Here is a 288,358-nt window from a genome sequence, read left to right as displayed (position 1 = left end):
ATATTCCTAAAGTTTAAACAGAAGTTTGCTTAAGCAAATTGTGAAAATTAGATATCTAGTAGTTTGATCATTCTAGCTATAATATATTTTGTATATGTAAAACTACTTGTGACATGACAAAAGGAATTTGGTACAAATAAAGGGGCATGTTGAAGAATTATACCAGTAGTTTAAATTTTTATCTGGTGAGTCATAAAATTTCTTCAGGTAGTCCGATGACAGAATACACACATTTATATTTATTTTCTTTCATTAGGAATTACACTGTCTTAGATTTATGACTCAGCCTCCACATCAGTGTTTCTCCATAATACTAGGTTTTTATAAATGGAAGGAAGACAAAAATAAGTGTTTTAAAGGGAAACAAAGAAGATAATGGTTGATTTTGCCTTTATTTTCCTTTGAAGCTTCAGGTTTCGAATTTAAGACTTTGATCTTTATAACATAACAGATGGCTAGTCTTTGAAATGTTCTGCATGGATCAAATATCTCTCCTTTAAAAGGCTTTCAGGAGTCAGTCTGGACATCTGGTATTTCAAAGGATATCTATTGAATATTACTTTTTCTTATCTTAAATGTTATCAAAGCTCTTTCATAGCCATTCAACAAAAGTTTTGTGTATGGAATAGGTAGATGCGAGCAAATTACAAATACATATCCTATATGTTTTTGTCTGTGTCTCATACAAAATATATATGTACAGTAGTAACTCTAAGACTAGGCCATAAAAAGATTAGGACTAGAACAGAAAAACAAGCCCCTTTCTGCATGCAGCCATAGAATGTGCTATCGTTAGATGAGTGCTTGAAGAACAGTAAGCAATGTCAACTCCTCAATGAGAATAGCAGAAGAAAAGTCCCCTTTCTTTCCTTGGGAAATCAACCCTATTTTCTTGGATCTTGGAGCTGACAACTGAGGACACTGAACACAGACTGGTTTCAATGAATTATGTGTTTATGATTTTTAAGCATTTACAAGGGTCATCAAGATACATGACCTCATTCTATCCTGACCATCATATGTTCCTATCTACCAGTCTTAGTTCACCTCCAGCACAGAAATGTGTACTCTTGTTTTCTACATGATAGCTGCACCTTTTCTTTCTGAAATCAAATCTTCAAGGTGTCAGTAAACAGGATCACAAGTTTGTGTAATGTCACCCATAAGTGTATTTCACAATTTCTTATGGCAACTATTCAACACAGGTTCAATTACTACTCTAATTAAAAAAGTGTTGTTAAAAAATTGATAGTGAGCAATATAAGTTTGCCTCATCTAGAATTCCCCCAATATTCAAATTACAAAACTTCTCACTAGTCTTTAAACTATAAAGGAAGACAACATAGAATACTTGAATAATGCCCAAGTTTATCGTTGCAGTGTAGTTACTTTGGAAGGTTTTCCAAATCATCTAACATATTCCAGGCTTGAATGTCTTCTTCTATAAAACTAATGTGGCATCAGAGGAATACTTAGTTTTATATGTTTACATAAAACCAATTTAACATGGTTATAATGTGACCGTACAAACTATATGGGTAGATATCAAGAAGCAGTTTCTGTGATTTATATTGAGATTTTTATAGAATGATGGATGCAGTAAAAGATACCTCCTAGCCAGGTGCCAGTGGCTCATGCCTGTAATGCTAGCTGCTCAGGAGGCTGAGATCTGAGGATGACAGTTCAAAGCCAACCCAAGCAGGAAAGTCCATGAGACTCTTATCTCCAGTTAACCACTAGAAAACTGGAAATGGTGCTGTGGCTCAGTGTTAAAGTGATAGCCTTTAGCAAAAAGAACTGGATGACAATGTTCAGGCCTTCAGTTCAAGCCCCATGGCCAACAAAATATTACCTCTTTAGACTGATGGAATATGAAACCTAAGGCAGAAAAAAGGAGAGAAAGAGACTCAGGGAAGGAATAATTGCGTGGAGAAGGCGGTTATTTTTGCTATTCATATCAAAAACACTAATTATTTATTACCTTGTCCCAGGCTTTTTTTTTTTTTTTTTTTTTTTTTAGTGAGGTTAGTCTCATTCTAAGAAGGTGCATAGATCTGCTCTTTGTTGTTGTTAATATCTTTAAGTAGTTAACTAAGGAGTTGCCATTTAACACAGCAGTTTATGAATGCCATGGATCATGCTCCGTGTTACCCCTTCCAACATTCTCCCCCTTCCTCGTAGGCTATACACAGGGTCGGTTCCTCTTTGTAGATCTTCTTTTATATGTTATCAAATTAACAGAATGTTCTATGATTGTCATTTTATCTCTAATAACAAAAAAATCATCCTCATCAAATTTCTGCTCATTTCAAAATATGTAAGCTCTGAAGTGTGTGTGTGTGTGTGTGTGTGTGTGTGTGTGTGTGTGTTTGTGTGTGTGTGTCCATAAGACGTACGATTTGGACCTCATTTCTGATTTTCCTTTACTCCTGTGAGCGCAGCTTAAATCCAATAAAGCCCAGCAGGCCGGCCCAGCACCCAGCTGGCCTAGCTCAGTTCTGGGATTCATCAAAGGGGTTGATGGCATTATGCAGATTGAAAACAGTTTTGAAAATGCCATATGGTAACCCCTGCTAAATAAAAGGTTTTCGACACAGTGGGTTCAGATCGCTTCAGACAGACAGGAAAGAAATTTAATCATACTTCAGTAGATCTGAAAATTGGGGGGTAATAAGGTCAGAAAGTGAGAAGGGCCGGGGGCTGGGCAGAAGGAGGCGGAGGCTGGAGCAGGTCTCAGAGGGCCTCATGCGGTGTGTCCGGCTGGGTGGAGCCGTGAGGATCTGCGCATTGTTAGCCTCTCTTCCACCGCCTAACTCACGATGTCTCTGATCTCCATACCGCAGGCAGGGCCTGCCGAGCCCAGCTTTCCCAAAAGCGTTTCATTTCTTTCTTGTTTGTGTGTACATTTTTATTGTAAAAATACTGTACAGAGGGATTATGGTTGCATGAGTAAGGTAACGAGTGAGTCCCTCCTTAGCTTTGCTCCTACCATCCCGTCCACCTGCCAACTCCTCCCTCCCTGCCCTCCCGAAGTTGTAAAGCTCGTTTCCAACTTAGTGTCTTGTACATCTCATTGTTACAGTGGGTCAACCTGTATCCTTATTTCAGCATTTTGTTGCTTCCCTTCCCTAAATTAGAAAAATGCATATACAAGATGCAGGGCACCAGAATCGAGGAAGAGGGGGAGGGGGAGGAGGAGGGGGAGGGGGAGGAGGAGGGGGAGGAGGAGGAGGAGGGGGAGGAGAAGGAGGAAGAGGAGAAGGAGGAGGAGGAAGGGGGGAGGAGGGGGAGGAGGAGGAAGTGGGGAGGGGGAAGAGGGGAGGAGGAGGAGGAGGAGGAGGAGGAGGAAGGGGGAGAGGGAAGAGGGGGGAGGAGAGGGAGGAGGGGGGAGGAGGAGGGGGAGGAGGAGGGGGAGGAGGGGGAGGAGGCTGCGTTTCCCTGAAGCCCAAGTTGAAGTATGACGTGGGAACTCCTGTAGAACCTGGATGGCGGGTAATCGAAGCCTTTGATCAAAGTTTTGTGGCTTTGGCTCGAATATTTGGAATGTTTCCTTTGAGTTTTCCAGTTCTGTTGGCAATGTTACAGCTCCAGATGGCACCTGCTCGCCTGCAGTCCCGACTCTTCTTTGCCTCTCCAGTCAGCGATGAGGTTATACATATTCATGGATAGTTCTTGTCTTTTCCCGTTACTTCCAAACATTTAAAAATCACAAAATCAATAAAGAGTTGGCTTCATAAATAATAAATGAATAAGTGGAAACGAGTCAGAACAAGCGATCTCACTTGTATAATAGAATTTGCTCCTGAAGTTGTATACAAAAATGGGTTGGGGATAAAAAACAAACAAACAAACAAAAAACCCGATGAAACCCACTTTGAGGGCAGCGTGTGCTTTCTGGTGGAGAGGGCTGGGATTTCACATCCATGTTCCCATTCGCAAATGACAAGGACAGCTGCCTGCTAGCCTGCCCATGACCGCCCTGCTACATGGTTTCTTCATCTACAATTTCAGCTGAAGCATGGCTAGTTCATTAAACATCGGAATAGGAATTGCACCATTCAGACAGAAAGACATAAATACCCAGTAGAGAAAATTTACAACTACCTGACATTGCGTTTGTGTGGGCCTCAAATGCATGATTTCCTTGATGACTAAAACAGCCTATGCTATGCTTTGGTTTGGTGTTGTCTACCAACACACTTTTCTCATGTGTGCAGGCTTGATTAAGAGGCAACCTCAGATTTCAGAGGTGGTAGACAGAGATGCATGTGGTTCTTATGTGCAAATGTATGGTCACGTCTGTGTTATTTCTCTGAATTCTTAGGCCATACTGAGGCACTGCCAAAGTTCCAAAATGGTTGCACAATTTTACAATTCCACAGTGGTGAGGGATAGCCCTTATCCTTGTGAACTCTTGTTCTTGTCAGACTTGTGCCATTTTCATTCCCGTGACTCACCAGAAGAACACTATTCTGATTTGGTAAATTAGCCTATATGGCTGGAACTGGAGATGACACACTAATAAAAATAAGCTAGCCTCAGAGATGATATGTTTTTTGTCTCATAGAATTCCCCCCTTTAAAAATGACTTGAGAATAGGAAGAAGAAGAAGAAAGATTAAGAGGAGGATCAATGGGTGGGGGAAGGGAATAAATGCAGATAATGAGAAAAGTAGATATGTTGAGAATTCTTGTATGCATGTATGAAAATGTTATAATGAAATTCATTATTCTTTACAATGATTTTATCCTCTAAGTTATCTGGGCTCAAAAATTTCAAGAACAATCTCAATTTTATACTCACATTCTCCAATGATTTAATGTCTTATTCATCCCTCCCACATAGGTAAAATGTGAAAATTGAACTCACTGGAAAGTAGAACTCTGCTCAATCCACCCCAGTGCAGTTTTGTATACCTGCACTTCAATATTCTATGAAACATTTATATTCATCTGTGACAGGTACTCTTTATAGAAGGCAAATTATGGTTTCAGAGGGAAAAAGTTAAATGTCTTTTATTTCAAATCAAGTATTTTGATGTACACCTTTCATAAAAATAGAAACATTGTGTAGTGTTAATAGTGGATATATTTGTACTTATTTTTCAGGATTTTATAGTGCTGGAATTAACTGCATACAGAACAGCTCTTTCATAAAGCACTATCCAAAAACAGAGAGTTGAAACCTATTTCACTGTTAAACTTGTATAGCATGTTAATTTGAATAGAACAGATGTTGGAAGAGAATAAAGAGGTTTTTGTGTCTTGGCAATTGTAGTGTATTAGCAATAGAAATTCACTCCACCTCATGCATGAACTTATTTTGAGATGGTGTCATATCACAGTTGTCCACAGCAACTGACCGCATGAGTTCAAAATCTCTGCACAAGGGCATGGATATTCTAGTTCAGAAAACAATTTGAAACAACAGTTATGTTTTATTTTTCCCACATATTTTTTCTCATCTCATTGCTCTTCATTCCTTTCTCACTTCCCAACTTCCACCTAGACTCATCTCTCTCTCTCTTCCCCCTCTCTTTCTTCTCTCTCCCTCCCTCTCCCTCTCTCCCTCTCTCCCTCTCTCCCTCCCTCTCTCTCTCTCTCTCTCTCTCTCTCTCTCTCTCTCTCTCTCTCTCTCTCTCTCCCTCTCTCTCTCTAGTGATAGATAACCCCTTCAGCACTTTAATAAGAAGATTGGCTAATGTTGTCTATGCGTGTCTGTAACTGGGTGAGTTTCATCTGAATAATAAAAATTTAAAACTACTAGTGTGATGATGAACTGATTAAATTTTCATAGACAGGAAAAGGAGATGAAACAGAAGACCTCTATGAGGACTAAAAAGTAAAGACTTCTTGAAGGATCACGAAATACATCAACAAATATATTCGCAAGGGTCTATAATCTTTGTGAATAATCATGCTATCTAAAAAGAAATTTACAACTTAGAACAACACAGCAAATAACACTGACCACAGCAATGCACCCTCAAAGCATAGTAGTGAGACCTCTGTGTGGCATGCAGTGTTTCCTATTCCTGCTCTCCCTCATTTCCTGAATTCCCCTTTGTCTTCACTCTCTTACTGTATTCATTGGTCCTTGAACTTGTGCCTATGGCAGATCTTGTTCTTCTGCTACCTCTGAGTAACAGTAGATGGGAATCACCGTGGTTGAGAGAAAGGCAAAAGCATCAAATTGCAGAAAGCTATTTCTTAACAAAATACATATCTGGGCATTTAAGATAGCTGTTTCAATAATTAACACTACAAGTCTTTCCTAAAAGAACCTGTGAAAATTACCTAGGTGAACGTGCTCATAAGAGAGTCTATGTAGGCGAAAGCACCAGTTCAAATTCAGTTAATTCTGAATGTACTTTTCAGCATATTTTAGTATTGCACCATTCATGGTTCCCTGTCATGTCTGTCCATATGGCAATATTGCTTAGTTGTGTTTTTTATTGTTCCTTTTTTTTGTTTTAACGTTTATTACTGCATTTAGCACTAAGTGTGAAATGGACAACATTAGCCTGTCTATTATATTTTAGCAAAATGGACTACACTGACCAAAATATACTCCAAGATTTAGCTTCAAAACCTGTTTGATTCTGAATATACTTGGCAAGTTGAAACCAGATTTATAAAAATGAATGCACAGAGTAAGAATAGCGTAGCATGTGAAAGAAGTGATGTAGAAATAAGCAATTGCCAGATTTGAGATGTGGTAAATGCCAAGAGGACTTTTCAGGTTTGTGCCAATCAAACCTGAAAACATCAGGTTGATAAAATGTTGACATGTGTCCAGACAATTTGGCCTCTGTCCAAAGCTTTCCATGTGTCGTATCTACCCTGGACATCTTAGCATCCATGGGTATGGAGAGTGCTATAACAGCAAGAAGAGGGCAAGGACACTTCAAGGTCGTGAGGATGGAAGGCTGCTAGGTAGTTCTGGGTCCTTTTTGCATGTCCTTGCTGATTTCAACTTGCAGTTTGATAATTCTTGAAGACAGAGAGATGGTGAGGTAATGAATAGCAAAAAGAAGAATCTTTAATTTAATTTAGCAATGCAATTTTTATTTGTAAAAGTAAGAGCTGAATAGTATGTATTTTTCAGGCACCAGAGTTGCTTAGCTTGCATGAGACACCGGGTTTCCTCCCATCCACACAACAAAGAAATTATGAGAAAGTGATAAATTATGTGAAAACCAATAGCATTTACAGGTGCCTAGAATGAATTACAGACACATATTTTGTGATCTTAGGGAGAAAATGTGGTTAATACATGAAGCTCAGAAACCTGAAGGGAATCATAAAATGAATGCTAGCTATGCTCACAAACCTCTCCAAACCTATTAACACATCTAATGTCTATTGATTAAGGAGCTAAGAACCCAGCTTAGCCAGGTTTATTGGATAATAAATAAATCATTTTAAAGAAGAGGTCTATCTATTGAACAATTCTTCTGACTGGTTTTGCAGAACAGCATGCGCATATATCAGTGATGGCATATGTAATAATTTAATCCTGCAATGTTTGGTGTGAACTGGCCCTAAGGACAGACATGAACACCAAGGCAGTATAGTTTAAGTTAAAATCATGGCTGCTTTGTAGATAACCTTCCTGGGTCATTTGTCATGCTTGAATTTCCATCAGGTCTTTCATCATTTAAGAGAAAATAAAATATGAATTTTGCAATGGCCCAATTGAATTGGCTATGGGCTACCTGGGAGCATTTCTAGCATTATTAATTTCATATTCCATATTATTTATAGAGCTCCCTGGGCATGAAAGAAATAAAATACGAGGCAAATAGCTTTAGGGAGAGATTTAGGGTATGTATATACTGGAGGCTCCTGAAGAAATGAGATTGGAGGAATTCTAGAAGGAAGGGTCACTCATTTTTGGAATTGAGAAAGTCACTGAAGAAAATTTTCATCTCCTAGAACCATAAGATTTCACATTTCAGAAAAAATAGTGAGACAATTATAATTCTATAGAATCCTCACAAAATGGATCAATAAAGCCAGATATACTATCCTAATCTGAATGCTGGCATACTTTCAAACAACTTATATATTGATTAACATATATTGATTAACTTATATATTGTTCTAGTCAATGATTTGTGTGTCAATTATATTTTTTTCAAATTTAAATATGTTAAAATCAAGCATTAACATAGCCAAATATTGGGAATTCAATATCTATCTTCGATTTGAGATATGGTTTTGAGAAATCTACACATCATTTTAAATAGTTGCTTTGGCAGTTTCAAACTTTTTCTTCCCTTTATGAATTGTGTAATATATAACTTCTATGTTTATTAGAGTTAGGTCATCCATTTGCAAGTTAACTACGTTGAAATTTAACTGAGTTTTTTTAAGATCTTTTGATCAAGGGCAAAGAGATATGCTTAGATTTCATGTTAAGATATTTGAGGAAACAAAATCTTATGAAACTATTCTTATGAAACTAATCTTATAATAGAGGAAATACAAAGTAAATCCACAGCTTCTATCTGTGTCCTTTATGCTGATGTCCCAAGTTTTTATTCAAATAATGGCCATTTTTAAAAAATAGAAAAGCGAATTTCCCACTTACTTTAAGTGGGTTTGAATAGCTACTCATGGGCTTTTGTGGAGTGTATGTTTTTATGGCAATTTCAATAAACAAAAGGATAACATAGTAATAATCATAATAGTAAGAGTACAAAATATATTAGGTGATCTTTTAGATGTACATAAACATAGTGAATCACATCTCCCAATTAAGAGATTGAGTTGAAAATTGGATAGAAGTTGTTTGTAATAATGAAGATACTGCGCTTCCTTCATCTGCTGTTTACCCTCTGTTGGGTATCTTATTTTCCAAATTATCCAGTCTGTGGGTTTTCTTGTCCAGCAGCCCACAGAAATAATTAGCTATCACTGTGTTGTATTTCTCGCATGGACTCTTGTTCTGTATTTCACTTGTACGGAGGAACTTGCACTCTAGAAAATCTTGTCAGACTCAGTTGAAATGAGTGCTGTGCCCATGAATGCATTGTCTGCAAACAGGGAGCACTCGCTGTTACTCAGAGGCAAGGATGAAGCGTGCGCTCTGTGCACGGACTGGACACTGGCAGGCCGTGTCTGCCGTCTACCAGTCGGTGCAGGTGGGGAAAGGCGTTGTGACATGACTTGGCTTCTCCAGATCCCGCGGTAGTGGCTGGATGCGTGACTCCTCCGGTCCACACACCACTCTCTACACCTGTTTGTATTTGGCCCAGCGCCCTTCTGCTCAAAATGTTTAGAATGACATCATGCCTTTACTAAATCCCAAGTGTTATTCTCAGGAAGTCATGACAGGAACTTCCCCATTCCAGAGCCTGAAACAGGTGAATCCTTTCAGTTTATTGGTAGACTATCTGATATCATAAAGGGATACTCCTTTAGATGATGGAATTCAACAATATGTTGAAAGGGATTCTAACTAGGATGTTCTTTCCCAAATACCACAGCTTAAGTATGAATGTAAGAACTTAAACAGCAAGAGCAATAGGGAAATAATAGATGCTGTATGGATCTATACTTTAGTCATAATAATAAGTCATATTTGATTATTCTATTCTTAACCAGCACTTTTCCTTTATTAAAATATTCTGTGACAAATACAACACATGATTTTTTTTTATCACAAATATCATTTCTTTAACAGATTTGAAAATGTACTTCAGGCTTTGCCAAAAGAACTCTATTGCACCTGAAAGTACAATCTTTCATGTCATAAAAATTGTCATATTCTTATAGAAATGTCAATGGTTCTCTTAAAGCAGATATTTTTGCATTTCATTGCTTCAAATAAGCTTTAAAAGTGGCATAAATTTTAAACTTTTTATTATATTGTTTTCTTTAGGTATGTGTAAAAAGGAATTGCCATTCAACATGTCAGTTTATGAGTATATTTTTTTTACTTTTTAATATGCCTTAAATCTCCTTTATTCTAAAACAGCCCAACTCAGTTTTCTTAGGAATTAACTTGTTGAGGACTTGAACTGTTCACCCTTTACATCCATTCTGAGTTCATCTAATTGCTTCTGTCTGCTGTCCTTTAATTCTCTGGTACTTTTGTCTTTTGGAAGATTTATATATAAATCATTTAAAGACTGTCTAATGTTGCTTCACATCTACAAACATAAAATATGATTCTTCTAACAATGTTAAAAGCAGCCACTTGGGCTGGGAAAGTGGCTCAGTGGTAGAGTGCTTGCCTTGCATGTATGAGACTCTGGGTTTGATTCCTCAGCACCACAGAAGCAGAAAAAGCTGGAAGTGGTGCTGTGGTGCTAGCCTTGAGCTGAATAGCTCGGGGACAGTGCCAGACCCAGACCCAGCAGGCTCATGACCAGCAAAAAAAAAAAAAAAAAAAAAAAAAGCAGCCACTGAAATTGTTTTAACGACCCAATGCTTATATTTGTAAATTTGCTTTTTAGTTTTTCTTAAGATTAGAAGGTAATCATGACACTTTAGCACTTGGAAAATATTTGCGTTCATCTTTATTTAATTTATTTCTATGAACAATAATAGTTGTCTAGGTCAATTACACCTTTGAATTTGTATTTATGAGTTTATACTATCTTTTTTAGAAAACAATTGCCACTCATTACATTCAGGATTATTTCCTGGAACAAATGACAAAGTTCTTAGTCTTCCTCTGTAACTACCAGAATTCAACATAAAGAATTAATCTGTTAATTTTTGCCAACTGTTATGAAATGTGCTGGGGTTAGTCACATGGTTAAGAGTCGTAATTGTTTTCATTTTGATTTCTCTTTCTTTGAGTATCATTTTGGACTCCTAAAGCTTTATTCATTTACTAAGTTCAATAAATCATGGATTTATTTACCTGATGAGATGAAAGCTATTTCAGTCTTATAAGGGGGAAAAAAACAGCTATTTGGAAAGAGTGAAAAAATGGGATTCCTAGAAAATAAATTGAAATCTAGTTGAAATCAAGAGTTTTGGCTCTGGGGTTGGGAAGGTGGCTCAGTGGTAGAGTGCTTGCCTTGCATGCCTGAGGCCCTGGGTTCGATTCCTCAGCACCACATAAGCAAAAAGAAAAAAGCTGGAAGTGGCACTGTGGCTCAAGTGGTAGAGCGCTAGCCTTGAGCTGAAGAGTTGAGGGACAGTGCCCAAGCTCAGAGGTCAGGCCCCACGACCGGACCCCTCCTCCCCCCAAAAAACGAGTTTTGGCTCTGATTAAATAGGGCAATATCAGGTGGAGAATGTGTATAGAATTTCTTTTTTTTTTTTTTGGGGCGGGGGGGGTCCAGTTGTGGGGCCTGAACTCTGGGCTTGAGCGCTGCCCTCAGCTCTTCAGCTCAAGGCTAGCGCTCTACCACTTGAGCCACAGCGCCACTTCCGGCTTTTTTCTTTTTTCTTATGTGGTGCTGAGGAATCGAACCCAGGGCCTCAGGCATGCAAGGCAAGTGCTCTACCACTGAGCCAACTTCCCAGCCCGAGAATGTGTATAGAATTTTAGGACAGCAAAGGCTTAGGCATATATAAATGGTGGATATGAGTCAGTAGAACAGATACTAACTATGTAGAAACAATGGCTGAAATACTCGTGTGTGTGTGTGTGTGTGTGTGTGTGTGTGTGTGTGTGTGTACTAGGGGTTGAACTCAGAGGTTGATGCTCACACTTGGCTTTCCTGACTGGTGCTCTGTTGCCTGAGACACAGTTATAATGATTTTTCTGTCCAGTCTGGCTTCAAACTACAATCTTTCAAGTCTCAGCCTCCTTATTGATGAGCAGTATAGGTGTGAACTACCTGAACCGAGCTTGAAAAAAAGTCTTGAGATAATTGTATAGGAGGTGGTGGTGGAGTCTATTCACAGGTAAAGGTGAGCCATATGCACCAACATTAAGATCAATAGACCCAAATAATGGAAAAATAATAAACACAATAACAATGCCAATATCAATTCCATATGTTTATATGTGATAATACATTACTACTGTACATACAGTTTTAAGAGTTTCAAATATTGCCTGTATTAGTCCTCATCCTATTAAATACACACCATAAATATGATTACTCATGTTGATCAGTTCACTTATAGAGAAACTGATTGCACAATCATAGAGAAGGTTCACTGAAACAGAATTCATGTACAAGAAAGATTTCAAAGACTAATGAGAATCAAGAAAATGTGGTGTGTGTATGCAATGGAATTTTATTCATCTATTAGAAAGAATGATATGGTACCATTTGCATAGAAATGGAAAGACTTGGAATCAATTACATAAAGTGAAGTAAGTTAGGTCCTGAGACAAAGGATGCATGTTTTCCCTTCTATGTGGAAGCTAGATTTAGCTTACAAACTTGTATGTTGGGTGGTATGCATGTTTATGCAAATGTATTAACTAAGCCAGGCCCCAATGGCTCATGCCTATAATCCTACTTTGGAGGTTGAAATCTGAGGACTGTGGTTTGAATCCAGTCCAGGCAGAAAAGTCCATGAGACTCTTTATCTCCAACAAACTGCTCAGGTAAAGCTAGAAGTGGTGCTGTGATTCAACTGGTAGAGTGCTATGCTTGAGCAAAAAGGAGCTCCTGGACAGCACCCAGGCCCAGAGTTCAAACTCCAGGACTGGGAAAAAAAAGTATTAACTGAAGTATCGTAGATTCAAGGGAGAAGCCACATAGTTTAACTCCTTAGAAAGTCAAAGTCTAAGTTCAGAAAAATCAAATAACAGGAAGCCAGTATTCGAAAGGGGCTGGGTAGGGTCAAGAGGAAAAGGGTAGACAAATGAAGAGGAGAAGAGAGGGAAAATGCAGTCAAGAATTAAATATATAGCCTACAAAATGAGTAAGAGTGAGGGAATGGGGTAGATAAGGGAGGGATGGGTCAGAATGTTGAAAGGGGTGACACTGATCAAGATATACTGGATTCAATATATTATGTTCCTAAACTGCTTTGTTAAATAGCAGCTCCTTTGTACAACTGCTTAAAGATCGTCATCATCGTCATCATCATCATCATCATCATCATCATCATCATATTTATTTTAAGAATAAAAATTACCAAGGCTAAATCTGAAATAATCCACTAAGAGATACCTTGAAGGCTTCTGGACTTTAGTAAGATCTAAAAAGGAGTGCAGGGTGAGTTATCATTGCTTCCATATCCTGGGGGTGAGAGCACAATCGCAAATTCACCGAGTCTCCCTCCTGCAAGAACTTCTCCACCCTTGCTCATCTGTTCACAGCACACAATAGAACATAAGCTGGTGTGTTGTTGAAATTCAACATTTTAGGATCGAAGCCAAGGTTTGATCATAATTCAACTGTTCAAGTTGTAAAAATGTTTGGAAAGTTAATTTATGCATGAAAGAAAATCAGTGAACTTCAGATATGCAATAGACTGGCACACTTGATAGCTCTTCTCTTGAAGGAATTGATGATATCTTTGACTATATGAGACTGAGAATATTCGTTCTGTCCTGATGATTTGCATATTTTCTTCTTCTTTCATTGTTTTTCATTATTCATTTATCTTCTCTATTATTCTGCATCATGAGATGCAGTTAATTGTTTTAGGATATTTTTAGCAGCTTCTAAAATTTGCAATCTGCATACCATACAGTTGTTCAGTGAGCAAATTCTTAAGTCCATTGCTATTATTCACAAGTCATATAATGTTAGCTAATACTATTAATTGCACACTACTTCAAAATTCAGTTCAAGGCCTTATGGTAGTTTGAACCTTCCAGTTTTAATCTATAAAGAAATCTTGCTCCAATTGACTTAACTGGACACTGCCACCCAAGTAATTAGATTAAATTATACAAACCTCCAAATACTTCTGAACTTACAAGAACAACTTGCACTTTAACTTGAAAGTAAGTCTCTTCATGCAAAGTCTTTTCCCTCTGCACTGCCTTCTGTCACATCATTAGCCTTCTCGTGTGAGTTCTGCTACTGAGTCTGTGATTTTGTGAACAAGTCGCCTCAAACCTAAAACTCTTAAATTCACTAGAATAAGACAAAATCCTAAATTATTCCCCCTTGCAAATGGATTCATATATGAGACTTTTCCTTGACATGTGAGGATCTCCATTTATTAGTTAAGTAAATTCTCATAGTGAATTGCAATTCTTACTTTAATAGTAACCAGATTCAAGCTCATGCCAATCCTGCTCACCCTTATAGATCTCCTCTTCTTTTTCTTCCTCCTCCTCATCTGACGTGTGCCTATAATTTACCTGGATCACGCCTATGAGCTCACTTGTTCTCCCTAAACTGTTATCCGAGTAGTGCTTCTACTTACATGCATATTAGAATTGGAGCATTCTTACGTGACTTTGTATTACAAAGTCATAGCATACAAGATTAGCAGATTCATGCTTTCTTTCCTATTTCAAACCTTCCATCATAGAACTCTTCTCCCAATGACATGCTATGCTCATGTCGTTCTTAGAGCTTTTCAAAAAGCTGGTCTGAATCTTTGAAACACTTTATCCTAGGGAGCAGATATGAATCTCAAATGTGAATCTCTTTCATTATCCAACATACAACACAAGTAATATTTCCTGTGTTCCTCCAGTCTAGAGCACAGGTAGTAATTCCTGAGACCCTTCTTTTAATTTTCTCTACTTTGACCTGATTTTATTGTTTATGTTAAGCTTATACTATTTTCAATAATCTCATTTATTTTATTTTATTTATTTTTTATTGTGAAAATACAGTACAGAGGGGTTACAATGACATGGGCAAGATAATGAGTACATTTCTTATCAAGCATTGTAGCCTCCTCCTTTGTTTCCCCTTCCCATCCCATCCTCCCCCCACCCAACAATCTCATTTTTTGTCTATATCATGTCTGCCTGTTTTCACTAGAGAATAAATACATTGATTTTCCCCCTGGCATTTATTATGATTTTCCAAATGTCTATAGCAGAATGAATTACTAATACATATTGGTCAGTGTGTGATTCAGAACCTAAACTATTTTAAAATAACATTACATAATTTCATTTTCTTAGATAAAATATTGGATTCTTTGATTCATAAATCTAAATTTTATGCTAACATTGAATTATAATGTTCCTTTTATAATAAATTATAAACCTGTTGGTTTTAAATTAGAGACATATGATAATGTAATTTTTAAAATTTCATTTAGTGGTTTTATCATCATTCTAATTTTAAAATGATTAGCTATTTAAATATATTTAAAGTGATTATACAGTATGTATAGAATATTTTCAAAATCAAACTTTGTTTCCAAAGTCTTCTCACATGAGTAGACCATTTGAATAATGATGTGTTAGGTCAAGAGAAACTAGACGCTTGTTTATGTGTGTGTATGTGTTGTGTGTGTGTGTGTATGTGTTGTGTGTGTGTGTATGTAATGTGTGTGTGTGTGAGATCATGAATCTGCAACATTGTTGAATTATAAATCACTTTAAAATATCTACCTTGAAACATGTCAATTAAATATTTATGAGACCAGACAAAATTTTAAAATGTTGTAGTTCATTATTTTCACCTATTCTTTTTACTATGAAATATTTTATCAGAAAACATATGATGGACACAAATCTGATTCCCAAGTAAAAAAAAGTCACTAAGTCAAATGAAACATTTTAACTACTCTAAAACATAACCCTTCTTCAGCTTTTTATTTATTTATTTATTTTTGCTGGTCGTGGGGCCTAAACTGTAGGCTGGGCGCTGTCCCTCAGCTCTTCAGCTCAAGCCTAGTGCTCTACCACTTGAGCCACAGCGCCACTCCCAGCTTTTTCTGCTTACGTGGTGCTGAGAAATCGAACCCAGGGCGTCATGCATGCAAGGCAAGTGCTCTACCACTGAGCCACCTTCCCAATCCCTTCTTCAGCTTTTAAAACACAGAGTATTCTAAATTTGGTATGCTTTAATTACACATTAGTCTTACCATGTTACAACTGAGTTATCATTAACACACTTATGATTCTATCTTGCAGACCTTTCGATTCCTCATGCAGACATCGGCTTGCTTTTTGGTTCCAGATCTTTCGCAGATTTAGCTGAATGTGCTGGCTCCATATCTAAGGTGGAAGGAGGGAGGATCTTAGAAGGGAATCCATGTAAAACCTTCCCCAGAGCACTACTCAACCGCGCTGGCACAGGGGGCTGCGGTGGGGAAGATGGAGGGTTCACACTGACTCCAGCACAAACGCCCATGGCAAAGGACTCAGCTCAGAGGTACTGAAGTGTTAACAGGCGGATGAAAGTACAGGTATGCCCAAGTGGAAAACAACACTACCTCAAAACAATTGTGATAGGAAAAGGAATGGTGGTTGGGGCTGGGAAGGTGGCTCCGTGGTAGAGTGCTTGCCTGGCATGCATGAGGCCCTGGGTTCGATTCCTCAGCACCACATAAGCAGGAAAAGCTGGAAGTGGTGCTGTGGCTCAAGTGGTAGAGCACTAGCCTTGAGCTGAAGAGCTGAGGGACAGCGCCCAGGCCCAGAGTTCAGGCCCCACGACCCCCCCCCCCCCAAAAAAAAGAAAAAAAGAAAAGAGTGGTGGTGAAGATCTTGACTACCCAGCGCAAGAACTTACAGAAGCCTCAGTCCTCACCCGCACCACTCCAAAAGCAACGGCTTTTATTTTATTTTTGTTTTCATTATTTTTTTAATTGTGAAAATACCGTACAGAGGGGTTACAATTACATGAGCAAGGTAATGAGTACATGTCTTATCAAGCATTGTAGCCTCCTCCTTTGTTTATCCTTCCCATCCCTCCCCCTCCTCCCCGGGGTGCCCCCCCCTCCAGCCAAGCATTTTCATTTAAAATAAAATATGATACTTTTAAAGAATGAATTAACTGGTGCACCCATTGTATTAAGTGTTAGGAAAGTTTTTGTTTGTTTGTTTTGCCAGTCCTGGGGCTTGAACTCAAGGCATGGGCACTGTCCTGAGCTTCTTTTGTTCAAGGCTGGCACTCTACCACTTGAGCCACAGCTGCATTTCTGGTTTTCTATGGTTTAACTGCAGGTTATAGTCTCATAGACTTTCATGCCTGGGCTAGATTCAAACTGTGATCCTCAGATTTCAGATACCTGAGTAGCTAGGATTACATGATTAAGACACCCAACAGAGAGGCTTTTTTTTTTTCTTTCTGCTAGTGAAAATACTAGTTTAGCAGACTTTGTCTATGGTCTATGGTAATGAAATTTTTACTTGGAGTAGATATGAAAGCAACTCTATTCTAATAACTTTATCTAGTGGATTGAGAAACTGAAGCTGTAATAAATTAAATTAGTTAATGTAGCTATCAAGTTGGACTACAGCAAGACTGGATTTAAAATCAGTATTGTTCCACTAAATTATTTTCATTAAATACACATTAGCCTGCCAAACCGCCATTCTCCATTTTGTTGTGGACAGTTGCAAGGGATGGTTTCTGGGTCTCAGAAAGCTTTAGTTAAGATGAACAAATAATTCCCTTTCCTGTCTTCCTATCACAGACTTAAAATAGATCCTAAATCTGTATAAAATATAGATATAAACAATTTTACAATATAGTAACAATTTGGTTTGGTAAAGAGAAATGTGCTGTATCACATTGTGTCATCCTGAGTCTATAGTCTTGGGAGTTAAAAGCTTAAGCTCTAAGTCCTTTTGGCAGCGTGTACACTGTAGGGTAGAATGCATTTTATAGCTATAAATTAATAGATTATAATGGCCTCTGGGTTTTGCCTGTGGTACTCCAGTACAATTAATTTAAGCCAAATTCAAGTTTGGTAAACAAATACCCTTGGCTCTCTGCCTACCTTGCTGTCAGACTTAATTGTCTTTAATCATCCCTCACCTCACCTGAAATTTCAGGGAAAAATGTCGTCTAAGAAGCAGTGGTTTATTTAGTGGTGAGGGTGAGGAGAAATTCAGGGCCAAGGGTAATCTGGCAATGAGCCCCCTGTCAGTGCTTTCCTCCTGTCGTACAGATATAAACATCCACTCTCGGCATTTATTGTACAGGTCAGTCAATGCTGGGAAGCATTAGACTTCACATCTTTGTAAATTAATCTCTGTGGAAAATGCAAATTTGACATTGCCAATTTGAAGCATGAGGCTGACAGTTTTATTTTTTTTCCTTCTGTCAGCAGAGCCTCACAAAAGACATAAAAGCACCACATAGTAACATTTACATATTTTACCATTCAAAGATCCTATTTGTCTTTCCTCTCTTCCAAGTATATTTACCTTAATAAGATTAAGCCTTTGTTCCTGCAGCTGTACAATTCTGTCTGTAGCTACATGCCAGCTCCGCTGAAAACTGCTCGGATGAATATAGTTTTGATTTAGTAGGATTTTAGTAGAATTCCAAATCGCACCTTACATATATCAAATCAAAAACAAGAATCTAAATACTGGTTTAAAATTATATCTCTGTAATAGTCATGGGAATAATAGCAATATCCTTATAAGAATGATGAGAAAAATAGGTGAAGTAATTGAAAAAGAAAAGGTTAGTTTTGTTTACACTGTTTGGTTTTTTACTATTACTGTTAATGACTGTATGTTCCCAAGAATATGGAATTTCTTTACTATGTGAATTGATTAATTATGTGACTTAATTAATTTAGACCACAAAGAAGTGTTTGTATTTATCTTGAAAACTGAAGTGTAATATTATCTTACGTATTAGGCAATAAATACATGATCACTGTTTTTTTCATTGATGTTTTCTGAATTTCATTGTTGCTTGCTTTTGTTTCCACAGATCAATAGTAACTGTCCTTCAAGTAGCAGTCGTCTGCTAATTTAGGTAGACAGGAGAAATCTGAAGACTACATGAATGACAGTTGCCTGACATTTTCTACATGGTGAGCCTATTCCCACAATGAGATGCAATTTGTGTACTATAGTGATAAATCACAGGAAACACTTGTGCTGTTCTTTCTTATAAATTTATTCTATTAGAAGAATGAGCATTAGCAATAATATATTTCTAGTTGAAAGAAATACACCAGTTTCCTTCAGGATCTAGATTCTTTTGTTCTTTCTTTTACTAAAAAAAACCCATTTATTTCAGTGGTCAATATATTATCATATTAACAATAAATTTGTTCAGTCAGTATCTGAAGTGGATACTTACATTCTGTCTGGTAAGAGGGTATTGTAGACAAAGCTTCTCATTTAGCATTGGGAAACTTTAAAGAATATAACTGGTTATTAATCAGTATGCTCAGAAGTTTAATGGGTCATCCTGTCTTTACCAGATGTATTCCTTAACCATACCCTTGGGACATTTTATTTGGGTTAATGCTTTGAGCTTTTTATAAAATTTAATTTCATTTTCAAGGTGATGGACAGAGGTTTACAGTTGTATATATAAAGTAATAAATACATTTATTATCAAACATTGTTACCCCCTCCCTCATTTTTCTCCCACTTTCTCTCCCCCCAACTCCTACCCCAAGTTGTCAAGTTCATTTCCCACATATTGCCTTGTGAGTATTGCTTGCATTGGGTCACTCTTTGTCCTTTGCCTAATCATTTAATTGTTCTCCTTTCCTTTATCAAATCAGATAAATATATCTACACGGTTACCAGGATCAAATCCAGTGACAATAGGAGATAAACCAAGGGGGTGAATGAAAGAAAAAAAATAACTTCACACAATGCTTTAAAAACAACAACAACAAAGAAAAAAACCTCTTGTTTCTGTATCTTGGAGTACATTTCAATTAGTATCATTTTGTATAGCTATATGTAATTAGCTATTGAACTATTATAAGGCTCTGCTAGAACTATCCTAGATATATACTAATTATTACAAATGAGGGAAACCAAGGAGCCTCTGTTTCTTTGGGTCTGGCTTACTTCACTTCATATGATTGTTTCCAAGTATTTCCATTTCCTTATGAATGGGGCGGTGTCATTCTTTCTGACAGAAGTATAGAATTCCATTGTTTTTATATACCACATTTTCTTGATCCATTCATCTACTGAGGACATTTTGGTTGGTTCCATATCTTAGCTATGGTAAAAAAAAAAAAAGTGCTACAATGAGCATGGTTCTGCTGGTAGCTTTAGTAAGGCCTTGTTTGTGATCTTTTGGGTACATGCCCAGGAGTGAGATTGCTAGGTCATAGGGGACCGATGTCTGCTATCACTAAACATAGGTTTATGTGTAGTCTTTTGAGGAAACCTCCATACTGCTTCCCAGAGTAGTTGAACAAGTTTACACTCCCACCAACAGTATGGTACCATTTCCTTTGGCCACACCCTCTCCAGCATCTGTTGTTCTTAGATTTCTTGATTATATCCATTCTAACTAGGATGAGGTGGAATATCAATGTGGTTTTGATTTGCATTTCTTTTATGGCCAGAGGTATGTCTTCATGTGCTATTGGCCATTCTTATTTTCTCTTCAGAGCAGTCTCCAAGTCTTTAGCCCACTTACTAATCGAGTGGTTGTTTCTTTGAGGATTTGTTATTGAGGGATTTTATTTTTTTAGTTCTAAGTATATTTTAGATATGAGGACCTTTTCTGTTGTATGGCTAGTGAAGATATTCTCTCAATCTGTGGACTTTCTACTGATCTTGCTAGCTATACAGGAGCTCTGCAGCTTCATGCAATCCCATTTGTCCAACCTTTCTTTGATTTGTTGTGTTTCTGGGTCTTTATTAAAAAATTTTCAGCCTCTGCCAAGGAGCCCTAGAGTTTCTTCTATTCCTTCCTATAATGTTTTCAGGGTGTCTGCTTTTATCTCAAGGTCCTTGATCCATTGTTGATTCTGGTGCAGGGTGATATATAAGGATCTAGCTTTAGTTTTCTACATGTGTTTAGTCAATTCTGCCAGCACCATTCACTGAAGAAGCTGTCTTTTTTCCATTCTCTCTCCTTTTTTAAGCTCCCTTATCAATGATTAGGTCTGAGGATTCATTTCTAGGTCTTCAGTTCTATTCCATTATCTTCAGGTTCTGTTCTTGTGCCAATACCAAGGTGTTTTATTGCTATGGCTTTGTAATTGAGTTTGAAGACTAGAATTGATATTCCTCCAGCACTTTGCTTCCTGCTAAGGATTGTTTTTGCTATTATTATTCCATAAGAAATTTTGGATTGTTTCCTCTATTTCATTAAAGAATGAGGCTGGGATATTGATGGGCACTGCACTGAATTTGTAGATAGTCTTCGGCAGTATTGCCTTTTTTTATGATGTTAATCCTTCCAATCCAGGAGCATGGGAGGTTTTTCCAATTCCTTCTGCTTTGATTTCCTTTTTCAGGTTTTAAAAGTTTTTATCATACAGATTTTCACTTCTTTGGTTAAGTTTATTCCTGGGTATGTTATTTTTTGGGGGGTGGCTATTACAAAAGGAGTTGATTCCTGATTTCAGCCGTGCTCTACTCATTGTTGGCATCCAGAAAAGCCATTGCATTTTGAGGGTTAATTTTATACTCTGCTACTTTGCCAAAGTTTCAGAGCAGCTTGAGTAACTGGGGAGTGGACTATGGGGTTCTTTACATACAGAATCATGTCATCTGCAAAGAAAAAGAGTTTTATTTCATCTTTACGTATTTGGATCCCCTTTATGTTTGCCTCTTGCCTTATTGCTCTAGCTAGGAATTTTAGTGCTATATTAAAGAGGAGTGGAGAGAGAAGACATACTTGATTGTAGCAGAAAGGGCTTTAACTTTTCACCATTAAGTATAAAGCTGGCTGTAGATTTGTAACATCCTTTATTATATTGAGGAGTACCCCACGGATTCCTAGTTTCTCTAGAGCTTTTGTCATAAATGGTTGTTGGATCTTGCCAAATGCTTTTTCTGCCTACATTGAGATGATCACGTGGTTCTTGTCCTTGCTCCTATTGATGTGATAATTATACTTATTGATGTGTATGTTGAACAACCGTGCCATGAGCTTTTGTGATTATCTTTTCTTTGCCAGAGACTATGTTATTTAAGTTGTAATTCATAACAAAGTACATTTGCTACATATTATTAAAGAACCCTGTGATTCAGGATTTGGTTTGAAATACATAGCTGCTGGCTATATAGGGTGAAGAAGTTGTGTTCAAAATGAGAATTCTCTCTCCCTCTCTCTCCCCATCCCCATCTTTTTGTCTATTTTTAAATCTTTTTTCCAATTCATTAATGAGCATGCAGTTTTATTCTCTTGGCATATTTTCATAAGTGTGAGTTATGAATGCTTCAACACTGGGAAGGCATTCACAGCATTCATAAATTTCCAAACGAAAAAGGGAATGTAAGAGGGATTTGCAAACATATAAATTACATAGCAGAACTAGCTCTGTCATGGAAATGCAAAGGTGAGTTGCTTTTGAAGTGAGCCCTGCAAGATAAACTCAGTTTGGTCTGGTGAAAAATGGTGGTTCTTTGCTGACACAACAAGAAGAATGTAAGGGAAGAGAAAGCTGTGGCACAATCACAACTGGTGAAAATGTCAGTGTCTGATAAGCTAAAACACCAGCACACTGCGAGCTAGATCTATAGTGACTCTACACTGTGACATTTGGTACGTATTGCCCAATTTATGACACATTTGTTTTATGTATCATTAATTTAGTTCAGGTAGATTTCCATGAATGCAAGTAGTTATAATTCTGACTAATGTTCATCTCAAAGCTACAAAACAAAACCTTCTTGCTTTGTTTTATGTCTATATGAATTTTGGAATTCTCTATAGTTAAATCTTTGTTTGAACTTTCATTTAGAAGTTGTTTTTTCTCACTCTATTATTGGAAATAGGAAAAACATTAACAACAATTACTTCATGTAACAAAGCTGTCTTTATTTCATCATTTCTTGAGGGGGGACAAATTAATTGTTGAGTGATTCAGTATAAGTTTTTATTGCTTAAACAAAAGCCTAGTCTTCATTCCATGTGTGTTCTGATCATGGATGTTCTAATGTAACAGAAGAAGTCATAATTCTCAAAATTGATGCAGAGGTTGAGTGGAATTTTCATTCATCTTTTCATAATGTATTTTACTTTCTTTGACATCATTTCTTCCTGTTGACCAAAGTCTTGTAAATATTTTGTTCACTACATCATTAGAATATGGGTGTAACTTCTAATTTATTCCTTATCCACTTGATTTTAATCAGATAAATTACTACTTGTTTTTAAATGAAAGTAAACATGAGTTACTAAATCAAACTTATAATAACACTGATTAGATATGAGAAACTTTCGATAAACCTATACTATCAAACTTGTGATTGATATACACTGTATGTGGGTATGTAATAGTTTAATGGATACAATTTTAGTTGTAAGCATATTATTTCTTTTATTGATATCTTGGTTTTGACCTGTGGTTTTTTAAACAGCATTAGAAATTACTCAGCCAACCACCAATGGAAAAAATAGAGGGTAACGTCACAGACATTATACATTTATGATACTTCAAAGATGTATTGTTAATCTTATGTGGGAAAGTTTAATATTAATACATTTAAACAAAAATAGAGTTATTTCCATGCATATAAATTGAGAAATTACGTTTTGACACTTCTAATTTACAACAGTCCTGGTATAAAAGTGAGAAATGTGAATGTCTCTTCCTTCTTATTCTTAAATCTACATAAAGATTAATCTTCCTGCTAAGTAAGATGGAGTTATCAATCATTCATGCCTGTAAATGTCAGATGCTAAGAACATTCCATGCAAAAAGATTCAGTCCTTTTGTTGTTTAAAAGAAAACAAAATTCATCTCTTTGCAAAAAGAAGAAAACCTTTGTAAGTACCATTTTATCACTAAAATTCATCACATTATAATAAAGTGATCCATGCTAAATATAAAATGACAGACTTACAGAAATCTATTCATATCATTCATTTTCTTTACATGATAGGCTCCTCACAAACAAAATTTGAATACTGAATATATTATTTTCACATTTGGTTAATAGTTTCTTTAATTTCTCATATTTTTCTTTACTCTTTTATTTTATAATAATATTTATAAATTTAACTTCACTTTTTACCTATTACTGATATTAGATATTTTCTTTTCTCTGTAACAAATGATGCGGGTTAGAATCATTTGTATATATAAAGCTATTAAATATGAGCTCACAATAATTCATCATTGTATATATATATGGGAAATTCATGAAATCGCTTGCTACATCGAATCATGGAAGTCTACCCACTGGGAACTATACTTTGATAATGCTTCTCATTCTGTACACTGAGAAAATAAATAAAATCTTCCTTCAACTCCTTTATTCTGGATGAATGAGTTAAAGTTGACATATTTTAAAATTTTTCAAAAAGCATTTTATTGTTTTATAAAGGAAATGCACAAAGGGATTACTTTTTTTAATCTAGCATTATATATATATTTTATTGTGAAAATACTGTAGGGGTTACAATTACATGGACAAGATAATGAGTACATTTCTTATCAAGCACTGTAGCCTCCTCCTTTGATTCCCCTTCCCATCCCTTCCCATCCTCCCCCATCCCCCCCACCCAATTCTCCTCCCCTCCCACCGAAGTTGTAAAGTTCGTTTTCGACATAACGACGTGTAAATCTCATTGTTGCAATGGATCCATCTGTATCCCTATTTAAACAATTTGTTTTTCCCCTTACCCTCCACAAATTATACCAACATCAAATACAGTGAAAGCAGAGGTTATACCGTGGGGGAGGGACATACAAAGCAACAAAGAAATCATCTTATAAGTGTGTTAGAAACAATCGCATGAAAGAAAAAAAATTGAATACATATCTTAGAGTTCATTTCCCTAACACCACCTTATCTGACCTTTTCTGCTTGACTCAGACATATACTAGTTATTGCAAATAATGGAGACCATGGGACCTATGTTTCTTTGGGCCTGGCTTACTTCACTTAATACAATTTTTTCCAAGTCTTTCCATATCCTAAAAATGGAGCAATGTCATTCTTTCTGATGGAGGCATAGAATTCCATTGTTTATATATACCACATTTTCTTGATCCATTCATCTACTGAGGGGCATCTAGGTTGGTTCCAGATCTTAGCTATGGTAAATAATGCTGCAATAAACATAGTTGTACTGGTAGCTTTAGTATGGTCTTGTTTGTGATCATTTGGGTAAATGCCCAAAAGTGGGATTTCTGGGTCATAGGAGAGCTCTATGTGGAGTCTTTTGAGGAACCTCCATACTACTTTCCAAGTGGTTGAACAAGTTTACACTCCCACCAACAATGCAGTAGGGTTCCCTTCTGTCCACATCCCCTCCAGAATCTGTTGTTATTAGAGTTCTTGATTTTTGCCATTCTAAGTGGAGTGAGTGGTATCTCAATGTTGCTTTGATTTGCATTTCTTTTATGGCTAGGGAGGTTGAGCATTTCTTCATATGTCTATTGGCCATCCTTCTTTCCTCTTCAGAGAAGTTTCTCTTTAAGTGAAAGGGATTACTTTTACATAAGTCAGGTAATAAATACATTTCTTTTTGGACAATGTCACTACTTCCCTTGGTCTCGCCCAGTAGTTACCTCCCAACCTGACCTACACGTTGAATAGTTCATTTTCAACATAGTGTCTAGTGAGTACCACTGCTACATCTGTTCATCCATTCTCTCTCCATTTTTATGGCCTCCCCTTAGTCTTTTCAAAGATAGATAAATGAGAAAACAAGACAAAAAGAAAAGAAATAAACAGCAACAAAGAAAAATTCTCGTGTTTCCATTTTCTAGAGTTATATTTTCATTTTTTGAAATTATTTTGAACTTTGTGAATTATTTTGGAGCAAGATGATTGGAATAATAGGACTCAAAAGCCCAATTAAAGGTACTTTAATTAGCAATGGTCAAAAATTTAAAGGGAAAACTAATTAAAAGAAGAAATAGGAACATTAAGATATTTTTGCAACAGGTTGATTTGTTCAACTTGTTTTTCCTCTGTTTAGTTTAACCTTCTTTGGGATGATTTGTTAAGAACACTTATCTTTAAGCTATTTGACATTAACAGATGTTTAAGTGTTGAAACCTGCAGGGAGCTGGGACAAACGCCATTACAAGATGGCGCCCAACTCCTTTCAGCTTAGAGGTAAACAACTCCATATTAGGCAAGTGCTTGGCGGAGCTGCGAGTCCCCAGCTGTGCGCATGCGCCATCATTATGAATCCTGAGCCAATCCCGTGGCACCTGGTGACGGTAGAAGGCGGACAGCCAATCCTGAAGCGACCCGTGTTCCAAACCCTATATAAGCGGCTGTATTTCCTTGCTCGTTCTCTTGCGCTCAAGCTCTCCCTTCAACTAAAAGGCTCTCCAATAAAGTGTGATCTGAGAAGACTCCTGGTGTGGTGGTCGTTCTTCCTCGCTGGCCGAGAAGGCGTTCGCCGCAAGTGGTGCCGAGACCCGGGACCTGCGCAAGAGAACGAGCAAGGAAATACAGCCGCTTATATAGGGTTTGGAACACGGGTCGCTTCAGGATTGGCTGTCCGCCTTCTACCATCACCAGGTGCCACGGGATTGGCTCAGGATTCATAATGATGGCGCATGCGCACAGTTGGGGACTCGCAGCTCCGCCAAGCACTTGCCTAATATGGAGTTGTTTACCTCTAAGCTGAAAGGAGTTGGGCGCCATCTTGTAATGGCGTTTGTCCCAGCTCCCTGCAGTTCCCCCTTTTTGTTTTGGCAACAGGTAAGAGTAGAGGTGGAGGGGCTCCAGTCCTGGATTTCCTCCGCTGTTTCCTGATTTAAGGAGTGGGTGGGAGTTGGAATGTTTTTAGCCTGCTGCTTGGGCGGATGCGTGGTCTGCCTATGGTTGGTCTGTCGCCTTCGAGCCCAAACCAGTAGGGACAAAGTTGTTATTTTGCAAGCATTAGCCGCCTTGGAGAGTGGATCCTCACCCCAAATTTGGCTGTCGGCCCTGAGAGGTCATTAAGCCTTATCATTTCGCATAGCCCTAGCACCCCGAGGGATCTGGGGATCCCATTGCACCGGGACGGGTATGTGACTGATAACTTGGAACAGGGTGCAAGGCAAGTGCACTGCACTTGAGAAGAATTTTCCTCTCAAGAACAGCACGTTGGGCTGCAAGTGGGTTGATGCCCAAGATCCCACCTCTGCAAAAAAGGCATCGGACGGGCCTGGTCGTCACTGGGGAAGGCGCCCCCCAGGCGAAGGCCAGTGCAAGGTCCTCTCTTTGAGACAGAGGCCCGACCTCTACTCTTACCTGTTGCCAAAACAAAAAGGGGGAACTGCAGGGAGCTGGGACAAACGCCATTACAAGATGGCGCCCAACTCCTTTCAGCTTAGAGGTAAACAACTCCATATTAGGCAAGTGCTTGGCGGAGCTGCGAGTCCCCATCTGTGCGCATGCGCCATCATTATGAATCCTGAGCCAATCCCGTGGCACCTGGTGACGGTAGAAGGCGGACAGCCAATCCTGAAGCGACCCGTGTTCCAAACCCTATATAAGCGGCTGTATTTCCTTGCTCGTTCTCTTGCACTCAAGCTCTCCCTTCAACTAAAAGGCTCTCCAATAAAGTGTGATCTGAGAAGACTCCTGGTGTGGTGGTCGTTCTTCCTCGCTGGCCGAGAAGGCGTTTGCCGCAGAAACCCACAGAAAAATTCTTTTCATAGTTGAGTAATGTCACCATAAGTTTCTTGAAAATAAATGAATTCAAGTTTCATAGCTAAAACATAATTTAAAGTGGTTCAAATATTTGTTTTATCTGTATAGATTAACCAGGGGAAAACATTATCAATTTTGAAATTCCCATTTATTATTGATCTCTTCTAAGCCCATTTTCTCTTCCTTTCATAAAAGTGGAGGCTGATGGGTGGCTATTAATCACAGCTGGTTATTCCAAAAGCTAACACCAGATTCTGAACCACCATTTCTCTCTCTTCACAGAATTGAAGTTGATAAAAAATCTCAAACCAGGTCCAGGTGCAGGTAGTCACACCTTTAATCCCAGCCACTCAGGAACCTGAGCTATGAAGATCTCAGTTTGAAGCTAGACAGAGCAGAGAAGTCCATGAAACCCTATATAATAAACTATCAAAAAATCCAGAAGTGGCACTGTGTTTCAAGGGGTAGCTAGAATGCCTCAAGGAAATGGAGCTCAGGGACAGCCCCTGGGTTCTGAGTTCAAGTCCCAGGACTAGCACACATACACACAAAATTCAAATCATTAGCACTTTTAGAATGGAGAGAAACTAATATTGTATTTAGTGTTTTAAGTAACAGCTAGCTAAGTTCAAATGGTTTAAGAGTGCGTTTTTTTTCCTTAAGCTGAAACTGCCTAAGTTAGAAAATAAGAGCAAAAGAGGCAAGTTAAATTAATTATTATAATTCATTCAGTGATGTGTTTATGTAACAACTATTGATTTATCACAAGCCAGACCCTGGGCTACATTCAAGTTTCTAAGGAAATTACCTGTGTATCATAATCTCTGGGTTTATAGAATGTTATTATTTTAACAGCAAAAAAAAAAAAAGAAACCAAAATACTTACGTTTAGATTAATGGGATAACTTATCTCTTTCCAATTTTATAACTTTTAAATCTAAAGACTGACTGCTAAGTAGTTTGAGGTCTTTAGTAATTTTAACTGTAAACAGAACAAAATAACCCATTTAATTATATCATATGATTTGACCTCCCATATATTTGACCATTGGTCTGTTACACCTATGACAAGGGATTAATATATTATCTTTGGCTACATAGATTAGACAACCACTCTCAAACTACTAGTCTGGGGCCATTTTCCAGATGCTTATGTCACTAGTTCAAATTTTCCAGATCCAAATCAGACCTTGCTCATGGCCCAAGCTTCCCGTACTTCGGTTTGTTACTTCTACAGCCTTCCAGATCAGTGAGTGGCCTGGGAAGGGTTAGGTAGAGATTCCCAAGGTTAGGGAGAGATTCCAGGATTCTCCAGGAATAAGTACAAACTGTGTGCTCAAGTTTGAGAAGTACTAGTGCATGGTTCAGTGAGAGGCACAGTGGTCTTCCAACCGTACAAGCTCAGTCTTGTCCTTGAGACTTGTCCTTGCTTCCAGGTCATGTCTAACCAATCATCTCATTTTGTTGATGCTACAGAGTAATTCATTGTCTTAATCAAGTCTTGCGTATCCCAAGCAACTGGCCAATCCTATCATCTTTTTCCCTCTTAGAGTTTCCCTTTCCCTATCCTTCTAACTCTAATCCTAGTTAAAATAAGATCATGGTTACTTGAGAAAAAAGAAGGTCCCCTTGCTCTTCTCGCTTCCTTCTACATATCCTACATATTAATATAGATAGAGAGAGATAGAATATATTCTTTCTGTCATCTGTGTAGATAGCATCGTATCTTCTCTCTCAATCCATCTTAAAATGTTTCAATGGAGAACTCTTGTCCCTGTAATTGATTATTTAAACTATTCACGTATGATCTGTAAAGCTCAGACTAATTGGTTCCAGCCCCTCACTCTTCTCCCTGATACAGTTGAATTGTTTTTTTTTTCTTCTATTCTGGCCTTTCTTCAATGTTGTGCAAACATGAAGATATTTCCCTCATCAGGGATTGGCATTTGTTTTTTGTGTATGTGACTTTTTAGAACATTATTTTCATTTAAATAAAGCATATTTATTCATTGCTGGTTTGGGTAGCTTTTCAGACAAAAGATAAGACAGATAAAAACAGTTCTTTCATTATATGCCCATAACATCACATTAGATGTTTGTTTTCATATATGATAAATGATTCCATTTTTATTGTTGGCTATTGTAGAGTTGATATGCATCAGGTGATAAATAATGAGTACAATTCCTTTTTAACAACGGCTCCCATTCAGTCACTCTCCCCCAGTCTTTCTCTCCCATCCCCACCCACAAGATGCACAGTTCATTTTCCACATAGTGTCTAGTGAGTATCACTCTTGTATTTGTTTATCCTTGTTCCACATCTCCTATATCACCCCTTCCCATCCCAAATACCAACAATCTAATGAACAAGACAAAAGGAAGAGCAAACAAAAACAGCAAGTTTGCTTACAGTTGTCTTCTTAGAGTTCATTTCATAGACTATCATTGATACAATCACATGCACATAACTATGAAGACTCATTTATCTCCCATACCCGCCTGGAGCTCTGGCGGGTGACAAGGCTGCTTTCTCAACACCGAGTACTCAATATCCACAGCAAAGCTTTCCAGAGCGTTTTCCATCCACAGTGCAGTCCTGCAAGAACTAAATCAGGATGTGGTGAAATGTTTATATTTTTGTCCTTGTCTTTGGTAAGAGATGCACAATGTCAGGTGAAAAAGGGGCTTCAGTACAATGAAACACATTGCGATAGAATGAAATTTGCTAATACAATAGAGAAAGCAGCAGCTCTGTTGGCAACGTGGATGTTTCTCTTTGTCATCTCTCTGATCCTTCTATGTTGGGATCAGGAACCTGAATCATGTGTGATTCCTCTTCTAGTTGAAGCCACTGATTCTTTCTACAAGAATGTGCAGCCTGTCTTTCCTGAGTCTTGCTGAGAACTGAAAGAGTGTACTTTTGAATCTCAGTGTTTCGATCTTCTCAGAAGTAGACTAGAATGAAAGATTGTAAGGTTCAAGCCCTGGTCCTTCCTCTTTAGTCTGTTTCTGCCTTCTAAATTAGTAGAACATTAATGAATTAGTCTTCGTCTCTGAGACAGTTGCGCAGGATTCAGGGATCTAAAAATTGAGAGGATTTCTGAGGCCATTTGTTTTTCCTTTCTTTGCGTGGTTCTCTGTGGGAGAAATTTCTATATTCTAAAAAGGTCTTTCCTACATTGGTTTATCAACTGTATCCAAAACTAATTTAAAAAGGAAAGAACTATTACATTGGCTTTTCTTTAACAAGCACGAGACATATGTGACATTTATTTCAAGATTTATCCTGATTTTTAACTGACATATTCTGTTCGTTCGGGTCTATTAACTTGAGACTGTTCTAATTTTCATGGTTACAATAAAATAAACTCCTAAAATGGAGACACATTTCATAAAGTAGCATAGAATTTGGAAGCAAAAATTGTCACAGCCATAATTACTCACAGTAAAAGAAATATTTCAGAGTGGCAAAATAACACCACGTTTCTTTTTATGGCAACTGTGGAAGTAAACTACTGTAGCTTTCAGGATTTCAAATGTCCAGCTGTGGTACATAAAATACAATATTTGAATGCCTTGGTAGTCATGTATAACTCTAGTGGCTAAAATGTAGGAGGCAAAAGCCTTAATCCTAATATATATAAATAATTCATAGTAGATAATTTATTCTCCATATTATTTGTTTTTAAAGGTCATCTTCGTTTCTGCTCTGTCTGTTTTCCTTCCACAGGAACAGATTTTGTTAAGAAAATCTTGTAACTGGCTTGATGTGCCTAGAGCCAGGCAATAAAGTGTTGCACTCAATTATTCACTAAGGTTACACATTGTCTTCCTCATTATATTATGCAAAAATTGAGCACTTTAATCTATTAACGGATTCTCCGGGGTAAGAAATACATATTGAACACACTTTATTAAAGATGTTCTACACTGTCTAATAGGCTTTGCCAGTCTAAAATGGAAAGAAAAGGGGAGAAATTAAGTTTTAAAACTTTATGTATTCTTTTTTTGTAATTAAAAGCACAATAATTGCAATTCAGTATTTATTGAGTAACTATTACCTGGCCAGCTCTTTATGTTTGGTTCTAAACTTGTTTCTTCACTCACTATCTTGCCCATGTAATTGTAACCCCTCTGTACAGTACTTTCACAATAAAAAAAAAAATGTAAAATAAAAAAAACCTAATCAAACCAGTAAAACAAAAACAAAAACAAAAACTGTTTCCCAGGGTATACACAAGCCATGCAAGGTGACCATACAAAGCTATGGGGCTCAAATGCCAGTAGCTCAGTCCTGAGATCTTAGTTACTAAGGAGACTGTAATTTGAGGCTCACATATCAACATCAGCCCTGTGAGAAAGCCCTGTAAGACTTCCTTTCCAAATAACCAGCAAAAATGCCAACTAGTGGTTTGTCCCAAGTAGTAACGCACCAGTTGTGAACAAAATATGCTGGGCCACAGCCCAAGGCTCTTACTTCTAGTCTCAGTAAAAAAAAAAAAAGTATATGTCCCTCAGTAAAAAAGCCATATATCCTTGAGAAAAGGTAAAATAACCTTTATCCATGGCACCAAAATAATTTCTGCTCTGAAAGACTTGCTTTTCATTCTGCTATTCTCTTTGGTTTTTCTTAAATCTTGAAGAAGCAGAGCTGGATGCAGTAAGTACATAATTAGTTGCTTCCAGAAACAGGTAAGATGCATCGGCATCATGCAATGTGGGTTTTATACCAGGTAGCATCAAGAAGTGGCAGAAGAAAAGAAACATGCTGTGACCTGTATTCACACCCTAGCCCTAAACCGGAAGGTAGCATCACTGAAATGAACTGTACTGTTGATGATTTTCCTGTATATCTAGGTTATAGACTAGTTTCCATGATCATTGAAACCTGAGAAGCATATCACTTCATGAATCTCTTATTTCTCTAAGTAAAGTAGCAGCACAAAATCAACTGGATTACCTTAAGACATTTTTAATTTTCTGTATATTTGTATGTATATAGATGATTATTTTAGATGGCCGTGAGCTTTAAACTCAAGTCTCACCTTTTCTAGGCATAAGGTCTCCCTCTTGATCTACATCCCTCCTTAGCTTTTTGTGGGTGAGTATGCGGGTCTTGTGAATCCATGACTGACCTCCATCCTTCTATATAGGGCCACCACAGAGCGAGAACCACAGGCCTGTTCCCTCATTTCCACCCAGTTTTACTGACTGAGATGAGGTCTGGTACCATTCTACCCAGGGTAGCTTCACGCTGCGTTCCTCTTGATCACCACCTTCAGAGAAGCTGTGATTACATACATAAGCCACTGTTCTCAGGCAACATTATTATATGAAATTGATCTTATTATCTTATCCAAGATGGGAGCAACTTTCCTGGAGTTAGGTTCACAAGGGAAGGCACAGTTGAGTTAGTATTTAGCACAGGTGTCATCAAGGGTAGGTTCCAGGAGAACAGCAGAGATAGGTAAGCTGATGCAAGAATACAAGGATCCTAGAACCTGGTGTTTAGAAATTATACATTTTACCATAACCTCAACATTAGACAATTGGACAACTCCTTTGTATAACTTACTAAAGATAATGAAAAAGATAGTTTCTAAAGAGATAAATTTTAGAAAATGTAAAAAAGGAAGATAAAAAGAAAGAACAAACTAAAAACCTCCAGACATTTGCCTTTCAGATATGGTATTTTTTAAATTATGTTACCTTTAATTTTACAATATATTTTTAAAAAATACCATTACAGTTGCTTTAACTGCTCTATGAGAGCTTTCCTGAAGTAGAGGGACTTAAAGAAATGTTGAAATTTTTTAAAAAGTCTGATTAACTTTAATAATTAAAAGCAAACAACTAGGTGTGAAATTCCTAGGAAAAGAATAGGCTTTTAAATTGATCCATCGTGGGTATGAACACGCAGGCTGTGTCATAGTCTTCTTCTTCACTGATAAATAGAAGTATCATCTATTGTATAACACCATGAACTTTTACATGTATGTATACATGTTTATACACATACACACATAACGATCTGTCCTCTATTTCAGGTATAAACACACAGCATACATGGTGATTGGATTATTCTAGATGATTGACTTATGCCTTATTTCCAAAGTTGTCATTTTTATGCCAATTCCAAGCACATAGTATATTGCTATCAGTTATAGTCTCCCTAGAGCTCTAGAGCTTCTTCCTCCCGTTGGAATAGAGCCCACCTTGACTGTACACCCAGCCCATCCACACGAACCCTTGTTGAGCAGCCACCTGTGGAGTATTATAAATGTCAAGTACCCATCTCAGAGCTTGGTCTATGATCAGGACCCTGTAAAAAAGACTGTCCATCAAAAAAAAGCCTGAAGCAGAGTACTAGGTACTTTGATGTGTCTGACTGAATCTTAGCTAATGTTGCTCTTCTTTCCGAAGTTGCCAGAGGCACATTTTTATGGGGGCATGTGGCCATCCACATGAAAGGAAACATGACAAATGTCCACGAACCTGTTCCTTTTCCTATTTGAGTCTAGGTATGACATCTACAAGTGCCTTACTACTTCAAACCCTGCTTTAAAATATAGTTTACATTTTGAAGAAAGAAAGCACTTTGGTATATTTGAATGAGCTGTCCCTCTGTTGATGGAATAGTAATTCATAAAAAAAGGTTTTTCTCAGATAAGGAATACATGAGATTGATTGTCATGCCAATAAACTGTATTTTCTATGTGGCCACTTCAGAATGTTACCACCTGTTTCAACATAAATGTGCATTATCCAATCAGGGTCCATTTATGTCACCATGTTACATACTGGGTTAGACCCCATGAGCCTCATTCTTACTAGGCAGAACATTCTACCTCTTGGTCCATGCCATCAGCCCTTTTTTGCTTCTGTTATTTTTTCAGATAGAGTTTTGCCTTTTTCTATGCAGTTAGCCTTGGATGCCAGTCTTCTTACAACTCCATGTGGCTGGGCATAGTCTATGCCCATCATAGTCTGGGCACAGACTATGATGCCTGGCTTGTTCGTTGAGCTGAGATCTTAATGTCTTCTGCCCAGATTTCCTTTGAAGTGTGATCCTTTCCATATCCATTTCCCAAATAGCTGTGACAGTGGACATTCCACAAGTCTCTGTAACCAGCCCAGTAAAGATGAGTTCCTTCTGGAAGACAGACTGCTTAGAACCTTCCCAGCTCCATAGTGCTTGTCCATTTGAGGACACAAGGATGAAGCCACTGTTTTGACTGAAATAATTTCTGGCTACAAAAGTCAACCGGTCTCCTTACACTGCAATTTTTCTTGTGCTTTTCAGTCAACAACACTGTGGAAGATTATATTTAAACACCATTCTCCGTCATTTTAAAAGATACCGCAGCGTCTTGAATTATATTTCATTGTAGTCAACTGGCCAAAGTCAGATCAGCACAAAGCTCACCCAATGGCAAGAAAAATGAAGGTCTAACCTGTCATGTTGCCTGCCCAACACATTTTAAAATATAGGTATCACTTATCTAGTAGTAATGAGAAATGAACTTAGAACTCGTAAAGTGATATTATACCTCAATTCTCTTAGTGTATCATTTTTATAGGAGAGGTCTCTTTTCAATGCAGAAGAGCAAAGATTAGACAATTTGAAGAAAAGCTGCCAATGGTGCTTATCTCTTTAACACAATTCTAGGGTAATATAAAATCAGCACTGAACCTCTTAAGCATGTGGGTTTTTGACAAATATGTTTATTTTTCTTTTATAGATTAACATAAACAGATGGCTCATAAAAATCCAATAAGATTGGTGTGAGATTTCCTTCCAATATGATTGTATTCATAGGATTATGTTTTTTTTAGGAGATTAGGCACCAGATACAGTCAAACACAAAACATGAGCCATAAATTATGCAAAAGCTATGCAAACTACAATAAAAATACAGTTGGATTTACTGAGAAATATAATTTGGGTCTATTTCCTGTCTTAAGGGAATTAAAGCAATAAGTATTTTCGGGTGTGCACCTGTAGTGAAGAAATGATGATAAACATCTAATTACTTTTGAAACTGAACCTTTCCGTCCTGTATATGTTTATTATTTTCCAAATGGAAATCTTTGCAACTTGATTATGCACTTTTGAGTGTGGGTATGTGTGTATATATATATATATATATATATATATACATATATATATATATATATATAATAGGTACCTTGACAGAATTTTCTTTAGAGAATTCATGCATAACTCTGCATTTTCTATTCTGCTAAAATAGTAGACTTGTATGTGAACATTCAAAATTTCATACCAACACTTACAATACTTTCAATGATCTAACATCAATAGCTGTACAACCAGAAGAGGAAATTGTATCACCAAGTTGAGCAGACACCTATACAAGCAGAGTGTTGGGAAATTTGCATAATTTCTACAATTGCAGCCCAATAGACATAGAGAAATTCTTATTACAATGAGTTCCTTGTACTCAAGGAAAGCAGATATCTGGGTGCATTCATTTTTAAATTTAATTTATTTTCTTCTGAAGGTGATGTACAGAGGGCTTACAGTTACATAAGTAAGGTAATGAGCACATTTCTTGTGGAACATTGTGACACTCTCCTTCATTTTCTCCCCTCCCTTACTCCCCTTTACCCCAGGTTGTACAGATCGTTTCCAACATAGTGTCTTGTGAGTATCGCTGCTGCGTTGGCTCCCCCTTGCCCTTTGTCTCACCATTTTGTTATTCCCCTTCCCTTCCCCAGATCAGATAAATGTATATACAAGACACAGGGTACGAGAATCAAAAACAGTGACAACAGGGGATAAAACAAAGGGGAAAAAATGAAAGAAAGAAGGAATAACTATACACAATACATTAAAAATACTAATAGTATCTATTATCAATTTAGTTATCTATGTAACCAGACTATGGAAGTAAATGAACTGCTAAGATATAATTAGGTAGAGCTATTTTTAAGACCTTGCAAAGACTGGGAACATTGATTAAAATAATTCTTAAGTTATAATTTTCTATTTTTTTGCATGGGAAAATATATGTCATGGTAAATTATTAGATTGGTCCATTGATGTAAATGATGGAAATATGAGACCATAAGGAGGCCGTAGATTACATGAACTGAAAACCACAGTTGTATTGGTTACCACTAGTGAGGGAATTTAATTCTGTCCCAACTTGGAAGCCAAGAAGATGGTTAACGATGTGTGAAGCTGGGCAGAAGGGTAGTCTTCCCATGGTAAGTGCGTGTGTATATGTGCTTTCTTTCTTTGACATATTTTTCCTAATAAACTTCACTAACACTCAGGCTGGGAATGTGGCTCAGTGTTAGAGTGCCTGCCTAGCATGCATGAAGCCTTGGGTCAGATTTCTCAGTATCACATAAACAAAAAAAGCCAAAATGGCTCTGTGGCTCAAGTGGTAGAATGCCAGCCTTGAGAAAAAGAAGCTCAGGGACAGTGCCCACACCTTGAGTTCAAGCCCCAGGACTGGCAAAACAAACAAACAAAAACTTTCTTAACACTTAATAAAATGGGTACACCAGTTAATTCGTTCTTTAAAAGATTCATATTTTTTTAAATGAAAATGCCTACCAAAATATTAAAATTTAAAGGATACTAAGACTTCAAAGCAACTGGATCTGACTTTCAGGAAGCATCTAGCCCCAAGTACCTGAAGCAAGATCATTCTGAGCTCAGACTTCAAATTTCTAGGACAGATTAGCAGATAGCCAAGTTTCCAAGTTCCCCTATTGTAACTACTTTGAGTTGCTATGACAAATGTGAGTTTGAATCTATTTTTGTTTCAAGGCCATGAAAATATCTATTTTAAATGCCCAGTGTTATGAATCTTCTTTTCTGGTTTTAGTAAACATAGTGGAACATTTATAAAATTTATCTCATTAACCTTCTACATGACTGTACAGATTTTCCTTGTGTTCAACAGTTCTTAGAAAAAACATGAAATAAAGATATATCTGAACGAAAATTATGAATTAGTGGGAACACCAGAGTCTGCTAATGATGTCTTCAATGATCCATACCTTCCATGGCATTGCAGTGAAGAAACATTTTTCATTTTTCATTTATTCTCCTGAGTGCTGTCCAAAGAATGATGATGTTAAAATTGATAATACTTGTTCTCTACCTTGTAACTCGAAGAGGACTGAGAAACAAAGACACCTTTTACTTGACTTTGGCAGACTTCTCTAGTCCAATTGGCTGGGGAAGCAAACCACATATAAAGGATTTAAAATAACTAACCTGTGATTCTACCTCAATTGACTTATGAATTCATTTATATCCTGTCACATTTCACAAGGCAACATATGTAAAACAATACAAAACTCATCTGAGGGCTGGGAAGGTGGCTCAGTGGTACAGTGCTTGCCTAGTACCCATGAAGCCCTGGGTTTGATTCCTCAGTACCACATACAAAGAAAAAGCTGGAAGTGGCACTGTGGCTTGAGTGGTGGAGTGCTAGCCTTGAGCAAAAGCAGCTCAGGGATAAGGCTTGGGCTCTGAATTCAAGCCCCAGGACTGACAACAACAACAACAACAACACAAACCACCTCATATGAGTGCACAAAATGTCAGCAATATCAGAGATAATTTTATTTAGAAACAAACCAAAAGTACTTACACAGGCAATGATCAACTAATTTTAGTTTTGACATAATAATTTGAAAGCGAAATCCAAATCATGGGAATTAGTTATCACTGTTTTCACGGCTAAAGAAGAAATAAACCAATTCTCTGCAATTCTTCCAGAAGTTAAAAAAAAAAGAAGCTTAAAATAAAAACACTTTCTAATTTAATGAATGAGTCAGGCAAAAAACAGAAGATTACAAGAAAACTAGAAACTGATGCCATTCACAGTCAGAGATCCAAAAAATCTTCAGAAATCTTCAAAAAAAAAGTCAGTAAATCAAATTTAATGGTGTGTGAGAAAAATATGTGCCGACACCAAATGGAATTTAATCTAGGGATTCTTGGCTAGTTAAGTTTTGGGAAAACAGCTCAGGTAATTCACCATCTCCAAAGCATTATAAGACATGTTATTGGCCATATTAATTATCAAGAGTAAAATTAAATAATGAAAGTATCTATCTATGATAAAACTCTCAGAAAACTAGAAATAGAAGGGGTTGTCTTCAGTCTTAGAAGTTAAATCTAGAAGGAAAATATAACCTACATCAAAGTTAAAGCTGCGCAAATCATTTCTTTTTACCTAAGATTGAGAAGGAGGCACATTTTATTCTATCCTTTGAACATCATCTCTGAAGTCCTCACTAGTGCAATTAGACAATAAGATTTAAATGAGTGCATGTTTGGGAGCAGGAAATAAAATTACCTTTATTGGGATGACATGTGTGAACTCGATTTTCCCTGCATATCACGTCACAAAGAATTGTTAAAAAAAAAGATTTCTAAGGTAAATAAGTATTTACAGAAAGTTCTACAATAGAATGTATTTTTAAAAATGTCAAACCCTGGGTACCTTAAAGAACAGAAAATCGTTGGCTCTCAATTGTCGAGACTGAAAGTCTGATATAAAAGTACCAGCAGATATCCGCTCTTGGATAGGTTTTTGGGAAGACTGCTGCCTCTCTTCTTCTATGCGGTAGTTTGGGGCCCCAATTAGATGTCAATTGTACCATTCCATCCACATGCCCCCCTTTCTGTCGGACTGTCTCTGCAGCCAGTGATCGCGATGGCCTTTGGTCAAAAACCCCATTCCAGACTCGCCCTAACCCTGGTTCTCATGTTGCGTCCGTGGCGTTAGGTGCAAACCTGACCTGGAATCTCATCCCATCAAAATAGCCTTAAAAGAAAATCTCCCTTGCCTGTTCAACTCTGGTGCAATTTTCTCTTTGACACTGGAAAGGTTTTCATAGATGGATAATCCCTAGGGCATGATAGGATGTTGATGAATGCACACTGGACCGAAAATCAGAGGATGTCAAATAGAGTTCTGAGTAGATGATTTTCCATTTGTTGAGTAACTTCTCCTCTCCGGGCTTCAGGCATATTTTGTGTGTAGTGGATTGTGGGCCAATAAACTTCTTTGCTCAATTTGTACTTTTTACATAGATTTTTCCACCTTGGAAAAAAAATTGAAATGTGAAATCTAGCATATTTGGTACATTTTATCATCTTGCTCTGTTTGGGGAGGGAAGGAATGGTCTCTCATGATATTAGGTTTTTTTTTCATAGATGGTGTTATTAACATAAGAAAATGCATTCCCTTCATTTCTGGGCATTATAGTCCTTAGCTGTATTCAGGCCCTGACGGTGAAGAATGTTTGTATTTCACTGAGGAATAGCTGGAGTTTGCTTCTGGAAATTTGCCTTTAAGGATAAATCCAGGCTGAGGTTGTTCAGTATATTGCCAATAAATGCCTTTGGGCTTGAAACAAGTTTCTCCATATGTTTTGATAGACAGGACAAAGAAGATAGACCCTAAATAAGGCATTGGTGTTTTCCTCATGTTCAGACTAACTTCAGAATCTGTGGGATAGAGATGAAAGAAATTTTTCGCATTGGTTGGATGACGTACTAGCCTATAGGTCTGCAAATTCCAAGAAACAATGTACAATGTTTGCATAGCAATGCCTAATTTTTGTACGGGATTATTCCCCCTAGAGATGCAGGAGGAAAGAGAAGGGTACAGGAGGAGGGGGAATACAGGACCAAACGTAGGACAGACAGAAGGAGGAATGAGGAATACAGTTAGGAAAAATTAAAGAAGAATGGAAAGAGAGGAGAAGAAGAAGGAAAGAGGAAAGAACTACAATGAATTAAATATAGAATATGATTTTATTTGCAATAACTAGTATATGTCTGCGACAAGCAGAAATGGTGATGATAAGTTGATGTTAGGTGAAATGAACCCCAAGATAAGGACTCAAATAGTTTTCCTTTCTTGCTATTGTTTCTAACATATTTATAAGACGATTTCTTTGTTGCTTTGTATATCCCTCCCCCACGGTACAACCCCTGTTTTCACTGTATTTGATGTTGGTGTAATTTGTGGAGGGGAAGGGAAAAACAAATTGTTTAAATCAGGATACAGGTGGACCCATTGCAACAATGAGATGTACAAGACATTATATTGAGAAACAAACTTTACAACTTTGGCGCGGGCTGGGGGGATGGAGGAGGGTAGATCGAAGGGATGGGAAGGGGAAAAGAGGAGGAGGCAACAATGCTTGATAAGACATGTACTCATTACCTTGTTCATGAAATTGTAACCCCTCTGTATGGTATTTTCACAATTAAAAAATAAAAAGAAAGAAAATGATTTTTACTTGCATTTCCTACATTACAGTACATATAGCGAGACATGGTCATAACCCACAGTACATTAATTAGGAATAGTGTATTGATTAGTCTGGGTACAATCCTAAAAATAATAAGCTGTAGAGTGAAGTCAAAGTTTTACTAGGTGAAAAGGGAAACCCACAGCCTACAAGGGCTGATTGGCAAGTGGACTCCCTATTGACCCATAAGGGTTTGATCATCTGTATAAAAACTCTGAGCATCTTAGCACAAGGCTTGAAGTCTGCACAAAATATAGCTTTCTGTGATTTTTGTAGGTTTTTAGAAAAATTACTGCCTCAATTCTACAGAGTGAAATTTAAATTAAAGAATGTACTAGGGAAGAAATTGCATCATTCTCTGCTAATAAGATGCTTTAAAATCCAACCTCCTCCTCTAAGCCATGCAGTAAGCCTGAAAGCACCAATCATTATCAGGAGCCTTGGATGATGTGGAGAATAAGAGGGAATCATAAAAAACGTCTTCAATTTCCTTCTCCAAGTTGATTTTAGTAAATATGAAACAAGCAAAAAAAGAAAAAAGAAAAGAAAGAAAAGGAACAGGAAAGCTGGTATTTGGCTCCACTAGATCTGTACCTTCAAAACCAATTTTATATGTTTGCTGTATTTTGAACCCAATTTTTTCCAAGAGAAAACTACTCTGACACAGGTTGCTCTCTCAAAAGAGAAAAAAATGGTTTGTCTTTTATTGTAAAAAATAGAACAATATGTTTATTGTGTGTGATCATCAATAGTAATAAAGAAGCTTGGGAAAATTACAAGTTGAGATAATGAAGAATACTGTCTAATATGGAGTTAAATTGTGTTCTAGAAAACAATAATTGCTCACACTGCAATTATGCATTTTCTGTGTATTTTGATATTTGTTCTCAATTTGGCATTCATTTTGAAGATATCTAATGTATTGTCTTCAAAAGATATAAGATAACTATGTGATTTGCTAGACATTGTAGAATGATGGTGAAAATTCCCATGAATAGTAATTATTTTAAGTATCACCATAGTGTTTCTGTTGGACTTAAAAAAGATGCAGCATGGAAAACAATAGGGTTCTTTGAGATGAATATGCAGTCTATTTCATTTACATTGTGTGCTCTTCATGGCTCGTTTGAAATCCAGAATTATCTGATGTCTCTGTGAACTGAAGAAGGGGAAATTTAAAGAGACAATAACCTCCATAAATCCATTTCTCTAGCATTTGTTGGTAGGCATGGGTGCATGTTTTTGTGTGAATGCATGCAAGAAATTAGATGTGCAAGAAACTTTTTCTTTTCTTCAAGGCTTTATCTTGTCTAAAGCCTATGTGTTCATATGAATGGTCCTGTAAACAGTTTTGACTATTCAAGCAGAATTGATCATTGGTTCTGACATAGAGTGAGATTTTCCTTTGTAAAATGAGATCAAAAAATAATTTATCAGCATAGCCCTGTCCCGTTCTTTGTCTAATAATGCTTTAATGTGCTCTTTTTCTGATTTTTAAGGACTATTAATACATTGCTAATATTTTTTGAATCACTGTATTTCTTTCCATTGAAACTTTATTTATGGGAACTACATTAATATTTCACTGTGGATGTTTCATTTCTCTATTGCAGTATAACTTACACATTTCAGTCATTCACAAAATCTTTTATATACATTTTAATATGATATAATGACACTTGAATGCATAAATTTCTAAAAGTTGAAAATAAATTAGTGTTATTATATGATATTTAAAGTCTTTCACTGTATTTTACATTAATGCTGACAAGAATTTTCCTTCATACTAAAATGTTAAGTATACTAATTTACATCTAGAGAACAACAAAGAAATCATCCTTTCACTCAAAGCTTCCAACTGAAACTAAAAACAGTAAGAATAAATTATTTAATGTGTGCGCATTTATATTGTTCAAGTTGGAAATGATCATCGTCTTCTAGTTTTTTGAAGGAAAGGAGTATTGGCAGATTTATATGCACAAAGGAGGCCTTTTGTATGAGGAACAGCAAATAGCATGGATTTTTTTCTCTGTTCTATCTCACAGGGTCCTCCAGTTCCATAGGGATAACACAGATTGCCCGGTAGATTCTGGGCACAAGATGAATCTGCTTTACAGCTACTAAGCCCAAGCTCAGGGAATCTCCGCTATGAATGGGATGTTTATGGGATGTTTCATTCCTCCCCAAATTCACCTGCTGAGAGAACCAATCTCCTGGGGTCTGGGATTATGAGATGGGTCTTAGTGCATGAGGCTGCGTGGAATGAATGTCCTGTGAGAACATAGAGGAAACCAAGTTCTTCTTTCTTCCTGCTCTTTACCACATGAGGACACAATGGAGGGTTGGCCAACTAGGAAGAGGAAGCTGGCCTTCAGAGGCCATGGGTGTCAGTGTCTTGATCTGGAACGTTTCAGCTTCCAGAAATGTGAATGACAGGTATCTATTCTTCAAATATCACTTCAGTCTGTGGTATGTTTTCTGTCATAGCAGCCCAAACTAAGTAAGACAATCTCACATATTGAAAGACGGTAGCAGTAAACTTTCCCTGACTGGAATCAAGGTGCAGGTTTTACCTTCACTCTCCTGAGAAACTAAGCCTTCTGCTCTGTTGGAAGACATGACTTCTGTCCTCTTTGTACAGCTATTACAGGAAGACAGTCTACAAGGCCACTGAAAGGACTTAAAATAGTCCACAGTTATACAATTCAATTAATAAGGAATACAATGAAGAGAATGACTGTACATCATGTTAACCATAGAATAGTGTGTTTCTGACAAGTACTAAGATAGTGGAAATAAATGTTCTCATCACAAAAAGCGGTATCTCTGCAGGCTAACTTATGTGATAATTGATTAGAGATAGCATATCTTGTACTGTGAATATCTACAAACTTATCTGCTAATGTAAAAGTTCAAATGGAACAGCCTAAAACAAAAGCTCTGATTGTTCTTCTTTATAAGATATGGAAAATTGACTCCTGAAAAAATTCAAATAAAAATACTTTAATTGCTCATACACAGACTCTTGTAGTATGCAAACCATCACATTTTATGCTTCTGATCTCCTACTTTTTACATTTCTTCTGAGCTGATGAAAGTACTTATGAATTCGTGCACTCATACGTTTGGCTGAAATCTTTGCTTTGATGGTTTTTGTAGGTAGATCTTCCTAGAAGGTTATTAAAGGCAAGAACAGTTGAATAAGCATATCTCTAAAGAGTGCCCAGTTGAAATGAAAGATCCGTTCTTCCTTTCTTAAAAGTGATTGAAGAAAAATCAGCAATGCAAAAGATGTTAGTAAATCACTGATTAAAAGAGGTTGACACCCTTTGAGGGAAGGATGTTTCCAGAGCAACCCCTTTCTTGGCAACAGAAAGCACTTTGGATCATCACCAGACATAACCTGCTTATTATTTCAGCTCTTTGCTTTTATGTGTAATTTTCTCAGCTATAGATGCTGGAGAAAATACAAGCTCTGACATCCCAGGATTCTTTCCCATAGAAACACTATTTCTGCAGCATGGATTTTTTGACATTTCTAACAACCTTTTATGTTGCTTATGAGGCCTTAATAATAAGTTATAGCCTTCAAAAATTTAATGCCCATTCAAAGTAGATTTTCATTTCAGTTTCCATGGCAAATAGAGGCCTTGGTATTCACGGTGATTCTGTGAATTGGTTATGCTTTTGACTATTATTTTGGACAGTGTTTGTTATGTTTCAAGCATTCTACAGATAAGACGCAATTGTCTTTCACTATGTGTAGGAGACAATACAATTGAAAGCATATTAACATGTCAAATATGTTCATTTGAATCTAATAATTAATTGTGCTATGCCTACAGAAGCAAATAACAAAGTACAAGGATTGTTCCTTTTAGTTGGAAATAAATGAATCAAATATGTGAAAAGCTTATTTGTAGTTAAAGCTGAAACTAATACTAAAGTGAACATTTTTCTCAGTCTGATTCATCCATATATCCCAATGAATAAGAAAATGCCTGTCATTCATAGACCATCAATAAATATTGAGTATCAAGAGTAATCCTGTGAGTCCTGGGATACAAGGTTTTGGGAAGAGGGTTATAAAAGTATTACACGGTTTTATATTACTGAATTAGTCTTCTTAGTTCAAATTGTAACACCAACTTACTTTTTACAAATGCAAAGAATAATTTGTATTTTTTAATTTCTGAATATTTTAAATCAGCTAAACCAGTCAGATGAAGAATGTTTGTAACATATATACTTTTTAAAATGGAGCATATACCATCATAAATCTTTAAGTTCAGTATATAACTTTTTTGAGTAAAAGGACCAAGTGTAATCTTCAGTTTATGCTGAGTTGGAAGACTTGGTCTAAGCAAACATATTTAGTTTGCTCATTTAATAACCTTATTAACATGTGCTTGTTTTTCTGCTTTGACAATTACCACTCACCTCTGTTTCTAGGACTGGAGGTAGGTATGTGTCAGCATTAGAGCATTTGCTCAGCATGGGCAAGACTTTACTTTCCATCCTTTGCAGCACCAAAAGCAAACAATAAAAGATCATAAATGAATTATTGTTTAGAGTTTTAATTCTCATTAAATAAAAAGTTCAGATTCTACTTTCTTTTTGAGTAATTAATTCTCTCCTATTGGAAATGTACAGTAGCTAAATTTAGTAACCCAATCTTCATCCCAGGACCTTTCAAAGTAAATGTAAAATAAATGCAGTTAAGTGAAAAATGGGTGTGTAAGCTTACCTTTTCAAAATATTCCTTGGAGTGTTTTAGATACATATGAATTATTTACATGTATATAGGTGCTATATATTTGTCTAACTATATCTTACAGTTATCTTTGAATTCTGGAGCCTGGATTTTGAAACAATTTGAAGTCTGCAGACTAGAAAACAAGCTCTGGAGAGAATTTTCATTCACAGACAGCATCCTTGCAGCCCGTGATCACTCATGTTATGAAGTTCAGAGCCTAGTAGTTGAAACATGCTTTGTTCTTGTCTTAAACTAAGATTGGGAAGTAACAGTCCTACGACCAAGTGAAATCAGAGTGATGAGGGTCTGATTCATATTTGCATTATTACTCAATTCCCATTTTCCATCATTTTCCTTTATTTTCCCCCAAATTAATGATTTGTGCATTTGCTTGAAAGACTGAAGTCTTCAGTTGCAGAAAGCTTGGCAAATGTGGGCTAAGGTCTGTTTTGACCATTAGCTCTATCCACTTTCTCACTTTTCTCTTATTATAAGTCTATTTTTCTTCTTCAGAGAATGCCTAGTACCTCTTGTACTGTGTTTTTCTGTCCCTTTTTCCACCTCCTTATCAGATGTATACTTAGTTTCTACTTTACTAATTTTAGAATAGAAGTTGAACTTAGGATCCTTCCCACATTTGTCTTGCTTGCTCAGCAGGTTCCCTACTGCTTGATCCACACCTCCATATCAGCTTTTGACACAGTTATTTTACACAGTCCCTTAGGATTTTCTATGTGGCTAGCTTCAAACTGCAGCCCTCTATATTTGTCTTTTGATTAACTGGGATCACAGTGGTGAACCACCAATGCCTGGATTACATTAGCATCTTTAATGTGGATCTAGGAAAATAACAGGAGAGGTGTTTGTATTCATTTCATCCAGTTCAACAGGAATCTACCTACTTAGAGACAAGACTCCATTCAAATTAGCTCAATTACCAAGGAAAATCCAAATGCACGGGCATTTCATTTGAATGGAATGAAAAGGAAGTGCTCAATTAGCCTTGAAATTCATTGATTTTAAGGCTCTAAACTATTTTGTTGTATCCTCTCCCTACTCCATTCATCAATGTCTAAGTATTGTAAAGGAAAGCATTTAAAATTATGTTCCAAAAATATGTTCCAGATGAGGCCATATGAACTCCAGCTAGGAGACCCGCCTCAGTCAAGAGCAATACTGAAATCAGAGAATACACTGGCATTGCCACGTACAAAGTGTGCTGTCCCAGGGCTCTGCCACAGATGGTGTTATGTTAGAGTAGAAAGTTAGAGTAATTTGTTTCTTTAAGGCAATATCGTAATACATTTTGCGGATTGTGATAGGACTTCAGATATATTTCATGAAAAGAAATACTAAACATTTCACATCAATCTTTCCACTATGCTTTCCATTTGCTACCATATGATTTACATCCAATAAGGAAAAATAAGATGTTTTTATATTCTTGCTAACAAGTTGAAACATCATCAAAATAAGGGACGTAGTTCACAAGGAAAGCACACTGTCTTCAGTCATCAGTATAGGAAACACATTCAATGGTATAGATGCTCTGAAAATAGAGTAGCATCAATTCAGTTATTGCTTTGGTGATTAATAACCATCAATCATTGTTTCACATGATAATCCTAAGGTGTTGTTTACATTTGACAACAATAGATTTGTGTGTGTGTGTGTGTGTGCACATGTGCATGTGTGTCAATACAAGTGGCCTGACCTCAAGGCCTGGGTTCTCTAGATTTGCTTTTTCCTTTATGGCTCATACTCTGCCACATGAGCCACCACTGCATGAGATTTTTGGTTGTAGTTTAAGATAATATTCTTACTGGTGCCCATGAAATATTTTACTTTTGATTGAATTTCAGTTATCTGTTCCCATACACTGACCCCAAGTACATATAGGGGTGGTCAGACACATTTTCTGTGAAAATTCAAAGAAGACATTTTAGATATAGTAGATCATGTGATTTGCATCACAACTGCTTTACAATTTTATCACAAAAACAGAGGTACATATACATGACTACATTTATTACAACAATACTCTAGGTACAAGAAAATAGAACACTGTGGGACGGGAATTTGGTTAGACCTGCTCAACAATTAGATCATTGTGTGTGTGTGTGTGTGTGTGTGTGTGTGTGTGTGTGTGTGTGTATGTGTGTGTGTGTGTGTGTGTGTGTTGCCATCTTTCTCAGTTTCACGGTCATATCTCTAGGTTAAGGAAAAGTTGATCTGCTGTCTCTACATGATGGGAAAGTGAATTAAAGAAATATTATATGCTTATCTGACCTTTTCTGCTTGACTCAGACATATACTAGTTATTGCAAACAAGGGAAACCATGGGAACTAAGTTTCTTTGGGCCTGGCTTACTTCACTTAATATAATTTTTTTCCAAGTCTTTCCATTTCCTCACAAATGGGGTTATGTCATTCTTTCTGATGGAGGCATAGAATTCCATTGTGTATATATACCACATTTTCTTGAGTTGATGTTAGAGAAATGAACCATAAGATATGTATTCAAATGTTTTTTTCTTTCAGATGATTGTTTCTAACACATTTATAAGATTATTTCTTTGTTGCTTTGTATGTCCCTCCCCCATGGTATAACCCCTGCTTTCACTGTATTTAATGTTGGTATAATTTGTGGAGGGGAAGGGAAAAAACAAATTGTTTAAATAGGGATACAGGTGGATCCATTGTAACAACGAGATGTCCAAGTTGTTATGTGGAAAAACGAACTTTACAACTTTGGTGGGGGGAGGAGGAGGAATGGAGGAGGGAGCCTGTGGAGGATGGGAAGATATGGGAAGGGGAAACAAAGGAGGAGGCTACAATGCTTGATAAGAAATGTACTCATGATCTTGCCCATGTAATTGTAACCCCTCTGTACAGTATTTTCACAATAAAAAAATTGAAAAGTTAAAAAAAAGAAAAGAAATATTATCTGGTAACACCAAGATTTGTACACAAGCAAATTTATTAAATGGATAAAAACATCAACTTTGATATTTAAAACAAGTAAAGAATGAGTCTACAAAATTCCGTTTCCATCCTGTCGCTGTAGTTTCCCCAAGGTTACTCAAGTCTCTGATCCTCAGGGAGGGATTATCTTGGTGGCTGATTGTCAAGTAAATTATTCTGTACCTCTGTTGAACATTCTGTAATTTCAATAAAGAAGTGAGCTTGGCTGATGGTAGAAGGATAAGAATTACCTTTAAGGATAAGAATTGTCCTTTAACATCAACAATTAATAAGATCCTTAGATATATAATTGATGAAAACACTAAAGAAACAATGAAGATCAAAAAGAATACAACATTCCCTTAAAGATCAAGGCTTGGAGGGAATGAAATGCAGAGATGAGTAAGGAAGAATTACAAAGCCAAGTGACAAAAATACCAGCTCTGGAGGATAAAGTTTCTCCCTCTGTATGCTCTGAAAAGGACATGCACATCACTGATTTAGAAATGAAAAGGCTTAGGGTTTCAATGACTTTGGAAACGTTTTGACTCTGTTGGGGTTGAGAGTAATGATTTTGTGAAATCAAAGCCTGCAAGAGGATCCAGCTGTGCTCTGACTCAGCTGATTAACCAGCATGAACGATGGGATGGCCCAGAGTTGAATTATGACTGTCTGCCTTTACAGCCATAAAAAGTGATCAATGTTCAAAGGAAAGCCATGAAGCTAGAGATAAAAATGAATATCATTTAGTGGTCAGCCTAATGATAAACTGGCTAAGGCACTAATATTAAATTAAAATGGTCCTTTAGGTAATGAAAAGTCACGTACATTGCTCAGCTTCACATTATCATGACTAAACATTTGATAAGAATCCACAGAAATGTGTTATTTTTCTGTTGCAGGTATAATCATATTTTTATTACCCTTGAGTAGTTGTGCAAGGGGGTTGCCATTCAGCAAAACAGTTTATGAGTACAGTGCATCTTGATCAGTGTCTCCCTTTTCATGATTCTTTCTGCTTCATCATTCCACACTTCCCTCCATTTTCTTAATTTTTACAGGACATGCTTGGAGTTTTATGATCCTATTCTTTTGTTTTCTCTTTATTTGTCTACCCCTTCTCTTCATCCTCACTTTCAAATATCTGCTCTCTGGTGTTGGCTTTTATTGGAATGTCAGTTTGTCTCTCTAAGGAAGTATGTATAGAATTCTTGGTTAATATAGTTGTGTACACTTGAATAACACCTGAAGTGTTTACTAATATATTCATAAGTTAATTCTAGTTTCCATACATGAGGGAAAAATGAATCCTTTTTCTCTTTGGGACTGGCTTTTTTCAATTAACATGATTTATTCTAGGTCCTTACTTTTTATTTTTAAATAAAAGATGCAATACTCATAGGCATAAGCAGAAAGTTATAACAAGGGTCCCAGGAGTACAACAGATAAGAGAGGGAATGTTAGTGGGGATGTGGGCAGAAAGGAACCCTAATGCACTGTTGGTGGGAATGTAAACTAATGCAACCATTCTGGACAGCAGTCTGAAGGTTCCTCAGAAAACGGAATATGAATCTTCCCTATGACTCAGCCATACCACTCCTGGGCATCTACCCAGAACATCAGAAGCCACAAAGACACTTGCTTACCCATGTTCATTGCTGCACTATTCATAATAGCCAAGTTGTGGAAATAGCACAGATGCCCTACAGTAAATGAGTGGATCCAAAAAATGTGGTACTTACATATAATGGAATTTCACACCAGCCATTATGAAGAATAATGCTGTGTAATTTGCAGAGAAATGGATGGATCTAGAACAAATCATGTTAAGTGAGGTGAGACAACTCAGACAAATGGTGCATGTTTTCTCACATATGTGGAAGCTAGGTCCAAAATAAACAGGGATATGGGATCAAGGAGGAAGACTCTTAGGGAAGGAACACAATAGTGCAAACCCTGTCTGTCCTTGATCAGATAAAATCATATGTATTGAAATGGACTCCAGGAAATGGAAACAAGAGGTTTTAATCTCTTAAATGTGTTTTCTTTTCTTTTTGTTGTTTGTTCACTTATTTGTTCATTTATTTGCTCAAGAGGAGCACAGAAATGGAGGGACAGTGTGAATATTCACTAGACACTATGTTGAAAATGAACTACACAACTTGTGGGTGGGGACAGGAGGGGAAAACTGAGAGAGAGCAAGGGAAAGCGTAACACTGTCCCAAAAGACCTGACTTATGTATCCGTATCTCCTCTGTACATTATCTTTATAATAACAATAAACTTTTAATGATAATTATCATTCTTTCTGATGGATGAGTAGAATCCCATTCTAGATATTCTCTCTCTCTCTCTCTCTCTCTCTCTCTCTCTCTTTCTCTAAATATATACTATATTTTATTGATCAACTCATCCAATAAAGGACATCTGGGCTGATTTCATACTTTGGCTATGGTGAATAATGCTGTAATGAACATTGTTGTACTGGTGGCCTTAGCAGTAATTAAAAATAAAACTGTACAAATATATTGAATACTTAATCATACTAAGTTAGTAAATGCTTGATGGCATATAAAAATGAAATGCACAATAATATTCTATGTACTTTAAATTATATTATTTGCCTAACAGATTGTGGAAATATGATCTGTAAACTAGTTTATTATGATTAAAACTTTGTGGGAATGATTAAGTGATGAGTTTAATATCAGGAGGTTATGCATTCACAGCAACCTATATTAAATTTGAAGTTAATTATGATTTCTCAACCTGAATAATTTATTTTAAAAAAGAGACTCATAGACACTAATTGTTTTGAAATATAATTTACTTGCTACACAGTAAAATATCAAGATTGTATTTTCTTGGGCTGAGATTCTCATATGGTTGATAAAGATCTAATAGAACTTCATTTGTACTCTACCATTTTTAGAAGGGGATTTTAAGTGTGTAGTTTACAGGGAATATTTTTTTCACAACAAGCTAAAACATGAAATAGGGAGGCAGCATTATACCCCATTGTAAACAGGAAATGTAATGCTAATGCAAAGAGAAAAGAGGTAATGTGAAGTAAATACCACATCCACCAGTTTCACATCAAGGTTACATATTTTATCATAAATACATAGCATGAATCTGATCATAGTGATTGACCTTTCTTCAGTGTTTGACATTTGCTAGTTTTTGTGTAGTTTGGTCAGGGACAATCATTTATTTATTTCAGCCATTGATCATTAATAATTCAGTTCCAGTTACTTAAGCAAGTGATGTATATAATATATATGTATATGTTCTCTAATATATAAACTGTTTTCTGTTGTGCACAATTAAATTGCTACTGGCCAATGGCATTGAATACAGTTTGACACTGAAGTTACTTCTCTGCCTCCAGTGCTGTTGCTTATGATTAGTCCGTTGTCATTATCAGTGCTTAATCATTTTCTGAATCTTTCAATGAAGAAAGAAAGCTCTTGCTATCTCACCATCAAACATTCTACAAAATAACAGTTACCTCTTGATGCACCTGCTCTTGTTCTTACCCTTCAGTGATTAGCTGTGACTTTGCTTTTGCATGATCATAATAATTGATACATTACCTGTAAAGCATTTCTTCAACATATATGTAGTTCCAATTTTTGTCCTTCCAGGTATTTCAATCTGATGTCAATTTGTTCTGACACTGAATTTGGTGAAAATCTGATGAAAGATGATCACCATTTTTGGTGAGCAATTAATCATATGGCATGACATTGGAATTTTTGCTTTTTCCTATAATGCCCAGAAAAATTGTATATATTGATATTATACAGAGTACATATTGATATTATTTGTTTGGGACTTTGGTCCCCAAACCATGTAATAAAACAAGGTTGATAGAGTTGATCTTCCTTTAATTTCTGAATATTTACAGTTTTATAATATTTTGTTGTTTCTTTAGTTTCTTTCCTTTATCTTATAAGCACTGCTTTCTCTTGCTTTGAAAAGCAAGATGTATCTACATTCCTATTATTAACCAAAATAATAACCAAAATAATAGAAGTTTAATAAGGATTAGAAAAGCTGACATACAGAAATGAGAATTGTCATATTTTGTTGGTTTTCTTTTTTATTGATTCAAGTGTCAGAGACTGTTGAAGAGCTTCCTAGTGAAGGAAACTTGGCTACATTAATGGAATAAACAAAAGATACTTTTACTGGTACAGATTGTGTTGTCTAAGAAAAATTTCTAAAGCTTTCATTCTTTTGTATCTGAATTATTAATTCTGTTCTGTGAGCCATTTATAACATCCTGTGGAATAATAGATTTAATATGTGCAAACATAAAACACAAGTTTGTAGCTAGGTAACTCTACCACTTAGAGATAACAACTTTCACTCTAAAACGCTTTAACATGTTACATTTTCTTAGGATGAATTTGCTATCATAATAGAGGTTTCAGTAAACATCAATCATATGTATATATAATTTTAAGGACTTTGTGGAAGTAATAGAACAAAAAGAACCTTCTTATTGCTGGGAAAGCTATATGTTCATTTATAATAGAAACATAAAACATGGTATAATAAGAAAATACAAACTTATTATAAAATTTAAATATTAAACAAAGAGGTTTTGTTTATTTTATTGTAGTGCTGAGGCATGAACTCTGGGTCTGAGCATGGTTTCTGAGCTCCTTTTGCTCAATGCTAGTATTCTATCACTTGAGCCACAGAGCCACTTCCAGCCACTTCCTGCGATTAGAGATGAGAGTCTCATGAACTTTCCTGCCTGGGCTGGCTTTGAACTGCTATCCTTAGATCTCAGTTTCCTGAGTAACTAGGATTTTAGGTGTGAGCCACTGGCACCTGGCTGGAAGATTTTATATATATATTGCTGGTCCTAAGGGTTGAATTCAGGGACTGGATACTGACCCTGAGATATTTTTCCTAAAGGTTAACACTCCATCACTTCAGCCATAGCTTCCTTTCCTGCTTTTCTGGTGACTAGAAAAAAGAGTCTCACTTTCCTGCCTGGGCTGACTTTGAACCGAAATCCTCAGATATCAGCCATCAGAACAACTAGGATTATAGGTGTGAACCACCAGCTCCTGACTAAAGAAGGATGTTTTTTGAGTGTCATGGAGGGAAGAAAAACAATTTATAATTCTAATTGTTAATGTGTAAGAGAATTGTCAGCGTTTACTGGTGCATATAATTACACTGGAATCAGACAGATTTGGCTGGAATCAAAGCAGAGGAAAAAAAAAACATGTATGTTGATTCATCTATAGTTGTGTTACTAAACACAATTATATAATTCTGTGGTTGAAACAGGCCATCACTTATCTCAATAAATAGTGGATGAGCATTCACAGGTACTATCTAAAGGTTTTAATATCTATTAGACTCCATAGGTTTAGACAACCAATAAAAGTGTAAAAAAGAGAGAATAAAAAAGAATATCTCATTGTAAAGCTTCAGATTCCTCTTTTATGAATTTAGAGTTCTGGTCTTGTTATATTTGTCTTTTTTGTTTACTTATTTGTGATATTTGAAACATGGTTGGTTCAGTTCTTAGGAAAGAGCTGCATTATAAAAGGAAAAATTACAAGAATAAACTATCCAGGATTAGCTAAATACAGATAACATATAAATATATTGGTAAAAAAATGCTGTAGCCTTGGTAGAAAAAGTGAGATAAATAGTGGAATTAATGGATTGGAGATTAGCAGTGGATATTTTAAGAGTATTACTTAACTTTATTAAATAAAAACTGAAATGCAGGGCTCAATAAACATATTACTCCAATTATACAATATCATTCTATTTAAAAGATAAAGATAGATTTCAGAACCACACTACAGAGAAAAATTAAAGTAACATATCAATGTACTTTAAATATGAAAAATAAATATGAAAATATGAAATATTTAAATATGAAAAGTTCATATAGATTTTTTTTGCAATATGGTGAATGGCACGGCAATTTTCTTTAATGAACATAGATACATATCTGTAAACAATTTTTTCAATTGACCTTCCATGCATACTAATGTGCAAAAAAGATCACTGTTTAAAATGAACTTGAAAAAAAACCCTCCAAATAAAGGATTACAAATACAAATAGGAAAATTCTAAACATAAAACATTTTGCAACCATTCATATAAATGAAAATATTCCATGTCTTTGAGTTAAGAGATTAATGCCTACAGCTTTCAAATTGCTTTGAATGTAGATATTTATTAAAGGGAAATATCTCACTTTTTATTATGTAGAAGCAAAGAATATTTAATAAGTTTCTTGGTCAATGATTGTAAAACAGCTAGCACAATGAATAACATAAAGAAATGGAAAAATTTCTATTGCTTTGATTTTGATGGTTTGGGTCAGATGAAATAGGTTCTCTGAATGAGGTTTGACTACTTCAATTTCTCCTTCTTAAGGTTTTGATTTACTCTGTCATCCCATGGTGTCCGCTGCAACCCCCAAAGGTCAACAAGGGCACACACACTTTCCTTAGGGAAGTAAATCATTAAGCGCCATTTTAGTTTGAACCATCTACTGCTAGTTTGAAATATATTGGAGTGGAAGAAAGATAGGAGAAAGAAAATCAGATGGCCAGCCCTATAATGCCCATTCTATATATGGAAATAATTTAGACTTAGAGTTTTTGGAGGCATAATATAAGGTGGTGATAATTTAGAGACATAAAGCAGTTCTGTGTATTGAATGAGACATCAAAGGACCATCAAAATCCCAATCCAATAAACACAAAATGATGCCAGAATCTATGGTATAAGTGAAAGTGCCAGGACAGCTGAACTGGCTCCAGGAAAAGGACATTGAAGGGGCTTCTTTGTTTGATAGCAGTATCAGAGTCCCACTGGAGGAATGATTGTGAGAATTCCAAGGGTAATGCCAGCACTCAGAGAGGTCAGGTTAATATCTTCCATTTAAATATATAATATATATGTACGTGTTCTTAAGTAGAGAGCAAAACATAAAAGACAACCTAAGAGTCTCAAATCAACTCAGAGCAAAAACCCTGCCATACATAATTCTTTGTGATATCCATGTAGGTCACATTTAACCAAGTCTCATGTTTGCCATATTTAAGTGTTCATTTATCAAATCAGCTATTTATCAGGTGCATCATGAATTTCCCATTTTCCATGGGAAATCTTTTCAAAATTGCTGTACAATAGTTAAAGAAAGTATGGACTGCCTAGAAATAAAATATATGTCTAAAGTAACTACTTACGAATAAGGTCTCTAGGAACAAATGTTGAACAAACATCAGAATGTAAATTTCCCATTTCGAGCATTTACGTAATAACTGGCTGAGATTTCACAGACACAAATTGGTACATGAATTTATTGAGAGGAGTGAACCAGGCTCTGCTGGGAGGGAGTAGAAGTGGGAGAGGTTTATCAGATCTATTTTCTATTTAGCTTCTGAAAATATAATAAGAAACAAACAAGCTTTGGGTGTGAGGAGTGTTCATCAAGCAGCCACATGCAATGATGAAGGGATACTTGGAGGATTTTAAATCCATTTGTCAAATCTTACCATATCCCTGGGCTGTTCATTATGTGGGAGAGCCATTGATGGGGGATGGATGCCTCCGTTATATGCTTATGTGCGGTTTATTTTCAAAACTGTCCACCATTTTTCCCTCTGGACAGAAAGAAACAATAATAGTAATTCAGTTTTTTGGTTCAAAGGCTACTCTCGGTGTTATTTCATCTAGAGTCATGAAATCACAATCTAGAAATTAAAACATCATATTATTTTAGGAGGGAATATTTAACTAAAATTTGCCATTGATTATAGAGGAAAAGAGCAAAGTAGTTAAGCTTTATTTAAAAATGTTGTGTGAATATGAATACTAGAAGAAGTGAACATTTAAATCAGAAGTATGTGTAAAATATGGGGGAATGGAGACACTTTCTCTACAGTTCTGTGTTCCTATTAAGTTACCCAGCTCCACCGCAATGTGTTATATATAATCAGGTAAGAATTACAGGAAAATTCCAAGAAAATGGGCTGTTACATCTTTCACAGATGTGGTGCTAGTTAAATGTGATCTATGTCTTGTGGGTCTCCCAATGATTCAGTTTAGGGCATAGAATACTGCAGGTGTTTTAAGAGAAGGATTCTATTTTTCGGAACTCTGTTATTCTTGAGATCCTTTAGAAACAAATTCTTGAGACTCTGTGACTTGTATCATCTTTAAGGGAAAGAGGAATTACAGTGCATGACCCCTTACTTGAATGGGTTCCCAAATACAACAAACTTTAGTCTAAAGCAGAGGTGTGGCTGCTCATGGGATATATTGGTGAAGGAATCATTAGAGAGTTGGAACCCAAAGAGTTGCAGTGGTGGTAATCAACCCATCCTTGTCTTCCTGCATATGAGTGAACAAATTCCTCTAGGAAACAATGCAATCTTGTCCACGCAACTCAACTACCGATTCATACATTCCTGAAGAAAACCCATGAGAACTAGCGCATAAACAGATCCACAATTCTGCCAGAATTTAATTATTCTTATACTTCATTATCTTTAAATAGATGTACAAAAGAGTTGCCCTTCAACAAGGCCATTTATGAACACAAAGATTCTCCATCAGTGTTACCCCTTTCAACACTTACCCAGCCACCCTTTCCTACCTTTCTTACATTTGTAGAATAAACATTGAATTTTTAAAATTTTTTACTGCATTCTCCCCTCTTCTCTTCTTCTGTCTACCTTTCAAGTACCTGCTTCTTGCTCTTTATGTTGGAAAATTAAACAGTGCTCTCTCAGCAATAATTACAAGAAGAAGAAAAAGTATCCAGTAACAACATAGATGTGAACTATACTTGTAACTTGGTAACTCATGTGACCTAACTGTATTTATGGCAATCTCCATACACACACACACACACACACACACACACACACACACACACACACACACACACACACACACTCACTCACTCCAGTGGTAAACATATTGCTTTTATTCACACAGCATATGTGGAAAGCTCCTTAACATACACTGATAAATAAAGCAATGCATGGACCTTACTTGAGTTTTTCAGATCGCAGTTGAATGTTACAAGATCTTAATATATTAAGGCAAACCAAGTAGTTCCCTCCCTCAACCAACACTCATGTCTTTTATTCAGGGAGTGAATATATTAAATTCCACAACACAAAGGGCAGAAATATCTCTTAGACTTTATTCTTCAATAATGGCTTTCAATACTTTCCCCTGAACATTTCCCTAAATTCAGCACGATTCCTCAACTGAATCAAGTATATAGAACTCCGACATCAGTTTATTTATCAGAGTAGCAAAAGAAATTATCTTTGAATTCCCCACAGTGCAGCTGTGTTTAACCAGACATCATAAAAACTACAGAACACAGATGGGAATAACAGTTAAAGGGTAGATTACAATGAGTTTTTGTTAAATCAGCTCGGGAAGTCTATCCAACCCAACTCCCCTTTGTCTAAGAGAAGTCTTATTACCTTGAGAAACCCTCCCATTTCTCATTTCATTTATTGTGTTGATCTGTGACTGTCTTCTTCTTCTGTTGGTAGGTAGGAAAATGAAATATTTATGTAATTCTTTCATGTTGCATGATGTTCAGAAATGACACAAGTAAAGGGCATTGACCTGTTTAGAGAGTTTTCCACGTAAACACTGATGTCACTGCAGCCTAGCTCAAGTCACAGTTGGCACACAGATGTGCTGTGTGGCTTTACAGTGTTCCAACCCCTGCAAAATTAATGCTGTTTCCTCTCCCACCAGAAATCTTGTAGTAAATTTATCATCAAGTGGATTTATACAGCCAATTTTATGTTCTGTACTTCACAAGAACCGTCCATTGCAAGATTTCATCATAGCTTCGCATAGTGATCATTCTTCGTATCTTTGCAGTTTTTCAAAGATGAGAATATGCATGGAGGATGTGGGAGGATTGTACATGGAGGCCAGTCTTAGAGGAAGGCTCACTGTTAGATGGCTGAGCTGGTGATGGAGAGATGAGGCACATAAGATTGTTATCCCTACGGTGCCTGTGTGCGTACACAAACACACACACACACTTCCACACACACTTCCACTCTGTGCCCAAGAAAAACACATGGGTGCACGTACACACACACACACACACATTCACTTTCACACTGTGCCCAAGAAACTTTCCTGTCTTCACTGGCTTGGAACTGCAATCATCAGATCTTAGCCTCCTGAGTAGCTGGGATTAATGAATTCCTCACTTTTTGTTTCCTTTTCCACTTTCTCTGGAAGATTTCTAAATGGAATACTATACATTCTATGATCTTCCAAGAATAGCTTGCTTGTGTCAACACAGAGAAAATGTTATTCAAAGCCTATTTGGGAAATATATAATCTAGAAAAATCATTGCATCTAAAATCAAATTATTTTGTACAGAGCTAAAGTTAGACTTACCCCAGGATGCAGTAATCACATACCTAGCATATTTACCTAAATGCAATGAAAACCAATCTGCACATGAAAGCTTATTGCAGCTTTTTTCATAATCAAAAACAACTAAAGACAAGCATGAGCTTCTTCAAAACATGAATGAATAAAGTAGTACACCACATGATGCCCATTTTTGTTTTAAAAAAGTGAACTCTAAACCACACAAAGACCTGAGAAAAACTGTTGCTAAATTGCTTAACTGGAAAAAATAATAATATACGGATGATTCCAAATGTATATAGCAATCAGGAAAATACAAAGGCCAGTGTTTGCTAAAATTTAGAAGAAGGTGGAGAGGGATGAATATATCAAATATAGAAAAAAGTTTAGGAAAACAGAATCATTTTGTGTAATGCTGTAATTTTAGAGACAAAGCATTATGGACTTGTTAAAACTCAGAAAACTTGGAAAACTTAAAATACATGAACGTACTTTAACACATATTATGAACTTTGGTTGATGCAATAGGCTGATGTAAAATGAGCAATTGACTGTAACAGATGTATCACACTAATAACGAAGCATGTAACTATTAGAAGAAACTGCGGGTATTCAAGGCAGTGGATATATTGGAGTTCTACATTGTATACATTTCAGGTTTTGTCTATCCAATTCTACTCTTAAAAGACTATTAATTAAAATTTTAAATGAGTGTTTCAATTTGTGTAGAGAGATTCCCTGTGGGAATGAGGAACTGGATTCTTGTTATAATCTCTCTTTGTGTATAGATTGAAGCACTACTTAAAATGTAGCATGCAAAATGCTATCCATCTTACAGCCAGCATATTGGGAATATGTTTGTATTATGAACATACTGCATTCCACCAACATCAGTGTATTTGTTCTTATATCTACGACGTGTGGGAATAACAGAGTAGAGTGTTTGTCTTGAAGATGTTTAGGTGTAAACACCAACCTCTTGTTGGAGGTTTATTTTCACCAAACTTTCTCTAAATTTTCTTGCAGCAAAGATACATCTTACCCGCCTTCAAGCTCCCATTCTCAGCTGTAGAATCTCATTTGCAGTGGAGTCAAACACTTCTTACAATTTAGTTGCACTTTTTAAGTAAAGTCTCTGAAGTGTTATTACAATTGCATTTTAAAGCAAATGCCATCTTTCATACTATGGAGCAAATTTTTTCCGTTATTTCTAATTAATATTTTATGCAATTTTAGGATGCCTAGATAGGAGCAGATGGAGTTTCCTCATCAAAATAATAGTTTTAATAGTAACTTGACAAAAATGTCTTTTCCCTGACACAACCATATCATGAACAACAACTTCCTTGTATACTTAACTAGGCAATCTAAGAAGTAATGATAGAGAGAAAGGGCAAATATCTGAACATTTAGTATCGTTGAATATAATTTAATGATTCTTTCTAGTAAGAGCTCCAAAGCAAAATCCCCTGAGTGAATACACACTGCAATTTCAATTATTTATCTTTAACACTCTGCCAATCACAGATGAGGCAAATATAAATGTGTTCTTTAACAGGTGAAGAGCTTTTCAGATTGCATGTATACAGGAAAGGAAAACAGTTCATTGAACAATAATGACCACCTATTACTTGCATTGTAATGAGACGGTTAATTTTGGCAGTGATGAAGAGGAATCTAAGAGGAATCGAAGAAGAGAAATCTGTGATTCAGAAGACAGTGTGGAAATTCTTCAGTAAGCCTGGGAAATGGCCTTTTTTTCTCCCTAAGATTTCATATCTTAAAACGCATGATGATCTAGGGCATCATACCGTGGGTTCATCTATTGTTAATATTTTTAATTTATACATTGGCTAACTGAAGAAAAATATATCTGAAATATATGAGCCCGTGCCTCAATTAGTATCTTTGACTTTACTCATCTAACTACTACCATGAATTGTAAAGTTTTTCACTATAATCTCACCTCCAGGGGATCATTTCATATGAAAATTTTCCCTTTCTACTGGTGGAAAATGACTACAAATTAAATATTACTGTAAAGAACTATCATTAAATTGTTAATATGTCTGCTTTGACTTTATAGAAAATTTGTATCTGGATTATAAATAAAAATGTCTATCAAAATATATACTAAAATAATAGTTTGTATACTTATTAATATGTAAATTTCAATATAAGTATTGAATTAATTTATTTTTAATATATCAAAAATTGCAAGAATGAAAAACCGATGAGACACTTGAGAGAAAAGATATTCTCTACTGCAAACAAAGCATTTCCTGAATGGATAAGCATTCTTGCCATTTTCTTCTCTGCTTGTATCCCCATGAAAACACAGTTCCAGCTTTGTGGTGGGAAAGCCAGCATCGCACTGCCTCCAGTTATCTTCATAAGAAATTCTTCTCAGTAAATCAACATGATGTGCTAGAGCAATAAAAATGAATTAAAGGAAGAATGGAAGTGCCCCATGAATTGGCCCTGAACTCTGGGCCTTGGTGCTGCACCTCAGCTCTTCAGCTCAAGGCTGGGGCTCTACCACTTGAGCTATAACACCACTTCCAGCTTTTTTTGCTTATGTGGTGCTGAGGAATCAAACCCAGGGACTCATGCATGCAAGGCAAGCACTCTACCACTTGAGCCACATCACCATATCTGCTTCTTTGGTGGTTTATTGGAGATAAGAGTTTCACAGACTTTCTTGTCTGGGCTGACTTTGAACCACTATCCTCAGATCTCAGCCTCCTGAGTAGCAAGGACTACAGGTGGGCCACTGATAGCTGGCAATTCCAGCTTTTTCTATTTATGTGGTACTGAGGAATCAAACTCAAGGCTTCATGCATGCTAGGCAAGCACTCTACTATTAAGCCACCTTCCCAGCCCCTGTCCAGATTCTTATGCTGTCTTATAACCTCCTCATCCTCTAGATTATGCCGAAGCAGTAGATTTTAAGCATATTACTTTCTTTATCCACTCTCAAGTTTCTCTCCCAAATTTCTCTTCCAAATTAACTCAGACTTGAGAATATTTTTTTCTCTGTTTCTCCCAGAAGTCTTTGATGTTTGCCCATGGTCTGTGCTTGAACCACTAAGCACATTTGTGAGCCACACAGTTTCCTGTAAATATCTTCTCTTGCTGCAAATATTCTAGCGATGTGATCATTTACATAAAAGCAACCTACAGGTCTCTTCACTTCAACCCTGTCCCACCTCACTCTACTTATTTCCTTGCCATTGGTTTTAGAAATGTAACCTTGAACCTCAGGAATGTACACAGTAGCATAGAAATTAAAGAATTCTGAGTTGCTCATGTCAAAAACAAGCTTTACAATGTCGGTGTGGGGGGGGGGAGGGGGGGAAGGGTTGGGTGGGGGGGAGGGGGGAGGCTGGGAAGGGAGGTGAAGGATAAACAAAGGAGGAGGCTGCAATGCTTGGTAAGAAATGTATGCATTATCCTGCCCATGTAATTGTAACCCCTCTGTACAGTATGTTCTCAAATAAAATAAAATAAAATTTAAAAAAAAAAGAATTCTGAGTTGCAACAATTTTCAAGCATTTATTCTATTTAAATACAAATCTAATTGTTCTATGTATGCTTAGAAGTAAGTTTTGCTCAAACAATTTCTCTTTTTATTCTCATACATGATGTTGATGTATTAGACCCATGCAAGCATTTTCTTTATGATCAATAAGAATATGTGGATTTCTCTCAAATGTAAACTTATCTAAGTATGATGGTTTTATTTTTCCTATTACATCTATCTACTCCTCATTTCTTCCTTGAATATGGATTTGTTAAATTTGTGCACTCATATGTTTCAACATCATTTGTTTTGTGGTGTCATTAAAAAGCCAAGTGAATATTACAGAGTTATTTGGCCGAGAAAGCTAGAAAGATACTCAATACTCTGATGCTAATTTCCTCTCAGTGTCATTAGCTGCTCATCAAGACATCATTTTTCCTAAACAACTGAAGTAAATAAATAGAATTCAACAGAAAAATGTCATCATGATTAAGAAAAATAAGACATGTTCCTAGCTTCTGGAAGACTTATTAAATATGTCCTCTTCCCATCCTTATTTCTGGTATAACTCCCTTAAAAAACTTTCCTGGTTGCACTATTAAAAATGAATATATTTGCATGACTTAATTAGTGATGAGGACCCTTGTGCTCACTTCTGTGTTATGGACCACTGATAATTCACTTGTCAAAAGGGTCTGCTGCTCAGTCTTGGGCACTGTGTCAATTGATGAGACACATTTCTACGGGAGAAAAATCGTGTGCTTAGTCTTGCAATGCTGCACTAGATTATTTTAAATGCTACTGTGGTATGTATACTAAAAAAAAATCCTTGACCTGAAGATAAGCAAATTGCTTAAAATAGGGCAATCTCTTTATTTTAAATAACTTAACTTTACCTGAGGGTGGCATAATCCAAGCTACTCCAGAGACAGACACAGAAACCACAGGAGTTCAAGGGCAGTCTAAGCAAATTTAGGGTTACCCTAACTCAATAAATGAAATAATGTAAAAGGACTGGTGGGGGGAGGAGTATGTTCACAGGGTAGACAACTTGCCTGGAGGAGCCCCTGAGTTCACTCTTCAGTACTGAAAAAGATTTTTTTTTGTCGGTCGTGGGGCTTGAACTCTGGGCCTGGTGCTGTCCCTACGCTCTTCAGCTCAAGGTGAGCACTCTACCACTTGAGCCACAGCACCACTTCTGGTTTTTTGGTGATTTGTTGGAGATAAAAGTCTCACGGACTTTCCTGTGCAGGCTGGCTTTGAGCCACAATCCTCAGATCTCAGCCTCCTGAGTAGCTAGGATGACAGGTGTGAGCCACTGGCACCTGGCTAAAAAAAAAAAGAATTTTTTTTAAAAGAGACTTATTTGCACAGCTTTCTTTCACTACTTTAATATATTCAATGTCTGTGAGGCTCCCAAAGAGCCCCATGAGGGTCTATGTGTTCTCCACAGTGAGGTTGTCTTTCGAGATATATTCATTAAAATATCACCTGTGATATCTCTACGATTTTCAGGAAATGCTCATGATTGAAAATACAGGTTCTTAGTAAGTAACTGTTTCCCATAAGATTCTTGTGTCTACGGGGAGACCAAGTTGGATATGAATGCTGATCACCTCATAATAGATCACTGTCTTAATAGACATTGAGCTCAAGTATGTGCTCAAGGCCTATAGCCCAGGGAGAGATCACTGCAATTTAACAAAGGACCCCAGAACCAGAACCAACCTGGCTGATGCCTGAAGCACGAATGATTTTTCCAGACTGACATTCCTTGGGAGATTGGTTTTCTGTTTCTGTATAAGAAATTATGGCAAACATAATGTAACCAACACTTGTCCATCCCCTGATGTGCATATGGATGAGAAGGCCGAGCAGTCTTTGGTGGATTTTTCCAGGTGAGGTTGTGCAAGATGAATGTAAGGCTCAATTCTTCACTTGGCAGAAGCTGGCTCCTCATTGTCTTAGGTCTGAGGCATCCCCTGATGGCTATTAGCCAAGGACAGCTCACATCTCTAGCGTCAAACACCTTACTTGCAAAGATGGCATCTTCAAGCCAGCAGTGCTGTTTGAAAGTTTGGTGAACTGAGTAGCAGCTGGGACTTCGCTTATGACAGCCAGCCAGGGAAAACTTGTTTTTAGAAGATATATGAAATGAGGGAAACATGGCCCTGACTATCTCCTTGGAATACTGCAATGTTGGTCCATTAATAATCTTTATTTTATTTTTTTATTGTGAAAATACCACACAGAGGGGTTACAATTACATGGACAAGGTAATGAGCACATTTCTTATCAAGCATTGTAACCTCCTCCTTTGTTTCCCCTCCCATCCCTTCCCATCTCCCCCCCACCCCGCCCTCCCACCCAATCCTCCCCCCCCCCCACCAAAGTTGTAAAGTTCATTTTTCCACATAATGACATGTACATCTCATTGTTGCAATGGATCCACCTGTATCCCTATTTAAATGATTTGTTTTTTCCCTTCCCCTCCACAAATTATACCAGCCTCAAATACAGTGAAAGCAGGGGTTATACCATGGAGGGAATTCTATGTCTCCATCAGAAAGAATGACATTGCCCCATTTGTCAGGAAATGGAAAGACTTGGAAAAAATTATATTAAGTGAAGTAAGCCAGGCTCAAAGAAACTTAGGACCCATGGTTTCCCTTATTTGCAATAACTAGTATATCTCTGAGTCAAGCAGAAAAGGTCAGAGAAGTTGATGTTAGGGAAATGAACCCTAAGATACGTATTCAAATGTTTTTTTTTCTTTCAGGTGGTTGTGTCTAGCACATTTATAAGATTATTTCTTTGTTGATTTGAAGGTCCATTAATAATCTTAATTACCTTTGCCAAATCCCCTTTTCAGTGTTAGGCAACAGTCACAGTCGTCACTCCTGGGACAAAAGTCCCAGTGACCATCTTAAACTACAGAAAGCTCACAGGCAAACCTACATACATTTTTGCAAGCCCATGTGGATACTTCTGAATCATTTATTGCACATCTTTCTGAATGTGTCAAGCAGGGTTGATCAGGGTAAGGACGAACCTAAGAAAAATCCCAGCCTGGAAACTAGACAAGGACAACTCTGAAAACTTTTCTCATTAGACTTGGCAGTGTGTGAGCTTTAACTGAACTGAAAGCAGGGACAAGGGAGTAGGGCATGAACGAGCAAGAATCTAAAAACTATCTCCGCTGTGGGAGAGGAATGATGACCAGTCTGAGCATCTCAAAATATTCATTGTGTTTTCTATTGAATTAGTGGATCTAACATGAGTCTAGAACAAACAAGTCATTCCTTTGTTTTCTACAAATTAACCTTTGATAAATCAAACAGTATTCCAAGACGGGAAACACATGTAAGGTATTACCACCCCTGCATAAAAAAATAAAAGTTGAGAAAGTAATTAGCAATAAATAAACTAGCAAGAACATAATAAAAATAAACACATTAAAGAAAATGGAATTCTAGCACAGAGAAAGCAACTCTGAACCACGTTAAAAGCAGAAGAACTTAGACACCGCCGCTTACATGTCTGAACTTGAAAGCAATGGGCAAGCACAATTAATCTATTATTTTATACATTTAAATGTCAGCCACTAAGCAATAGTGTAAGTTGATAATTTAGGACACTTGCCCTTTTTTCTTTTTTCCCTTGAAATGATCTCTAGACTGTAAAACTTGGATAAAAGTTGAAGTGGCAATTGATCCAAGACATTACAAGATTTATACATAATATTTTGAGAATATTAAAAGATATATTTCCTGATTAATTTAACAGGATTGGTTAACTAGTAAAAGTGAATCCAACATATGATTCACCTCAACAGACACAGAGCAGACAAAAGTATGTTCACACAGCACTTCAAAGGTTTCTAGTGTCGTTCTCTTTGGAGTTTCAGTTCCATTTATGTCTTGTGATATTGCCTGACATAAGGTTGCTCTACAGACAGGTGGGACTTTCAATGACAGGGTTGTAATCATAAAAAACATTCAATTATATAGAAAAGCTTGTTGTGGTCTCAGTGGCCTCTGGTCTGGAATATAGTTAACTCAAAACAATTCTATAAACTGAATTTGCATAAATAAGTCTTGAAAAATATCAAGATGTTTCTAAGTTTCTGCTATGGTTCAATCGTTGACATCTTTCAAGTTTTTCTAAATGGCTCTTGGCGAACACAATCAGCATTTCCTCCCCGTTTCTGAACAGTCTCTGGCCATGTCTTCTGAGTAACTTTTACCGATTATCCTTTACATCTTCTAATAAGTTGTGAAATATTTGTGAACTCACAGCTTTTTATTATCCATTCCAACTGACCCCAACACACTAGAACATTGTATAGAAGCAGTCGTCTATGATTTGTCTTATATTTAAAGTAGCTCAGAGTTGCTAACTGAATGTTAGCTAAGTAGTGTTAACTTTGGTTAATCAAAAAAATTTACTGTTGAACAAAATAGATATAAACCAAGAAAGGGTCAACAATCTTAATAAGGCACACTATAAACTACTGAGTGAAATGATGTTTCCACTTGCAGAGCTGATTTGTCAGAAGACATAGAATATACCTACCTTTAATCATGTACTACACTAAAATACGGATGAGCTGTTAAATTTTTGTAGTGGATGGAATGTTCAAAGCTACAGAAGTTAGTAGAATGTTTACCAGGCTCCTATTGCTTTAATATAAGAAGGACTTAACCAAATTTTTTGTGGAAAGAATAATAGTAGAACTCTGTCCCTTTTTCTCTGCATTATGTTGAAAGTTATCTAACTGGATATTGTGCTCTGTTTCATGTGACGCGATTTAAAATTTGAGGACTGTCTAGAATGAAAAGGCAAAAATAGAGTACAAAACCTGTGGCTGAGAATCAGAGTGTATAGTAAAAAAATGTCTGTATAAACATTACAGTGAAATTGTTGTTGCAATAACACTAAATTTGATTGCAGTTTTCAAGTACCAGAAAATAACATTTAACAATATCATAAAAATGAATAGCTACTCAACACGAATATTTTCTGAAACAACTAGTTGAGCACTTTGAGATTTGTGTGACTAGGAAGAGAAAAAATGGCAGAGACAAGATCAACATACAGCCACTGTTTTGCAAAGATGCCAGTGTGAAATAGTAACGGGCAAAGCGTACATAGCTGCATATTATTCTCCAGTGTTTTGGGTAAAATAATTTCACATTTAATAAAAGTGAATGTACTAGAATGAGATTTAAAGATTGAAATTGAGACAATTTTTAACCCATATAACCAGGTAATAAATTTCCCTGGACTCATGCCATTCAATTAAAGGTCAGAAGTCTTCCTTAAAGATGTCTACAGACAAGCAGAAAAGGTCAGATAAGTTGATGTTAGGTGAAATGAACCCCAAGATAAGGACTCAAGTGGTTTTTCTTTCTTGTGATTGTTTCTAACATATCTATAAGGTGATTTTGCTTTTGTTGCTTTGTATGTCGCTCCCCCACGGTATAATTCCTGTTTCCACGGTTTTTAATGTTGTTGTAATTTGGGGAGGGGAAAGAAAAAAACAAATTGTTTAAATATTGATACAGGTGAACCCATTGCAACAATGAGATGTACAAGATGCTATGTCGAAAATTGAACTTTACAACTTTGGCTCGGGGCCGGGGGTTGGGGGTTGTGGGAGGCATTAGGGCAGGGATGGGAAGGGGAAACAAAGGAGGCAACAATGCTTGAAAAGAAATGTACTCATTACCTTGCTCATGTAATTGTAACCCCTCTGTATGCTATTTTCACAATAAAAAAATATTAATAAAAAATGTCTAAATTTCCTCATACCTTCAACTCTTCATGACTGTTGGGTTTATTTCACAGCAAATTCATTTTTAGCGTGGATTATGTTTTTCACAGTCAGCTCATTTCCACAGTGAATTATTGAGCTAGACATCAGGAATCTCTACATGTGTGGGTCTGGATGAAAATGATCACTGAAGATTTGATCATCTACTGTATCTATTCAACGTTTAAACATTTTCATTTTTTACAATGGATTGATAATGTTATTTAACCTTCCTTACACATCGTATTAAAAACACTGCAAGTTCAGGTATTTTCTGTTTCCGTCCTCCTACATGTAAGTTTGATGGGAACACCTAATCCTTCCCATTTTTCTACACAGTTCCCTGGCTTGTGTGCTGTGGCCATGACAGAGCGGGAGCATAGCAGAGGGGTCTCCTCCATTGTCTTCAGGAAAACAATGAAGTTGCTACCATCTTTTTTTTTTAAGCTGGTCATGGGGCCTGAACTCTGGGCCTGGGCACTGTCCCTCAACTCTTTAGCTCAAGGCTATCACTCTACCACCTGAGCCACAGCACCACTCCAGGTTTTTCTGCTTATGTTATGCTGAGGAATCGAACCCAGGACCTCATGTATTTGAGGCAAGCACTCTACCACTGAGCCACCTTCCCAGCCCAAGTTGCTAGCATCTTGACCGTCACTGGCCTTCCCACTGTTGGCCATGTCCCAGTGCACTGCTGCTTATAGCTCTTCTCAACAAATAAACTAGATTTGGTGGTGCATACCTGTAGTCCTAGCTACATGGAACACATAGGTAGGCTAGATTGTATATGTAAAAAAAAATAAAGAAGTTGGGTTCAGATGGTTCGTGCCAGCAATCTTAGTGACTCATAAGGCTGAGATCTGAGGATTTTGGTTCAAAGCCAGCCTGAGTAAAAAAGTACATGAGAGCCAGAAGTGGAGCTGTGGTTCAAGTAGTAGAACACTGGCCTTGAGCAAATGAAGTTGGAAGAGAGTGCTATCAGCTGCCCTTACTTATGCTCAAGGTAGAAAAGATTCTACTGATCAATGAAAGCTTGAGTTCCTGAATTGTAAGAGACAATGAGGAGATATATATATAATATATATATATATATATATCAATAAGTTGTTAACATGCATTTGGTTGTCTCTTTTTCTCCCTCTAGGTTCTCCTTCAGCATTTTCTTTTATTCTTGCTTCAAAAAAAATCTACACACTCAGTTTCATCCGTTCTACATCATACTCTCCTGATGGTTTCTACCTCACTGGCCCTCTTGGTCTGAATCTCAGATAATGGGTAATGCCTAAAGTAGACAGAAAGAATAGTTTTTTTTTTCTTTTACTTAACCACTTTTAAAATGAAGTTGCATTTACTGAGATGTGAAAGCCTTCAAGAGAAATAGGATTTGTGGGGAGAAAGGAGATTTATTAGAGTCGAATGTTGGGCATGATCCAATTTATGAACATGAGAGTCAGTAGGTGATAGGTGGTGAAGAAAGAAATAATTGGCTTGGAAGAGGTCAAGGAACTCTACTGAAAAATGGACACTGAAATTGAGCATAAAATACTCAGAAAGAAGGGGATGAATGTAGCTTGCAGGGTTCTTTGAAAGTATTAGAACTGGCAGTGTGAATTTCAGAGCTCTGTGACTTAGGGCAGAGAAAGGGAAAATGGTTTAGAAGGTGCAAAGAGGCCCAACTAGGGTCTAGAAATAGATGAAATGAACAATCAGAAAACAAAGATGAGCTCATGGCGTTATTCCAAATGGGCTGTGGATGGTGGAGGCCCAGAGAGAAGGTCTGGTGGTGAAGAGGAATGGAAGAAGCCCAGAAAAGGTGACACAGAGAGATGTGGAAATGTAGGGTGAATAAGGGACACTTGCCTGATGGATGCAGGCTGTGATGAGATGCAGGGTAACCAGAGACCTGATGAACTTCGCATTAATTACCCCCGGACACACAATGATAATCAGAGGATGACGCTTGGCAGAAAGAAGAAATGAGACAGGATTCTCTGCAGGTGGAGCTGGAGAGTGCTCCCTGCCTTGGCTGGGGTGAGGGCCCCATGAGTGAGGATTGAGCAGCCCTCTTGGGAGTATGCAGCTGAATAGCTAAGCAGCAAAGAAGCAGTGATCCTTCACTGACAGAAAATCCAGGGCTGTTAGCATAAAAGCAATAAAATAGTCATCAAAGAAAAATAATAAAGTAGTAAAAGGCAGTTATGTCAATGATAAGAGAAGTATTAATTTTATTTTCCAGTAGAAGTAAAAGACAGAATGTCTGTTAAATCCTCAAGTAGCTCACAATAATATTTATGCATGTAATTTTTTTGGTTGGTTGTGGGGCTTGAACTCTGAGCCTGGACATAAATACTCTGGCCTATATTGGAGACATAATCCCACAGCAACAGACGTGCACTGGGGCTTTCTGATTATGCTTCCTCCTCTCTCCACCGCCCTGTTGTCAAATCAGTGTCGCCCATGCAGCAATCACCACTGAGAGCTATGGGGCGCTCTTTCAAAAATCGCCTATCAAGTTTATGTCAGATGTTTTAAACAATTGGGTGGACTGATTGGATAACTTTGTTGCAAGATTTTTCCATCACTTGACCAACTGTTTGTTTCTTAGTTGAAAAAAAAAACCTCTTGGTAGTCAAAAACACAAAGGGTTCAAATCAGGAATATATTAGCCAGGAAGATGATCTGTGTTTTTAATTTATGATTTAAGCCATAATGTTCTAGGCTTTTTTAGGCTTATTATCTTTAAGTAGTTGTGCAAAGGAGCTGCCATTGACCGAATCAGTGTATGAATATGGTACATCTTGATCGATGTCACCCTTTCCAGCATGCTCACCCACCTCTTCCCTTGCTTATCCTAATTAAGATTATTATTGAATCGTTTGCCTTATAACAAAGCTGGTTATGTGTACGATGTACCATGATCTGTCAGCTCTTCAACATCTTCACCCCCCTTCAACTCACGCCTTATATTTCTCACATCTATGGTTTATAAAATGAATTCTAGGCTTCTTAGAGAATCTGAATGTCTTCCTTACTAATAACAGAACTAACTAAAAAACAAAACAAAACAACTCAACAATGCCAAAACCAAATTGTAATCACAGGTTTAAAGGAAACTTCCAGGAGGAAAGGGGCAGCTAAGTTCTAAACATATTCCATTTGTTGATGGATTGGATGAAGGGTGAGAGAAAGGAATGGTTCCCACGTATGTGGGTGGTGGTAGTCATTTGTTCCTTCTCTATTTTCTTACTACAACAATTGCCTAAATAACAATCTATTCATTGTTAACTCCAGATGCAACTGGTGTTTTAGCTATACATTAGGTAGAGTGAAACTTATCCAAGAGCCAACGATTTAATGATGCAATCGTAACATTGGGTTTTATATGACCATAAGCAAAGGGAATGATTCAACAGATAGATTGGTTTCTTAATTAAAGAACCAAGGCATGCTATTACTTATAGTTTTCAAACTTTAAGTAGAAATCAACCAAATGTATGGCATCTGAAAGTCTTTGTACCTTGGGGAATTGTTGCATTGTGCTGGATTTCCAGCATAGACAACTGGAATACAGGTTTAGCTTCCTTCCCCATTCCTTGCCTTCCTAGCAGCAAAAGGCTCATAATGTCAAGGTTCTGATTAAGTACATCATGATGGCCTACCAGCCCTTCCGATAAATTCTAGACGACCTCCCCGATCATACATTCCACCCTCCACTCTGCTTCCATTGTGGTAGCAGCATACTGTTCCTCAGAAAACACCAAGAGATTTATTTATTTTTTTATTATTTTTTAGGTCCAGTCGTGGGGCCTGAACTCTGGGCCTGGGCACTGTCCCTCAGCATTTCAGCTCAAGGCTAGCGCTCTACCACTTGAGTCACAGCGCCACTTCCGGCTTTTTTCTTTTTGCTTATGTGGTGCTGAGGAATTGAACCCAGGGCCTCATGCATGCAAGGCAAGTGCTCTACCACTGAGCCAACTTCCCAGCCCTGAACACCAAGAGATTTATATCTTGGTTATTTGTGACAGAAATGCTGTCTCTGGATACATTGCACAGTTAACTCTTTCATGTCCTCTCTCAAATCACTCATACCTCATATGCATTTCCCTTTTATGTATTTATCACCAGTTAAAATATAGCTTTTTGGTCTCCTTTCCCACAGAGTGTTGCCTATGTAAGAGCAGATATTTTGGTCAATTTTACTCATAATTCTGTGCTGGAATCTAGGAAATGCTAAATATATATTTTAGTTGAGTGAATTAATAAACTAAGTAGAAAATTAATCCATTTGAATTTTTTTGTAAATAATGTTATATATAATATTGAAAAATACCATTAGTATGCTTTCTATTTGGGTAACAGTAGTATAACAAAATAAAAATAATTCCCTGACAACTAGACACAAAACTTGTAAGACAGAAGAATGAACACTTCCAACATTTTACATATCCATATACTGGCCTTGATCCATTGCTTTCTGACTTTAATATTAGAAAATTTATGTCCAAGATTTCAAACTTTGACTTAATAGGTCTAAAAGATTCTTAACACTTTACTGTAAAATAATTTGATATGTGTAATTTAAAAAAATCTCTGATATCAGAAGAATTTAATCCTTTATATGAAAGTAACTAGAATCTTAATTAGAGGCAGAGCTAGTATTTCTATTTTACATATTTTGGCATGAAATTTTAATCCAACCCTTTCCTGAAACTCTCTTCTGGATGTAGGGTAATTTTCTTGTTAATCAGCAGGAAATGAGAAGTGGAGAATTAATTTTATGAAGTACTTGGCAATCCTTGCATGACACTTTGAAAAAGAATTATAAATATCATTAACACCACTAAATTAGATGCTTCAACTTACAGTTGCAGTTAATTGCTTTACATATTGACAAAATTATCACAGCTGGGTATTTCAAACATTACTCTAATGTACAGGACATATCACTCAATGTAGCATATTGATTTCTCAAAATAGTAATTGTTTTTTATCTATTTCTAACCCTAGTCAAAACTTGCAAGAACTTTTTCCACTTTACATTCGTGTATTTCTGGTATGAAGTAATGTCAGCTTTCTTGTGTTCTGTGGTTCATATCAGTGCAGTTGTTTAACTTGTAACAGGACTTAATGACAGGATTGAGGAAATTTATCATGTGTGAAGAACCTAGCAATAAAACTACACTCCTATGAAGCTAAAGTTTGGAATTTCCTTTGAAAATTTCACATTTGAAATTCTCCTGTGCTCCAAACTGTATATATACCTTCTTCACAACCCCCATCCTGCCATGAAGCCAGTATTGAAAGTAACTCTTTTTTTTTTTTTTTTTTTTGCTGGTCCTGGGCCTGAACTCTGGGGCTGGGCGCTGTCCCTTGGCTCTTCAGCTCATGGCTAGCGCTCTACCACTTGAGCCATAGCTCCACTTCCTTCTTTTTCCTTCTTCTTCTGCTTATTTGGTGCTGAGAAATTGAACTCAGGGCCTCATGCATAAAAGGCAAGAACTCTACCATTGAGCCACCTTCCCAGACCTCAAAGTAACTCTTGACATCAACAAAAATTAAACAAGGATCTCAAGTTTTGCCCAACTATTCACTATAACTTAGGAACAATATTTTTCTCGTCCATTGCTCATGAATTTTACTATTTCTATTTTGGAGCACTGAATTTTAGTCTTACATTTGAAACATCTTCTAATTACTGTAGTGACACTTTATAGACATACTACTAGGACAAGGATAGGAAATAAGCAAATGAGTCCAGAGAATTTGTAGTATGGAAAATATTACAAGCATAAGATGCTGATAAGGACCAGTGGAGAAAAAAATAGATAAACAAATGGGAGGAGGATAAATGGTGATTGTAGAAATATTAACCCATGTTAGTTTAAGTGTATAATTGTGCAATATATAGGACACATTAAGTTGCATAAACTTGCTAAATTTACACATCCTTTCAGAAGTAACTGACTGAATGTTGATCAGAATAAACACAAGTCGTATGCAATGTTTACAACTTAAATCCATACTTGTTTGTATTACTTAGGGCTCTACATTGCAACAGAAATTCAAATTAATATGGCTTAGGTAATGAAGCAATTTTTCTGAGACTTTGATAACAGATAACCACAATACTGTTCAGACCTTCAGATGAACAGCATTTACTAGATAAATGAGTTGTTTCAAATTAAAGGTTTAAATAAATTGTGTGCAAACACCTTAGTTTAAAAGACTACTAATTTTTATTCCTGTAAGTTTATAAAGAATATCAATAATAAAAACCTTCAATTAGTTCCCAAATATTAGAGTAAAGGCATATTTTACACATCTATAATGTATACAATTGTACTTTCAAATATATTTGACAATGTGTCAAATTCTTACTGTAAACAAAGTGGTTGTCATCAATAAAAAATAAAACATTGAATGTTCTGGAAATCATACAAATATTTTGCAACTTTTTATTTGTAAAATCCATTCTTATATCAAAAATCAACAGTCCATCATTGACTAGTATGTGAATATTTTCTGTGAGATTAACATGTCTGTTCACAACACACCAAGACCTGCCACCTCTCAAATAACAAATAAGGAAATTTCACTCACCTTTAAGACCAGTTCCCACCATTTATTCCATTCCTTTCTTCCTGTCATTTTCTTGACTCTATTCTTAACTCTTCCTACTACTAGTCTTAATCTACATTATCTAAAAGGGGAAAAAACATTTTAGTCAAATGTCCAATATTTACTTTGGTGGTACAGGCTGGCCCCAATAATGAGAGTTAAAAGTAAATGAAGCCCACGGTAAGGACACTAGTGGTTTTTCCTTTCTTGTAATTGTTCCTAGCGTATTTATAAGGGACCACGTGATTTTTTGTTGCTTTGTATGTCCCTCCCCCATGGTATAACCCCTGTTTCACTGTATTTGATGTTGGTTTAATTTGGGGAAAATAAGGGAGAAAACAAATTGTTTAAATAGGGATGCAGGTGGACCCATTGCAACAATGAGATGTACAAGACCTATGTCGAAAAATGAACTTTACAATTTAGGCAGGGGGTGGAAGGGGGTGGGGGTGGGGATGGGGGTGGGAGGGTGGGGGATGGGGAATGTAGTTGGGAGATGGGAGGGAAGGGACGGGAGGGAAACAACAAAGGAGGAGGCAACAATGCTTGATAAGAAATGTACTCATTACCTTGCGCATGTAACTGTCACCCCTCTGTACAGTATTTTCACAATAAAAAAACTTATTAAAAAAAAACCAGTCTTGATGAGCGTCGGGATTCTTGTCGCCACAGTACTGAAGGGACACATCAGCCAGCCAGTTCGGGCCAGCTTGCCCCTTCCCCCAGCTGGCGACCACCACTCAGGGCATGGGGTCGCCCGTCCACAAGCCACCATCCTGTGGCTACTGGCAGAGGAGGGTCTTGCTTGCTTCAAACAAACCAATCACCATCTGACAAATTGCCAATACAGAAAAACCAAACCAAAACGAAACAAAAACAGGTGGGGAGGAACAATAGTAAACAGCTGGTTCCTAATCACAGGGCAGACAACTGTTTCCCGACTCCTGTTGCACACTCCCCTGAGTGGCTTTTACTTTCTCCTTGCTAACTGGGACTCCTGTCCCCTGAGCCCGGGGTGCCTTGTTTTACCTCCCTGCCCCCGGGGATAGAGGACCCACCATGCTCACGCACCAGCACCCCAGCCCCAGCTCGTTCTTGTCTTTTCATTCCATAGACAAATGAAGTGGGGAGGAGGAAAGAATACAGTCAAGAATTCATTGTATAGACCACGGAACTAGGAACATCAAGAGAAGGGATGGGTCCAAGCCTGCTGAGAATCTCGAAGGGAGGGACGCCGATCAAGACGTTTTATTCATACACCGCTTTGTTCAATGGCATCTCCTTTTGCAACTACTTAAAGATATTCATTTTTAAGTCATTGGAGAAATTTCAAGGACACAGGGCTGGCAGCACAGACTAGATGTGATACCAAAACTAGAATTCAAGACTTTAGAGAAAATATGGAACAATAGAGATGAAAATAGAAGCATACAATTTGGAGTGCCACAGAAACAGATACTTGTCCATCTGTGCATTGCTTATGCTGCTTTTACTAAATAAAATGTATTGTTTTATAATATACCAATCTGAGAAATTTCTTTGTGGCAGGATAAAAGTACTCAATGAGGAAAGATATGGAATTCTTTGGAAAAATTCACATTGTTTTCATCACTTAATTGTCCTAATTCTCAAGCACAATTGTTTTTAAATTTTATTTTAAAGTTACATATTATGCTGGCACAAGTAACTCATGCCTAGCTACTTATCTCTCATTCTGCGATTTGAGGATCAAAGTTTAGAGCCAGTCTAAGCAGGAAAGCCCAGGCATCTCCAATTAACCACCTAAAACCAGACATACAGCTGTGGTTGAAGTAGAACAGCACCAACCTTGAGCAAAATATCACTGGGACAGCACACAGATCTTGAGTTCAAGTCCAAGTACTAGCACACACAAGAAATCACAAAAATGTGGTCTGTATTTATATATAGTGGAAGTGTAAGGTTACAGGTTCAAAGTGTCTCAGCTATACAGGGTACATAGTATGACCCTACATAACAAAATATTAAAAGTCTGGGGATAAACCTACAAGGCTCTTGTAGTTGGCTAGCATGTAAGAGGCAAACACTCTACCTGAGTGCATCTCCCTCACCACCCTCTGAAAAAATACTTCCACTTGAAACTTCTTCCCTCTTATAAGAGGGAACTATTGATATGCAGTCTGGTATTGATTCTTGAAAAACGTATGGATTTGATACCAAGGATTAATCATTATAGGCCCTCTGTCTGGGATTTGTGGAATTTCTCTTCTGTACTTTTCTCAATTTCTGTCATATATCACAAATATTCTCTTCTACCTGTGCAGCAATAAGTACTACCATCTCCTTTTCATTCCTTCCAGAGGGGAAAATAATAACATTCCTGAGTTTATAATATAGATGACTTCTTATCTCTTCTTACCCATTCTTTCTTTAAAGCAACAAAAAGTTTTGTCTCCTGTCAGTCCTCTGTGCCCTTATCCAATGTCACTTATGGTATAGTGTTTTACTAGAGGTTTCTTGATTCTTTGACTCTTGTGCAGGTGGTTTTCTTCCTGTTCAACATGTTTGGTTGACCTCGACTCCCAATCAGATAGTCTTTTGAATAATATCTGGCTAATCAAAGCTTAAATAGTTCTAATTAGTAGGTAGCTAGGAAAATTTTATCATCTGAGTGTTAAAAGATTTCTTCCATGCTGTCATATCTTATTATTTCATTTGTCATGTGAGGAAGTCAAGAAGTAATTTTGAAATTTCTATCCATTTAAACCCTGAAAATATTACAGGAACGCTTAGGGGATATATTATGGCTCCTTGGCACAGGTCAAAACTTCCTAAATAAAGATCCAGAAACACAACAAATAAAAGAAAGGCTGGATAAATGGAATTGCATTAGACTGCATGGCAAAGGACATAGCTAGCAAGGTAAATAGAAAGCCGATAGATTGGGAGAAGATCTTCAATAGCTGTATGACAGACAAGGGCCTCATATCAAAAATATATCTAAAGCTCAAAAAATTAAACCCACCCAATAACAGTTCCTCAAAAACAAACAAACAAACAAACAACCATCCCATTAACAAGTGGACTAAAGAATTAAAAAGAGACCTCTGGAGAGGAAATGAGCCTAGCCAATAGACACATGAAGAAATGCTTGACATCATTGGCCATAAAAGAAATGCACATCAAACCACATTGAGATTCTACTTCATCCCAGTTAGAATGGCTATAATCAAGAAAAGAAATAATAAAAATTGCTGGCGGGGATGCTAAGAGGGAATGCTACTACACTGTTGATCAGAGTATAAACTTGTTCAACCACTCTGGAAAGCAGTATGGAGGTTCCTCAAAAGACTCCACATAGAGCTCCCCTATGACACAGCAATCCCACTTCTGGGCTTTTACCCAAATGATCACAAACAAGGCCACACTAAAGCTACCAGCACAACTATGTTTATTGCAGCATTATTTACCATAGCTAAGATATGGAACCAACCCAGATGCCTCTCAGCAGATGAACAGATCAAAAATGTGATATATAGGAATTCTATGCTTCCATCAGAAAGAATGACATCACTCAATTAATAAGGAAATGTAAAGGCTTGGAAATACTAATTATTAAGTGAAATAAGCCAGACTCCAGAAAACATAGATCCATGGTTTCCTTCATTTGTAATAATTAGTTTGTGTCTAGGATAATCCTAGCAGTGGCTCACAATACCTCAATAGCTATGTACATAAGACCATATAAGATGATGCTAATCAAAATGAACACCAAGAGATGGAAACAAGAAGTTTGTTGTTGTTGTTGTTGTTTTTAATGTACTGTGTTATGTTGTTTCTTTTTTCTTTCTTTATCTTTCCCTTTGGTTTATCCCTGCTACCACTCTTTTTGATCTTGGTACTCTGTGTCTTGTATACATGTTTATTGGATTTGGGGAAGGAAAGAGGAAAAATAGAATAGTGAGATAAATGACAAAAGTTGGCCTAATGAAACAGCGATATTCAAAAGACACTGTGTTGGAAATGAACTTTGCAGCTTGGGGGAAGGGAGCCGGGGTAGGGGGAGGGAAAGTGAGAGAAAATGAGGGAGGGGGTAACAGTGTTCTACATGAAATATATTCATTACCTTAATTATCTAACTATAATCCCTTTGTATATCACTCTTACAATTAAAAAAATGAAAAAACTAGGTACTTAAGCACTGCTCTATTTCCTAAACTAAGCAACTATAGTTATACTTCAAGCATGCAAGTGTGCTTAACTGTCACCTACAAAATATGTTCAATAAGTTAATAAATATGATGCTTATCTATTCAAAAATACATGCTAGTAGTGTTCAGAAATTTTTGGATTTATACAAAAGGGCAAACTTATAAACAAGCATTATTGATCTTTAGATACTTCTTGTTTTCTTTCTCTCAAGCCCTGATCTTGCCCAATTCCAGATTCATTGCTTCTGGGCTCCACTAGGCTGCCTGAAAACACACTTTTCCCCCATGCAAGCACAACTCACCTTTTCAGAAGATATTTCCCTAGTGGCCTAGAAAGTAATTGCTTTCTTAATCTCCATCAATCTCGTGAAGATACAATGTTAGCACTTGAATAATTCATTCTCTTACGATTATTTACAATTTTAAAAAGCATTGAGGAAAATCTTTAACCATGGAGTTTCATGCTGGCAGTTTGGGTTTTAGGAGGGGAAAAAGCACTTCAATCCCTATGTTTTAGTCTGATTTCTATCAAGTTCCAGTTCATGTAATACCAGCTCTTTATTCATATAAGAGTATTTTCCATATTCACCTGATTTGCTTTTTAAGTTTTCAAGTTACTCTTTCTTTTATTTTTCTGCCCTGCATTTTACTCTATTTCTTCAACATTCTTTTTTGCATTTTTAAGGTTAATTTCTACAAAACACACTCACCCATTCATTCATTCTCTTGGCTGAAAATTCATCCCTACATTTCACAGCATTACTTTGGTTTCCCACCCATAACTATTTTGCATGTTTTTCTGACATGACTCTTAATAGCGCATCTTATAGCAATGAATCATAGACTTGGACACGAATGTAGGAACTAAAAAGATAATGTATGTATAAGAAGTGTATGTTATTAAATACATTTTTATATGTTAATTATATGGAAATATGAATTTTAAGGAGGAATTCTTGTTTTGTCTCAATGTTCATGTATCTGAGTGCTACCTCTTTAGATAATAATCTGGGAGGGATGGGTGAAAATGATGACTTTGATTAATTCACACTGTATTCATGAAGTGCTTTGTTACAGGGCAATTCCTTTGTGCAACTATTTAAAGATATTTTTAAATATTAAAGATAAAACTTCTTTCACACTTTGTGTTTTCCACAAGCCCAAAGCTTCCATGTCCCACCATTATTGCTTTTCCACAACGGAAACTTTCCCCAGTATAATTTCCCATTCCAGTTAATGGAAATTCCATCCTTAGTATTGCTGATGCCAATAATGGATCTTTGTTTTCCTTTCTCCTCCTGTTTCTTTTGCATCACACAATGAGTCGGAACAGCTTGTCTTTTTTCATGATAGATCCCACGCTCTCTGCTTTACTGTACCTTCTCTTACATTTCTGTCAAAAGTGGAGTCATTCCATCCAGATACTTTCCAAATAGCTTCCTCACCACCCTCCTGGGGCCCCTCTAATGATATTTCCATTTCTTGACAACCCCTTTTAAACACCCACTGACTCAGTAACTGCTGGAACAACCTTTCAAGGATTGCTCTTAAAATGGCTGATTGATGTTTTTATTAGACATTTTGTTTTTGCCTTTAAAGTCTATGTTCTGTGTTGTTTGACATCTTCTGGTTTTATCATTATGGATGTTTTTTGGTCTTCTTTGCATATCTGAGGGTGCTTATCTGTTGAAATCCAGGCATTATGACTTTTATTTTGCTAGGTGTGTTTGATTTCTCCTTATGGCTTCTTCTACCTGTTAGTGTTTTGTTCTGGGATAATATTAAGTTGTTGGGAACAATTTGATCATTTTGAGATGGGTTTTAGGTATTAGTAAATGAATTCAGAGTAGCCTTTCTTCTAAGGATAAATTTTCCTACACAAGACAGGCTTTGCTTTTCTTCCTGAGAGACTTAATTTCCTACACACAAGGGCCACAGTCTGTGGAATTGAGTTCTCAATATAGGTCTGCCCTGTGGGAGTGGAAACACTCCACCTACTGTTAAGGTAGCTTACTTATAATAATTCCTGATCTCGTGGTTTTTTTTTTTATTTTATGAATGACCTTCTATTCCTTCAAACTCAGATTTTAGATATCCACTGCATAAATTAATCCTCAGCTCTGCGATGGCGTTTTCTTAACTTGACTAGAATTCTGAGCCCCATGATTGGTCAGAAATCAGTCTCAATGTTGCTGTGAAGATGTGTTTTTAGATGCATTAGCATTAATACATAACTTTAGACTTCAGGAAAAATAGGTTAATTCCCATAACTTGGGTAATGCTTTTTCAATTAACTAATGACCTAGGGATACAGACAGCTTTCCTTAAGATAAAGAAATCTTATAATGGTTATATGAACTTCACAATGTCTTATAACTTTTACATGAATGAATCACAATCACATGAATGTTAAGAAATCCCTTTAAATAAATCCTACCAAAATATAAGATGATAGACCATGATAGATAGAGAAATGATAGATGTTAGACAGATGACAGATCAATAGGTAGCTTGGGAGAAATAGATGATAAGAACAGGCGATAGATGATAATAAGATAGAAGATAAAAAGATAGATAGATATAGAAAGAAGATTCTCTGCAAAAATAAATTGACTAGTAATACAACTTTCTTAGGACAGAGAGATGCTTGGCTTACTCCTTAAATGTATTAAATATTCATAGCATCCATGTCTCTAGAATTAGTTAATAATGGGTGGCGTATTTGCATTGATTTCATTGTTCCCCACCCTCGTTCCCGCATAGCTAGTTCTTTTCTAAATTTTATTTCTGTTTTCCCTTGTCTACCCATTACTGTCCCCACAGGAAGGGAGCAGAATGTGTAGCACCCTGCTTCCGTTTTCCCTGTGAAGTGTTATTTATAAGTATGAGTCAATGAATCAAATTGGAAGTCTGTGGATATGGGATTTTCTTGTTCTCCTATCTGTCACTTTTCTTATCCACATGGGGTAAGAAGAGTTTAATGCTGTCCATCACCGACTTCAGGGCTAGGATTAGTCATAACATTTCACATGCCTTTCCAGCGTGCAAGAGGAGTAAGTACACGTGTACACTTAGATGGATAAGTGAAGTGTTTGGTCATTTCCTTCTGTGAAGTAGACATCCAGGGCTGGCTTTCCAGAGGGCAGGGGTTTTTGGCGTGTGTGGGGGGGAGATGTTTAAACTATTAACTATCACAATGCTTAGAGGAATGATAGGCTTGCGGTCGCTCGTTTGAAGGCTCAGGATGGAAAGGGTCATTTTGGCAGGGCTTTGTCACACCTGCTGCGACACAGCCCTTCTTCCGCTGCTTCATTTAAGACAGCTCATAAAACAGACACCTGTTTTTTTAGGACCACACAGTTTAGCCTTGACTCAGATATTTCTCTCTTTATATTGAACAGGAAAGAATGAATACAAAACACCCTGTCCTTGAGGTTAGAGTTGAACTTTTGACTTTTTCTCAGTGTGAGTCTGTGAATCTCTTTAGACAAAAAAAGGAAGAGCAACCCTTAAAGCAAGGGAGCCTGGGAAGTGAATCCCACACAGTGACCCGTCACCCCGCAGCCCGGTACCATGGCTGCCAGATGCAGCCAGATCCCTTCTCATTATGCAGGGCCAGTGGCTAAGCTCTCCAGTTGCATCTGCCTCCTGTCTCACATAGATATTGAATTTCTGATGAATCCACAAAGGGGAATGTGAGTTCACAGAACATGGACACCTCCGAGTTCCTTTGGAATCTGCTTTCCCTAATTGGGTCAGCTCACCATAGCTCACAAAGAGATATTGATAAGGGGCCATGGACTATACCTGTATTCTACATTTGCTCACACTGCTGTGTGATAGAAATCAAAATTATGTTCTTAGATGTTACCTTTGTACTGTTCCAATTTTTCTACTTATTAATAATAGCCTACCATCAATTAGAATATGTATATATAATTCTAGTTCTATTTCAGGCTTCTGATCACTCCCTCTCTCTATATATAATTGCATACATGTAGTATATCTAAATATATACTTTATATGTACAAAACCATATTTTATGAATATCCACAACTATCCTTACTTGTTCATGAATTTCTTAAGCTTTCTCACAGTTCTCTCAAGAGTAATTTGTTCTGAGCAGAGATAATAAAATCTAAAAATATTTCTTTCCAAACTCTTCCTTCTCTTCCTCCTTCTTTGGCATTTCCGGTAAGGTGATTGTCATCATCTTGGTTAATCCTGACAATAACCAAAGAGTGAGCAGCAGTTCCTCCTCCATATGAGTATGCTGCTTAGTTGTGTGTGTGTGTGTGTGTGTGTGTGTGTGTGTGTGTGTGTGTGTGAGAGAGAGAGAGAGAGAGAGAGAGAGAGAGAGAGAGAGAGAGAGTTGTGTTGTGTGTGTAAGAGCTTTGCAATATAGATCTAACCCTAGCTCATCAACTGTCAACATCTGTGTGCAGGGAGCTCTCATTCATCCAAGTTATGCAAGTAAACCCCACCTTGTGACACTACCAGAGGAACCAGTTACAATCAGGTAAGGTTGCGTGTTATATAGAAAAATGTCACTCTCAAAACATAATAAAGAAATCTGGAGGTACGCAGCTCTCAGCCTTGGACAGGGTTGTGAATTTGTATGCAATTGTAACTACATGAACACAATTGTAGTTCCTTCCAAATGAATTGTAGAGTCTCTGCCTGAACTGAAATCTATAAGCTTGAAATGTTAAGAGTTTTAACAACTACATATTTGTATTCTTTATAATTATTTTCAAAAGCAGCCACCAAAGGCAATATTTGGGTTATAATATTAAAAAAAAACAAAACTAAGGGCTTTTCTTTCTGCCAGACTGGTGTATGGGTTTGGGTCAGAATGTATCTTCTGTTTCTAAGATTCAATCCTTGTCAGTTAGGCACTTAAGTGCCCAGAGACATTTTTTATTAGAGTCGAGGCACATCATTCTGAGAACGGCACATCTGCCCTTTTACCTGATGGATATGTACAGAAATTACTGAAAGGCTACAGTGAATCAATCTGCCTCATTACCTTCAAGTAATAGGTTAGGCCTTTTGCAGCTTTTCTGTCTTAAAATTCAGTGTGCAACTTACATATACCTATATCTATCTATACATATATGTACTTGCACTTAAAAACATATATACAAGAAAGTGCTGACACTCCTGCTATGTCTCAGAAATGTATCACAATATCTCATATTTTCATTCTCACATCTAATTTTATCTTGTAAGATTATAATACAAAGCAAACAATAAATAGTCCTCTGGCTGCATGTGAGTACACATTGAGCATCCCAAATCCTAAGAGTCCAAATCAAGATCTGTAAATTTCTGGGAGCTGACTGATTAGTCAGTGGAATTATACAATAACCCCCTGGGACAGGTTCCAGTCAACTGAGGTACATGGGAAATAGTACCTCAAGACAGCAAGAAGAAAGAGTAGATGAAAGGCAGAAGAATTTCACCTTTAGAGGTGAGTCCCCGAATATGTGCATGCAAATATTTCAAAATAGGAGTAGATCCAAAACTCTTCAACACCTCCACCCCCACATACATCATATATTCCACCTTTATTTCTTAATTCAAAAATAAATGTAAACAATTTACTCTTCCCTTTGTTATACTTGAAACTGTTAAGTTTTAGCAAGATGCACAAGTTAACTAGTATGTATTATGTCAATTAATAAAGTTTCCATTATCTTTCACAAGAAATAGACTTTTGGCTTAAAAAGAAAAACAAATATAAAATAAATAAAATCAGTATCTGCAACAATATTATCTCCTCGATCCTTTAAAGTTATTTTATCAACCTACAAAGATTTTTTTATTGCTTGTTTTGCCTTGTTGTCATTTTGATTTAATCACAGTACTTTCTCTTCAGGAAAAGATACAAAAAAGAATGAGAAATTTGGTGTTACCTATCTTTCAATATTGATTTAAAATTTCCCTTTCTCAAACAAGTGAAATGCTGATCTGCACCAAAGTTCAGTCCTGCCTGTAGTTCATTGTGCAGGATCAGTATGTCTAAACTTCCTCAAATTCAAAAGTCCATGAAATAAAATTTAAACCGTTCTCTAAATAATAATCCTAGGTCAATGCTAGAGATTCTAAAACCTTTATGCTAATACAAACACTAACCTCAACTTTAGGGATATGATTGGTGAATGATGGAGGGGATAAAATTGTGTCTTTCAAGCAGTCTGTCTTTCTCATGAGGAAATTGATCAACCCATATCCAAATTTCATGAGTTTAATCACAAGGTGTACTTGCTGCATTCCAGTCATTTTGTGAGCAGACATTAGATCAACAATAAAAACAAGAACAACAAAACCATACCCATAGGTGAAGCTGCTCACACTGAAAATAGGCTGCTGGATATTGACATTTCTTCACAGTCAATATCACAATGCAACTGGGAGACCCAGGAACCCTGCTGCTGTACTGGGAGGGAGGGAGACATTTCAGTTCCCACCAGAACAAAAAATGCCTGTGTCCTGACTATTTCTACTTCTCTGTTCAGTGCATTTGCCCATTTACTAATTGGATGGCTGGTGCTTTTGCTTTTTAACTTTTTTTTGACATCTTTGTATATTCTGGATTTTATTCTTTTATCCATTGAATGGCTGGCAAATATTTTCTCTCATTCTTTTCATTCTAGTAATTGTTTCCTGGATGTGTGGTGCATTCCTGATGGTGCAGTCTCATACTCAGTTCTTATTTCTATTTGCTGAGCTATTGGAGTCTTATTGAAGATAGGGTAATAGAATGACCCATGGAAGTTTAAAATCAAACAAGCTGTTGCTGTTAAAAACCCAGGCATTAAAAATAGCCATCCTCATGGTATAATAGCATACTGAGCTCATTTCTAAAATTTAGAATGTTCCAATGAAGGAAAAGCATAGAAGCTTTGAAGCATGTTGGCTGGATTCAATGGTTCAGTAATAATATATATTTAAACAATTATATGTTTATATGTGAACATATATTTATATGTTTGTCTATATATTTACCTAAAACAGCACAAAAACATACTGCTTAGCACACACAAGAGTAAATGTCTTCAGTTCTGTGTGGTGGAGTGCAGACTTTGTACTAATGGTGTGTGATTCTATTCCAAACTTTCAAATTAAGTTAAAGTTACTTCATTTCTGGAGTAATAAAATTTATCATCTTCTTTCCTTTTTCTCTTTATATAAGTAAATATTCTTTCAATATAAAAATAGTTTCTTTCTGTATCAGAACATTTAAAAATGCTTGAAGATGCAATGTTTTACAACAGGATTACAGTCTCAGAACCCAGAGTTCAGACAGAAGAATATTGAGTTTGAATATTGAGCCTACCTATATAGCAAGACCATAGTTCAACAAATAATTAGCTTAAAGATATGTTGAATTTAATCAAACACCAATTTTATAAGCCATATTAGAAAGATCGAAGTATAGAAAAAAATGTATTCAAGTATTCAGATTTTCTTAACAAGTGTTGAGAATCTCTCAGGTTTGTACTGCAAATGAGGAAAATTATTGTGGCAGTTTCAAATTTTGTCCTACTTATCAGGGCCAAATATGGGTTAAGTTTCTTGCTATTTATAAATGTATTTCCATACAATATGCTCTTTTATTTTTTGCCCTTTACTTAGCCTAAATTTTTGGCTTAAAACCTGTTTACATCCTATTAAATTGCTAAAAACCAATAACATACCCTGACAGCCCCAGGAATGGCTTGTTCTTGTGAATTCTGTGTCTGACACTAGAGTGTGAGTCAATGCAGGGAGAATGGTTGGAAGCATTTTTACTGTAAGAATTAAATACAGGAGTTACTTCATCAAAATTCCAAATTGATTTAGTGTAGACAGTACAACTCAATCAGCACCCTCAACACTGATCATAAATACTTTATGCTAATGGTCATTACTGGAATATTTTCATCCAGTCTGAATATAGGTTGGCTTAAAATCACAGTTAGGCCAGAAAAGCTGGCCAATTAATACACTGCAGCCTGGAGACGGCAAAACCATGAGTCTTAATATAATTCCCTGCCTGCACCATTACAGAAGGCTATTTGAATAGGAAGAACCTGTATGAATATTTGCCGGGCTAAATACGGAAATAGTGCAAGTCAGTCTGTATTTACTCTTAGTATGCGCGACCCTTTTGACAGCTGAAGTATGTGTAACATGAAACTCTTTTCCCTTGTGCTTTCTTCTTCTAGCTTTAAGTGATATTCCCTTTAGACTCATTCTGTTCACTTTTTACTCTCACTTGCCTCTTTTCCAGGCTATTGCTCAAATCATAAACCCTTCTGTGGCTAGAGCAGTACCCATCCCGGACTGGGCCTCTGGTCATTTTGCCAGCTCTATATTGCAGAGTTATATACACTTGAAATTCGTGTTAGAACTTACAAATACTTCTTTCATTTAAAAACCAATAAACTCTGTAAGCTGCCTTGGAAGACACTTGTAAGTTTCAGAGATAACGAACTATATCTTGAGGATGAACCTTCCTGTCAGCATTACATTCACATTTCTTCGACAGAAAAATATTGGTTCCTGTGTTGTTGGGCAACAGTGGTTTCCTATACTGTTCAGTTCGTATCTCTCAGGTTCCCATAAGTTAGTCCTAATATGTGAGCAAAGTAACTAAGCAATATTTTGTTTTATGGAATAATTCCTATCATTTTGATGTATTTACACATAAATATGTATGCACTTAATCCAATATATAAATTCAGATAGTACTACATGAGATAGTGAAAATCAAATTTTCGATGATGGATTTGTGTGTTTTCATAAACTTATTCAATAATATTTTCTTAATAATAAAACTTTCATGCATTATAATACTCGAACACATTATATAAACTCATGGATCACTTCATCATAGAAATATCGTTTTAAGAATTTCATAGACAATCGTAGTTATTACTAAGGAGAAAATACTTCTCAAATAAATTGAAGTCCACCTTAAAACTAGGACTATGACTACAAAAAATGGGATGACATTTTTCTAAATAGAAAAGAACAATGTGAAAACCTCTAAGGCCACATATTCACCAACTTTGCTAAAGTAGAAGGCAGCAGGTATTTTTGGATAACACAGAAGTTATGAATAATATTTGTGCACTATCATTTATCTAAACAAGAAAATGAGCACACTGCTGAAAATGTGCAAGAGTAGAGTAACTAATTTCAAGATACAATGGGATTTTACACAGCTATTAGAAAGAATAATATTATGTCATTTCCAGGAAATGGATAGACCTAGAACAAATCATGTTAAGTGAGGTAAGCCAAGCTTTACCAACCAGCTCATATTTTCTCTCATATATAGAAGCTAGATCTAAAATACACCAAGACATGATGAATGATACAGGTGTCTAGACATTCACACATGCACTGAGACGAAAGGAGGATACTCTTAGGATAGGAAGAGAAAAGTATGATACCTATGTACATCTGATCATACAAAATAAGATTCATAGAAATGAACTCCAGGAAATGAAAACAAAAGACTTCTTTCTTTTTTTTCTGTTTGTTTTCTTTCCTTTTTGTTCTCTTTGTTTATATGGCTTTGGAAGTATAAACGGAGCCACAGAAATAGAGGGACAATTGGTGAACAAATGCAGCAATGGTACTCACTGGTATATTAAACATGAAAATTCAACCTGTGGGTAGGGCTGAGAGGGGAAAATTGGGAGAAAGCAAGGGAAGGGGTGACATTGTCCAAAAAGCAATGTACTCCTTACCTAATGTATGTAACGGCAACCTCTTTGTAATCTTCTATAATAATAATTAAAAATTAAAAATTAACTAATTTCAATTGTTACCCTTCTTCGAGCTTTCAAATCATACAAGATCCATTTGCTTTAGGGATATAAGATTTTTCTTTATTCATATGAAATTTGTATTTTTCAAGTAACGAGGAGGAAATATGGTTTATGTAAGGGTTCCCTGCATGTTTTTTTTTTTCTAGGATTCTTGGTGTTTAAGACCTGTGGTATGCAGTCCCTTTGTATTGTTGCTTGAAGCCTTCCATTTAGCAGGACAGTATCTGCCAGTTGTTTGCTCAGCATTGTAGTATTCAGAGAACTGTTAACTGTCTGGTTTGTAAGGTATTAACCATCCAGTTTGCAAGTGGTCTTTTCCCATACATGCTGAAATGATTTACTCTTGAACTGTTCCCATCTCCACTTCTCGGATGTTTTCAATAAATAAGAGTGGTCATGTATTACCGTGGCTAGACTGAAGAGACTCAAGCTCATTCACCTTTCTTTTCTTTGGAGCATTAGTTCCACCTTTCAATGTAGTGGTCACATAGTGAAGTTTCTGATTTCTATTGTATGCTCTTCTCTTTCCATTTAAACCATGCCTTTATAGCCACAGTTGTAATATATATTCTAATGAAATCCAAATTTATATCTTCAGCCCCATCCTCTCCACTAAACCAGGAAGTTATGTCTCAAACTATATAATGAATACATTCAGTTATATTCTTGGAATAGATCTCTAAACCTACATATATTAAAATAATTATCTTCCCACACCATTATTTTTATTCATGGCTTTATGGTGTTAAGTATAAGCTGAATCTGCATAAAGTCACAAATTTATAAATGATTCCTGCAGCCACTCTCTTACTTTTCCTGCTAAGAAATGCCTCAGCAACAACTCAATTTCAACTTTTCAGGGTCTCTGGAGAATTTTCTTTTCTTCCATTCTTCTCTACCCATCTTTACGCACTCTGAAATCAAGCTTCTTGTCTCCTTTGGCTTAATCTTGCTTTTTCTCTATTTTTTTTTTCAGTAGCCAGACTGTGAATCCAGGAATAGATATAATATCACCCTTCTTAAAATTATTCAATCTCTTTACACTATTAGGATAGGAAGAAAAATCCCAAACTTGTTCTCTGTGGACCTGTACTGTTCCCTGCATCTTTGTTCCTTCAGCTCCTTCCTGTATGAAACCTTCTCTTATTTCCTGTACAAGGACCGCATTTGTGTTCTTTCAGTTTTTTTGAAATAGAATATATCTTCCACATAACTTTTCTCACTCTGTCACATTCCATGTTCCCCTAGAGACCATCAGTTCTTCCTTAGATCTCAAGTATAACTTCCTAAAGACAGTTTTCGTTGAACTTGTCTCTTGGTGCCTTTTGTCCCTGCCTAAGAGTCTACTGTGGCTTTTCTGCACAACAGCCTCACCATCATATGCACATCTAAAGACATATACTTAAGTGTTTTACATGCATTACTTATCTACCAGATATTTGATACATATTCTAGTAGATATCATCAAAGTTAACAATTGGTTTATAGATGGGCCATTTATTTTACTGGAGTAAAAGACAGAATATTTGAAGAAGAAATTCAAATGCCTCAGTTAAATTTAATCACCCAAACAACCCCAAGATTCACACCTTCAGGATTTTCTAGACTTTGTCACTTGCACAAGCGAATTTTACTCACCTATCAGTTTTCTATGATGTTTTAAGTAGCATTTTCAGGTAAGCTTAATGTCGACAAGCCCTGATTGCATTCTGTGTCATTGATTGGAGGGCCTGCTTCAGTGACGGCCCCTGTTCAAAACTGAGATCGTGTTCTGAGATGAGATTTGGAAGAGTACTGTCCATTTGAACCCATTCTTGGACTGTATCTTTGGGTTCGTTTCTTCTAAGCACAACTGAAGATGCACAACACATACACATGTACATTCTTCCTAAAGTCGGGGTGCACTTGTTTCCCATTATTTATTTTCTCTACTCCAGGCTGTAAGCTCTATTGATCCCTAGACTTCCAGCCAGTGTCTTATTTCATAACCTGTAAGACACCCAAAGAGGAGACACTCAACATCTTGATCGAATTTCAGCTCCTTGCCAAAGATGTTTTGGAGAGAACAGCATGGGCTCCAGGACTAATCATTGCTTCCTAACCCCAGCTCCTAGTATCGTTTCTGTCTTCATTCATCCTAACTTCTGTCCTCTAGTTTCCTTATGCACAAATAGAGAATTATTTAATTGGTGATTTGGCTATCTGCGGTTGTGTAATTAGAGCTATAGCTGTAAAAGCTCTTGATGTTCTTGTTGAGCACCAAAAGAAGAGAGATTTAGGTATATCATTTCACCAGTAAATTGTATTAATGCCTAAAATCATTCTGCATTTATACTATTTAGTTTGCATTACTTAACTGTGGCATAATTCGTTATTTACAATTGCATTTTATGAAGACTTATATTTACATATGAGATTGCACTCCCCAATAGCTTGAGAATTTTAGCAAATCCTAATTGGATTTGGCAGGCAAAGCCAGTTTCACATTATCTAAATAGTAAAATGAATTCAACCAAAACAAGGGAACAAAATCAAAAAGAAGCTGCAAGCGCTGTTTTGTTTATAACCTCAGGACAATGTTTTCTTATTACACTAGTCCACATGGCATATTTTCAACAAACCTAGAAGTGAAAACTAGCTTTTTCCTATGCTTCAAATATTCAAAATGCCTTCTGAAAAGAAGATTATAGGTCACACTGGCATTGCAATTGGATTGCTTTGTTCAAAACCCGGGGGCAAAGAGTTAGGAAAGATTCTCCAATAGATATCTCTCCCTTGCATTAGAGTCTTCCTATTTGTCTTGATGTTCTCAAAATATATGACTTAATATCATTCACATTGACAAAAAATTACATACAATGACTTTGCCATTTTTTTCTCTCTCTATATTATCATTTATTTGTACAGAAGAGTTGCCATCCAACAAAGCACTACATCTCCATCAATGTCACCTCTTCCAAAGTTCTCATGGATCGCTCCCAAACTGCCCCTCCCTCATTTTTCATACTTTTGTAAAACTTTACAATGAATTCTTGATGGAATTTTCCCCACTCTTTCTTTTCTTTATTTATCTACCAGTCTCTCCTTGACACCCCCTCCCCCAATTCAACTACCACTTTTCTAGTGTTTATTTCCATTTTGAACAACTCAGCTCCAAGGGCAAACATGATCATGGCAGTGGAATACAGACATGACAATGTTGCATGAACCGTGTGTGCAGCTTGCACTTGACCTCTGCATTTTGTTCTTGTGAAATGAATGTTAAAAATAGCCCACAAAATAAAAGAAATAATTATACTTAAATGCATGTAACGTACTGACTCCCTTTTGGGGTTATTGAAAAATGATGCAGGACAGGAGAGAATAAAGGAAAAGAAGCTTTTCCCTTCCTCTTATGTCTGCAATTATTTTCCTTGTAAGTCTAAAAAAAGAAGGAAACACTTTTTTAAGGAAAAGAAGGAGAAGGAGGAGGAGGAAGAAGAAGAGAAGGAGGAAGAGGAGGGGGAGGAAGAAGAAGAAGAAGAAGAAGAAGAAGAAGAAGAAGAAGAAGAAGAAGAAGAAGAAGAAGAAGAAGAAGAGGAGGAGGAGGAGGAGGAGGAGGAGGAGGAGGAGGAGGAGGAGGAGGAGGAGGAGGAGGAGGAGGAGGAGGAGGAGGAGGAGGAGGAGAAGGAGGAGGAGGAGGAAGAGGAAGAAGAAGAAAGAAGAAGGAGAAACGAAGGAGAAAGAAAGAAAGAAAAAGAGCGAAAGAAAGGAAGGAAGGAAGAAAGAAGAAAGAGAAGAAGAGAGTCTGGCTCTGGTTTTTTTTTTTAATTTTATTTTATTTTTTGTGAGAATACTGTATAGAGGGGTTACAATTACATGGGCAAGATAGTGAGTACATTTCTTATCAAGCATTGTAGCCTCCTCCTTTGTTTACCCTTCCCATCCCTTCCCATCCTCCCCCCCACCCAGTCCTCCCCACCCAAGTTGTAAAGTTCGTTTTGGACATGACAACTTCTCATTGTTGCAACAGGTCCACCTGTATCCTTATTTAAACGACTTGTTTTTCCCCTTCCCCTCCACAAATTATACTGACATCAAATACAGTGAAAGCAGGGGTTATACTGTGGGGGAGGGACATACAAAGCAACAAAGAAATAATCTTATAATTGCGTTAGAAACAAATGCATGAAAGAAAAAAAACATTTAAAATACATATCTTAGGGTTCATTTTCCTAACATCACATTGCAAATAAGGGAAATCATGGGACCTATGCTTCTTTGGGCTTGGCTTACTTCACTTAATATAATTTTTTCCAAGTCTTTCCATTTCCTAACAAATGGGGCAATGTCATTCTTTCTGTTGGAGGCATAGAATTCCAATGTGTATATATACCACATTTTCTTGATCCATTCATCTACTGAGGGGCATCTGGGTTGGTTCCAGATCTTAGCTATGGTAAATAAAGCTGCAATAAACATAGTTGTGCTGGTAGCTTTAGTGTGGTCTTGTTTGTAAACATTTGGGTAAATGCCCAAAAGTGGGACTGCTGGGTCATAGGGGAGGTCTATGTGGAGTCTTTTGAGGAACCTCCATACTGCTTTCCATAGTGGTTGAACAAGTTTACACTCCCACCAACAATGAAGTAAGGTTCCCTTCTGTCCACATCCCCTCCAGCATCTGTTGTTATTAGAGTTCTTGATTTTTGCCATTCTAACTGGGGTGAGGTGGTATCTCAATGTTGTTTTGATTTGCATTTCTTTTATGGCTAGGGAGGTTGAGCATTTCTTCATGTGTCTATTGGCCATCCTTCTTTCTTCTTCAGAGAAGTTTCTCTGAAGTCATTAGCCCACTTATTTATTGCGCAGTTGTTTTTTTGAGGATTTGTTGTTGGGGGATTTGAATTTTTGAGTTCCAAGTATATTTTAGATATGAGATCCTTGTCCATTGTATGGCTAGTGAAGATCTTCTCCCAATCCGTGGGCTTTCTATTGATCTTGCTAGCTATGTCCTTTGCCATGCAGAAGCTCTGCAACTTCATGCAATCCCATTTGTCCAGCCTTTCTTTGATTTGTTGTGTTTCCGGGTCTTTATTTAGAAAATTTCGGCCTGAACCAAGGAGGCCTAGGGTTTCTCCTATTCCATCCGGTAATGTTTTCAGAGTGTCTGCTTTGACTCCGAGGTCTTTGATCCATTTGGAGTTGATTCTGGTGCAGGGTGATATATAAGGATCTAGCTTTAGTTTTCTACAAGTGATTAACCAATCTTGCCAACACTATTTACTGAAGAGGTTGTCTTTCTTCCATTCTATTTTTTTTAGCTCCCTTATCAAAGATTAAATGGCTGTAGGTCTGTAGGTTCATTTCTGAGTTTTCAATTCTATTCCATTGGTCCTGAGGTCTGTTCTTGTGCCAGTACCAAGCTGTTTTGATTACTATGATTTTATATTAGAGTTTGAAATTTGGTATTGATATTCCTCCAGCAGTGTTCTTTCCGTTGAGGAGCATTTTTGCTATTCGGGGTCTTTTATTGTTCCATATGAATTTTTGGATTGCCTCTTCTATTTCCTTGAAGAATGAGGTTGGAATTTGGATAGGTATTGTGTTGAATTTGTAGATAGCCTTGGGAAGTATTGCCATTTTCACAATGTTAATCTTTCCAATCCAGGAGCATGGGAGGTTTTGCCATTTTTTAAGTTCTGTGTTGATTTCCTTTTTCAAGATTTTAAAGTTTTCATCATAGAGGTCCTTCACTTCTTTAGTTAAGTTAATTCCTAGGTATTTTATTTTTTGTGGGGCTATTACAAATGGAGTTGCTTTCCTAATTTCAGCCACACTTTTCTCATTGTTGGCATACAGAAAAGCCATTGATTTTTGAAGGTTAATTTTATACCCTGCTACTTTGCCAAATTTTGAATCAGCTTGAGTAATTTGGGAGTGGATTCTTTAAATACAAGATCATGTCTTCTGCAAAGAGGGAGAGTTTTATTTCTTCTTTCCCTATATGGATCCCCTTTATGTCTGCATCTTGTCTTATTGCTGTAGCTAGGCATTCTAATACTAGGTTGAAGAGAAGTGGAGAGAGTGGACATCCTTGTCTTGTTCCTGAGTTAAGAGGAAATGGCTTTAGTTTTTCACCATTAAGTATAATGCTGGCTATAGATTTGTCATATACAGCCTTTATTGTATTGAGGAATGTTCCATGGATTCCTAGATTTTCCAAAACCTTCATCATAAAGGGGTGTTGGATCTTGTCGAATGCTTTTTCTGCATCTGTTGAGATAACCATGTGGTTCTTATCCTTGCTCCTGTTGATGTGATGAATAATATTAATTGATTTGCGAATATTGAACCAGCTTTGTGTCCCTGAAATGAATCCTGTTTGATCGTGGTGTATGATTTTTTGGATGAATTGTTGAAGTCGATTGGCCAAAATTTTGATGAGAAGTTTTGCATCAATGTTCATCAAAGAAATGGGTCTATAGTTCTCTTTCTTTGATTAGTCCCTGCCTGGATTTGGGATGAGGGTTATGATGGCTTCATAGAATGTGTTCGGTAGTGAGCTTTCTCTTTCAATTTCATTGAAGAGTTGGAGGAGTATTGGTGTGAGCTCTGCTTTGAAGGCCTTGTAGAATTCCTCTGTAAAACCATCTGGTCCTGGACTTTTCTTAGCTGGGAGGTCTCTTATTGCTGTTTCCATTTCAATGCTTGATATGGGCCTGTTAAGATGGTTTACCTCATCTTGGTATAGTTTTGGCATGTCAATATTTGCTAGGAAAAGGTCCATTTCTGCCAAGTCCTCAAACTTATTAGCATAAAGTTTTGAGAAATATTCCCTTAAAATCTTCTGAATCTTGGTTGTTTCCCTGGTGATGTTTCCATTCTCATCTCTGAGTTTATTAATTTGGGTGTGTTCTCTTCTTTTCCTGGTAAGAATTGCTAAGGGTCTGTCAATTTTGTTAATTTTTTCGAAGAACCAGCTCTTTGTTTTGTTGATTCTTTCTATAGATTTTTTGGATTCTAATTCATTTAATTCTGATTTAATTTTAATTATTTCTTTCCGTCTACTGGATTGGGGTTTATCTTGCTAGTCTTTTTCAAGGAGGTTCAGATGTCTCGTTAAATTGTTGGTTTCAGATCTCTCTAATTTGTTTATGTAGGAACTCAGAGCTATAAACTTGCCTCTGAGTACTGCCTTTCCTGTGTCCCAGAGGAGCTGGTAATTTGTGTGCTCATTTTTGTTGAATAGCATGAACATTTGAATTTCCTTTCTAATCTCTTCCTTGACCCAATTGTGATTCAGCAGTGTGTTGTTCAGCCTCCATGTGATACTGGACTTTCTTTGGTGGCTTTTGGTGTTGAGTTCTAATTTTATTCCCTTGTGGTCTGAGAGAATGCAAGGTATAACTTCAATGTTTCTGAATTTGGACAAGTTTGCCTTGTGGACTAAAATGTGGTCTGTTTTAGAAAATGTTCCATGTGCTGCTGAGAAAAATGTGTATTCTGATCCTGTTGGGTGAAATATTCGGTTGATGTCTGTTAAATCTAGTTGACCTATGCAGTTGTTTAGATCTGCATTTTCTCTGTTGAGTTTTTGCCGAGTTGATATATCTAGTGGGGAGAGTGGTGTGCTAAAATCCCCAACAATTAATGTCTTTGGATCTATGTGGGATTTGAGGAAAAGTAATGTTTCTTGGATAAATTTGGGTGCCCCATTGTTTGGGAAATAGATATTTAGAATTGTAATATCCTCCTGAAGGAGAGATCCCTTAAGTAGTATGTAGCGACCTTCTTTATCTCTTCTCAGGAATTTTAATTTGAAGTCTATTTTATCTGATATTAGGATTGCAACTCCCGCCTGTTATTGGGGTCGTTTGATTGGTAGACTTTGTTCCAGCCTTTAACATTGAAAATGTGTTTGTTTTTACGGGCAAGATGTGACTCCTGAAGCCAGCAGATAGAAGGATCTTGTTTTTTAATTCAACTAGACAGTCTATGTCGCTTAATTGGAGAGTTAAGTCCGTTAACGTTAAGGGATAGGACTGAGAGGTATTTGGGAGTTCCTGCCATGTTATCCACCTTCTTGGGGACTGTGAAAACTGGGTTCTTCCTATCGTTCTTGGATTCTCAGTTTGGGTGCAGTTTCTTGGCCTTTATTGTGGTCTTGTTGGTTTTCTATGTGTAGGACATCTTTAAGAATCTTTTGTAGGCTGGTTTGGTGGAGTTGTATTGTTTCAATTTTTCTTTGCTATGGAAGGTTTTTATTTGGCCTTCAGTTATGAAGGAGAGTTTAGCTGGGTACAGTATTCTTGGTTGATAGTTGTTTGTTTTTAGGGCATGGCATACATCATTCCAGGCTCTTCTTGCTTTGATTGTCTCTGCTGAGAAATCTGAGGTGATTCTAATTGTTTTCCCTTTATAGGTGATTAATCTTTTCTCCTTGACAGCCTTAAGGATCTTTTCCTTGGTCTGAGTTGATCCTGTGTGGATTATAATGTGACGGTGGGATGTCCTATTCTGGTCTGGTCTATTTGGAGTTCTAAAAGCTTCTTGTATTTGATTAGGCCTATCTTTTTGCATGTTTGGGAAGTTCTCTGCTAGAATCCTGTTAAACAAATTTCCTAGACCATTAACTTCTGTTTCTAGGTGCTCCTCTACACCCATTATCCTTAGATTAGTCCTTCTGATGGTGTCTTCCAAGTGTTGGATAGATCTCTCATATTTCTTGGATTTGTCTTGGATGGTTGTATGTTCTTTCTCTATAATGTCTAGGCTGTCTTCAATCCCTGAGATTCGTTCTTCTGCATGGTCTAACCTGCTGTCGAGACTTTCTACTTTGTTTTTTATTTCTTTTCCTTCTAGTTGATCAGTTTAGATGACTTCAAATTCTTTGTTGAAGTTTTGTTTTAGATCTTGTATGAACTTCTTTACTTCCTTAATTTGGTGTTCAGTGTTTATTCTCAAATCACTTAGTTGATTAGTTATGGTTTCTTTGGACTCCCATTCCTTCTGTTGGTTTCCATTCAGCATTCCCTTTGTGGTCTCCCTTCAGCTCTTTGTTAATGGATCCATGAATGCCTTTAGTGATCTTTGTGTATTCTCATCCTGCTCTCTCAATTCCTGTATTACTCTTTGATTAGCTTCCACCCGTTCGTGCGATTCCTGTGGTTCTCTTTGAGTGTTCTCAGCCTGCTCACTCCATTCCTGCCTTTCTCTTTGAGTATTCTCAAGCTGCTCACACAAATCCTGTATCAGTTTTTGAATAGCTTCCTCACGCTTATGAGATTCTTGTATAAACTTTTGGATTGCCTCCTCTCTCTCCCAATCACGCTCATACAGAGTCCTTTGTATGTTTTCAATCTTTTCATTTATCATGTTTGCCAGCAGTGTTTGTAGAGCTATTTGGGAACTCTCCTCTGGATTATTCATTATCTGTTCTGTCCCCTGATTATCATGAGTGGGAGTTGAGATACCCGGACTTGCCATTTTTCTTGTGTTTTTCTGGCTTACTCTGCCCATTTGGGATGAAATTAACACCAGTTTTGTGCTAGAACACTATCTTAAGGCAAGCATCAACCAAAGTCTGTACTTGCACAGTCAATAGTCAGCAGATACAATCTAGTTAAACAGATACATCTATTCAACATCAAACAACTATATATTAATGGGCTACGAACCGCAAAGAAGAATTTGGTAAACCAGAAATTATTAGGGTTAGGGAGAGATGTGGGTAAAAAATAGGAATAAAGTGATGTGAGAAGGTACAGGGAGTTAACTAAGTCCTAATCTCAAAGCAGGAAATAGGTTGGATAGGATGAAAATAGAGGGAGAGAAAAAAAAGAAGAAAGAGAAAGGGAACAAAAAGAGACCAGAAAAATTAGAAAGGTAAAAATTAAAAATATTATACAGATTCGAAAACAAACTATTCAGAGAAGAACATGAATATAATGAGAGAAGGGGAAGGATATAAAGGAGATGTGAAAAACTTAAAAATAAAAATACTTAAAATATTATATAGGTATAAAGAGGTAGTACTGTGATTAAGGAATTTAAGTCTTAAGAGGCTTTGAATTGAGTAATAAATTTGTGGATTAAGTGTGTACACAATGGTGGATAAGGTCTAATTGACTACGGGTTTATCTGAGGATGTGCAGAACAGCAATTAAGTCACATAAAGAAGAAGGAAAGAGAAGAACAGTTGAAAAAGATCAGAAAGAAAGAAAAAAGATCAGAAGCTCAGTAGAGCTAAACAAAAAACAAAACAAAACAAAAAAAAGAAAGAAAAGCGCACACACACTTAGACCCTAAAATAAAATTCTAAGAGGAAAAAAAATTACTAGAAAACAATTTTTTTTCAAAAAAGGTAAAAATTAAAGATTAAAAATTTTTTAGAAAAAAAAATTTTTATAAAAGGTACACCAACAAAAAAAAGTTCTTTGATTTTTTTTAGGGAGGCGTGGGAAAAATCCTGTGTCTCCCTTGTGTCGGTAACCAGCCTCTTGCTGGAGTCTCTGGTCTGCTTGTGTTCCTGTGGCTTAGTTGTCAGTTTCTTTGAACAGGCAGAAAAATGCTCTGGGATCCTCCTCCCAGGCTAGTTCAATGGGAGGGAGATCTGCTTTGAGAGTCACAAAAGAGGGAGATGGCTTTTCTCGAGCTTGGAGATGCTGTGATGAGGCTAGGTTCTGGGTAGAGTTGAGGCCTTTCAGCAAACAGTAGCTTTTTCCGGGGGCTGGTTTGTGAGAAACTCACAGAGCCCAGCCTGGAGCCACTCTCAGGGTTTCTGTTTACTGTATTTCAATTGATTGTCCAGGCTGCTAAAGGGAGAGGCAGCCTCTGGCTCTGATTACCCAGTGAAGAAAGCCACTCCTGGGGCTTCCGCCCGAGCTGGGTGACTTTTCCCTGGGTGGAGCTGAGTCTGGCAGGTCAGCTTAGGTTCTTGTGACCTGCTAAATGACTCTAGTTTTCTTCCAAGGCTTGAGTTGGAGCTAGCAGCTCTGCTGAGCTTTGTCGGTATCCAAGATGGAGATTTCTGGTAATGAGGGGGTGAGGGGTGGGGGGTGGCCTTCCCTCCTCTGCTCCCTGAGAAGGAGTGAGGACGTCAGGCTTCTACTCATGCTGAGTCTTGGCTCCTGGGTCGTCTCTGGTCTGCGAACTTCATGATGAAGATGTCTGCTCCTTGTCGGTTCTTGCTGGTGTTGAGTAGAATCCGCTCACCCTCTGCTGGCTCCTTCATCCCGGACTCTCTGTGGCTGGGGGGGGGGGGGGGTGACTGCTGGCAAGTGCTCAGATCTGTCTCCTTGCCTGTATTTTCTCTCTCTGGCTTAACTCTCTGTCCTGTGAAGGCACACTGGTGTGATTCTCTGGCTTAGGACTGTTCACTGGAACTCTAACCAGCTTCTCCTCCGCCATCTTCCTGGCTCTGGTTTCTTAGAATGCTCTGATCCCAATTTTCTGCAGTCCACAGAACTTTTAGTCAGGAAGGAGAACAGAGCGTCTGTAGGGATTCTGGTCTCACATAGCTGATCCCCCAGCCCCCACACGAAGAATGGAGAAGTGGCGGTGTCTCCTGTGCACATTGCTTTTGTCTTCTCTGCTCGTCCACACACAGCGCCGTGCCAGACGCCACTTACAGTAACACAATGCAAAGATGAAACGGCTGAACTCCCAGGAGCAGCACAGTGGAACTGAGTCTGAGCTCAAGCTCGGGGGATGCGCATTGCACCTGCTGGCTCAGGGCGCTGACCACCAGCTCGCGAGGCTTTTACCATGCTGACTGCAGAACTTAAGCGAAACCCTGACTGCGCCCAGCATGAACCAGGTACGGTTTACCTGCGATTTCATATTGTTGGACTTTATTTCTTTATCCTTTCCCTGATTCCTCTTTTCTTACTCTTGAATTCTTTTCAGTTATCTCTTCTACAGATGTTATATGTTCTCCCTGACATTTGTGAATCTTTTTGGAGCTGACGGTGACACGAACTAAGCTTCTGCTGTCATGTATTTACTAACAGAACAAATGACAAGGTTTTGTTTCCAGAACAGAGAGTGCTGACACCGACACCTGTAAACAGCACAGAGCACATAATCCGCTGAAATGCATGGATGGATTTTATCCACTAACGGCATCAAATAGTACGAAAGTAGATTTCCCTACTCTATATCCTAACAGCACGTTTTATTTTGTTTTGTTTTTTCTTTTCCAATTAAAAAGCTGTGCAAATGGGAATGTGACTATTCTGGAAAGAAGGTGTCTCATACAAACATATGGAAACTCTTAGAATAAACAAAACTAAACGACACTATTCACTGGTGTGACCCAATTATAATCCTCACTACTCAGGGAGGTTAGGATCTGAGACTCTTAATTCAAAGGCAACCTGTGAAGAGAAGTCGGAGAGACTCCTAAATCCAATTAACCACCTAAAGGCTGGTGTGGTGGTGCAGCTCATGCGGTAGAAGACCAACCTTTAGTGAAGAAGCCAAGCAAGATCTGAGGGCTGGAGTCGAAGCCCCAGTGCTGGCACAGGATCATCATCCTCACCTAACACAAAATCATTTGGCTCCATATCTTCAATTATTTATTATAACAGCATTTATTTATTATAATGGCAGAGCTGTTGTAGTTGAATTGTTAATGCATCTTTAAAGAGGTTTTTGTGTCAGGTTTGATATTTGAAGATACATCAGAAACTTGGTGGTAGGTTAAATTGTACTCTCCCCATCAAATCATACATTGAAACCCCAGCCCTGAAAGCGGTGGTATTTGGAATCGGGATGTTGGAGATAATTAGATAGAGATAGAGATGTAGCCATGAAAGACGAAGGCACGTGATGGGATTTGTGTCTGTATATGAAAATATATCAAAGGCCTTGGTCTCTCTGGGGAAAACGAGAACACAAGTTTCAGTCCACTGTAAACCTGATTTTGGATGGTGGGGTTCCCAGGCTCCTGAGCTCTGAGAAAAACCACCTTTTTAATTTAAGCCTTAAGCACTGTGGCATCTCTCTGTGGCATCAAGTCTAGCATTGTTTTGGGATGGAATCACTGAACAGAGTCTAAGCTCTTGAATGAATCACTGTGTCTTTCTGATAAGGATGAATGACCTGTAACTAAGTGGCTTTTCAAGGTATAGTAAAATTTTGCTTCTGATTATGGACCTGAATACATGTACAAAAAGGTGTTTATTAGTGCTTAAGTGTTTATTTCTCATAAAATGTGTTCATGGCTTTTGTTGCAGAGTAATACTTGATGGGTAATTGGGAAAACAAATAAAGAAAATTTGATTCTCTGGAATGATTCATATAGTAAATGATGATTCCTTATAACAAGAAGAATTTAGTAGAGTAGACTCATGAGTAGACCTGTGATGGATATTAAATGAGAATAATAAGTCTGCTAAAATTGTCAATTTAGCTAAGGGTTTGAGCTGAAAGTGAAAAATTAAAATAATCAATTTTATCTTAATCTGAATAAAAATCACTTAACAAAGGTTTTAATGCTTTTGAAAGTGGCTACCACTCTATAGTATTTAATTGTTTATGGCAAAGGACCAATATCTATGTCACCAGAGATCGTAATTAGACATTTCCAATATGCTAAGATTGACAAAGCCAATCATAAATTAAGGTCATGAAAATTGTATGGATAAAAAGTAGCTTCTGAAATTGTTTGTTTCTATATGATTTCTTTGTTGCAGGATAACTAGGGTATTCGGTAATACACAGCACAGCATGTGTTGTTCAGTATATAAAGCCAAAGAGGTCCAATTGGAGTCAAAATCTGACTATCACTGCTGCTAAGATTATTTCATCTTATCAATTGATTGTCTCCTAGATTGTTCAGAAATGTGCTTAACCAATTTTCTGAGACTTAACTATTTCTTGAGGGGCTTTCTGGATAAGATTACCATTTAAGTTGACAAACTGAGAAAAAGATTTCCCTCTGTACTATGGGTGGACCGTGTGCTGTCCATTGCTGGCCAGTGCAGAATGAAAGGATAAGGAAGGTCTCCTTCCATGCGACTGTTTCCAGCGAGGCCCTTGCTATTCTCCCTTTAGCCTCTCCGGGAGCTTGCACCATTGGTCCCTCCGCTCTGAGGCCTACCTGGAACTGAACTGAACTGTATCCTCCTTCCTCTTCATGCGGCTGACTGCAGATTTCTGCCTTCATATTGCAAGACCCAGTTCATTGTAAGGCGCTCATGCGCATGTGTGCATGCACACACACACACACACACACACATAAGCATAAATAGGTGTACATTAATTTACTTTATTGATGTGTGTATTTATTTTGTGGTCACTATTTTGTGTGTATGTAAAATGACAAACTGAAATCTGGTACATATACACACTTTGCTTCTGTTCAAATAATTACATTCCTTGAATAATGTAAGAAAGCTAAGGGGAGAAAAGTAGAATCACTGAATGGAGCTTGAGCTGTCTCTCTAATGTTTTAAGTTCAACGCTTAGGCAATCCGTCGATATGCACACTTTTTTCTTCACCATCTGAATGATTTCACTGTTCACTTATTCGGGATAAATGGCGGGTGGGGCTTTGATATGGAGACCAGCTCATCTATGCTCCATTGAACCTCTTCTTGGATAAGAGAAAAGAACTGGAGTAGGGGAAATTTATAATTATGGACTTACCTTCCCAGAACAAGAAAATCAACAGAATTCAGAACACAAAAAAATGTTTCCAGGCACTTCTCTTGGTAGGAAAAAGAACTGTTGTGTCAGCCCCCTATGTTGTTTTGCTCAAGTGTAAACGTCTGCTTATGAAGGTCTTAGTGAAGCAATGAGGGAGTCATAAATACGGTGACTAGGGGCATGACTTGGTTCAAAGGATAAATCAGATTTGTGAATGGCTAGGTTGATAAGGTCTAAGCAAGAGGCCAGTTAAGAGGTCAAGATGGAAAAGAATTCAATGCATTAAGACTAAGGGCAGTATAGATTGGTGACACCTTTAATTTTTCATTAGTGACAAAGTGGGATGTGATAGGTAAAATTCTAAGGTTTGATGACTGAATAGTGTTGAGAAAATAAATGTGCAAGAATCAGCAATGCCTCCAACATTTCTGGTTGGTGATAGCAGGTGGAAAAGGCTTTGGATTTCATGAACTGACATCTTTTTTTTTTTTTTTTTTTTACTGATTTTATTTATTTACTTATTTTTTATTGTGAAAATATCATACAGAGGTGTTACAATTACATGGGCAAGATAATGAGCACATTTCTTATCAAGCATTGTTGCCTCCTCCGTTGTTTCCCCTTCCCATATCTTCCCAAACCCTCCCCCTGCTTCCCCCCACACAATCCTCCCCACTGCCACCAAAGTTTTACAGTTTATTTTTCAACATAACGACTTATAGATCTCATTGTTGCAATGGGTCCACCTGTATCCCTATTTAAACAATTTCTTTTTTTCCCTGTCCCCTCCACAAATTATACCAACATCAAATACAGTGAAAGCAGGGGTTATACTGTGGGGGAGGGACATACAAAGCAACAATGAAATCATCTTATAAATATCTTAGAAACAATTGCATGAAAGAAAAAAACTTTTGAATACATATCTTGGGGTTCATTTCCCTAGCATCAACTTATCTGATCTTTTCTGCTTGACTCAGACATACATACACTGGTTATTACAAATAAGGGAAACCATGGGACCTATGTTTCTTTGGGCTTGGCTTACTTCACTTAATATAATTTTTTCCAACATCTTTCAATTTCCTAACAAATGGGGCAATGTCATTCTTTCTGATGGAGGCATAGAATTCCATTGTGTATATATACCACATTTTCTTGATCCATTCATCTACTGTGGGGCATAGATTTGTTCCATATCTGAGCTATGGTAAATAATGCTACAATAAACATAGTTGTGCTAGTAGCTTTAGTATGGTCTTGTTTGTGATCATTTGAGTAAATGCCCAAAAGTGGGATTGCTGCGTCATAGGAGAGCTCTATGTGGAAATGCTATAATCAAGAATTCTAATAACAACAGATTCTGGAGGGGATGTGCACAGAAGGGAGCCTTACTGCATTGTTGGTGGGAGTGTAAACTTGTTCAACCACTTTGGAAAGCAGTATGGAGGTTCCTCAAAAGAACTGAAATCTTTTGAAAAAAATAAAGATCTCTCTGTGTCTCTGTCTCTGTCTGTCTCCCTCCCTCCCTTCCTTCTTCCTTCCCTCCCTCCCTCCTTTCCTCCCTCCTTCTCTCCTACTCTCCACCTCTCTCTCTCTGTCTGTCTCTATATCAGTTGTGGGGCTTGAATTCAAGACCTAGGTTCTGTCCCTGAGCCTCTTTGTGCTCAAGGTTAGCACTCTACCACTTGAGCCACAGAGCCACTTCCAGCTTTTTCTGATTAGTTAATTGGAGATAAAAGTCTCATGGGGACTTTTTGCCCTGGCTGGCTTTGAACCGCAATCCTTAGATCTCAGCTTCCTGAGTAGCTAGGATTACAGGAGGGAGCCATCAGTGCCTGAGGCATATTTGTCTTATCAAGATATTTTATTTGCCTAGGAATATGATACCTAAAATACATCAAGTATTTCATTTATTTTCTAGATATACTCTTTATTTTAAAAAGTACCTTTCTAACCAGGATGCATTTCTTAACTATATTTGAACCATGTAAATAAGTGTAGCTATGTTGGCCAGAGTTGAACAACCATACCAATGTTAGTTAGGAAACAAAAACAAACATTTTGTGTGTGTTTTAATGTTTCTAATTTTTCTAAGAATCATATGTATAAATTATAAATGTATGTCTTGATAAAACACGTATTTATCTCCTGTACATTTTTTAAATGGGAAGTGAATTTATAAGGCTACAAAGTTCTTTTTCTTCTTCATGGAATGTGTGTGTGTGTGTGTATGTTTTTCTGTCTATCTATCTGTCTGTGTTTGAGTGGTAGCATGGAAAAATTGGAGTATTTTTTCAGCCTCTTGTGCTTTTCTTTTTTGCCATGCAGAAGATGAAACCCAAGCCAAACATTCTATATTTCTGTGTTATATTTATAACCCCAGCTTGTTTTTTCTTTATTCCTTTTTCATTCTTAACATTTTCCCTCTCTTCCAAAAATACATTTTCAAGAAAAATGTTAAGCAAAGCTCGTGTGTGTGTGTGTGTGTGTGTGTGTGTGTAAAGTGCTAGCTCAATATAATAATCGAATAAGTTAAAGTTAATTTCTAAACGTTTTGTGCTGGAGAATATGGAGAATGATGTGATAAATTTGTAAAAAACAAACTTCTCGTAGATCATATAACAACACAATATTATACTGTGATAGACATTGGAGTGAAATTTCAGTTATATTTAGGGAAGATATTTTATTAGGATTTACTGAAGAAGTACCATTCTATTAGTTTAATATCCAGCAATTCACAAACATTTGCGGAGTGTCCCTCTATTGCTTGTATAATCTGACAAATAAGTTTGGTAAGGAAGTTGCAATAAAAGCAAAATACCCATACACAGGTCAGTACACCCTGCCTGAGCCATCAATCGCTGCACACTGCTGAGGTTTTACAGAAATTTATAAAATATCTCAGATGAAGTTTGGAACAAAACTTCTCTTGCAAGGCAGAAATTTCCAAAAAGCTAAAGATCATTTTTACACTTCCTACCTAGGTGGAGGCAAAAAAAAATAGCAAGACTTATTTGAAGTTTATATGAATAGTATATTCTATTTCTATCATTTATATGCTTTTTATATTTTGAATACCAAGGGAATAAGCAGCCAGGTGGGCTCTAATTCACTACTGGAATAAGGAAGTCTTATTTTCTGCCTCTCAAAAAATATAATAGACAAGTTTCTTGAAAAACAAAATGCAAAATGAGCAAATTCTTTGTTTAAAATCATCAAGGACATGGATAATTAATGTACAGTCAGTCAAGATAAAGAGAGTGAACAGTATTTACCTGGTACCTTCGTCATCAGGATTAAAGGTAGAATTTGAAAATTCTTTAGAATTTTCTTAAGGAAGTTCTTAAGGAAATATATTGACTATTGGTTGTCGATACAACATAAACATAGAAACCATGGAATGGATGGGATTTAGGTATTTTTTCTCTGAGATAATAATTGAATAAAGTTTAAAGTTTGGAGCTGAGAGTTGTGGAGCTCAGCAGTGGAGAATGGAGTGAGCGTTCCTGAGACCCGGGTCAATCTCCAGCCCCAAGAGGTTGTGGGTGGGGAATCACAGAACATTCTGCTTGAATGATACAGGTATAAAGTGTGAGAGCCTTGACCATAACTCACACAAGACGGTGAGCTGTAACAAATATGAAATGGATCATAAATAATGATCTAAAGAAATGCCATAAACAGGAAGAAAACGTTTCTCTTTCCCTTCCTCCTGTCTCTCTAAATCCTAAGAACTCTAGAAACTCACAGACATCATAGACTTTCTCTGGATAACGAGTCATCTGCTCTCCACTCAGTTTCTGGATAGCAGAAAGCCTCTGTCTCTGCTGGAACAATGAATAGGTCTCTGCTTTCAAGACGATTTGTCAGATCTGCAATACACATGACCCCGATTTGTAGAACTAAATCTGTTGTTAGCAGGAAAGGAGCAGAGGGGGTCAGGCAGCCCAGACTGAAGGAGTCCATGGAATTGAATGCTACAGATTTACTAGTTCCCAAATGTCACCAGACACTTCTCAGTACCTAGTGTTCCAGGAGGGAAATTGGATTAAATTGCAGCACACCCTTGGTCTCTTGATAGGCTCTCCTTCCGTTGTGGGTCTTGAATGACTTTAATCACAGCCTGCCTCCAAGTGCAGGCTCAGGTTAAATGGTCAAGACTCTTCGGGTCACAGCATGTTTCATTACTCTGATTTTGGAAGATGTGCTAAATTATTCACATTTTATCTCAAGTAAATCTTTGGACAGTGGTGCATATTAGGATTGTGAACTCTGACTGTATATTTTTCTCAGTAGATTTGGTTCTACTTCTTCAGCATTGACTGTCTTTTCTACTGAAGAAAGATCAAAGCACAGAAGAAAATAACCCTTTTGACTTGCAAAAGCTTAGCTCGAATCATTAACTGTAACTTTGTAATTTTAATTGACTAAACTGGACTTCATGCTTCTAATCTCTTCCTCAATGTTGAAGGACCACCACCATAATCACAAGCTCTTAGTACTCTTACTTCACAAATTGGAGAATTTATAGTCAAAATATAAACAGTCTAACCACCTAGCCAGGGTTAAATCCTATCTGGCCCTCTTATCTTAGAAGTGTTCTTGATAGCTGAAGGCCAGTGGCTCATGCCTGTAATCCTAGCTACTCAGGAGGCTGAGATCTGAGGAGCGTGGTTCAAAGACAGCCCATGCAGGAAAGTCCGTGAGACTCTTATCTCCAACAAACCACCAGAAAACCAGAATTGGCACTGTGGCTCAAGTGGTAAAGCACTTGGCTTGAGCTGAAGAGTTCAGGGACAGCGCCCAGGCCCAGAGTTCAAGCCCCACAACTGACAACAACAACAACAAAAAAGTAAATGTTCATGCTACTTAACATCCATCTTTTTCTTCTTTAAACATTTACATTAATTTTCTTTTAATTCAGTTTTCTGCTCATTCCAAATATTGTGGCCCATCCTTGCCAACCTTCTACTTTGAACCTGTCAATATTTTTAATATTTTCCATATAAGACAAGATGCAGTTAAATACTATTTTTCCTACAGTCCAACATATTCTAGTCAAGCTAACTGTTCATGATGTTACATTACATATTCAGTGTCAAAGTCAAGAGAAACAGTTATTTGGCAATCATAATCAGAGGGCTGGAGGGATGGCTTGAGATATTTTGACTTTGAAAAATTAACAGTATCCAGTAATATTCTGCATTTTATATACTAATACTATTTTTATATGTCAATACTACAGGTATCGAGACAACCGGTGTTAACTGTTAATTTTACATTTTCACTTGGTGGTTCTCTTTTCCACACATCAGAACCTCAGAGTAGCTTTACAAACTCACCTTATCCCTCCTCGGCTTCAAACCTGCCAGGAGCTGTTCATTGCCCTGACCCTGATAACAACGGCAAAAGTCTGTTCTGTTTACTATAAGTTGTGCTATGAACATTCTCTTGACCTCTCCAACTCATTTATCTCTGAGAACCTTACCCACTACATGGCCCAAATCTACCAAGAGCTTTTTTACTTCCACACACTTCTCAGGACTTCCCTCCCAGAAATCTCCACTCCGACTTGTTCAGGAGTGGTTGCCTGAAAATTATCTTCTTTGGTTCCCCTCTGTAAATCTTTGGCCCTATCCTTCACTGTTTTTCTGAATAGAAATGATTTTTTTTACATTATTTGCATTCTTATTTACTTTAGGGGAATTCTTATCCAGCCTCATTATTGTTGTTTCTTGATGTTATCATAAGACATCAATCATATATTTAATTTTATTAAATGTGGTATTATTCTCTTTCGCAAAATGATGTGGGATTAGTAATCACCTCAGCCTGCTCTTACATCTTTCTCTAACGACATATATAATGTGTAACATCTTTAAACATACAATAACAGAGACAAATTTACCAGTTGATGAATTACTGGATGCAATTCAGTGAATCATGTGTCTTAATTGAATATTAAATTACCTAGAACAAAGTAGGTAACCTGGGAAATGGTTGCTGTTTTCATAGAGCTAAAAATATCATCTATTTAATGTTGTTAAGGCCTTCTTATTAGATGTTGATGCTCTGGATAACTGAGTCAGGTATTTGATAATACACATGCAAAACTCAGGTACTCTATGGCGTACATTTCTTGAGCTATATGTATCCTAAATGACTGTCTTCTTAAAATTAAATATCCACTAATTATAAGGTCTTTTTCTACAGCATATACTCTCAGCAGGGACAACCTGGAAGAAATACGCCAATTGATGCGCTGTCAGAACAAATCAAAGGCCCCGTCCATCAGTTCCCGGGCAAGCAGCGTTCATCGCGGCCTCCCTGGCTGTACCTAATTAGCGCTAATGGAAGACGCCAGAACGACTGGACCAGCGCCCACTGCACTTCCTGCTTGTAAGAGAGAAAGTTAAGATGTGTCATTCAACATCCTGACAGGTCACACATAGGGCAATGCACTCCCTAGTTTCTCAGGATTCATTTACAATTGCTTTGTTGTTATTACAGTCAACGTCCAATTAACGCAGTTAAAACCATAATATGCGCACTCACATATTTCTGTCTTATTTTAAAAATGTGGAAAAGTGCAGTAGTGGAGCGTACTGGACAGCAATGATTGTGAACAGTGGAACTCTGGGTGGAGACGGAAAAGAGGGACTGGGAGAGAGTGAGGGAAGCAGATGACACTATGCAAAAGGAAATGTACTATGACCTGATGTATGCAAATGTCACCCTGATACCACCTCTCAAACAACAATAAATTAGGGGGGAAAAGAAAAGCAGTCATTATCTTACTTATGTAACTGTAACCTCTCTGTACATCACCTTTACTAAAACAAACAAAAAATGCTGTTATAACCGGCACCTTCAATACAAAAAAAAAAATCAGAATTAATGTACATCTTGGGACTAAAGAGTGATTTAAGTTAGATTATGAAGATTGTTTCACTTTCTTTGAATTTTCAATTGACTTGATAATCAAAGGAGTTCCACTTCATCTATCACGTTAAATGCATCAGCCACCAGAAAGAATGACATCAATGCAAAACAGTTATCTTTATTCTAGCCAATGTTATCAACAAGTTATGAATTACCAGACTTATATTGCATGCAAGTTGAAATCATACATAGAGTTCACAACAGAGTCCAAAATACCATTCTCAGCAAAATCCTAAGCAGCAAAACCCTAGGTTTAAATCAAAAGAAGACCACTCACATATATTCATTGTCCACTTATACTATTTCTTCTGAGAAGTATCTATGTAGCTTCTTTGGCCTTTTTCTTGATTCGATTATCGATTCTTTGGATGTTTAGTTTTTGCTTATTAGACCTTTGTCAGAGGTGGAGGTGCTAATGATTTTCTTCCATTCTGTCTTTTGAGCTGAGTAACTATAGCTTTCACTATGCAGAGATCCCATTTGTCAATTCTCTCCTAATTGCTGAGCTTCTGAAATTTTACTCAGGAAGTTCCTGCTTATGCCAATAAATTCTCATGTTTCTCCTTCTCCTTCCTGTGAGGGTTTTAGGGTTTCAGATCTTACATTAAAGCTTTTGGTCCACTTTGAATCGATATTATTACAAGGTGAAACAGAGGCCTCCAGTTTCAGTCTTCATATTATGAATGTCCTTTCTCTAACACTATTGAAGAGGCTTCCCCCCCCAACATATATAAAGAAAATAAAGCAACAGAAAACATTAAAGGAGTGAACATGATAAAATAAAGAATCTAATTTAATGCTTCATAAATGACCCATAATGTACAATCCACATTTAGAAAATTAGTGTGAACTCCAAGTCTGGATCCCTATCACCCAATTTCAACTGAATGGGCTCAGAAATTGTCACCTGCGCTTGCAGATAATGAGGTCACAAAAGAAGATATAAAACAATTGCAAAAGATCTAAGACCAGAATACTTGGAGGTAATTTTTGTTCCATTTATGTATTTATAGTTAGAAGATAAGAAAAATGACCTAAAGCTTAGTGTTGCTCATTTCATAAGAAGAGTGATCCCTTTTCTTCTCCTTTTTGTTTAAACAGGAGATTTATTGAACATACACTTTATGGGAAGGCCTTGCAGAATTAGGTAATACATGAGGATTTGCCCTGACATGTACATTAAGTTGACAGATTATACCTATCAGGTGAAAAGATATTTTTAAGGCCACCATTGCCAAGAGCTCTGAAAACACACTTGTGTCCTCTGTGACTCATAATAAACATTCTACATTAGTTAATTGTATAGGAAACCAAATAGAATAAGAGCAGCATATATGGCCTAATCCTGTGAAATCAGAGCCCTAGAGGCAGAAGTATCTGAAAATCTAGACAGCTAGGAATTTGACAAAATAAAAAAGGGACTTGGACACCTACCATTATTGGTTTGGAATTTCAACTAGCTGTATTTAAACTTCCAACTAAATTTTCCTGACATCTAGATTAAATATGTTTGAATCATATGCATGCCTTTTCTCAACTGAAGAATTGAAATCCAGGTCTTTCCGTAGTTATGGTGTGCACTTTGCAATTACATCTTATAATACACTCATTATGTGGTTTCTTCTATATATTCTCTGTACTCTGAAAATCCCATTGAAATAATATGCACACCCACTCCCTCTGGCATTGGTCTGAATATATTCTTTTATACATTTCATGATGATGATATGACATGTGTTGTTATATCTTAGGATATATTTTAATACTCGGGATATTTACCTATAGTCACATAATCAATAAATACTTAAGCACACGAATAAAAGAGAAATGATTGGGTAGATAGATGGATACCGTTACTTTTAGGCACTATGTTTTTGGTGTATTGGTTATGACAATTTGATCTATAATGCTCGTATTTGAAAATATCCTGGCAAGTGCTTCAAAGAAAGAAAGCATTTACACGTCTGACGTTAATGCTCTGTCATAAAATCGCTCCAAATACATGAAGGAGGGCCACCCATGGTGAACTTTGAAGGGAAAATAATTTGTGTTAATATCATATCCAATTTTCCAAAGGCAAATTGAAAAATAATCATGGATGTTACTTAAGATCATTGTGGTAATGGCTTATTAATTACACAAGCATTATTCGTGACCAAACCACTAGACATCCTTTAAAATTTAGAAAATAGTTTCTTGATCCTGCTCACTCCTAAAGGGGAGTTGTATGTTGTTTTTTCTAGCTACTTCATACTTTCAACTGTTACCTGCCGACCTATTAAGGTGGACACAGAGATTTATCTGCCATATGTTTGTACTATAGTGTGTGGGCTCATTGAAATTATACATTATTACCATCGAATCTCCAGTAATTTTTTTATGTATTCTAATACTCACCACACAGTTAGTATTAGAAGGGACTGCGATCAGATGTTGCTTTCATTCACATGAGAACCAGATGCTTCTCTCTAGTGGAATTGTTGGAGTCTTCTCATGGAATTATAAAGGCAGCCTTTAGATTATAGCGACACTTTGCAGGAGGGGTGGTAGGGGCAATGATTTTGTTGTTAAAACAGTTTAAACTATTATCACATGGATAGATTACCTATGCAGCATTTGATGCTGTGATGATAATCATCATGTGCCATATTTTTTAGAAAACTTTTCTATATTCCTGGCTTATAATCCAATTTTTGTGTTCTACCAATAAAGCAATTGTAAGGACATTTGGTCTCATTCTTTCATTTTGAGGATGAAATCTTCATAGAACTATTTACCATATTATTACATTCCAGAAAAAATAATATGCATACTCCTGTGATTGCATTTTCATATCTTTGCCCTTTAAACTACTAACCTTGCTCAAATACATAAATTATTTTTGTATATATTTTTATTGTAAAGATACTGCACAGAGGGGTTACAGTTACATGAGTAATTAGTACATTTCCTATTGATCATTGTTACCTCCTTTGTTTTCCCCCTACCATTCCCTCCCCACCCCCCCACCTCCCCCCTGCACCCCCAAAGATGTAAAGTTCATTTTCAACATAGTATCTTATACATCTCATTGTTACAATGAATCAACCTGTATCCTTATTTCAGCATTTTGTTTTTTCCCTTCCCCTCCCTAAATTAGAAAAATGTATATACAAGATAAAGGGCACTAGAATAAAATTAATTTTGTATGTAGGATACATATAATTTTCAAAAAGTTTCCTGATATTTAATCAGTTAAGCAACAAAAAAGTTAACAAGTTAAACTATAATGTTGAATATTAAGCATATTTGTCTAAGTAAATCTATCATCATAGAATATTTATAAGATGATTTAATTGAATGAACTATATTGGGATGGAAAGTGTGTGCAAATCAAATCCTTGACTATTGTCTGGAGAGTTAAATTTTACAAATACAAAACTCTCATATAGTTGATGAGCTTCTCTGGTTTAAAATTAGCTTAAGTAATATAAGTATCTAGATTCATAATAAACACTATTCCTAAGGCTCATTCCTCAGGTTCAGCCTGGAGTATATTTTTAATAATGAGAAAAATTTCACATCTTAAAAATACACATCTTAAACTGTGGTTTATGAATTCAAGTTTTTAATACCAAGTAAGCATTTGTTTGCATGAACTCCAAGTCTGAGAATTCTTACCAAAATCCACATCCTGTTTCCTAGGATTTTAATTTACACAACTACTTTAAACCTGAAAGGTAAACATGAAAGGGGGAAGCGAGATTCTACAGTGTCTTTAGCAAATCATGGCGTGGGGAGCAATGCCACATTTCGATATGTCAAAACAGGAGCATAATAAACTTCTCACATTTCTGTGACTTCCTATTCCAAGTGTATTAGAGACATTCTGCGGAGGCTTTCTATTCACAGATTATTGCATGTGGGTTATTTCTGTCAAAAAGTCGCTAAAGCAAAGGAACGACTACAGACTCTGTAGAATGGCATCCCACAGTGCTGCTTTGGGAAGAATTCATCCTCTTTGACAAACTTATTCTACCACAGGAATTGATGCGAGCTAAGATAGCAGTCATTAAAGAGTGTTGCACCACTGAGGACATTTTCTCCAGCATGCCTCGCCTTTTCTTTCTCAATAATTAAACACTGTCCTGCAAACGTGACGTGATCCTCTGCCTTTAAACATGTATATAGAAGTGGACTCCTCAAAAGTTTCTTTTTCATTCACCTGCTTTCTAAACATTGGTTGGCCACTCTGATCCTTGCCAAATTGAAGGTCTGGAAGTACCTCTCTGATGTATTTCGCTACACCTGTGCAATACCCACAAACCAATAACGAACAATACCTCCGGAAGCTAAAACATGGTCCTCTTATTATTATTATTATTATCTGTTTTCCCTTGTATTCACATGATTCCAAATGCCAGCAGTTCTGAGATGACTTTGATTTATATTTCGATACTTTCCCATTGGCCTCTGAATATTCCCATGTGCAGAGATTGAGGAATACAATGTGGTCCTAAATGGGGCCAAATGTTTCCCTTCCTTACTAAGACATCTCATCTTTTAATGACTTTAAAAGAATCCTGATAGTCCCCAAATCTCACAGCCTTTCTCTCATCTTTTGTTCTCCTCCATTCTCAGTTCACTTTGTGGGATGAAGTAAAGACAGACTGTTCTATTGGATTTGTTTGTTTTTACCACCAAACTCCTCGTAATAGCAAACAGAAGACATGCACACTATTTCAGGAGATAGCAATGATTCTTTGAAATATTAACAATGCCATTGGGTTTATCTTGGGATGTATAGTCTTGCTGATTTCTGACTCCATTTTGCTTTATTAAATAAAATTGACTTTTCAGATTCTAATCCTGTGGCTAATGGCTCCAATTCATGCCAAATGCTCATTACTCACTAAATAATTTTATTCTATTTAAACTGGAGAATTTCTCTTCTTATTTTCTGGTGTTTCTCACCCCCCCCCCCTTTATTTTCTTGTACTAGTAAGTATTTTCTTGTACTAGTAAATAACAATGTTTCTGAGGATTGTTTGTTATCCTCCAACTACAGATTACAATGACAAGAATTATAAATAAAAAAAAAAACTACCTTTCACCCTTTCATGGAATTTTATTTTCCTACAGGCGATACAGATAGAGAAGAAATTAAGCTATGTTCACTATAATAAGTACTGAACGTGACAATAGAGGAAAAAGAATGAGGAACTAAGTTGCAATGAGAAATAATGATCATTCCTTGTAGAAATAACGATTCATTTAAACAATTAGTGAAGAGTCCTCTTAGTACAAACAATGATGCAATAGTAGTAAAAGATATTTTGAGAACAAAATTATTTTAATAATGCCAGAGTCAAATAACTAGGGAGAAAATTTTATGCGCTCACCTTTGAGGATATATTTCAAATTTTTATTGGACCAAATTTTATTAAATGAGAAACTTCATAAGGATTATTTCCACCAAAACATATATAGATTGTTAATATTTTCAATTTAAATTCATTCTATGTAAAACAAGGTGACTGAATGTTAAATATGTCATTTGATCAACCAACATTGATTTTGAGTGTCTTGTACCTCCTTTTTGATTAAACTAGTTTAACGGTCAGATTTTATGTGTTGTGTAGGAATCGGGTCCAGCAGCAGCTGAATTGTCTGTTTGGATCCCCAGGGAGGGTCAGAGATGGCTGGTGTTTTATTGCTGGGAATGGCTGGAAGTAAAGGTGACTTTCTGTGTTTGTGGGGTCCCTCTGTGTGTCACACCACCTTCTTTCTCATTCTTCTCAGGTCACTGGTCACCTGAAATTATTTAGGGAATTTTTAGCCATGATAAGTGTTTAGTCTCTATGGCATGAATGAATCTTTCCATAACCAGATATCAGTCATTACACAGTCATGTTGAACAACCTTTTAAAAATGTTACTTTTCACAGTGCATTTTTCAGTGTACTCAGGAAAATGTCTTATAAGCTTTTTCTATTCCGAAAGCTAAGATAAGGTCTGGCTTATGAATGGGGGCCTTTACTTCATACCCAGAGAACTCCCTCCCTCTCTCTCCCTCCCCTCTCTCTCCCTCCCCTCCTCTCCCCTTCCCTTCTTGCCTCCTCCTCTTCTTGCACTGGATTTGAAATTAAGCCTTGTTTTCACTACACAAGCATGCTAATATTTGAGCCATGCCCCTACCCTCTTTTTGTTTGTTTGCTTATCAGATGGGGTTACACACATTGAGCAAGTGTACTAACCATGGATCATAATCCTCCTACCTCTACCTCCACTGTAGCTGGCATTATAGACAGGTGCCACCTTGCCTGGCCTCCAGTGTTGCTATACCCATGTTCCTCAATAAGGCTTCACAGATTGAAAAAAAATTCAAAAATAATATTTTAAAAACTAATAAATTAAAAACAATGAAATAATAAAATACAGAATAAACAATGATAACAAGCCACAGTGTAAGAGAAAAATAGATCTTATTTGGGCTTTTACCATAGGTAGTTGTGAAGATGGAGCAGGTTAGGGAAGTGGTTCATCGTAGATGCTTGTGCTTTAGGTGGTTGGTGCTGATCAGAAAATGTTGCCAGAGAGAATACAGTTCTAATAGCTAATTTATCATGAAACAATAAGAGGGTTTTGTAGAGATCAAATCTCCCTTGAGCAGGTTCAAGAAAGGTAACCAAGTCCGATGCCTTGGCCTAGGTGAAGAACACAGACCAACACATGAGTTTCCTGGAGGAATTAACAAAATCTAGCAGTTTTCTTTACGCCACAAGAGGAATGTTGCTGAAAATGAGCCATTTCTATTTCTAGCCCAATTGAGTAGAAGGACTTAGGGAAAAGAGATTGGTGGCATTTTTAACTTCATTGTATTCTGGATGTATCCAACTCATCTAAAGTTGAACATTATCATAGGTTTTTAAATACCTGTCATTAATTTCTGGCACATAATTGTAAGGAATGCTGCTTACTGGTAATTTTAGCTTCTATTCTTTTTTTAAATAAAACATTGGTGATAAAAACTTCTCCCAATGAACTGGGAATCTTTTTGTTTTTGGTCTAAAAATTATATTTTCAGAGAAAGTCTTTCATTAGTCATACTCCCTTTGTCATCTTTGCTTCTTGTTTTTTAACATCAGCATACTTCCCATTATAGCAATCCATCATTATTTTTCATTACTTTGTATGGTTATGAATTTATTCTGGGGGTCAGAAACAAAATTATGCTAGCACAATAGAAGAAAAGGTAATGCCTGTATTTCATTTCATCAGTAAGCAAGATTTCTTTTGCTGTTGTAAATGAAAGCTAGGTTAAAATTTCAGTTTAAAAGAGGCACTTTTAAAAGAGAGTCATGTGTGTTATTAAAAAGTGGAACATTGAAACCGTGAGCCTTAATACTAAGGGGAAAATGGGGTGGAATTGCATGCGAGGATTTATGTTTCATGAAATTTGCTAGATGTGGATAAAATTAATGGAATATTTCATTGATATTGTCCTGTCAGACTTTCTCAGGATGTTATAATTTTGCACTTGTTATTGTTCTTGAATCCATGTCAAAATTATGAAGATTTAATTCTATGATTTATGCAGATACAGTACTGATTGTCAATAGATTTCCTCTCCCTTATCATATAACCCCAGGCATAGTTCCATTCTTTGAGATACTTACAATTTTTTTTACCAATTGAGCCACATGGATTAACATGAAATAAAGCATAATTTCTGCTAAACCTTTCTGTCCAACAAAATGTAAAACCATGAAATTAGATCCAGTAGTGATATAGAATAAACAGATATTTTATTTGTGCAATAAATTTGCAGAGAAATGTTTATTAAGGCTTGTATTTGTCCTGATTTCATTGGGAGACATACCTATTAGGAATGGAAAATAAAGGCCTATGTGAAAAATTTGACACTTTTGTGGCTAGAACTCTGTTCTTATTGAGATATCTTTTCAACATCATTAAAAACCTCCCATAGCAGAGTGAAATCTTTGGTGAAAACGGATCCTATTATTTTCTTTTTGCTGTAGAAATACATTATGGAAGTGACAAAAATACACAGATGATATAAAGGACACTTTTTACCCTGTCTAATTCAAAGACAGGCCCAGTGAAAAAGTAATAACCCTCATCTCTATGATGGATGACAAGACTTTAAAATCCACTACAGGGAAAAAATGGTCAATAAACACAACCACTGACAATAAAGCCAGTTTCCTTCTCTTCCCTATTTCAGGGTCTTCAAATTAATCAGATTATGCTGTAAAGAATGGGTTTTTAGATCTCTCCCCAAGTGTGTTTTCAGAAAGATTAAAATTTTATTACTCTCCCATGTCTTTTGATCTCTGCAAAGCTCTTTTCCAAAATGATGAGGTATATTAATAGGTTTTTAATAGCAGAGAGTTATTATAATTTAGGTGTTATAACATACATGCCTCCTGGCAGAGGAAGGGAAAGTCACCATTTTGAAAACTTTCCTAAATATACTTGCAGAGAAAGGCCTACTTTCAAAGGAAAGCCCATTGCAAACCTTACACCCCAGTAAATTCCCTCTACTTTTGAAAATACAAGGAAATCATTCACAGCAGTGAGGACACAGTTCAGGTTCAGGCACCCACTAAAACCTGAGATTTAAGCAGGAGATTATTAAATGTGGCCCCTACTCCGTGTGCAACATTGAGGGACATCTGGAAGAATGCAATGATGTCATTCAAAAAATGCAATGATGTCATGGGAAAATGGGTGGAACTGGAGATCATCATGTTATATGGCAAAAATAAAAATAATCATACCACCAGATCAATGCCATACACTTTTATTCCAGCTGTGAAAGCTAGGAAAATAAAGGACAATGATCATGAAAATAAAACAGAGGCTTTTAGAGAAAAGAGAAGGAAAAAGACAAATAGAGGGAGAAGATAAGACGGAGGTGTAGAGTGTGAACAAGTTGCAAACACATTTCCTGCATGTTATGGACATGCCATGATTCAATAACTTGCTCTATGCAATTTAATATATGCCAATTGCAATAATTAAAATACGTGTTGATCTAACAACTGAAAGAGGGGAATCTGTGCTCTGGATTACAAGTGAAATTCATCAAGTGTCAGATTTTGACTAAGGAGGAATTCTCAGGAAGCTCAACATGAGCAGGGGAGATACAATAAGGAAAAATGGAGGAATTAAAGCATTTGCCATCCAAACAGCACTGGACCGATAAACATGAACTCTACTACTTCATTTGGAATTACATCATTCATTATATGCAAATTTCAGCAACATTGCCAAATAGGCTGGGGAAGAGGTATAAAGAGACAAGTTTAGCTGGAGGATCATACCTGGCTATGAGGCAAATTATAAACTACACAGGGGATGTAAAATTAAATGCAACAGAAGTAACCTAAGTTAATAAGGGAATTGCTGAATAACATAAAGCTCTTTCTATATTAGGGCTTCAATATAAAACATGATAGGAAAGGACATCTCTAGGGAAATAAAATATATATGAGTAGAAGAGTTTGTTATTAGACTGGCAGACAAGGCCACAAAGCATGGTGTGTCCTATCATGGCCACGTGTGAGCTGGGGAACCAGGAAAGATTATGAAGCTTCAGAGCATCAGACAAGCTACTGGCGCCCTCCAAGCCAATGCTGAAGGCTGAGGTCTCCCTTGAGCTGAAGGCAGTGCTAAACTCCCATCTAAGGAAGGGAAGAATGAGAGCAGGAGAGTGTGACTTCCCACCTTCACATTTTCATTCCCTGCTCTATGGTGTCATCCTCATTCAACGTGGATTTCCTTCCCTCTTTTCCCTGAATCCCACACTAATCTTCTCTGGAAATTTCCACAGAGGCACACACAATTGTGTGTCTTACCAGTTCTGTTGAACATCACTCCATCCAGAGAAGTTGAAACTCTGGATTAACCACTATGGGTTGTGTAAGTGGGGAGAGGAAGCCCTACGAAAGATTAAAAAATATATGATAGAAAGCAAACACAGTGAAAAAAGAGATTTGCCCATGACTAGACACAATGGAGAAAAGAACTATAAATGGGCCACATATCTAACGGTTTGCAATAGTCAAAAAGTGCTGCCTATTTGTCTCTGACCAAAGGAATCACTGTTAGTCTTTCAGTTGCATCATCAGAGAAGATGGAGTTTCTCTGTTGAAATAAAGCCTTGTTTTCCTCTTTAAGCATGAATCCAGTCAGAGCTCCTGCACACAGCCAGGCTTCATCTGCCTGGTGACATGGGGACATGACATTGAGCCTTTGTGAAGACACTAAGGCTGCATGTTGGAATCTCGTTGTGTAAAATTCCACAAAAGTACAAACTCAATATTTTTATATTGTAGTAAGAAAGTTACCAAAGTCTACTGATATAAAGCTTACCTGCCATTTTAAACCAGCCTTAATAAAGCAATAAATCACAATAGGAGATGGTTTCTGGGCAACTTTGCTATCTGTCCAGATTTCAGAAAGGCACAAAACCAGAGGCCAAAAGTTCTATTCGATTTCTCCATGAACCATCCTCTAACAGAAAAACAAGGCACTTGTCATTTCTCTGTCTTAAAATTTGTTTCGTGACCTATTATTTTTCCAGGAATTGGAAAACAATTACTGTTAGGCAACAGAAATCGTCTACTTTTAAAAATGTGATTGGTTTTCTCACAGGATAATCTCAGTTTTTATCCTATATCTGTTCATTTAACATAATTTGATTTGTGATACCATGAGACAGCAGCACCCACATATATCAGCCAAGCTCAGTAGCACCGTCGGAACCTGGTCAGATGTTTGGGAAGTCTACTGCTATGATGTGCGATGATGACCACAGGTAAGAAGACGTGTTGGATTATAAAGAAGAGATACGATCAAACCCTTATGAAATCTTCCTAATCTTGGCAAGTTTTCAATTGCTTGGGTATTATCAAAATACTGGAAAAAGTTGTTCTATCATTTGGAACAAATGATGATTCCAATGAGTCATCGAATGAAACATAACTTGGAACAGGGTATGTGTGTTTCAGACAGAACCACTTTTTTTAGGTACAATTAAATGAAGTTTAACAAGTTTTTCTGGCACTAACAAGTATGGAATTTTGGAAAAGGGAGGAATTTCATTATCTTTCTATCATCTGTCTATCTAATCTATCCATAGCTTGGAGAATAACATATTTTCAATTTGTAAAAGCAATTTTCATTCCCCATATTCACAAAACAAAAATAGTTTATTTTCTTCCATACAATTTCAAGAAAATATCTGTTTGTATAGAAGTAGATAGTACACATTGAATTTAGTAAATTTAGAACTACTCTACTATTTTTTGTAGTTTAGTGAAATCATAATAATTTGAACACTTTTTTACTTATTTATATAATCAACATAGTGAAATGTCATTTTCTCATATGTGTTGGAAGAAATTTCAGTTCAGGGTAAATATGAAATTTGTCTACAATTTACATTTCAAGTCTCAGGGGCTTTATTAAATGGTCATACAGGGCAAAGTCAAGAGAGTTCTAAAAACTCAACAATGCAGAAAAATACACTCAATCCTTTTTCATTTGTAATTATTTTTTACAATTATAAAATAGAATGGAAGCAGAAAAAGGAAAATCACTACCATTGCCTAGAATAAAATGATAAGTTATTAAATTTTCTCCTACAATCTAACAATACTTTAAGTGGAGCTATTATTTTCTTTGTTTTTAATTTGTGTGTATCCCTGCAGATTGAACACAGGGATTTTATACTTGTAAAGCAAGCATTCCATCTCTTGAGTCATTCCTCAAGACTTTTGGCTTTGATGTATATTTCTGATTGGTTCTGATGTTAACTTTGCCCAGGCTGGTTCTGATTTCTACTCCCCTCACGTGTAGCTCCACTTCCAACTTTTTGGTGGTTTAAGTGGAGATAAATGATCCATGGACTTCCTGCCTAGGCTGGCTTCACTTCCACATGGTATAGAAATTCTCTATTCTAGCTTTGGGAATACACAGCCCATAATTGTTATCTTTAGTTACTGAACTCTTCCATGGCATAGAAAAATTTTTATTCCTATACAATTATAACATAATATCCTTTGAAAAATCTCCTCTCCCTTCTCAGCCCCTACTCTTTCCTGGCCGCTGGTAACTGCTGTTCTGCTTCCAACGTCAGTGAGGTCAATGTGTCTAGGAGTTCTAGGTTCCATGTACAAGTGAGATCATTCCATACTTGTCTTTTTCTTCCTGGGTTATTTCAGTTAATACAATGTTACATTATGTGAACATTTAACCCATGGTTCTCTAGTCTTGTCCAGGTTGATCCAAAGTGGCAGGATTTCATTCTATTTATGATTAAATAATTTTCCGCTGTATATATGTATTACATATTTTATTATATTCATCAGCCTATGGACACTTAAGTTGTGTCTGATCTGATCCTGTGTTATTGAAATTAGTAATGTCTAGTGGCTCTAACAATGAAGAGATTCCACACTGACCTTTCCTTATTTTAACACACTGTGCCTTTTCACTCCTGTGATTCCAGCAATAAAAGTGGAATTGTGGATGCATCTTCAATATACTGGCTGCATTTTTTGCCCTATATAGTTGGGCCTGGGATTTCGGGATCCCAGGTACTGCTTGATAATACCCATACTTGTTGGAGTGAGGTGATTGCTCCAGGTAGCCTGAATTCAAATTCTCTGATGATGAGTAACACAAGGTGTGTTGGCTTATCATTTCACCTCCAAGTGCTGCTTTGTTCTTACAGACAAGAGAACGAAATCACGCATGCCGCAACACATTGCCTTGCAGTTGGGTGACTCTGTGTCCCTTTCCAGTACTTTCAGGGCCCTCGCCTTTCTCCATCACTCCGAGTTTCAAGAAAGAGGCAGACCCCTTCACTTAGATTTTCCTAATACCATTTTTCAGTCTTGTCCTTCATGTCTCTCCACAGCTCTGGCCTCATGGGAAGGCTTCCATGAGGGATGGGATAATGCCACTTGAACTTCAAAATTATCCCGAGAGCATAATGAAGGTAGAGTGAGCAGCACTCAAAGCTAGCAAGCGAACCACAAGACCATTCTCCAGGACAATGCACCTCCTGTATTATAAATAACTATGAGGTCATGTGCCACTGTGAATCTGCCCCTCACCTCCTCGCTGTCCCATTTACATCTCCACTTCTTTGTTTTTCCCCACATGCCTCTTACCCCTCTCCTGCGTGCAGAACACAACACAATGGAAACACAGCCCACGTTCTTTAAATCACAGTGGCTGTGTGGTTGGACTTTTATGTAAGTTTTGCTGCTGCTGCTGTTGCTCTGTAACTCAATACCTGCCTCATTTATTTCTATTTCTGTTTCTGCAGCGACGGTTCAATGTTAGAGCCTTTCTCATACAGATGGAACTATTCTTTAAAAGCAGTTAAGAACCATTTCCTAAATTATTTTTCACATATCCATATATATGAGCATACATTAAGTGTTTCTTATACATATATAAACATAAATATGTTTATGCCTATCTATGTTCCTATGTGTGTCTGTTATATGGATTATATGTGTAATATATAATATATGGCGTATGATATGTATGCACTCTCATGGTATTTTTCACTTTTCAAGATTCCAAAGAGTTCATCATATAGGTATTTGTTTCTAATACTCATTACTGTGGCATTACCATGGCAACCTCTTGCATGATTGCTATCTGATCAGGCTAATTGCTGTTTTACAGCTCCCCTGTGGTGACAGAAGCCCACAGCAGGAGGAGTTTGACATTCTATCTTTGTATTAACAAAGTGTTCCCCTGTTACTTTCATTATTCCCTAACCCACCTAGAGTCATGGAGAAGCCTGATTTTACAGCAGGAAATAAAAGACAGGAAAAGAGACTTTTCTCTCAGCAACTCAAATCCTTCTTTCCTCAAAACTTCCACAGTCACTTTCTTCTGTACAAACTGGACACCTTGTTAGCTTCCACGTGTAAATTCGGAAACACATGCCATTTCAACACCTTATTATTTTTGCTCTATTTCCTGACAATTTTCTTATCTCTACAATGATTGTGAGAGTGGAGACAACAAAGATCACAATTCTGCTTGTAACTTGTCGTGTGTGTGTGTGTGTGTGTGTGTGTGTGTGTGTGTGTGTGTCTGACAAAGCACAGAGCTTGCCTTCCACACATGTGACAAAAATCACAGAGTTTTGATTGTCATCATTTCCTTCTCACATATTTGACAGCTTTCCTTTCCCTTCCCAGTGTGTCTGTTTATAGGTAGGCATTTGGTTGCATTTGTCTCCACAGTTCTGGCTATCAGACGTCAATATCAAAACCAATTCTTTTCTTGTCAATTAAAAGTTATTCTGCCCCTAAACCCCAGTATTGTCTTTCTTACTTGTCTGCCATGTCAGATAAATAAAATTGTGATAAATTTTTAAAGCTCAAAATGTTTAAAAGCTCACTCACACATAAGACTACATGCTTATATGTGGTACTGTAAAATTATTTCTTTATGTGTATAAGAAGACATAGCATGTTCTTTTAAGGACTTTATTTTTTCTTTTGGAAACAGGGTCTCCTTCTGTTCCCTAAACTGGCTTTAGACTCCTACGTCAGACATCTTCCTGCTTCAGCCTCTTGAGCAGCTGGAGTGACAGATGTGACACTATGCCCAACTTTTCAAGAATATTACAGCTTTGTTAAAAAAAAAAAAAAGAAATAAAAACAGTTTAGAATATCTAATTTTGGGTGAAGTTACAAAAAATTGTGTTCACATCCAGATCATCTAGTTTCAGAACAACATGTATATATTTGAGAGTCTCTCTATGTTATTTGCAGGGAATTTTTCTTAAGTGGACAGCATAAGGAATAAATAGTCCAGTGGCCTTCATTTGGAACATCAGAGTACTAGTGAGGTTACTTGTCATCTGTGAAATCTCTGGGGCATTGCCCCAGAGCAAAGGCCATGTATGAAAAGCTTGGGATTTTTTCCATTTAAATCCCAATGAACAATACAACATGAAAGTCAAAAGACTACTCTGAATACCTTATAATATGTCTTGATGTCAACAAATGATTAGAAACTTGTGTGGTCACATATGAATAATGAATACTTGTATGGCTTGGAATGAAATTAACTTTGTGTATGTGTATGTGTGTGTGGGTGTGTGAAAAATAAATTGTTTCAAAGACAGAGTGTACCAAAAGAAAAATAAGAATTATAAAACACATGAGTCCAGTAGAAAAACAGAATAGTCTTGCTTGTCACCTGCCCAAAATAACTGGGGTACTGTTCTTTCTTTAAATTGTATTTTCATTTTCTTTACGTAGTGGTACAGAGAAGTTGCCACTCAACAGAGCAGTTTATGGATACAGTGCCTCCTGATCAACGTCACCTCTTTCAACAGTCTCACCCACCCTCCCACTTTACCTCTTCCTTTACTTTCCTTAATTTTTAGGTTATACATTGAATTTTTTTGCCATGAAGGTATTTATGTATACAATGTATCTTGATCTGTGTCATCCTTCAATATATTCACCACACTCTGCCACCCACCTCTTCCCTTATTTTACTTAGTTTTGTGAAATATACATTGCATTTTTGCCTATACTCTACTCATTTCTCCCATTTGCTCTTCTAGCCTACCCTCTTGACCACCCCCTTCGTCCCCATTTCCTAGTACTCATTTGAGTAGGTTTTGACATAATCTTTCTAAAGAATTATACTATTTGTATTCTCCATCAGTTCTATTATATGTCAGTTAATTCATTGATATTGTTAGTGGACATGTAAACTTGTTCAGCCACTCTGGAAAGCAGTATGGAAGGTTTGTTTTCTAAACAAACAAACAAACATAGAACTATCCTATGATCCAGCAATTACACTTCTGAACATTTATCCAATAAAGAACAAACAAGGATACACTAAAACCACCACTGCAACCATGTTCATTGAAGCAACATTTACCATAGCCAAGATACAGAATCAGCCTAGATTTTCCTCAATGGATGAGTGGATAACAAAAATGAGGTATCTATACCTCATTCTACTCACCCATCAGAATGAATGATATTGTACCATTCATATGGAAATGGAAAGACTTCAGAGTATTATATTAAGTAAAGTGAGACAGACTGAGAGAAACACAGGTAGCATGGTTTCCCTCATTTCTGGGAATTACAATGTACTTATAAATCTAGAAGTAAACATAGTGGGTGGCACCCAAGTGCTTATAACTGGGTCACTCTTGACTGGGAACTGACTTTACCCACTCAGACAAGGATAAGATACAAGTGTTTGAGGGAAAATCCACCCCGCTAGGTTCAAGATGACTCAGCCAACCTCAAGGAAAAAGATGAAAGCCTCCTAATTAAATTTGATTACATTATGGTCATTGAGTTGGTCTTTCAATTAGCTTATTGCTTTTATGGTGAAGTTGAGTCCTCTGTTGTGATGTTATAATGTACAGGCAGCTTCTGCTCTACATTATATTTTGAGCATGCTTCCACTAAAAGTTCAGATAAGTTCAACATCATTATATTTGTAGACAGGCATACAAATTTGATTTTTTACCCAGATAATAGCATTTCAAGTACTACTTAACTAATCTTTCCTTCTATTACAGAATGTACCCAGATGAAAACAGTTGACCAATTCGTTATATTTGTGTTATAACAACCTGTGAAAATAGCAACAGAAAAAAATGTTTTAGTGGACATGAACATTAAGATACAATAAATATCTTTCTGTCAACAATGCTTGCCAGTTTTACAATTATTTCATATTTTTGGTTTTTTAGCCAGTCTAAAATGCTAATCCTTCCTGATGCGGCCAAATGTTGAAGATCTGTTGTGTATTTTACCAAGAAGTCAAATTTACCTTTAACTTTGAAAAATGGAAATTGTTCTATCATTAATAAGATCATCAGGGATATTTTCAAACATGATCATAAATACATATTTTTTAAGATTCTCAATATTTCTTAGAATGAAATGCATTGGTAAAAGTCTAGTTGATGGCTCACACCTCTAATCATAGCTACTCAGGAGTCTGAGATCTGAGGATCGCGGTTCAAAGCCAGGCTGGGCAGGAACATCCATGAAACTCTTATTGCCAATTAACCACCAGAAAATCGCTCAAGCAGTAGAGTGCTTGCCTTGAGCTGAAGAGTGCAGGGACAGTGCCCAAGCCCAGAGTTCAAGTCCCACGACTGAAAAAAAAAAAGAATTAAGAATTATTTTATGAGAGGAACACAAAATTATCAAAATGAGCTCCAAGACTGGAAACAAGTTTTTCTTTTCTTTTTGTTTTGTTTATTATTTATCTTTGGGAGGGTAAAAGGGGAACACAGACATGGAGGGACATGGGGGAACAAATGCAGCAGTTGTACTCATTAGATATGATGTTGAAACTTGTAGGTGGGGAAGGGAAGGAAACATGGTGGAGAGCTAGGGAAGGGGTGACATTGTCCAAAAAGAAATATACTGTTTATCTGACTTATGCAACCATAAACCTTCTATGTATCACCTTTATAATAATATTTTTAATTCCATCCATTTCTCTGCAAATGACATGATTTTATTCTTCCTAATGCTATGTAAAATTCCATTGTATATATGTACCATGTTCTTTGGATCAGCTCTTCTGTTGTGGGACATCTGGGTTGTTGCCATACCTCGGCTACTGTGTATAGTGTGGCAAGGAACATGGATGTGTTGAAACAAGTCATGCTCAGTGAGGTAAGCCAAGATCAGAGTGTGAAATAGCACATGTTCTCTCTGTTATGAGGAAATTAAAGCTAAAATGCACTGGGATATGACCAATTACAAGGAATTCCTATACAGTGAATTCACATACTCACATATGGTGAGACCAAAGTACAACAGTCTTAGGAGAGAATCACAAAACCTAAAACACAAGTGCCTCTTCATAAGTATATAAAACAATATAAATACTGGAACAAATTCCAAAGATAATGAAATAAAGGACATTTTTCTTAACTTTGTTTCTTTTTCTGATGACTCTGTTATTTGCCTTCTATGCAGTGTACTCATGTGCATAGGTGTGGGAAGGTTGGGGGAGGGCACAGAATCAGAGGTAAAAGAGTGAAAAAGTGAGCAATAGAGCCCACAGGACAACAAGGAAAGTGAACTCTGCAACTTGTGGGTGGAGATTGGAGGAGAATGAGGAAACAGATAACTCTATGTGAAAAGAAATGCACTTACTACCTGACTCTGGAAAGGTAGCTCCACTATATGACACCTCTAAAGCAAGAAGAAAATACATTAGGAAGCAAGAAATAAATAAATAAGAGACAAGAATTACAAATGAGATCATTGAGTTTCATCACACAAGGAGCCATCACTCCTTCAACAAAAGTGAAGGGAGGAAGGTGAAATAAATCTGTGTGTGAGTCCTTAGGGGAGCAGGTAGACAGAGAGAGGACCCAGGATGCCTCATATAGTCAAAAGACTCCTCGATGATGAAAATGGAACTTGCTGAGACTGGATTCACAAGGAGTGAAGAGAAAAGAAAAAGATGAAGTAGGTGTCTGATCAGGATGCACTGTACACGTAAATGGAAATGCTAAAATAAAACTCTGATGCTAACGCTAATAAAGGACAAATTCAGCATCAAAATAGATGTTCATGAGTGTCTGAACTCTAGTGTAAGAGCTAAGTGTTACAAAAAGGTACCATTCCTTTATTTCACCAAACATGGGGAATGACACACCTTTTAAATAGAGATTGGTTACTGGTAAGCTTTGGGCTTTTAGGGAGGTCCGAAGAATGAGATAAGATAATGTTTTCTCCTTCTCAATGGATATCTCCATTTCCTCTGAGTTTGTGCACAGAACTGGCTTCAAAAAGGAGTTAATTTCGTGTGTAGGAGCAAGCCCGCGGCTGAGCTGAGCCAGCAGAGGCTGAGGCTGATCCAGCACCGGGCTGAGCGCGGGCCCGGGCCTGTCAATCCATCCCCCTTCGAGCTGCCGAGGTCGTCCTGCCAGGGAGGGCTGCAATTCAGGCTGTCAGAAGGCATTTGGGCAGAATGCATTTGCAGCCATAAACATGACATGAAATAGGAACCTAGAACAGAAGTTGAGAATAGAAAAACAAATTAGATGCTGTTATCTGAAAACTTAACGTTTTCATGGAGAATAAAAAGGGCAAAACTGACATGTTTCTACTTCGAAGTGTTGGGGCAATGTGTTAAAATGTCTGAGTGACAAAGTCAAGATTTCCTAAGTACTTGTCTAGTACCTTTGAGAAAACTTAAAATGAACTTTCGGGTCTTTTTCCTTTGGCAAATGCTTGGGTAGAGCCCGCTATTGGTTTAACTGGCAATAATAGATCCAGAATTTATTCATTTGAATAAGAAGGATTAAACATCAGAGTGCAACCTGGCTTCTGTAACCTAGAAAATATTGAAATTACTACTGAAAAAATGGAGATGGAGGAAGTACTGGCCATTGCTTCAAAGTACTTAGACGGTAATAAAAGAAATATACCTGTTGAGTCATTTTAAAGTTTCAGTGGCATAGTGTGTGCCTAGATATACATACTATTAGATACTCTTAAAGAATCAAGGGGAAAAAATTCTAGCAAGAAGATTTAACTTCCAAAGCAATTTATTGAAAACATTATTAAACTCAATATTCTATTAGAAGATTTAAACTAGTGGTATGAAGTTAAGACTTTAAGATTTAGTGTCCCCATAAAGAAAATATTTTACTAAATTGAGAGTATCTTAAATTGGATGACATTCTCTAGATGAATCTAAAATTTATAAATACCCTCATTTCAAATAAGTATAAATCCTTTTACAGAGTTGTTCTCAATACTGATAATGAACAATAAATTATAAAAAAACAATAAAAACAAATTGTCCACAATATTAGATTAAATATAAAATATTTCTAGTAAAAATCTAACCAAATATTTTTACAAATATTTTACAAATATTTTTTTTGTTTTGTTTTTTTGGGTCCGGTCATGGGGCCTGAACTCTGGGCCTGGGCGCTGTCCCTCAGCTCTTCAGCTCAAGGCTAGTGCTCTACCACTTGAGCCACAGCGCCACTTCCGGCTTTTTTCTTTTTGCTTATGTGGTGCTGAGGAATCGAACCCAGGGCCTCAGGCATGCAAGGCATAAGCTCTACCACTGAGCCACCTTCCCAGCCCCTTACCAAATATTTTTAAAATGTGGTACATAAAAAGCCAACTTATATTAAAGTTTGGTGAGATATATTGAGATATAATAAATATTTCAAAATATTCAGTATGTTAAGTTGATTAAACAATAAATGAAAAAAATCAGGTGATATTCATTAAGACATACTTTTAAAAGCTATAACAGAATTTTAAAGATAATCCGACAATATAATTTAGATAGATGTGTGAACATCACCTAGAGATTTAATGTTTAATAACTAGATATAGTCCATGCAATATTTATATAATTGTTCATCTCGAGGTTGGTAAGTGGAGTAAAGCATAACTCCAGCTATGGTAAAGTTCAAGAATCATTTTTCACGTGTCAAATTACTCAAAGGAACAATGACAAATATGCTTACTCATCACAACTGTAGGAACTCTCAATTTTCTTCCGTACTTCACGATCACTCATTTCCTGTAATGCATTTTCATATGCTCTCTGTACGCAGGAGCACACATGGGGACAAAAACAACACATGGGGTAACAAATACACAAATTCACCAGCACCCCAGCTTCTCACCAGCCGACACCAGCTCATGAGCACAAGAACTTCACATATACCATGACAAGTGCTCAAACACTTTAATAGATAGGCATGTTAGCGGGCAAATATCCTTAACCCACAGGGTCCATAGTGTTAGACTGCACATCCTTAAGGCAAGTCACACTCATGTGTGTGTGTGTGTGTGTGTGTGTGTGTGTGTGTGTGCGTGCACGCACGCACACGTGTTTCTGAAGGCAGATTTGAAGAAATACATGTAGTTAAGACTGAGAAGAACCAACTATCAAATATGACTGAAAATAGCACTTACTCTTTTACCTATCGAGTCCATACTGACATTTATTTACAGCCACATAGTGGTGAAGTAGAACATACTAACCTTGTGCCAAAGGACAGTCAGGTCATTCCTGGAAGAGTTTTATGACAGGAACAAGAATATTTCTAAGTTATGTGAAGGAATTACAAGGGTCAGAACACACTTCACTCGATGCATTAAATAGCATTGTGACATTTATTATTCTTAACTGATTACCTGTCTTCGATGATAGATATGAGAGAGAAAGAGAGAGAGAGTCAGAGACAGACAGACAGAGACAGAGACAGAGCAGAGCAATTTCTTTAAGATATGACAGTGCTCAGTGGTAATGAAAACATGAGTTTGGACTGTTGGGAAAGTACAGAACAATCAAAACTACCCTGAATGTAAGAAATGCTTCAATGGTAAGAGAAGACTCATGAAGAACAAACAAAATAGGAGTTGCTCAACAGAGCAAGTCTTAGCAATAGAAAAGGTCTGCAATAACTACCAACAGAGAAGACGTGCAAGTGCAAAACTCATTCATCCCCTACAGAGGTAAATATTTCAAAACTCAGTTCTGGTTTGTTCAGTGTTGATTTTCATATAGATGATAAAAAAATATAATTGGAAACATATTGACTCTTTTAGTGTAAGCCTTTCCACTGCATTCAAGGTACATGTTTGATAATATGTTTAGAAAACCAGCCCAATCTTTGCTTTTGTATTCTTTCTTGTAATTGAACAGTGAAAAATAATGAAGGTAAGAACATCTCTTTGGAGTCGTCACTTGGTTTTTGTTGAAGACAATGATGTCTTAACTGGGAGGAAATATAATTGAATGGACTTCCATTCAATTTTATATGTAAAACAATCTTTATGGAATCTATTAGGTTCAAACATAGCTAGCTGTAATGTTTCTCATTTTATCTGTAGAAAGTACAATAAATAATAACAATAATAGCAAAATCACAGCTAAGACATAAACCCTTGCCAATATCCCATTAGGAACATACCAGATGACTTGCTAACCTAACAACCTCTCTCACCAAGTTGATTTCTACAAATATCAGGAGAATTTCCTTTTATAAATATTGCTGTTTCAGAAAGTCCAAATAAATTATACATGTGAGCATCAAGAATTCACTAACAACTAGGAGCTACTTGGTCCCTGGATTCCATTTATCAGGTTTCCATGACCTATTAGATCTCTCTTCCATCTAACACAGCAGCTTTCATGTAAAAGATACTTGTTAAACTCCAGTAAAAGCATTTTCTCTAGCCATTTTACTGAGTCATTGATGGAAATAGTATGTGGAGTGTAGCAAGTGTTCTTGATTCTAGAGCTTTAAAATATGATTGGATTTTGATGCACTGTATGAATTGAGCCAAATAAATGGCTAACCCTCTACAGTGCTTGGCCAAGATGCATTGTCTAACTCTGACTATATATACCATACTTCTTGAATTTTTAACAAATATCAGTCAAACTCTGCATTAACTAGTAGTAGGATTTCTTTAAAATATGAACAAATAGTGGGTTATAGAACACAAACACTTTAGCAATGACCAAGCATTAAAAGACAGTACCTCTTGCTACAAGAGAGAAATCCCCATACATTATAGCTAGAAGAAAAAAAGTTCAAATTTTCTGTTTTGCTTCTTAATTTTTAGATGTTTTCAATTGAATAATAATAGATATACAATACAAATGATCAGTGTGGTCCACATCCTTATAAAGACTTACTTTTTCCAAAATAGCTTATCTTAATATTTCATTTTATACTTTTAATATCTCCTATAGTGGCTCTGCTGTTTATAAAACTGAAAATTTAAAAATGCTTCCAATAATTCAATTTACAAACAAAAATGTTTGCATTCATCAATTCTTAGCCTTATGTTGAGAGTTTCTTGTCACTATGTGTTATTAATAATTTGTACACTGGCTAGTGCTTGTAATCCTAGCAACACAGAAGGCTGAGATCTGAGGGTTATCACTTAACATCAACTTGGCCGGAAAATTCAGGAGACTTTAACCACCACAAAACCAAAGTGGAGCTATGAGTCATGTGGTAGACACTAGCCTTAAGCAAAAAACTCAGGGACTGTGTCCAAGGTTTGATTTCAAGCTCCATGACCAGTGAGCGCGCATGCATGCGCACGTGGGAGCACACACACACACACACACACACACACACACACACACACACACACAGAATTCTTATTGTTCAACTGATGCTTCATGAATCTCACAACACAATATCTAAAGTTGTAAAAGGGTAGATGGCTTAATGTAACGTAAGTGCACAAATAGAGACTAGGGGACTGTTCTATGCCATTTTTGTATACCAGTCCTCTCAATAAAACCCAGCATTCAAACACCATTAGCAGTGTTTCGTTGACACCCAAATCAAGTAATTTGGGCTAACTGCCAGAAGCTCATGTCTGTAATCCTAGCTACTCAGGAGGCTTAGTACCAGAGAGGATTAATTGTCCAAAGTCAGCTCTAAAGGAAACGTCCTCAAGACTCCGTCTCCAACTAATCAGCAGAATGTTGGAATGAGGATGCAGCTCAAATAATAGGATGCCAGCTACGAATAAAAGAGCAAAGCAAACGTCCAGGGCCTTGAATTCAAGCCCCAGTATTGGAACAAAAGTATAAGCAAATGAATGCATAAACAAATATATAACTATTAAACGCTTAGCTGTATCATGTGACTGCCACTGAATTCTTGTTATTATAATGAACTACTTTTCAAATTTTGGTGAAATAAACTGGATGAGAAATCTAACACACATAAAGGACAACACTATGTTATATAAGAAAGACTCAGTAATTAACAAAAAGGACTAAAATGACAGTGATTTGTAATAAAATTGCTTTCATTACTAGAATTAGAGGAACATTAGCAAACATTCACTTCTAGTAGAATGCAAAATTATAAATGTCAACTTGGTAAATTGCATTTATGGTAGATTTTAAAAGTAAACTAATGTATTTATACAATGTAAGCCTCAATTCTTGAGAGAGAGAGAGAGAGAGATATAAAACAGCAGAGATGGAGACAGACTAAAATGAGAAGGACAAAGATGGAGATAAATTTTATATTTATTTTAGAAAATGTATGGTGTGAATATTGGAGCATGCCAGTATAGTATTTGTAGGACAAGCCACTGTCTGGAAACTCAGGCAAGAATTGACATTCCTACCTTCAGTGGAAGTTTCAAATACAAGAGGGTAGACAACTGATTCAGTGTTCCCATGTTAACATCTTAAAATCTCTCTTTAGTCTGTGGATCCATCAATATTGCCCTTAAGAATTCTAACAGATTAGATGAGGCCACCTATATTAATGATTACCAACATTAGTAACTAATTTTATAACTATCTCTTAATAGAGTTTAATGACAAAAGAAAAGGAGTAGCACAATATATTGATGCGACAAAAGAGTAGATTATTGCAAGTTTTCAGGAAAAATAGTGCACATGTTTTAGATTCTTCCAGCTCTAGGAGCAACATGAATATGAATGTTGTTGAGAGAAATATCTAACACTGGTGCTGTATGCAGCGGATGTTGTCTAGATAAAAGAATGCCATAGACTTCCACAAACAATAGAATCTGTCAAAAGGCTTTGCAAAATTATCAAACATACATGGCATCCAGTATGAACAATCAAAGATTTAGGCATATTCAAGAAGAAGAAATAAGTTCAGAACAAAGACTTTGTTTTCTTTATACTAGCGGGGTTTGTATGAATCTACAATGACTTGAGAGAAATTAGAAGTTTAAATCAAGTCAAATCCAGTCTTATTCTTTCAGGGAACATATATAATAGATCTTACATTTATATGCAGTAAAAAAAATGTTATCCTCAGTCAAGAGTGGTAAGCCATTCCACCAGGATTGCAAATCTACAGGTAAGTTTAATTGATTTCCTTCTATATTGAACATCCAATCTAATCTAATATGTTTTATTTGCCTATTTACCATGCTTGCCCAGGGTTACTAGCTAAGCATCAGAAATCCCAGCATTTTGAATCTTTTCCATGTTTACTCTAAAGATCACTGCAATGACACCATTTCTTCCCCCCATATTTATATATGCAGTTCAAGTGTCTTAGGACAACTTAGAATTTCTCTTTTAGTAGCAGTGCTATAGTCAGAGACAAATGTCCATCAGTCTTCCACCTACTCTAAAGTTGTGAGCACAGATGTCTAGAAATCCTGTGATCATCCGTGGCTGTAAATGACTTACTCCTCTCAATGGTCTACAGAATGGTGGCCTCGTCTCTCCTAAACAGAGGTAGGAACTCACCTTCGGAGACAGCCGATTCTCATTTTAAAAAGTCAGCAGTCAAACAGTGGGTCTGTGCAACTGAAAAATTCAACTTCCAACATCCTCCACAACTGTCTTTCTTTCAAACTTGGGGCATTATTTTTTCTAAAAGATCTTATCTCATTTCACCATCTGAGTATTTTAAGCACCTGAGAAAATAATCTTCCAATTGTAGCATTCTTCCATTTTTCAAACCCATTTATTTTAACCTAGCTTTATAGGCTCATGAAATTAATTTTATTTTCATCACTTCCCTTTGCATCCTAAGACGGCATGGTGTCTGTCACAGGTTGAGGAGAGTATTTCAATGTGAGATATTTCTTTGATATTCAAATATGAAGCCTGATCAAAAGGGCTTGGGATTTGCCTCCCACGCTGTTTGACAGTGTGGACAGTAAAATGAGTAGATTTGCTGTCAGAAAAATCAGATTAAAATTTTTTCTATTCAAATCTATGATTTTTGCAATGGTGCTACATGATCCGAGTTGAGTCACTGTTGTGTTTGGTTGTCTTGGAATCATGTTATACATGAGGTATTTCCCATCATTAATAGCACGCAGTCTTCTTTCCTGTAATAGCTGCCCGTATATCACATGGAAGCATCCTATTTTGTCTTTGGTGAGAAGTTTGAGTGAGACAGCTTCTCAGACTGTAGCTGGCTAGATGAGCCTGTGATGGTCATTTTAATCTGTTTTTATTTCTTTCTGCTCCTGTTTTCAGGCTGAAGGAGCCACCTCTCTTGATTTTGCTGGAAATCGGCTTTACCTCCTTATGCATTCACTTTATATGTTTTAAAATCACTCCAGAGTCCCATGATGCTCTGTAGTCAAATGAATTTATTGACATGCAGGGGAGCAACACATTAACTGTGTGCATCTCCAACACCACCCTACCTGTGCATATCAGATGGGTCCTCAGAGTCCATGGAGAGGGGCTGTGTGGGTAGAGATTGGGGTTAATTCTACGGCTGACTATCTTAATTTTATGTCAATAATGAGAAGAAAGAAATGGAAGTTAGTGATTTCAGTGAGGACCCATTGTCACTAGGAGCTGTCCAGTTATTTGCAGACTGTTGTCTGTGTTCAGACATGTGATGGAGGTGACGTGTTGGTCTCCCAGGTCCGCTCACCTGCCCTGTCTGATGTAGAAGTTCTGTGATACTGTGTTCAACAGCACTCCACAGTGCGTGCTTCATGCCAAAGTCCTTGTTGCAACAATCCCAGTTAGCCAATGAGGTCATCAGCACAGACTGCAGAGCTTTGAGTCATAATAGCATTTTGAAGCTTCTCTTGCCAGGAGAGCGGTTAAGGGACACCTCTTATATTTAAACAATCTCTCTTCCTTTTCTCCTGCCTTCATTTCTTTCTTTCTTTCTTTCCTTCTTCTCTCTTTCTTTCTTTCTTTCTCTTTCTTTTTATTTCTTTCTCTTTTCCTCACTTTCTCTTTCCTCTTTCTTTCTTTCTTGCTTTTTGCAAAATGATTTATTGAATTATCTGACATGAATGACAATGTCTTTGTGCGACTGTTTAAAACTTTGGACAAGATAAATCAACCCACCCTTGCACAGTGATTACTTTTGAGTAAAATGGTTAGTAATTTATGAAGTAGACACTGAAGCCAGGAACCTAAATTATTGTATTTTGCGTATGACAATGTTCCAGGTTTCAGTTACATCTTTCTTAGATAGCCAAGGTCTGTTTCTTCTCTGTTTTATTCACATGCTTTAATTTTTAAAAAATCTGGCTGTAAACTATTCCATTTGGCTTACGTTATCTATATAGGGAAGGACAAAATGTTGTTATAGCTAAAATTTCCCTTGATTTTAGAAAAAGTTAAATCTGTTTAGGATAACTGAATTTTTTTTGGACTTTGGGAAAAGCTGTGTTTTCATATGACCTAAAGAAAAACAGAATTTATTAGAAATACAGCATAATTTATCTTAACATGAGTAAATCACTTAAGGCGATAGAAAAATAGTTGAATGCAATTCAGCAGTCATTGCAAAACAAGCTGGGCTGTCTTTTCCAAGACAGATTGCTTACTGTGACAAGGAGAGGGGTCCTTAGTAGAGTCCGAGCTCCTGATAGGACATGATGTTCTGGAAGCTCTTGAATGGCATTTGCAGTTACAGATTCTGGAAAACTCCTGTGTCCTTACTTTGAGGGTTTTTTTGTTTTTGGAAATTAATGCCCAATAGTCAGGAAAAAGTTCTATATATTTTACCCAATTGGGAAATCTAAATTTATGGACTAATTCATTGGAAATATAATAAGGAGCTTTCCAATAAGGTTTATTGATAGAGACTTTTTTTCTGTCATTTCCATGGATTCAATACCCCAATGTAGGTAATTGAGAAACGCACTTCAAGTGTGTGATATTAGGTATTTATCTCCTGTAGTAATTGGATCCATACCACACAAAGGTAGAACTTAGAATGAAGAGAGAACTATTTCCAAATGCATGGGTCATCTTTTTATTAACTTCCTAGTAATTTAATTTGTGGAAACTACACAAAGGAATAAAATATAACAACAGTATTAGGCCTGGAAAAACCAGGGGTTCTAAAAGTTTTGCTAAAAGTAATTTGATAATTTTGTTATATGCTTTCACCTTTGTTTTGGATAACAAGTTCAGTAGACTTTCCAAATATAAGAGAAAGCTTTGGAGTTACTTCAAGCAACACCTGAACGATGTAGAAGCGTTCTACTGTGAATACCTAGTTCAGGAGTTACAAAACAAAGCACGTTTTCTTACCATTTAGTTAGTGTTCTTCAGCTAGGGAAAAATCTTCTCATGTGTAAGACAAACAAACAAAAACGAAAAACCCCGAACTGGAAATGTACACGTGGATGAATTCTCAAGTTCTTTTCTTCTTGTTATAGTGCCATGGTCATGAAGTTTAGTTACTTGAGATTTATATTACTGGGCCACTATTTGACTGATGCTAAGTGTTGAAATGATTTTTTCAAAGGTTATCTAGGTATTAAGATTCATTTGAAAATTGAGACCATATGGAATGCTAAATGAACACAGTTACTAAGAGGAATCATAACCAGCTCTCTGGCATTTGTTCCCCCGAAGTGCTTTAAAACTTTTGCTGTAAAAGTACCAGCATGATGATTTCCCATAGATATTCTATAGCTAAGATGCTCCCTATATATAAAATATTATCTCTAATATATATTATTAGAAATAGTAAAATGTTTCTGCACTAGCCTCTGGTCCAACTATGCCAGATTCAAACTCAGCAAATCCAGTGACTATATGATTTAGCAGGGCAAGAACAATGAATGTGGTCTGGGGCTATTGAAGTCATTAGAGCTGCAGTATCATTGCATAGCTGCTCCACCCAAATGCTCTAGACAAGTAACCCCCTTGCTGGATGTTTTATAGTACTGACAGTGCTCAAAGGAGCAACACTTGACTATTGCATTTGTCACACACACACAAGCTATGATCCAAAACAATGGAAGAGCAGATTACAGCATGCTTTCTACCTCTCTAAACAACATTTTTTGGGGGGGGGTCCGGTCATGGGGCCTGAACTCTGGGCCTGGGCGCTGTCCTTCAGCTCTTCAGCTCAAGGCTAGAGCTCTACCACTTGAGCCACAGTGCCACTTCCGGCTTCTTTCATTTTGCTTATGTGGTGCTGAGGAATCGAACCCAGGGCCTCAGGCATGCAAGGCATAAGCTCTACCACTGAGCCATCTTCCCAGCCCATAAACAACATTTTTTTTTTTTTTGCTTAAATCTAGTGATGCCATAAAAGGAAAATGGTGACAGTACGACTCTGAATAGAAATAACCCATACACACATACAGGTGCACACTTGTACTCAGGCATTGTCATCTGGTCAGTCTTCTTAGAAACTAAAGGCGTTTCACATTTGAAAATGTTGTTAGAAATGTGATCTCAGCAAAAGAAAATTTAAATTCATTGGCAAGCAGGAGAAGGAAGAATGACTCAGATAAATACCAAAGCTCATAATTATGTTATGTGTCACAAGATTAGCTTTCGCCTTTAAAAGATAAAATACAGCTGCCTCAAAATGGATGGACATGGAAGATAATCTTGTCCCTTTCCATATATTTTATAATCAAGAAGATGGAAAATATCAACATAATACATTAAGCATAGCTGCCCAAAGCTTGTCAACTTAAGCACAAAACAAAATATTGAAAGAATGAGATATAGCAAATGTAAAGATTTTTACAATAATGATCCATTATTGAAATGCCTTCTGGGAGAAAAGTATTTATTTTTACATACAGTTTTGATGTAAGGATATGCATTTTAATTTTGACACTTCGAAAGAGGAGTCTATCTTTAAATGAAGATCTGATTTACAAGCTGCAAGGAGATCTGGTGGAAATTTTAGCACATTATCCTCATCTTTTGGTGTGTGAGCTAAAACAAGGAAGAGAAAAGAGAAAATGCCTGTGACAAATCATTGAAAGTCTCTGGTCTGATTAAAGTTAGTCATTCGTGCTTCCTGGAAGGGTGGGGGGGGGGGGGAGAAGTGTTTCTTTATCAACAAAGAAAGCAAGATTTTCATGCTTAGTACTTAAGGGTACATCTGACTCAGACAGAAGTGGAGCTGTGGCTTAAGTGGTAGAGCTCTAGCCTTGAGATAAAAAATCTCAAGGGCACCACTGGGGCCCTGAGTTCATTCCCATGATTTGCCAAAAACAATAATAACAGACAACAAGCAAACAAACAAAGAAGATGTGGGCCATAATGCAGAACCTTTCCTCACCGAATAGACGGGTGTGGCCATGCCATGCACCGTCTCCACCTGGACAGGCTGGTGTGAAGAAGCGCATGCTCTCTGGTCCTCATTGGCTATCTCATTTCTTGCGAATTGATGGACCTTCAATATATGTCCACGTCCGTTCTACAGAATGGTATTGTTGGCATTCTATCAGTGTTTGAGATACAGGATAATCCACCTCCCACTGATCCTGGATTGGGGTATCTCTCAAAGTTTGACTTCCTAGGTTTAAGACCGTCATCGGTTACATACGTGGGTCACAAATTCTTTCATGAGGGCTTCATTCTTGGTTGGGGTTGTCCAAGTTTTTGGTTCACTCATTAACATCAAATTCTTCACGGGTTTTCATCTTTACTGACAATTTTATTATCTTTATGCTGTGTACAGAGGTTGATGAGATCAGAGTCTTGATCAGTGCCACCTTTTCACCTTTCTACGCCACCTCTGCCAGTTTTAAGGAGGACGTCACACACATCTACCATCTCAGCACTGGGGAGACTAAAGCAGGAGGATCACCAGTTTGAAGCCAGCCGATGTATGAGATTCTTCGCAAGACCTTGTCTCAGAAAACCAGAAGCCACAAGGAAAACAGATTATCTCTTTTTTTTGAGTGGACTCCAAGTTTCCAGCTAATTGTAGACGCAGGTCCCACGCACTCCACCAGCCTTTCTGTTTTCTCCACACCGCACTTGGATAAACAAGTGGGCAGAGCACTTTCTGTAAGATTCAGCCGGAAGGAGACAGCCCCAGGGTTTTGGAGGAGGTAGGAGGGTGGAGAGCCTACTGCAGGCCTGCACTACGTGGGCGCAAGGGGTGCAGGGGAAAGGAAAGCCAAGGGAAAGGGGAGAAGGGGCCAGAGACCCCCGGGGGCGGCGCTGAGGGAGGCTGATTTATAGAGGCGGGGGGGGGGGCCCTCCGGAGGCCCCAGGTGCGCCGGTTACCTGGGCAGGGGCGCAGACTTCCAGGAAAGGGGTCGCGTGTGCACCAGGGAGGACAATGGGCTAAGGGGCAATTGTTCCCGGGTGGCCCCAACGCTGTCGGGTTTCCCTGTCTCCAGCTGCATTCTTCTCTCTGGAGCCTCCTTGTTGCCTTGGCTCGCCTTGCTTCCAGATGCTTCACAAGGCACCCAGCAGTCTTCCCAGGATCTTTCCAGCATACCCAGTGGATTTTTCAGTTTGATTTTTTGGCTTCTTGTGGGAGACCTGGCCGGTCGGTGTCCACCCCATCTCCTGATTTCTAGAGTTTGGGGTTTGATGATGTCGCAGATCAAAGTGAGGAGTGACTTCTCCTAAGGCCGGTGGTACCCACTTCACAGTTCAAACGCTGTCCCATTGTGCAGCCCAGTTTCCATTTGGAATCGGCTTAAAAGTCATGTGGGCAGTTGCTCTGTGAGAATTTCTTCTAACTCTCCGCACATTTTCTTAAAGAAATTTAAACCTGACCGAGTGAACGGTTTCCACATAGCAAACGTATGCATCAAACGTTTTCTTCACTCATCAGGTCGACACATTTCTGAACACGTTTCCAAGAACTGCAGAGGGAAGATTCGCTTTTCCAGAAGCATTCAGTCAACAAGAACTGAGATCATTTTTTAAAAATGAGCTCTTCTTATCTTGACACATAGATTCAGAACACCTTATCCGAACATGGCATTTCTGTTAATGCTTTTGATGATCACGGAGCAGAAACTGTGTTTTCCCTGAGAATCTGTTGCATCTCTCCCTTCTCAGCAATAGAAAGAATGCATGTTAAAAGCAGTGCGGTGTGGCTCTCTTTCTAGGCCTACATCTGTTAAGCTAGAGAAAGTGAATGTCATTGCCAAAAATTAAAAAGAAAGCATATTAACCATGCAGATGTTTTAGGAAAAGAATTCTTCTATAGATCATAGTTTTGCAGTACTATTTGCATGGTTTATGAAACTCAGAATATATTTTTTCTGATTTTGCAACAGAAATGCACAACTAAATTAGTTACAAGAATCTGCATTTTTGCTTACACTTGCTCTACACGTAATGTAAATGTCAAGGATGCATTAACACACTACGTCCAGATACAGAAGCAGAATAATACCTGATTAACAACACAGATGAATAGAACAATTCACAATTTAAAGATTATATAAGATTAGTTTTCTTAAAGCATGTTAGTGGTTTGTGAATTTTTAGTCTACTGAATTTAACTTGTCACAGGAGTATGCATTTCTGTTAAGTGGTTTTAGAGATGCAAAATTCTAGAGGAAAATTTTCAGAAGAAATTAATATATAATTATGTATAAGCATGCAATACTATCCAGATCTCTCAAAGTTATAACTGAAGTGAACTCGAAGTAATCCTTGAAATTGTAATATAATATAATATTCAAATAATACTTCTGATTATCAAATTGAAGATAGTTCTATATGTTAATCATAAAAGAACGAACCTATTTACTAATTTCAGCAGAAAAAAATAATCGCAAATGTATACTAATTTGCATTCTATATATCATCATATAGAAAAATAAAGGCAACACAGTAATTTCAGAGATTATTTTTGAAAAATGTGTTTGAGCTAGGAATCATCTCGGCAATTTATAATCAATGTTTAAATAACTCATCGTTTTTATTTTTCCATAGAAACTCCCAAACTCTTCACAGCTTTGGAATTCACATCTATTTTTATATGAGAAAGTTTAACTCATTCAAGTATGAACCATGTATGTAGGCATGTGTACAGTAGCTTTAATCCAATGAATTAGCAAATATTTTTGTAATTTTAATTGAGATATGGTTTAGATTTTTTCCAGAAAATAAGTGAATGTACACAGGGAATATATATATATATATATATATATATATATATATATACATATTAAGCCATGATACACATGTATATTGCTGAGACTCAGAAATGATTCCTGTGAAGAGGTATGAATTAGATATTCCTCTTTGATTCAGCTTATTCATTTTCTTCTTTTAGTGTACAAGTGCTTCACTTGTTTATTAAAACATGTAACATTTATTAAATACTACACAGATGTTATGCAAATAACATTTATGAGTCATAAATTATATTTTTAATGTATACCTTTGTTAGAAAACCATGGATTTATTTTCTTGACCACATAATAAAGCAATGAATGTTAAATAAAATTTAGTTTATATAATTTCCTACACAATATATTTACATAGCTAAAGGATTATATCTATTTTTATGCAATTTTATGAACATTAGTCAAATTTAGTTATGTTAAATACATCATAAATAGTCTACTGACTTTTAATATTTGAGAACCTGAACAATAGTATCAATATTTTTTCTCTGCTTTTAATGTTGCAAAAATATATTTTAGGTCTAGCAAAAAATAACATTTGCTCATTTCCTTACGCTGAAGGGAAATTGGTGTAGCAAAGCTTAATGTCTCATAATTAACTTTCTTATTTTCCCTGTGCACTTAAAACATCATTAGCACATTTAATAAGATTGCATGTGATCTCAGATAATCCAAAAACCTGACAGCAATTTACAAACTAATACCTGTGTAATACACTTATAATCTTTGATGTCAGATATAGGTCATTGATATGGTTATTGTTCCGATGAAGTATTATGAACTTTATTTTTGGTGATTCACTTGTGCTTAATATCAAATGCTAATTTCAATCACTGTTTTCCTTTGATTTTTTTTTACCCATTTATGTTTTATTCAGGAGAGATGAAAAGACACAGTATTGCAACATAAAATATCATTATTCACTATATTTATAAACTTTGTTGAATGGAGAATCTTTTGTGCAAGTAATAAAAGCTAATAAAATATTGAAAAGAAAAAAGCCTAAGCTCCCAAACAATTTTTAAAAGGTGCTGATCACTTGGTTGAATTTTAATTATTTGAGGAGAGTGAATTAACTTATTGGACTATTTTGCACATGGAAATTGCTTTCCCAATAAATGTTATGGGTAGCCTCTTCATCATTAGCTTTTGTTTAAAATTACCCACTTGATGTTACAAGTTACAGTTCTTTAAAGTGACACCTTAACGACTAGCCCATGGGCCTTCCGTGGTTTCTCAGTCTGATGACCTTGTTCTTCTCCCTCATCACACTTCTCCTGGGCACATCCTCTGCCTGATCTCCTTCAGCTTGCCCTCTTTGCTCAATTTCCTCCCAAATAGCTGAGAAGCTCCAACACCAGGCCTGATTACATCTCAAGTATTATTTCATCTAGATCCCTTCTTGATCATCGAATGGTTCCTCATAGAAAATTTATTGAACATCAGATGATTAGAAATGCTTTGCAACCATACAGATGGTTCAACACCTATCACACTACATTACATTCATTTAGTTATCTATTTTTCTAGCATGTATGCCCATGTAGAGAGTGTCCTGTATGCACATGATAAAGGTTTGGAAATGATGGACAGAATCACTTGTATATACATATGCACGTGTACACATGCATGAACTTCAGGACCCATTGACAGCGTATTTTCTTAGTAATACTAAATTCAAGCTATAAAAAAAAAACAGTTGCAAATCAAAGGTATTATCTACTTAACTGCAGTATTTTCAGCCATAATGTGCAATCTGCAAGCTGTACAAGCTTTCTGTTTAAAGAAAAAAATGATATTCACGAGAAATAATCTAAACCCAGAGAAACACAGGTTGCATGGTTTCCCTCATTTGTGCCTATAAATCTACATGTAAACACACTGGGTGGCATGCAAATGGTGACAAATCAATGAACTGAAGTATAATAGACTCCATGGAGCACTCAAATAGTCTTTCTTAAGAAAGATTCAGTCAATGCCCAACAAAATAAGTACCAGGAAATGAGTTCTTACAAGATGGGAGCTGGGGATCAATGGGAGAGAGCCAAAAGGATGAATGTGGGACGTGAAGAGAATTAAGTGAAGAACTTAATTTTTGTACTTCAGAATCGAGGGAAAAAGGGAGGAGTTGGGTTGAAGAATGGTGAAGATACTGAAGGAAGGACACAGGTCACGAATTATGCATAAACTGCTTTTTAAAATGGCAAAAAATTTTGAATACCTAACCAAAAGGTTAAGAGAAGTGAGAGAAAGGAAGGTTAAGCGAAAATATTGAAGAAGGTGACCCTGACCAAAATGCACTGTATTCATAAACAGCTTTGTTGAATGGCAACTCCTTTGGATAGCTAAAGATAATTATATTCAAAAAAGTTAATTAATTTCCTGTGTAAATGATGACAGATTTTTCATCTTTAAGAATGTGTAACACATATTTAATATATGCATATATATGCATCTAAGTATATACCTATATGTATTATATGCACATAAACTATATATAGGCATATTATGCATATATAATGTATACATATAAGTACATAGATCTTGATACACATTACAGAGCTGTATTCTTTAATCAGTGCAATTGTGCATGACTAATAATGGATAAACTTTCTGAGAAATGTCCATTTAGGTGAATTTTTACTATTTGAATGTGCTACTGTACTTACACAATGTTACTTGCCTTCACCAACCAAACACTGAACTTACAAAGGAGCAGACTATTGGTCTGGCAGATAGCTCTGATTTGTTCTATTACACTGCTTTGGGAACAGTCACTCTAGTAAGTAATTTCCTCCATAATTAGCTTATGGAGAGTTCCCATCACTTCTCCAGCTGGAAAAGTCACCACTCACTTTCTGTAGTATGTAATGAATAATGATTCTTGAACTGTTTGAACCACCGGGAGCTAGCAGTACAGTCAACATCGTAGTGGAGCCTTTCTCAATAGAGCCCCTTTTCAGTAATGCAGTTAAGAGTCTTTTTGCTTAACCTGTAATTAGCATTATGATGTTTTAATTGTCATCCCAGTCTTAAGCTTTCCCTTCATATTTGTTATAGACTGTTCCGTGATGTTTGTTGGTGGTGTTGTCTTTTCTGGGCCGCTCTCCTTTCTGCTGCAGCGTGTATTCTCTGTCCTCGCTAAAGCTCTCCTCAGTGTCCTCATCTCACACAAAATCCAAGGGACTTTTCCACATTGGAACTTCTACTTTCTATGAAAATGGCGAGGCTACTCCTTCACCGTTTCCCTAGAGATCTTCTGTATGCACCCTCATCATTTTCTATCTATCAGAATATCTTTGTGCTTTCCTTCATGGCTTCACATGCCTTCTCTCATTTTTACATGTGATTTCCTTCAAAATTTTGTTATCCACTATCTATAGTTACCCTCACATTCCCTTACATTATAATCCAGTTATGGTTATTTGTATTCCCCCATTTTATCCTGACTGGTTTTTGGACCGATCCACGTCTTCAGCTATTGATTAATTGCCTATTCCTTACAATAATTTTTATAACAACAAAAGTTATGTGTAGGTATTTCTCAAAGATGAATCATCCGATATTCCAAAGTACAGAGTAATTTTTAAAATTGCGTTCCCTGAAGTCAGAATTATAAAGAGAAAGAAGCTGTATCATTCAGTACCTTTGCTGTTCTCCTCCCTAGAGCAAGTTAACATATGTGAATCAGGTTACACAGTGCTCGGGATGATATACAGAATCACTACATTCTCAGAGAAATTTGAGGGTCAAGGAAAACAAGACCTGCGGAGTCTGTATCTCAAGTAACAGAGTGCTTGGCACTCTAGACTGATGAAAATAAGATCTTTGATAATATCAGATTTTATGTAAATGTGAGAAACCTCTGAAAAATGAATTAATATTTTATGACAGATTTGAAAAACTAAGTATGCTATCAATTCTGTGCTTTAAAATAATAGGATGAATCTATCTATCTATCTATCTATCATTTAAGTCTGTATCTATCTGCAGAATATGTCCAATACCCTTTACAATTTACTTACTGTTTACAAGTCTGTCCATTAAATTATTCAGTCTGCACACAGGAACATGTAACATACACCGAGAGACATGTAGGTAGGCAATCTCTTCATTGGAGCTCAAACTAAGAAATGAATCAGTTATGTTTATTCTCTGGTGTGATGCCTGAGCAAGTGTTCAGAGAATTTACATAATTTATGGGACTCTGTCAGCCAATCTCTGGCCATTGTGTTTCTAATAGGCATCACTTTCTTTGCCTCCCAAGGTGACTCATTTTACCCTTGAGAAATTGCACACACAGACACTCACAGGACTTCATTGTGGATTCTAGTCATGTGATTTGCCTCCATGTAAATCTGCCAACAAGGAACAGCTGGGCTGTATTGTGTCTTCTTGTCTTCCTTATCAATCTTGTGTCCCGAGCTTGACTGGGTGCCATTGTCAAGAGCTGCTTGAAGGGACCCAGAGCCTGATTCCAGTTGTCTGGTGGCTTGAGATGCCTAAATTAAGCCCCGTGGGTATAATAGTTGGGCTGAAATGTCATCACAAATCACCATAAAACTGTAACTAGGTTACCATCTTTTTATGGAAACTGAGACCAACATTCTGATTTTCATGAGATACCTGCAAGCGTCTATGAAGAACGTTAGAATTCAGCTTTCCAAAGAGAAAACCTTGCTTTATTCTTGAAATGGTATCATTTATAATTTATTTTAAGCATGTGTTAACTAGTAAGGAAACATACGACTGAAATGACAGAGTGTGTTCAAGAAATTAGAACTGCAGTCTCTAAAAACAGAACAAAATGGTGAACACCCAGTGATGACAAATACAGGTGCAATTCAGCCAGGACGTTTAGCTCTGGGAAATGCTTATTGTAATTCAGATGGGACAGAGAAGATTTCATGCTGTCCCATGAGCCAAACTATGTCTGTCTTGGAATAGTAGATCGATAACACAAGGTTGGAGCTTTATTTTGTATTTATTTTCTCCACCTCACTAGCCTTGCTGGTATGTGAACCTAATGCAACCATTTTATTCATTGCTGGTTAGACTTTTTTTCAAATTAATGTCTATTTTACATTTACATAATCAAAAATGTTCTAAATAGATGTAGCTTATATAACAGGAAGGAAATCTTACAAACAAATCTTGCAAAGCCCTTCAAAATAATACTAATATGCATACATGTGCACATTTACTTGTAAGTATATATTCAAAGTCCTGAGGGATTCTTAATAAGCAAAATATATACATATATAAATATATATTTTAGATCTGGAAGCCTTCTTATTAATAAAGTCAGCCCAAAAGGTAGAAAGTTAAATTCAGCTCAGATTTGTCATCTGGAATGATAATAGCTTACTTATTTGAAGTTTTACTAAGCCTCCTGGATATTTAAGATTTGCTAGAGAATCTCTCGACAGTAGACTTTAATTCCCTCTCCCTGAGCCTTCTACACAAAAACTGTTTGGAAAGAAAAATATGCTATCTTATTTTCTATTGCCAGCAATGCTTATAGCTTGATCTTAAAGACTAAAATGTCTCAGCAAAATGCAGCTGCTAGAGAATATTTTTTTCAAAAATAAAAAAAGCATTTTATCTTACTTAACCATCTATTTTATACTTTATAAAAATTGCTTAAATACTTCTATAGCCTCAGGAAACTTGTGTTGTGTTGTTGATTAGGAATCAATATTTATTAATAACTAGATGCCTTCTAAAGGAGACTCAAAACATTTAGCCTGAGTACATAGCAAAGTTCTAGGAAATGATGGATTTCCATGCAGCTAACTAATGTCTAAAGTAAATAAATAAATCACTACTTAAAATTGTACTGCAAATATTAAGTATATTGTCACGTTTTATGCTTTCTTTCTATTCAAATGCTATCTGTAAGACAGAATTTTCTTTTTTTTTTTTTTGGTCAGTTGTGGGGGTTGAACTCTGGGCTTGGGCGCTATCCTTCAGCTCTTCAGTTCAAGGCCAGCGCTCTACTGTTTGAGCCACAGTGCCACTTCGGTTTTCTCGTGGTTTATTGGAGATAAGAGTCTCACTGACTTTCCTGCCTGGGATGGCTTTGAACTGTGATCCTCAGATCTCAGCCTCCTGAGTAGATAGGATGACAGGCATAAGCCACTGGCGCCTGGCTAGAATTTTCTTAAATTAGAGCCTTTTCTTACTACCCCAATTCAATAATGATCCTTCTCTAGACTCTTTGACATGAGACATCTCTCTTTCTGTGGTCTTTGTCTCCTGCCTTCCAAACACACTGTCCAACCCAATCTTACCTCTTGTCACAGTTCATGAATGGAAATTATACCAAGCCGCTATAAAACTAAAATAATTTGAAAGTGTGTGATAGTATGAAAGATCAACAGAACAATTGAAGTAAGCAGAAAGCATGCAAGAATACAAGGCATTCATACAAAATCAATACTTCACACCATTTCGACTAAGTTACCATGTGACATAGAGAATATTATATCACCACAGAAAACTCATTTCTCTCTTTTCCTAGTTAACACCAGCCCTTGACACGCAAAGACTGCTTTTATGTCTACCGTTAAAACAGTAGAAATGCTTGCAATTGTACATCATAATGATCAAGTGATTGTGTATCTTCTCTCTTTTTCTGGCTTCTCTTCCACAGTGTTATGTTGTTTCAACTCATTTACCAGAGTAGTTTATTATTTTTCATCATGGTGTGGTATTTGATTATATTACATATATATATATATATATATATATATATAGTTTTATTTCTTCCTAGAATGCTTATTTGCCTATGATTTAAGTACTTTGCAAAAAAGATATCATGATTTTGTTCATTTTGATTGTTTTTCTAAATGAACAAAATGATCTAGTGCTTCAGCTTAGGCTACGTTACCTATAATTTTATCGGTACCCAGTATCAGTTTAATGAAGTTATGTCTCATAGGCATTAGATGAAAGTGTTGTAAAAGTAATGTCAAACATGACTTACATATTTTCTGCTAGACATCTATCTTAAGTTCTTCAACCAGACACTGCCAGTGAATTACTTTCTAATAATTTCAGAAGAACAGAAACACAAGCGTCCTCAAGAAAGTAATAGCAAGCCAAAAATTTCAGTACACTAAACAGACTGCCCATCATTATCAAGGAAGATTTACCCAGGGACTTTTAAGAAGGTTTTGAGGAAAATTTCCAGAAATGGGAATGCAAAATAAAGTGCCTCTTAAGGCGAATAAACACAAAAGACATTTATCTTTAATATCAATAGGGATTAACTGAAAAACGTATGTTTTCAAGATATGACAAGAAATGTGAAACGAATACTATGTGAGAGACACTGAACATTTTATAGAACAAATCAAACATGTATGTTTCTAAGGAGGGCTGTGTTTTCCGTTATTTCATCCATAATGTTGAAATTTGTATTTCATAATCAAGTTCACTGTGAGAGATGTCCTTTCGAAGGACAGACTGGATGGAAAAGATTTTCTTCCTCAGAGAGGTCAATGGCAAAGTCTGCACAGTCCTGCAGCGAAAACAGAATGCAGACAGCTGGGCTTCATACCGCCAGGACTTGCAGGCCGCCAGTGGTAGGACAGGGAAAGCCAGACAGATGGGATCTCCTCATTTCCAGCAACAGGCAGCGAGCCTTTGGTTGAGAATTCTGGAAAATAATCACTGTTATAAAGAACTGAGATGTCCTGGGATACAAAGTAATGACTCTTTCATCTAAAAGTGCTAAAACTTAAGTTTGCAAATTGCTTTCAAAATTTGCTAAAACATGGCTAATTAAAGACATAAATTCTAGAACAAGGCAGAGTAAAATGTTTATGTAATGCATGACAATTACAAAACAACATGCAATTCACATTTGTGATGAACACTCTAAAAGAATATACAATTGTGAATGTTTTCAATTCACATTCTTGTCACTGCTGGGATTTGAACTCAGGACCTTGAGTTTGCCATGACACTAGCCACATGTCTCGTCAACTGGTTGTTTTGGAGATGGAGTCTCACAGACTATTCTACTCAGACCAGCTTCACCCTACTGACGCCAGATCTCAGCTTCCTAAGGAGCCTTGTTGATCAGAATCGCCAACTCCTGGCTTCCTATTAATTCTTATGAAATAAGAATTAGAAATTATTCAAACACTAAGCATTGCCAATCATGGATTACCATATGTAAAATTAAACAGATGAATATATGTTCTCCCTTCACAGTTTTAATGAAATCACTCACAAAGAAATTCTTTTGAAAGTTCATTTCCAACACAGTGTCTTGTGAGTCTCAATGTTGCAAAGGGTCATCCTGTGTCATTATTTCAGTGTTTGGTTAGTTCCCTTCCCCTCCAAAAATTAGATAAATGTATATACAAAATGCAGGATATCAAAAATCAGACAACTTCATGGGCGGGAGAAGGAGTGAGGGAGGTGGGGAGGGAAGGGATGGGAGGAGAAAAGCAAAGGAGGAGGTAGCAATGCTCCACAAGAAGGTGCTCATTATCTCACTCATGTGACTGTAACCCCTCTGCATAGCTTCTTCACAATAAAATTTTTAAAAAGGTAAAAAAAAAAATCACAATTATGCCATTTGCAGGAAAGTTGATAGAACGGGTATGGATCATGTTAAGTGAAATAAGCCAGATTCAGAAACACGAAAACTACATATATTTCTTTCAAAGACTGTAGATTGCAGACCCATAAAGAGCGGCTGTTGTGGGAGCATGAATATGAACAAAATGCACTGTATACATTCATGACAATGTTACAATTAAACCTATTATTATTTTTTATTTTTTCCTGATTTTTTATTGTGAAAATAACATACAGAGGGGTTACAATTACATGAGCAAGGTAATGAGTACATTTCTTTTTTTGTGTGTGGGGGGGTCCGGTCGTGGGGTCTGAACTCTGGGCCTGGGTGCTGTCCCTCAGTTCTTCAGCTCAAGGCTAGCACTCTACCACTTGAGCCACAATGCCACTTCCGGCTTTTTTCTTTTTGCTTATGTGGTGCTGAGGAATCGAACCCAGGGCCTCATTCATGCAAGGCAAGCACTCTACCACTCAGCCACCTTCCCAGCTCCATAATGAGTACATTTCTTATCAAGCATTGTTGCCTCCTCCTTTGTTTCCTCTTACCATCCCTTCCCATCTCCTCTCCCCGCACCCCTCCGAGTGGGAGTTGCCAAAGTTGGAAAGTTTGTTTTTCCACATAATGACTTGTATATCTCATTGTTGCAATAGCTCCACCTGTATCCCTATTTAAACAATTTGTTTTATTCCCTTCCCCTCCACAAATTATACCAACATAAAATACAGTGAAAACAGGGTTTATACCATGGGGGAGGGACATATAAAGCAACAAAGAAATCATCTTATAAATGTGTTGGAAACAATAGCAAGAAAGAAAAACCATTTGAGTCTTTATCTTGGGGTCCAGTTCACCCAATATCAACTTATCTGACTGTTTCTGCTTGTCTCAGACATACACTAGTTATTGAAGATAATGGAAACTACGGGACTTATGTTTCTTTGGGCCTGGCTTACTTCACTTAATATAATTTTTTCCAAGTCTTTCCATTTCCTAACAAATGGGGCAATGTCATTCTTCCTAAGGGAGGCATAGAATTCCATTGTGTATATATACCACATTTTCTTGATCCATTCATCTACTGAGGGGTATCTTGGTTGCTTCCATATCTTAGCTATGGTAAATAATGCTGCAATAAACATAGTTGTGCTGGTAGCTTTAGTATAGTCTTGTTTGTGATCATTGGGTAAATGGCCAAAAGTGGGATTGCTGGGTCATAGGGGAGCTCTATGTGGAGACTTTTAAGGAACCTCCATACTACTTTCCAAAGTAGTTGTACAGGTTTACACTCCCACCAACAATGTAGTAAAGTTCCCTTCTGTCCACATCCCCTCCAGCACCTGTTGTTATTAGAGTTCTTGATTATAGCCTTTCTAACTGGGGTGAGGTGGTATCTCAATGTTGTTTTGATTTGCATTTCTTTTATGGCTAGGAAGGTTGAGCATTTCTTCATGTGTATATTGGCCATCTTTCTTTCCTCTTCAGAGAAGTTTCTCTGTAAGTCTTTAGCCCAGTTATTTCTTGGGCAGTTGTTTCTTTGAGAATTTGTTGATGGAGGATTTACTTTTTTGAGTTCCAGGTGTATCTCATGAAGCCATCATAACCCTCATCCCAAAACCAGGCAGGGACTCATCAAAGAAAGAGAACTATAGACCCATTTCCTTGATGAGCATTGATGCAAAACTCCTCAACAAAATTTTGGCCAATCAACTTCAACAATTCATCCAAAAAAATCATACACCCCAATCAAACAGGATTCATTTCAGGGATGCAAATCTAGTTCAATATATACAAGGATGAGAACCACGTGGTTATTTCAATGGATGCAGAAAAAGCATTTGACATGATCCAACACTACTTTATAATGAAGGTTCTGGAAAAACTAGGAATCCAGGGAACATTCCTCAATACCATAAAAGCTGTATATGATAAACCTACAGCCAGCATTATACTCAATGGTGGAAAACTAAAGCCATTTCCTCTTAAATCAGGAATGAGACAAGGATGTCCACTCTCTCCACTTCTCTTCAATCTAGTATTAGAATGCCTAGCTACAGTAATAAGACAAGATGCAAACATAAAGGGATCCAAATAGGGAAAGAAGAAGTAAAACTCTCCCTCTTTGCAGATGACATGATCTTGTATTTAAAGAATCCCACAGACTCCTCTCCCAAATTACTCAAGCTGATTCAAAACTTTGGCAAAGTAGCAGGGTATAAAATTAACCCTCAAAAATCAATGGTGTTTCTGTATGACAACAATGAGAAAAGCATGGCTGAAATTAGGAAAGCAACTCCATTCATAATAGCCCCACAAAAAATAAAATACCTAGAAATTAACTTAACCAAAAAAGTGAAGGACTTCTATGATGAAAACTTTAAAAACCTGAAAAAGGAAATCAACACAGAACTTAGAAGGTGGAAAAAACTCCCATGCTCCTGGATTGGAAAGATCAACATCGTGAAAATGGCAGTACTTCCCAAGGCTATCTGCAAATTCAACGCAATACCTATCAATATTCCAACCTCATTCTTCAAGGAAATAGAAGAGGCAATCCAAAAATTCATAGGGAACAATAAAAGACTTCGAATAGCAAAAATGATCCTTAACAGAAAGAACAGTGCTGGAGGAATATCAATACCAAATTTCAAATTCTACTACAAAGCCATAGTAATCAAAACAGCCTGGTACTGGCACAAAAAGAGACCTCAGGATCAATGGAATAGAATTGAAAACCCACAAATCAGCCCATAGACTTATAGTCATCTAATCTTCAATAAGGGAACTAAAAAAATAGGATGGAAGAAAGACAGCCTCTTCAGTAAGTGGTGCTGGCAAAATTGGTTAATCACTTGTAGAAAACTAAAGCTAGATCCTTATATATTACCCGGCACCAGAATCAACTCCAAATGGATCAAAGACCTCAGAGTCAAAGCAGACACCCTGACAACATTACAGGATAGACTAGGAGAAATCCTAGGTCTCCTTGGCACAGGCCCACATTTTCTTAATAGAGACCCAGAAACACAACAAATCAAAGAAATGTTGGGCAAATGGGATTGCATGAAATTGCAGAGCTTCTGCATGGCAAAGGTCATAGCTAGCAAGATCAATGGAAAGACCACGGATTGGGAAAAGATCTTCACTAGCCATACAAAGGACAAAGGTCTCATATCTAAAATATACTTAAACCTATTATTTTTTACAAAAAATTCTTTTGATAGTTTTGTGAAGTCCAGAGTGATGAACAAAGGTGTTTGATGAAGATATTTTAGATAAAGGTTGCTGAAAAGTGTGAACTCGAGGGTCTAGAAGACCATCGTCTTAATTGAAGGACCAAAGGACCAATCCCAGGTCCCTTGGTTTTCTCTGTGTTGCCTCTAGAATCACTTTTCTTATCTGCATTCGGATTGTCATGTGAGCAAGATTTGCTCATGGCAAAACTTCCAAATGAGAAGGGTAACTTCAAAACCATGATTAAAACTGACATCGGTACTAGGTGAACCCTACCAGATGTTCATAGCTAAAGCCTGGGTTTCCGTCTGGAAAAGTAAGAAAGAAGTGCTGTGTGCATTTTCCCAAGGCTTCAACTACTCATTTCTAGATAATATATGACTGTATGGATAGATATTCATTCTACCAATATATAATATGTATTATATTACATATCCAATAATACATATTTCACAGAGAATTGTAACCATACATACAAGAAAGCTTGTATGAAATTGTTTACATAGCCTGTACTTGAAATTGCTGAAAACTAGAAGTATTCCCATGTCTGAAATATCAGTGGATGAACAAATAATTTCATCTCCATAAGATGGAAAATTTCTCAGCTATAAATTCAAATGGATTTTATATACACATGTGGCGGTTCTTATCTGCATATTAACAAAAAAGTTGAAATATACTGTCAACTATTTGAAAAATTCTTGTGTCCGTCTTCAGTCTTCTATTTACCTCTTCACTTTCCAGAGTTCTGTATATTCATTGATCTCTTTTCTATTACTCTGACTTTGGCAATTGGCAATTGTTCTTCATTGCTGAGAAATAGTCCATTGGATGGAAATAGCATGGTTTCTTCATCAGCTGAAAAAAATGGGTGCATTTCCAGCACTTTGAAACTATACCAGAGGTCCTGTGAGTGTCTGCATATTAGTTTTGTGAAGATATACCCAGGGATAGAATGATTTGGACATATAGAACTTTCAGTTTATAGAACCTGCAAATAAAGGTATTCAACACAGCTCTATTGTGCAATCTATGTCATTTCCATTTGCTTCAAATGATTGTCGTCATTTAGTACTAGCTAGCTTTTTAATTTTCATCATTCTGGTGATTATTATTTGAGTGTGGATTTACATATTTCCAGCCTTTTGATATTGACTATCATTTCAAATGCTTATTTGCCATTTTTAAGCACAACAAAGGGTTGCATGTTTCTTACAAATCAGTAGTAATAATCATGCATATTTTGATCTCAAGCCATTTATCACATATCTATTGTGAAGATAGTTTTACACGGGCTATGACTTATGAAAATATTTCAGGAAGGGCTAGGGGGAAACCTGGGGCTATGAATAGTATGGAGTACAGATCCAGAATCATACTAAATCAAAGGAAGACTGGACAAATGGGACTGCATCAAACTGAAGAGTTTCTGCATAGCAAAGGACATAGCTAGAAAGATAAACAGGAAGACCACAGAATGAGAGAAGATCTTTACTAGACGATCTTTACTAGCTATACAGCAGACAAGGGCCTGATATCTGAAATATACTCAGAAATAAAAAAATTAACCTTTCCAAAACAAATTCTCAAGGAAACAACAACTTAATAAATGGGCTAAAGTCTTAAAGAGAGACTTCTCAGAATAAGAAGTATGAATGGCCAACAGATACATAAAGACATGTTCAACATCTTGGGCATAAAAGAAATGCAAATCAAAACAACATTGACACCCCACCTCACCCCAGTGAGAACAGCAATTATCAAGAAAAGGAATAATAACAGATGTGGGTGGGGATGTGGCCCAAGGAATGCCACCACACTGTTGATGAAATGTAAACTTGTGCAACTTCTTTGAAAAGCAGCGTGGAATTTCCTCAGCTCCAATTCTTTATCTATGCCTATGCTCCAAAGATGGCAGAAATGCCTACTTCATCTCCTTTTACTATAATCCCTTCATTAATGCGATACTCTTTATGTAGTGTATTGGATCAAATGGCTAGAACTCTTGAGCCTTTGGCTTGTTAGTTTATTTGTTTTATGGCTTTGCTTCATTTGCTTTAAGTAGTCTTGATCTCATTCAAGGTTAGAAATATTCATTTTCCTATTTTATTCTTTATTTTACAGTTTAATTTGAGACTAGGGTGACATTTGTGTAAAACCATACTCTGTCCCACATATTGCTCTCTATTGTAGGAAAATGGCTCCACTTCCTGAATTTCAATGTTCGTGTTCATGAAATAGGAACGACACTATCAAGAGCCTAAATTTGGTCTTATGGTTATGATGTCATATTTCTACAGAAGAAATTGCTTAGCCCCATTACTAAATTATCTCTTTTTTACATTTAATCCATGCCATGTATTATTTTACCAGTATTAGCATTATTTCCTTACTTCTAAAAAGGTCTTTAAAAGTCTTTTTTCCATATGCAGAAAAAGAAAAAAGGAAGACCTAAAAAGTATATCTATTATCATCATCTCACACACAAATGTCCATACATGAGAACACATTTCTAATGGCATGCTATTTTATAATAGTTCAGACAAAGACATTATGCTTCAGAAGTTATAACCTGAATCAACATTCCAAACCTTTCATCTTTTCAAATAGACATAATTCTAGTTGATAGATCCATGACTATTTATATATTAGTAGCACAAATTTTAACCACCTTGCACATGTGTATCAATGAAAGATTCCAAAATTAAGTATATGATAAGCAGACAGTAGGTATTTTTCATGAGCTTACTTATTTAAACCTCACAGTAAAACTAATAAGTACCTAAGTGATGTTATGCACTCTACTTTAATGAGAGAGCTTAATCTGAGATCCAACATTTTAGGACAGAGTCGGTATTGGAGCAAAGAAATGCAGCTTCAGAAACTATGCATAACCACCCATATAGTCAGGTAGCAGGCATGAGTGGGCAGAGGGCCGGAAGGCAGTAGAATTCCATAGACTGTAGAAATATATCTCTAGTTTGTATGTCTTGTCCAACTCCAGGCAAGCAAGAAGGCCAAATAAGACATTTTCAGGTCCAAATACTAATTGTCTTAAAAAAAAAAAAAAAAGAAAAAGACTGGGTTTTCTTTTAGAAGAGCAAAGTACTTTGAAATATTTTCAGGTGTGATGTGCTGTCAGGAGTCGATATTACCTTGTGTTATGTTCTATTAAACAGTCCTGCCCTTTCTGAAAACAGAGGTCTGAGTTCTCCCGGGTCAGCAAAGTGAGCAAGGCCATGGGTAGCACAGATGGGTGGAGGTCGGTGGGTTGGTAGTCTGCCCCTTGAGCAGAGACTATGTTGGCATTTGAACTCCAGACTAAATAAAACAAGAGTGACTCTCTGCAGCCAGCTGAGGCATGGGGCAGGCAGTAGGAGCTACAACAGGATTCTTCCCCCTTTTGGTGGTAGTTTATCATTCTAATGCATATTTAGTTTATGTTGTACGTGACACCAGCTAGCTGTCCAAGGAGGGTTTGTGCAGACAATCCATCAATGGGCACCATGGCCCCTCTAATCCCTCCCTGCCCAAACCAGTCTGCAAACTCCCTTGTTCCATTTTCTCCTGGGTAAATGAAGTATTTTGACTCGATTTGCCCTTCTGGCCCCTTCCCCTTTGTCTGCCTCCAACTAATGCCCACTCCCTCCAGACACATTTCATCTTCCTTCTACTGTTCATTTGTTGTTGAAGTGTCTGTTAATTGTTTATAGGGGTTTTGTCGTAGTCTCACACAGTTATATACCTGATGTTAGCCAGATCGAGCCTATACATGCATTACATATAATTACATATTAGGTCTAGTATCCACCATAGGAGATAAAACATGTGTCAGTGACCCTTTAGCATTTGACTAACTTTACTTAATGTGCATCTCAGATCAACCCATTTCCCTGCGAATGACATTTTTGGCAAAAAAGCAAGAAGAAACAACAATAACATGCACACATACATATATATAGCGCGCGCTCGCGCGCGCGCGCGCACACACACACACACACACACACACACACACAGTCCCTAGCCTATCCTAAATGTTAAGGTTCTACGTTAACATTGGTAGGTCAAAGTTGAATGTAACTGAGTGTGTACTTGCCAATACCCTTGTATTATTCTCTCTCTCCTTCCCCAGAGAAAGAGATTTGATCACTAAGCACAGCCCCACATTCCGACGGGGACCTGGGGATTCTGCCGTCATAGAAGATGGAGAAGTTTGGATGTTCTCAGATTTCCCTAGCGTGGCTCTTGCAATTCACCACGTAACCTTTCATGGTCAGCTCATCTCCTCAGTGACAGAGAAGGGGGCTATTATCACAGACTGGAAGTGCTTCTGTGAACATCTCTGATTGTGATTATATTCCCCAAATCAAGCTTCCATGTGATGGAAAGCGTCAATTTGGACAGTCATTTTGTGTGAGCAGCCATAACAACCCATCTATATATCAGACCCAGATATTTATGAGATCCTATTCACACAGCTACTGAAAACAAGCTTTATATCCCAGGTATATTTTTCTGCCTTTCTTTTTTAGCATACTAATAGAAATTCAGATATTTATTTCACAGATAAAGAGTGCTTTTCATGCATTTTGCTCACTTAAGATAATAAAATACATAAACCCAAGATGCAAAAGAAATAATTAATCTTATAAATACTTCCGTCTTGGCTTTAACTCAGTACACAGATAACATATTTGTCAAGTCCTTAGAATCTTAATGCAAAGCAGGATCAATAGATGGAAATGAGTAGACTTGTGTTTGTCATTATGAGCTAATAGTAATCTAGCCCATATACTTATCTCCTCAATGAAATTTAATAAGATAAACCAGCCACCATATGGTATTTATAATGAGTTTTTGAAATTAAAAAATGTATAAGCTAAGATACCTTGGCTCTGACTAATTTTCAGTATGTGATGTTTGTAGAGAAAGACATGGCTGACGGTCCATCCAGAGGCCTGCCCATCCATGGGTGTATAACCAGCCCATGCAGCATAAACAAAGGGTGTGCTCTTTCCCTAGGCAAATGTTGGCAAAGACATTTTCAAAGAAACTCTGAGAAAAGATGCTGCTCTGGGGGGAACTCTGGCAAGTTCAAGTGACAGTCGGGATAATGTAACCTGTCAGAAATTCAGAATTAGTGCTCTAGAGATACTGATTCATACAAATGAAGCACTCCTTCCCCCTGAACGCCAGACCTTAAAATAATCAAGGAAAGGCTTGAACCGCACTGAGCATTAGTCCCCAGCCTTGTCAATATCAAACAGAGACAACTGGTGTCCCACACCACTCAGTACAAACTTGCACAGCTACGAGGCCACACGGTATCAGTACTGCACTTATTTTTTTCCTCAAATTAATTTGGATTTAAATTGTGTACCTGAAGACTGTATATAAGACAAGGTAAATTTAATATTATTCATCACAGGGTGAATATCCTTGCCATGGCAGTAATTGATATTTATAATTAATTGATAGTTATAAGCATTGCGAAGCCTTCACATGTCTAACAAATGTTCATGTTTGAAGACCATTTCATGCTATTACATCTGACACTCAGATTTGATTGCATGGAGAGGAATACCTTTCTTAGTCTTTGCTTTCTCTGTTTTAGTGATGGTCTTGTCTCACTGTGTTCCAGGCCTTCTTTATATCACCTCCACATGCACCTGACACCCCTCCCTGGTGCTTCTCAGTGGAGAGTTCTGAATTGAGCTTAAAGGTCAATACGGGACCTTTGTGCTTCCTTCCCTAATGTCTCACTAGGAATTAATTTGTCAAAGCATTAGTTAAGCCATTTACCATGACTCCTTTAAAACATCTTGTTCTTTAAACCCAAAGTTAATAACCATCTTTTATACATGGAATTCAAAAATGCGCAATTCAGCACAGCATAGTTTGTTCTATGCTTGCAGAAGGCTGCTGGGTAGCAATCTTGTGAGTATTGGGTCTTCAATACCCATAGCTGTGGGAAGAATAAGGCCTCAGCTGAACTAGGAACAGGAGAAAGGAAACAAAAAGCAGGTATGAAGCTAAAAGAGAATAAAGGAGTGGTAAGGCCAAATTTGAATCCAGGAAGCCACACTTGATTACAATTGAATGCTGAATTAATATATTAACAAGGACAGTTATTCTAAATGGAAGGGATAATGAAAACCCTCACAATTCCAAAGGAGAGTAAAAAATAACCAACTCCTAGACACACATTTGTTTGCAATTCTTAATAGAAAAATAACACTTTATAAACAGTGAGTCCAAGAAATCTGAGGTACTCTGCGGTATTGAACTGTTTTCTTCCACATTGTGGACTTCTAAGATGAGACAGGTGCATCACAAAACCAAAGAAACAACATCCAACGTTTTATATTTTAGCAGAAATGTTTCATTCAATGTCCCCTACCTGTAATACTAACTATAGCTTTAAAATTCAAAAGACTGTCTATTTTGTCAGCCCAGACAATATCTACTCTTCTTCATGAGTTATCCATCATTTATGATATTTTTTGTTTTAAAATACACATACTTTCATCTTTAAGAATGTTGCTGGTAATCTAAATGTAAAGCGTTATATGAAAGAGACAGAATAGTCATTTGTATTCAATTTGTTCCTGGTTTGCTTGTTGTTCCCATTTATTTTTCAATGCCTGGATCTGTAGATTGCAACCCGACTGTCTGAGAAGAATGGTAAGTCACATCATCTTATTTTTATGCTATCAGCTTTTCATTTGAAATATTGTGGATCAATGAATTTAGCAGTTATAGGCCAGCAGGTAGAATGTCTGAAAATGGTTTCTAGTTCCTAATTCTCTTCTCAGCCAAGAGCAATAAGTAAAAGAGGCGCTAAGCCTAAGTAGAAGAAACACTGGGTTTCTTTTTCTGAATCCTTCGGAAACACTTCCACAGCACTCTTCATTTACACTAAAAATGCTTTCTACCTGGAGAGTTCAAGAGGACCCAGGTGGATATTTCTCACCTGGACATCTCTAATTGGCATCTGAGGGCTATGATTGATAGCTCGGTACCAGGGTGCACAGAAGTGGCTAGGCTAAAGCTACTGCTTGTTCCTGTCGGTAAATGATGTTTGGGTCTCTGTTTGAATTCTTTGCCTGTCTTCCCCCTCTCACTAGTCCATCGCCCACAGACTTGATACTTCAATTTCTGCTTTTACATTTGCTTTACAAGTTAGAGACCGGGAAATATCTCATTTCATGAGTACATCACAAAAGCATTTTATTCTGTGTGAGACATTGATTCTCATTTAACAAGACTTCTAGTGCAAAGTCAAGAATTAGCTGGAAGTGATTAATTTCCTGTCTTGACCAAGGTTTTATGAATTAGCTTTCATCAGAATGTCAACCCAATGTTTTGTGACATTCAGAAAACGTATCTGTAAGAAAACCAGAGGCACTGCTCTGAGTTTTAAATTACTATCAGCTCCTAAAATATAGAGGAGAAGGGGCCTTCCCTTAAAGGTTCTTAGAACTCAAGAAATACTGTTTTTGGATTTCAATTATATTATTTCCTAACTTCACAAATACATTCTTATCCAGAGATGTGGGTTAGAGGTTTGGCTGCTCTGTGGTTTAGGAAAGTGAGGATTTGAGACATCTCTCTCACTTATCAGACTTAAAAGAAGCCAATCTTGAAATCTGGAGTCCAGGCCCAGACTAATTCTAATTATTGAAGTCATCATAATTTTCAAATTGAGTAGATCATAGTTTACATTAAATTTATATCTGTAAACAGGGGTTATACCGTGGGGGAGGGCATACAAAGCAACAAAGAAATATCTTATAATAGCAAGCAAGAAAAAACATTTGAGTCCTTAACTTAGGGTTCATTTTGCTTAACATCAACTTATCTGACCATTTCTGCTTCTCTCAGACATATACCAGTTATTGCAAATAAGGGAAACCATGGGACTTATGTTTCTTTGGGCCTGGCTTACTTCACTTAATATAATTTTTTCCAAGTCTTTCCATTTTCTAACAAATGGGGCTAGTAAGGGAAAACAAAGGAAGAGGCAACAATGCTTGATAAGAAATGCATTCATTACCTTGCCCATGTAATTGTAACCCCTATGTACAGTATTTCACAATAAAATACTTATTTAAAAAATAAAAATAAATTTATATCCAAAAACTGTAATGCAGATCTAATTCAATTTTAAAAAGAAATGCCTTTGAAATTGCTACAAGGGAGAGTAGGGGAAACACAAGAACTTACTGGCATCAGCAGCAACTTCCTGAGTACAATTTCAGAGGCCCAGTAAATAGGAAAATTGACAACTGATAATACATCCAGCTCTATGATTGCAGTCACTAAGCTAAGAACACAGCCTACAGAATGGGAGAAAAGCCTTTGCCAGCCATATCTCTCACAAGGATCTAATACTTTCTCTCTCTCTCTCTTTCAATATATATGTGTGTGTGTGTGTGTGTGTGTGTGTGTGTGTGTGTGTGTGTGTGTGTGTGTGTGTATAGAAGTTTAAAAACTAAATCCTCAAAGAATCAACAACCCAATTAACAAATGGGCAAAAGAGCTAAATAGACACATTTCAGAAGCACAAACGTCCAATACATATATGCAGGAATTTTCAGCATCTCTGACTCCACATTTTCCCTAAAGAAAATATAAACCAAAACACTGGAACACTACCACATTCTAGTCAGAATGACCTTCATCATCAAGGATAAAAACAATGAATGCTAGGAATTATTAAATGACAAAGGAACCCTAGCATACTATGCACTGTTGTACCCTAGTACATGGCTGGATATAAAATGTATGTCAACACCTGTGGTTCAGTGCTGACTTTAGGGATATCAAAGCCATATACATAAAGAGGACAATGTATTCTTTTTCTTATACAATCCAATGAGCTCCTACTTTTAGAAGAGTAGCATAATCACCAAATTTTCTCAAAACTAATACTTCCACTGCAGAGAAACTTAATACTAAATCCAAAGATTATAGAAATAGCCTAAAGACATATCTCTGATAAAGTCAAATATGCCAATGACTTTACTTTTTAACTTTTTAACCAGTAGTTCTTCTCTGAAAGATGAACTCCAGTATTACAAATTACAGTGTTCCCTATAAAATGAGCTTGCATCACAGGTAAGCAATTTTCATTTACTTATATGAGCTAATGTAATTTATCTTACAAATAGAAAGACCAATCTCAATTATTACATAAGCAAAATTATTCGTTTGGGTAATCTGCTGTTTGTGTTTCCACATTCCGCTCATTTAATTAGCAATGTCAATCTTGCAGATACTGCTGCGTGACTGCTGCTGGAACGATATGCAATGTCCCGTGCTGCTTCCCCTCATTCCTCCATCTTTTCTCTTTTTCCCTCTCCTTCCCTTTCTCCCTCTTTGTTTCCCTCTCACCTCCTCTGTCTTATCTACCAAAAAGATGGAACGTAAAATATTTATCACATGTTTTTCTTCATTTTAACTTAAAAATACAAAATTTAAATCTATTCTTTAGATAACTGCATTTGCTTGAGTATATATACTGGTATAGCAGTCATGAACACATATTCAAAATATAATATTTTATTAAATATATATCACTAAGTACATGTCTTACAATGTAAAAGTTTGAAAGTATCCTCAATGTAATCAATGCTCATTGATAGCTTTCCATACATGGCGTTACAAATGTTTGTTTATGAACCGTGAAACTTGTTTCTGGTTTAAGGAAATGCTTTTGAGGGGAGCCCTATTCAACATTCAACTAATGATGTATTTTAATCTTGACCTATTTGCAGAGTATTCCGATTCTAAGTACTTTGAATCTTGAATCAAAAGAATGTATTGATCAAATGGATTTGGACTGGAAAAACAAAAACTTCAAGTAAGATTATTGTACTTTTCATTATGAGGAGGAGGCAGAGAGCTGCAGCAGGTAAGAAGCAGATTATCTGGGTTTTAGTTTCTCAAGCCTATAATCCTCACTACTTAGAAGGCTGAGATCTGAGGATCATGGTTTGAATCTAGCCTGGGAAGAAAAGTCCTTAAGACTCTTACATCCAGTTAAACCCACAAAGCCAGGCTTGGCAAACAAACAGGAGACATATTTGAAGACATATTTCTAAATGAGGTCCTCAAAGGGATAAATGCAGATGTCGAGGGAAGGATAAAACAAAATGCACAGGAAGCCCGTGGCTCCCCCAAGTTCTCCAACTATGATAAAGCAAGGAAGGCATCAAGAACATGAATAAGCAGCAAAACAACCGAAGAGAAACTTGGAAGATGGAAGGTGCAGGAAACAACCGACTCTTTACATAATGCGGAGAGTTCACAGAGCAATTGCTCAAGAGAAACCCTGAGGGTTTACTCCCAGATCTAGCGACGTGCCAGTCACCAGACTCCTCCGTGACATTATTTCAGTGCAAGGTGTCACAGACGCCGATCTTGTGTTTTAATGAAGAACTGGGACATGAATATTAGATAGAAATAAAGAGAAGCTTAAAAAAAAAATCAACACGCATCCAGAATGAACCCTGAGGTCAAGATAAGGTTATTTTTTATATGGGAGAGATAAGAGCATCTATAAATGCTAAGAAAGATGATTCAGAAATGAACATGCATGCGAGAGTTAGAAAAATAGATGGAGGGATGCGTGCAAAACGCCAGAGATAGAGAGATAAGATGAAGGGCGCAGAAGACATGCTTTTTACAAAGACCATCCCGAAAACATCAATGAAATGAAAAGAATCACTTACTGTTAAGGGGTGGGGGGAATGTCACATGGGCTAGAGGAGCCTTCTTTACATTTGTTGAATAACTCAAGCCATTTGCAATAAGTTAGATGAACCATTTTTGCTTCATTCTTTTTTCTTCAGGAAATTACTTTCTCTCAATAATCAGAGGGAAATGGAGCCTGTGGCTACTGGTGCAGATGAGTGGGAAATTCCGAGTTTCAGAGGTGACGGCGGCTCTCACGTAAGAACTGGAATTTTCTTAGTGAAACAAAAAGCCACATCACTCCCTAGGCATAAGCAAATCATAAAGGCTGTGAGAAAAAGGAGAAGGAAGTGTGGAATGACAGGTAGGGAATTAAGAAGCAAATGCAAATGAGCACTTTACGTCAGTATCAGTTTATCAATTCAGACAAGTTTGAGATCAGTGTTTCTACATTTCCTATTCTCTGGCCACACGTGGGCACTGTTGCTGAAGAAGCACAGAACTGGATGCAGATGAGGGCCTTTTATCCACGCTCCCCTCCCCCCAAATATATATATATATATATATTTATTTATGGACAGAGCAGTTAACTCCCATCATGCAAAATCTGAGTATCACAGTTGTTGGTGAAGTTTATCTTGAAAACTTACTGATCGTGGTAGCAGTAGGATTTGAACTGAGGACTCTGCTTGTGTGAGGCAGTACTCTGACAACTGAAGCCTCCTTGCCCATTGCTTTTTCCTTTATTCTTCAGATACAATCTCATACTTTTGCCCAGATTGTCCTCGGACTGATTTTCGTTCTTTTTTAAATCTTTATTTTATTGTAAAGTTGCTCTACAGAGGGTCACAGTGACATGAGTAAGGCCGTGAGTGCATTTCTTGTCCAGCATTGTTACCCTCTCCTTTGTTGTTCTCCCACTATCCCTTCCCTCCCCCACCTCCCTCACTCGCCATCCCCAAGTTGTAAAGTTCATTTCCAATACACTGTCTTGGGGGTATCATGGTTGCAATGGGTCATCCTGTGTCCTTGTTACAGCATTTTATTATTCCCCTTCCCCTCACCAAATTAAATAAATGTATATACAAGATGCAAAGTCTCAAAATCAAATACAGTGACAACAGGGATATACCATAGGATGAAGAACATACAAAAGAAACAGAAATATCACATCGTACATTAAAAATAACAACAGCAAAGAAAACCCTCTGGGTCCCTTTCTTGGGGTTCATTTCGCTTGGCCTCATCTTATATGGTCATATGTGCGTAGCTTTTGAGTTTTTCTGCTGGTCTTACCTTTGCCTCCATACACCTCTGAAATGACAGCTGAGAATCAACATTTGAGACCTAAATTTTATTGTTTTTCGTGCTATACAGAGGTCTACATGCAAGCATTTTTACCTTCCCGGATGTGCTGGCCCACAGATATGACCCCAACTGCTAGAGGATAGGCAGAGATAGATAGGGGGAAAAATGACTACTAGAGTCCAGCCTGGAAATTAGCCCTAGATCCTATTGCAAGCCCAGATCCTTATACTGTAACAGGCTGGGGCATGGCTCAGAGGGCTGGGGAAAGACGGTGGCTTGTCTAATATTGAAAAGAGCAAAGAAGGGCTGTTGCTTATGCTATATTGTTGGCTGTAGAGAAAATGCGATTTTCAATGAAAACAAGTCTAGTCTCCCTCTCATAAATTAACCTATGTTCAAGAACAGCAGAATAATACATGGGCAATAACAAGTCTATGTAGGAACAGCATCAGCCTGATTTCCAGAGCGATGTCATGTCACTTTTGCAGGGAATTTTAAGCTCAGCTCTTTTGCAGGCTGCCAAATTGCTTTCAAGCTTATTTCTCTCTGTTCACTAATATGGAGATAATCACATTGGACCATGTATGTAATCATTTAATAATGTATTATCAAGTACACACACACACACACACAAAACCTAAACATTTAGGTTAATTGGGGAAAACCCAAACTTACTGCACTCAAATGTCTTATCCTCAGCTCAAAAACAAACAACAAACAAATAATAATAATAATTAATAATAATAATAATAATAATAAACTGCGCAGGAAAGCATGGGTTTTAAGATGACAGTTTGGTTAAAAAAGAGACACTATCCTTGGTTTTGCTTTAAAGATCTTTTTTAGGGAGAAAATACATCATTCAATTCTGTTTACTAAGTAGCTAAGAATATTTTTCTAACACTAGCATGACACCATAGTTTTCTACATGATGCATTTAAAATAGTGTTCATCAAAATGTGTTGTTAATGTTCTGAGATGTTTTAACAATATTAAATATGCGCTAAAATGCTAACATATTTTAACAACCAACGACAAAATAGTTCCTCCGGTCTACTACTGAAATCTGAATTGCATGTATGTTATATAATCTAAAATGAATAAATATACCTTTGCTATTTGTATCCTTTAAAGAACACAGTGGATTTGTAAAGCTTTCCGGAATTCTTTGTAACAATTCGGACCTGGCTTTCTCTCCTAGATAGGGAAGAGTCCTTTTCTTTGCAGATATTGAACTTCTTTATAATCTCATGACGCTGTAGAATTGAAGCCCATGTAATTGCGATCAGACAAGGGGAGTGCCTGTGCAGATTGCACAGCTCATGAATTTCTCCCTGTTGTCATCAACACAGGAAGAAGAGGTGATTAAACTTAGCGCTGGCTGCCGCCCTGATTGATACCAGGTGTCACGTTTTAAATTCTTTCCTGTCCAAGCTTATAATACATGCATTTCCCAGTCACTGGCCCTGGAGTTTGACATGAGTTATATTTTCTGACTGTATTGTAACAGGTCTCAGAGGCTCCTTTCTTTCCTTAAAACTAAAACAACAAAACAAAACAAAAAACAAAACAAAACAAAAAAAAAACCCCTCAAAGTAAAACTCCTATGTCTGTGCTTTCCATAAAAAAGCTAATTGTTAATATTTTAACAAAGTCTTTACTACTCTTCTGTTTCTTCATTGGGTCAGGTTTGGAGATTCATAATCATTTTTATGGAAGTAAGTTCTAACTACTTTTCTAATGAAAATATTCCTGTGCATTCTTCTTGATAAGAATCAAAAGGAATCATAGTTTCAATATAGCTTCTCATATTGGGATTATTGACTTGCCTAGCTAAGAAAGAAAGAATACTTTTCATATTCTAGAAAAGCACAAATAAGAAAGATTTGCAGACTAGCATCTGAAGAGATTTATTCACATGTGCATACTCTTATGTATTCACATGAATAGGGGGAATTCTACAAGAGCGTGCTTTAAATCACAAAAGTAACAACATAAAATCAGCGTTGTTTCTTCTATTCTCTGTTCTCCCCATATAAAGGTATATGAATTTCCCCTTCAGCCAGTTTCCTGAACTCAAATTCATACCAGAGAAGGAAATCTGATTCCATAAGTTTAGAAAATATTTTTATTATACAACAACCCATTTGTCATATTTTCAAATGTAACAACCATAACCGTTTTGTTGTTTTCAAGCAAATACACATTGAGTAAACAACAATTAACTAGTAAAAGGCAGCAGAATTTACACCGAAACATAAAGGGAGGAGAAACCCACTTGAAGATCTTTCAACATATCCCACCATTTGTAAATAATAGCAATCATTCTGGAAGCATACAAAGATTGCACAGAACATATTAGACATGCATATCAGATGGATGTGGATTTATGCTTCATTCCTTTGGAAAACATGTAAATCCTTCTTTCTCTTTTCTTCGCTAGATTTTCTGTGCTCTTAAGCGAAGTCATCTGCTCACCTCTTTCAGTGCAGCATTTTTTTACTTCACAGCCCTTTCTATGTCATAGCAAATGAATCATTAAAAGTACTGTAAATTGATTTAAAAAAGGGTTTTAAAAATCTGGATTCTTTTTATTCACTCTATTTCTCTATCTCTGTCTCTGAACTTTTCCTTGATGTTTTTTTTTTTTCTCTCTTGTCGGTTGTGGGGCCTGAACTCTGGCTTGAGCACTGTCCCTCAGCTCTTCAGCTCAAGGCGAGCTCTCTACCACTTGAGCCACAGTGCCACTTCCTCCTTCATGAATTTATTCCTACAAGAATATCCAAGAGTGCCCTTTGGTCAGGGAAACTACTGCTGCTTCTTGGACAGGAGTCTGTCATGTCTGCTGTCTTAATATAGTAATGTCACTAAATAGGCAACTTCCACCCCCAGGAATGAGTTCTGTCCCAGTCCTGGAAGCCAGGGTTCACAGTCAGGGAATTCTGTTGGCATGCTCTCGGGTAGGATTCTTGTTGGCCATTGTCAGCTTGTGGCTGCTCTTGCTCTTACTTTGCTTGTGCCAGCCTCACTCCAATCTACCTCTGCCTCCATATGATCTTACTGCATTTTTTTTTCCTTTTCTGCTAAGGATACAGAGATATTGGATTGGGGATCTACCTTACTCAAGATGACTTTAGAAGTTCTAGCCTTAATTATATCGGCAAAGATTTTATTCCCCAGTGAGGTTACATTTTGAAGTTCTTCATTGGTATGAATATGAGCAAAGTGGAGAGGTATTATTCATCTACTACTACAGTGGGATTACTGCCGTCATTTTTTTCTTTGTTAGATAAGCTATTTATTTTCTATGCATATACATTGCTTTTACATTTGGGAACTTTTATACTTATAATTTGTGGAAAATACCTAATCAGATCTAATTAGATCTGGCAGATCTAAGGTATTACACGCAAAGATATTGGGAGTGTGGGTATTACATATGAAGGTATGCAGGAACTCTAGCACTGAAATGCCTATTGGTATAGAATGGCAATCTGCGTAGCTAAGCCATCTTGGATTTTCTTTTTCTTTTTCCAGGACATTGGTTCTTAGAATGAGTTTCATGTATGATTGATCATGAAGAGTATTAGTATTTCAAATGAATTGCAATTCCTTTGATGGTATAATTCTCTGAAGTCAGCGATTGCATTTGATGTGCTCACTCCTCTCTTTACAGTGACAAAGACTATGCCCAGGAGGAATCCTAATGCATATTTATTGAAGAAGTTAATGAATAAATGCCATTAAAAGGGCACTCTGCCTGAACTTGACTGAATTCCCTATTTCATTTTGACCCCTGCAAATGTTTGTAGCTTCCAATATCAGCTACTACAGTTGCTCCTTGCTTTTATGCTTGCCCTTTGCCCTTTGGCATTTCTGATCCACATTCAGAAATTTGGGGAGGGCGATACTTAGTACTGGACCATCCATTCCACCTGGTCCTATAGCATTCGTCTTCCTATTTCAACCCCTCCACTTATGTTTATAAATGTCATGGCTTTATCATAATGATGTCTTCTGGTTTTTATAATACCATGAAACTCAGGCAATTTATTCCGGTTTAAAAGCTATTTAGAATTCACTCATGTGGCATCATCAGAACTACTTCTTATGTTCTCCTTCTACTGAACTTAAATTTTATCTTTTAAAAAATTGCTTTACACAATTAGTTTTATACCAGCCTATGAGATTAAAGTATCTTCATAAAAATGATCTCTCCAGGTGGTACCATTGTCACAGATCTTTAAAATACAAATAATCTGATATTTAAGTTACGTATTAAAATATACACATTTCTCTGGAAGTCAACTTCAAACATGAGGCTTTTCAGACATTTTAGTCTCATTCACCACCAAAGAATTTGAAAGGACAAACTAGGGAAAGTTTGTGAAGATACAAAAACTTTCACATGAAATAGTTGGCAGAGTTTAAACACAGGGAGTCTAAATTTCAGATTCCACTAATGTTTTAAACAAGCTTTCATTGAAATAAATATTGACAGCAAGAGGCACTTTCTCATCTAGTTTATTCCTCATATAAACTTGAAAGCAAACTAGAAATGCAAGCCAAGTAATCATTTCCCATAGATTTTTGAAACAGGAAAGACTAGACCTGTTTCAGCCAAGCAATCTCAATACAATTTATTATACTCACTTGGATTTCTGCATCTTCTGCCACAGGTTCAGAATTGCCAGTGCTGGATAATTAAATACTAGAACCATTCTTCTGCAATGAAGAAGAGAAATGGAACTGAGCACAATACACAATTGGAATATCAATTTATGATAGACATGAGAACACATGAAACAAATCACCAGTCATAACTTATTTAACTGCATTACTAAAAATTACCTTTGCATATCTAAAACTTGGTGGCAAAAATGTATAAAATGTATACAATATACAAAATATATAAAGTATAAAAATAATAAAGCATCTAAGAAATGCAGATTAAATATTTTAAAACTCAGATTCTCTCCTAAATGATGTCCAGATTCTGCTTTTATACTTCTTGTATCTTTTTTTCCTTACTCAACTCAATAAAGGTACTCTCTTCCTCCTCTTCTTCTTCCTCCTCCTCCTTTTCTTCTTCTTCTTCCTCCTCTTCCTCTTTTACTTCCTCTTCCTCCTCTTCTTCTTATTCCTCCTCCTCCTCTTTTCTTCCTCCTCCTCCTTTTCTTCTTCTTCGTCCTCCTCTTCCTCTTTTACTTCCTCTTCCTCCTCTTCTTCTTCCTCCTCCTTCTTCTTCTTCCTCCTCCTCTTCTTCTTCCTCCTCTTCCTCTTGTTCTTCTTCATTGTCCTCATTGTTTTCGTCATCGTCTTTGTCTTCTTCCTCTCTCTCTTTTCCTCTGTATGTATGTTCAAATAAAATAATTGACCCTAGATATATTTTGATTACTTCAAGGATGTTTTATTTTGACTACAAATATCAGAAATATTTAAACAATTACTGTGAAAATGCCTTCTAAACCTAAACAAAAATTGTCATATAAACACCCACCCATGAGGACAAAAACAATAAAGCAGCACTGGAAGACAACGTGGTTGACATGAGGAAGGAATGGAAATATCAGAGTGTATTGAAAGACATATTCTGTTCCCACTTAGATCGGAGTCAAGATAGGCATGCTTCCCCTCAACTCTACTCATGTTGTACTAGAATTTTAAGTCAGAGCAACCAGTCAGGGAAAAGAATCATTTCTCTAAATTGGAGGAAAAAAGAAATAAAATCAGTCTTTATAAGACATAATAAGTACCAATTCAGAAAAATTTAGGGTGTAGTATACAACTCAAACACTAATGAACCAAAATTCTAGCATTCAAAAAATTAGCAGCATGCAACCCCAAAGACAAATGTTAAAAATCCTTGTTGAAAGCGAAGAAAACGTTTTTTGCTTTTTTTAATGATCACTACTTCATACTGGAAACTGCTAAATCATTAGAATACAAAGGAAAGGGTCACAGAGCTTGACAAGGAATGTACTCATTGCCTTACTCATGTAACAATAAAAAATGATAAAAAGGAAATTTACCTTTGGTGAAACTGGAAGTCTCAAATTGTTAAGATGGCAATAATCTCTGAAACAATCTATAGATTCAATCAATCTCTATTAAAATGCCAATGGAAAATTTTGCCAACACGGAAAAGTTGATCCTGTATATTCTGGGGAATTGCCACCAATAGTACTGAAAAGTAAGGCTGTACTTGGGGAAATCATTGTTTTTAAAATTGTATTACAAAGATACAGTATAAACATGCAGACCAGGGGGATAGAATTGCAATCTCAAAATAAACTCACACATATATTGTCAATTGATTTTGAAAAGGCAGCAAGACTCTCTCTGTAATGAGGATTAAGTGTCCTGTCAGCAAGTGGTTCTGAGACACTTATTGGATGTCAAAGAGAAAAGAGTTAAGGGATGCTTCTATCCCACACCACTTGCAAGAAGTGAAGTGCTTCAATGTTCTAAGTACAAAATATTAAGACTGCAAATTGGTTAAGATTAAACCATCATAAGGACAAAATTATAAAGTGAACAGACAACTTGAATGAGAGAAAAATAAATGACTCAACAGCCAAACACAGACAGCCTGGTAATTTTTCTGGGGCTGGAATTGAGAACCTTGGGCTCCCCATTGGCTGCTTGCTCATAGCTGGGGCTCTACCACTTGTACCACACCTTCAGTCTAACTTCTTTTTCCTGGTTAATCGGAAATGGAAGCTGGAGGATTTGTGTGCCCAAGCTGATTTCTCAAACTATATGTTCAAATCTCAGCCACATAAATAGTTAGGCCACCATTGCAGGCAAATGTCTTCAGTTTTAAATGCATAAAATGAAAATAAAAAGGGGAGACACAGAAAGACAAGCATTGCCTAATCTCCCATGTGCAGTATAATAGAGTTGAGTCCACAAAAGTGGAAAATAAAATGCTCAGTATCAGAAATGTGGGAGTTTTAAGAATCTGAAGAGTAATGGTCAAAAAAATATTTTAAGTCAGTTGTTCTTAAAGATAAAGCTCAAGAAACCTAGTTCAAACATGGTGATATACAGGAAGCCGCATGTTTTAAATTAGTCCAATTAGGCTACCTGCTATTTATACCAACGTCAACATATTTATTGTTTTGCCAATTTAATCCGTAAGAACAACAATACAAAACATAGAATAAAGTGCAAGTGACTAGAACAGATATTCACCTGAGGGAGAAAGACAGTTGCTAATAAACCTATGAAAGAATTCATAGTCAAGACTCCATTGTTTGTTTTTTAAATGTAAGACAAGAAATATTTTTACAATAAAAATCATAAAAAAGGACCAAGTGATTGCAAAATGAGTATCTTGGAATACCAACTGCTGATGTCCCAAAATTTCTCTCAATTAGAATGCTTTTTATGGAAGCTCAATTATGCTAAGTAAGAGACCATTTGATTATTAAAGATTATAGAACAAAAATAAAAGAAGTATGATAAAGAGATGGAGAAACTAAAAACTTTATATAGGGCAATGGGAATGTACACCAATGCTGTCTAAATAGAACCAGCTTGGTACTAAATAGAACCAGCTTGGTACTTTGTGTATATTAAATATAAGTTTACCTGTCATCCAACTATTTCAGCCCTAGATGTACATCCAAAAGAATACAAAATGGCTGTTTGAATAAACACTTGTAAATATTCATAAAGCTACTAATCATAGTATCCAAAAAGACAAAAATATGATAAATGCCTATCAACTCTGAGCAGAAAACAAAATTAGGTGTATCTTTACAATAGCCTATCATTTGCTGTAAAAGGAAGTCTTGCTATAGTATAATGAACCTTGAATGTATTAAGCTAAGAAATAATAGTAAAAAGATCATCTACGATTCATCCATTTATATGAAATATCAGGAACAGGCATGAATACATATGCAAATAGCAAAGTATGTTAAGAGCCGACAGGGACTGGGGAAGAGATATGGATGGAGGAACTGCATTGTGGGTATCTAGTCGCTTGTGTTCTGGACTGATGATAAAGACAATCACACACCATTGTAAAAAGACTAAATACCACATTGTTCATTTTAGATGCTATAGCAAGACATTTTGTTATGTGTGCTTTACTATATTATTTGAGAAGTTGCAATGAAATGATAACGTTTGACAATAGCAATATTTTGAGGTAAATTTATGAATTACCAACAAATCCAATGTTGTGATTTTGTTCCAGTTTCCTATGCCAACAGGAATTGTTTTCAATTATTATTGAATTATATTTAATATCCTTACTCAATTTAATTAATAAATTCAACTTTGTAACCAATAGTTTGCATCTAAATGCAATGAAACATTTTGAAGTTCTAACTGTACAGAAAAGATGGATGCAAAAATGATTAGAAAAATATGCAGTATATCCTCAGATTGCACGTAGAGCTGTTTCAGGATTCTGTTTTTACCTAAAAGGAAAAATAAAAAAGGAATTCAATACAAAAATTTCTGCTGATGAGCTATGGTCTGGTTATTATCCATTCCCCCAACCCAAAAACAATCTAAAGGATTTACATGTTACTCCTCTGCTCAAAGCAATTTGGATTTTGTTTCCATTAACCAAGGGTCCTGGAGGTGAGCTGTCACTAGAGCATATACGTAAATTATACAGTATTGTCCTTGTTCACAAATATGGGGTTTTCATGCATTCACTTAAATCCTCCAGCATTGAGATTTTCTCCTACAAAGGCTCAAAACTAAATTAATCTCTGACTTGTTCCTTTTTCAGCTTTTGTATTTTAAAATGTGAAGACTCATTGAACTTTGAAATTGTTTTGTATCTAGGTAACCTTAAGAAGTATAAACCAACAGTTCCGTGGGAAGCTAATTTCAAAGGCATTGTTACCACATTTCTGAAAAGGTGTGCATTATACTAAATCTAGCCAGGTTTTCCTGGTGTAGGATATTGTTTAAAAAAAACATTGTGTGGAAGAATGACTGTCATACTAAAACGCATAGATGGTCAATATGCACAGCTTGATGAGTTCAGATGTCAGGATTCAGTTAGGAAACAATCATGACATCCATAGAACAAGCCTGTCTCTTTGCCTCCAAACTTGGTCAAAATTAGAACACTCTGAAATTAAAAATACACAATTATACAAAAAAAGTTATGGCAGAAAAAACAATTTTCATATGAGATTAATGATGCTCTCCTAAGACAATAGAAGAAATGTTTCCACTTTGTTTTTTCTCCAGAGAATGTGTGGACCATTGCTGGTGTGGTATCAGCCTGGAGTGTATTGGTTTGTTGTTTTTCTAAAGGCACACATTTGAAAAGTATTTCAAGAGAGCTGTTCATCAAAATTTGCTTTATTGAGTACTATGGTATCAATTTTGATGTGTTTTGACATGTATCCATTAATCCAAGAGACAAAAGTCTTCTAATAAGTCATACCATGAAATTGTTCCTAACATTTCCTTTCATTTTAAAACCTATAGTGATATCTGTGTTTATCCTGCTGAGTGTATTTGCTCTTGGTATTTTTTCTTATCACTATGGACAGAGATTTATCAATATTGTTCTTTTTTATTTTACACAGTAGCTTGCTTTTGTTGTGTTTTCTTCGTTTGGACTTTGCTTGCTCCTAGTATTTATTAGTGGGTATTACTATTTAATTTGCTCATCTTTTTTTTTTCTATGTGTGTGTATTTGAGAGAGAGAGAGGGGGTGGAGAGGGAGAGGGAGAGAAGGAGAGAGGGTGAAAGAGAGAGAGAGAGGGAGAGAGGGAAAGAGGGATTTCTATCTGCCATGCAGCGCAGACTTGTCTGGAAGTGTTGGAGACACCTGTTCAGTCCTGGGATTATAGGCTTATGCCATCACACCCAGCTTCCTTTTCTCTAGAATTTTAATGTGCAACTTTATATTATTAACTTTAGCTCTTTCTAATTATGTCAGTTGATGTTATATAACACGAACTTCATCTAGCTACTGCTTCATGTTCATCAAAGTTATTGTTGTATCACATATTCATTGTTGTTCAACTCAAAATATTCTCTAACATTTTACTGATCTTGCCTTTATCTCATGTGTTATTTAATTTACATCTATTTAGCTATTTTTTAAAACCTCACCAATAATATCCTCTATTATAATTTTTTATTAAAATAAACTACAATAATGATTTCAGTACTTTTTTTTTGTCGGTCGTGGGGCTTAGGCACCGTCCCTCAGCTCTTCAGCTCAAGGCGTGCACTCTACTGCTTGAGCCACAGCGCCAATTTTATTTCAGTATTTTTGCTTGGATGGAAACCTTTCTTATTCTTGGCAAACAGCCCATATGCACCTGAAAAGTGCATTCTTTGTGGACTTCAGACAAGTAGTTTATAAATATAAAATAGACTGAAGTACTTGATGAAGTTGTTCCTTTTACTGTATTTTATTATGTTCTTAATCATGGGAGCTATTAATATTGATAATTCTAATTTTATTGTGAATCTGTTCATACCATATTTTAGCTCTCTCACATTTAAATTCATGCATCTGAAGCTTCATTATTGGTCCAAGTACATTAATAATTGTCATATAATTCTATTGAAATCTTAATGAGTGTAAATGTGCATTTTATCAATGCTAGTTTTTTAAAGTCAGATTTAAATAAGATAATGTAGCCATTCTTGGCCTTATCTGCCTACTTATATGATTTAATTTTCAGATACATATCCATTTTTAATTATGTCTGAATATTTAAAGTATTACCCTTATGGCCAAGAGTGTATTAGATATGGATTTCTATTCATTGTAATGTCACTTAATTGAAAGTTTTATTTGATAACACTGAATATAATTATCAAAATAATTAGTTATAGATACACCCTTTTACAATTCTCTTTTATCTCCTCTTTTCAGTTGTGCTTTTGGTATTTAATTTCAGATTAATTGAAGTTTAAAGTTTTAATTATCCATTGTCTTTATAGATATGCCTCTGCATTATACTGTTGAGATTATTATGTATTAATATATTATATATTACATATACTATATATACTTAAAATATATAGAAACTGAAGGACCATGCCATTAGCCTGATTATTTCAAAAAATATAGGAATCAATAATAATTATCACTAGAGTGTTGTTTCAACTAGGAAGCAATATTCAGAGAAAATTTCAGAACTGGTATATCATACTTACAGTGAGAAATTGTGGAGCACAAGGGAGTCTGGTAGAAATGGGAGAATGTAAGAGTTCAGGAAATGCAAATCAAAACAACACTGAGATTCCATATCAGAATGGCCAATATCAAGAAAACTAACAATAACAAATGCTGGTGTTATAGTCAAAAAGGAACTCTATTACACTGTTAGTGGGAATGTAAACTTGCTCATTCACTCTGGAAAGCAGCATGAAAGTTCCTCAAGAGACTAAGCATGAAGGTACCTATGACCCAGCAATTCCACTCCTGGGTATTTATCCAATAGAGCACAAACAAGGCCACATTAAAGCTACCAGCACAATCATGTTCATTGCAGCATTATTTATCATAGCCATGATATGGAACCAATACAGATAGCCCTGAACAGATGACTGGATCAAGAAAACGTGGTATATATACACAATGGAATTCTATGCTTTCATCCAAAAGAAAGACATTGCCCCATTCATAAGGAAACAGGAAGATCTGGAAAAAAATTATATTACAGAGAACTAAGCCAGACCTAGAGAAACACAAGTTTGCATGGTTTCCTTCATTTGTGGTAGCTAAAATATGCCTATAAATCTACAAATAAACACACCAGATGATAAACAAAAGGTTATAAATTAATTAACCCAAGTGTGATAGATTCTATGGAGAGTGAAAATAGTATAATTATTCATACAGACTAAGGAAAAACTCAACAAAATATATACTTGCAAGAGGTGAGTGTTGGGTCAAAGGGAGAGAATGAAGAAGGAAAGGGAAAGGGGGAAGAATGCTGGCAAGAATTCATAGCCTATACCACAGAATTAAGAACTAGAAGCGCAGGGATGGGCTGAAGTGAGGTGACACAGATGAAATGCCTTGTGCACATAAAATGCATTGTTAAATGGCCGAAAAATCAATACGAAACCTAGAATTGAGAAAAGTAAGGGAAGGAGTCGGTTAGGGGGGGTGGGTGTGAACGTTGAAAAGGTGACGTTGGTCAAGCTGTGTTGTATTCATAAGTTGTTTTGGTGAATGGCAACTGTTTTGTATAGCTTCTTAAAGATAATAAAAATATTCCAAGAAACAAAAAAGAGCGCAGCACTGACATGGATGAGGGTGAGGTAGGAACTGATATAAACAAGAGCAGAAAAAAGCTCTTCAGAAGACCAAGGCAGACATGAAATCCTCATGAGCCGTGAGGGGAAGGGGAGTGAACCATGGTGCTGAGCCTGGAGTCTTGGAATGATAGGACTGCACCACATTCCCACGGTGACCCAACTGCTTCGTGACTTACTGCCTCTGACTGCCGGTCTATGTATGTATCCTTTTTATCTCATTTTCCCTTCTATAACTTACACTTTAGAAAAGAAAGAGTTTTGGTCCTGTGTGTGTGTGTGTGTGTGTGTGTGTGTGTGTGTGTGTGTGTGCGTGTGTGCGTGCGTGCGTGTATGTGTGTGTTCTGGTCCTGGGTCAGAGCTTGGGTACCATTCCTGATCTTTTTTGCTGAACACTAATGTTCTACCTCTTGAACTAAAGTTCCACTTTTGGATTTTTGGTGCAAGTGAATTGGAGATGAGTCTCAGAGACTTCCCTGCCCAGGCTGGCTTTTAACTGCGGTTCCCGGAGCTCAGTTGCCTGAATAGCTAGGATTCCAGGTGTGAGCATGGATTGGATTTTGTTTTTTCAATCTGGAGGCAAGGTTTCATTATGCAGCCCTTGAACTCATGATTCTTCTTTCTCAGCTTCCAAATATTCAGACCACAGGAGTACACCAGTATGCCTATTAGCTTGGATTCAATTCTCATACTATCACAGTATTTACTGAAGAATTTCACATGACACAGATAAAGAAAACACTGAGCTAAATGTGAAATCCCTGCAATGGGCTTGCAGCATTATAGATTTGAAATAAATGAATGCCCTAGGAAAGCAGCCATCAGAAACAGAACGGAGCCGGGTGCTGGGGCTCACACCTGTAATCCTCTAGCTACTAAAGGCTGATCTGAGGTAACTCTGTGAGAGCCTTCAATAAACTACTCAAAAAAGCCAGATGTGGTGTGCTGTGGCTTAAGTGGAAGAGCACTCACCTTAAGGGGGAAAAAAAAAGCTCAGGGAATGTGCCTAAGCCCAGAGTTCAAGACCCAGGACCAGCAAAAAAAAAAAAAAAAAAGAAGAAGAAGAAGAAGAAAGGAAAGAAGAAAGGAAGACAAAAGGGAAGGAAGGAAAGAAGGAAGGAAGGAAGGAAGGAAGGAAGGAAGGAAGGAAGGAAGGAAGGAAAGAAGGAAGGAAGGAAAAGAAAGGAAGAAAGAAACAAAGAACAGAGAAAGGGAGGAGATATAGTGTGGAAATCACTTGACTCTAAGCACCCACTATGGATTTGCATTTCAACCATTTTCCAATAGTTTATTATCAATGATTCTTCAAAATCTACCCATGGAAATATTTATTGATGCCACTTCATACATTGGACTTTTTCACCTATATATATGTATATATATATATATGAATGTTTTATTGAATTCTATTTATCATGTAAGCATGCATCATTCTTTCAATGTAATCTGTTTTATTTGCACATATGCATATATTTCTATAGGTGTGTGGTTTTATGATTTCCAAGTACAATGATAATACATGTATAATAAGAGAGACTTTCAAAAATAGGACAATTTAAAGAAAATTTTAAAAACCATATATTGCAATCAGTAAATTAGTTGCGGTTAATAACATGTGTGTGTGCATATATGGAATGAAGCATTAGCAGTTTTGTAATCTGAAAGTCAAGTTAGATCTATTTTAAAATGAGTGAATATGCTCTAATTCTTAATTTCAGAATATCTTAGAGCAATAAGATAGAAATTGCTTTACCAGTCTGAATAGAAACAACCCAGGAAACTCACCCAAATGCAACCTGATGTTTATTGTTAGTTTGCATTACATTTTCTCAGAAGAAATATTGCTTTTAGGGGAACAAATCAGTATGTATAATAGGGAAAAAAGAACCTTAAGTTATTGCTCCTAACAGGTATTGAGCTGACAGGGAAAAGAGTATGAGATTCCTTTGCTTTTCCATCCTCTGGCATCTAGTAGCAAATCTGCAGATATGGAGAGTATCCTAGGCAACTTGACTCAGATTTACAAAATTACAATTTCAGAGAAAGGAGCCAGTCCTGGACCCACCAGGATGATTATAAAGTAGTTAACTATAGTTTAACCTAGAAATTAAGCAGAGTAAGGGAATGAGTAAGTAGGGGAGGAATGGGAGAAGGCTGGAAGGGCTGACATTGATAAAGGTAGATTGTATTCATTAGGTAATTTATTAAATGGCAACTTCTTTGTATAACCATTTAAAGATTAATAAAAGAAATCAAAGACACATTTTATAATGAAAGAAATGCTCAAATTTACAGTCTGTTCATTGCCTATGAAGTCAGTCCAGGTGAGGCTGTGTCTGCCTTCCTGGAGTAGAGATCAGTAATCTTATCTTCAAATCGAGTACCAGCAACAATCTTCTATAAAATTACAGTTAAGCATTGTACAATGAAGAGCAAAACTCTTCATGATTCTAGCAGAATATGATTATTCAAGATAAAATGATTGCTTTTTCTTCCATCGTTTTGAACCTCAGCTCAATGGAGAGCAACTTTGATTTCCTGAAAGTGTCTGGTTCAATATATTCTTTGAATCTGGGAAATTTTTACGAAACAAAATACTTGCATCTCAGTAGCCATCTCTTATTCCCTGATGAGCTATTTTTAAGTGAATAAACTACATTTCAATTCCTATTATTAAAAAGACATCTTGATTTTTAATTATGTAATGTAATTAAACTCAAAACTTCCTTTTGAACATATTTTAAATGTAATGAATATATAGGATGAAATAATAGACATTTAAATGTGAGTTGCAGAAGGAACAAATACAAGGTACATGGAGAAAGCATAATGTGATTTCTCCACCATTATCATGTAAAAATCAAGAAAAATGTTATAAACCAAAATGCAGTCAAACTGTGGTTGTTTTGATATATTTAATGCAAAGATATATTTTGAATTAAAAAATAAAATGTGAAAAATAAGTTTCTCAGATTATAAATGTAAAATTAAACTACTTTGAAGAAAAAAATATCCTTGATCTTAAATGTAAGTAATTAGCATCAAAATGCTTCTATAATCACAATACTCAATTCATTTGTCTCCAATTTTACTTGTACTGATTTTATCCTTTTACAGCTTTGCCTTCATAGTGATTGTCAGTAGCTAGGATCTTCTGCAGTTTTATAGTTAAAATCTCAGAAATAAACCTCAAAATTATTAAACTATGAGTAAACTTCTGCAAGTTGGTTATAGATTCACAGCCAAATGATCATGTGACCATACTTAAAGCAGTGAAATAGAACGTGATCGCCTTAGAAGAGACTCATCCAGTCATCACTTGGTATATTAGTTCTAGCTATTATTATCTCTAGACATGGACAGTAGACTCTACTCCTTAAATTACAGGAATTATAGGAAGGGAAAGGTGTTATTCCCAAATGAACACTTATTGCTACTGCGATGAGTTCCACAAATGCAAGCCCACTGATATTTATCTCACAAATACTGTGATCTTACCTAGCTATAGTTTTCATCCATTACATAAAATGATATTCAAAAACAATTCTATGTATATATCCATATTTGAAAGAAGAGGAGAAATAAATCTACAAATATATACAATACTTATTTCTGTCTCAGGAAAGAGATTTTACTTTCAAATCACCAGGACATTTCACCACAGAAAATAGTAATTAAAGAACTCTGAATCAATGGTTGGAGACTGTGGTAGCATTTTTAACAGAGTTCCCTTTTGACAATAATAACTATAATGTATGCTACCTGTCAATTTTGCCCAAGGAGACAGCAAGACCAGTGGTCATAGGCTGATCCTTGACCCTGTCAGCAAATGTTTATGCATGACTGCATGTATGTTCAAGGTCACAAGCTAAATTGTTAAGCAGTTCACTGTCTTCATATATAGATATGTAACTACCAAAGTTAGAAAAATACAATCTCCTATTAACATTAAAAAAAATTGTAGGGTGGGGCTGGGAAGGTGGCTCAGTGATAGAGCGCTTGCCTTGCATGCATGAGGCCCTGGGTTTGATTCCTCAGCACCACATAAGCAAAAAGAAAAAAAGCCGGAAGTGGCGCTGTGGCTCAAGCGGTAGAGCGCTAGCCTTGAGCTGAAGAACTGAGGGACAGCGTCCAGGCTCAGAGTTCAGGCACCACGACTGGACCACCCCCCCAAAAAAATGGTAGGGAGATATAAGTATTAAATAATTAAATATAGTATAGCAGAATTTCAAATCCAGGTTACCAAAATAACATATATTGATTTTAAAAAACCTAAACACTAATAATAGTACATGTGATTTCAAGTCACATGCAATATCACATTTAATTCATATTATATTATTACATGTAATTTATCATTTTCAAAAGAATATGAACTTAGTTTTGATAAGAAAGGTTAATGTAATTAAATCAAGATTTACTTTAAAAGCATATGTTGTAAATATCTTAAGTGTGGCAATCATTTATGTTTATTCATTCTAAAACGAACAAACCCCAAACAGAAATTATTTTCATATGGAGACAATATTATTTGGTATTCATATAATTTGAATACTATAGCATCAATGAAAATCATTTAAATCTACAACAAAGTCATTAAGTTTTAAAACAAATTAAAGGTGTGGTTTGAGAAAATTTCACCTATCAGTACCAATTTCCTTCATAGAAACAAAGTTTATATGTAGTAATTATTACAGCTATAACGTTCAGACAGAAACACTGCAATAAAATGAAGCTTTAAAAACATAAATTCTTCTCATTGAGAGGAATTCACACGCACATTCAGGCAGACAGATGATAAAGACGGACTGGAAACGGAGATGGACAGTTTATGCAGAAGCTTTGTAGTTAGATATATTTGCAAGCTGTGGTTTGGATATCCTAAGGATTCATGGACAATGACTTGGCCTCAAGGCTGTTTTTAGAGGTGACTAGACCGATCCATGGGACTCTACCTTCACCACTGCATTGATTAATCCACCGAGGAATTCATAGCCGCGTGGGCCATAGGCCCTCATTGGAGGAAGCAAGCCATGGGGTAAGTTTTGGATCTGCTCCCTTGTCTCACTGGGCACTCTGGTTGCCATGAGAAGAACAGTTTTCCTCCTCTGCTCTCTTCAGGATCTGCTTCACCACAGGCTCAACAGCAATGGAACCAACTGGCATGGACTGAAAGCTTGAAACCAGGAGTCAGAAGACCTATTTGATCTTTCAAAAAAGCAGACTAATGCATTAAACTAATGTCACTCATGTTTCTAGTATTTCTCTTATTCAAGAACACATGGCTAAGCTCAGTCTCATGAAGTTTTCACCTTCGTTTCCTTCTAAGACTCTTTCAGTGTGAGGTCTTACATTTAAATCTGTAATCCATTTTGAGTTGATTTTATGCATAATATTGGAGTCCAAATCCACTTTCTGACATATGGCTGCTCTCCTTTTGTGGCACGGATTGTTAAAGAGATTCTTCTGTTTTGTATCTTCTTGGCAGCTTTCTCAATAAGGAGATGAACATATGAATGGCATGCTTTAGTGACCTTCTATTTTATTCATTATTTATTATGTCTGGTTATTGCCAGCATTATAATATTTTAATTATTATGACTTGTAATGGGCAATGTTTAAAAATGGAGAAAATATTGGAAACTTTGTATTTGATAACTCCCCAAATATATTAGAAAATGCTATAAATTAATGGGAAATGCAACAAAAATAGGTTATTCTTTAACTGTCCAAACATTTATTTGAATAGACATTTATCAAAGAAAAATACAAATAGAGAACAGGTCCATCAAAATGCACTCAACATCACCAGTCATCTGAATGGGAAAGAACCATAAACCAGGAAATAGCCTGTGTTAGTAGCGATGTGGAAATATTTGAACCCTATGTACCACTAAGTAGTATTCTGAAACAAATCATTCACTATTAAAAAGTACTATTTTCTCCAAAAAATAAGGTAGTACACACACAAACTCACACACACACACACACACACACACACACACACACACACACACACGCATATTTGTATATATATTGAAAATAATTGAAATCAGCATCTCAAGACTACTGTATCTCTACTGCAATATTCATGGAGATATTATTTGCAGTATAACCTATATTTCTACCTATATATTAAAATTGTGGAAGTGATACAGAATAGAATAATCTTCCCTTTTAAACCATCAGGAATCCCTACCAAATGTGATAGCATAAAAGTATATACAGGATACACATTTCTTAGTGAAATAAGCCAGATACAGAAGGACAAATACCACATGAATCCATTTATATAGGTTGTATGTAAAACAGTCACATTAATAGAAATGGGAAATAGAATGGTGGTTGATAGGAAATGAGGTAGGGGAAATAGAAATTTATTGTTCAATGAATGAAAAATTCTACTTATGTGAAATGAATAATTTCTAGAGATTGGCTGTACAGTTGTGTGCTCAGAGTAAACAATCGAACTTAAAAATTAGTTATGAAGGTAGATTTCATTTTGGAAGTTCTCATCACCATTCTTGACAAGACTACAGTTACTAGAGCTCTGAAGAGAAAGAAGCTATGTAATTAAAATGACAGTAAATCGGAGGGCCAGGCCAAAGCTGAGTCATGGATCTCCTGAGAGCCAAGTGCTTTGGGGAATAGTTACCGAAAGCTTAAAAAGAATGTGTTACCATAATTACACTTTTTCCATCCACTTATAGTTACTTGAATGCAGGCCCAAAATATTACTTATGAAGGTTCGGGATGTCCCTAGTTGGTAGAAACAAATGAAAGAACAAAACCAGTTGAATATATTTTCCAGCTATTTTCGTATTCATATACACATGTGCACAAGCACATACAAATTTAAATTTAAAAAGGAATATAAGCATAAAGGTTATGGTCTTAATGAAGTCAGAACATACAAATGGCATACAATAAGAGCAAATGGAAACCTTGGTAGAGATAACAGAATAGAGATTTAAAATAAGACCATAACAATATTGTTAATAGAGTGTCTCTCATAACCTACCACACCTGTAACCACATCGGTTCAAAGGCAGCAATGATTGCACAGTGATCTGAAGATCAGTAAAATTCAGACATAGATGCTTTAGAATTAAAGCTAAAGTAATAGTAAGTGAACAAGAACTGAAAATTTCCTTGCTACCAAAGAAGGTATCTGAGATTAAGGGATCACTCTTATACAAAAGAAGTTACTATGTAAGTCAATATCCGATACAAAAGTTTAGTTAGTAACTGTGACAAAGAAGGAAAATTAGTGTGAAACAGAAACTCAAATAACCCAGATATTTATCAACTTAATGTTAAGTATTTTGATGAACATGGTAGATTCAGCACCTAGCAACCAATAGCACCAGGAGAGATGTAAACAAAGCTGTCTCCCAGGGATTCAAGTTTCAGAGCAGAGAGAAGAAGCAAATATTCAGAGGAAAGTTCAAACTGTGGGTGACTTTCTGCATTTCAAAGGCCACAATAATTCAGGATTAATAAAATGAAAGCAGGATGTTCAAAGCTGTATGTAATTGGAAACAGAGATGAGTCCTGAACCCTGGAGATGAGGTTTGTCTGTAGAAATTCACTGAAGCTGAACACAAAGTCCTGTTGGGATTTCCCAGATGGTCCCTAGGCACAATGGGCTGAGAAGGTAGCTTAGAGTAGGCCTGGAAAGAATCTTAATGCAAGCTTGAGTCTTCGGGTGATTCTGATATCTCAGTGCAGGTGCAGGAGTTCTCACAAAGGGAACAACCTGGAGCTGGTGGATGGGAATATGAGGCAAGAAACTGTAAAGGAATCCAGTGCCAGATCCTCTCCATGCTGCTGGGAAACTAAACTCATTCTAAGAAGTCTCTAAAGATGCAATACATTGTACCTCATCCAGAAGAAACCTGATGAGTTTTTAAAAATTAGAAATATTTGCACTTTGAATCCGCACTCACGTATCTCAGAATCTTTACTGCAGATCTATCACAAGAATCAGGGGTGCATTTTAAAAAATATTATTATAAATTGAAAGAGAAGGTGAGGGAAGAAGTTCTCCATGATGGTAGAATGTGTTTACAACCCGCAGTATGCACAACTTTAGCACGGAGACTTCAGAGAAAATGAATGATAAATATGTCTGCATAGAAGCATTTGAGTGAACTTTAGGATAATAATGTGAATACAGCTAAGGGCTGAACAGCATAATGTTTCTTGTGTAATGGAATGTGGGAATGAATCATGGGTATCTTCTTTGGACATGTACTTGTACAAATAAGCAAGGAACTGCTAAAGGCAATTCCTGTACAGGGAAGAGGAAAATAGAGTAGGAAGGAAAGGCTAACTTAAAGAGTAACCTAATAACCAAAGTTTTTGATAATGGTGCTAGCAGATTAAACATGATTTATTTTTAAAAACAAAATAAAACAAATATGGATATAATCTTATTTCAAAATGTGAATGTGTTATACTCATAAGCACAAAGTCTATAGGTTCATAACTAATTCAAAAAAGAAAGAGAAAAAAAAAACATACCGAGAACAAAAACACTGTATGTTAATTGAGGTGGCCATTAAAATACTATTAAATTGAGAGAGCAATTTTCCAGTCTAACCAAGCAGATTTAGATGAAGGAGGGGAGCTTTATTTTGAGAAGATGACCAGCTAATAACTGTGAAAAAAGGACAGTATCGAAATGCCATCATTTCACAAATGCAGCACTGAGGAAAGTATTGCCAATTAGTGTTCAGATAATTAAGTGAATGATTGATGGAGAATTGGACACTGGCGTAGCCTGAATTTCTTTTTAATTGCAAGGAAGAAGCTTAACTCTTAGAATGAGGATTCAGAACACCATCTTGATTAACTAGCCAACCTGAGCATGTTCCCTGGTGGACAACCCAATACCATGCATTATTTATTTTTTTTAATCCACTTGACCTTAGCCAAAAAGCCAACAAGTTTTCCTATTTTTTAAAAAAAATGTTATCATCATTCACATCCAGATTGGATACAATTTCTTAGGGCAAGAGGAAGTTATTTCTCTATTAATTTGCCATTCAGACAATGGAAGTAAAAGCTGACCAAATGAATTGTTATTAAGATAGCTATCATAACCCTCCAAAGATGATATTTACTTATCATCTTGCTAGTGTCACAATAATTACTTTTTATAGCTGATTTTGAGAGAAACCAAATTAACCCAGGCTAGAAATAATTGTAAACTCACTGAAATTATTAAATGAATGCTCTGTAGAAGAAATTCCACATTCAATAGTAGGTTGAAAATGGAAAGATCACAGATTTACTGAGAGGCAGAGAGTACATGATATCTCCTATATCTATGAAATCACTATCAGAGCTCTGTCACTGTTTCTTTGGAGGTTGATGATAAATGCTCATATCAGATTTCATCAGTTTTGTGTTAATACAGTTGCTATTTCAACAAGAAATAGAAGTTAAGCTAAAGGTCCTGAAAGAAATAAAGAGAGATGTCATCTGATCGGAATGTGGTAATGCACATTGTTTAATCTTAGCACGGGGGTGACCAGAACAAGGAGCTACTCTGAGTCAAAGGCTACTCTGCCCTATATAGTAGAACCACTGTCAACAAAAATTGATAACAAATACAACATCTTCCTATATTAAGTGCTTCTTTTTTTCTAAATCAATATATTAGTGACATTGTTGACTCTATACTACAACACTCAGCTTTAAGCAAAAAATAATTTATGGTATAAGCACTTGCTAATAACTCTAGAATGAACTTTATTTTTCTAGTGTTGGGGCTTAAACTCAGGGACTTGAACTGAGGGCCTTGAGCTGTTCCTAGTTGGTTGCAGCCTGGGACTTAATTCCTTCACTCAAACATTTTTTTTCTGCATAACCAGAGGTGGAGTCTTGCCTGCTTGTCTGCCATCTTCCATATCTCAGCTTCCTGAGAAGCTAGGCTTGCAGGCATGAATCACTGCTGCTGAGCTCAGAATGAACTTAATAATAATATGATCAGACATCTATGTGAATAATTATTTTGAACTAAAATATAATCAAAGAGGAAGTGTTTAGTTTTTTAAAACTTAATTGTATAAGAGACACACATACAGTCTTTTGGGGGCAGTGCAGCTCATGTTATGGGCTTGATTTCTTCACACAGGTGGAGTGTGCAAGATGAAGAACTGATTTCCAAGGCATCTTAATGATGCTTCTTTAACAACTCCCATTCACTACCTCCAAGCATTACAATGGCAGATCCTCTGCAGAGGACCCTTTCCAGTCCTGTCTGAATACAGATGCTTCTTAACAAACTAGGAACAAGTTTTGCTTTGTGATTATATATATATATATCGGGGTGATTCTGTTTCTTATGTGTTGCCAAAGAGAGAGAAGTTAGAGGCAGAAGATGAATTGGGAGAAACACGGGAAGGAGCGAGGAAAGGTAGAAGGATGGAAAGAAGAAGAGAGGGAAGAAGGGAAGGAAGGAGGAGAGAAAGGAAGGGATGGAAGGCAGGCAGGCAGGCAGGCAGGAAGGAAGGAAGGAAGGAAAGAAGGAAGGAAGGAAGGAAAAAGGAAGGAAGGAAGGAAGAGAGGAAAGCAAAGAGAGTAAAGGAAGAAAAAAAGGACGGAAAAAAAGAGAGAAGGAAGGAAGGAGGAGGATGGAGAGAGGGAGGGAAGGAGGAAAGAAAGAAGGATGGATGGAAGGAAGGGAGGGAGGGAGGGAGGGAGGGAGGGAGGAAGGGAGGGAGGGAGGGAGGGAGGGAGGGAGGGAGGGAAGTCAGGAAAAGACTGAATGAAGGACAGAAGTTCAGAAGATTAAGGAGACAAGAACAATAATTTTATTTATTATAAGAACAATAATTTTAAATAAAGAATATTTCATCACTGAAATTTTGGACTGACTGCAAGCAAACACACTTTCCCACTGCCTTACTAAGTAAGATTTCCATTTTGTGAGCACATCGTCTTGCTCAGTGATAATTGACAGCTGACATTTGTGCCAATCTTTTGTAAATCGGGGGTAAGAGCAGCTTTTGATTTTACTTGGTTTTTGATTGATGTACAACATAAAACTGAAGTTAAACAAAACAACAGCTGAGCGTGTCCGGCTTCAGCACTATGCCAGCTGTTCCTGTCCCAGCGGTCAAAGAAGCTGCTGGGAGCAGGGAGGCAGCATGCTGACCCCTGGCCGCTGGCAGGCTTCAGGACGGGTATCCAGCACAAGCAGAAGAAGCTCCTGGTGAGGCCTGCGTGTCCTGCGCAGGCGCGGTGGGAACTGGCGCATCAGACTGGACTTCATGATCGCAATGAATTTATACTCTTTTCCTTTCTTATTACCTTTACTACCAAAATGGCATCTGCCCCAAATCTAAATGCCCTAACTGTCCCACAAGGAAAACAGGTGCCCCTTACAAGAAAACTGTGCTATGGGCCCCTTTCGATGTGAATTCTCTTATCCTTGGACATTCAATTCAAAGACAGCGATGCAAATGATTTAAAAAACAAACACACACAGATTTCTGAGGGTCTTTCCAATGTTTTTCCAACGGATTCACATATGACACTATATTTATCATTGCCACTATGACATAAAAGAGGCAGGATGGAAGGGTTTTATTACCCTCTGGATAGAAGCCAGTTGAGTTAGTCAGGCTTTGGAAAGATTAAAGAACAAACATCAAGATTAAGGTCAAACATCAAGGAAGCACCAGGAAGAGAACTTGAAGACTTGTGACTGTATAACACCCCTTACTGCATGCCACAAGAAAGAATCAATTCCTGCCTTTCAAAGATCTTAATAGAATAGCTTGTGAATAGCAGCTCTAGTCTCTCTGGGTATGGGTATTCCTTATGGGATTGTAGTAATTGCATAGAAAGTCAACAAGAGCAGCAGAAATAGCTCTAGCGATGCAGAGCTGTGGATTCAGAGGTCGATACATAGATTAAGTACTTAAAGGCAATTACTTATAATAATGAATATTCTTTAAAAATTGATCCAAAGCAGTTTTGCATAATATAGATCAGTACCTGCCATGCAGAAATTCTGGAATAGATTAAGAAGAAAACAAAGTTCCTGTGAATGGCAATTACAATTTCTTTTACTTCCAAATTGGGAGTAAAAAATCTAAAAAATTATGATTGGAATATGAAATTGATTTCTTGAGAGTCAAGGGTGGATTCTGAATGTACGACTTCCCCAAAGTCACACTGACCACAGCCCCTGGGCGCTATGAGTATGCTATTATCTCCTGACTAGAAATGAGGGGAAAACATTCTGTACTTGACCTTCCTGTTTGCAGAAAATTAGAGTCACGATGAATTAAACATCAGACTGTTTAGCATTTTTATCTCATGTTTATAGCTACAGCATATTCAATGTCAAATTATCTTCACAGTTATATTCAATGTAGATCCTGTCTTTTTGTATCAAGTTTTGAATACAGTATCATAGATGAGTACCCACATTTCAATAGTCCACTTGTATACAAATGTTTCCAAACTAACTCATTCAACAACGATACAGGGTACTCCAGCTAAACCTCATGAAAATGCGTTTAATCAATGAACAGACTGCCAAGACTGATAGGAAGCATAAATGTCACTTCAAAAAAGCATGGAATGAAAGAATAAAATAGAAAATTTTTGACAAACTGTGTGGTCATTATTACTTGGAATGAGTAAGAGTGCAACTAAATCATCACTTGTGTGTGGTATGGCATGGGATCTCTCTAGCTTTAGAGCTCTGAGTTGGTATACCCGGGACAAACCACTCTTGATAGACTGTCAGAGGGCAGGAGTCTGCTTTGTAGCCAGGCTGATTTCAGACTCACAAACTGATTCCACCTCCCAAGGCTGAGAACCACAGACATAGACTCACCACAGCTGGAGTAAATCTGTATTCTTCAAGCTATCTGGCCTTTAGTCTGGCAGGTTCAAGAGATGAGCAGCCAGGGGAGAATTCTCTTCCTACAAGAACAAGCCATGAGCACACCATTCGTTCAGTTTCCTGGGGGACAAACAAGCTGGAAAAAGTCCCCAATGGTGGTCTCTGGATGACTTGGTGAAGGTCTAGACAAGGCATGAGGAGAGGCTGGAGCTCAGTGGACAGAAGGGACATCAGCCACACTCTTGATGCTCACGTATCTCTCAGGGGCTCGGGAAATGAGAAGCAGATAGTCTGTAGTTGCCGGACTTGTGGAGGCATAGGCTTTGGAGGGCCCTCCCGCACTCCAATATTCCCACTTGGAATATATAATTTCCTTCACAATTACATGGAAATGCAGCCTATCAGACAAATTTAGTGTTTGCCCCGCCACTGCTAAGCCATGAAACTGTCCTATCTCCAACATTTAAGCTGGCTTTCCAACACCAGATTCACCTTCCAGGTTTCCACTTAACACAAGCAGTAAAGCACGCTGGAATTAAGAATTTTCTTCAGTCTCTTGTATGGCCTCTATTGGGTCAGTGTAGAGATGACATACACATCTGCCGTACTTCTTTAACTACATATCCAAAAGTCTTATCTTCCTGTCATCTGAACATTTAGAGGAGGCCTTTCAATAAAGAAAAGAAAAAAGAAGGCAAAAAATTAACATGCATTGAATATATAGTTTAATAAATACACAGTTCACTTCTGTTATAAGAGAGAAGATGAATAATACTACTGCCTATAAAATACATTATCAGAATAAATTAATCTCTTTTTTGCCTCTGAATAAAGTCAAGAAGGATTAGCAAACAATATCTATTTAGGGGCTGGGAGGGTGGCTCAGTGGTAGAATACTTGCCTTGCATGCTTGAGGCCCTGGGTTTGATTCCTCAGCACCACATAAGAAAAAAGCGGGAAGTGGCACTGTGGCTCAAGTGGTAGAGCACTAGCCTTGAGCTGAAGAGCTGAGGGACAGCGCCCAGGCCCAGAGTTCAGGCCCCACGACCGGACCCAAAAAATAAAAATAAATAAATAAAAAATAAAAAAATCTATTTAAAACAGTAAATGTTTAGTGATTTTTTTTTGCTCAATAATACCACTAATCTGATTTCTTTGAAGAAGATAACTAAAATAATTTTTGCATCATCTTATACTAAACTTAACTAATAATTTTGTGTAATATTACCTCACTGAATCATTTACTATCTTAGATCTTAATTTTTTTGCTACTTACTTTATAAAATTCTCCAGAAATAACCCCATTTGTCAATGAAACATAAAAAGAAAGACAAATAAGAAAGATATGCTAAATATTATGTGTACTGAGGAATCAGTAAGGAAGAGAGTCTAAAGTCAAGGGAGAATGTAGTTAAAATACACTGCAAAATTAAGAAGGGGGGAGGGGGTGGGATTGGGAAGGATGGGTAGAAATTTTGACAGGGTGATATTGGTCAAGTGGGACATATTCATAAAGTTCTTTGCTGGTAGCTTTAGTGTGGTCTTGTTTGTGATCATTTGGGTAAATGCCCAAAAGTAGGATTGCTGAGTCATAGGGGAGCTCTATGTGGAGTCTTTTGGGGAACCTCCATACTACTTTCCAAAGTGGTTGAACAAGTTTACACTCCCATCAACAATGCAGTAGGGTTCCCTTCTGTTCAAATCCCCTCCAGCATCTGTTGTTATTAGAGTTCTTGATGATAGCCATTCTAACTGGGGTGAGGTGGTATCTCAATGTTGTTTTGATTTGCATTTCTTTTATGGATGGCTAGGGAGGTTGAGCATTTCTTCATATGTCTATTGGCCATCCTTCTTTCCTCTTCAGAGAAATTTCTCTGTAAGTCTTTAGCCCACTTATTTATAGGGCAGTTGTTTCTTTGAGGATTTGTTGTTGGGGGATTTAATTTTTTGAGTTCCAGGTATATTTTATATATAAGACCCTTATCTGTTGTATGGCTAATGAAGATCTTCTCCCAATCTGTGGGCTTTCTATTGATCTTGCTAGCTATGTCCTTTGCCATGCAGAAGCTCTGCAATTTCATGCAATCCCATTTGTCCAACCTTTCTGTGATTTGTTGTGTTTCTGGGTCTCTATTAAGAAAATTCCATCCTGTAATGTCTTCAGGGTGATTACTTTGACTCCAAGGTCTTTGATCCATTTGGAGTTGATATGTTTATTGTAGCATTATTTACCATAGCTAAGATATGGAACCAACCCAGAAGCTGCTCAATAGATGAATGGACCAAGAAAATGTTGTGTATATACACAATGGAATTCTATACCTCCATCAGGAAGAATGGTATTGCCCCATTTGTTAAGAAATGGAAAGACTTGGAAACAATTATATTAAGTGACGTAAGCCAGGCCCAAAGAAACATAGGTCCTATGCTTTCCCTTATCTTCAATAACTAGTATATGTCTGAGACAACCAGAAACAGTCAGATAAGTTGATGTTAGATAAGGACTCAAATGGTTTTTCTTTCTTGCTATTGTTTCTAACATATTTATAAGATGATTTCTTTGTTGCATTTTATGTCCCTCCCCCATGGTATAACCCCTGTTTTCACTGTATTTGATATTGGTATAATTCGTGGAGGGGAAGGAAATAAAACATTGTTTAAATAGGGATACAGGTTGACCCATTGCAACAATGAAATGTACAAGATGTTATGTCCAAAACGAACTTTACAACTTTGGCAGGATGGGAGTGGGGTATTGGAGGGCAGAGATGGTAAGGGGAAACAAAGGAGGAGGCAACAATGCTTGATAAGAAATGTACTCATTACCTTGCTCATGTAATTGTAACCACTCTGTACGGTATTTTCACACACAAAAATACTTATTAATAAAAAAAAAGTTCTTTGCTGAATGACTCCTCCTTCTTGCACAACTATTTAAAGATGACAAAAACATACGAAAAATAAATCATTGTAAGTTGATTTCTTCACAATCAATCACTTGATGATTTTATTCAGGAGCACATATAGTTATGTTAAATATTGTTTTGCAGAGTAGACCCCGAGATAGACCACTGTCTTTGTTCGGTTCTCCCTCACATTGTTTGAATGCCATTCAGCATACCATGGTTTTAAGAGTGCTCACAAGTGTCCAAAGAAGGATAAACTACAATTAGTGTGCTCGGGATCTGTGCAAATGTGTACAAAAGTAAGTAATTTCTACCTGGTAATTTCAAACAGAGTAGAGGGTATGCTCTCAGGCTCAGAAGTACAAAAGACACATGCACACATAGTGCTTTTCATGGTGAGTCATCCTGACAACAGTTCCTGAGGGAGACTGGTATATCAACACCATTGCTACTCAGTATGTAAGTATAATTCCGGATTATTGAAGTAGTTGTTTTGCTTGTACTAGTGTTCAGAGAAACTTCAGACTTTATTTTATAAAAATAACTTTATTAAATGACAACAATATTTGTTTGGCCACAATTTCTTTTTATAAATACTGGACAGTTCGATTATATGATATTACTGTGGTCTACGTCCAATGTTGATTCCGTGTTTTGGAAATACTTTTTACTTAGACAAAGTTAAGTAAGATTCTATTTTCCACCTCCTCAGTCCTTCTAATTCTCCCCATTTCTTCTTCCATTTTAAGTAACCAAACGTTTGCCTCTTATACAGAGTGGTAAATGTGTCTTGTAGAAAGATTTCTTCACATTTCCACAGGATTTTCTTAGGATGAAGCAGTTGCGATCTTGTTCTGTCACACACCCCCTTTCTACAAATTTAAACACTGCATGTCCTAAGAAGACACGTGACCAGAGAGCTCTAACTTCTTTTTTTTTTTTTTTTTAATTTAATTTAATTTTATTTGTGAACATACTGTACAGAGGAGTTACAGTTACATGGGCAGGATAATGTGTACATTTCTTACCAAGCATTGCAGCCTCCTCCTTTGTTTATCCTTCACATCCCTTCCCAGCCTCCCCCCTCCCCCCCTAATCCCAATCCTTCTCCTTCCTCCCTCCCCCCAGCCCCCCCCCCCCACCAACATTGTAAAGTTCGTTTTGGACATGACAACTTGTACTTCTCATTGTTGCAACAGGTCCACCTGTATCCTTAAACAACTGGTTTTTCCCCATCTCCTCCACAAGTTATACTGACATCAAATATAGTGAAAGCAAGGGTTATACTGTGGGGGAGGGACATACAAAGCAACAAAGAGATAATCTTATAAATGTGTTAGAAACACATGCATGAAAGAAAAAAACATTAAAATACACATCTAAGGGTTCATTTTCCTGACATCACATTATCTGACCTTTTCCGCTTGACTCATACATATACTAGATATTACAAATAAGGGAAACCATGGGACCTACGTTTCTTTGGGCCTGGCTTACTTCACTTAATATAATTTTTTCCAAGTTTTTCCATTTCCTAACAAATGGGGCAATGTCATTCTTTCTGATGGAGGCATAGAATTCCATTGTGTATATATACCACATTTTCTTGATCCATTCATCTACTGAGGGGCATCTGGGTTGGTTCCATATCTTAGCTATGGTAAATAATGCTGCAATAAACATAGTTGTGCTGGTAGCTTTAGTGTGGTCTTGTTTGTAAACATTAGGGTAAATGCCCAAAAGTGGGATTGCTGGGTCATAGGGGAGCTCTATGTGGAGTCTTTTGAGGAACCTCCATACTGCTTTCCAAAGTGGTTGAACAAGTTTACATTCCCACCAACAATGAATTAAGGTTCCTTTCTGTCCACATCCCCTCCAGCATCTGTTGTTGTTAGAGTTCTTGATTTTTGCCGTTCTCACTGGAGTGAGGTGATATCTCAATGTTGTTTTGATTTGCATTTCTTTTATTGCTAGGGATGTTGAACATTTCTTCATGTGTCTATTGGCCATCCTTCTTTCTTCTTCAGAGAAGTTTCTCTTTAAGTCTTTCGCCCACTTATTTATTGGGCAGTTGTTTCTTTGAGGATTTGTTGTTGGGGGGTTTAATTTTTTGAATTCCAAGTATATTTTAGATATGAGACCCTTGTCCGTTGTATGGCTAGTAAAGATCTTCTCCCAATCCGTGGGCTTTCTATTGATCAAAGAAAGGTTGGACAAATGGGATTGCATAAAGTTGCAGAGCTTCTGCAGGGCAAATGACATAGCTAGCAAGCTCTAACTTCTTAAAGAAAGCCCTGGACGCACAGGGTGCCCGGGAGTTTGTGTTGGCTGCTGGACGTTTCTTGAGCATGCTCAGAAGGTGTGCCAAGAGGCAGGCTGGGGGGGATCCCTGCGGTTGATCGGAGCATTGTCAGAGAGTAAAGGCATCAGAAACAACATCATCTCAAAAGAGATGTTTTTAGAGATCCGAAAAAATCTAGCCGTGGGTCCTTAGAACTTGGCATGGGGGCTGTACTTGCTTGTCCCCCACAATGCAAGGTTTAAGGAAGAATAATCCAAGTCCCTTGAGTGAAATAGTATTTCTTCAATATTTCTTCTGAACTTAGTTCTCCATATCTTTGTCTTTTAGAAACAATGATTAGACAGGATCAATATGTTGGAAGAAACACTGTTAACGTAGAGATGAACGGATGGAGAGTGAATTGATACAAGAAAGAAGAGCCAAGCAATAGAAAGAAGTGAAATCAATCTTTAGACAGTGTGCAACCTTTCAAAGTAAATTTAGAAAAAGGAACAAGTAGGCCTACAAATCAACTTAAGCAAGATGCATGGACCACTGCACAGCCAAGTATGATGAGTAATGGCTGAGTAGAAAAAGCATTACCGGGGCTGGGAAGGTGGCTCAGTGGTAGAGCGCTTGCCTTGCATGCATGAGGCCCTGGGTTCCATTCCTCAGCATCACATAAACAGAAAACGCTGCAAGTGGCGCTGTGGCTCAAGCTGTAGAACGCTGTGGCTCAAGCTGTAGACTCGCCTTGAGCTGAAGAGCTGAGGGACAGCGCCCAGGCCCAGAGTTCTGGCCCCGTGACCAGCAAAATAAATAAATAAATAATAATAAAATAAAATAAAATAAGGCATTACCATGAGGGAAAAATAAATAAATATGGTGGACTGGTAATAAACATTAGCACAATGGTGGTTGCATTGCTACAGTGAAAACAACTTAATGGAAAGTAAGAAGGGAAACACTACCATAAAATCACAAATACTTTAAGAGGAGAATAAATTAGGATAAATCAAAGTATTGAGGTGAAGTAAATATATTTAACAGATCTACAACAGATATATTTAAACAAAAAGGAAAATAGTCTTTGAAGTGGAGATGTAGCTCTGTAGTAGACCACTTTAAAAAAGGGAGAGAGAAGAGCAGATGTCATCAAATACAAAGACTTAGGGACATGAGTTAAAATTTCCTAAAAGAATACATTAAAAAAAAAAAACCAAAAAGCTGTAAGAGGAAAATGTACTGAAAGAAAACACTGACAAATTCAGGGTCAGAATATTCCAAATGTAAATTTTAAAACCAGAGAATAAATTAAACAAAATCTTCAAATCATTATTATAGCCCCCATTTTTTATTTCTTTTACAGGTTGAGTCTGTAATCTTTCTAGAATGAAACTAATTTAAATTCCAATGACTTTTTTGTGAACTTAAAAATACAGTTAAGCAGAAGCCTGCAATAAAAAGTGTGTCCTTTATAATAAAACAGAAGACTGAAAACTACTTCAAACAATGTTTATTATGAACCTGGATGATGATAAGTAGGTAGTTTTCTAAAGCAATCAAATACCAAATCCAATTTGTGCTGATATATCTCCATAAGCAACGCAATTCAGCATCTCAAAATAAAATACATTTCATACTTATTTAATGAAATCTACATATTCAAGGGCATACACAGAGAGATTATTTTGCTGGTTAGTTATTTTCCATTTTCTGAAAGCATATTTTAAACTCAACCTAATAAAAGGTGTTTGTAACAAAGAGCAATGAGAGGAATATTCATAACAAAGCAAATTACACTATATATTATAACTACCAGACAGACACAAGTCTTTCTCATGCACTCACCCTTCTGTCCCTAACTTCACACAAAGCAGAAGACTGTCTGGAATGTACATAAAATGTATTTTTTTCTTTTTCTCTGTATTACTCACCTGTAAATTTAATCTTCTAAATTAATCCTGAAAGCCCTGTAATAATCTTTTATCTGCCTATTATGAACAGTAAAGCAGATTTGGGGCAACAAAACAGCAAGAAGACATTATACTTAGTCAAGACCAACTTGAAATGTTATGCAAGTTCCCCAAATACTGAAGGGAGAATGGCCATATGATCCAGCAATCCCTTTCTTGGCATAATCCAAAGGTATAACAATGAGGCCTAACAGATTTCTGTAACAAACTTCTTAGTTTACAGGTTCCAGTGAAGCCACTCTACATCCATCAGTGGAGAAACAAAATGTGGAGAGCATGCACAAAGAGATATTATTTGTGTTGAAAATGAAAGTGAACTTTCACATATGCTGTAATTGGAATAAAATATTTATGACCCTTTGTTATGTGAGTGAAATAAGCCAGCTACCAAAGAGCAGATATTGTCTATTAATCTTCTGAGGTACAGATTCTTAAAACAGCCAAACTCAACAAGCAGAAAGCAGGAGGACACTGCCCAGAGTCATGCAGGAGGGACAACATGAGTAATAGTGTAATTGGCACAGAATTTCAGTTCATTCAGATGATAAATGTGTCTTGGGATGATTCGTAGTGAAATATTGTACATATAGTTAATGTCACGCAACTGTACACTTAAGTAATAGTTAAGATGCTCAACTTTATTAAGTTTGCATTATTACAACACTTTAAAGATTACTAGAAATTTTTTTCTATGAATTTATGATCAATTTAGGGAAGGTAGGTGGTAGAAAGGATAAACAAGGAAAAAAGTAAACAGATTTAGAGTTGATTTTCACTATCAAGTAATGCTCTCACATTTTGTCACTAGTTCAAAACTTTGCACCAGTGTTCCTTATACACACAAGCACACGTACAATAGTAGTTAAACATTTGTGTCAGATCATGATCATACAGCACTGGTTTAACTTTAACAATTGCCATGGTATGTTACATTTGAGTTCTGGGAAGCTTGCAAGGTGTTTTGTTGGACATGACAGATATCCAAAAGTTCCTAAGTTTAAACAATTCACATGGAAGAAATGGCTCTGCATCCTTAGCCATTAGCATTGTTGACATAAAAATTGTCTCTAGAGATGATTATCATGTTGATATTGACAATATATGTGCACATATAAAAGAAAAAAGTCATATTTCTAAAGCATATAATTTTATAGATTTTTTTTGAACAACACATGAATATCTACATATTTCCAGTGGAAAATTTGTTGTATCAGATATATAAATACATATTACAGGAGGCCACAAGACTTGTATATATCCATGGAAAATGTAATATCACTTTTCATTTGGGGAGTGCTTTGTCTTAAAGAAAGTATATACACATATGTATATGATATGGTCATCAATAAACACATTGTATCTCTTCTTTATATATAGAAAATCTGTATTCCCATTATTTTTATTTATTTCAATCATCATGACTACGAATCTCAACCTCATAATAATGCCTTGTCTTACAAGATTGTTCGTAATCATTGGCTTTAATAGCTGCTGTTCCCCCTTTTTGTACTTCCCATTCTTAAATATCTCTAAAATAATCTGTTTGGAAACTGTTCATTTTTAACTTCACTGACGTCTGCCATTCAATTTATGTAACAAAAATGTTACATAATTAATCCTAGAATGTGATGCAATAAATCAAATATGCCATACAACATAATTCAGATTTTAGCCTGTGCATTAAAAAGAAGTTCAATCTTTCATTTAAATGACTGAATTCGGAATATAATTTACCACTTTTTATTTGTTTGCTCTTTTGTTTATACATGTTTACTACTATTGATTAATACAAAGGAAAGTAACATATGGGTAGATACTACCTTATGCATTGGATTTCTTCCCCAGCAAACAGGAAGCATCTTATCTCTGACCTTCTCCCAGAGAATATCAAGCATACAATCAGGATAAAATGTTCAAATCAAAGCTACCTCTTCTTACCACTTTCAATAATGTAACATAATTTCTCGGGATTGTTATCTGTATTCTAAGATTTCAATAGTAGCCTGTGTAAGGGTTGCCAAAAGAAGCCTACCAAGTGGTCCAGGCCGAAGAAAGTTTACTGAGATACTCAAACTGCTGGCCTGCATCAGATGTACATGTGCAAAGAGAGAGCTAATGGTGGAGAGATTATAAAGGGAAAAGCGAGGAGAAAGTGTGGACAGATTCAACAGATGCGGAAGTGACCTCAGGCCTGGGAATCCTCTTTCTCACAGTCAGGTGATTGACAGTTAGAGGTGATTCCTGGTTTCGGGCAGTTGATTTCTGGCAATGCTATGTGCTATGTGTCCTTCACAGGTTGGAGCAAGGTGATTTCCAGGGGAGGAGGCCATTCTCCCAGGCAGACCTAATAGGCTGTATTAAAGTTTTTAGATCTAAAAGCAAACTTTTACAGCATATAATAATGAAAGAGATAGTTAAAATCCTCACAAAGTGTTCTGCAAGTTCCTTTGCTTGGCCAGATACCAGTGTTCACACCTGTAATTCTAGCTACTCAGGATGCTGAGATCTGAGAATTGTGGTTCAAAGCCAGGCCAAGCAGAAAAATCCATGAAACTCTTGTCTCCAATAAACTACTCAGAAAGAGCCAGAAATGGTGCTGTGGCTCAAGTGGTAGAGCGAGTGTTGGCCTTGAGCCTAGAGAGGCTCAGAGGCAGTGCTCAGGCCTTGAGTTCAAACCCCACGACTGGCCAAAAATAAAAAAATATATATAAATAAATAAAAATAAGTTTATGCTTTCACAAACACATACAAGGTCCTATAGCTCAAGTGCTGGTGTTGAGCGGCAATGTAAGTATTACTTTTCTCATTCTGTTTAGAGAATCCTTTTGTTCCAAGAGCAGATGTTGCCTTTCCAGCAGCCATTTGAATTTAGTCTTTGCTGAGGAGGCAGATGGGGAGAGTATTACTAGGAAAAGAGTCTGAACTTCGTGTGTTCCCACAGTACAGTGTGTGGCATGGCACAGGCAAAGGCAAAATGATTAAAACCAGTTTAAACAGAAGAGAGGGTCATTTTCCTTTCACAATCGGAGTCCTATAGAACAAAATCACCATCTCCCTGAGGTTTCAGAACATTTTAATCATTCTACCCATTAATTGATTCTCCGTACTGCAGCCTCTGTTAGGACTGTTTTCTCTATCTGTAGGGTCACTTTTCCTAGATACTTAATAGAAAATAGAATTATATTACATCTGACCTTTTCATTTATGGCTTATTTCATCTAGCCAAATGTTTTTAGGTGTCACCTGTGATTACTGCTCTACGCTCTTCTTTGAATTGACAATGCTACATCATTTGAATATACAAACTTTATGGATGGATTCATTTGTGGATGAGTATGTGAGTTATTCCTACATTTTCCCACCATTGGTGGTTGTGCTACCAGCATTTATGCACAAGGAGTTTGTCTTACAAATGTTTTCAATTATTTGGGGAATTTGCTTGGAAATGGAATTGCTGGCGACATGGTAATTCTAGATTTAATTGGTTCATTCTTGCCCCACAATGTTGGAGTGCCGTTACTGGAAATGAGGGAAATCTAGCATGTACAGACAGCACATGTGTGGGCTGGGTTCCATCCCTCTCCCCGGCTCCCTGTGCGAAGTGCTAAGTGTCCACAGAATTTCCTAGTACAGAGGCACAGAGCCACATCCACACATCTCTAACATCTGCACTCAGAAATATACTGGCGTTCGACCTGTTTGGTTAACACAAAAATTTGGTCCTGAACAACCAGCATCATTACAATGCTGAAAAACAAACCATTATGTGGCTACAGTGATTTAGGTACTCCCCCCAAATATAGCAAGGGCCAGACACATTTCCAACCCTCAGCAAGTGGTCTGGGGAAAATGTTGGATTCCAGTGGATTCAAATGCTAAATAGGTGACCTTTTATGAATTGGAGTAACAGGAAATAATTTAATACTTGATGAGTACTTTTAAAAAGCTGTTTTCCACATAAAGTAAATGTATTATATATTAAATCATTTTAAGCTATATAGTTACATTCAGTTATACAAACAGGTCAGTGTCTTAATACTTACAAATGGATACAAATAGGCAAGCACTCTTGTCTACTAGATGGCCAATAACAAATTCATCCTAATTAATTAAAATGTGATTTCAGAAAATAGTAATTACACATATGTAGAGAAAAATCTGTTTCCCACTCCTTGTTAGTTGTGTATAAAATATTGAGCTGTAGAGCCAAACTCAGGGAACTGAATGTAGGCTCTTTGCAAAATCTATGCATTCCTGATTTTCCTAATCTAATATTAGTGGTGGTTTTAGCCAGTTTCTAAATACTCTGGGCTAGCTGCACTCTGCATGTTTAATAATATATGCATTTTTCCATTCAGAAGACAGATGTCCTTATTCATAATCTTCCCTTGATATCTACAAGGCATTGGCTTAAAATTTCTGAGATTTCGTAAAATTTATTGAGCCTTATACAATTATATATGTTCTGATAAAACCGGAAATCCACACCATTCAGGAAAGGATGTAGACAGGGTAACTCTGAAACAGAAAGGTTTGCCTAAGGATTAAAAAAATGAAACAAAGGGGCTGGGAAGGTGGCTCAGTGGAGCGCTTGCCTTGCATGCATGAGGCCCTGGGTTCGATTCCCCAGCACCACATAAGCAAAAAGAAAAAAGCCGGAAGTGGCTCTGTGGCTCAAGTGGTAGAGTGCTAGCCTTGAGCTGAAGAGCTGAGGGACAGCGCCCAGGCCCAGAGTTCAGGCCCCACAACTGGACCCACCCCCAAAAAAAGAAACAAAAATTGGAGTACAGTTTTATATCTAACTCTGATGAATTTGAATAGGTAAAAAACGTGGCACTTACACAGATTGGAATATTAATCAGGCATAGAATAGAATAGAATTCGGTCACTTATAACAACATGGACAGAATACAGATCACTGTCATGTGCACTACGCCAGCCATTGAAACACACCTCCAACAGGGACACTTTGATGTGGACTTTGAAAGCACTGATCCCAAAGAAGCTTAGGGTAGATGTCAGTTATCAGAAGCTGGGATGTAAGAGGGAGATGGAGGAATGGATCTGATCAACATGTCTAGCGTTAGATAAGAATAAGAGATCCCAGCGTCCTGCTGCACAGATAGCAATAACATACTAGCTAGAAGAAAAATCTTTTGGAATTGTCATCATAAGAAGAAGTGGTGAAGTAACAAATGCATTTACCTTGATCATACAGGGCACAATGCCCACTTGGTACCTCATAAAGCCATACATTTTTTCTGTATCAACTAAACATAAATTTAAATTTAAATATTAAATGTAATGCAAATAAAATGGGACACTTGAATTAAAAGATAAAGTACGTATCTTTAACTTTTTTTCTCAAGGCTGGTGACATTTCCTTCACTTTGAAGGCAAATTCAATGGCCATGTTCAAAGGGTATGTGGGAAGACCCCCAGAGCCTGGTAATTACTGATGAAACTGGTACAATGAAGAGATACAATGCGATCAATATTTCAAAGAACCCATGGGACTCATAAAGAATATCTTAAACACAGTATTAAATTTTCATTATTATCCAAAAGAAAGTAAAATGCTTTTTGATCTACATTCAGGATCATATTAGGGCAAATAGAAACAAATTATAAATTCATCATAAAATAGGTGATTTTTACTTGATTCTTGCTTCCCCCTTTACCCTCAAAGGAACGTCTGCCAACCTTCCAGCACTTTCCTGCCTCCTGTCATGTTCCACTTAAGAAAGCAGAAAGGTTTATGATTTTGCTAATTGTTAACCTTAGCTACTGTTTTATAATTCATTCACTCTTTCATAATTTTGTACATTATAGATTTCTTTTATCTCTAGGGTATTACTTTGACCTATCATTTGATTCTGTCTAGCCCAACACAATTAGTAAAAATAGTTTTGAGGAATTATCCTAAAATTCCTTTGTTCTGAAGGCTAGGTTTAGGAGGAAATAACGTCTATAAACTATTAGATCCTAGAGTCCAATGAGAGATGGAAGGTAGAGGGGAGGAACGGGCTCCTGACACTGTATATGCCCTTTCATAGTTGCTTTCTTTCTTCACAATAGCTTCCCTGTTAACCTTGATAAAAGGTCATAAAAGGGAAATGACACTTGAGATATGGCATGTACAGGAAATAACCTCTAATATGAAATGGACTCAGAGACACTCACAGTGAAATGTTAAATAAATCTTTCCATTAAAAAAAAATACCACTGGCGTATCAATGTATCCTTTACCTTACAGGCATGATGAGAAGAACTGCACACTCTTCGAGAAAATGCCAGTCAGAAAAATCAGGTAATTAAATATCCAATTTGGTTTCCCACCTCAATGACTATAATTAGCATTATTTGGAAATGATATTCCATTTAGAGCCACATAGTTATCCAGTAACACAAAGACCATTATGCTTGCTATCAGAAACATCTTCAATTAAATTTGCTCTGACTTGTATTTGATTATAGAATATATAGAATATGTTTAATAAACACATTCCATTGCTTATATGGCAAAGTTCTCTGCTTCAGACAAGCCTCTTTGGGTGGAAGTTTGTACACACTGTATGATAGCATGTGAAAAGTGTTTGTGTTTGCACAAGTACTGTTGATCGTTGTCCTCCTCAGCCATAAATGTGTTCAGACCAACTTCTTGCCTTGTGCCACCACACCTGATGCTTCTACTCAGAGCACTTCTGGTAGTTTTTCATCCATATCACAGAAGCCTTGAGGGACTTCTTTGTAGAGATGATCTGAGGCCAAGGTTTGTGTGACATGGCAAGTAGATCCACCCCTACTAGACCCTGTGCTTTTTTATCCCTTGAGCCTTGGATGAAATCTGCTGCAGAATCTGGAGATGCTAGTTAGGACCCAGATATGGACACTCTGTTAGCTGAATAAAAGAGGAGAACTTCCAATGCAGAAACACCTTTGCAAAAGTACAAAGGAGAGAAAGTTTCACTTGCTAGCGTCAGTGGACAGTGTGTCCTGAAGGGTCCAAACTACAATGTCAACCTCCAGGGTACTTCCATCCCTTCTGATTGCTTCTCTTCTGAGTTATATCTGTTGCCTGGGATGTGGACTATTATTGACAACAAAAGAATTATGCTCTCTGGTTTTCATTTTCTATGCCGCATTGAGAAAGCCCTCTGGAGACTGTAGGGTGAAAATGCAATTGGCTTATTTTTCCCTTGACCTTTTGCTTGCTGAGATGTGGATTATCAGGAATGTCATTTTCCTGTGAGGCCATTAGGGTGCTTCTTTCTAATGGATGAGTAAAATTCCATCGTGGATATATAATATATTGTATTAATCCATTCATCCACTGAGGGGTACCTAGGCTAATTCCATATCTTGACTGCTGTAAATAGTGATGCAATGAATATGGTTGTGCTGGTGGCTTTATTATAACTTTGTTTGGCTCTCTTGGATAAATGACCAGAAGTGGAAATGGTGGATTATAGTTTACGTTTAGTTTTTTTTGAGAAACTTCCATACTGCTTTCCATAGTGATTGACCAAGTTTACATTGGCACCAACAATGTATTAGAATTGCCTTCACCACATCATCACCAGAATCTATTATTAATACTTTTCTTGATAATGGCCATTCTAACTTAGGTAAGGTGAAATGCCATTGTTGTTTGGATATGTAAATTTCCTTTATGGCCAGAGAGGATGAGCATTACTTCATGTTTCTGTTGGCCATATTTTCTTGTTCTGAGAAGTCTCTTCTTAAGTCATTAGACCAATTATTAATTGGCTTGTTGTTTCTTTGAATGTTTCACTTTTGAGGTTTTAAATTTTCAAGTTCAAATGTATTTTGGATATTAGGTTCTTGTTTGATGTACAGCTGGTAAAAATCTTCTTCCATTCACTAGGCTTTTTTTTAAGCTTGTTTGTTAGGCCCTTTGCCAAGGGAAAGTTTTTGAATCTCACTTATCAAGTCTTTTGTTACATTTTTGTATCTTAACTTTGGAAGTTTTTATTTTTTCTGGTCATGGGCTTGAACTGAATTCCTAGGCATTATCTCTGAGCTTTTCTGTGCAAGGCTAGCACTCTATCATTTAAGCCACAGCTTCACTTTTGGCTTTTGGGGTAGTTAATTGGAAATAACAGTGTCACTGACTTTCATCCTTGGGCTGACATCAAACTTCAGATCTCAACCAACTGATTAACGAGGATTACAGGTGTGAGCCACCAGCTCCAAGTTTATTATTTTTCTTTTTGCACTGTTGTCATTTTAGAGTCTTCATTATGCTATTGAATAAAAATGTTAAAGTTGAATGTATAAAAACATTAAAAGTTAAATATGCAATTATTGGTACAGATTTTTTCAGAGCAGGAGTTCTGCCAGGCATCTATAAGTTCAGCCACAGCATGGGTCATGTTATAATCCAAGATACACTTTTGAGATCTCTTCCACATTACAAAATGTATGACCTCTGTTAACATGAGAGAATTTACAATACAAAGGTTACAGAAAGACAGAATGAAAGTCCTGTCTGAGGCATATTTATCTTGAAACAATAACAGGGTCTCCAGCAGTTGATGCCCTCTGAACACAAAGATCAGAGATGAGCCCTGCAGTGAGAGACTGACAGCAGTGCTGAAGATGAAGATGTCAGAGACAGTGAGTGAGATGCTAAGACTGAGGAGACAGGGCCCAAGGCCTGGCTGGGAAACCTAAGAGTTAATTAAAAAGAAGTGAGGAGTATTGTGACAAAACAGCGAAATTCATCATCTTTAGACAAGGACATTGGCTTAAATTTGCACTGTACCAATAGGTGGCTGTGTACTTTTGCAACAATTATAATCACTTTAATCTGTAGAAACAAAACAACCCTCGCTTTTATTCTATACAGTGGGATGTCTACATAGTTTGTTGAACAATGAAGCAAATGTCATACCTAGTTTGTTAAATATTTTAAATATTCATGATTACCATTAGATGAAGGAGTATTTAGACTGTGATATGAAAGTACTAGCATATTTACTGATTAATAATTAAACAATTATTAAAGGAAGTTTTCGTAATACTTGGCCTAAAATGTAATAAATGATTAAGATTGCATTACTAGATAAATTACTTAGAAAGGCATACAATTGTATAATTAATAGAAGTTAGACTGGAAGTTAAAATATATTTTTACCATTGTTATAAATAATGAAAAAAATTCTTGGTAAATTATGATAGTTTCTAAACTTAAAAATCTACTTTATCCTATATTCTCTGGGTTATTTTTCTCTTTTCCTCTGTGTTCAAAAGATGCTGTTAAAACTAACTCAGATAAAATTCTTGTTTTATGGTATTGCTCATTATCTCATTTTTCCAGAGACAGAGACAGACAGATAGATAAGACAGACAGAATGAGAAAAATCCAGGTGCACTCAATATTGATTCAATGGTCCCCTGCAGAGAAATTGATTTTTATTTATATATTTGAGAACAAATCAGTATTCAGTTAACATGTTAGCTCTTCAGGTAAAGAAGGGATCCTATTTAAAATGATCTGCTTCTCCATGCACATTGATTTCAGAAGTTAATAGAAGGCAGACCCAGCAAAATAGCATCTGTGTGAACAGCGGAAAAATAAGAAATTGCTTGCTACACATTTATGATTCCAAGATCCATTTTAAGTCTCAGACTTCTCAGCTGCATTGGTGGCACTAATGTGCTGAGAACACTATCAGCGCCTTCCAGACACAATGAACCCCATCACTGTCATTAGTCTGGCTGGGTTCTGATTTTGGAATGCTTACAATTTAGAGGGGAGAAATATACTTAACTAAAGAAAGCCATGACTGCTGAGGGTTAGAATGGTAAATGCAAGACAGAATATTGTACTCTACCTACACTGATTTAAACAGAATGTATTTACTAAGAATGTATGCAGTTTTCTTTTTCTTTTTTACTGAATTGACTTAAAATTCAATACAATTTGATTCATTTTAAATTTTGGTAATCATGTGTCTGACTTAGTGAAAGCATTGAGATTAAACAATCACATAATGTACTTGTTTAAAAAGTAAACAAAATAAAAATAAGATGAATTTTCAAGTGAAAATGTAAATAGCAAAAAAAGTTTTATCACATATACACAGATAGAGCTATAATAACTGTTCCATACTCTACAAATACTTTCTGAAAGTGCATGGCAGAAGAGAGGGTAAACTAAAATTGAATTCTCAGATCCCTGAATTTTCAGTGTTTGAGATTCTGACATATTTAGGCTTCTTTTTAAAATGAAATCTATCTATCTATATATATGTATATATATACATATATATAGATATATATGTATATATATATCCATATATATGGATATATATATATATAGCAGAAAGAGTACTTTATTACTGACAATTCTGATACCAAAATTATCTGAAAAGGTTCACTTGTGTGAATTAAATGCAAATCTCCTCTGTCCTTTTTAGCACTGATAAGCAAGGCATTATTGTATAGTAAAATTCATCATCTGCATGTTTGTGGTAGTTCCATTAACTTACCTGTCTGTGTGATAAACAGCTGTAGTACAATTTTAGAAAGGAATAGGAAGATGTGATCCTAACAAAGTCATGAAATATTTGGTAAAAGACAAAAAAAATCAAAGATAAAAATATTGCTAACAAAGCCACAAATTTTAGATGGTTAAAAAGTCGTGACCTTTTATTAAAAACCAGTTTGGAAATTGGTTTAATTACAGTAATATTTAATTACAGTAGTATATATGTTATAATGGTATATAATAAAATTTTATATACTATGGTACTTCATAATGATATGTAATTATAATAGTATTTTAATTTTATTTTTTATTGTGAAAATACCATACAGAGGGGTTATAATTACATGGGCAAGATAATGAGTACATTTCTTATCAAGCATTGTAGCCTCCACCCATAATAGTATTTTAAAACAAAACTGTGGCTGGTCTCCCTTCCAAAAATTGTTACACTATTATCATCTCTCATGCACAGATGTATGTGAGATTGTTTCCCGACTCATAGACTAGGTTGCACTAACTAGGTTCTTTGTCCTTTCTCATATAATAAGGTAGAATTGTCCACCAATGGAGGTCAGGAGGGATACACACAATTTCTGAAGTTAGCAATTGTTGTCTAATCATCTTTATGCATTTTATTGGGAAGAGTATCTGGCAAGTAAATTAAAAAGAAATACCCTGTCTATTCTGCAACAGCCATGTTGGAAAAAGTGTGTATAGTTGATCTGGGCAGCACCTGCATGAAAGAGAGATGCTTTGCTAAGGAAACAAGGATAATTACCAAAAGAATAATAGAAAAAGAATAGAAGGGATGATTTTACTAACCCACACCAACCCAGGATATAGAAGAGGAATGTGAGGGCGTCCCAAAGGAAAAGCTATGCTTGTTTACTATAGCAAGAAATTGAACAGGTACATACAGTAAAGGCTTGTTTCCCAGGGTGGTGGCATTGGGAGGTGCCATGACTATTCTGAGCTGGTGCCATAAGGGAGGGATTTAGGTCATTGGGTCACATCAGGTGGGAGCTGAGACTGCCCTGTTCACCAGCTTCTTGGCTACTGGCTCATGAGCTGAATCGAAGTTTTCTCAGCCTCACATGCCCCAAACAGACTTCTCAGTCTTGAAACTAGAATCCTCAATGTACGAACTATGCCAGAATTCCTTTTATAAGTTAATTTCCTCAGGAAAACTCACTAATCCATGGCTCCTATGGGATCAATACATGCCTTCAAATATTCTAGCATGTAGTGAGGAAAAAACTTGCAGTTAGGAAAAAGTGAACAGAAACCTATAAGTCTTTCAGAAATCAGAGACTTAAAAACAAGCTAGTGGTTGGAATATAAAGACAACAACAACTAGTCATACTATGTATGTGTAATTCATTCAGAGAAAAAATAATCATGCTATTTAATTCTTATTGTGACCTGTGAAGGAGTTATAATTGTAGCTGCATTTAGAAAAAAATATCGAAAATGTACTCCACATTTTAAGAGCTAGAGCAGGAAAAACAATTGTATGAAATAGAATAAAAGCAGATTTAAAAAAACATTTCTAATGCTCAATCCTGGCTGTCTACTTTCTGAAGCACTGTGGGGAGTTGTTCCTATGCATGCTCAATCAATGACGGCTCATGATTTATATTCTCTTCTCTTCCCTGCCTTCCCTGGGAGGCAACCAGAGCCAGTGAACTCAGCCACCGTTGCCAGTTGTCAGCATGTTCCATGAAGGAACTCTTACCACCCCTCCCCCTTCCCCCATTTGCTTGCAGTCAAGGTGCAAGTTGCCTTCTTCCTTGCAGGATTCTGCCCTGTCTTGTCTGTGCCAGGAGAAAAATCCCCAGACATCAGAGAAAACCAAAACCTCCCATGTATGTTCCACAGGCAAGAAATGCATCTTTGAAAAACAAAGGAATGGAAGCAGCTGTTGTGTGTCAGTGGAGTACTTGCTCAGTTTTTGTTTCCATACGTAACTTTCTTTTGCTAGTTTAGGAATTATCACCTTGCAAATAACTCCCCCCTCCCTCTTTCTCGCTCTCTTTCTCCATCCTAAAAGGAAAAAAAGGAATGAAGTTAGACAGTGATTTCCAATAACGTCTTCAAAACCCACCATCAAACTGGCAATGGGGCTTACTAGAAGTTGAGAAAATTAAGAGACTTTAAATTTTGGGGACAGATTACAGATAATTTTGGCTAGATATTTTAAGCTAACATTATTAACTCACAGGAAAATGTCACTGGTAATCAGCATAAGATGAAATACAGACACAAAATTCGCTTGTGCTTTCCTCCAGAATATGTGTGTTTGAATTTATTTCAAATCTGTTTAGCTGCTATCTGCAGTTTCCCTTCACATCTCACTCACAAACTTATTTCTAATTCGGTCTTTTCTGTGAAGCTTTTCCAAATTCTTCCCACCCCCACATGCTGAAACCCTGGGAAGTCTGTTCATCTAATGCGCAGAAATAATTAGAATGTAGAAGAATTATAAAAAAAATACTCAAACACGAAGAAACCTCGCCACATATTGTCTTAAAAGAAAGTTCCATGATGCCTAAGAAATGTAAATAATTAGCATTGAAAGAAACTTTAGTAAAGAGACACAGATGGAGACTAGAATGATGCTGACATATATTCATGCTCCATGATACAATGGTCTGTTTGCATCTCTTGTGTTCCTACAGTTTTACATATCTAATTCTTGAAAACTCTGACATCATAAGATGATATTTAGTATGAATATTCTACTAAAATGGATTTAGAAAAGCAAATTATTAAGTATAGTAAATTCATAAGAATGGTTTCTAAGAAGGTGAGTCAAGAGAGAGAGAAGAGGATGCTATAATACTATTTAAGACAAAACTCAGCTTGTCTCCATAACATTTGCCTACTGGAAAATAACTGAATCATAAAGCATATCTCTACCCACTATTCCACTGAGAAACATAAGGTATAAATTATTTACTGCTTTGTCATATAAAAATTGATATTTACCAGCCCAAAACTCAAACATTTTCCCACAGCAATGGAGAAGCGAGTGGGAAAATGGATATCCAATTAAACCCTAAAGTTTCTAGCCCCTCCTTGGCAGGTAGTGGACGCCCCATGAGTAATTTCTTCTCAAAGTAGTTGAGGAGATCAAAGTGTCTAGGCAAACAGCAGAGGTGAACTGGAAAAGGGTCTTCTGTCAAAACAGTTGGAATCAGGTAAGGGAAGATTCATCCTCCAGAATACAGAAAAGCAATAAGATGGAAATCAGACTTGATCTCTGAAGGGCAGCGTGGAGAGGGGCTCTTCAGCAGGCTCCATAGCTCCCTTGGTGCTGTAGGGAGACTGAAGAACTAAATGTAATTTTCACTTTGTCAGGGAGTATCTTAGTCCTACAGCCTCACCCTAGGCTTACACAGAGATGACTTACATTTCTGTGGCATCTGGTCTTGGCTGCAAGTTTTAAGAGACTGCACAATAAAGAAAATGAGACCAAACACACCGTCACTGTTTGGTAGCGTGAGCTTCATGAGGAAATTATTTGGGTTCCATCCCTGGGGTGAACACAGTGGACCCATAAATTCTCTGCAGATTTCCCAACTACAAAATCTCCATGGCCATGTTATTTATCTCATGATTATAATATCTACATTGTAATATTGTTAATGACTTTTGTGGCATGCTTTGAAGACTGTCTCACCCATAGTACATTTACCAGCAGAGGCTAAAGTTGGTACATAGTAAACGTCCATTGCCATTTTTCCTGATCTGAATAGACCTAAACATAGAGACAGTCCAGGGGGCAGCAAGAAGGACCCCAGGCCACTCCACGCAGTTCATCATAGCTGGATGGCAGGCAACATTTTCAGTGAATGACCAGTACGTTTTGGGGTTTGCAGGACAAATGAGCAATCTCAACAAGTAGGCTGTGTTGTTTCAGTGTGAAAGTAGCGGCAGACAAGTGTGAGCTAGTAAGCCTGGCTGGCTTCCAATAGTTTTGTCTTTACTAAAGCAGATGGTAGGGTAGATTTTGCCTACCAGGTTAGATTGTCAACCCTGAGCTAGACTAATGAATTTCAGGCGAGTGATAAATGCAAGGAATCCATTTCAATGTCCTTTAATAACATATTCACACAAAGTTATGGAAAGGTATGAATAGATATTCTGAGAATTATTATCATTGTTAATTCGGCTATCTCTACTTATTGTCATGAAAATGTGATTCGCTTATTCATCAGATCATCATTCAAACCTTTCCTGTTACACCCATTGTACTTCACATGTGAAAGCAGATTGATATGTGTAATCATCCTCTGTAGCTAACAGGAGAGCATCTAGAAACCCCTTTGTAATAATGAAATCCATGGTGCTTTTCATTTACAGAAAATACCACTGAAATTCCCCCCAAACTACACACATCTTATCTTCCTATACACATTGAATCATCTACAAGGTGTTTGTCATTTTAGTTAACTCAACATAAATGTTTATACAAATGGCTGTTATTATTTCAGAAATAATGACAAGAAGAAAAAAAATGTCAATCCATGTCAAATGGAGACACATTTTTCCTGAATTATTTTGATCTGTTGTTGATTAGATTCACTAATGCAAACCCCATAGAAAGAAACAGGGGCATTTACTGACAATCTGGGTAAGCATAATAAATGTTCTACCCTTGCACAGAGCTGGGGTGCATTTGGTTAAGAATATGACACTTTATATCTCTGAATATACACTGGGGAGGTGGTGAGAGGTGTAAAGAGCCATTGTAATTAGAATTACCCCACAACTAGATTAAAATCTGAAACGATAAAATACATAATGAATTGACCCTACAGGATAATTCACTTCAAGAGTAGAAGGAAATAAGTTTAATAATGAATTCTTATGAATAGCTCATAGTGCACAGATGATTTACTTTGCCTTTGGCACTTTTTATAATTTACTAGGATTTATTACTTCTCATCCATTCCTAGCCTTTTCCTCTTTTTATTTTTTTTACTCTCATAATATCCAACCATGCTTTTCTCTCTCATCTTAGTCTTTTGAGTTACCTCTAAATTTCTATTGTCTGCTACTATATACACTTTCTCCCTTTTCTATTTTAATTTTAAAGTTTGGACACATGTAATAGTCACAGGTAGAGCTTAGACTTCTGTAGAATATATGTTGGAAATTATAAACAATGATTAGGATGATTGCTAAAATAACAAATCAACAAATAAACAAATAGACCATCATGGCTTCAGAAGTGTATAAAATGCCAGACTTTTATCCAGAGGCTTCATCCTTTTTTAATGTGCTTTAAATACGTTGTTCATAATGAATTTATGCAATAAACATGATATGATGTCCATTTATTCATCCACCAGTGCTCAGTATAGTATACCTTTTCGAACATTGTTTTCATTGTTAAATGTCACATCATGAATGATTATTGCATCAAGCTCAAATCTGGGCAGTGACTCAGAGAAGAGAAGGGAGGAGTCAAGAAACATTTGTGATCAATTGGTGGCTAAAACTTCAGGAGCATGTTTATATCCACCAATGCCACTTAGGCTTAAGCAAAGGACAACATTATCAGACCTCTGACATAAAGCCTTCTCAACTCCTTTATCCTTTTAATGCAGTGCTCAGTTTATTAGGATAAGGTTTAAAAGAGATAAACAGCAGATGCTTAGGATACTCACATCTTCCCAATGGAAAGTCTTAAAACGAGACACCGAATTCTTCTGTTCCTTTTGCCTATGAGGCACGTCTGTGGAGACTAATCCCCTGCAAGTTGCTGGGTGAGAAAGGAGTTGCGAATGCCAATGCATTATATTAGTGTCATGCTAGTACAGAAAAGAGCAGACATATGCTAGTAATATAGTAAAACCTGTGCAATCGTAATCTAGAGCAGAGCAGACTGTGGGTGCCAGGTGTGTCTGCCTCTGAGGACATATCGTGAGGGAGGAGACACCCATACCTGACTGGAAGGTGTTCAAATGTGCAGCTATTCCAGAGAGCATTGCATCGAGTGCAGTGAGGAATGCTCACCCCTCCCAAACTAGTGTTGTCTGAAGCCAAAGTCACCTGATATAAAGGTGACCTGGAACTACTCTCATATCCAGTCTCCCGAAAACATGAACCCCCAAGACCACAGAGGGATTGCTGTAATAATTTGAAGGACTTTTCCTGCCACTTCTGTATTATTATTATTGTTGTTGTTCTTGCTGTTGTTGTCATTAGTGGTGGTGGTTGTGGGGTTTGAACTCAGGGCCTGAGCACTATTTGTGAGCTCTTTTGCGCAAGGCTAGCACACTATGACTTTGAGCCACAGTGCCACTTCCAGTTTTCTGACACTTTAATTTGGAGATAAGAGTCTCACAGACTTCTCTGCCCAGGTTGACTTTGAACCATGATCCTCAGATCTCAGCCTCATGAGTAGCTAAGATGACAGACTTGAGCCACCGGCTTGTCATGCTATTAACAAATGCATCAGCGCCTGTGTCAGCAGCATCCTCAAGGATATTGAGAAGGACTTGTGCCTACATGAAAATCTAAGAACAAAAATAACAAATTATAATGTATGTAGACAATAAGGGGAAGAAAAATTGAATGAAATGTATACAGAACAAAAGGTACTAATCTTGAAGATCTTTATGTTAATGAAAATGTCCATTTTGTGACAAAGTATTCTTATATCAGCTTGAATGTTTTGTTGCCTTTCTTTTATATTATATTTAAATGAGTAAAAATTAATGGGACAAATGGCTTTGTATACAGAAAAGTTTCTCAGTAAAAGGTAAACAGCTTATTTAAATTATAATAGTGTGCTGTTTTGAAGAGTTTAACTTATAATAATTGCTTTCATTCAAATAAAAAATTATTATCTAATAATTTTCATACTGTAGCTCAAATACAAAAATATTCTACATCTTAAAAGTGGCATGAAAAATGCTATGCCCTATTTCAGAGTATTTTTTTCTTTTTTTTTGGGATGATACAAGAAGGCTCCTTTATATTTTTATTGCAAAACGGAGGGTGTTAGTGTGGAAGCCAGAGGACAGAAAAACAAAGTATCTAATTCTGCTGTTGCCTACTGTATGAGAAGAGCCTAACCTTCTTCTCTATGATTACTTTTTGTTATGCTTGCTAAGTCACAGCTGCAAGGAACTGGCAGGGGACTTCGTATTGCTGATTTTGGAAATGGCAATCGTATTTGTTGGCTAAGAAACAAAACCAGCAAAAACGCATTAATATCACACTAGTTGATGGAGAAATATACAAATGTGAAAATGACTTAAAAGACAATTTTTTAAAAAGAACTACCTGGATGTAGGAAATTTTTATGAAACCATTAGGATGCAAATGATTTAATTTCTACGCATTGTTTTCAAGTCTGATGTGAATTTAACAAGAGAAAGTGATACAATTATTTTCAAGGATGCCAAGAAAGTTGAAAAGTGAATGTCTTGGCAGACTCGAAAATATTTCCTTACTTAAGAAGACTTTTTAGTATTTTAGGATCATAAGTGAAATAAATTCAAAATTAAAATATGTATTTAAAAGATGTTCTGTCATAGACACAGGGACAATAAAAAAATCCAGAAATAAACTGGCATTTTACTGATATTTTACTAAAATGGCAAAAATAGACATTGGAGAAAGGTTAGTCTTTTCAATAATTTGTGTATATCCGAAGGCAGAAGTGTAAAACTAGAACTTGATCTCTTACCAACAATAAAAACAAACTCAAAATGGATTTAAATTAGGAAACTTTTGAAAAGACACATGGGAGAAAGGGTCTTGTCAATTATTCTTAGATAAGATTTTAAAAGTGCAACAAACAAGAGCAAAAACATCAGAATGAGACTTTATCAAAGCGACAAGCTTCTATACAGCAACAGCAACAGAGTATTGACGAGATGACCTGTAAGTGGGAGAAAATATTTGCAAACTTTATATGGCAAGGACCTAATACATAGGGCATGGGGGGAATTAAACTATTAAACATCAAGAATCCAAATGATTTTATTTAAAAATAGACACTCAAATGGATAGTTCTCCAAATAACATATACAACGGGCTAATAAATACATGCAATACCCATTTCATTGATCATCAGAGAGCTGCAAGTCAAAATCACACTGACAGTTATTGTACAAGAGACAAAATTGACAAACGCTGCTGAGAATATAGAGGACTGAGCACTCATAAGCAATTACTGGGAATTCAAATCGTGCTGGGCATGTAAATTAGTTTAGTGATAATGGAGCAACAATGAAATTTCATGAAATGAAACAGAACTACCAAATGATTCAGCTATACAAAAGGTAGCAAATTTATGTAACGAAAAGATATCTGCACTCAGATAGTTATTGCAACACCATTCGTGCTATTATTGCTATTGATTTAAATAAATGGTCTATTGAAGGATGAGTGAAGAAATACAAAAGGAATTAAATCTTGTCATTTTCAGTTGCCTGGATGGATACCACATTGGAGGAAATTAGGTTAAGTGAATTAATCTAGGAATAGAAAAACAACATGCAAATTCTGATTCATATGGGAAAGCTAAGCATGCTGACCTCATACAGCTAAATAATAACAACCATCACTAGAGGCCTGAAAAAAGGATGGAAGAAGATGGGAAGGAAGTGGTGGAATGTATATACCCAATACATTTGTGGAGGGTCTCACTTTCTATTGTTCTCTAGTAGAGTATCTGTAGGTAACAACAACTTATAATCTATTTATGAAGAACTAGATAAGGAATTATAAGTTTCCCAACACAAAGAAATGATAACTATTCATTGAAGCAAATATTTATTACGCTTAATTCTACACTCTACACTGCACAGATGTATCGAGCATCACTCTGCATTCCATACATCTGTTCTATTATGTTTCAGGAGAGATAGATGAGATAGGTAGATGACAGACAGACAGGCAGACAGATAGAATTCAGAGTGTTGATAGAATCTCTGCAGATACATAAAATCAGAACTTACTATAGGAATGGTGATTATATCCTAATATTAGTCATCTACATATGATAGCTAAATGATTTCTCTCATTTTCCTGTAACACTTATGTATTTCTAGTATTTTAATGCATTTTAAGTTTCATTATTACATTTTTTCATAGTGCTCTGGTGAAATAGTTTTTCTTAACTTTCCTACTATGTTGTGCATCTTTTCTAAAGAAATACCAAAGTTGTTTGACAGTTAAGATACTTATCATTCAGACAATATTGGAAAGTTGGGTTCCATTCCTCATTGTCCTAACATATGTGAAACAGTTGAAAAGAGGGAGAATCACATTATAAAAAGGCTCTTAATCAACACACACAGTCATCATTCTTAATGTGTGTGGAAATGATGCTTTCTATGACACAAATTAGTTTGTAATATCTTTCCAAAATTATGAGATGCACTCAGAGACATGTTGGAAAGCCTGGTGGTAAAATGAAGGCTGCTTAATGGACCATATCATGGATGCTGAGCTGAAGCTCCACTGGCTTGATAGTTGTTGGCATGGTATCTGCCTGATGCTTTAATATTAGTTTTAATATTGGATGATGTCCCGACGGATGAAAACTGATATAGATCCTGAGATGCCTATCTCATTATGTACTTATTAATTTATCTACTATCTGAGTTGGATTTATTATATCTCATCTTTTGAATCTATTTATTTTGTATTTGTTTACTAGAAATTATCTTTACTTTCCCAACACTTTAAAGCTTAGATGAGATTGGGCATATTAAGGAATTTAGTGTGCTAGGAAAAAGAGATATACTAAGTTCATAGAGACACTAAATCCTGGAAAAGATCATGGGATACATAAAACAGACTAACTACTGTCTAGACAAATTATTTTCTACTTTCTCTTGTATATTATATAGCCAATTGTTTTTCAGTTTGCAGACACTCATACATTTAATAACTAGTCAATAAAAGCAAGGGATTGAGCTCATATTTTATCATGTAAACAAAGAAACCTAACCTTGGAATAATAAAAGAGGTCATGGTAAATAAAAACATTGAGGGCATTGAGTGGTCTTGTATTTTCATGGAAATTGTATTTAAATGCCATTGCTCTAGATCATTTTGCCCACGAGGAAGTTTTTGCATAAAATAGAAAGCTATTCATAAGGCATAAACTATTTGGAGCATTTCAATGATTTTATTTCTGAAAAGTTTATAAAACAAAATAATTGAATGAAAATAAGGAAGAAAAAAGAGAGAGGAAGAAAGAGTGATTCTTCAGTCAATCAATCACCTGAGGTTCAAATTTGTACATCACCTATTAATTCTCTGTCCTCACCATTATGTTACAGGTTATTATTTGGCGATGCATATATGAAGTCATTTACTTACCACATTATGTTTTTTGGAGGTTGTCTAATATTTCCCAATCACAATTTGCAGTACTACAACATGAGCTAGAAATCATGTATGTCCTATATGAAACTATGAAAGCTAAATAAAAAATACAAATATGGTGCTTACCACAGGAGTATTATTATTATAGAACTACAAGAGCAAGAATAACAAATCCATACATACATTCTTTGGATGTATCAGAACTTAAAGTGGTAGACTGAAATTTAGGAGCTACATTTTTCTGTATCCATGTAATGGTCTACATGCATTATATTTATAGCAATTAAACATTACAATAGTTTGTTGCCTCACTAACTATATCAAGTGTTGTCTAATACTTTAAATATATACTTTAAACATAGTATAACATTTGTTCTTTAATTTTATAAGCAAGTATGAGCTTATTAATTGAAAAGTTTGTGTAACCAGATTCCATGAGAATCAGAATTCCATGGACCATTATGACTGCTATGTTGATCACCTCTTCACAAGTAGTAATACTGTTTTCTAGTTCCATATGTCTGTGTGGTTGTTTTTCAAAGTGATTTTCATAGTGCTGAGCACAAAGTAGGCTCCCTGGAAATTTCCTGGGTTGAGTGATGATGAGGTTGTGGTAGCAGTATTAGTGCCTTGGTAGCAACCCAGACCCCTGAGTGAAAGAAATAAACATAAATGTGCCCTAAAAGCATCGATCTCTCATTAAATATTGTATTCTACATAAAGACAGCCAACAAGATGCAAGAGAGGGCATGGGATACGTACCAATTTATCACTCAGAAAATTAGATGGAGGAAAGGAACTCATTGAATTCTGCAAGCAATCAACCTTTGGAAGACTCTACCTGACAAGGTTATTAACAATGAAATGCACAGACAGAATAAGCTATAAAAGACATGAATGGTCTTTGCTTTAGTGTCTCTATCCTATAGGTTTACTAACTGATTTTTTAAAAAAATATGGACACATTTGACCTTCTTAATTCTATACTAAGAAATAATTTAAATTAAAATGTAGTTATAGAAGTGGTGCCATAGCTCTTGGAATAAACATAGGATGACAATTGGATAGAGTAGAAATCATTTGATCGATAATGACTATAGGTATATTTTTTAAATTTTAGTCATTGTTGATAAAGTAAATAGCTCCACAACACATAATATTATTTTAATCTGAAAGAACTATTTAAGTTTTTATCTTAGGTATTTATAAAATTTTTGTTAATATTAGACAGATTGATATTTAGAAAGGGAAATCACACTGGTTAAAAAATGAGGAGATGGGCTGGGAAGGAGGCTCAGTGGTAGAGCGCTTGCCTTGCATGCATGAAGCCCTGGGTTCAATTCCTCAGAACTACATAAGCAGAAAAGGCTGGAAGTGGTGCTGTGGCTCAAGTGGTAGAGCGCTAGCTTTGAGCTGAAAAGCTGAGAGACTGGGTCCAGCCCTAGAATTCAGACCACAACCGACCAAAAAATAAATAAAATGAGGAGAAAAATGATCAAAAGAAAGATTTACAGGATAAAGGCTGAAACACTATTTAAAGGGATAAATCATAGGCACATTCTGGTATGGGCAGCCATGACAGACTCAATTTAAATAAATTAATTTCACTTAGTTGCCTATGATAGTGAACTGAATTGCAGTGTTTAAAGTTGCTCATTCACCTGTTGAAGTTTGGGCCAAACATTCAGACTTGAACAAGGCATTAGTTCTTCAATTATCTTGTTTCAGATTTTATTGGTTTAGAACTTCCCTGACTATACCTGTCTCTTCAAATTAACTTGGATGACTGCCAATTTCCCTCAGAACATGTTTTGACATTTACTAATGCAAGACCTTATATCTAGCTTTGCTCGTAAGTCAGAATTTTTGCACCAGCTTTCTGTCTCATGACTTCGAGTAATCTATGTGCAAAGAGTATTACACTACAATACACCACCCTGCCCCCTCTTGATGGTAATAAGTATCTGTCTCGATCTCCAGACAAAAAAGACACCGCTGAGGTCATTTGATTTCCCACACTCTTACTGACATCCTGGTATTCTATAGTTTAATAACTAATGCAGAAGATCCTACATTTGTTAATGTTTATATTCCCTTTACAATGCAAATTAGTTTTGTAATTAAGTAATTATGGAATCATCTAGCCCATTTTTCTCCATTTATTTTTGACACAGTTAAGTTTTTCTTGAACACAATCATATATTTGTTCCTGGTTCGTTACATGTGTTGAAGTGGACTAGCTAGGACTTGACCTTGTTCTCCATTATCGTATGGAAGGAAGCAGCATGCGTGATGCCACCACGTAGAATTGAACCCTTGCCACACTCGTTCTCAGAGTTCTAACAAACCAAATCACCATAAAGGAAGAAACCTTGGCGATAATGAGCAAAACATCCAGTGCTTTGTCCTGCTCCCCTTTGAGTAACAACATTGCGATTCTGTGTCCTTTATCTTACCATAGATTGTCATGATACATGTTTAGCCATCAGCTAGATCCACATCTACATGTGTGCATGCCTACACACATACAGATGCACATCCTAATTCAGAGCATTAGTCTCTTTTCATGGTATGAATTTCTACATAATAACTTAATTCTGGTAAAACAATGGGTATTTGGAAAGAGATCTGTGTAATTAGCAGCAGGTGTGTGAACTTACATAGTTATTGCATATAAATATGTGTCAGTATGAAATTCCCACTCAAAACCTTAATGGAGCAAGCCAAAAACCATCTTGCTTTCCTGAAATTATATATCTTGCTTCTATTTTGGGGGTATTAGTTTTCTTGGAGTGGGCGGGGATTTGAAGTTGACCCGCACCTCTGAGCCCAACCACGTTAAGCCCTACCCTCTGCTAGCTATCCTGGAGATGGAGTTTCAAAGATTTTTCTGCCTGGTCTGATCACAAACTGCCACCCTTGGGATTTCAACTTCCTCAGTAGCTAGGATTATAGGATTATATGTGCCTGACTTGTCTTACTTTTTTTTAAATTATAGTTTAGAACCATGGATTAAAAGGTTTCTGACTCACACAAGAGTTCTGTTTACTTACTCAAGTTGTGTCAGCTGCTGCATGAAACAGAGAACCTTAAAAGAAAATATATCTTACAAAAGTTCTAGAATGATTGGTATCTTCCATGACAGCAGTGAAGTTTCCATCTATGCAATCAATTATCTTTATATGATTATACATGGCCGTCTCCCTAAAATGATTGCCTGCCATCTGTTGTTTCATTAAGTATTAAATCTCTGTTACTGAGCAGCAAGCCAATTTGCCTTTGTGACTTTACCAAAAATAATGCATTTAAAATTCCCTTATGAGAGAAGTAATTGCTTGAACTCAATATTCTTTTAGAGTCTAGATTTTAAAAATGAACACATGCATAAGAAGCAAACAGCAATCAAGGCATTGAAGTCTTTAGGTCTGCTATCATATAACCCTTTAAAAGGCGATTCGCAGTTTAATCTCTGCATTATGTCAGTCTGGATGTGTTTTTCACCTCATCTGTTGCAATGAGATGTGTACATACAACAAAGAAAGAACTTTATTAATAATTTTGTCAGGTATAAAATGTCATTTGGGTCTGCTATTGAATTGCCATTTGTTTATCGTTTTCTGTTGTTGTTGTGATTGTTTTTTTTCTGCGGGGATGAGGCATGGATTTGATTTATAAAACATTTTTCCTTATTACTATTGATCTGACTACTCAATTTACATTCCCTGTTACTTCACAATATAGAGTAAAAACTGCTGAAATTGGAGCCCAAAGAGAGTGAGCACACAGGGACATGTGCTTGATAAAGGCATGCCAGTTTTCAGGACAGATGGTGTAGATTGCATTCAATTTTCATTAATGTAGTCATAGTCATCAAAAGTTACAGTTGGTTGCCAGGCGCTGGTGGCTCACGCCTGTAATCCTAGCTACTTAGGAGGCTGAGATCTGAGGATCACAATTCAAAGCCAGCCCGTGCAGGAAAGTCCTTGAAACTCTTATCTCCAATAAACCACCAGAAAACCAGAAGTGGTGTTGTGGCTCAAGTGGTAGAGTGCTCGCCTTGGCTGAAGAGCTGAGAGACAGTTCCCAGGCCCAGAGTTCAAGCCCCATCACTGACCAAAAAAAAAAGTTACAGTTGGCCTACAGTTGTCCAATGTTATGAACATCACCTTCAACAGGACCTAAGACAGCACCTCTGGGCAGAGCTAACCCACAACCCAAGTTCACAAGGCAGAATGCCTAAGAGTTCCCCTAAACGGTATACATGTATGCATTGTGGAATCCATTACAAAACCTGGTATCAAATAACCCTTCAAAATGCTGATGGGAAGACAGGCAGGCTATGAATACATCACAACGAGTTAAAAGAAATAAGGTTTGAGAAAATAAAAGCTTTGAATTCTGGTGAGGTGTGGGAGAAGTTGTTGTATATTAAATCAGAAACAGAATAGGAATAAAACTGAAACAGGAAATCTCAAACCAGACTGCATGGTTTGAGCTATGCTTAGCTACGAAGTTCAGAGAGGGACGTCTATCATTATGATGCAAGTTTTCAGGAGATTGAGCTAAAAATGGGAGACATGAAACACAATTTCCCGTATCATCGCTAGAATATTAGACATCAATTAAAAACAGGGGACAACTAGGTCTCTGAAAGGTCTCCCAGGGAGAGTGGAAGTAAGCTGTACAAGTCATAACGCCAGACATCTTTAAACATGATGTGCTTCGAACCTAGATCAGCCTAGTACCTGGGGCACGGCTGAGAGTGGAAGAATGTCCATTTTCAGCTGACAAAGTTGCACAAAACAAAGGCTTGGGAAATGAGAAAAGATCCTCTTCTAAATGTACAGTTTCCTCTAGGAGTGAATGTTGAATATCGCATGTTATATACTATGCATTTGCCTTTTTCCAATCTTCAAAACAAAAATCCTCTGGAAAGCAATGCTTTCATTCTCCATTTCCTTCCTGGCTTTCAGTTTCTGGCATTGTGTGGACTGTCTCTTCTGATGTCACTGACTGAGCTTGTCTCAAATGCAGGTCTGAGTACAGTCACACTGGAGCATTGTCCTGGAAACTGTGCATCTTGGAGATTTCTATGTGATTCTGGAATACATTCAGGTATGAAAACTGGTATGAAAAATGGCAATGTTATTCAGAAAACAAACTGTTTGATAGAGAGGAATTTAGATTAAAAGACTGTAAAAATATAAAAAAGACAGCATCTGAGTAATAAAGTATTTCTGAAAAAAAAAATGAGATGTCAGATATCAGCGAGTGACCTGTAAAAGGGAAAGGAGAGACAAGCAATATATCACAGGAAAGAAGAGAAAAAAAAGTCAGCAGAGTTTAAAAACCTGAGCACCGCTGGATTTATATTCACCCATAGAGATGGAAAATGACTTCACTTTTTCACAAAGAGTAATCAGTGCAGAGCTTTCTGGCACCCTGATGTCAGGTGATTTTAGCCATGTAATTACAAAAGCAAGACTTGGAAACTATTAAAACTTAAAAACTCGAGACTGATAGCTTCTATGTGTGATGTGTGCTATAAGAAATGTTTGTAATCAGACTTGATGAAATACAAAAGATAAAAGTGACAGAAACCCATTTTATATTTAGGTATCACTTCAAATGCTTTGATGTGTTAGGAAAATTTGTGAGTTTAATGACGGTGAGGCCAAATGTCTGTAGCAATGGGAAATCGTCATTCAGTAAAATAAATGGTTGGTTAGATGGGAAATAAAGGAGACATTTGTGAAAACATATGAATGATTTAGAAAGGGTCACACTCTCTATTAGGAGCACGGATCTTATTCTGAATGTGAATAGGAAAGTGTAATTTTAGAGAGAAGTATAAAAGAAAATGGAATGGTCTCATTTTGAGTACCATTCTCAAAAGAGAAATAGTAGTTTGGGCAGGTGGTGTTCGGATAGAGTTAATGGGAATCTTTAAAGGGAGCCTTTAAATATCTTCTGTTCTTCTAATGAAGCCATTTGAACTTCTTTTTGCGAGAAGTATTTAAGATAACCAGAGGTGATGAGTTCATGCTGAGTTTTCTCACAAAAATGCCTGCAACTCAATTTTTCTACTTGTCAATTTGATTTGAAAGACCCACAGGTGAATCTGACATTTTTTTGTCCAACCAAACCAGTTTCCTCGGTTAAAACAAGAACAGACACACACACACACACACACACACACACACACACACACACACACACACACTGTTCTTGATGAAGATACAATTGATATAATTGATAGTTTTGGATATTAATTCAGAAGGATTTGGGAACTTAATCATAGCTGCTATGTTTGGGAGAACAAGTAGTGATTGAGAAAACATATTTAACAGAAGCAATATCATAATCAGGAATCAGCAAAGGTCATTTAATAAAGGAACCTTGGAGAAGTCTCAAGAGAAAGAATCTGACCTGAACTCATGTGGGGCAGAGTGGCAGGAGGTAAGAAGGCTTTGCCCCAAGGGCAGAGGAGGTCTCTGCACAAAGGACAAAAAAGAAAATCCTGGAGTGACCTGTGCTCCTCAGGCCACGGGGAGTTTCCATCTGGTGATAAAGGTGGAAGAAATAGAAGAAAGAATTAGGGAAAAAGTGACTGAGAGGAGAATCGCAATGGTTGTAAGATTAAGAAATATCGACAAGTCATAAGCAACAGTTCAATAAAGAGGCTGAAGACAGCAGAAGGAAATACATACCCATGTGAATTGTTTCTTGCACCTTTTTTATTTCCACCTTTTTTAGTAAATTGTTTCCAGCATCTGCATACTTCCAGAGCAAAGAGCCACCTCCAGCTGGAGACTTGGTTCACATGCATTTCTTCAGCTCTAGGTCATAGATTCCCTCTATCTGCCATCTCAACTGGATGTGGTCGTAGGGTAGGCAATGCTTGTTAGCTGTAAAGGCAAAAGGCTTTCCGATAGTAAGGGCAGGGGCGTTCCTAATGACCTTGTAAACTGGGAGTTGCATCTTGGACCAGTGAGGGTCAGGGGTCGCTTATACCAGCTTGGGGGGCGGGGCAGCGAGGACGTCATCCTTAGAGCTCATCTTCCTGAAGGACAGAGCAGCCTGGGCCACCACTGAGAGAGTCCATCATCCGCCCTCAACACAGCCGCCGCCTCCCCGGGGATCAGCCTGCGGTTTCCAAAGCTCTGCTTTCAAGGGAAGTGAAGAAGTCGCGACAGGAAATTAACCACACTAAGTAATGTAATGGCTGGATGCTTGCTCTCAACCACAGAGTCGGTGCACATGACCAGCTGGAAAGGGAGATTGCAACAACCTTGCGAACACCGTGGCCATCTTAAAACAAAACAAAGCGAAAACCCTGTGAGTTATCCAACCATATGAGGAGACTGATTTTCAGCTTTTCTAAGATAATGTGGTAGCAACTGTGGTCAGTATTTTTCAAACACTTAGGGGATTACATGAAGGCAAAGTAAATTTTCCAGGTTATAATAATTAAGTATTGATTTCAGAGTAATTTGACCATTGTCACCTAATGACCAAAGATTTCTTTTGCAAACTGTTAATATTTTCAATCTAAAAATTATATATCAGTTCCTCAACTCCCAAGAGTTGAAAACAAATAGACATTTTTATTTCATGAGGTGAATGCAATGAATAACTAGAAGGCTCGGCTATTCTTTCCCTTGGTGATATGACATTTAAATTAAAAAAAAAAAGTAAAGCAAAACAAAGCAAAACTGTGTTCCTAGCTAATCAGGATGCTGGTATTTCAGTTAAAAAGCCAGCCTGGGCAGACATGTCAGTGAGACTCTTATCTTCAGTTAAACATAAAAGTCAGAAGTGGAGCTGTGGCTCAAATGGTAGAGCACCAGCTCTTGGGGGCAAAGCCAAAGAAAGCTTGAGACTTGAGGCCAAACACCAGGATAAACACCATATGAATAATAAGAAAATCATATTTTGAAAAGTGGACACTGATCATTCTTTGCAATTTTCAAAATCTTTATCTCATTTAATATCTCCTGTTATTAAATGATCTGTTGTTAAACAAAAATTTCATGACATTAAATTTTTACAAAACCATATTGAGAAAAACATCTTCAGTAGAAGACACTGAACCTTATGTTAAAGGTCAGTTTCAATGTTTTTTTTTTCTTTAACTCAACTGGATGAATTTAAATCATGGCTTATAATTATTCTTCTGGAAGCAAAGTTCATTTGTATTTCCCCTGGTATGGTGGATTTTTCTGCCAAGTAGAGAGATGGCCAGAAGAGGAAAGCACTTGCAGTAAATAACTTCATTCTGAGACTAAACACCTTAGGAAGATGTCGTTTCATGTAGCTGTATTCAATAACAAAATAAAAATATTATCAAGTTTGTGAAACACAAATTTCCATAAAAGTCTCATAGAAAGCCTGAAAATGTGATTTTTAAAAACATTGAAAAATAGCATGGAGAAACTCACAGAATATTATCAACTCTTTTTATTTTGCTGTTTTCTTGTGGTTATTTATTTGTGATATTCTAAGTGTGTGTTCAATGCCTATAATTTTACTGTGTAATGAGGCATACAGCTTCCATAATATATTTATGGCACAATTTTCTCTCATTATACTAAGACAAATCATTTTATTTAAGTTGGATTCATGTTTGCACTAAGTAAAATCTTATTTGTTTAATTTTATTTAAAATGTTAATATAGTTTTATTTCTGAATGATAATTACCTGCTGATTATACTTAAGAGACTTAAATATGAATTGTATGAAGAGAAGATTGGATTATGTACACTCTTTAAAGGTAAAATGGAAGTTTTTAAAAAAAATAAAACCCAGGTGTTCATTAAGAATTCATTTTGGAAAGCACAAATAAAGATTTCACACTACTTATGATTTACATAGGAGGAAACTCTTATGCTTTGTTAACCAGTGACACTAGTCAGACATATCTTAAGAATAGTTATTAGCATAAGTTCATTTAGTGTTCAAAGTTACTACAAATTGAGGATGTCTTTCCTTCCCTCACTTAAAATTATACATATATACATATATATTACATATTACATACATAGTATTATACATTACATATGTTACTATATATAGTATGTAAATATATATTAACTATACATACACATAATGGATATGAACAATTTCTATTTGCCAATATTATGATAGTTAAATTTGCTCTGATTTTTTTGTAAAATAAATACAGAAACTTATTTTTAAATTTATTATTACATGTACACATGGGTATAAAGACAGCAATATGTTGTGTGTGTGTGTGTGTGTATATATGTGTGTGTATATAAAGAAACTTAGATATAGTTCTTAAAACTGAGGAAAAAAAGTAGTTGATTATTCCTGACCAGTCTCTTCTGAGCAGGAGTTCCAAGTCACACACCTAAGTAGAAAACTGGACCTACAAGGGCTGAGAAGGTGTCTCAGTGGTAGATTGCTTGCCTTGCATGCCTGAGGGCCTGGGTTCGATTCCTCAGCACCACATAAGCAAAAAGAAAAAAGCCAGAAGTGGCGCTATGGCTCAAGTGGTAGAGTGCTAGTCTTGAGCTGAAGAGCTGAGGGACAGCGCCCAGGCCCAGAGTTCAGGCCCCACGACTGGACCCCCCCCCCAAAAAAAAAGAAAGAAAATTGGACCTATACTGGGGTAATAAAAATAAAATGAATCATTCCTTCATCTCCCATACAATATCAGCGGTAGATGCAGGATGCAGTTAGGCGTGACTTAATTGAATATTAAAATTGTAAATGTATGTTAAATAATAGAATGCCTTTTTTTGGGGAGGGGGTGCTAGTGCTGTGGCTTAAACTCAAGGCCTGAGAATTGTTCTTTAGCTTTTTCTCTCAAAGGTGGTGCTTTACCACTTGAGCCATTACTCTACTTCTAGCTTTTAAATGGACAATTGATGGTAACAATCTCACATACTTTCATGCTTGGGCAGGTTTTGAATTGTGATCCTAAGATTACAGCCTCCTAAGTAACTAGACATTGGTCAATGACAACTGACTGTGGAATATCTTTTTGAACGTCAGAAGAGTTCTTATACAGGACAAAAAATCCTTAATATAATACAGTGAAGTGAATTGGAATACTTAATATTAACACTCATTCATCAAAAGGTTGTATTATCAAAATGAAAAGGAAGTTCCTTTAAAAAAATTATCTTTGTTTAGTCTCTCTCAGAATGTTGCATTGCTGTTGGATATATTAATTGACCAAAATTCTTTTGAAACTTATTGCAGTATCTACTAAAATTGAATATGTGAGTAACTTAAGATGAAGACTATCTACTTTTCATATGCCCAAGGTATTGAAAGTTATTCAGTTTCATGTATTCAAAGCAGCATCACTCTTTTTTAAGTTTTTTAAATTATTATCCTTAAGTAGCTGTACACAATTTGTCCTTTAGGAAAGTTTATGAATATAATACATACATTGATAAATGTCACTCCTGTCAACATTCTCACCCATCCCTCCCCCAGCCACATCTTCCCTCACTCTTATTAATTTTGCAGGGTATACATTGGATTCTTGTCTTCATTTTCCCCTTCTTCTCCTCTTCATTCATATACACTTTCTCCTCAACCCAAGCATGCTTCTTTAAAGTACCCAATTCCTGGTTTTTTATTTTGCTGAACTTTGAATGAATGTTTTATTTTGCTGAACTTCCGTAGATTCTCATACTCTTTCTTAAAATTCCATGAGCTAAGAAATAATGTTGGCAACACATATTGCCCATTATTTAGATATGGTACAATGAGATTGATTTCATCTTGGCAATATTTCAAATAATCAGTAACTTCTGTAATTTTCTTTAGAGGTTGTAGCTTTTCCATACTTCCTTTTCATTTTGAGATTGGATAAGAACTTGACCTATAAATTAGAACTTGAAACACATAAAAGAGGAAAATAATTTTTAGTGTTTTCTTTTGCTGCCATTTTAGTAGTCATTGGAAAAATTCATTCCATGAACCGTAATTAGAATTGAAGCAATTCATTATGCTTTATTTTGAGTCTGAATTTAAGAAAATTGATTTGAGATGCAGTAATATTTCCATATTGATTTCCTTAACTTAGTTTTCATCTTTCATAATTGTTAATAATGTATTCAATAAGTTAATCAATGTTTTTTGGAAATGAAAAGAAAGGAGCTCAGATGTTCCTTAGTTCAGCTAATTTTATAATCTTGGCATCACTGAAATCATTGATTCACATGACATTTTCAAATATCTGATGACCTAATATACTTTCTAGCAGTTTTTTTCTTCTGAATCAATTCCAGATTCAACATTTTCATCATCATCTTAAAATTTAATATATAAGATATACTTAAATATGCATTTTAATAGCTATTCTTGACTCTACAGTAACACTTCACACATATTATCCCCAATTCTTACCCAACAGAGTTCAAGAACTTTCTATGTGTCCTGAAGATACAGAATGAAGCAGAGTTCACAGAGATACAGGGAACTTTCACTTGCTTTTTAAAACTGCACAGCAAACGATTCCTGCTTGAAAATCAGAGAAAATGAGAGGCTTGAGCTATCAGAAAGCAGAAAAAGTTAGGAGAAAGTCGAAGTTGAAGTAAAATATAGGAAGAACATCTTGACATCCGTCTATTTATTCTGGATTTTCATACACATGCTTCAGTACTAGCCAGCACACTTTCAGTATTCTATCAGGCAAATATATCCTTGAATCATATACAATAATAACATCCATTTTTACCGTGACAACAAAAATCATGATGGCTGGAAGCATCTGTATTGTATCTGTATTCCTTAAATTATAAATAAATGTGAACCTTTACAGGAAGGTTCTGGACAGTCTGTAAATTGATATTCATAATTTTTTGAAGACTCCAGCAAACAATGTACAAACATTCTATAAATGGCTATGGAAGCAGATTGAACAATTATATGAGAATGACAAGTGACCAAATGACAAGAGAGCAGATATATCAAGTTCTCAGTCTCACCTGGCTTGTATTTAACGGGACAGTTTAATGAGAACAGAAAAGATATAGACAATAGTAAACCAGATAATGAATCTCATAATGCTCCATACATATTCCCAGGGGTTTAGTTTATTTATGCTTATACTAATTGCAGTAGCATTTTAGCATATTTAATGTGATAAAAATTATAGTCAAGTCTTATATCTGAGACTAAAATTCCAATGTCTCATGGGTCAGGCTTCATTATTAATCTACAGCAATGGCTTGAGAAATACAGCTTAATAAAACATGGTAAGGAAACAAGTACATAAACAGCAAAGACATACTTCTAGTAATCAAGGTCTGACAATGAGTATCAATCACTGTACTTAGTAACATAAAAATGACTTTCACAAGTAATAGAAAGACAGAACAGACAAAAATCTAAGAGAAAGCACAAATACAAGTACTGTAAATCCAGGACTCAAAGATCACAGCAGATATTCACTGGTTAAAAAACAAAACATGTGAGACCCAGCTGAAGCTTCAGCAACATCCTAGGAAAGAGGGAACAACAAAATAAAAGATATATTTTTGTTGTTGTTGTTGGTCATGGTGCTTGAATTCTGGGCCTGGGCGCTCTCCTTGAAGTCTTCAGCTCAAGGTGAGCACTCTACCACTTGAGCCACAGTGTCACTTCCAAGAAAAAGATTTTTAAACTAAGGACCAAAAGCTGGAAATGGTAGTTCATGACTTGTAATCCCAGCTACTCTGGAGATTGGTAGGACCATGATTCAAAGCCAAGCAAAAAGCTAGCACACTCCATCTCAAAAAGTAAAACAAGTGTGATGATACCATTTATAACCCCAGCAACATGGGAGGCAAGGTAGGAGGACTGCAAATTCAGAACAGCCAGGATGAAAAGTGAGACACCCCCCGCCCCATCTAAAATTAGCCTAAAGAAAAAAATGTGCTAGAGAAATGATTCAATTTGAGGAACATTTGTCTTACATGTACAAGGCCCTGATACAACCCAAAAGGAAAAATTATCAGCTAACTGGATAGTGATTGTGGCTGGAGAGAAATGTCAGCATGATTTGATAATTCTGCCCTTTATTAATTTTATTAATTGCCTTTATTTTTTATTGCCTATCTTTCATTCAAATGTAGGTATGGGTGCTATTATACATACACAATTTAAAAAGAACTCGGTTTGTTGCTGTTTAATTTTAAAATTGAAATTGTAGTTTCTGAGACCGTAGAAGCTTAGGAGACATTACTACTCATTTTTTTTAATGTCTGATGGGCATGCTATATTATTATTTTTATTTTTGTCGGTCATGAGGCTTGAACTCTGGGCCTGGTTACTGTCCCTCAGCTCTTCAGTTCAAGGTGAGCGCTCTACCACTTGAGCTACAGTGCCACTTCTGGTTTTCTAGTGGTTTATTGGAGATAAGAGTCTCACAGACTTTCCTGCCTGGGCTGGCTTTGAACTGTGATCCTTAGATCTCAGCCTCCTAAGTAGCTAGGATTACAAGCGTGAGCCAGTGGCGCCCGGCTTATATTATTTTTCTTTAAATACATATCAACTCTGGGCTTTGAAGTTGCTAAGTAAATTCTGGAATTTATCTCCTTGAAAGAGATGTGTCTCCCCCACATAGCCCATGAGAGAAAGGTAGCCTTGAGGGTGTTTCACAAAAACAAATAAACAACTTTAAAAAAAAGATAAAGTAACATATGTTGAGAATTGTGTCACCCAATAGGACCTTTGGATCCCTGAAAGTGTATGTGTGTGTATGGGGGTGGGGGGGGTGGAAAGATAACTATTCTCCAATGAAATGATACAAAATAAATATATGTCTAAAAAAAGTTAATATTCACAGAAAGAAAATCATTGGCCATTTAAGATAACAATGTTTAAATAGAAGTTGGCTAAGAACAACCAAGGAGATTCAAGACCAGCTAAACATTATTTCTGAACCGAAATGCAACATAACCTCCCCAATAAATAATTTAGTGACTAAATGAAGCCTAAGTTCAATGATGAAATAACTCAGTGGCTTGGAAGAAAAAGTGGAAAAAAATATGTCAGGAAGAAGCCATTAGGGAAAAGATAAAAGATTCACAGAATATATCTGAAAGATGTAACAAGCAAACAGTAGAAATTGCAAAAGGAGAAAGGGTAACAGACAGAAGACACTTAATTAAATAAATCACGGAAGAGTTTGAGGGGCTGCTCAAATCTACAAATCCATACTCAGGGTAAGATTAATGAGAAATTTCATACTCCTGAGTTGATTTTGGAAATTTTGTTAAATGTAAGATTACATATTAAAATGTATAAAACATAGCTTTTAGAAATTAAAAAGGGAAATATCACTACAAACCTGCATATAAATATAGGATATTAAATATTGATCGATAATTCTCATAGTTCATAGTGAGTAAAGAAGTAAGAATCTCATAGCACATGAAGTAGGTATCACACTTGTCCAGGACTAAGGAAAATATGATCCTATTGATAATGCACATTGTTTACATAGATGTAAAATAAATACAAATGTGTGGCCAAAAAATGTGCAGTACAAGTGCAAACTATGAAATCTTAAAGTCCAAAGGTGTGTATGGCTTATATTTGAATAATAAGTAATTTTTATTAAATGATTTAATGAGACTCACTATAATGCTTAAAAACCAAAAAGGAAAACAGGCAGAAACATATTTTATATTTACTGGAATTCTTCCCAGAATAGAAATTAACAGGGAAGACAAACAAATGAAAACAAAGAGACTCTCTCTCTATATATATATTTAATTGATAAGAAACCAAAACAAAAATGATTCCTCCAAAGATAAATAAAACTGATAAATCCTATTCCAATTAAAATAAGAGAAATTATATGAGACAAATAAATAAAGTTAGAGATAATAAGGTGATATCACAACAAATATAAGTGAAATCCAGGAGAATATGGAGGAATGGTTTGAAAACCTATACTCAAATAAACTGGAAAATCATAAAAGAAGTGGACAAATTTATTGAGAAACTCAGCACACCAAAACTGAACCAAGAGTATATAAAGAACTTTGATAGCTCTAAAACAGTCAATGAGATTGAAACAATGACAATGGATATCCCAATATAGAAAAGCCCAGGCTGTTACAGACTCACAACAGAAATTTTGAAGAACTATACACCAATTTTCTATAAAATACAAAGGGAAAAAATACTACACAGTCTATAAAGCCTGCCTTAAACTTATTCCAAAACCAGGTAGGAACACAAGAAATGAAAATAATTATAAACCAATCCTCTCTGATCAACATAGATTCAAATGTCCTCAATAAAATGCTTGCCTAACCAATTGAATAACACACCATAAAGACTGTGTACCATTATCAAGTTAGATTCAGTCCAAGAATGCAATATTTGTTCAATATCTAACACATAATTAACATCAAGGATATGAACCATAGATCATCTCAATGATACAGAAAAGGCATTTGACAGAATTCTTCATCCTTTTATGATTAAGACTCTGATGAAAATAGAAACAGAATGAATGTACCTCAGTATAAAAAGGTTATATATCACTGCAAAACTAAATCAAAATCATATGGAATGGTGGGGGGGGGGGCTGAAAACAATTCCTCTAAACCAAGAACAGGACAAGGATATCCAATCCTCCATTCTTATTCCACATTGTGATGAAATCTTAGCCAAAGGAATAAAAATACCAAATAGAAAAGACCCAACTAGAAAAGGAAAAAGAAAATTGTCCATATTCTGTTTTGATCTTTTACCAAACATATATGTATATTTAAAAATCTATCCCCCAAACTTCTAGTGCTAATAAATATATACAATAAATTAGATTGATACCAAATCAACACCCAAAAGTAAGTAGCTTTTCTGTGCATTGATTTTTTTTTTTTTTTTTTTTTTTTTTTTTTTTTTTTTATTGTAAAGCTACTATACAGAGGGTCACAGTTACATGAGTGAGGTTATGAGTACACTTCCTCTTGAACATTGTTACCCCCTCCATTGTTTTCCCCCTACCATCCCCTCCCTCCCTCCCTTCCCCGAGGTTCTTTTTTTTTTTTTTTTTTTTGATTGTGATTAAATGATTACATAATTTCAAAGTCACAAGTTCATTCTAACTTCCCTGGAGCATATTGTCTACCACAGTCTGTAATATATAACAGTGTTCACATGTTATATACCATATTTGTGATCAGCAGCATGAGGATATTTAGTAGTGGTTCAACCAGATGAGCGGGAGTTCTTTGTTTCTTAAGTCCTGTTAGTTTTGTCGTATCACTAACCTTTTGGATTTAGCATCCACTTATGAGGGAGACCATGTACCGTTTGTCTCTTCGTTCTTGGCTTACCTCGCTCAACATGATTCCTTCTAGCTCCATCCATTTCCCTGCAAATGCCATTATTTTGTCATTTCTAATGGCTGCATAATATTCCATTGTGTATAGATACCACAATTTTTGGATCCATTCATCTGTGGTGGGGCACCTAGGTTGTTTCCATATCCTAGCTATTGTGAACAGTGCTGCAATAAACATGGAGGTGCACGTGTCCTTGTATATTGGTTCCTGTTGTTCAGGGTAGATGCCTAGAAGTGGTATGACTGGGTCGTAAGGGAGGTCAATCTTTAGCTTTCTAAGGACCCTCCAGACTGCTTTCCAAAGTGGTTGCATAAGTGTACATTCCCACCAGCAGTGTAATAGGGTTCCTCTTTCTCCACATCCCCTCCAGCATTTGTCGTTGGCTGATTTGTGGATGTGGGACATTCTGACTGGGGTAAGGTGGTATCTCAGGGTTGTCTTTATTTGCATTTCCTTCACCACCAGGGATGATGAACATTTCCTCATGTGTTTCTTTGCCATTTTTATTTCTTCATTTGAGAAGTCCCTCTTTAGTTCCCTTGCCCATTTAGTAATTGGTTTGTTAGGTTTGGGAGGGATTAGTTTCTTGAGTTCCCTGTATATACAGGATGTTAACCCCTTGTCTGATATGTTGCTGGTAAATATTTTTTCCCAATTAGTTGGTTGTCTTTCTAGCTTAGTTGCGATAGATTTAGCTGTGCAGAAGCTTTTTATTTTAAGGTAGTCCCATTTGTCGAGTCTCTCTCCAACTTGTTGTGACCCTGGGACTCTGTTCAGGAAGTTCCTTCCTGTGCCTATTAGTTCAAGTGTCTCTCCTACTCTGTCCTGCAGTAGTTTCAGAGATTCAGGTTTAATGTTAAGGTCTTTAATCCATTTTGAGTTGATGTTGGTGCATGGTGATAGGCTGGGGTCCACTTTTAGTTTTCTGCATGTGGCTGCCCAGTTTTCCCAGCACCAGCGGTTGAAGAGGCTGTGTTTCTTCCATTGTATGTCTTTGGCTCCTTTGTCGAATATCAGCTGGCTGTAGCCCTGTGGATTTATATCTGGATCTTCTATTCTGTTCCATTGGTCTTCGGGTCTGTTTTTGTGCCAGTACCATGCTGTCTTTGTGATTATAGCTCTGTAGTAGAGTTTGAAGTTCGGCATGGATAGCCCTCCCATATTGTCTTTATCCCCTAGAATTGTTTTGGCTATTCTAGGTCTTTTGTTGTTCCATATAAATTTTTGGACTGTTTTCTGTATTTCAGTGATGTACGTCATTGGGATTTTAATAGGAATTGCATTGAATTTGTATATTAATTTTGGAAGTATCACCATCTTTACTATATTAAGTCGGCCTATCCAGGAGCATGGGAGGTCTTTCCATTTCCTAGTGTCTTCTGCAATTTCTTTCTTTAACTTTTTATAGTTCTCATTAAATAGTTCTTTTACATCTTTGGTTAGGTTAATTCCTAAATATTTTATTTTTTGGGAGGTTATTGTGAATGGGGTTGCTCCCTTTATTTCCCTCTCTTCCTGTGCGTTATCAGTGTATAGGAAGGCAACTGATTTTTGTGGGTTTATTTTGTATCCTGCTATTTTGCCGAAGTGACTTATGATTTCTAAAAGTTTGGGGATGGAGTTTTTGGGATCGTGGAGGTATAGTATCATGTCGTCTGCAAAAAGGGATAGTTTCACTTCTTCTTTCCCTATGCGGATCCCTTTAATGTCTTTTTCTTGCCTTATTGCCCTGGCTAAGGGTTCTAGGACTATGTTGAAGAGGAGTGGAGACAGTGGACATCCTTGCCTTGTTCCTGTTTTTAGGAGGATTGGTTGTAGCTTTTCCCCATTAAGTATAATATTGGCTATTGGTCTGTCATAAATGGCTTTTATTGTTTTTAGAAATGTTCCTTCTATTCCTATTTTCTCCAGAGCTTTTAGCATGAATGAATGTTGAATTTTATCAAAGGCCTTTTCTGCATCTGTGGCGATAATCATGTGATTCTTGACCTTGGCTCTGTTGATATGCTGGATTACATTTATTGACTTACGTATGTTAAACCATCCCTGTGTCTCTGGGATGAAGCCTACCTGATCATAGTGTATTATTTTTTTTATGTGTTTCTGGATTCTGTTAGCTAGAATCTTGTTAAGGATCTTTGCATCTGTGTTCATCAAGGAGATTGGCCTGTAATTCTCCTTTTTGGTTGGGTCTTTGCCTGGTTTGGGGATGAGTGTGATATTGGCTTCGTAGAATGAGTTTGGGATAGCTCCCTCCTTCTCTGTTTCTCTGAAGAGCTTGAGGAGTATGGGTATTAGTTCTTCTTTAAAGGTCTTATAGAATTCTGCTGTGAATCCATCTGGTCCTGGGCTTTTTTTTGTTGGAAGACTTTTGATAGCTTCCTGTATCTCATTATAGGATATTGGCTTATTTAATTGGTTAACTTCTTCTTTGCTCAGTTTGGGTAACTTGTATTTCTCTAAAAATGCATCCATTTCCGCCAGATTTTCTTCCTTTAGAGAGTATAGCTTTTGAAAGTAGTCTGTTAGAATTGTTTGGATATCTTGGGTACGTGTTGTGATGTTTCCCGTGGCATCCCTAATCCTATTAATATGGGTTTCCTCTCTTCTTTTTTTAATTAATCTTGCCAACGGGCCATCAATTTTGTTTATTTTTTCAAAGAACCAGCTTTTTGTTTGGTTTATTTTGGTTATGGTTTTCTGATTTTCTAATTGGTTAATCTCTGCTCTCAATTTGGTTATCTGGCTTCGTCTAGTAGCTTTAGGTCCCATTTTTTCTTGTTTTTCTAGCTGTTTTAGTTGCAACATGAGATTATTTACTTGGTCTGTCTCCATTCTCTTGATGTGGGCACTGAGGGCAATAAATTTGCCCCTCAGGACTGCTTTTGCTGTGTCCCACAAGTTTCTTTGTGAGGTGTTTTCATTTTCATTGAGTTCTAGGAAATGCTTTATTTCTTCTCTGATCTCTTCTGTTACCCAGGCCTTGTTAAGGAGTGTGCTGTTCAATTTCCATGTATTAGAGAAATTTCTGCGGTATGCTTTGTTATTGAGAGCTAGCTTGATTCCACTGTGGTCAGATAGGATACAGGGGATTATGTCGATCCCTTTGTATTTGCTTAAGTTCCTTGAATGAACTATGATATGGTCTATTTTGGAGAAAGTTCCATGAGCTGCTGAGAAGAATGTGTACTGTGTTGTTTTAGGGTGAAATACTCGGTAGATGTCAGTTAATTCCGCTTGAAGTATGGCCTCACTTAATTCGGTAGCTTCTTTGCCAATCCTCTGGTTGGTAGACCTGTCCTTTGGTGAGAGTGGCGTGTTAAAGTCTCCTAGTATTATCGTATTGGGATCTATTTTATTCTGTAAGTTTGAGAGCATTTGTTTAACATATCTGGGTGCACCGATATTTGGGGCATATAAGTTGATGATGGTTATATCCTCCTCTTGGATTGTTCCCTTTATTAATATGTAATGTCCGTCCTTGTCTTTCTGTACTGATTTTAATGAAAAGTTTATTTTGTCAGATATCAGGATAGCTACACCTGCTTTCTTATCGGGGGAATTTGATTGGTAGATCCTTTTCCACCCCTTCACTCTGAGTTTGTTTGTATGTTTGGCTGAGAGGTGGGTCTCCTGAAGGCAACAGATGGATGGGTCTTGTTTTCTGATCCAGTCCTCAGTTCGTTTTCTTTTAATTGGCGAATTCAGCCCATTTATATTAAGAGAAAGTATAGAGAGATGCATTGTTGTCCCTGCCATTCCGTTTTCCTAAGTTTTTCTTCTTTCCTTTCCTCCTGTGCTTGCTCAGTTAGACTTTGAGTAATGCCTGTTTGGGGCAGGTCCCAGTTCCTGGTTGCTTTCTTCAGGTTGTGTCCCCCCTCTTAGAATTCTTTGTAATGCTGGCTTAATGTTTATGTATTCATTTAGTTTTTCTTTGCTATTAAAAGTTTTCAGTTCTCCATCGAATGTGAATGCTAGCTTTGCCGGGTATATCAGTCTGGGTTGGCAGTTATTGGCTCTCAGGGCTCGTATGGTGCTTTCCCAGGCTTTTCTTGCATTCATTGTTTGTGTGGAGAGATCTGCAGTGATTCTAATTTTTTTCCCGTTGTAGTATAGCTCCTTCTTCATTTTTGCTGCATGCAGGATTGTTTCCTTATTATTCAGATCCATCATTGTTACTATTATGTGCCTAGAAGTGTTTCTCCTGGGATCTTGCTTGTTGGGTGTTCGATAAGCTTTTGTGATGTAGTTAAGATGGTCGTTTTTGAGGTGGGGAAAATTTTCATTGACTATCTTGTTAAATAGGTGTTGCATTCCCTTGCTCTGGAATTCCTCACCTTCGTCCACTCCGATTATGCGAAGGTTAAATTTTTTAGCATTATCTGCTTGCTCTTGAATTTCCCTTTGGTTTAATTTGAGTGATTTTTCCATATCTGTCACTTTTTGGTCCAGTTGGTGTATTCTGTCTTCTGTATCTGACACTCTACCTTCCATTTCATTCACTCTGTTGACCGTGGCTTCTATTGTGGTTTGCATGATGGAAATGGATCCCTTTATGGATTCAATGTTGGTTCTCAGAGTACTGATCTCACCTCTCAATGAGGTGATATCAGTATGCATTACCTCTAATTTGGCGTTTATCTCACTTCTTACTGAGGTTTGTGCAGCTTCTATTTTTGCATCCAATTTTTGTTTGATATCCTGTATATCTTTTGATAGTTCATCCTTGTGCTCTTTCAATTTCTGATCCATTTCTCGCTTTATTTCTTGAGTCATTGCCTCCAGCAACCCTTGGATGTAGTTTTTGTCTTCCATTCCTGCTTTGCTCCCACTGGGGCTCTCCCCTGCGTGGCTGCTGGCTTTTGAGGTGAGCTTGCTGTCCTGGGTAGTGGTAAACCTTGTGATTTTTCTCTGTGATTTTCGCATGGGGGTTCAGGAGACTGCTCTTCAATCTTGTTTTGGTGTGTCTGTCTTTGCTTGGTTGCTGATTCTCTATTGGTAGAGAGAGTCTGTGTCTGATCTGGATTCTGTTGGGAGCCTATTTCCAGCTGCTATTCACTTAGGATTCTCAGCTCTCTGCTGTAGCAATTCCCGCCTTTGGAAGGGTTGAGCAGCCTAGACTGCTTGTGTTTGCTCCTGCGGGTGCTCTTGGGAAGATCAGATGCTCTGGATGCACTCTCCCAAATACTGGAGTCTGCTATGGGCTCCTGATGTGTTTTTGTTTGTTTTGGGCTGGTTGTGGGCTTGAACTCTAGGTTTGGGTGCTGTCCCTCAGCTCTTCAGCTCAGGGCTGGCACCCTACCATTTGAGCCACAGCCCCACTTCTGACCCTTTTTGCTTTGTTCAGGCGCCGGTCCCCTGGCCTGGTTCCGGCCCCAGCCTGGAGCGCGCTCGTTAGGCCTGTGCTAATGTGTATACCACCTTGGTTATGCAGCCTGGAGGACACAGTTCAAATTTCTTCTACTGTTGGTAGTCTTGACCCAGGGGCACTGTTCCTGGCTTGAGCATTTAAGCTCCCTTCCCGGGGCGCTCTTGCTCTGGCCTGGCCAGCAGAGTGTGCTCCACCGGCTGGTGGGGCTCTCGAACAGTTCCCAGTTTTAGTGGGTCCTGTGGTCCGGGTGTTGGGGTAGGGAGTCTAGGTCAGGGTCTGGGGATTCCCTCCAGCTCTGGTCTCCCTTGATGGATTCCCTGTCCCCTGATGGGTACTCACCCTGTAGGTCGTCAGTTGTTGTTGCAGTCCGTCAGTTGTTGTTGCAGTCCGAGTTCAGTTGGGGTGGTTGCGGGCTGGGTTGGGCGGCCCCCCGCCGGGTCGTTGCGATCGCGACAGGTCCCTTTGTGGCGCTGCTGGTGCCGGGCGGCTTTGGCGGGATGGAGCCTCTCCGCTCCGGTGGAGAGTGATGGGTGGGGTGGGATCCTCCTGGAGACTCCCGGCTGGTAGGTTTCTCTGTTCCTGGCGATCCGCTGTTCTGCAATCCGGTACCTGGTGATCTGCAAGCTGCCCCCTGTGTCTCTGTGGCTCCGGCAGCCCCCGCCGGGCCGGCTGGCCGGCGGCTTGGCGCACTGCCGCGCGGCCAGTAAAGGTTGGGGGAGGGGTCTTCGCTCTTCTCTGTTCTGAAATTCTTCTTTTCCTCTCTTTCTTTTTTTGTTATTTTCCACCTCTGGTTTTTCTCTGAGTGTTCGTCTTTTTGTTGTTGTCGGTCTCTTGGGGAGATTAAAGGTTGGAACTCGAACTCTCTTTTTGGTTGGAGAGAGCTGTGGCGTTTCCCTACTGCCCCGTCGCCATCTTGAGAACTCTCCCCCTGTGCATTGATTTTAAATGAGGGGAATTAGAGGGAAATTAGGAGAATAACTCTACTTACACTAGACTCAAAATATACATAGGAATAAATATCAAGGTGGTGAGAGACCTCTATGACAAACCCCTTCTCACACTAGGACCCACATCTTTGCCCTTCTGAATTTGGCCTACGTGGTTCAACAGGAAGGTTTCACATTCTATCCATTTTTCTGCCAAGGACCTACTTACATGAATCAATTATAGACAATGTTAGGAGATTTTATCATTTATCATTCATTAGTCTTAATAAGGAGTGCATTTGTGAATCATTTGAGAGACACACTTAAAAAATTACTGATTTAATTTTGTATCAGCAAATCTAACAGCTAGATACTACAATTTGTTCCACTTTAGATATGAATTCTGCATAAAAATTAGTCCTTTTATAATATCCTAGAAGAAGGCAATGCATATTCAGGCAATCAGTCATATTGAGTAATTTATCTATTGACCATGAATTTAAAGCAGAAATAAATGTAATTAAATAAAACAACATAGTTTTACTTCTTTTGAAACTTCTCTCGAGCTCATTAGCCCATTTATTAATTGGTTCATTGTGATTTTAATTTTTAATTTCTCCCTATATTTGGGACATTAGACCATTGTCTGATGTATAGCTGTCTTTTTAGCTTGTTAAATTTGTGCTTTGCCTGTGCAGAAAAATTTTAATTTGATACAGTCCCATTTGTCAAGTCTTTCTTTGATTTGTTATGCTTCTAGGTCTTCACTCAGAACGTGGCTACCTATGCCAAGGAGTTCCATTGTTTTTCCTACTCCTTACTGCAATAGTTTCCTGGTTCCAGGTCAGACATTGAGATCTTTGAGCCATTTTTAATTGATGATTGCGTGGTGTGATAGATACAGGGCCTGTTTTCAGTTTTCTGTATGTGGATATCCAGTTTTGCCAGTACATTTGTTGAAGAGTCTGTCTTTCTTCCAGCCTATGTTTTTGGTTCCCTTGTCAAATATTTGAGGGCTGTAGGTCTTTGGTTTTATTTCTGGGCCTTCTCTTCTCTTCCAGGTTGTTAGATCTGTTTTTGTGTCAGTACCAAGCTGTTTTCATTTATTATAGCTCTGAAGTTTGGTATTATTTTACCTGCAGCACTTTTTTTTGCTAAGTATTGCTTTGGGATTTGGAGTCTTTTGTGGGTCCACATAAATTTTAGGATTTTTTTCTCCTCTATCTTATTGGAGAAGGATGTTGAAATTTTGATGGGTATTGGATTTACTTTGTAGAGTGATTTGGGGAATATTGCCATTTTCATATTATTTTGCCAATCCAGGAACCTGGAAGGTCTTTTCAGTTTCTTAACCTACTTTGATTTTTTTTCTTCAAATTTTTATAGCTTTTACTGTAGAAATCCTTCACATCCTTAGTTAATTCCTAAGTAGTTTATTTTTTGCTTCCCTGATTTCAGCTGGGTATCAGCCCTTTTGTCCCTCAATGAATGACTAGATCAAGAAAATGTGGTACATATATACATCATGGAGTTTTACTCATCCATAACAAATAATGCTATTCTATCATTTGTAAAGAAATGGAAGAACATGGAAAAATTATATTACATAAGTCCCAGAGAGACAAAGGTCATATGGTTTTCCTCATGTGTGGAAACTAGAGTTAGCTTATCAACTTGTACGTGAATATGCAGGGCAGTATGCAAATGTTTACAAATGCATAAACTGAAATATGGTAAATTAAAGAAAGAACTCAAATAATGTAATTCCTTAGGAAGTTAAAGTCCAAACTCAACAAAATAAACACATGGAAGCAGTACTTAAAAGGGGTGGGGTAGGTGTCAAGGGAGGAGTGTAGAACATTGAAGAATAGAGAGGGAAAAATCAGTCAAGAATTCAGTGTATAACCCACAAATTTAGGAGAAGTGAAACACAGGATGGGTTGAGAGAGTTGGTAAGAAGGTGGAAAAGGATGACATCTATCAAGATGCATTGTATTCATAAACTGCTTTGTTAATGACAACTCCATTGAATTACTAAAGATAATAGAAGTAAAAATTTTAAAAAAAAACCCGCATTAACAAAAATAAATTTGGAAATTGAGCAACCCATACATCAAATACAAAGTACATTTAAATTTTTTTCAAATGTACTTCAATTGCTTTATAATAAAACTACAAAATATGAAAATACATAGAATGTGTAACAATTTGGAGGAATAGAATATGTTTCTATCATATCTTATTTGTTATATCACAGAAATTAGCTAACTAAATTTCTCTTTATGGAGGTAGGATGTAATATGACAGCTGATAGAGAAGACAGAAGAGTAATTCCGAACTGAAATTACTGATATCAAACAAATACACAGTAGAAAGGAACTGAAGCCTAAAGTGAGATTTTGATTAGTAAACATATCTGATAGGCACTGGAAAATTTAAAAAAATGAAAACGATGAAGGAGGATAAAGAGGAGAATATAAATATTACACAATATTAAATATAAGTATCTTTGACAAGTTATATCAAACAGACGGACTCCCTAAAGTGTAAACAGTACCAAGTATTTTTTGAGCAATAATATACATACATAAAATCTTTCATGGAAAGATAATTGTAACAGCAAATCTTGACATGAATGTATGTAGAAAATTGAAAATGAACATCATGGATAGAAATAAAACAACCTTTGAAAAGATGAACAACCTGAGCCTTCTGCTTCTCTACATAACAAAAAATGAGTACATTATACAAATGAATTATTGTGCAATATTTGAAAAGCATTCAATTTCTTTTAGCAGATCAACAAAATAAAAATACAGTTCCATTAGTAAGTAAAACTAAAACTGAAATCATTTTATAACAATAAAAGGTACCACACAGAACCACAAATTTTTTTCCTCCATTTCTTGATAAATGTCCATTCAAAAAGATATAGTAAATGCTTGACTTGATTACTAAATAATGACAATGCCTGGATAAAATGTGATTCCTTCCTCACAGCATTGTTTAGGCAGCTTCAAGTATTTCCTTGCCAAGGAAAATGTTTTCAGAAGTGCAGATGAAAAATTAAAGTCCTATTACTGGAACACAACATGATATTTATACATTTCTTTTCAAATATATAAATTATTCAAAACACTGAACACAACTCAATTGTACTACTAGAGATATAAAAGAAGAAACAGATTTTAAAAATCAAAATTGACAGCAACTTAAAATTATAATATTTGGAAGAATTCAATTTATTTACTTTTTCTTTTTCTTCTTTTTTTAATGTCAAAGGGACATTCAGAGGGGTCACAGTTACTTAAGGAAGGTAAGAAGTACCTTTCTCGTCAAACCTGTTACCCCTTCCCTCATTTTTCTCCTACTTTGCCTCCACCGCCCCTCGCAAACCCCAGGTCACTCAGATCATTGCCAAACGTTGTCTTTTGTACATCACTGTTGCACTGGTTCTTTATCTCACCATTCTGTTGTTCCCCTTCCCTTCACTAATTCAAATAAACTTATATACAATAGCAAGGTACAAAAAACCAAATACAGTGACAACAAGGGATAAGCCATAGGGCGAAGAACATAAAAAAGAAAAAAAAATCACATGGTACATTAAAACCAACAACAACAAAGAAATCTCTCTTATGTCCATGTCTTGGAGTTCATTTTGGTAGCATCATTTTATATTGTCATACGTACATAGCTATTGAGCTATTGTGTTCGTTTGCTAAGATTATCCTAGATGTATACTGTTTATTGCAAACAAGGGAAACCATGGGACCTACATTTCTTTGGGTCTGGCTTATTTCACTTAATATGATTTTGGGGGAAGGTTCTCTCAGATACATTTTTATCATTTCTGTGCATCTATCAGCATTCATGTTTTTCCTCTTTGATGGATGTATTTGGTTCTCTCCTGCTGGGTACCATCCTTTCAATATTAGAGCAACTTTGCTTTTGGACAGAAAAATCCTTCAGGGGATGTGCATGTATTCACTTCCAAGTTTTTACCATTAGAGGTCCCGAGCGTTTTTTAATAGACCTTAATGGTTGGAAGTGTTACAGCAAGTGGGTTACCTGAAGCATAATTCATACACCAGATCTCCCTGTGGGATCCTCTTCATCTCCTCTCACTGGTTTTGCCTAAACTATTCGTATCCTTCTCCACTCCTAGCCCTCATCACTTCCTCTTGTTTGTGTTTCCTTAGTGAATATTGTTCATGTAATCCTCATCATAAAGAATTCTGGGGGCCTTCGTTCCCAAACCTGCAGCTCCAGCCCCTTGTTTTACCACGAATTGTCATGAAAGATGAAAAAAAGCAATTTAATTATTACTTGCAGGGGAAACAAAAAGATATAGTCCCACATTATATGTAAAACAATCTCCAGAAAACAACAGGCATAAATACAAAAGAAACAATAATAGATTATATAAAACATAATGCACAAGGTTATTTTTATAATTATAGAATAAATAAAATGATGACATTAGGTAGATTAGATTACACATGAAATTTATAAAATGTAATTTATAAAATTCTATAAGATTAATACTACTTAGAAAGTGACAGAATATTCTACAAACATAAAAAGTATTTGCATTCTTTAGAAACATTGCTGTATTATTTTCCAAAATCTGAAACTAAAAAGTAACAGGAAAAAATTAGGATTATGTATCAGAAAATAAGGTAAGCACTTTAAGAAAGGAGGTTGAAATGGGTGATAAACCATGAAAATTTCAGGAAAGGGATGAGAAGTAATATTCTAATGAGATACCTTTACTACATTACAGAATAGTCACAATTAAAGCCATTCTGTAAAGTGTTTGCAGTTTGGAGTATAATAATGCCTGTAAATTATTGGCGTGATTGACAAAGGGTTTTTCAAGCCATTTAAAAATACCTTGGTCATGTTACCAGCTGAACTTGAATTTACACAAACATAAAATCTTTCACTTATGCACACATTAGAGCTAGGTGCTCAAGTTAATCAGACACTAACAGATGGATATTCATTTAATCACATTTCTAATTCTACCTCTCAAGGAAAAACTAAAGTGGTTTAACAAGTATGTTCAATTGAACTACATAACTTGAGGGTATGGATGGGATTAGAAAACATGGAGGAGAATACTGGAAGGGATGAAATTGATCAAGATGCACTGTGCTCATCATCTGACAGTGGAATCAAAACTTCTTTGTACAACTACTTAAAACCAAAAAAATTTAAGATTAAAAAATATTTCAACTAAAACTCAATATTATCAATAAATTGCAGTGCAATTATATATTGGAAAATAAAACAAGTGAGTTTTGTACATAACCAATTTGATAAATGCCAACCAACGATTAAGACAGGCTAGGCATGAAAGACAGACATCATGTTATTTATTTATTCCAATTTAGTTTAAAAACCCTTGGAGTAGCAAAGTGCAGGCATCGTTTCCAGAAAAAACATTCTACTTGGGAAAGAGGAAGGAGGAACGGCTGAGTGATGAATAATAGGGTTTTCTACAATGCTGCCTGAGGTCCTGCTCTTGTCTTGATGATTTACTCTGTTTCTTTGCAACAGATCTGTGCAGTTATAATATGTGCCATTATTTTATTAGAATTTTATGCTTCAATCAAAACTAGAAGCATAAAAATAGAAGTAGAATAAAGAAAGCATATCTCTCAAATCATAATCAGAACTAATTGTCTATGATGATGCTTTTAAATTTCTTGACTTATAGGGGGTTAGAGTAAGCTAGAAATGCTTTCTTCGGGAATAATCAAACAAGAGAGGAAGAAATCACAGACTTAGATATGTTCTTCAGGTAACAGAGATGTAGCTCAAAGGAAGAGATGGACTGAGAAGAAATGCATCCAATTAGAGAAAATCATTGCGTGGTGTTTGCTTTACAATGTTTGTGCCCTGGAAGTTCACATATTGACTTCTAGCCCACAAATGGTGCTCAGGCACGAGGCCTCAGGAGGAGAATAGGTCATGAGGGCAAAGCCTTTATGGAGGAGATGAATATTGTTGTAAAATAACCCCCAGACAACAATCTGGCCTCTTCTGCCATGGGAAAGTGCAATGGTGAACAACAAAGAGAGTTGTCGCCACAGCCTGACCTTGCTAGCCCCCCGGCCTTGCACTTGTCAGATTGGCTTCCGATCTGTGAAGAATAAGCATCTGTCTTTTATCAGCATCAGTCTATAGACAGTATTCTATTGCAGCAACCTGAATATCTTGGCAGAGAATTGAAGGCATGTTTGTTGCAGGTGGCTTGTGACTTCCTGAATCCATTCTTCCTTTTCTGGAGAGCACAGCCCAGGCCTGTTAGACTGAAATTCTGTGTATCTATGACCATGGGATACGGGCTTGCTGGTGATAGAATGAAGGCAGAAGGGCTGTGCCCCATTTTCTCATCTGTAGACTCTTCTCCAGACCCTCAACTTTGCCTTGTCTGAAATTAGAGACTGAAGCCTGGCCATACAGATCAAGAAAAACAAAGGAGGGGTAACATGCTCAATAGGAAATGGACTCATTATTTTGCTCATGTAACTGTAACCCCTCTGTACAGTATCTTTACAATAAAATATGTATATTAAGAGCAACAAAAAAAGTTTAGTGCAGATCAATAATACAGGCAGAAACTGGAGCAATGAACACCTAGATAGGGAGATATGGCTCTGGATTTGACAGCTAGATTGATTGCTTATCTCAAGACAAGAGAGGAAACATTTCACAGTGTTCATCAACAACAGTTTAGGTCACACAACACATAGCAATTCAGAATGCCCATCCTGCAGCTAACCTGTTTAGGAAAGCCATTCAAAATCAGGGGGGAAAATCCCAACCATATTAAAATAGCTATGAGCATGAAGAAAGAAACAGGAAGAGCTGATGACAAGGAAACAGGAAATCTTAAAATATAATTCTATCTTTCAGAAATGGCTTAAAAGTGATTGACAGATCCATGCAGAATTCCAACAGGAGGCACAATATGCTAGCTACCGATTTTGGCAAAATCTAGGCGATGTGGGGATTAAAGGGAAGCTGCAGCAGTATTTCAAGTTCTTACGGGATGGACCTAAGAATTGAGAGGAAAACTATGGAATTGGTGCTTAAAAGCTAGTTTTGTTGTGAAGCACTAATTTCTTTCTTGGACATGTGAAGAAAAGCAGGATCAGGGGCTGGGAAGGTGGCTCAGTGGTAGAGCGCTTGCCTTGCATGCATGAGGCCCTGGGTTCAATTCCTCAGCACCACATAAGCAAAAAGAAAAAAAACCGGAAGTGGCACTGTGGCTCAAGTGGTAGAGCGCTAGCCTTGAGCTGAAGAGCTGAGGGACAGTGCCCAGGCCCAGAGTTCAGGCCCCACGACTGGACCTCCTCCCCCCCCAAAAAAGAAAAGCAGGATCAAAGCTAGGCATTGCAGACACCACCATTTTGTCTCTGTGTCTTTTGCCTGAGCCATTCTTTCCCACAGTCCCTTTGCAAGCCACTTGGAATCCAGGGAAGAGAGGTTGACCTGCCAGGCATCAATCATGCCTATTATACACGGAGCCAATGATGAAAACAATGAGCTACCAGACCACCTGTGATTTCTGTCCACTACCTACAACTGCCAGACCATACCTGTTCAATAATACTTATGCAATCCATTCTCCCTAGCCCTTTGTCTGTCTGTCTGTCTGTCTGTCTGTCTGTCTGTCTGTCTGTCTGTCTGTCTGTCTCTATCTATCTATCTATCTATCTAACTATCTATCATCGTGGGGCTTGAACTCTGGGCTTGGGTGCTGTCCTTGTGCTCTTCAGCTCAAGGCGAGTGCTCTACAACTTGAGCCACAGCGCCACTTCCGGTTTTCTAGCAGTTTATTAGAAATAAGAGTCTCACGAACTTTCCTGCCTGGGCTGGCTTTGAACCTCGATCCTCAGATCTCAGCCTCCTGAGTAGCTCGGATTACAGGCATGACCCACCAGCGCCTGGCTGCCCTTTGTCTATTTAATCCTGTAGCTAATGTCTGAATGAAGCATGCTGAAGGCCTGTCTTCCCAGGGCATGTCTGCAGCATGGAATTAACTTCCTTTCTTTGACTTTCACCATGTCTCTCTATTTGTGTAGGGAGTGAGCTCAGGAGTCAGGCCAGACCTGACATTTGGAATTTCAAGGGTTTGGACGTGGGGGGGGGGGGGGGTCCTAAAACTCCAAAATTTAGTATTTTGTTATAGAAATGGGTGAAAATAAGTAGGGATAAAATCATAACTCTGGGGGAAATGTGTCTATTAGTAGAGAGAAGTATTGGTCATCTCTTATCAAAATTTATTTTTTAGCCAGGAGCTGGTAGCTCACAGCTGTAATCCTAACTGCTAAGGAGGCCAAGATCTATGGATTGTAGTTTCAAATCAGCCCTGGCAGGAAAGTATTTGAGACTCTTATCCCCAATTAATCACAATAAACAAACAAACAAATAAATAAACAAATAGCTGGAAGCAAAACTGTGGCTGGGGTGGTCGACTACTAGCCTCAAGCTGAAAAAGCACAGGGACAGGCCCTGAGTTCAAGTTCAGGATGGCAAAATAATAATTATAATTATATATATAACGAAATATACACACATATATATGTCTATATATCATACTTTAGGTTAGAAGAAATTAATAGGAAAGGAAGAAAAACATTAGTGGAATGGAGGATAGAGGAAAACTGCCACATTAATAAAGTGCTATCATTTATTTTTATTAAATTAGAGTGTAGAATATGTATAGGGATGATAGTGGAAAGCTAAACATGTTTCATTAATTTTTCTACATAGATGCTAACTGTGATTGCCTTTTATCTATTTTGCTTGACTGAAGATCCAGCAGCCTTCTTTGGGAGCATAGGCAGGCCCTGAACTCTGTTCTCTTAGGATATTTGCTTTAGAAAACATGGAGTTGTAATTATGTCTCTGCACATTTGAGGTGTAAATCGTCAGCCAGCAGAAGTCTGTTCATAATCCTAGGAGCCATCGCCTTGAAATGTGATCAGAAAGATAAGAGGAAATCTCCTAGCTCTGGGTGGTAAGCAGCTAACTCCCACAAGCACCAATTAGCAGAAACACCTTGGGCCTAATCACACTACCCAGTCACCCAGCACCTTCGGGCACTTTTCTATCAGCTCACCTGGCAATTAGCATCCACCCTGCTTTGATTCAGTGCAGCACCAGCTCAGCCTTCTCAGGGTCCTGACCCTAACTTCACAGTCCTGCGCTCAATCTGCCTCGTGGTATTTAACAAGTTGTCCAGGGTTATTTTGTCTTTCAGGGAGTAGAAGTATAAAGAAATTAGAATTTCAGCAAAGTGAAATCCAGCTACAGGCTATCAAAAAGTCACAAATCAATGAGACAAAGAAAGATTTAAAGATGAAAAAAAGTTGTGTTTATTTTTCTAAAGAAAACACAAAGCAATTCATTTCAGTGCTGTTGTTGTTGGTAGTGGTGGTGGTTGGGGCGATACTGAAGCTGGAATTCAGGCCTCAAGCTTTGAAATGATTGTGGGCAAAGCCCATTGAATTGCTTCTAACACTTCCTAGAATAAATACTTTCTACCATCCCTGGGACAGCTCTGGTGCTCACACACAGACTGTATGTTAAGTGGAAGAGGAAACTAGTTATAAACCAGCACAAACATTTAGAACCAAGCACTGAAAATCTAGAAGCCTTGAGACTAGAAACACAGTGAAGGTACAGGTAGGTATCTGCCTGAAGTGTCTTGGATGCAAGGATGGAGTTGCATTCGATGAGATGGATGATATTCAACAACAGCAAAACCAATTTGTAAAAATAATTGTTTACCAACAGGTGTTGATTTGGGAAAGAAGTAAAGGTAGCTAAATAAAAAGACTATGCATGTTAGTAGAGAAGAAGAGAGAGAAGAAGGGAAGGAGGAAGGTGGGGAGGTGGGGAGATGAGGAGGGGAGGGGGCATGGAGGGAAGGAAGGCTTGGAGATACAATGGAAGCACCCAAGAAACATAGCTCATAGTGACCAGGTTTCCTTCCCTCACAGTGCTGAGCACCAGAAGAAACTCCAAATCCATTCAGGGAGTTAAGTTGGCTTCTCCTACACCAAGCTTCTGCAGTAATGATGTTGCTTCTGAACAGATAAATATCTCCTCTGACATAATGGGTTAGAACTAACTCACTGTAAAATGTTTGATTCACTGAGAGCACCTGAGAGCATAAGGTGGCAGAGATGGAAAGCTAACAGACAGATAAAGGTTGGTAGACACTTGACCAACAGATGGACAAATGACAGACATCAAGAGAGGAAGAGTGCACCTTCATTTCACCCCACAGTGACACTAGTATACTTATGCTGGTTTCCTAGCTCTTATGTGGATTTTGCAAGCTTAGCATTCTTCTAAAATATTTCATATATTTTCATCCATAAGAAAGAAAAATACTACAATCATCTAACAAATCTGGCCTCCTGACTAAAATCCTTAAGATCGTGTATGTAAATGTGTATATTCAAGAAAGTTATATTTTAGATAATTTTACATACGTTTAAGAAATTGTACTTTATTTGTTCAAGACCCTGGATTCAAGCACAGTTGCCAATTGCGTTAGTTTTAAGTACTTCTTATTTAGTATGAATAGCCATTAAAACAGCTGTATTTACTTACTGATAGGAAAAGATATTCATAGATAAATAGGTACTACTTATTCGTTTCACCTTAATTTGTCCAAAATACAGTGAGTTATTTATTTTAACAAAATTTCTCTGGATATCAGTCACATTTTAATAATAAAATCTAATGATAAATTAAGTAGAAAACCCAAATTACCAAGTTTTGTTCTTTACCTGCAATGTACCCAACTTCTATAGGAGATTTAGAGTTTTGGTTCTATTATTCTAAAATATTTGGATTAAATACTTATGTTTACAGAAAGTATTAATAAGTTTACTACTTGGATTTCAGACCTGATTCAAGCTCAGCTTTATTCATCAGCTCTATGCCAACTAGTGGGGATTAAACTTGGGAGATGGAAGTCTGGGTGCACATATTCAGTTGTGCAGAGAGAATAGCTGAAAGTCAAAGACCAAATCCAAAGGCCTCAAGGACAAATAATACACAGGCTCCTTGCCTCTAGCTGAATCAGGGAGATTCAATTTTTAAAGTATTGCATTATTCAAGGAAAGAATAGATTATGCCTCAGGAAAACATGAGTGGCATGCTAAGTTGAAATTACATAAATATTCCATCGTGGTCAATAAAAGGTAATGCTCATCAGCAAAATAAATCTTTTATATCTGATTAGTCACAACTGACGATCTAATGGGCTGGACCTGCCAGCCGACACCCTCTAACCTGTTTTCAGTGGATATTCTCCCAGCTCAAGGTTATCCTAAAGCTGCATTGCTAAGGAAACACAGCAGAAAACTCCACTGTGCTTCCAGAATGCTAAAGTTCCATGGTATTTCCAAAATACTAAAATACTCATTTGCTTGCTCTAAAATTGTTTACCCTATAAGACTATACTTATAGTCATATATATATACATATTTATAATATAGTCATATAATATATAGTCTTGTATATGTGTATAGTCTTATACAGTTTTATATATCTTTATGTATAGTCTTTATAGGGTAAACACAAAATAATTAGAGAAACACACAGTACTAAGCTCATAAAGACTTTAAAATTTCTTCTTTTGTTTGAGAGTAGGACAAACTAATTCACATCCTGAGTCTCTACATTTTAAAAGGAATAAGTAATTGTTCAAGTTGTGTTATGAAACTTTAAGGATATTCTAAGGTATTGGGGGGGGCAGGAAATTCTCTCAGAAAATTCAACTTCATGTTAAGTTCAAAAATGTTATTTATTTTATTTTATTTTTGTGGGTTTGGGACCTGGACTCTGGGCCTGGGCGCTGTTCCTCAGCTCTTCAGCTCAAGGCCAGCGCTCTACCACTTGAGCCACAGCACCACGTCCAACGTCCAACTTTTCCTGCTTATGTGGTGCTGAGGAATCAAATCAGGCCTCATGCATGCAAGGCAAGCACTCTACCACTGGGCCACCTTCCCAGCCCCAAAATGTTAATTTTGTTCTTACAATGGACCCTAGTTTTCGGTTACCTTTTCATATTATATTCTCACATATGTATTCCAAATTAATATTTATTTATGTATGTATGTATGTAAGTCAGAATTACTGGGGATTGAAGCCAGGGTCTCACAATGCTAAAAACATTCATCATATTTATCATTAGTGTTTATAGATAAGTGAATTTCAATTCACTGACTTCAAGGTCTTTTTATTTCCTTCATTGCTACTTTACATTCTAAAAACAAATTGACCTTGTATCTTTGTCATACTTGGGCATATGTCCCATGGAGTGTAAATCACTGTCAAAGAAATTCACCTGAATGACCATTTTTATTGCAACTCTCTTCTCAATAGTCAAATGGTAGAATCACTTGATGTGCCAACAATGGATGGATGGATAGAGGAAATAGGATGCACGCACACTATGGGATAGCACAGCGACATAAAGAAAAGAAAAAGAGCATCAACTGCAGGAAAGTAAATGGAACTGAAGAACCTAAGCAGTAAGATCAGCCACGCTCAAAAAGACAAACCTTACATTTTCACTCATGTTTGGACTGTGTATCTAAATGGCGGACATAGTCACAGATACACACATGCATACATGTTACTTTATATATATATATATAATGTATGTAAATATAAAACATGATTATGTATTAATGTGATTTTAACTTTAAAGAAGGAGAGAAAATGGAAAAGAATGATAGAAGGTGATTAACATACTGCATAGATATGAAGATGGAATAAGGAATATTTTGGAATAATAGTGGGCAGGGTTTGGAAAAGACACCAATAGAGAGATAGATATTCTGTTTCTTATATAACACATGTGAAATACCATGGTAGAACTCCTTGGTGCAAATAACATACATTAAAAATTGTGGGACAGTAAAGCGGCCCTGAGGAGATGAGGCATTCCGCTGGGATAAGGGAGATGAGCAGAACGGATGAATGGGTGTAAATTTGATCCATGGATGCTGTATTCATAAATGAAAGCCGAACCACAAAACACGGAGACCTTGTTCTCAAAAGCTGGGATGGAGAGCAAGGGAGAGTCGTGGAGGGGTGTGTTTGGAATGGTGTGTTTGTGTACATTTGTGGAAGTGCCTTGAACAACCAATGTATGGAATAAACATTTTAATAGAAGTATAAGCCTAGTGGAATCAATTATGCACATCTCGAAGTCTAGCCCACTAAAATGCCTGCCTGAAATGGCTACTTTTTTTTAACGTTGACAACATCCACAGAATAAAAGCAATCTGAATGTCTTCTAAGGGGTCCTGAGTGAACTGTTACTTTGTAGAGTATATACATATGACAGGGCAAATACACATGTTATGCTGATATGGAAACGTTCCACGATCCACATTTATGCAAGAAATTCAAGGCGTAAGCTTCACTTGCTCACAACTGCCTTGTAAAGGCCATCTCTGTATAGTAATCCAGATGCAGGAAGTGGCCCTGTGGCTCAAGAGATAGAGCACTTACCTTGAGCTGAAGAGCTCAGGGACAGAGCCCAGGCTCAGAGGTCGAGCCCCACCACCAGAAAAAGCAAAACAAAACGATATAAAACAAAACAAAAAGAACTCAAGGACTTTTGGGGGCTGGGAAGGTGGCTCAGTTTTAGAGTGCCTGCTTTGCATGCATGATGCCTGGGTTCGATTCCTCAGCACCACATAAGCAGAAAAAGCTGGAAGTGGCACTGTGGTTCAAGTGGTAGAGTGCTAGCCTTGATTTGAAGAGCTCAGGGACAGCGCCCAGGCCCAGAGTTCAGGCCCACGATCAATAAAAATAAATTAACTAATAAAATAAAATTTAAAAAGTAATTCAGATGTAGACACAATTGAAGGCTGTGGTTCCAAGCTGAAAAAGAGAAGTTCAGTGTTGAAACCACCGTGAACTTTGCACCCTGCCAGCGAGACTGGAGATAGAGATGCATGCTCCAAAAAGACATTCCATTTACGTTATTTAATTTCATAAATTAAGGAAAATGTGACGTATTCAGAACAACCTTCTGGTAAATTACTTTGGTTTCTAATTGTGGTTAGAACAGAAAGATACTTCAAGAATAAAATCCTGGAAAAATCTATGTTAAGCGAAGTACATCAGACACAGAGAGACAAACGAGTCATGGTTTCCCTTCTATGTGCAGGCTAGATTTTTATCATAAGCTTGTAACTAAATACATTGTTGACATGCAAATGTAAACAAATGTAGTAACAGAAATAAGGTAGACTCAATGGAGAGCTCCAATAGTGTAATTCCTTAGAAAGTAAAAGTCCAAGTTCAGTAAAATAAAACATATAGAGAGTTCTCAAAAGCAGTGGGGATCAAGGAGAAATAGGTAGACAAATGAAGAGAAGTGAGGGAGAATACAGTTAAGGATCTCATGTATATCCTACAGAATTAAGGGGAGCGAAGGAAGGGACAGAGAGGGAAGGGGTGGGTGGGAACATAGAAAGGGGTAGAATTGATCATGATACATTGTGTTCATAAACTGCTTTGTTAAATGGTAAAAAGACAAACATCTACAGAGTAATACAAAATAATAAATTGCCAGTCTTACATTAAAATGTATATATTTTCTAAGTCCACTGTGACAGAAATGTGAATGTTTCTTTTTTTTTTTGGTTGTGGGGCTTGAACTCTGGGGCCTGGGCACTGACCCTATGCTCTTCAGCTCAAGACAAGTGCTCTCCCACTTGAGCCATAGCGCCACTTACGATTTTCTAGTGGTTTATTGGGGATAAGAGTCGCAAGTGGACTTTCCTGCCCAGGCTGGCTTTGAACCATGATCCTCAGGTCTCAGCCTCCTCAGTAGCTAGGATTACAGGCTTGAGCCACAGGCTCCCAGCTGGATGTTTCTTATATTAATCAAAATCTGTTGTGTTTCTGTATGTTAGAAAGATAGTAGAAAATAATTAAATACTAAACTTTAATTTCCAATGCCTATTTTCCATCCACAGTTATTCTAAATACTTTGAGTTTGTAGACATCTCTTTCTACACGGAATAAATTCTTCACTGCCTTGCGTGGGTAACTGGACTGTTTCACACTATGAATATTTTTGTTTATTCAATTGATTTCTGATAAGGTCTTCCTTTTTCTGCCCAGGTAAATCTGGGCATTATTCATACCACCACTGCCCGCCAAAAGATTTATTTTATTTTATTTTTTATTATCTTTATGTAGTTGTACAAAGGAGTTGACATTTAACAAAGCAGTTTATGAATACAATGTATCTTCCCTGTCACCTCTTTCAACATTCTCACCCACCCTTCACTATCTACCCCTTCCCTCTCCCTTGTAGTTATTCAGTTTATACAATGGACACTTACCTGTGTTCTCTTCCTCTTCTCTTTATTCATCCATCCTTTTCCCCCTGACCCCACCCCACCTCTTTCATTCTTGTTTTATTCCTGCTAAATAATTCCTTGTTAAATGTTTATTTTTTATCTACAAGTAGTTATACAAAGGTGTTTCAATTCAGCATATCAATTTCTGAGTACAATGCATCTTGACCAGCTCTAACTCTATTAACTAGTTATTTTGGCAAATATCCAAAGAACATGCATTTTTTTGTTAACGCACATTAATGATAAAATGGTAAAACTGAAATAGATATTGTAAAAATTCAAAACTTAAATAATAGTTGACATTGATAACATGTTTAGCATGTTTAGAATCACGAAACATTCTAATTCATAGCCACAGTTACTTTACCAATTGAGACACTGAAGCCAAATAATGTGGCTTCTGAGAAAACATGTGAAAGACATTAATCATTTGGAAGTCATATGTTATGTTAATGTATTTGCATATTCATTCACATATTCTGTGACTATGAGTGAGGTTTTTTTTTTTTTTTTTTTTTTTTTTTTTTTGCTAAACAAAGTTTCTTCTTGTCCCACACACTATATCTTACAGGCAGCAAACAGATCATCTCTCCAGGTTGAAAGAACAAAGAGTTAATAAGTCCACAGAAGAGAATTGATTGCAATTTTCATCTAGGAATAATGCAATGCTTAATTTTTATTTGCTTTTATGCTTTCCCATACAAACCTACCCTCTTGAAGTTTCATGTGTTAATTATAAAATTTAAAACTCTGAGACAATATATCCTTTAAATACTTGACAATGATTAAACTTTTATTGCATCAAGTTCACTAAGCAAATCCTAGGCGAGTGTAGGTTTATTGTCAATTTTAACTTGTTCAAGTGTTTCAATTACAATTCCATTTTGAACTGTAATAAGGAGACTGATAAATGACGATGGTTAACAACTGCTATTAAAACTACTGAGGGCAGAACTCCATAAATGTAGAACAATTAGAGTAACAAATGATAGTAGCAATATGCTATTATCTGCACGTTATTCAATTGATTTAGTACAGCATTTTAATTATTCTTTCTAAAAAATAATAAATGTTCCACTTGTTTGCCCTGGTGTAGGTCACTACTTTTGATTCTATTTTACACCTGTTCTATTTCTGAAGATGAATAATCAGTTCAGAGTTTGAAAAGTAAATAAGCAGTAATGTGGAGAAGTACTTTGTGCTAACAATTCTGCTATGCCTCATAGGAACTAGAGATAGAGATTCAGTGAGGAAAAATACCTTCTTCGCATAGCTGCCTGTTGGATAAACAAATCTGGCCTTTTAATAGTACACAACTTTCAGACAAATAGGGAAACATTACACAAGTGCTTACCTGATTTTCTTTTCTTCTTTCTTAAAATTACCTATGTTTAATACCTTTCATGTTTGGTACAAACAGATTGTGACAGTTCAATGCAATTGTTGTTTCTTCCTACAGGATATTAGGTTAGACTTAAGGACGCTTAGACACCTCCACTGTTTGCAATTAACAAGGTAAGTGGTATTGAATCAATGGGAATAAATTTATTTTTAATACATATGGAGATTTATAACATATTCAAACATGTTAAAATCCTCTAGGTACCCATATCCTCTGAATGCCAGTTTAGTCAAAACATAGAACTGCTTTGGATGAATGCTAAATTAATAACCATTGGCTCTGTTGACCAAGGACTCAACATGTTGCTATGTTTTTACAAATTCATTTTTAAAACTATTCAAAACTTGAGAAAGCCCTAGAAAGACCTCTGGAAGGAGCATAGGAGGCTTGAAATAGTCACTGTTTTAGATAAAGAAAAGCTTCACATGTTTCCTTCTGCTGAGACTTCTTCCAGGATTTTAAGCTGAATGGCTACATTTTGTGAGACCTACTGAATTGGTAATTAATTTTCCTTGAAATGGATAATGTAATTATATAGTCACATAGAATAGTCAAAGAGCAATATTAAAGTATTTTTAGGAGGAAAGATATAAAATATTGTCTCAGATTATTAAACAGTGAATGCCTGCATGAAAATGCCGGACGTGATCAAGATAGCTGTGACGTACATGGACATGTCATAATGGAACTCCCTTGTCTGAATAACAGATGTGAATAAAGACTGTGAGGAGAACATAGCAGGTTTATCCTATGTCTTTTAATATCCAGGAGAGTATTCTGGGAGTTGGTGAAGCTAGCATAATAAGGAAATGTACTAACAGTTCTTTTGTGGGAATGAGGTTATAAACCTCTATTTATTTTAGACCTTACTGTGGCTTTTAAAGTTTTAAATAACTTCTAAACTCAGGACTTTGGTACCTCAATTCATAAATCATCAGAGAGACTGACAAATTTATGGAGGTGAGATTGCTCTAAGATTACCTGAGATAAAATCCAAGCAGCTTTGGCCTAAGCTGAACAAACTCTTGCTTATCAATTTGTTTTCCTTTGTGTAATTTCCTGTGGATGTGTTATCCACAAAGCTACTAAATTTCTTATCTAATTGTATTCTGTACATTTGTGTTAAATGAATTGTTTTTCTATATATTCACATAAAATGTATATGATAAAATGAACCTTTTTAATGAGACAATTCATAGCTTAAGTAAGGAGAAAATTTATTGTACTATGAATGTTATTGTCATTAGGATAAATTTAATCTCTATTTCTACTGAGGCAACTACTCTTCCTTTTAAAACAAATTTTTAAGCCTTGTAATCATGCTTGTGCTTTCCCCCAGTGCTTTAAATATTTTTATTAGCATGCATTAGTTTAAAAGAAGAGATTCTTTGTGATATTTCCAATGATTTACATGATTAAAATTCCTGTTTTCTTATATTCTTTTAGTAATGAAATTTAAAAAGGATACTGATAAATTGGATGGTTTCAGGGAGCAAATGCCCCAAATTTCCTGACACTCACTTCGCAGGAACTAGATAAGTCAAGTCGCATCCAGATAAGAAAAAGGCATGCCTGTGTTTGTTTCTACTGCTGTTGTTGTTCAGGATCAAAGCTGAGTCACAGGACCAGAGTCTTCCCACCCAACTCCTGCCTTCTCCTAGTTTGTCAGCACCACACAGAATGTTTCCAGCTCATCACAAATGCCTGCATACTCACTATCTCTAGATCCAAAGCTCACATTGTGCTCCTTCTTATAGCACATTCTATGGGTTGAATCAAATATACAGTCACATGCGTGCATTAGCATATATAGTAGAGAGCATGTTAGCACAATAAAACCATGAGACTTTGTACCAAGTAAGTCATACACAGATAGGAAGATGACTTTCAATGGTTATGGCATTATCTATGACAACAGTTTAAACTAGCATATTTAATTCATTGTGTAATTTAAAGTTCTATTACCCAAACACTTGAGAGAGCTGAATAAGTCAAGCATAGTGGTAATCATAACTATATAACATCACAGTGGAAAAAGATCTGAAGTTATTCTCTTATTCCAAGTTTCTTACTTACAGCACTGGAATTTTTTTTTTTTATTTGCATTTCTTTTTTTTTTTTAATTTTAAATTTTATTTTATTTTATTTGAGAACATACTGTACAGAGGGGTTACAATTACATGGGCAGGATAATGCATACATTTCTTACCAAGCATTGCAGCCTCCTCCTTTGTTTACCCTTCACCTCCTTTCCCAGCCTCCCCGCTCCCCCCCACCCAATCACACCCCCCTCCCCCCCCCACACACGAATTTTGACCATGCGAACCTCCAGGTAGCTGGCTGGACTGAAGTGGTTATGAAGGTCTTCACATTTGAGCCACCACCCCATAGACAACACAAGCAACTTTTGCCTTAGTCATACGACTCAGTAAAGTATTGCACAGTAAATTAAGTAATAATGTAAACAGTCATCTTTTTTAAATTACTTTACTTGATTGTATTATTGCGGCGATGTCCAGAGGGGTTCTAATTGCACGAGTCAGGTAATGAGTGCGTTTCCTTTTATACAGTGTCTTCTGTTCCTTCATTCTCTCCCACTCCTTCCCTCCCATCTCCTCCCACGTGTTGTATTATGGTATAATTATTTCTGTCTCATTCAATGACTAAGTTGGTTGTGCTTTGTTGTGATTTAATTTGTAAAATATCAATTAAAGTTAATATTTTTTAACTCAAACTCACCCTCTGATGATTAAAGATAACTTCTAGCATCAGCAGAAGCAATGTAGGCTATGCAATCATACCGGAGGATTATAAGTAGCTCCTAAATAACATATTTTCTTCTTGAAAGAAATAAAACCAGGCTGGGAAAGTGGCTCAGTGGTAGAGCGCTTGCCTTGCATGCATGAGGCCCTGGGTTCAATTCCTTAGCACCACATAAGCAGAAAAAAAAAGACTGGAAGTGGCGCTGTGGCTCAAGTGGTAGAGCGCTGGCCTTGAGTTGAAGAGCTGAGGGACAGCGCCCAGGCCCAAAGTTCAGATAAAAAAAAAAGAAAGAAAGAAAGAGAGAAAGAAAGAGAGAGAGAGAGAGAGAGAGAGAGAGAGAGAGAGAGAGAGAGAGAGAGAGAGAGAGAGAGAAAGAAAGAAAGAAAGAAAGAAAGAAAGAAAGAAAGAAAGAAAGAAAGAAAGAAAGAAAGAAAGAAAGAAAGAAAGAAAACCAAGCAGCTCTGAGTATTTCAGCCATATTCAGAGAAAAAAAAATCCTCAAGAAAATGATTAAACAACTTTGTCTCTGGATAAAATAAACAAAAATGTAGATATCCAAAAAATACAATACCTATTAATTCAGTAGATGCCCAACAAAAGTCATTTCAACAGTGCACAGTGAGGGTGAAATGTATTGATGGACATGTGGCAATCTGGAATTCCGTTAGATAGGTTTTCTCTTTCAGTTAGAGAAGAAAATGATCAGACAAGAAGGCGAGACAAAGTTGCTCAAAGTGCGCTGCGTACCGGTGTGGAAATATCACAATAAGCCCATCCAGACAAGACACGTATTCTACTTCTGAAATAAAAGAGACTGAATGTAAGTATATGGTTTTCAAATATTCTAGAACTTTGTCATTTTGTGCACTTGTTTTTGCAATTTGTATTTCAACTAAAATGAGTATTAAACCACCCTTATTATTTATCCCATAATATGTTAAATAGCTGCCATTACAAAACTCATTTCCAAATTTATAGAACTATCTTTGAAATAAAAATATTTAAAATGAATGGAGCTAGAAAAATGCTAAATCACATCAAGTATGTCATTTGTGCTTTTTCAATAGCAGCTCTTGATTGTGAATAAGGCACAAATGGGTAGAGCATCTGCCTAGATCAAGCCTTGATGACAATATCTAGCACAGTAGAAAACTTAAATATACAGAGTTAAGTAAGTCAGTAAATAAATAGATCTACTTACTAGGTAATAATTGGGGTAGCTTCATTTTTCATGAGATCTCACTTTATCAGACTCTATCCTTGGCACAAATCAATAATTTGCAATTGGTTTCTTTGGGTATTTCTGTCTCCCTTTTGTGAATAAGAGTTTGTCTTTTCTTTCAATAGCTGTTGCTTCTTTTCCTTGCCTTCCTGCTCTGGTTAGAATGGGTGGTAACAAGCACATATACTGGCCTTGATCTAATTTTTTTGAAATTGCTAGAGATAAACTGCTTTGGTTTAATTCTTTTACATTCTACTTCCATAAAAAGATAGGCTTTATTGTATTTAGCCATTTTATTATATATGTATGTGCACAGAGTTATAATAATGAATGTGTCCTTTTTAAATCCTTTTTCAATGTCACATACTCCTTTGAGAATTTTAGTCATTCATTTTCTATATGTAAGCCAATCTGTCCTCTGGAACAAAAACTGCCTAACTGGGATGCATGTTTATCCATGTAGCTTAACTCTATATGCATTAAATTAGACTGTTGTAATCAGCACTCATTCGGATGGTTAGTTAATTTTGTAGCAGCTCCATCATTTTGTCTTTTACTCTCAAGGTTATAGTCTCTTCATTACGTGTGTGGAGAAGTATTATTTTTCTCCACATCTTCAAAGTAGGTGATGTTCATGGGAATGATCAATTTCTGGCAAAGTTGAGTATGAACTATAAATTTTAAATTTATAAATTAATGAGTCCCGTGGCTGGTAGCTCACTTTTGTAAGCCTAGCTAATCAGGGTGCTGAGATCTGAGGATCACAGTTCAAGATTAGTCCAGACAGGAAAGTCTGTGAGACTCTTATTACCAACTAACCATACCAAAAAAGCTGAAAGCATAGCTGTGGCTCAAGTAGTCAAGGGTTAGCCATGTGGATAAAAGCTCAGGGACAGCTTCCAGGCCCTGAATTCTAGCCCCAGAGCTAACTCTCTCTCTCTCTCTTTTCTTTCTCTCTCCCTCTCTCCTTTCTCCCCTCTCTCTCACACCAACACGCACACACACACACACACACACACACACACACACACACACACAAAGAGTATTATGAAATAATGGACTCCATTGTTTTAAACTGCAAATTTTAAAGCTGGAAAAATTATTTTAGAGATCTTGTTATGACATTTTGCCATTTCTCCTACTTCTTGAATGTTCCAGGATATCTTCCAAATGTTTGTATATAATACAATGACTATTTCTATTGTCTTCCATCTTTGTCCATTCTTGTTCCTGTTACTCTGATAGCCTCTGCATTCACATCTTTGGTTCCTGGTTCCAGTCTGCCTCTTCCATTTCATTGCTTTCTCTACTAAGTAGAATTAGTCCTATTCAGTAGGCCAAAACCTGTCTCTCTGATCAAATTATACTCAAAGTAGATTCATGGACATCGCGCCATCTGACTTCCTATTGCCTCTCTACCTCATGTTCTTCTCATGGCTGTGTCTATTTTGGTCACTTTGGTCTACCCACAACGTGCTGGACGGATCTCACTGTGAGCTCTTTCCTCTCTCTACATAGAAGATCATACTCCCCATCTTCTCCCTGACATAATATTTCATCTTCTTTCAATGTGTGAACTAATCTCCTTACTGTGATGACTTGTCTCCCTTATTTGATACAACTGTTATGTCATCTGTAGAACTTGGAGTATACTTATTAATACTTAAAGTTAATACTGTTTCCTTCATTCTCTAATACCTTTATACACTTTAGTTTCAAAACAAACATAGGGTAAAATACTCTGCCATTTATATTTTCCAATGCAAGTAACAAAGCATATATTATATTCGAATATCCACTCATATAGTCTATACACATAAAAATTTAGTATATATCTTATGATATAGTCACATATAATTTACTAAGAAAATAATCATATTATTTAACTTATCTCTATTTAAATTTTGCCTTCTATGCATATAAAATGTGTTGATATTTTATAGGACATGAGAAAGTAGGAAGACAAGTTTGAGAAACTGCAATGATGGTAGACCTGAAAATAAGATTTTAAAAAAGTACAAAGCACTGCAAAGGATAAATACAGTTCCATTGCTGGTATTGTTGAATTGATTTCATCAACGAATATCTAAGTGACAGTATGAGATAGGTACCTGGATGTCAGAGCCGAACATTGAGGAAAAAATAATATTCTAGAGAAAGAAATTTAGGATTCATGGCCATATTAATGACATTAAAAGTCAGGGTGTAGTCAAGCTGGTTAGGTGCTGATAAAAAATATCCAACAAGTGAATAAAGTGAAAAGGTGGTCAATTTTCAGAGAAAAGAGTGAGTTCAAAGCAGTGCTATTCAGAGTGATTAAGAAGAAAGATAGAAGTTTGGGGAAAACAACTGGTTGCCTACCAATAGACTGAGGGACAATTGAACTCATGGTGCGGTGGCGGAAGCACATGTGTGTGAGAATTGAAGCTGTTTCACAGAAAACTCACAGTCAGCATGCAAATGAGATCACAGGAAGACACTCGAGCCTTGTGGGTTTCAAGTCAACACAGAACTCCTCTTCCTTGTCAGGAGCTGCGCAGGAATGCGGCATCTCAGGGTATAATATCACATCTGCTGGAAGCATGCCAGATAGAATAAAAATTCTTTGAGTTCTCATGTTAGCACAGAGGAAATATTTACTAGATCTACAAACATTTAGGAATTGCCATGTTTAAAGTGAACATTTGTGAGCTCCAAGAGACAGCAATAATATGACCCACGTAACAAGAAACGAGACAGGTATTAATTTGCAATGCCCAAAGTACTGGATTTTCTTCATACTCTTTAGAGGAAATTAAGCTTTTTAAATGATTTAAAGGAAGAGGTAAATTAATTATGGAAATATCATAAAAGAAAAGTTTAATGGTTACATATTTAAATTATATGTCCATATATTTGTCATCTTGTAATATTTGGGTTGAGTGTTTTTTCAACTTTTTCTTAATTTCATGATTCTTTAAAATATATACTTTATTTTCTATCTAATTTTATCTTCATAGGCTGTATTAATTTTCTTAATTTGTATGAGTTTCAAGTCCCATAAAATTTGACTCTGCTTTTGAATTTTAACTTTTGATAAATGATGATAATGTATAACCATATTGTGTTGATTTTTTCCTCCTTTTCTATTCACAAATAAATATTGCTTCATGTCTAGGTTGGACAAAATGAAAAAAATCCCAGTGAAAATAAAACTGTTGGAATTGCCATTTGAAATATGAATTATTCCTCTTTTTTCTAGCTTGAATTTCAAATATAATAAGAAAAATGTTTGCATTCAGCAGCATTTCTAACTTTAGATAAATAAACACCTTTGGGCAAAAGACATTTTGCTCTTTTTTCAGGTAAAATTACTCAGATTTAAGCGAATTATGTTTATTCATGTTGCATCTGATACATTTTATCTGCTGCAATAAGCAAACTAAAGTATTTTCCCATTGTCTTTTCTGTGCTTTCCTTTGCAAGCTCCTGCAAATTAAGCTCATGCCTGTTCATGTTTTCTGCATGACTGTGGAGACATAGAATTGCATATTCCATATGACCTTTTTCCTTTTCTCTCTGAAGATAAAATGTTCCCGTTTTGCAAGATGTTCAAATCACCAAGCCTATTGTATTTTCAAAAAAAGCCCAGCTTGATAATATTAATATATCTATGTTTGTAACTTAGAAATGGTACAACGTAGGAGGAGAAAATGTGGGGGAAAAATAACAATAAAAACCCAACTGATCTATCTGTGTTCAAGAGTGTAGAGCTGTGCAGATTAGTTGAGTTGGGTGGGGGAAATAAAAGAAGGTTTGTAGATAAAGAGAATAAATAGCACTACGTCTCAAATCCTTCTTTTGAAAAATAGCATAGGATAAGCTTTTCTATGAACTTCATTTTTTAAAAAAATATTACATTTTATAGGAAAAAAGAAAGTACAAAAAGGAAATTGTCCTTCCACACTCTCTGGGTTTTATAATTTTGAAAAACTGTAGTTCCAACAAACAAAATAGAAGAAAAATTTAATAACAGGGGAGGAAGATTTGAGACAAGGCAAACTGTTGCCTTTTGTCATAAAACTCCAAAGGTTTTCACTCACTACTCCACATGCAAGTACGTTAAAAATATCACTCAAATGTCTTATAATACATTTAATTTTAAAGCTGTTATGACAGTCATAAATTTAATTGTCCAAGATTGGCGATGATGAGCGGGTATCACTCAAGATTGGCGATGATGAGCGGGTATCACTCAAAAGAGTAACACTGGAATGCTTCTTCCTCAGGTAGGAAGCAAGCATGATGGTCAAGATAGCTGTGTTTTGGTGCACAGATGCTATCCTGTTCCTGGTTCCTTTGGGCTTGCCCAAAACAAACCAGCAGAACCATGTTTGTCTGAACACTACAACTAGCAAACTGTAGAAGGAATGCCTGTGTTTGATAAAGATAATCATTATTAGGATGACTTGGCTCTCGACTCTTATTAGTTTGTCCACATACCTAACAATGTATCTCCCTCATTCACACAGCTTGACTTGTAACTTTGACTTAGAATATATGCTTGCCCTCTCTGATTGAGTAAGCATTAGTGGGTAGAAAGATGTACATATGTTATTTTATCTTTACATTCCCTAAATGCACTCCTGAGATCCATGCCTATATGAACCCCAAGTTAGGTTATGTCATTAACACACTGAATTGATGAAATCCACAAAGAAAGTCATTTTAGCCATTCATTTCAGTAACTTTTTATATCTTAATTTTGCAAGGGAATATACAAATATATTTAATAATATAATTGAGTAATAAAGTTGCCCACTTACCTTCCTAACCTATTTGTGAACAGTAGCAGAAAACCCATACATGAGTCAACCAGAATCAAGAGTTGTAAATGATCTGTGAATATGGATTATTTTGTATAACATTATTCTACAGATGGTTGAATATAGAAATTATTGTAATTGTGACTAAGAATAAATAGTGTCTTTTATGAAAGGCAACATAATTTACTAATGCATTTTTAAAATAATGGCTCCAGATCTCATTCATTATTTCAAGGCAGAATCAATTTATTTCCAGCTATATCATGAAAAAAATACGTATCTATGTGTAACATAGCTGTCAACACTCTTAAATGTGTGGGACCTAAGGAAAAGTTCAACTCATGAATTTATTCTAGAAATGGTATCGTTCAAAAGACTTTTATTTTATTTTTTGTATGTTTTTATTGTAAAAATGCTGTATAGAGGGGTTGCAGTTACATGAGCAAGGTCATGAGTACATTTCCTATCGAGCATTGTTGCCTCCTCCTTAAAGGATGGTAGGGGGAAATCAAATTGTCTTTTAAATGGTCGGCTTTGAATGTTATTCCAAAGTAATTTATGAGTTAAGAAACAGCTTTGTATTGTAGCATACTCACACACTGTGTTAGATAAAACATTATTTGCACCTTGCCTAATTACAGATTATGGGTTTTTTGGTACAACATCACGCTATAACATAAAGAGCATAAAATTTAAAGGTAGGCTGGATTTTAAACTTCCTGTTCTGCTTGATGAGTTAGAGCATGCTATTTTAAATCTGCACCTTGGTTTTGTTGTCTGAGAAAGGGAACTGCTACCCACAGTGCAGGCTCTGTTGTAAGAAGCATATCACATGTGCTCAGGCAGGAATGCACTGACAGTCAGAAGCACATCACCAAAAGGGATTCCCTGCGTCCCCTTCCAAAGAAGAACCCTGGATTTAAGTAGAACAACTTTTAAATTTAAATAGAACACTGGGGGTAGTAAGTGACCTCAAGGAGGAAAGGACATATCTGGAGAAACGGCTCCAGGGTGTTGAGGAATTGGAGTCTGAAACATACAGTAAAGAAAAGAAACAGAGTCAGCACCAGCTTGGGAAATATTTTTTTATATTCACACAACATTTCTATTGTTATAAAGACTGAAAATCTGATTGTGACTTTAAAAGACTTTCTGTCAGACTTTCTTCTTTCTTCCTTTTTTCTCTTTCTCTTTCTTTGTTTCTTTCTTTGTTTCTTTCTTTGTTTCTTTCCTTTCTCCTTCTTTTTTCTTTCTTTTAATTCATTTTGGTTTGGTAAAAAAAAAAAAAAAAAAAGTGAGGAAGAGCCAGCACCAAGAAAAGTGAGCAATATCCCTGAGCGCTGCTGCACCACCCTTTGCTCTGGGATTGTTCTTCCCTTGGAAATGCTCCCTTTGTCACGGTTCGTTCGTTTACCTTGGCTACCCTTGAGTGGTTTTCTGCATTTCATGAAGCCAGACTTGAACAGGTGGGTATTCCCGTGCAATGACGTGGACTTGACCTGCAGGCTCGGCTCCCACACTGTCACTGCACCCTCTACCGACCACAAGACCACAGAGCTAGCAAGTTACCACCCCTGAAGCCCATGCCCACTACTGTGTGCCTCTACTCCACTGCTGCCATGCCGTTGGACTGAGGAACTACTCAAAATCTACTACCATCAGAGCATTGTTTGGTCGCACATTTCATGACCCTTTGCCTGTGACATAGGACAAGAAGATTTTCAGTATCCTCAGATCCTGTTGAGCTACAAAGTGCACAAAAAGGAAGAATCGTCAACGTTATACTCTTTGGCTCTGAAGATTCTTTTCTTGGTGGGAGATTTCATCTCTTCCAGATTGAGATTGTGTCTAAAAATGGAGCCCTGTCTCAAGAGTTGACGAAAGAAGAACTAGGACTTCATTTCATTTTTGATAGGATTTCATAAGATACGAACACATGTCACCATCATGGAGAAATGCCGCAAATCATAAACCAGAGAAGATGGCAGAAGTGAGCATGAATTCTTTTGAATCTTTCCAAGTTTTTCCACCCACCTATGCAGAAGAAGCAAGGAGAGCAAACAGCACAGGATCTAACAGATAACCGTTGTGGACCGCTGATGCGTCACCGTATCCTGTGTTGGAAAAGAGAGAAGAGCAGTGCCAGACCACTCACAATAGCAAATGCCCACATCTGAGTAAGTGGGTCGCAGAAGAGTGAATTTAAGCCCTGGAGAACTGCACGCAATGCTAAAGCAATATTCCCCACTGAAAAAAATCCTAACTCAGTATGAACACAGCTAACCATTTTGGAAACAGCTGGGAAAAGCTGAAGAGGATGACGCTGTGCAATTTGCTGTGGGAATAAAGAGACTCTTGGAAAGTTTGAAGAGTCTCCATGAAATCTTCTGAGCCTGGGAATTTTGTATTTTCTGACTTCAAATGCTGTTCTCAGATAAAACCTAAAGTGGAAAAAAATAAAGGAAAGAGAAATCATGATCTATGCAGAGGACACATTACACCAAGAGGAATATAGCAATATGAAAGGAAAGTTGAATATCCACTTAAAAGCAAAAAGAAAAATAAGGGAGACATAGCTCATAAGGTGTAAGTACATTATGTTTATTTCAGGATTTGATTGGCTGCTTTCATTTCAGCCTAGCCATCAGGTGCACTAATGTAAAAGAGCAGAGAGATTCAAACTGTGCCTGGGTTTCCTGCAGAGCATTGAATAAAATGATATTTGCAAATCAAACTATTTAAAATCATTGAAAATTCACATGAACTTAGAAGAAACCATAGAAAGAGAATCCTCTCAGTCTTTGTCTAGTTTTTGTTCCCCAGTAGTGACATATTTACAAACTATAGTACAATATCACAACCAGGACATTGATGCTGTATTGATATTATGAAGGTCAAGAACAATTCTGCCACCCCAAATTATAGTGAAAACCATTTCCACTCCACTCCAACCTATTAACTCCTACAGGCAACTATACCATTGTGTGATTTTGTCATTTCAAGGCTGATATTGAAATGAAAAACATATAGGCTATCACTTATGAGGTGATCCTTTTACATTCAACCTAATTAAGTACAGAGTCTTGGGTGTGAACGCAAGGCCCAGGTCTGCTAGGCTGGCCCTACACCACTGGAGCCATTCCTCTAGTTCATTATTTCTTAGTACTATTAGGTATATGATGTATGGAGAGACTGACTTGTCTTGCCAGTCACATAGTTTAGGTACTAGATACAATGTTTATTCTTAAATTGCCTTCTGTGACCTACAGGATATTAATAAAGACCCTACCATAGAATGTAGTAATGTGGTCATTTACCTTGAACAAGGACAAAGATTCCCTTCTAAGTTGTCTAATAACTTTATACAGCACAACTTAATCATTAGTAAAATATCCCCAGGTTTTACTCTTAGTATTACTGTAGACTGAGGCTTAATTCTCTTTATTTCTGGTTGATTCAAATGTTTTTGAACAAACTATAAATACCCAAGATGAATGAGTTTCTCACATCTGGGTATGAATCAAACCATATGGAATTGAATCAAATTACTTATAGTTCTTAAATTTTGATGCATGAAGAGGTTGGTTCTTACTATGTTCACTAAAATCAGGTATTTTTCTTTATACACATGTACATGTTTGTTCAATTTTCATAGGTTATAAAATTTTCATATCCGAAGTTCAAAGAAGAGTGATGCTGGAGAGAATGAATACTGACAACAAATTCTCTGTTTTCATTGCTGTGCATGTGTGTGCTTGTGTGTGTGTGTGTGTGTGTGTGTGTGTGTGTGTGTGTGTGTGTGTGTGTTATAAAGCATGCGGTCTTCATTACCTTAGTATTTTATGAAAGTAAAAATGAAACATTCTGTGAGGAAGAAAATAACTTTAAGAAAGGAAAATTGATTATATGCAGAAAGGGTGTCGTTCACCCTGAAGGGTTTTCTGCCTAACCAGAGTTTTGCAGCTGGCATGTTATGAAACTAAGACACCTGACTAGCCTAACCAGATAGAAATAAGAGCAATATGCTTCACTGTTAAAATTTTATTTACTTATTTTTTTATTATCTTTAGTTGTGCAAAGGAGTTGTCATTTTACAATGCAGTTTATGAATGCAGCGCATCTTGTTCTTAATATTTAAATCTCTGATAAAATTTTATTCCAATAAAAAATAGCCCTGATTCCAAATATTGCAGTTTTAAAAAATGATGTTAGCATGTACTTGATATGTAGATAACATAGAAAAAAGATTTGACCAGAAGATAATGTTGCTGTTAACCTAATTATAATATTTTATAGGCTCTTTCATAAGATTCTTGTGATTAACATATAAACATTGAACAGTGTATGTATGAGAAAAATGATAACTATTATGAAAAATAGTAAAAGTTTTAAAATATAACACCAAGGAAGAAGATTCCCACGATGCTTTCAAAATGTCAAAAAATGTACTTAAACAAGCCGGGTGTCTCTAGCTCAGACTGTAATTCTAACTACTCAGACGGATGAGATCCAAAGACTACAGATCAAAGCCAGCCTGGACATGAAAATCCATGAGACTCTTATCTCCAATAAACCACCAAAGAGCTGGAAGTGGAGCTGTGGGTCAAGTGGTAAAGCATCAATCTTGGAGAAAAAAGCTTTGGGACATCATCTGGACCCTGAGTTCACCATCAGGACACACACACACACACACACACACACACACACACAAATTTTTCCAAGAACAAGAAAACTTTATGCAAATAATTTTGCTTTCAGAATGATCGAAAGTAGATTTTACTGCTTTTTCTCTCTTACAGGATGAAAATGAATATAAATTTTCATCTCATGTAATAGCAGATTTTATCACAATGATGAATACTAGGGGGGGAAGACTTGGACTTAGTTAAAGATCAGAACTATTACCATCAGTGAAATTCTAAATACCTTGATTCTGTTAACTTCTTCTACTATCGCTGAAATCATCAGCGATCCAGGAAGAATGCAGGAAAGGGGTGGGAGGTCATTGGGGCATCCAGCAGCTATCCAAAAACTGGACAAATAATATTATAGTTTTTAATTTTTTGTTTGTGGGCCTTGAACTTAGGACCTGGGCAGTGTTTCTGAGCCTCTTTTGTGCTCAAGGCTAGCACTCTACCACTTTAGCCACAGCACCACTCCTGGTTTTTGAATGGTTTATTGGACAAAAGAGTTTCACAGGGCCTTTTCTGTCCAGGCTGACTCTGAACTGCCATCCTCAGATCTTAGCCTCCAGAGTAGCTAGGATTACAGACATGAGCTACTGGTACCCGACAAGAATGTTGTATTTTGGGGTTCTTTAAAAGTAGCTCTTGTACAAGCTAGTGAATTCAAAACGTGGCATTAAGAACATGCCGTCTTTTCTTTTTTGGTTTGTGTTCAAAGTCCTCTGTGTGAATCATCAGCAACATTCATACCCAGAATCCAGCCTCACACACAGTTGCAGAGTAGAACCCTGTCCGGATTGGGTGAGAGTTTCTAAGAACAAATTCCATACTCCGAACATCGCAACAGTTTCCATTGGTGTATTTGGCACCTGCCGTGTATCTGCTGATACTAACACAGGAGGGTGCAACTTTGATACAAGGGTTATTTTCAAAATCTAATAGGGGATAATAAAGCCAGACATCAGCACCATTGTCATTGTTCCGTCACTAAAGCTGGCTCCTTTCTCTTAGCTTCAACAGCTGACTTTTGGAAATCTTCTCAGCTATTTCTTAGCAATGCTTCCCAGCTGAAATAGATTAGAATTTTATTCTACTGTCAAATGGACAACAATAGATGTTCTTTGATGTTTCATGTATTATTCATTATTTAACATACTCACAGTATTTATAATCCCATTAGAGTTGTAAAACTGGAAAATATATAGTGATGGCTGGAGAAATATTAATTCTTTTGAAAATATTGAAAGATTTAGGGAGGCCTCAAGATCACTTAAAAGTACAAATAAAAAAAAAGAAACTGCTCTTATCTAAAAATAAAAAAGACATTGTTTCAGATCTGTTCCTGCTACTATAGGTTTGCAATGTATTCATTTTACTCTGATCAAAGATTAATTAAAGAGGTATATCTTAACTGACAGCTACCCCTTTCACTTAATTTGTACCAAGATTGTCTCTATAAGAAAAATAAATTAAATTCACAGGTCAAAAAAGATGAATATTCCTTAAAACAATAAAGTGAAAAGCCTTCTAAGTACAACAGGAGTGGTCCTAAGGGGGAGGACACATAGAAGCAGAAATAAATGGCCTGAGCCATGATGTACTGTCATGGCATTCAGAGCCTACCTTTGAGCTGGTTCATAGTTCATTAAATTCAGCTGACATGAAATTCGTAGGCTGTTCACCTTCTCAGAAAGTGAATGACCAGCCTGTGCAATCAGTCCAGATTCAAAAAGAACTAGAAGAAAATAAACTTCTATAATTTCTAAGAAGCCCTAGGAATCCACGGTCTATAATTCAATAAAGATATACACATGTACCATCTCACCTTGGACAAGGAGCTCAGAAAATAGATTTTGAGAAACAGAGATGATTTAAAGTAGATCTTCAAGGTATATATTCTTGATTTCTTGATCTTTTCGGTATGTTTATGTTTGTGTTATTCATCAAGTAGACTGCGGTATAATTAGTTTTTGTTTCCTTAGTTTGGTGTTGATGTCCGCTTGACATTTCAAATTTGTGGGTTTTGTTGTTGTTGTTGTTTTGTGGGTCATGGGACTTAAACTCTGGGCCTAGGAACTGTCCCTCAGTTCTTCAGCTTAAGGCTAGCACTCTACCACTGGAGCCACAGTGCCGCTTCCAGTTTTCTGGTGGTTTTATTGGAGATTAGAGTTTCAAGGACTTTCCTTCTCCGGGTTGGCTTTGAACCACTATCCTCAGATCTCAGCCTCCTGAGTAGCTAGGATTATAGGCATGAGCCACCAGCATCCAGCTTCCAAATGTAAGGTTTTGAAACTCAAAGATATTTCGCATTAAGATATTAGTTAGCTGCCATTAATAGATAAGACACTGTAAGAATTGGTATTATAGAAGTGTGCTTCCCCCAAGGCAATAGTCACTATTTTTTTCTGTGAATTAAAAATGATTCAGTATTCTGATTGCCTCTTTGTATTCATTTTTATATCCTTGTCAGGGAAATAATTAATATGGAATGGGACACAGCGCCCAGGCCTACCACGAAGGTCGGAGAGATCCTGTGACGGGAGGCTTCCTGGTGGCCTGTGCTTATTTCTTCTCCTTCCTGCACACAGATGTCCCACTGTAGTTATCTTTTCTGATCACCCAGGGAAAAGTTACGTGACTACGAGTGATAAAAATACAAGTAGAGGTCATAAGGAAAAATTCCACCATGATTTTTTCAAAGGAAGTCTCTTTGCCCTAGATTTCCCCCCTCTTCTGCTGCATCCAGTATTTAATCATTGTAGATACCTGACACTCAGTCAGATGCTCCAACAGGCTTGAGGAACAAGGAGTAAATAAAAATATAGCCTTCAACATTGGGTTTCAGTTTCTAGAAGGATGAAGTTCATACCATGTAAGGTAAGATGGAGGTAGAGAAGGCTCGTATACTAAGTTTAGGACATGTTTGCTTTTACTAAATATCCAAGGGGGTGGATTTTGAGTGAGTGTGCAGAAAATTACATAGGAAAATATAGACTACATGGAAAGTTCAAGCCGACACATTGGCTCACACGTCAATGTTTTACGAGATTTATAACCATCAATGTAGCTGCTGGAGCCGAGAAGGGAAAATGACTAAGAGTTAACATCAGACGCTCAAGGACTTTGGTTTTGAAGGAATTGAATGGAAGAGGAGGAAGAGTAAAGAGAGACTGCAGAAAGCTTGAAACAGCCTTTCTAATCTCTCTGAAGAAGAAAGAAGGATGGCCAATAGACACATGAAGAAATGTTCAACATCCCTAGCCATAAAAGAAATGCAAATCAAAACAACATTGAGATATCACCTCACTCCAGTTAGAATGGCAAAAATCAAGAACTCTAACAACAACAGATGCTGGAGGGGATGTGGACAGAAAGGAACCTTACTTCATTGTTGGTGGGAATGTAAACTTGTTCAACCACTTTGGAAAGCAGTATGGAGGTTCCTCAAAAGACTTCACATAGAGCTCCCCTATGACCCAGCAATCCCACTTTTGAGCATTTACCCTAATGTTTACAAACAAGACCACACTAAAGCTACCAGCACAACTATGTTTATTGCAGCATTATTTACCACAGCTAAGATATGGAACCAACCCAGATGCCCCTCAGTAGATGAATGGATCAAGAAAATGTGGTATATATACACAATGGAATTCTATGCCTCCATCAGAAAGAATGACATTGCCCCATTTGTTAGGAAATGGAAAAACTTGGAAAAAATTATATTAAGTGAAGTAAGCCAGGCCCAAAGAAACGTAGGTCCCATGGTTTCCCTTATTTGTAATATCTAGTATATGTATGAGTCAAGCGGAAAAGGTCAGATAATGTGATGTCAGGAAAATGAACCCTTAGATGTGTATTTTAATGTTTTTGTTTCTTTCATGCATGTGTTTCTAACGCATTTATAAGATTATCTCTTTGTTGCTTTGTATGTCCCTCCCCCACAGTATAACCCCTGCTTTCACTATATTTGATGTCAGTATAACTTGTGGAGGAGATGGGGAAAAACCAGTTGTTTAAGGATACAGGTGGACCTGTTGCAACAATGAGAAGTACAAGTTGTCATGTCCAAAACGAGCTTTACAACGTTGGCGGGGGGGGGGGGGGGGGGGGGGGGGGGGGGGGGGGGGCGCGGGGGGGATGTGAAGGGTAAACAAAGGAGGAGGCTGCAATGCTTGGTAAGAAATGTATGCATTATCCTGCCCATGTAACTGTAACTCCTCTGTACAGTATGTTCACAAATAAAATTAAATTAAATTAAAAAAAAAAAAAGAAAGCTTGAAACAGGTTGTATCATGGAAGCAAAGAAGAGAATGTGACTTAAAGAGAGGGAGCAATAATTTTGTGCCATGAAAACTTTCTGAGTCAGAAGATGTGAGAAATAAAAGCACGAGTGAAAACTGAATTAGGAACATGGAACATAGGAACAATGGAAAGTCAAGGTTTAGCTATGACTTCCAGCAGACTGGCAGACGGCTTGGGGCAGGACTGTGAGTAGCTAAGCCAGGTCTCTGCAGATTGGTATTTTAGGATCAGTGGACTGGAAGGAAGCAGAAAATGTCTGAGACTGAGGTTGTGGGCAAAATATTTAAACATCTGAGAACGAAAATAGGGTTATTACAGTCTGAGTTGGGAATGAGGAAGAAATGTTAGAAATCTCACTCAGTTCTATAATCATCATCCAAATGGGCTAGGATGTTCGCTTTCTAAATTTGCAGGCTGCTTTTCAAAGGAATATTTATATTCCAATTTCTCGTTTATTAGAATTCCTTTGTTGTAAAGGACTCTCCTGATACCAATGATAAAGATAACAACGTTTTTAGAACCCCAGAGGGGTTCCCAACATTTATGATTTGTGAGAGGAAAAAGCTAGAGACTGTGTGTTAGTGAGCGAGCGAGAGGCAGCATAAATTGAAGAATATTCCAGAAGATCAGTTTTAAGACAGATTGCACATGGAAGGGAGGGTGTAAAGATTGTGCATGACTCAGTGTTCCCAGGCGAGGTGACATTTCCTGGGGTTGGGAGCTCAGGAATTACCCCAAGAGGACCACGGATTCTGGTACATGCCAAGAGACGCAGCCATTGGTTAGTGCTGATCCAGAGAGACACAGCCATTGGTTAGTGCTGATCCAGAGAGACACATTCCAGAACGGTCATGAGTTTTAATGCAATTAAGTTTTAGTCTTAAGCAATTACATTTTGCTTTAAAAAAATAATAGAACCTCAATGGCTTCTTCAGTTTTTCTGATTTTTTCTTAGTTTCCCATTCTATCATTCAATATAACAAGGTTTGCTTTATCCACATGATTCTCCCTTTCTAAGATAGCAATGCTGTGTTCCTCTCCTTGCTCTCTTGAGTTAAATGCTCATGGGATTCTTTGACAATTTCTATGTCATGTGAAAGTGCTACACACACACACACACACACACGCACGCACACACACGCCCCCCCCCCCCACACACACACACACGGAGATCTTTTCTTAGGCAATCTAACACAATCTGGCTTAGCAGGGAAGGCTATAGTGTTCGATGTCCGATGGCTGATATCACCAGAAAAGTGAATCAAGAAAAAGACAAGTACATCCAGGCTTGCAAATCTATCCTGAGAATGACATGGTTACAAGGCATTTTGTGTGGACCAGAAATACAGACATCGTACCTGAGTTTGGTTCTTTAACGACCCCTTCTTCTGTCAAAAGAGGAGCTATGTCTTATCCTTTTACCCCTATTTGTTAGAAAGCCTTCAATTATTGGTGCCAATTATTGGAATGTGACCCAAAAGGCGCCAACTAATGATCACAATCACGAGGGCCAATCATTGGTATGCGAACCAAAAGGCACCAACTAATGTGATCTTTATGCTGGGTAATGAGAAGATTAGAGAATGTGCACCTATTTGGGGGAATCAAACAGCTTCTGCACCCCTATCCTATAGTGGAGAGCCCCAATCAAGGCAGCTCCTCTCTGGAAGAACAAACAGAATGTGAGCAAGCCGTGGTCTTGTGCTGTCTCAGCACTGGAGAGCGGGCGTGTGGTGCAGATTCCCTCCTTCAGAGATCACTGCAAGTGTGGTGCCCCGAGCTCTCCTAAGACGCAGTACCCACTCTGCCCAGGCAGCCACTGCCCACTTTGTCAGACAACACAGATTAGTGTGGCGATGTGCTTTTTGGTTACAGCAGAGTGGAGTGACTTAGATCTCCTTTTCTGTCTGGACTCCGTGAGCCACACACAAATCCTAATAATAAATTCCATTTGTTCCCTACTTAGCAAGGACTTGGCTTGTATCCATGGTCGTCGGGAGCCTTCACTAAATTACTAGCTGCAGGAGGCACCTTACAGAAAGCCTGCTCAAGGCAGTCTGCTCTCACCTGAGTGGTGATTCGTTTCCATCGTCACTATTAGTATGGGAAGTTGGAAAAATGCACATTTCTCTACATGTTAGCATCTATCAACGCTATCCATTGCCTTTATTCCGACACCATCCTCCTACGACCACATTAGTATTCCGATTCTTAGTTTCTCCTGTACGTGGAGGAAATACCCGGGATGCACGCACTCCAGCCATTTTCTTTCATGTTCTCCAGGACCGAAGGCCCGCAGCGCAGCAGGGCAGCTCTTCCTATCCGGAGAGTGCTGGCTCCTGCAAGGCCTGACCTCCCCCACCATCGCAGAGCTGTTCCCCGCCTCGGGTCTGATTTGACATTCTTGTCTACATTATAAAACACGAACATTTCCCCGGCTATTTGGCAGCATCTGTTTGTTCTGTGATGTCACACTTACCGTTTGTAGAGTGGTGGGTCTCTCTAATGCGTGAGTCCAGATGAAAAGCGAGGAGATACTGGTTTTGCAGATGCAAAGCCCCTGGCTGAGGCGCTGTCTGCTGGGTCCTGAGCCGGTGATGGGTCATGTAGAGTAGAAGAGCTTTCTAAACGTTTGGCACAGTGGACGAAGATGGGACCATATTAAAACGCAGTTTCGCTAATAAAAGTTTTAGCAAACTTTCTTAGAGAAGGGCAGGAAGAATAAAAATAAATGAATCTTCTGACATCAGCCCAACAGCAGACGAAACTCCAAGGGCTGAAATTGTCTAGTAAACCAAGAAAGGAAGCCAGAAGGTTTTCAGCTGATTTCAGGAAATGCTGTTGAATTTGTGTGAAGTAAATAAGAGGTTTTGGGTTTTTATTCAGGAGTGAAGACAAAAGTGATCCATAATTAAAAATTAGTAAATAGAAACTTAGACACACAGCAAACATAGCAGAAGAAGACAGTAATTAATTCTGTTAAGAAACACAGGATGGTACAGGAAAAGAAGAACAATTAATGACTATTGAGTGGCTCAATTAAAACAAAATCTACATACTCGTGGATATATATAAACATTGCATACTAATATAAGGATGAAAGAGTGAGAGATGATATTCACAAGTATGCACGAACATAGCTTTCAGGACCCTGTCAGCTCTGATTGGTCACTTGCACAGCCAATCAAACTATTCAAGATTATCTCCACTCTGATTGGTCAGAGCAAGCTCTGTACCTGACTATGTCATTTCACTACCCTGAGTGTGAATTACAGTGGGAAAAGGAAGGGGAAAATGCATTTACAATAGGAGCTCATGTGGCAATGGCTATAAAGATGGTATTTTTAAAGTATATCTAGAAAATCAATATCACATATAAAGAAGGAGGCAAAAACAAAATATTTTTAAACCTTTATTGTCATCAATTTTGTTGCGGAAAGTTTCATTTTGATATATACAACATGGGTATAGTGTAGTTTGATCAATGTGGGCTCAGTGGGAAATTCTACATGGTTAGTGGTGTGACCTCAAGATTAGTCTCTCTTCTTTCTGTCCCTTGCATGACCTAAATCATCTTGTTCTACCATGCTCTAAGTCATGATGTCAGGCCTCTCAAGCAGGAACCTAGAAACAACAGGACCAATCAGTGTCTCTGTGCTCAGATAAATCTTTTCTTATTTTAGATTGGTCATCTCAGTTTGTTTTGTTTATTTTTTACAGTAACAGAAAGCTAACACAAGACACACACATAGCTACCAGGGTGTTCACTTGTACTTCATTACCTCTCTCTCTCTCTCGAACACACACACACACACACACACACACACACACACACACACACACACACACACACTCCTCTGGTGAGTGCTTAAAATAAACCAGATATAAAAACTGACATTTAATGTCTTATTGTAAGGTTTACTTGATGTCAGAGGGCTAAGTATTTGATATCCAAACTTCAAAATATCATTTTAAAATGAACTCCTGAATAATTGCACAATTTATGTTGTCCATAAGAATTAAAAAAAAAAACAGATCTGAAAACCGAAGGGTCTTGGGCTTTGCTTCCCACTGAAGCCTGGTGAAGATTTCATGATTTCAGAAAGAAAAATTATCTGCTTGTTGTAGTGAAGTTGACAGGACCTCCCAAGGCATCTCTGGCCTGTGGTGTAGGGACTGTTGATATTTTTGTGCATGTACAGGAGGCTGGAAGTGGAAGAAGGTGTGACCCTCCCTGGATGGGGCAGGCCCAGGAGCTTGGAGGAGAGCGAAGCCCGGCTGGTGTGATGATGGCACAGTCTTGGGAAGGTTTTCAATGAACAGGTGCTTGCTGACTGCAGCACCAGATGTGTGTTTCCCCCATGCCTCTAGACACGGCAGAGAAGACTTGTTCTATAGAATAAGACATGGTGAACTAAGATAAATGTCCTACATATATGGGAAAAAATGGACCTTATACATAGGCTGAGTGGAATCGTATGATCTCATATTTGTAGCATATTGTTTACCTAGTCTATCTTTGTCTCATCTATCCATCTGTTCAGTTAACATATTAAAGGTTCACCATGCTAACTCATATTTGTAGCATTGTGTCTATCTATTCTACTGCTATATATCCATTATCTAACTTTCTAAACCTCTGCCCAAATACTATATTAATTATTCACATGTGTACGCATTGAGGAATGCTATGTGAGCTTATGTATGCATATATGCAAATACACATATAGAAATTCTGTTTTCATTGATGATTCTAAGAAGCAAATGTTGAAAGATGTGAGATCAATTCATCTTGATTTACTTTTCTATTATTGACATCAATGTGATTGATAGGTCATAATTACATACACTTATGAGAAAAATGTAGCATTTTAATATATTTATACCTTGTATAATGATTAAGTGAAGTTAATTAACAAATTCATCATCTTGCCTCTGTGTATCTTTTCATGATGAAGCATGTGAAAATTATTCTTGATTCTTTAGAATGATATGACACATATATTGTTACTGTTGCTGCTGTTATTGGGTTTGACATTGGATCCCTGAGCTTGTTAGTCACATGATCTACAATTCAAGTTTTGCAGTCCTTTCTTTTTACGGGTTGTTTAAATGGAATCCCACCTTTTGCCAGAAACCAGTTATGGGTCATGATCACCCAACCTAGGCTCCCTGTGGAGCTGTAATTACAGCTCAGTATCCACGTGTACCCATTCTCTTTGGTGAGATAGTGTCTCACTAGCTTTGTGCCCATGCTGACCTTGAATCACGATCCTCCCTATTTCTACCTCCTAAGATGGGAATAAGCCACTGCCTTCAGTCACAAAAGATTACTGTTGACTATAGTCATCCTACTGTTTAATAGTCTATTTTTCTGGTTGTCTGAAATTGTGTGTCTTTTGACCAATTCATAAAAAACCCACTATTATCACAAATGAAAGAAATGTCATCATGTCTATATTTATAATAAAATATGAACTGTAAAATAAATACCTATATAAGCAGAAAATGAAAGAAGAAAAAAATAATGAAAAGATCTAGGAAGATAAATTCCAAAATAAACCGGGAAAAGCTTTTTAAAATGATTTGAAGCTGAGAATAATTTGCAATCATTTAAAAACAGTATAGAGTCCCCTAAAATATTATTCTAAGAATCTTAATGTTAGTGGAAGCATGCTAAGATACTTAATATAACCATGTATACTTTGCACAGAAATACAGAAATATAATCTCTGGTTCAGAACATTATGATCCAGACATTCTCTCTGCTATCTTAGGCATGCTTAACTTTGCTCTGCATCTGAATCAGCATCTTCAACAGCAAATATGTTTTGACATCCTTGAACCAAAACAGAACAAAGAAATAAGACAAACTGAACTTTGATCCCGACCTTTCCCTCCAGAAACTTCTTAATTTCTGCACTCCATTCACTGCAAATTTTCTTTTAAAAATGGATTAAATTAGCCAGTTCTTCCTCACCTTCTTTATCTCCAACTCATTTTTATCAGCTCTCGACTTTCCTTTCCGACAAAAGTCTTTGAAGACTTTCAGTGACATCCACCTTGCTATATGCCCAATTTCCATCTTATTTGACTAAAAAGTACCACTCCATGTAGATGGAAGTGTGGTCAAATGGTAGAATGTCTACTTAGCAAGGATGAGGTCTTTGAGTTCAAACCCACTACTACTCCCACCCCCCAAAAATAACAGTTTCATAGAAGCAGCATTTGAATCCAAAAACACTTCCTTTGTATGCACTTCAGCGAAACACCCTTTACTATTTTGTCTTTTCTTTCCACTGACTTTTCTCAGTTTGTCACTCCTGTCCACTGAACACTGGAATGTTTGAGGACAACTTCTTTTCCAGGTATACGCACGCTACTGACTTTTCATTAAAGTGCATGGGTTTAATCTGTACATTCAAATTTTTGAAATTAATATGTAAGACCTTAGCTACTCCTTTAACTTTCTAGTTCAAATGTTTTTCAATTAGGTCAAATCTTTTTAAAACTTGAATTAATCTCCCCAATCTTTTCATTCCCCACTTAACTTTACCTCCCTCCTTTGCTACTGCCCTTTGCCCAACTAAAATGTCCCTATTTTCTGTGAGTAGTTACTGTCTCTGCTTCCTTCTTCACTGCAACTCATTCTTAATATAGAAGCCAAAGTGATTTTTCAAAAACATGCCCACCTCTCCCACCCTGGTGCTCCAAATCTCCCGTGGTTGTTCTTCTCATTAACAGTAAAAGTCAAGTCTTTAGGTGGCTAAAAATGTTCCCCAGATCTGCGCCTTCATGAACATTATTATCTGTGAATTTCCCTCCTTAATCCACTTAGTCTACACAGCTTTCTTTTCTTACTTGTGCCTGGACATTTGTCATCTGATAATGTACACGATTCCTCCTCCTTCACCCTCCCACCCCACCAAGATATTTAGTGACAAGTTACGATTCTGGTCAGACCTGATAGATCAGTCTATTTATCATTGAAAACACGCCCTTCTACGGGTCCTATCTGCCTTGTTTCTTTGTCCGAATGGAAATCCAAAATATATCCTAATTATGTATTTCATTTCTCAATAAAATCCTCATCTCAATAGAGCATTAGCTCCAGGAGGTCAGAGATTCTTGTCTGATTTATTTACTGTAATATGCCCAGATCTCAAACATTTATTGGATGAATAAATGAATAGTAGTTGTTTTATGTTGGTACATTTTAAAGTTACAGGAATGAAAAACAGAGAAATTATTGTTAATCTACTTTAGAGATATTTTTAACGATTTATGCACATAATTACAAATGCACACATACCCCAATCTCAGCTCAATATGCAATGGCATTCAGAAATATATCATATGATCCTGGTTACATCTTTGTTCCTTCCTCAAAGTAATTACGTTTAATTTCTAGGAGTCCTGTTAAGTCACTTTTTCCTTCCTTTACTTCACTCACAGTAAGTGATTACAACCTTCGCTTCAAAAAGAAAACAGTCATTAAAAGTAAAACACTCTTGATTTTTTTCAAAATCCAAGCTCCAGAAAGAGCTATATCTGAATCTACTTTTTACAGTTTCTTCTGCAGTTTCTCTTGCCTATCATCAGAGGATCAGCAAAGAGGTCTTTTGCCTCTCTGATACTGAGCTCTTCTGTGATCCCACAGTATTGGCAGGTTTGTCACATTCAGGTTAGTAAACAAATAAACAAACAAATGCATGAACAAATAAAAATATTTCAAAACTATTTTTAAAAATTTCCCCTCCATGTATTTTCAGCTCCTTTAATGCGGGCTAGCTCTCGGTCATGCGTACATCACTGCTTGCTGTGTTTGTGTGATCTGCGGAGTGCTTCCCTGATCTTGAATTATTTTTTAATATTTCGTTCCCACCACATGGAGATGGTACCAAAAGACAAAAAGAAAAACCCAACGTAGAGTTAATGTGATTATTTAAAGTGGTAAGGTGAGATTATTAGATTTGTTGACTGGTAGAACTTGGTTGGTGTTTGAGAAACTGGATCAAGCATCCACAGTGAAGTGTTGAACTCCCTGCATCCTGGGTATCGGCCACTTTTCCTGAAAGTCTCCTTGTGACTATTTCCCACAGATACCAAGGATCGATCACAGACATTCTGACATGCGACTGTCTGTGCCTCTCACCAAGCCTGAGCTCACAAGGCTGTGTCCAACTCCATCTGTAACCTCATAGATTCGTTCGCCCCTGGTTTGCTCACTACCTTCCCTGCTGGCAGCGAGACCTGGGCCTGCGGCCATCCTCTACCATTCACACAATGGTACAACTACAGAAGCCAAGCATAGAGACGGAGGGTTTGTTAACCCACGAGGAGGAACATGGCCAAATTGAGCAGCTTACATTTGCAGAATTCCTTTTAAGTGCTCAGTCATTTCCAACCCAAGTCAGCACCCACTTCTTTCACAAGCGCTCTTGTAGACATTTATAATATGGATAGATTACATTGTCACATTCTGCTCTTCCTTTCTTTCCTACTTTTCCTCTCTTTCTTTCCTTCCTTTTACTCTTTTCCTCCTTCCTTCCTTTCTTTTCTTCTTTCTTTCCTTCTTTTCTCTTTCTCTTTCTTGTTTCTCTATTTCTCTCTCTTTTTTCTCTCCTTCCTTCCTTCCTTCCTCTCTCTCTCTCTCTCTCTTTCTCTTCCTTTTTTCTCTCTCCTTCCTTCTCTTCATCCTCTCCTTTTCTCTTTCTTCTTCCTTCCTTTCTTCCTTCCTTCCTTCCTTCCTTCCTTCCTTCCTTCCTTCCTTCCTTTCTTTCTTTCTTTCTTTCTTTCTTTCTTTCTTTCTTTCTTTCTTTCTTTCTTTCTTTCTTTCTTTCTTTCTTTCTTTCTTTCTTTTCTTTCTCTTTCTTTCCTTCTTTTCTGTACATTCCTGGAGCTTGAACTCTGGGCCTGGGCACTGTCCCTGAGCTTCTTTTATTCAAGGTGAGCATTCTGCCACTTGTGCTACAGCTCCACTTCTGGCTTTTTAAAATATTTTATTGGAAATAAGATTCCATGGAGTTTTATGCCCGAGCTGGCTTTGAACCATGATCCTCAGATCTCACCCTCCTGAGTGGCTGGGGTTATAGGCATGAAGCACTTGTGCCTGGGCATTTTATACAGAGATACATCTTGATCCTAAAGGATTGCTTAAAATTTGCATATGAACATGCAGTAAAATTCTATGGATTTTTACAAGTATATGTATTAAGGATCCATGCTTACAACATTGCCCAGAATATATCTAGTGCCTTGAAATCCTCCTATTTCCCATTTGTAATTTCCCTCCTTACTTCCTATACCAAGTCTACCAAACTACTGTCAAACACCAACCTATTCAAAATCAACTTTCCCAACTATATTTGATAACCATTAATCTCCTTACCATTCTTCTGTGTTTTTCTTATATTCAGGATGTCTTGCACAGGATATTTATGTTTCCTCCTAATCTTTTTGCTTCACTGTTCTGTGTTTCATAATGTAGCTGCATGATACAACCAGACTTTTTCTTCTAACCATGGTTGCATTGCTCGTTTTGAATTTAAAGACCGTTAACCACTCTCACAGAAACATAAGGATCATAATGTTTATTTTTTACAAGGCTCTTTATGATCTTTTCCATACTGGATGTATATAATGTTAAAGAACAAAAAATCCCAGCTTTTCACTTATTTCTATAATCATACTCTCTGCCTAGGCTAGCCTGATAGCATCACCCTTCTCTATGTGTGTGTGGGGGCGTCTGTCCTGAACCCTTAGCTCTAGTCTCAACCATGTGACCTGCTTTAGCCAATAGGATGCTAGTACGAATAAGAAGTGGAAGCCTGATAAAGCATTTTCATGTTTCGGATTCTTCTATTGGGTAGATCCCTGTGCTGCCAAACAGCCTGCTCAGGTTGGCCCCCTGGAGTGAAGTGAGAGCAGAAGGGAAGAGTCCCCTATCCTCACCCATGTTATGCTCCATTCACACTTGGAGTCAAAGGCACACACATAAAGAGACCTCAGCCACAGAATCCCTCTGACTTGTGAGAAACAGCAGGTGTCTCATTACTATGGTAGGGGACAGTCCATGCTTTTGACTCACCAGACACATGGAACAGAAAACAGTGACATTTTACCTTTTCTGGTAACCTGAAGCTACAATGAACACATTTATGTTATAGTCATATGGCATTTTGAGGATTCATATAAATGATCATGCAAACAATCTTTTTCTATAGAAAAATATCGTGTTAGTTAATCTCTGTTCATGAGAAATTCAAGAAATCTAGAGACAAATGAAAGATCTGACTCCACTCTAAATTTGTGTTTGTTTGTTTATTTGTTTTATTGGTCATGGGGCTTGAACTCTGGGCCTTGGCACTGTCCCTGGGCTCTTCAGCCCAAGGCAAGCCTGCTACCACTTGAGCCACAGCGCCACGTCAGGTTTTTCTAGTGGTTAATTGGAGATAAGAGTCTCATGGACGTTCCTGCCCAGGCTGGCTTTGTTTGAACCTCGATCCTCAGATCTCAGCCTCCTGAGTAGCTAGGATTACAGGCAAGAGCCACCCAAGTCCAGCTTGCTCTAAATTTTGCTTCACGAATCTTTGCCTGGCAGTAAGACTGCTAGAGCCTTGT

This window comes from Dipodomys spectabilis, unplaced genomic scaffold, assembly GCF_019054845.1.
Source record: "Dipodomys spectabilis isolate Male_0828 unplaced genomic scaffold, ASM1905484v1 ptg000169l, whole genome shotgun sequence".
Lineage (NCBI taxonomy): Eukaryota > Metazoa > Chordata > Mammalia > Rodentia > Heteromyidae > Dipodomys > Dipodomys spectabilis.
The sequence above is the reverse complement of the archived record's forward strand: the minus strand, read 5'-3'. Positions refer to the sequence as shown.